Below are 245,000 nucleotides of genomic sequence, written 5' to 3'. Positions count from 1 at the left end.
AACCGAGGACCGGACCTGCATAAGGTGCGCAACTCAAGGGTTTTGCCTGATCCTAAGTTGAGTTGACAGACCTACCTAAACCTAACCTTAACCATTCTGAAAAACTATACCTAACCCTAAACCTAACCACTCTAAAAAAACCTTACCTAAACCTAACCTTAACCTCTTGCGCTGAGACATGCCGGATCCGGTAGCGTAATGATAGCCTCAAGCTCAATACCATAACGCAACGTTAACTATTCATGAAAATCGCAAATGAAATGAAATTAATATACTAACTCTCAAGCTTAGCCTTTTGTTAACAACACTGTCATCTCAGATTTTCAAAAATATGCTTCTCAAGCATAGCAAACTAGCATTTGTGTAACAGTACTGATAACTAGCGTAGCATTTAGCATTAGCATCAGCAGGAAACATTTTCACAAAAACCAGCAAAAACATTCAAATAAATATTTTACCTTTGAAGAACTTCGGATGTTTTCAATGAGGATACTCTCAGTTAGATAGCAATGTTCAGTTTTTCCTGAAAGATTTTTTGTGCAGGAGAAATCGGTCCGTTTGGGGCGTCATGTTTGGCTACCAAAAAAAAAACGAAAATTCAGTTATCCAAACGCCAAACTTTTTTCCAAATTAACTCCATAATATCGACTGAAACATGGCAAACGTTGTTTAGAACCAATCCTCAAGGTGTTTTTCACACATATCTCTTCAATGATGCACACTTCCAGGAACGATACTTCGCTGTCTGTATTGCATGGTAAAATTTTTGCCGCTGAGAGTTACGCACCAACGTAGACTAAGGACACCGGACGGGCCCCTGGCAAATGTAGTCTCTTATGGCCAATCTTCCAATGATATGCCTACAAATACATCACAATGCTGCAGATATCTTGGAGGAACGGCAGAGCGCATAAGCTTGTTCACAGCATATTCACAGCCATATAAGGAGACAACGGGAAACAGAGCCTCAAAAATCCTGCTCATTTCCTGGTTGAAGTTGCATCTTGGTTTCGCCTGTAAGGTCAGTTCTGGGGCACTCAAAGATAATATCTTTGCAGCTTTGAAAACGTCAGTGTTTTCTTTCCAAAGCTGGCAATTCCATGCATAGTGGAGCATCTTTTTGTGACAAAATATTGTGCTTAAAACGGGCACGTTTTTTTATCCAATAATGAAATAGCGCCCCCCTAGCTTCAACTGGTTAACCTCTCTAAAAAACTATTCCTTACCCTTACCTTAAACCTAACCTTAACCACTCTAAAAACTATACCTAACCCTAAAACCTACTGACAGACAGTATTTTAACCCAACCAACGGGTTAATCTACAAGTGGGCAACCATGGGGCCTACTACTTTGGCCGGCCGCGCCCGGACCCCTCCGGCCCGCGCGTATATGATGTGGAGTGCACACCCCTCCCTTCCCCCCCTTCGGCTTCCACGTGTCAGAGATGGAAGTGGATCAACTGACTCAAAACTAGACAAACAAACACTAGCCAGTCACCGTTGCATTGCCTGCCGGGGGATCTGGACGCAGCAAGCCAAGGAAATTTTTCTCCCTTTAAATTACCCGGGATCATCTCAAATCAGGCTTTTCTAGGGGTGTTGATTTTACGCCCAGTATACTCCATTGGGAAATGGTTTGATGGTGACCAGGTTAAAAATAATCATTAGATTTAATATAACCTAAAATAACTCTACCAAATCTCTGAAGGACATTACTCCTGAGACATCCACCAACACACACTTTTTCTCCTGAGATACAACTAGAACGATGAAGAACTCCAGAACCACCTACCCCAAGCCTTCTCCACCCTCAAAACCAAGATTTTTTCATCAAAAGACCAAGAACTCTACAACCAGCCCCTGACCTTCAGATATACATCACCTCCTCTATTTTTTTCAACTAAGAGGCAACCCCCACCCTTCTTTTTCACCAAAGAACAAAACATCACCACCCTGACACAGTGGAAACAGACTCTTACCCTCCCACAGAAACCCTGACGACCATATTTCCAACTTAGGAGCAAAAAGAAACAAAATTATAAAATAGGTCCACCCCACTCACACCTCTGCACCATACACAAACAAACCAAAAAACCCAGGTAAGACCCCCACCCATAGGGGACCCACCCACACTACAAGCCTCAACCAGGAATGCCTGTCAACTGTACATCACAGGTACATACATGGGACAACCAAAAAGGAACCACCTAAAACCACCCATCTGGATCAAAAACCGCTCTCACACGAGTAAACACCCATATTCAACTCCGGACCCCCCCCCCCCCCCCCCCCCCAGGTAAAGTATCCCTCACAGGACAGGTTGCATCAACTCCGGAGGACACACATCACTGGAAACAGCATACAATAGTTTTCTCGGATCCGTACATCCCATAATCCAAGTGGACTTGAACACGGCAAAACGGCCAAATCTACCACATATCCGGGAACCCAAGTGGACAGGAACGCGATCAAAGTTACAAACTCCGCTAATAAGCGCCAACTAACAAAGATAAAAACAGCACCATTCTCGAACCGAGGAAAAAGGAACACCCCCTAGTAACCCTACCTGCAACTATCCCTCAATAAAGAAACAGAGTTCAAGCCCTCTAACACCACAAAAAGACCAAAGAACCACGGCTACTACTCTTCCCTGCACATCGTACCTTACTACATATGATTAAACGTGACTCCACAAAAATCGGAGGAAAAAATAACTCAACCACATTCAAATACCTATAAACATACCTATGGGTCACCTAGAACCGCAACTAAAAATTCTACAGGAACCCACAGATGTCCACTCTATCCTCTACCTTTCCTGGACCCACAGAACCTTACCTTCGGGTATTTCCAACCCCAAACCCCCTACCAGAGCAGACCGCTCCCAACGCCAACACACAAGTCAATGGTGACACAAAGGTCAAACACACACTTTTTACAGGAGGATCTATCATACTTCTACAAATCACAGGAACTCCACGTATGGATCCTCTTGACCCCTAGGACTTCTAGTCTTACTTAAAATTCACCTTCACCTTCTCAGACACCCACAACCCAAACAGCACCCCAAAAGCAAAGTGTCTACTTCTCCTTTACAATTCCCGATTGGAATCAACGACGGAGGACTTTCCATCACATAACAGACTACTAGACGCCTCTCCCCAAAAGCCAAGCGATCTCATTGGACAAGCCACGGTCGTTTCTCTCACATGAACACCGCATGCACACCTCATGTGTAACAGTACTCGTCTTGCGTTGTGTACAATCAGTCATCGACACGGAACTCCAACATGTAGCACCAGTCATGTAGCTTTATTCTGATAAGAACGACACAAAATTGCACGTCATGCAATGCACGTCTCACCATCCAACTCTGCACTCACGCACGCTGGTTTGGTGCTTGTTCACTGGGGTAGTTACCAAAATAATACAATTACAATATACAATATAATATATTTAACAATGTACCTGATAAGAACGACACAAAATTGCACGTCATGCAATGCACGTCTCACCATCCAACTCTGCACTCACGCACTGTACAAAATATATGAACCCCCCCACCAGACACAGTAAGTTGCTAGCTAATACTGGCGGGAATTCTCTACAACAAAATGCACAACAAATATTCTCCAAAAACCGCTGCATCTTATCGAATAACATTTACAAACAATTTGATATAAATTGTACATTTAAATCATCACTTGAGAGTATAAAAATCACTTTTGATGTACAGTGCTTTGCAACCAACAACTTACCGCTGGTTTGGTGCTTGTTCACTGGAACGATTCTAACTGGAACATCCCCCCTCGTAAGCAAGCTACGCAAACCAGCCAATAAGATGCCATGTTGAGTAGGTGATAGCAAAACAAACTCAAACCAAAAACCCATTGGCTTAACAATAAAGTGGCAAGTGGAATCACCAATATAACCCTGTTACACTCCCCCCTACTGAATTCCACTTGCCAAGAAAAATAACAAAATACAAAACGGCACTGTGCAAACATACCAGATACAGAGACACTCAACATATGTACAGAATAATCCAGAGGAAAAAAAATATATATATACTACCTAATAGAGAGAACTAAAAGGTAAAGCTGTGTATATCAAGGATGCAGACCCTGCTTTAAATCAGTCACTAAATATTCCAGTCATTAGACTATTCTCCTTAAGAATTAGAGTGAAAAGCAGTTGATCAAACCCCTTAGCCCTCATAGGTAAACATGCCTGTCACATGTTAAGTACACTCGGTGACTTTAAAACATCCAAGTAATGAAATAAACCACCATAAGAGACTATCATATCCGTCACATTACCATCTTGCAACCTCTAATCATGGTCACTATGATGTAAAAGCAAAACAAATTAAAGATGTCAATACCATTGACCCTCTATTCACATATGTAACCTTCAAGAGCTAACTTTCTGCTGATTCATAATCTCAATCAGTCTTGACACTGGTTTAACTAGCCTTCCTGCCCTTGACCTAATATGACCCCGACTACCTTCAACTGCATAAGGGGTAACAGTGTTATGTACTGTTGCAATAGTGTGTCCGTCAACACAATCAGTACGTAACTGATCAGGTAAGGAATGGTCCGTGTTTGGTAGGTCAGTACGGATATCGTAAGCAGACTGGTCAATTAGCTCACTCACTACACTGTTACAGTCTCGGTCAGATTCTTGAAGACTCTCTGATCGAGGCAGACCTTCCAGCTGCAGTATATCATCCACGGAATCCAAAGGTGAAATATCCTGAGCATCCAAGGATCGCACATCACCCTCCAGGCCTGTGTCACCTGTTCCTTCAGAAGACAACTCTGACACCCACACTCTGGTTCTGTACTCAGCACCATCATCCACTGCAGTGTCCATGGCAGCTGAGACCACAAGGCTGTCATTCATGTCCTCAGACTCTGTTAATCCAGACATGTCTGTTCTCTCCTCAACAGCAGCATGGGGAAGAGGAAGAAAGTTGACTGGCATTATCAGGTTGCGATGTACCGTCTTCTCCCGTCCAGTGGAGCTGTTCTGAATCTTTAAAAGTGTGACTGACAGCATTCAATCCCGTGACAAGGTAGACAGTATCCACCCAACGGTCAGCGAGCTTCCGCTTTCCCCGCTCCCCCTTATTAGCCAGCAATACTCGATCCCCAATCTCCACTGGTGCTCCTCTGACTCTTCTGTCATAAAGGTCAGCATGCCTCTTCAACTGCTTCGCTGCAGATGCCTGTGCTGCATTCATGGCTTCTTTCAGATCTCTCCTCAAAGACTGAACAAACTGGTCATAGTCGACAACTTCTGGGTTCTCTATGACAGAGCCAAAGACTATGTCAACAGACAGTCTTGGCGTCCTCCCAAACATTAGCAGGAAAGGGGCAAAGCCTGTGGTCTCGTGGATTGTACAATTGTATGCAAACGTAAGGGACTTCAGCGCCTGAGGCCATCTGTGCTTTGCTCTCGTTGGCAAAGTCCTATTCATCCTTTCGCAGGACCCATTCCCCATCGGATGGTATGGCGTGGTGTGAGACTTCTGAACGCCTGCAACACTCAACAGTTCGGCTATTAAAGCGCTCTCAAAGTTGGCTCCCTGGTCTGAATGTATACGGCGAGGCATCCCGTAGACACAGAAATAGTTGTTCCACAACTGATGAGCTACTGACTTAGCAGACTGGTTCGGACACAAGAAGGCATGAGCCAATTTGGTAAAGTGGTCAGTAACAACGAGCACATCCAAGGATTTGTTTGAAGAATCTTCTGCAGACCAGAAGTCTATGCACACTAGTTCAAGAGGCTCAGTTGTTATTATGCTCTCAAGAGGAGCTCTTGCTTCCAGATCTTGCTCACCACGCATCTCCTGCAGCACTTCACACAAGCTTTTACCTCCCTCTCCAGGCCATGCCAGAAGAACCTCTGTCTTGTCAGGTAGACTGTTCTCTGTTGGCCCTGGTGGCCAGCTTCATCATGGACACCCTTCAACACCATTGCTTTCATGGAGGCTGGAACCACATACAGATACATTTTCCTCTTTGTAACCACATTCTTCGAAACACGATACAGTACACCCATCTTCATGGTCAACTTGTCCCAACTTCTGAGAAGACACAAAACCTCAACACTCTCATGGGCACGCTCTCTCCGGGATGGTCTTCTCCCCCTCTCCACAAAGAAGATGACTTTGCTGATCACGTTGTCATCACGCTGCTTACTCATCAGTAGGTCGTGTGGCAGAACATCGACATCGGTCTGCTCTGATGGCATAACAGCCTGTGGGAGCTGTGGCAACAGCAGTGCATGTGAGCCCACTTCACCCACCCAGCACCTGTGTGAATGAAGAACAGCTGCAACTTCATGTCTTGATAAAGCACCAGATGGGGGGTCAACAGTAGCCTGACAGCTAATGACCACTTCGTTGGAGTCAGAGGCTTTGTCAAAGGGGTGGCTGGACCAGCGAAACACATCTTGCACTCTGTCTGTGCGCACAGCGTCGGCTTCAGCTAGTAAGGTCTCATACGGAACCCTTGTCAGGCGATGGAGTGCACTGGGTCGTACGAAGGGCTCTCTGCTCAAAGCATCTGCAACAACATTTATTTTTCCCGGGATGTACTTGATGTCAAACTCGTACGGTGCCAGCTTGGCGACCCATCTCTGTTCACAAGCATCAAGCTTTGCTTTGGTCAGAATGTATGTCAAGGGATTATTATCCGTCCATACCGTGAACTGCTGTCCCCGTAGCCAGTGGTGGAACTTGTCACAGATAGCCCATTTCATGGCAAAGAACTCGAGCCTGTGCGCAGGATACCTCGACTGTGCATAACTGAGGGACTTGCTCGCGAAGGCTATAGGTCTCGCTGTAGTTCCCGGTTCCTGCACCTGAGATAGCACAGCACCTAAGCCATTGCTGGATGCATCCACCGAGAGTAGAAAGGGTTTTTCGAAGTTGGGGTGGACCAACAAAACCTGGTCCAGTAAGGCTTGCTTTAGCTGGAATAAGGCCTGTCTGCATTCTGTTGTCCAGTCGGCAGCCGTCAACTTCCTGACAGGTGAGCTTCGCTTCTTTTTCCAGCGTGGAGCCTTGTGTCCAGTAGTCAATCCAAAGAGAGGCTTTGCAATGGTCGAGCAACCTTCAATGAACTGTTGCTAATACACCACCATCCCAAGGAATGACCTCAATTTCTTCTGAGATGGAATGTCAGTGCCATCTTTCATCAGATCGGCTTCTGTTACTCCTGTAATGGCCCTCACCTTCTCAGGGTCTGTAGCTACACCATCCGCACTAATGATATGCCCCAGAAACTTCACAGACCTCTGCAGAAAGTTACACTTTTTTGGCGCCAACTTCAGGTTGTGAGCCTTGAGACGCTCAAAAACCATTTCCAGGCGCTGTATAGCCAGATCTTCAGTGGGCACATAGACCAAGACATCGTCAAGGTAACACAGCAGGCTAAGAAAGTTCTGATCCCCAAAGATGTTTAGCATCATCCTCATAAAGGTTGCCGGACTATTACATAACCCCTGTGGCATTCGATTGTATTCGTACAATCCAAATGGCGACGTAAAAGCTGTGAATCTCCGGTCATCCTCATGCACTTCCACATTGTAGTAGCCAGAGGTAAGGTCCATTGTCGAGAAAAAGGCATTTCCACCTAACGCAGCCAGCGCGTCAGCCTGGTGAGGGAGTGGGTGGGCGTCTTTGATGGTGCGAGCATTGAGCAAACGAAAATCAGTACAGTCTCAGATCTCCAGACTTCTTCCATACAAGGACAAGGGGAGAGGCGAACTCACTACTAGACTTCCTTATGATATCACGTTCTTCCATCTCATTCAATGCTTGTTTGAGCTTCTCATAATTATTTGGTGAAAGGCGTCGGTAGGGCATCCGAAAGGGTTTCTCATCACTCAGTTGAATGCGGTGAAGACATCCGGAAGCTTTTCCACAATCCAACTTGTGCCTGGAAAAAATAGACTGGTACTCAGCTATGAGCTGGATGAGTTTCTTCTTACCAGCAGGAGATGCTTGACAGGAGGAGACATCAATATCAGTCAAACCTAAGTCACGTAAGACCTCAGGATCGCTTGAACTGTCCGGTCCGTCAGTATCGTGAAGTTGGCTGGAACCGTCAGTCAGTGTCAAGTCATCTTGGCAGTCAGTGAGTATATCAGCCGTTCTCTGCACTTGCTGCTGGAAAGCTGCTGATGAATCATCATTCACACACGAACAGTCAAAGTCCTCTAGAGCCATGCAAGGAAAGACATCGGCTAGAGTGGCGTTTCGTCTCAATGTCACTGTCTTCTGAGAAGGGTTAATCACTCTAACAGGGAGCCACCCATCCCCCCGCAATAGAGCTACTGTCCTCCCTACGAGTATTGACCTTGGTGTTGACCTTGAACTGCTGGGCTCAATGACAACAGCACTGCCAGCTGATAGATTCTGAGTGTTTCGTAGTCTGCCCCAGACTAAGTGCTCCTGCATAGGCTCTAGAGTCACAGCCCCTTTTAGTCTCACAGTTCCAACTTTGTCAGGTACTTCACTGTCTCTCTATCTCTCCACATTAGCCATCATATCGATTAGCTTGCTCTCCTCACCCCCGTCACACACAGGAGTATAAACCCTCTTCCAGAGATCTCCATCCGTCTTCAGGTGGCGAATCAAGTGCTTTAGGAGATTGCTGCCCAAGATGAGGTCATCACTCTGGCCTTCCACCACCAGTGTAGGCACAGCAACTCTACATCCGTACACCTCCATCTCCAGCTCACATACTCCCAAAGGCCTCGTCTTCAACCCACCACAACCAACCAAGACTACCTCTGTAGGACTCAATGATGGACTTTTCAACACTCCTGCATGCAACAGTTCAGATAAGACCCTAGAGCTCAAGGTACAAGCCATGGATCCACTGTCAAGCATAGCTCTCACTTCTACTTCTCCTCCTATTAACACCTTGGCATAGAATAAATCGTCATACGGGGTAAGTCTCTGTGTGTTCTGCATTATGATACTCTTCTCAGTTTCCATTTCGTCACAAACACTTTTATATACAGACTCCAAATCAACAGCTCTCACTGATGGGGACTCTACAAAAAGCCCAACACTCTCCCCTTCTACATGCAGGCCTACTAGTTTTCCGGAAGCTGAGCAGTGATTACTGTAGGGACTCCACCAGCTGTGCTCAGAGCTGCGGCCTTGGGGCACTGAGAGCGTGCGTGGCCAGCTACATGACAAAGAAAGCAGAGGTGATTGGCCCTGCAGTGAAAGTAAGTATCATGTCCAGCATCCCCGCACACGTTACATGGCCCATTAGACTTCACTTTGCTCCTATTCCCTTTTTGGAACTTATGGTCAGACTGTTGTGGCCTCTGCTCCAGCACACGCTCCAGCATGGCAAGGATACGTTCCATCGGCTCAGCTGAGCCCTGAATAGTCTGGGCTGGGTAAGGCAACGTATTGGGTACTTCCATGTGGGTTCTCACAGCAGGCATGGTGATCGGCATGACAGCACCAACTTCCTGCTTCATTGTTGCGATGGCTGGGGTCAACTTAGATAAGTGAGAGTACCTCCGTTCCCTCCTGTATTCATCCAGCCTCTCATGAACATCTGCAGCAGTCCACTGCTGTAATGGCTTGCACTTAAAGATAAGCGACAGTTCAGCATTAGGGCAATGTCTGATAAACATGACTGTGAGCTCACGAGATGGGTCTTCAACACTTTTTCCCTGTCTCCTTAGACAATCTTCAGCAACCTCCATAGCCCTGTTCAGTCTGAGCCAATATTCAAATGGTTGTTCATCAGTCAGAGGTAATGTGGCATAAAAGTCAGCAAGGGGCATGCTTGAAAAAACAGTGTCACTAAAATGTTGTTTCAGTATGTCAAAGATGGGACTCGGGCCTTTAGATAAATCAATGGAGGGATTGCTGCGTATGCCAACTTTAACAACATCGCGGGCCCTTCCCATTAGCCTGCCCATAACCTCAACTGCTTGGTCCATCACAGACACGCCCCTCTTACGCATGTAAACCCTTACCATATCCTCCCACTCATGCACTGTGCACTTTTCAGAGCCATCCCCCCGAAAGTACACCGGTTCCCTGATATCAGACTTCAATACCAGGTTCAGGCCTGACACATCCATACCCCTCGAGCTGCATACACTCCCCATAACATTGTCCCCAACATGCCCAACAATTGCCTTTGACTCCAAACAGGAGGCAATGTTCTCCCCAATGGAATGACCAATCTGCTGTACTATGTCTGCTATCAAATCCATGGAGACCTCCCCACTCCCTGTATTTGGCAAAACTCTTTCATACACATCCTTGGGCGTGTCCATGGGTAACCTATCATTAAAACCCTCCAGTTTGGGCATAGGTGTAGAAGTAACTGGAATTTTGGCTGAACCCCTACCAACAGATGGTGACATATTAAATGACAGGAAACCCCTACCTCTCCCAACACCTTCCATTTTAACAATGGGAAATCAACACCCTAATAAAAATGTAAATAGCAACGTCTTATCTGATTCTTCAACAGCAACCACGGCGAAGTTCTGAGATGGAAATCCAGCGAAGGATGATCCGATCCAGAAGAACGGTAACGGCACCACTGTAACAGTACTCGTCTTGCGTTGTGTACAATCAGTCATCGACACGGAACTCCAACATGTAGCACCAGTCATGTAGCTTTATTCTGATAAGAACGACACAAAATTGCACGTCATGCAATGCACGTCTCACCATCCAACTCTGCACTCACGCACGCTGGTTTGGTGCTTGTTCACTGGAACGATTCTAACTGGAACATCCCCCCTCGTAAGCAAGCTACGCAAACCAGCCAATAAGATGCCATGTTGAGTAGGTGAAGGCAAAACAAACTCAAACCAAAAACCCATTGGCTTAACAATAAAGTGGCAAGTGGAATCACCAATATAACCCTGTTACACATGCACCAATCGGATTCGACACCTGGCAAAACCACACCCCCCTCATTTCCTATAAAAGAGGAGCATCCCTCAGCCTCAGTACCATTCTGCCTGAACATCTTTTGAAGACACTTCACCTGGAGAAGACACAAGCTGGACCTCTACCAAAGAACTGCACCCAAGATGACTACTCCAACTGAAAGACCAGAACCCAGCTCCATGCTACACCATGGATACACCTCACCTGGACCAAGCCGCCAGCTGGTACTCCACACTCCCCACGAATATCCCTCTACTCCTTTTGAACAAAAGGCCCCTAAATAGCTTCATGCTACACCCCGAATCTGGACCACTCCGAGCCGCTGTTAAATCCTTGCGATTCCTCCCCTAATCTAGGTACTCCTACATCACGGAACATTCCTCCCAGAGAATCAGCGCCCTTTTTGGCCTTTTTTCAAAGGACCTTCATAGACCTCCAAGACCATCGAGCCTCAACTACACATATACCCACACACACACCCCATTTTCCCTGGTCCAAAATACAGCCTTTTTTACCATACTACGACCAAGTGCACCTATTTTTGCACCTTTCTTTTCTCCTCCCTGCCACCTGATGAAGCCGAGTAAGGCAGAAACGTGTCGTGGCTGGGCTACCCCTAGATCCGTTGTGATGCTGTAAGGAAGGCAGATTCCACACGGACTTCGGGGGTATCTCCTTTTGGCTACCTATTTTCATTTGTACTTTTCTATTACCCTCATATTGAGTTTTACACAGGGACACACTACAACGGATGATCTACGAGACAACAAGGACCACGGGCACTCTGATGGCAACCCAGACCCCCTACTCCACCTACAAACCGGGCCCAAAAATTTCGACGGGGCATAGATAATCACTTAGACCCTCTACACCTTTTAAGAAGAGACGCTCAGAGGGGCCAGCCGAAAAAAGTTTTGACTGGCAACCTAGTCTCATTGTAGGAACTTCGCCTAACATAACGTCTTTTTTTCAGGCTTCAACGAATGGCACAACAGGCTCCCACCACTACAACCCCGACCACTCAGGACAACCCGGCCTCAAAAACCCAAGACCAACCAGAACCGAGAACAAAGAAACCCTTCTAAAAAAGCGGCCAAACCCCCACCATACCAGAGGACCCAGAGACCCGGTCATACCCTCACAAGGTTGACATAGGGAAGGGCTCCTTTTGGGCAACACAAACCCTCCTAACCTTCCCCCACATCATACCCTGACCAGGGTGATTGAGGGAACAGAGCAGAGGCAGAGTGTTAAGGTGGCCTCTGCATTTTCATCTCCATCCCATACCCAGACCTGGGTGGTATGGAATGATAATCAGCAGGAACAGGTTAACACCCCGTTACCTCCTACCTCCATACTCTCTACCCAGTCAACACCATCATTCATGGGATTGCTGGACAGAACCACTGGATGACATCCCCAGCAGGCAACCAAACCCACAGCCAATCCTACATGATGGGAATCCAGGACCTTCTAGACACCTAGCCCCTCGAGAAGGACACGCCTCAAACCTGCCAAACAGGTCACCCCTTCAAACAGAATACCACCACCGCTCACCACACCATAGGATGGAGAGATAGGACGTGGACACCCCAGAGGACGGTCCGCCACATAGGACCAAAGGGCACCAGTACCGGAACACCTTTACGAGCACTTAGACTCTGCAGGAAACTCAAAGAACACCATCAACTTCCTACACCCCAACAGAAGCTATCGATTTGTGGACCCTGACCCCGTGCTTTGTCCCCCTCCAGAAACTCCACGGACCGGATCAACCCACCTGCTCCATCCAGCAGCAAAACCCAGCGAAAGGCGAAGCCCTCACCGATCCAGTACCGCAGGGTTAATACCTCCACAGGTGGTACAATACCACAGCAAAATATAAGAAACCGTTTGGAACACCAGACCCCCACCACTACCACTCTGAAAAACACGGGACAACCTGGTCTCACCAACCCAAGATCCACAAGAACCAATGTTAAAGGAACTCTCCCAAGATAGAGGCCTAACCCGACCACACCCGATGGCCCACTTCCACCATACAACTCACCAAGCCACCGGATGGCGACCCACATCCAGAAGAGTCTACGGTCTAAACAACTACTCCCTCTTCACACACCGATCCTGGCCTCCCTAATGAATAAAAAACCTCAAGGATTCCTTGGTATACAGCCACCTCTAAAGACCACAACAAAGGAAACAAAGAATCTCACCGGGACCCACGGACCAAGGATGGACCTCCCAAAACCCCTCGAGGACCAACACCACTTCCCACGGGAACCAATGTCAAAAGAACTCTCCCTAGAAGCGGATCAACCCCACCACACCTGATGGCCTACCCCCACCATACAACTCATCCAGCTTTTGAGTGGCTACTCACATCCCCCCCAAAAAAGATGTCTCAAATCCAAAAATCTACTCTCTCTTCAAAGGGAACCCCCCCCCCAAAAAACTCAAGGATTCCTTGGTCAGCAGCCACCTCCAAAATAAAACCACAACGTAGACATCAAAGAATCCCACCGAGACTCACGGACCAAGGATGGACCTCCCGAAAAAAACCTGAGGAACATCTGGACATACACTGCACCCGCACCTTACACACCCCACATCCCATACAAAAGACAGGGGGTCATTAAGGCCACAAAAACAGACCTCCAATAGCACCGTAGAGTTACCATGACCATGGACTCTCAATAATACTTTCCTTGAGCCACTTTACTAGCACTATAGAGGTACTGTGACCACGGACTCTCAAAAATACTTACCTTTAGTCACTTTTACTTATACATTATTTAAAAAAAAAAAAAAAAGAGGAAATATATATATATATTCATATGATTTTTTCTTTTTTCTTTTTTTCTTTCTGGAAGTAAGAGTTACCATGACCATGGACCCTTGACGGAAAGAAACAATAAAATAGAACACAAATAGACCAAATTTAAACAAAAAAAACCTTCACCAACCTACCATCCTTCTAAAATATTTTTTGGAGACACCCACCAGCACCCCCAATGGACGAGAACCTTTTTTCTCCAACTACTCTGGGGACCCCGACCTTGGCGACTCCCCCGCAGCGATTACACCCTAAGCAATTAGGCCCTTCCATACACCAAGCAAGAAGACAGGAGGATATGGATAGACCGGACTCCTTCGGGACCTCTCGGGGTTCTGTTGGCAGACCAATCGGCTCAACCCTCCCAGCCCCATTACACACGGAGACTCACGTAACGCGCTGAAAGACTATCTACCCCAGTTTAGAATTGGATTGGCAGTATGTTCAGTAGCGCGTGTTTTATCCGAGCGGGTTGGGGCAGTTAAGTCCTCGAAAAGTGGGTCTTTGGGTGCGGCTGGGGGACTCGCGTCGGCCGTGTAACCCCTGGGGTGCCCAGATGATGTCTGGCGGAGAATTGGATACCACGGAATAATTCCCCTGGGGGGATCCCTTACCCCGCCGTACTTAGCCTGGACAACTGAACCATTTTTTTTTACCTGGACCACGAACAAATTCACTGTCTAGGGATAATATACCTCTGGAAACGTTACGATCCTGGAAGGGAGTAACTCCACTGGTCACTATTACCCAAAACCACTGAATCACCTACGACTGAGAGGGTGGGGGTGGACACATGACAATGAACTTCTACTACTGCCGGACGTTTTATACGTAAGCCAGAGAAGGTTTGTCTGTTCCTAAACCCTCCATACACCCACTGAAACACAGGACGGAACTCCAAGGGTGGATGCATGACGGACATAGAGAGGGCTCGCCTTCTGGGTTTTTGTCTGCTCAAACCACTGGTAGTTTAAAGACTGACCACTTGACAGGGACACATGGCAACCGACTGAGGTCCGGACCTGCACAAGGTACGCAACTCGATGGTTTTGCCTGATCCTACGCCGAGTATACCCATACAGACCAGCTGGATTTGACTAGACATGGGTTAATTTGGAATTAGGATCCTGGAAGGGAATAACTCCTAATTACACACATGATTGAAAACCTCCAGGATCAAAGACTGACGAACACGGTAGTAAATACATAGACAACGTGGAGCTAAAAAAGAAGGATCCGAAAGAGAGTAAACTCCTAGGTTGCACTATGCTTTCCACTTCTGTTGACATAGCGGACCTAGACATCATGACCATACCACTCGACATGGACACATGGCAACCAACCGAGGACCGGACCTGCATAAGGTACGCAACTCAAGGGTTTTGCCTGATCCTAAGTTGAGTTGACAGACCTACCTAAACCTAACCTTAACCATTCTGAAAAACTATACCTAACCCTAAACCTAACCCTAACCTTAACCACTCTAAAAAAACTTACCTAAACCTAACCTTAACCTCTCTAAAACAACTATTCCTTACCCTAACCGTAAACCTAACCTTAACCACTCTAAAAACTATACCTAAACCTAAAACCTACTGACAGACAGTCTTTTAACCCAACCAACGGGTTAATCTACAAGTGGGCAACCATAGGGCCTACTACTTTGGCCGGCCGCGCCCGGACCCCTCCGGACCGCGCATATGATGTGGAGTGCACACCCCTCCCTTCCCCCCCTTCGGCTTCCATGTGTCAGAGATGGAAGTGGATCAACCGACTCAAAACTAGACAAACTAACCCTAACCCTAACCCTAACCCCACACCACTAGAGGGATATCTTCAACCACCAACTTACCATCCTGAGACAAGGCTGAGTATAGCCCACAAAGATCTCCGCCATGGCACAACCCAAGGGGGGGCGCCAACCCAGACAGGATGACCACATCAGTGAATCAACCCACTCAGGTGACGCACCCCTTCCAGGGACGGCATGAGAGAGCCCCAGTAAGCCAGTGACTCAGCCCCTGTAATAGGGTTAGAGGCAGAGAATCCCAGTGGAAAGAGGGGAACCGGCCAGGAAGAGACAGCAAGGGCGGTTCGTTGCTCCAGAGCCTTTCCGTTCACCTTCCCACTCCTGGGCCAGACTACACTCAATCATATGACCCACTGAAGAGATGAGTCTTCAGTAAAGACTTAAAGGTTGAGACCGAGTTTGCGCCTCTGACATGGGTAGGCAGACGGTTCCATAAAAATTGAGCTCTATAGGAGAAAGCCCTGTCTCCAGCTGTTTGCTTAGAAATTCTAGGGACAATTAGGAGTCCTGCGTCTTGTGACCGTAGAGTACGTGTAGGTATGTACGGCAGGACCAAATCAGAGAGATAGGTAGGAGCAAGCCCATGTAATGCTTTGTAGGTTAGCAGTAAAACCTTGAAATCAGCCCTTGCTTTGACAGGAAGCCAGTGTAGGGAGGCTAGCACTGGAGTAATATGATCAAATTTTTTGGTTCTAGTCAGGATTCTAGCAGCCGTATTTAGCACTAACTGAAGTTTATTTAGTGCTTTATCCGGGTAGCCGGAAAGTAGAGCATTGCAGTAGTCTAACCTAGAAGTGACAAAAGCATGGATTACTTTTTCTGCATCATTTTTGGACAGAAAGTTTCTGATTTTTGCAATGTTACGTAGATGGAAAAAAGCTGTCCTTGAAATGGTCTTGATATGTTCTTCAAAAGAGAGATCAGGGTCCAGAGTAACGCCGAGGTCCTTCACAGTTTTATTTGAGACGACTGTACAACCATTAAGATTAATTGTCAGATTCAACAGAAGATCTCTTTGTTTCTTGGGACCTAGAACAAGCATCTCTGTTTTTTCCGAGTTTAAAAGTAGAAAGTTTGCAGCCATCCACTTCCTTATGTCTGAAACACATGCTTCTAGCAAGGGCAATTTTTGGACTTCACCATGTTTCATTGAAATGTACAGCTGTGTGTCATCCGCATAGCAGTGAAAGTTAACATTATGTTTTCGAATAACATCCCCAAGAGGTAAAGTATACTTCCGGCGCCGACAGAGATGGCCGCCTCGCTTCGCGTTCCTAGGAAACTATGCAGTTTTTTGTTTTTTTATGTGTTGTTTCTTACATTAGTACCCCAGGTCATCTTAGGTTTCATTACATACAATCGAGAAGAACTACTGAATATAAGATCAGCGTCAACTCACCATCAGTACGACCAATAATATGTTTTTCGCGACGCGGATCCTGTGTTCTGCCTTACAAACAGGACAACGGAGTGGATTCCATGCAGCGACCCAAAAAAACGACTCCGAAAAAGAGGGAAACGAGGCGGTCTTCTGGTCAGACTCCGGAGACGGGCACACCGTGCACCACTCCCTAGGATACTTCTTGCCAATGTCCAGTCTCTTGACAACAAGGTTGATGAAATCCGAGCAAGGGTAGCATTCCAGAGGGACATCAGAGACTGTAACGTTCTTTGCTTCACGGAAACGTGGCTCACTGGAGAGACGCTATCCGAGGCGGTGCAGCCAACGGGTTTCTCCACGCATCGCGCAGACAGAAACAAACATCTTTCTGGTAAGAAGAGGGGCGGGGGCGTATGCCTAACGTGACATGGTGTGATGAAAGAAACATACAGGAACTCAAATCCTTCTGTTCACCTGATTTAGAATTCCTCACAATCAAATGTAGACCGCATTATCTACCAAGAGAATTCTCTTCGATTATAATCACAGCCGTATATATCCCCCCCCAAGCAGACACATCGATGGCTCTGAACAAACTTTATTTAACTCTCTGCAAACTGGAAACGATTTATCCGGAGGCTGCATTCATTGTAGCTGGGGATTTTAACAAGGCTAATCTGAAAACAAGACTCCCTAAATTTTATCAGCATATCGATTGCGCAACCAGGGGTGGAAAGACCTTGGATCATTGTTACTCTAACTTCCGCGACGCATATAAGGCCCTGCCCCGCCCCCCTTTCGGAAAAGCTGACCACGACTCCATTTTGTTGATCCCTGCCTACAGACAGAAACTAAAACAAGAGGCTCCCACGCTGAGGTCTGTCCAACGCTGGTCCGACCAAGCTGACTCCACACTCCAAGACTGCTTCCATCACGTGGACAGGGACATGTTTCGTATTGCGTCAGATAACAATATTGACGAATACGCTGATTCGGTGTGCGAGTTCATTAGAACGTGCGTTGAAGATGTCGTTCCCATAGCAACAATTAAAACATTCCCTAACCAGAAACCGTGGATTGATGGCAGCATTCGTGTGGAACTGAAAGCGCGAACCACTGCTTTTAATCAGGGCAAGGTGTCTGGTAACATGACCGAATACAAACAGTGCAGCTATTCCCTCCGCAAGGCTATCAAACAAGCTAAGCGTCAGTACAGAGACAAAGTAGAATCTCAATTCAACGGCTCAGACACAAGAGGCATGTGGCAGGGTCTACAGTCAATCACGGACTACAGGAAGAAATCCAGCCCAGTCACGGACCAGGATGTCTTGCTCCCAGGCAGACTAAATCACTTTTTTGCCCGCTTTGAGGACAATACAGTGCCACTGACGCGGCCTGCAACGAAAACATACGGCCTCTCCTTCACTGCAGCCGAGGTGAGTAAAACATTTAAACGTGTTAACCCTCGCAAGGCTGCAGGCCCAGACGGCATCCCCAGCCGCGCCCTCAGAGCATGCGCAGACCAGCTGGCCGGTGTGTTTACGGACATATTCAATCAATCCCTATAACAGTCTGCTGTTCCCACATGCTTCAAGAGGGCCACCATTGTTCCTGTTCCCAAGAAAGCTAAGGTAACTGAACTAAACTACTACCGCCCCGTAGCACTCACATCCGTCATCATGAAGTGCTTTGAGAGACTAGTCAAGGACCATATCACCTCCACCCTACCTGACACCCTAGACCCACTCCAATTTGCTTACCGCCCAAATATTGTCCACAGACGATGCAATCTCAACCACACTGCACAGACACCCATCTGGACAAGAGGAATACCTATGTGAGAATGCTGTTCATTGACTACAGCTCGGCATTCAACACCATAGTACCCTCCAAGCTCGTCATCAAGCTCGAGACCCTGGGTCTCGACCCCGCCCTGTGCAACTGGGTAATGGACTTCCTGACGGGCCGCCCCCAGGTGGTGAGGGTAGGCAACAACATCTCCTCCCCGCTGATCCTCAACACTGGGGCCCCACAAGGGTGCGTTCTGAGCCCTCTCCTGTACTCCCTGTTCACCCACGACTGCGTGGCCACGCACGCCTCCAACTCAATCATCAAGTTTGCGGACGACACAACAGTGGTAGGCTTGATTACCAACAACGACGAGACGGCCTACAGGGAGGAGGTGAGGGCCCTCGGAGTGTGGTGTCAGGAAAATAACCTCACACTCAACGTCAACAAAACTAAGGAGATGATTGTGGACTTCAGGAAACAGCAGAGGGAACACCCCCGATCCACATCGATGGAACAGTAGTGGAGAGGGTAGCAAGTTTTAAGTTCCTCGGCATACACATCACAGAAAAACTGAATTGGTCCACTCACACAGACAGCATCGTGAAGAAGGCGCAGCAGCGCCTCTTCAACCTCAGGAGGCTGAAGAAATTTGGCTTGTCACCAAAAGCACTCACAAACTTCTACAGATGCACAATCGAGAGCATCCTGTCGGGCTGTATCACCGCCTGGTACGGCAACTGCTCCGCCCTCAACCGTAAGGCTCTCCAGAGGGTAGTGAGGTCTGCACAACGCATCACCTACCTGCCCTCCAGGACACCTACACCACCCGATGTTACAGGAAGGCCATAAAGATCATCAAGGACATCAACCACCCGAGCCACTGCCTGTTCACCCCGCTATCATCCAGAAGGCGAGGTCAGTACAGGTGCATCAAAGCTGGGACCGAGAGACTGAAAAACAGCTTCTATCTCAAAGCCATCAGACTGTTAAACAGCCACCACTAACATTGAGTGGCTGCTGCCAACACACTGACAATGACACTGACTCACTCCAGCCACTTTAATAATGGGAATTGATAGGAAATGATGTAAATATATCACTAGCCACTTTAAACAACGCTACCTTATATAATGTTCCTTACCCTACATTATTCATCTCATATGCATACGTATATACTGTACTCTATATCATTGACTGCATCCTTATGTAATACATGTATCACTAGCCACTTAACTATGCCACTTTGTTTACATACTCATCTCATATGTATATACGGTACTCGATATCATCTACTGTATCTTGCCTATGCTGCTCTGTACCATCACTCATTCATATATCCTTATGTACATATTCTTTATCCCCTTACACTGTGTATAAGACAGTAGTTTTGGAATTGTTAGTTAGATTACTTGTTGGTTATTACTGCATTGTCGGAACTAGAAGCACAAGCATTTCGCTACACTCGCATTAACATCTGCTAACCATGTGTATGTGACAAATAAAATTTGATTTGATTTGATTTAGTGAAAACAATAGTGGTCCTAAAACGGAACCTGACAGACTAGCCTGATCTACTGTCTCTGTTATATTATGACAGACCAGCTAAATCTACTGTCTCTTTTTTGATATGACAGACCAGCTAGATCTCGTGTCTCTATTATATTATGACAGACCAGCTAGATCTACTGTCTCTATTATAATATGACGGACCACCTAGATCTACTGTCGCTATTAAATTATTTTTTCATTTTTTATTTTACCTTTATTTTACTAGGCAAGTCAGTTAAGAACAAATTCTTATTTTCAATGACGGCCTAGGAACAGTGGGTTAACTGCCTGTTCAGGGGCAGAACAACAGATTTGTACCTTGTCAGCTCGGGGATTCGAACTTGCAACCTTTCTAGTCCAACGCTCTAATCACTAGGCTACCCTGCCGCCCCAACAGACAGACCACCTAGATCTACTGTCTCTATTATATTATGACAGACCAGCTAGATCTACTGTCTCTATTATAATATGACAGACCAGCTACTGTATATCCACTGTCTCTGTGTCTCTATTATATTATGACAGACCAGCTAGATCTACTGTCTCTATTATATTAAGACAGACCAGCTAGATCTACTGTCTCTATTATAATATGACAGACCAGCTAGATCTACTGTCGCTATTATATTATGACAGACCACCTAGATCTACTGTGTCTATAATATTATGACTGACCAGCTAGATCTACTGTCTCTATTATATTATGACAGACCAGCTATATCTACAGTCTCTGTGTCTCTATTATATTATGACAGACCAGCTAGATCTACTGTCTCTATTATATTATGACAGACCAACTAGATCTATTGTCTCTATTATATTATGACAGACCAGCTAGATCTACTGTCTCTATTAGCTAGATCTACTGTCTCTATTATAGTATGACAGACCAGCTACATCTACTCTCTATTAAATTATGACAGACCAGCTAGATCTACTGTCTCTATGTCTCTATTATAATATGACGGACCAGCTAGATCTACTCTCTATGTCTCTATTATATTATGACTGATCATAATATAATAGAGACAGTAGATCTAGTTGGTCTGTCATAATATAATAGAGACAGTAGATCTAGCTGGTCTGTCATAATATAATAGAGACACAGGGACTGTAGATATAGCTGGTCTGTCATACTATAATAGAGACAGTAGATCTAGCTGGTCTGTCATAATATAATAGAGACCCTGCCGCCCCAACAGACAGACCACCTAGATCTACTGTCTCTATTATATTATGACAGACCAGCTAGATCTACTGTCTCTATTATAATATGACAGACCAGCTACTGTATATCCACTGTCTCTGTGTCTCTATTATATTATGACAGACCAGCTAGATCTACTGTCTCTATTATATTAAGACAGACCAGCTAGATCTACTGTCTCTATTATAATATGACAGACCAGCTAGATCTACTGTCGCTATTATATTATGACAGACCACCTAGATCTACTGTGTCTATAATATTATGACTGACCAGCTAGATCTACTGTCTCTATTATATTATGACAGACCAGCTATATCTACAGTCTCTGTGTCTCTATTATATTATGACAGACCAGCTAGATCTACTGTCTCTATTATATTATGACAGACCAACTAGATCTATTGTCTCTATTATATTATGACAGACCAGCTAGATCTACTGTCTCTATTAGCTAGATCTACTGTCTCTATTATAGTATGACAGACCAGCTACATCTACTCTCTATTAAATTATGACAGACCAGCTAGATCTACTGTCTCTATGTCTCTATTATAATATGACGGACCAGCTAGATCTACTGTCTCTATGTCTCTATTATATTATGACTGATCATAATATAATAGAGACAGTAGATCTAGTTGGTCTGTCATAATATAATAGAGACAGTAGATCTAGCTGGTCTGTCATAATATAATAGAGACACAGGGACTGTAGATATAGCTGGTCTGTCATACTATAATAGAGACAGTAGATCTAGCTGGTCTGTGATAATATAATAGAGACACAGAGACAGTAGATCTAGCTGGTTTGTCATAATATAATAGAGACAGTAGATCGAGCTGGTCTGTCATAATACAATAGAGACAATAGATCTAGCTTTCTGTTATATTATGACAGACCAGCTAGATCTAGTGTCTCTATTATCCTTTTCAGACCAGCTTCATCTACTGTCTCTAATATATTATGACATTCCTCCAAGATCTACTGTCTCAAATATTTTATGGCAGACCAGCAAGATCTACTGTCTCTTTTATATTTTGGCAGACCAGCTAGATTTAATGTCTGTATTATAATATGACAGACCATCAAGGTCTCCTACATATCCCTGAATTTTATCTGGGATTTTTTTTTAAACAATTTGTACAACTTTTCTACTCTTTAGAATTCGGTAGGCCCAGCTTTGAAAAACTACAAACCTCATATGTCCCACTTCCTTGTTGGATTTTTCTCAGGTTTTCGCCTGTCATATGAGTTCTGTTATACTCACAGACATCATTCAAACAGTTTTAGAAACGTCAGAGTGTTTTCTATCCAATACTACTAATAATATGCATATATTAGCATCTGGGACAGAGTAGGAGGCAGTTCACTCTTGACACGCTATTCATCCAAAAGTGAAAATGCTGCCCCCTATCCCAAAAGGGTTATGTGACTTCTGAAGGTAATTGGTTGCACCAGATCTTATTTAGGAGCTTCATAGCAAAGGGGGTGAATACATATTTTTGACTTTTTTAGAAACAATAATTTTTTTTCACTTCACCAATTTTGACTATTTTGTGTATGTCCATTACATGAAATCCCCCCCAAAATCTATTTAAATTACAGCTTGTAATGCAACAAAATAGGAAAAACGACAAGGGGGACGAATATTCTTTCAAGGCACTGTATCTACTTACCTCCACACCAATCCTGTCGACCTACTCGACCACCGGCTCATCAGTCCATCCATCAGGCCGGCCCGACCGCCCCTCCGTCTGCCCCTCCGTCCGCCCCTCCGTCCACCCCTCCGTCCGCCCATCCACTCTTCAATAACTACTACGACCACCATTGACTACAACGAGGACCCACAACATGACGGGGACCAACAATCCAAAGCTGACCACAACACCCCCGGAGGATCGCATTTACAATTAGAAGGGGAGTCACCTCCCCCAAACCTTGGCCCCTTGGTTCTTGCCGTTGCAGCGTTTGTGCACCGATCCACCCCATGCAATACAGGCTCGTCCGGAGATCTTAATTAAGGCACACCCTACGGTAATATAAGTAACATCCCCCAGCCTGAGGGACACGGACAAATGGTCCCACCCTACCCTCTCCACCCCTCTTTTGACCTCTACGCTCAGAAAAGATTTAAAGTGATGATCAGTATACAACATCTAGTATGAGGGTCTCTAAGGTGTTGATCTGTATAGAACCAGTGGTGGAAAAGTACTCAATTGTCATACTTGTGTAAAAGTAAAGATGCCTTAACAGAAAATGACTCAAGTGAAAGTGAAAGTTACCCAGTAAAATACTACTTGAGAAAATGGTGTCTGGTTTTAAGTGTACTTAAGTACAGTGGTAGGAAAAGTACTCAAATGTCATACTTGAGTAAAAGTACAAAGCACTAGTCAAAGCTATACATCAAATTACATATATTAAGCAAACCAGACGGCACGATTTTCGTATTATTTTCAATTACAAACAGACGGGCACACTCCAACACTCAGACATCATTTACAAACACAGTATTTGTGTTTAGTGAGTCCACCATCAGAGGCAGTAGGGATGACAAAGCGTTATATTGACAGGTGCCATAATTCTCTCCTGCTTTAGCATTCTAAATGTAACGAGTACTTTTAGTTCTCAGGGAAAATGTGTGGATTAAAAAGTACATTATTTTCTTCAGGAATGTAGTGGAGTAAAAGTAAAAGTTGTCAAAAATATAAATAGTAAAGTAAAGTACAGATAACCCAAAAAAACTACAGTAGTAATTAAAAGTATTTTTACTTAAGTTCTTTACACCATTGTGTAGAACTTTCTAGCATGAGGGTCTTTATTGAAGGTGTTTCTCTGTATACAACATCTAGTATGACTGTCTCTAAGGTGTTGATCTGTATACAACATGAGCCAAGGGGGATGAATACTTTTGCAAGGCACTGTAGATTTAGGAATTTTGTATTTTGATACGAGGGTCACCAAAACAGAAATAGAAATTCAACACTGTTTTGTCAATCAATCATCGATTATCAAGTTGAAATCAATAGCGAGAGAGGGGGATGCATGTAACTAACACAGCTCAAATATTTCTTAAAATATATTTTAAAAATGCTCCTAAACACAACTGAACCAGGTGCCTTAGACTAGAGCATCCATAGGGTCTGACAGCAGGTTGAATAATTGACATCCCTAGTGAGTGCAGAAATATTTGTACTTTTTCGTACAGTCCTCTATGGGAATTGAAACCACAACCCTAGCATTGCACACACCATGCTCTACCAACTGAGCCACACGGGACAGAACAAGCATGCATGCAGACAGACAGACAGACAGACAGACAGACAGACAGACAGACAGACAGACAGACAGACAGACAGACAGAGAAAGAGAAAGAGACAGACAGACAGACAGACAGAATGAGAATATCCAAATTGTTTATTTGAGTACATGTTTATCAGGGCACACACACACACACATTGTCTCTCTCAATTTTATTCAGCTCTCTCTAGGTGCAGTGCTGGGCCAGACAGTCGCAGGCAGTGACAGACAGAACGTTGTGATGTGTCAGTGTTCCATTAGAACACAGCAGCGGAACGCTCAGAGGCTCTGTCGCCACAGAAGCACAACACACACACTCCCTCTCCACAGCGTTAGTTTCCAGGGAATATACACTCTTACTACGACACTTCCCCTGAGAGAGAGAGAAAGAGAGAGAGAGAAAAAGAGGAAAATCATTATAAAATCAATAGGCACAAAAACAAGTGTGCAGTTAAAATTGGCAATGTACACACAGATTTCTTTCCTCGGGGCCGTGGGGTGAGACAGGGATGCAGGTTGAGCCCCACCCTCTTCAACAAATATATCAATGAATTGGCGGGGGCACTAAAACAGTCTGCAGCACCCGGCTTCACGCTAATAGAATCTGAAGTCAAATGTTTGGTGATGATTTGGTGCTTCTGTCCCCAAACAAGGAGGTCCTTCAGCAGTACCTAGATCCTCTGCGCAGATTCTGTCAGACCTGGGCCCTGACAGTGAATCTCAGTAAAACAAAAATAATGGTGTTCCAAAAAAGGTCCAATAGCCAAGACAACAAATACAAATTCTATCTAGACACTGTTGCTGTCACACCCTGATCTGTTTCAGAGTGTGACATGTCTTTGTGCTTGTCTCCACCCTCCCGGTGTCGCCCATCTTCCCCAGTATCCCCAGTGTATTTATACCTGTGTTTTTCCCGTGCTCCTGTCTTTCTCTAGTTCTTGTTTTCCCGGTTTTGACCATTCTGCCTGCCCTGAGCCTGCCTGTCGTTCTGTACCTTGTCACACCTATCTGGATTACTGACCCATGCAAGCACCGACCCTGAGCCTGCATGCTGTTCTGTACCTGACCCCTGCCTGCCCTTGACCTGTCGTTTGCCTGCCCCCCTGTTTTTGTAATTAACTTTTGCTACATCGAAACTGTCTGTACCTGGGTCTTTTCCTGAGCCTTGATAGCCGCCCTAGAGCACACAAAAAATATACATTTGAAGTCGGAAGTTTACATACACCTTGGCCAAATACATTTAAACTCAGTATTTTACAATTCCTGACATTTAATCCTAGTACAAATTTCTGGTCTTAGGTCAGTTAGGATCACCACATCATTTTAAGAATGTGACCTGTCAGAATAATAGTAGAAAGAATGATTTATTTCAGCTTTTATTTCTTTCATCACATTCCCAGTGGGTCAGAAGTTTACATACACTCAATTAGTATTTGGTAGCAGTACCTTTAAATTGTTTAACTTGGGTCAAACGTTTCAGGAAGCCTTCCACAAATTTCCCATAATAAGTTGGGTGAATTTTGGTCCATTCCTCATGACAAACCTGTTGTAACTGAGTCAGGTTTGTATGCCTCCTTGCTCGAACATGCTTTTTCAGTTCTGCCCACACATTTTCTATGGGTTTGAGGTCAGGGCTTTGTGATGGCCACTCCAATACCTTGACTTCGTTGTCCTTAAGCCATTGTGCCACAACTTCAGAAGCATGCTTTGGGTCATTGTCCATTTGGAAGACCTATTTGCGACCAAGATTTAACTTCCTGACTGATGTCTTGAAATGTTACTTCAATATATCCACATAATTTTCCTGCCTCATGAAGCCATCTATTTTGTGAAGTGCACCAGTGCCTCCTGCAGCAAAGCACCCCCACAACATGAAGCTGCCACCCCTGTGCTTCACGGTTGGGATGGTGTTCTTTGGCTTGCAAGCATCCAGCTTTTTCCACAAAGCATAACGATGGTCATTATGACCGAACAGTTGTATTTTTTTTTACTAGACCAGAGGACATTTCTCCAGAAAGTACAATCTTTGTCCCCATGTGCAGTTGCAAACCGTAGTCTGGCTTTTTTATGGCGGTTTTGGAGCAGTGGCATCTTCCTTGCTGAGCGGCCTTTCAGGTTATGTCGACATAGGACTTGTTTTCCTGTGGATATAGATAATTTTGTACCTGTTTCCTCCAGCATCTTCGCAAGGTCCTTTGCTGTTGTTCTGGGATTGATTGGCTCTTCTCGCACCAAAGTACGTTCATCTCTAGGAGACAGAACGAGTCTCTATCCTGAGTGGTGTGACGGCTGTGTGGTCACATGGTGTTTATACTTGCATACTATTGTTTGTACAGATGAACGTGGCACCTTCAGGTGTTTGGAAATTGCTCCCAAGGATTTTTATTTATTTTTTTTATTTTTTTTATTTCACCTTTATTTAACCAGGTAGGCTAGTTGAGAACAAGTTCTCATTTACAACTGCGACCTGGCCAAGATAAGGCATAGCAGTGTGAACAGACAACACAGAGTTACACATGGAGTAAACAATTAACAAGTCAATAACACAGTAGAAAAAAGTGGAGTCTATATATATATTGTGTGCAAAAGGCATGAGAAGGTAGGCAAATAATTACAATTATGCAGATTAACACTGGAGTGATAAATGATCAGATGGTTATGTACAGGTAGAGATATTGGTGTGCAAAAGAGCAGAAAAATAAATAAATAAAAACAGTATGGGGATGAGGTAGGTGAAAATGGGTGGGCTATTTACCAATAGACTATGTGCAGCTGCAGCGATCGGTTAGCTGCTCAGATAGCAGATGTTTGAAGTTGGTGAGGGAGATAAAAGTCTCCAACTTCAGCGATTTTTGCAATTCGTTCCAGTCACAGGCAGCAGAGAACTGGAACGAAAGGCGGCCAAATGAGGTGTTGGCTTTAGGGATGATCAGTGAGATACACCTGCTGGAGCGCGTGCTACGGATGGGTGTTGCCATCGTAACCAGTGAACTGAGATAAGGCGGAGCTTTACCTAGCATGGACTTGTAGATGACCTGGAGCCAGTGGGTCTGGCGACGAATATGTAGCGAGGGCCAGCCGACTAGAGCATACAAGTCGCAGTGGTGGGTGGTATAAGGTGCTTTAGTGACAAAACGGATGGCACTGTGATAAACTGCATCCAGTTTGCTGAGTAGAGTGTTGGAAGCAATTTTTTAGATGACATCGCCGAAGTCGAGGATCGGTAGGATAGTCAGTTTTACTAGGGTAAGTTTGGCGGCGTGAGTGAAGGAGGCTTTGTTGCGGAATAGAAAGCCGTCTCTTGATTTGATTTTCGATTGGGTCTGGAAGGAGAGTTTAGAGTCTAGCCAGACACCTAGGTACTTATAGATGTCCACATATTCAAGGTCGGAACCATCCAGGGTGGTGATGCTGGTCAGGCGTGCGGGTGCAGGCAGCGAACGGTTGAACAGCATGCATTTGGTTTTACTAGCGTTTAAGAGCAGTTGGAGGCCACGGAAGGAGTGCTGTATGGCATTGAAGCTCGTTTGGATGAACCAGACTTGTGGAGGTCTCCAATTTGCTTTCTGAGGTCTTGGCAGATTTCTTTTGATTTTCCCATGATGTCAAGCAAAGAGTCGCTGAGCTTGAATGTAGACCTTGAAATACATCCACAGGTACACCTCCAATTGACTCAAATTATGTAAATTAGCCTATCAGAAGCTTCTAAAGCTATGGCATCATTTTCTGGAATTTTCCAAGCTGTTTAAAGGCACAGTCAACTTAGTGTATGTCAACTTCTGACCCACTAGAATTGTGATATAGTGAATTATAAGTGAAATAATCTGTCTGTAAACAATTGTTGGAAAAATTACTTGTGTCATGCACAAAGTAGATGTCCTAACCGACTAACAAAAACTATAGTTTGTTAACAAGAAATTTGTGGAGTGGTTGAAAAATGAGTTTTAATGACTCCGACTTAAGTGTTTGTAAACTTCCGACTTCAACTGTACCTACCTCTGCCTAATAATCAACATAAGGCAATGAACGATCTGAGAGAAAAGGCAAAAATTGCCTTCTACGCTATCAAAAGGAACATAAAACTCCACATCCCAATTAGGATCTGGCTAAAAATACCTTAGTCCGTTATATAACACATTGCCCTCTATGGTTGTGAAGTCTGTGCCCTCAATGGTTGTGAAGTCTGTGCCCTCAATGATTGCGAAGTCTGTGCCCTCTATGGTTGTGAAGTCTGTGCTCTCTATAGTTGTGAAGTCTGGGGTCCACTCACCAACCAAGAATTCACAACATTGGACAAAGACCCAATTGAGACTGCATGTAGAATACTGCAAAAATAACAGAATTAGGACTATACCCGCAAGTTATCACCATCCAGAAAAAAAAGCTGTTAAATTCAACAACCACCTAAAAGGAAGCGTGCTTACACATTCCACCACAAAGCCCTCACCTTCAGAGAGATTAACCTAGAAGCGAGTCGCTGGTTTCAGGGGCTCTGTTCACAAACACAAACAGACCCCACAGAGCCCCAGGACAGCAACACAAACAGACACAATTTGACACACTGGAAAGAATCAACCTAAAAACATACCTAATTTGAATGGTATCTGGCCCTAAACAGAGAGTACACAGTGGCAGAATACCTGATTACTGTAACTGACCCCAAATTAAGAAAATCCTGAACATAGCCTTACTATTGAGAGAGGCCGCCATAGACAGACCTGGCTCTCAAGGGAAGGCAGGCTATGTGCACACTGCCTATAAAATGAGGTGGAAACTGAGCGGCACTTCTGTTAAGGGAATTTTTATCTATAATGACTAATTATGTATACATTTCAATCAGGATGTACTAATCAGAATACTATTATGTTACTGTATATGTATGAATTTTCTTTCTTGATCCCAGTACTGAATATAATGTGTGTGAATGTGGTCAAGAGTTAGAACAATGACTGTCTGTTCCTTGGTACAAATGAATCAGACTGGCTAGAATGCGTATCTACACGAGAAAACCTTGACTCGTAAATTATATTAAATTGGTAGGGAGACGGATGTGGGAAGGCTTGAGATACGGCCTTTGTACTGGAACGGAGATGGCACGGGTTGGGGCTGGAACTAATGACGTCATTTTCAGTTTATAACCTGTGGTAACGTGTATCGTGGGGAGTACTCTCGAGAATACACTCTGCTGTTTGATTTTGAGACTGGGCTCTGTCTATTATTATAGAATAAGGGTCTTACAAGTCCTTATGAATGGACAGAGTGTTACATTTTAATTGGATATTAAAACATAGAGTAATTTAATTGCTTTAACAACTTCCTAACCTCCTTAGAGATATTTCCCACAGATCACACGGCCCCACAAAGAATTTGAAAAAACATCTAACATTGATAAACTACCGCATCGGTAGCCACAGTATTCAGTCACAGGAGCAAGATTTGTGACCAATGGAAAAGGGCATCCAGTGGAACACAAACAATTTCGTAAACACAACCAATGCTGATCTGTTTATTTACCTTACCCTCCTATTCATACTACAACTATTTGCACGTTGCTAGAACACTTTACAGAGCTGATAATATAACACTTGAAATGTATTGATCTTTTTCAAACCTGAGTGCAAAATTTACTGTTGTGTCTCCTCACTTTTGTTTATTGTTTATTTCACTTTCTTTGGCAATGTAAACATGTTTCCCATGCCAATAAAGTCCCTTTGCATTGAGTGAGAGAGAGAGAGAGAGAGAGAGGGGGGGGGGAGAGAGAGAGGGGGAAAGAGAGAGAGAAAGGGGGGTGAGAGAGAGAGAGAGAGAGAGAGAGAGAAAGAGAAAGAGAGAGGGGGAGAGAGGGGTGGGAGAGAAAGAGAGAGGGGGTGGGGGAAAGAGGGGGTGAGAGAGAGAGAGGGAGGGAGGGAGGGAGGGAGGGAGGGAGGGAGGGAGGGAGGGAGAAACAGAGACAGAGAGAGACAGAGACAGAGAGAGAGAGAGTGGGTCATAATATATAGTTGTCTTACCTACTTTAATGAACTCTTCACTAAGTCCCACCCCCCTTCGTTACTGTTTGCAACCTGGAAGCCCAATTTGGAGAAAACGCCTGACAAGGATCTCAACCTATGTTTTTAATAGAGACTGAAATGAAGCATAGACACCCATTGCTGATCAGGAGTTGAACTGTCAAATGAAGTTTGTAGTGTGTCTCTGGATGCACTGTTCATGAAGTCAAAGTCTTATTCTATGTTTATGGTCAAAGCTCCTCACCACTTTTGGAGCTAACAAATGTGACCTGTTTCAAGAAGCTAGATGAATGCTGCACGTCACTACTTCACAGGAGAGGCATTTGACATTTTTTTTTGACATTTATTTGCATCAAAATGCGTTTTGTGGCAGAAATTCCAGAAATTCCAGAAATTCCATCTTGAACATGTGAATTTTCATGTGTCTAAATAACAAACTTATATGCCTGAATATATTAATACAATTTTAAAATTATGAGCCTAGTTGGTTTAGCCAAAATACAGGTACTTTCCCACTAGCCATGATTGGCTGAGATAATGGATGGGCTGGACATACCGAGAGATGATTTTGGATTGGTCTGCCATGTATCTGCTCAGTATGTGTGGACAATCCTTTCTACCTCAGCTTTTTTTTTAAAGATATCATGAAAAACTGAAAAAGTTTTGCTACTGCTCTCTACATTACTGCCCTGAAATTAATAGTTAATTAATAGTTAATTAATTAATTAGTGGGAACAAGTTGTGATGGACAACTTTCTGGAGGACGATCGTTTCTTGCTGACTCTCCCTAAATGAACATTTATCAAACAATGAGGAAATCCCTGATTCAATACAAAAAAGTATTGAACCAGTCTACTGATGACAGTGGTGGGGAAGAAACGGTGTCGCTGTCACGGAACAAGTTGAGCTAGTTTTGGAATGCCCGGTGGAAGCTGAGATGATTGCCAGATGCAGAGTCCAAAAGAGAACACATTTTGTCAGAAAGTTGTTTTCATTTTAGGTTAAAGCTTACTGTTAGCTAGGTAGCTAATTTTAGCTGGCTGGCTCTCTAGCTAACGTTACGTGTATGATCTGTGTAGTAATATTATTCATATTGCAGAAAGCCATTTGTATTAGTAGTTATAGCCTTATTTTTGCTAGCTAGCTAACATTGACCATAGTTGGTTAGCTTTATCTACCTGCAGACTCATGCATGGTAGTATTGCCGCATTCAAAACAACTGGGAACTTGGAAAATGACGAGGTCAAATCATGTGATCATCAGGTCAGAAAGTCGGAGCTCTAGAAAGAGACCCGAGTTCGAATTCAAAATTGGATGACACTTCTAATAAATAAAAAAAATCTGAGTGCCCAGTTGTTTTGAATGCGGCATTATAGTTGGGATTAGGATTCATTGTTTCGCTAGCTAGCTACATGTATTAACAAAATACTGCACCTTCTGTATCCTGCGCATGTGCGCATTTATTTGATATAGTGTGTGTTTACCAGAGATAGTAATGTGAAAAACAATGTGACCTGTACGAAAATCAGATTAGGATATAGGCCAAGGACTAGATAAATTTTTTCTACTACATTCAGCACTTTTAGTTAGCTAACTAACATACATTTGGAAAAATTTGTCATATTAACAATGGCTAGCTAGCATTAGCAACGTGTTCAATGATAGCTTTCTAACCAGCAAGCTAGCAAACAATGCAATAGCAACATTTTGGATTTGAAAAACACTTCAACAGTCTCAATATTTCAATATTTCAGCAGTTATAAGTAGATACCCCTGATGCACTTTCAAATTATTTAGCCATAAAAAATAGTTTTTAAAATAAAAACTATACGTTTTGTTGACTGTTGCTATCCATCAAAATGTTCTGATTGGTTGCCCAAAACATGTATTGTGTGTTTAAGAGTGGGACTGCTAAATAACTGTGTGTGTTCTCACCTCACAGTAGTGTAGTTCTATCTGTTGTTGTGACTGGCAGTCGTCCACTTTGATGTAGTTGAGTGTTCCCACTGTCTTCCTACACTCTGGCTCTGTACCTACAGATACACACACACACTCAGTACCTACAGATACACACACACTCAGTACCGACACACACACACACACACACACACACTCAGTACCGACACACACACACACGCACACACACACACACACACACACACACACACACACACACACACACACACACACACACACACACACACACACACATACACACACACAATAAGGACACAAACACAAGGTACGGACACGAACAACCTGAAGATGATACTCACACATCTCACAGCAGCTGGTTCCTATCTGGCTGATCTTCCCCTGAACACAGAGACAGTGAGACATATCATACATATCACATAAAACACAACAGAGACAAATCATACATATCATATAAAACACAACAGAGACATATCATACATATCATATAAAACACAACAGAGACATATCATACATATTATATAATATAAAACACAACAGAGACATATCATACATATCATATAAAACACAGCAGAGACGTATCAAATAATATTTTTAAAAAACAGAGACATATCATACATATCACATAATGTAAAACACAACAGAGACGTATCATACATATCATATAAAACAAAACAGAGACATATCATACATATTATATAATATAAAACACAACAGAGACATATCATACATATCATATAAAACACAGCAGAGACGTATCAAATAATATTTAAAAAAAACAGAGACATATCATACATATCACATAATGTAAAACACAACAGAGACGTATCATACATATCATATAAAACAAAACAGAGACATATCATACATATTATATAATATAAAACACAACAGAGACATATCATACATATCATATAAAACACAACAGAGACATCATACATATCATATAAAACACAACAGAGACATATCACACAAATCATATAAAACACAAAAGAGACATATCACACATATCATATATTATAAAACACTACAGAGACATATCACATAATATAAAAATAACAGAGACATATCATACATATCACATAATATAAAACACAACAGAGACATATCATATAAACACAGAGACATATCATATATATCATATAATATAAAACACAACAGAAACATATCATATATATCATATAATATAAAACACAACAGAGACATATCATACATATCATATAAAACACAACAGAGCCATATCATACATATCATATAAAACACAACAGAGACATATCATAGATATCATCTAAAACACAACAGAGACATATCATATATATCATATAATGTAAAACACAACAGAGACGTATCATACATATCATATAAAACACAACAGAGACATATCATAAATATTATATAATATAAAACACAACAGAGACATATGATACATATCATATAAAACACAGCAGAGACGTATCAAAAAATATTTTTAAAAAACAGAGACATATCATACATATCACATAATGTAAAACACAACAGAGACGTATCATACATATCATATAAAACAAAACAGAGACATATCATACATATTATATAATATAAAACACAACAGAGACATATCATACATATCATATAAAACACAGCAGAGACGTATCAAATAATATTTAAAAAAAACAGAGACATATCATACATATCACATAATGTAAAACACAACAGAGACGTATCATACATATCATATAAAACAAAACAGAGACATATCATACATATTATATAATATAAAACACAACAGAGACATATCATACATATCATATAAAACACAACAGAGACATCATACATATCATATAAAACACAACAGAGACATATCACACAAATCATATAAAACACAAAAGAGACATATCACACATATCATATATTATAAAACACTACAGAGACATATCACATAATATAAAAATAACAGAGACATATCATACATATCACATAATATAAAACACAACAGAGACATATCATATAAACACAGAGACATATCATATATATCATATAATATAAAACACAACAGAAACATATCATATATATCATATAATATAAAACACAACAGAGACATATCATACATATCATATAAAACACAACAGAGCCATATCATACATATCATATAAAACACAACAGAGACATATCATAGATATCATCTAAAACACAACAGAGACATATCATATATATCATATAATGTAAAACACAACAGAGACGTATCATACATATCATATAAAACACAACAGAGACATATCATAAATATTATATAATATAAAACACAACAGAGACATATGATACATATCATATAAAACACAACAGAGACATATCATGCATATCACATAATATAAAACACAACAGAGACATATCATGCATATCACATAATATAAAACACAACAGAGACATATCTCACAAATCAAATAAAACACAAAGGAGACATATCACACATCATATATTATAAAACACTACAGAGACATATCACATAATATAAAAAACAACAGAGACATATCATACATATCACATAATATAAAACACAACAGAGACATATCATACATATCATATAAAACACAGAGACATATCATATATATCATATAATATAAAACACAACAGAGACATATCATATATATCATATAATATAAAACACAACAGAGACATATCATATATATCATATAATATAAAACACAACAGAGACATATGATACATTTCATATAAAACACAGCAGAGACATATCATACATATCATATAATAAAAAACACAACAGAGACATATCATACATATCATATAAAACACAGAGACATATCATATATATCATATAATATAAAACACAAGAGAAACATATCATATATATCATATAATATAAAACACAACAGAGACATATCATACATTTCATATAAAACACAACAAAGACATATCATAGATATCATATAAAACACAACAGAGACATATCATTCATATCATATAATATAAAACACAACAGAGACATATCATATATATCATATAAAACACAAGAGAGACATATCACACATATCACATAAAACACAGAGACATATCATACATGTCATATAATATAAAACACAACAGAGACATATCATGCATATCATATAATATAAAACACAACAGAGACATATAACACATATCATATAAAACACAACAGAGACATATCACATAATATAAAACACACCAGAGACATATCATGCATATCATATAATATAAAACACAACAGAGACATAAAACACATATCATATAAAACACAACAGAGACATATCACATAATATAAAACACAACAGAGACATATCATACATATCATATAAAACACAACAGAGACATATCATACATATCACATAAAACACAACAGAGACATATCATACATATCATATAAAACACAACAGAGACATATCATACATATCACATAATATAAAACACAACAGAGATAATATAAAACACTACAGGGACATATCATACATATCATATAAAACACAACAGAGACATATGATACATATCATATGAAACACAACAGAGACATATCATACATATCACATAATATAAAACACAACAGAGACATATCATATATATCATATAATTTAAAACACAACAGAGATATATCATACATATCATATAAAACACAACAGAGACATATCATACACATCATATAAAATAAAACGCACCAGAGACATATCATGCATATCATGTAATATAAAACACAACAAAGACATATAATACATATCATATAAAACACAACAGAGACATATCACCTAATATAAAACACAACAGAGACAAATCATACATATCATATAAAACACAACAGAGACATATGATACATATCATATAAAACACAACAGAGACATATCATACATATCATATAAAACACAACAGAGACATATCATACATATTATATAAAACACAATAGAGACATATCATACATATCATATAAAACACAACAGAGACATATGATACATATCATATAAAACACAACAGAGACATATCATACATATCACATAATATAAAACACAACAGAGACATATCATATATATCATATAATTTAAAACACAACATAGATATATCATACATATCATATAATATAAAACACAACAGAGACATATCATACACATCATATATGTAGTGGTGTGGGGGCTGTGCTTTGGCAAAGTGGGTGGGGTTATATCCTTCCTGTTTGGCCCTGTCCGGGGGTGTCCTCGGAGTGGGCCACAGTGTCTCCTGACCCCTCCTGTCTCAGCCTCCAGTATTTATGCTGCAGTAGTTTATGTGTCGGGGGGCTAGGGTCAGTTTGTTATATCTGGAGTACTTCTCCTGTCCTATTCGGTGTCCTGTGTGAATCTAAGTGTGCGTTCTCTAATTCTCTCCTTCTCTCTTTCTCTCTCTCGGAGGACCTGAGCCCTAGGACCATGCCCCAGGACTACCTGACATGATGACTCCTTGCTGTCCCCAGTCCACCTGGCTGTGCTGCTGCTCCAGTTTCAACTGTTCTGCCTTATTATTATTTGACCATGCTGATCATTTACGAACATTTGAACATCTTGGCCATGTTCTGTTATAATCTCCACCCGGCACAGCCAGAAGAGGACTGGCCATCCCACATATGCTCTCTCTAATTCTCTCTTTCTTTCCCTCTCTCGGAGGACCTGAGCCCTAGGACCATGCCCCAGGAATACCTGACATGATGACTCCTTGCTGTCCCCAGTCCACCTGACTGTGCTGCTGCTCCAGTTTCAACTGTTCTGCCTTATTATTATTCGACCATGCTGATCATTTATGAACATTTGAACATCTTGGCCATGTTCTGTTATAATCTCCACCCGGCACAGCCAGAAGAGGACTGGCCATCCCACATATGCTCTCTCTAATTCTCTCTTTCTTTCCCTCTCTCGGAGGACCTGAGCCCTAGGACCATGCCCCAGGAATACCTGACATGATGACTCCTTGCTGTCCCCAGTCCACCTGACTGTGCTGCTGCTCCAGTTTCAACTATTCTGCCTTATTTTTATTCGACCATGCTGGTCATTTATGAACATTTGAACATCTTGACCATGTTTTGTTATAATCTCCACCCGACACAGCCAGAAGAGGACTGGCCACCCCACATAGCCTGGTTCCTCTCTAGGTTTCTTCCTAGGTTTTGGCCTTTCTAGGGAGTTTTTCCTAGCCACCGTGCTTCTTCACCTGCATTGCTTGCTGATTGGGGTTTTAGGCTGGGTTTCTGTACAGCACTTTGAAATATCAGCTGATGTACGAAGGGCTATATAAATAAATTTGATCATATAAAATAAAACGCACCAGAGACATATCATGCATATCATGTAATATAAAACACAACAAAGACATATCACATAATATAAAACACAACAGAGACATATCATATATATCATATAATTTAAAACACAACATAGATATATCATACATATCATATAAAACACAACAGAGACATATCATACACATCATATAAAATAAAACACACCAGAGACATATAATACATATCATATAAAACACAACAGAGACATATCACATAATATAAAACACAACAGAGACAAATCATACATATCATATAAAACACAACAGAGACATATGATACATATCATATAAAACACAACAGAGACATATCATACATATCATATAAAACACAACAGAGACATATGATACATATCATATAAAACACAACAGAGATATATCATACATATCATATAAAACACAACAGAGACATATCATACACATCATATAAAATAAAACGCACCAGAGACATATGATACATATCATATAAAACACAACAGAGACATATCATACATATCATATAAAACACAACAGAGACATATGATACATATCATATAAAACACAACAGAGACATATCATACATATCATATAAAACACAACAGAGACATATGATACATATCATATAAAACACAACATAGACATATCATACATATTATATAAAACAGAATAGAGACATATCATACATATCATATAAAACACAACAGAGACATATGATACATATCAGATAAAACACAACAGAGACATATCATACATATCACATAATATAAAACACAACATAGACATATCATATATATCATATAATTTAAAACACAACAGAGACATATCATATATATCATATAAAATAAAACGCACCAGAGACATATCATGCATATCATGTAATATAAAACACAACAAAGACATATAATACATATCATATAAAACACAACAGAGACATATCACATAATATAAAACACAACAGAGAAATATCATGCATATCACATAATATAAAACACAACAGAGACATATCATACATATCATATAATATAAAACACAACAGAGACATATCATACATATCATATAAAACACAACAGAGACATATCACACATATCATATAAAAGACGGAGACATATCATACATATCATATAATATAAAACGCACCAGAGACATATCATGCATATCATGTAATATAAAACAAAACAGAGACATATGATACATATCATATAAAACACAACAGAGACATATAATACATATCATATAAAACACAACAGAGACATATCACATAATATAAAACACAACAGAGACATATCATACATATCACATAATATAAAACACAACAGAGACATATCATACATATCATATAAAACACAACAGAGACATATAATACATATCATATAAAACACAACAGAGACATATAATACATATCATATAAAACACAACAGAGACATATCACATAATATAAAACACAACAGAGACATATCATACATATCATATAAAACACAACAGAGACATATAATACATATCATATAAAACACAACAGAGACATATAATACATATCATATAAAACACAACAGAGACATATAATACATATCATATAAAACACAACAGAGACATATAATACATATCATATAAAACACAACAGAGACATATAATACATATCATATAAAACACAACAGAGACATATCATACATATCACATAATATAAAACACAACAGAGACATATCATATATATCATATAATTTAAACCACAACAGAGACATATCATACATATCATATAAACACAACAGAGACATATCATGCATATCATATAAAACACAACAGAGACATATCACATAATATAAAACACAACAGAGACATATCACATAATATAAAACACAAGAGAGACATATCATACATATCACATAATATAAAACACAACAGAGACATATCATATATATCATATAATTTAAATCACAACAGAGACATATCATACATATCATATAAACACAACAGAGACATATCATACATATCATATAATATAAAACACAACAGAGACATATCACATAATATAAAACACAAGAGAGACATATTATACATATCACATAAAATAAAACACAACAGAGAAATATCATACATATCATAAAAACACACCAGAGACATATCATGCATATCATATAAAACACAACAGAGACATATCACATAATATAAAACACAACAGCGACATATCACATAATATAAAACACAAGAGAGACATATCATACATATCACATAATATAAAACACAACAGAGATATAATGCATATCATATATAACACAACAGAGACATATCATACATATTATATAAAACACAACAGACATATCATACATATCATATAAAACATAACAGTGACATATCATACATATCACACAATATAAAACGCCACAGAGACATATCATACATATCACATAATATAAAACACAACAGAGACATATCATAGATATCATATAAAACACACCAGAGACATATCATGCATATCATATAAAACACAACAGAGACATATCATACATATCATATGAAACACAATAGAGACATATCATACATATCATATAAAACACAACAGAGACATATCATACATATCATATAAAACACAACAGTGACATATCATACATATCATATAATATAAAACACTACAGAGACATATCATACATATCATATAATATAAAACACAACAGAGACATATCACATAATATAAAACACAACCGATACATATACTACATATCAATTAAAACTCAACAGAGACATATCACACATATCATGTAATATAAAACACTACAGGGACATATCACATAATATAAAAAACAACAGAGACATATCATACGTATCATATAAAACACTATAGAGACATATCATACATATCATATAAAACACAACAGAGACATGTCATACATATCATATAAAACACAACAGAGACATATTATACATATCACATAATATAAAACACAACAGAGACATATCATATATATCATATAATTTAAAACACAACAGAGACATATCATACATATCATATAAAACACACCAGAAACATATCATGCATATCATATAAAACACAAGAGAGACATATCATACATATCATATAAAACACAACAGACATATCATACATATCATATAAAACACAACAGACATATCATACATATCGTATAAAACATAACAGTGACATATCATACATATCCTATCATATAAAACACAACAGAGACATATCATGCATATCACATAATATAAAACACAACAGAGACATCATACATATCTTATAAAACACAACAGAGACATATCATACATATCATATAAAACACACCAGAAACATATCATGCATATCATATAAAACACAAGAGAGACATATCATACATATCATATAAAACACAACAGACATATCATACATATCATATAAAACACAACAGACATATCATACATATCGTATAAAACATAACAGTGACATATCATACATATCCTATCATATAAAACACAACAGAGACATATCATGCATATCACATAATATAAAACACAACAGAGACATCATACATATCATATAAAACACAACAGAGACATGTCATACATATCATATAAAACACAACAGAGACATATTATACATATCACATAATATAAAACACAACAGAGACATATCATATATATCATATAATTTAAAACACAACAGAGACATATCATACATATCATATAAAACACACCAGAAACATATCATGCATATCATATAAAACACAAGAGAGACATATCATACATATCATATAAAACACAACAGACATATCATACATATCATATAAAACACAACAGAGACATGTCATACATATCATATAAAACACAACAGAGACATATTATACATATCACATAATATAAAACACAACAGAGACATATCATATATATCATATAATTTAAAACACAACAGAGACATATCATACATATCATATAAAACACACCAGAAACATATCATGCATATCATATAAAACACAAGAGAGACATATCATACATATCATATAAAACACAACAGACATATCATACATATCATATAAAACACAACAGACATATCATACATATCGTATAAAACATAACAGTGACATATCATACATATCCTATCATATAAAACACAACAGAGACATATCATGCATATCACATAATATAAAACACAACAGAGACATCATACATATCTTATAAAACACAACAGAGACATATCATATGTATCATATAATATTAAACACATGTCAACAAATCATTTCTGTATGGACCTGCTTTTTGCACGGGGGCATTGACAAGCTAAAACAGGAAAGGGCCAAACTGTTCCCACAAAGTTGGAATCAAAGAATTGTCTAGAATGTCAGTGTATGCTGTAGTGATAAGAATTAAGGGGCCTAGCCCGAAACATGAAAGACTGCCCCAGACCATTACTCCCCCTCCACCAAACTTTACAGTTGGCACTATGCACTGGGGCAGGTAGGGTTTTCCAGTCATCCGCCAAACCCATATTTGTCTCTTGGACTGCCAGATGGTGAAGTGTGATTCATCACTCCAGAGAACACGTTTCCACTGAGTCGAATGGCACCAAGCTTTATACCACTCCAGCCGACACTTGGCATTATGCATGGTGATCTTAGGCTTGTGTGTGGCTGCTTGACCATGGAAACCCATTTCATGAAGATCCCGACAAACAGTTCTTATGCTGACGTTGCTTCCAGAGGCAGTTTGGAACTCGGTGGTGAGTGTTGCAACCGAGGACAGATGATTTTTCAGCACTCGGCAGTCCCATTCTGTGAGCTTGTGTGGTCTAAAACTTCGCGGCTAAGACATTGTTGCTCCTAGACATTTCCATTTCACAATAACAACACTTACATTTTACCTGGGAAGCTTTTGCGGGGCAGAAATTTTACAAACTGACTTGTTGGGAAGGTGGCATCTTATGACGGTGTCACGTTGAAAGTCACTGAGCTCTACAGTAAGGCCATTTTACTACCAATGTTTGTCTATGGAGATTGCATAGCGGTGTGCTCAATGTTATACACCTGTCAGCAACCTGTGTGCCTGAAATAGCTGAATCTACTAATTTGTCCGCATACTTTTGGACATGTAGTGTATGTTGTGCTGTAATGTGTAAAATGTGGTAGTGTTGTGGTTGGATGTGGGTTGTGTTATGTTGTATTGAGGGTTAGTGTTGTGGTTGGATGTGGGTTGTGTTATGTTGTATTGAGGGTTAGTGTTGTGGTTAGATGTGGGTTGTGTTATGTTGTATTGAGGGTTAGTGGTGTGGTTGTCATGTTGTATTGAGGGTTAGTGTTGTGGTTGGATGTACAGTAGGTTGTGTTGTATTGTTGTCTTATATTAGGGTTAGACTTAGGTTTAGGTAGTCATAGGGAGTTTCTCAACATGTATACTACCGTGTTCTACCCTATCATGCTCTGAGTGCCTTCTCCCAGGACGTTCTCTGGAGGAGTAGAGTGTGGAGAACACATACAACTTTACATAGCCAGTAATCCCTATTGACTTACTATGGGCTTGTGATCTAGACACACTGATTATTTTAGGCAGGTAACCATGACAATATTAACACTGCATGTATTTATTAATGTATCAAGAAAAACAATTGATGTCAGGCAACATATGATATGTGATTCGACAACTTCTCATTCCGAAGCGTGTTTTCTGTCGCTTCAGTTTAATTCCAGCCACCATTGTTTTCAAGAAATATTGCGTCTTTTTTTACATGGTTGCGTCATATTTCTGTGCATGCTTTCAGATGAAGCTTGCATCGACGCATGCTTCAAAATATGAACAAATGGAGTACGCACCCGAGAAGTGTCCTCTGTACTCCGTTTTGCCACACTTTGATTTGGACTCATTCCGTGACCCTCCCGTGGTGCAATGTGCTCAAAGCATAGTGTTGTTTGGTGGTGGTATTGTGGTTATAGTACTGTATCAAGGATTAGTGTTGGGGTTGGATGTGTTGTGATGAGGGTTAAAATGGTTGTGTTGTACTGTAGTTGTGTTGTGGTTATAGTGTTGTGTTATAGCCATACCCCCTGGTCCAGACAGAGTTGGCGGTCGAGAGGAGGGCAGGTGGTCACTCTGGTCTGGAGAACCAGATCTCCTTTACCGTTGACACCACAGGAGTATTGACTACAGCCTTCATTTAGACTACTGTTGACCTGTAGGGTTAGAGACAGGGGGTTAGAGTAGAGCTAGTTTACTGTTGACACCACAGAAGTATTGACTACAGCCTTCATTTAGACCACTGTTGACCTGTAGGGTTAGAGACAGGGGGTTAGAGTAGAGCTAGTTTACTGTTGACACCACAGGAGTATTGACTACAGCCTTCATTTAGACTACTGTTGACCTGTAGGGTTAGAGACAGGGGGTTAGAGTTTAAGTAAAGTTGAGTTGAGTTGAGTTGAGTTGAGTTGAGCTGTGTGTGTGTGTGCGTGTGTGCGTGTGCGTGTGTGTGTGTGCGTGTGTGTGTGCGTGTGTGTGTGCGCATGTGTGTGTCTAACCTTGACAGTGATGAAGTGTCCGTCAGGTCGTTGGATGGTGCAGGCAGTGGCAACACAGCGACCACAACACGACTCTGGCACTTCTTCTAAAGTATAGCCCTGCAGCACACATGCACACATCTCTTAAAGTGATGTTACAAAGGCCATTTTGTTCCAGAATGCTCACCGCAGACAGCTAGAGTGGAGAGGTGTGAAACATGATGATGGTGGTGATGATGATGATGATGGTGGTGATGGTGGTGATGATGATGGTGATGATGATGATGATGATGATGATGATGATGGACTTAGTGATGGTGATGATGATGATGATGGTGGTGTTAGTGATGATGGTGATGATGGTGAGGATGGTGGTGTTAGTGATGATGGTGATGATGGTGTTAGTGATTATGGTGATGGTGGTGATGATGGTGGTGATGATGATGATGATGATGATGATGATGATGGTGTTAGTGATGATGGTGATGATGATGGTGTTAGTGATTATGGTGATGATGGTGGTGATGATGGTGATGATGGTGGTGATGATGATGGTGTTAGTGATGATGGTGATGATGATGATGATGGTGTTAGTGATTGTTACGTTCCCCAGTTTATGTGTTGTAGTTTGTGTATTTACATGTGTTTATTTCAGGAAATGGCTTCCTGAAATCCCTCAAGCAGCTGATTGGTCGACTCCATGGCTAATTGGAGAGCTGACCCCGCCCCCTCGTCAAGACGCAGCTGTCTCCAATTACCTATTCTTTCTGAAGCTATATATAAAGCCAGTGTTCTGTTCAGGAGAGAGATTTTGCTGGAGATAGATTTTTGCTGGGGGTCATTGCTGGGAGGTCATTGCAGAGAGATTGAATGTGAGGGAGGTCATTGCTGTGAGAGGAGGCTGATGGCTGTGGATAATTTACTATGTTAGTTGTTGGTAGCAGTTGGTATGTTCTGTGAGTTTGTTGCTCAGATAGAGCTTATTTGATGTCCTTTGTTTCTTAGTTTGTTTGAGAAATTATTTGTTCTTCTGTTTCATTTGTTCCCAGGGGGGAAGGGGAAGGCACCTAGGGAGTGCTTAGGCAAGAGGCCCGCGGGCATACATATATCCGTAGTATATTCATTGTCTAGGCACACTAGGTAAGACCTGGGCGGACCACCCCCTGTATTTTAGTAGTGGGTAGGCAGGTAAGACAGGAGAGGGGGGGCTTTGAGATTTACTTTCTTTGCTTTGGTTCCATCCAGCCCCTTTTCCCCATATTACCGTGTAAAGGAATAAAGTCCTTGTAAACGGTACCGCATTCTGCCTGTTGTCATCCTTACTCGCACCTACAGTCCATACCTTTTTCACTTCACGGAGAGTTTAGTTGTAGCAGGGTGTTGCGTTCCCTCTTCATAGAGGCGTGCGTAACAGTGATGATGATGGTGGTGATGATGATGATGATGGTGACGATGATGGTGTTAGTGATGATGGTGATGATGATGGTGTTAGTGATGATGATGGTGATGGTGGTGATGATGGTGGAGATGATGATGGTGTTAGTAATGATGGTGATAATGATGGTGAGGATGGTGGTGATGATGATGATGTTAGTGATTATAGTGATGGTGGTGATGATGATGACCCATCCTGTCTCAGCCTCCAGTATTTATGCTGCAGTAGTTTATGTGTCAGGGGGCTAGGGTCAGTTTGTTATATCTGGAGTACTTCTCCTGTCCTATCCGGTGTCCTGTGTGAATTTAAGTATGCTCTCTCTAATTCTCTCTTTCTCTCTTTCTTTCTCTCTCTCGGAGGACCTGAGCCCTAGGACCATGCCCCAGGACTACCTGACATGATGACTCCTTGCTGTCCCCAGTCCACCTGGCAATGCTGCTGCTCCAGTTTCAACTGCCTGTGATTATTATTATTTGACCATGCTGGTCATTTATGAACATTTGAACATCCTGGTCATGTTCTGTTACAATCTCCACCCGGCACAACCAGAAAAGGACTGGCCACCCCACATAGCCTGGTTCCTCTCTAGGTTTCTTCCTAGGTTTTGGCCTTTCCAGGGAGTATTTCCTAGCCTCTGTGCTTCTACACCTGCATTGCTTGCTGTTTGGGGTTTTAGGCTGGGTTTCTGTACAGCACTTTGAGATATCAGCTGATGTACAAAGGGCTATATAAATACATTTGATTTGATTTTGATGATTTGGTGATGATGGCGATGATGGTGGTGATGATGATGGTGTTAGTGATGATGGTCTTAGTGATGATGGTTGCCAGAAAAAAGGACTTAGGAAAATTGCAATTGGCTCAGAACAGGGCAGCAAGTCTGGTCCTTGGATGCACACAGAGAGATAATATTAATAATATGCATGTCAATGTCTCCTGGCTCAAACGTCATCACTACTTGTATTTATAAAAGGTATTGACATGTTGAATACACCGAGCTGTCTATCTAAACTACTGGCACACAACTCAGACACCCATGCATATCCCACAAGACATGCCTCCAGAGGTCTCTTTACAGTCTCCAAGTCCTGAACAGACTATGAGAGGCACACAGTACTACATAGAGCCATGACTACATGGAACTCTATTCCACATCAGGTAACTGATGCAGCAGTAAAATGTGATTAAAAAAACACCTTAAGGAACAGAGGGGACTGGGAAGCAACACAAACATAGAAACAGACATATGCATGCACACACACACACACGATAACATACGCACTATACACACACATACACATGGATTTAGTACTGTAGATATGTGGTAGTGGTGGAGTAGAGGCCTGAGGGCACACAGTGTGTTGTGAAATCTGTTAATATATTGTAATGTTTTAAAATTGTATAAGCCTTGGTTACTTGCTGATATGTACAAAGCCCTTTAACGAGTAGATCAAGCAAAGCTACTGCAAAAGCTATCTTTCCAAGGTTACGAGACTGGCTCCACAGCTTTACCACCAGAAGAAGGCAGAGGGTGATGGTTACTTGCCTGGCTACACACCTATACCACCATAAGAAGGTAGAGGGTGATGGATACTACGTTGAGGGATAGGTTGTTATTCTGGCACTACACGGCCAGTTCTCTGACCTCCTCCCTATAGGCTGTCTCGTCGTTGTCTGTGATCAGGGCTACCACTGTTGTGTCATCTGCAAACTAAGTTATGGTGTTGGAGTCGTGCCTGGCCATGCAGTCGTGAGTGAAGCTCCAGTGTTGAGGATTAGCGTGGCAGATGTGTTGCTACCTACCCTCACCACCTGGGGGCGGCCCGTCAGGAAGTCCAGGACCCAGTTGCAGAGGGAGGTGTTCAGTCCCAGGATCCTTAGCTTGGTAATGAGCTTTGAGGGTACTATGGTGTTGAACGCTGAGCTGTTGTCAATGAATAGCATTCTTACATAAGTGTTCCTTTTGTTCAGTTAGGAAAGGGCAGTGCAGAGTGCAATAGAGAACATCATCTGTGGATCTGTTTGGGCGGTATGCAAATTGGAGTGGGTCTAGGGTTTCTGGGATAATGATGTTGATGTGAGCCATGACCAGCCTTTCAAAGCACTTCATGGCTGCGGGCGTGAGTGCTACGGGTCTGTAGTCATTTAGGCAGGTTGCCTTTGTGTTCTTAGGCACAGGGACTATGGTAGTCTGCTTGAAACATGTTGGTATTACAGACTCAATCAGGGACATGTTGAAAATGTCAGTGAAGACACCTGCCAGTTGGTCAGCACATGCCCAGAGCACACGTCCTGGTAATCCATCTGGCCCCGCAGCCTTGCGAATTTTGACCTGTTTAAAGTTTTTACTCACGTCGGCTACGGAAAGCGTGAACACAGTCGTCCGGAACAGCTGATCCTCTCATGCATGCCTCAGTGTTGCTTGCCTCGAAGTGAGCATAGAAGGGATTTAGCTTGTCTGGTAGGCTCATGTCACTGGGCAGCTCGCAGCTGTGCTTCACTTTGTAGTCTGTAATAGTTTGCAAGCCCCGCCACCTAAGACGAGCGTCGGGGCCGGTGTAGTATGATTCAATCTTAACCCTGTATTGACGCTTTGCCTGTTTGATGGTTCGTTGCAGGGCATAGCAGGATTTCTTGTAAGCTTCTGGGTTAGAGTCTCGCATCTTGAAAGCGGCAGCTCTACTCTTTAGCTCAGTGCGAATGTTGCCTGTTATCCATGGCGTGTGGTTGGGGTATGTACGTACAGTCACTGTGGGGACGATGTCCTCCATAGTTTAGCATCTGCTTCATCTGACCACTTTTTTATAGACCGAGTCACTGGGGCTTCATTCTTTTATTTTTGCTAGTAAGCAGGAATCAGGAGGATAGAGTTGTGGTCAGATTTACCAAATAGAGGGCGAATGAGAGCTTTGTGTAGAGTACAGACATTAACGTCTCCGGCCACGAGGATTTCTCCGGCCACTAGGCCACGGCCTCTGGGTGAATGGTTTCCTGTTTGCTTATTTCCTTATACAGCTGACTGAGTGCGGTCTTAGTTCCCTCATCTGTCTGTGGTGGTAAATAAACAGCCACAAAAAGTATAGCTGAAAACTCTCTAGGCAAGTAGTGTGGCCTGCAATCTGTTGTTACCAAATATGCACAGATCGCCGCCCCCCCCTCGTGTGCTGTTCTATCTTGCCGGTGCAGCGTATATCTCGCTAGCTGAATATTCATGTCGTCATTCAGCCATGATTCTATGAAACATAGGATATTACAGTTTTTGATGTCCCGCTGGTAGGATATTCGTGATCGTACCTTGTCCAATGATTGCACGAGTAGTATTTTTGGTAACGGCAGCTTTCCCAGTCGCCTTTGCCGGGTCCTGACCAGGCATCCGGCTCTTTGTCCTCTGTACCTGCGTCGCTTCCTCTTGCAAATACTGGGGATGTCGGTCCTGTGGGGTGCTTGGAGAATGTCTTGTGTGTTGTCTTTGTTGTAGAAAAAATCTTTGTCTAATCCAAGGTCAGTGATCGCTGTCCTGATATCCAGAAGCTCTTTGTCTAATCTGAGGTCAGTGATCGCTGTCCTGATATCCATAAGCTCTTTGTCTAATCCAAGGTCAGTGATCGCTGTCCTGATATCCAGAAGCTCTTTTTTGCCGTAAGATACGGTTGCAGAAACATTATGTACAAAATAAGTTAAATATAGCGCTAAAAAAAACACAGAGTAGCACAATTGGTTGGTGAAACTGCTGCCATTTCTTCCAGCGCCATTTTTGTGTTGACTCACATTGTGTTGACTCACACGGCTCTGACATAGAATACGTGGACAACTACAAATACTTAGGTGTCTGGTTAGACTGTAAACTCTCCTTCCAGACCAATATCAAACATCTCCAATCCAAAGTTAAATCTAGAATCAGCTTCCTATTTCGCAACAAAGCATCCAGCACTTGACCTCGTCGATGTCATTTACAAAATAGCCTCCAACACTCTACTCAGCAAATTGGATGCAGTGCCACCATTTTGTCACCAAAGCCCCATATACTACCCACCACACAACCTGTATGCTCTTGTTGGCTGGCCCTCACTTCATATTCGTCGCCAAACCCATTGGCTCCAGGTTATCCATAAGTCTTTGCTAGGTAAAGCTCTGCCTTATCTCAGCTCACTGGTCACCGCCTTTCCTTACAGTTCTCTGCTGCCAATGACTGGAACAAATTGCAAAAATCACTGAAGCTGGATACTCATATCTCCCTCACTAACTTTAAGCATCAGCTGTCAGAGCAGCTCACAGATCATTGCACCTTTACATAGTCCACCTGTACATAGCCCATCCAACTACCTCATCCCCATATAGTTTTTTTTCCTCCTTTGCACCTCTATCTCTACTTGCACATTCATCTTCTGCACATCTATCACTCTATTGTTTAATTGCTAAATTGCAATTACTTCGCCACTACGGCCCAATTATTGCCTTACCTCCCAAATCTTACCTCATTTACACACTTTATATATACTTTTTCTATTGTGTTATTGACTGTACGTGTGTTTATTCCATGTGTAACTCTGTGTTGTTGTTTGTGTGTCACTTCTTTGCTTTACTTGTTCTCAACTTGTTCTCAACTGGCCTACCTGGAGAAATAAAGGTGAAGAAAAAATAACTTTCCGCAACATTCACGAGCTCCTGCAGTGATGCAGCATTCTCTGCATGACAGTTTTCCATTGGCCTACAGGAAACACCCAGAAAACTGAGGTCATCAACCCATCCTCAGTTAACCCCATCCTCAGTTAACCCTAACCCTAACCCATCCTCAGTTAACCCTAACCCTAGCCCATCCTCTGTTAACCCTAACCCTAACCCATCCTCTGTTAACCCTAACCATAGCCCATCCTCCATTAACCCTAACCCTAACCCATCCTCCATTAACCCTAACACTAGCCCATCCTCTGTTAACCCTAACCCTAGCCCATCCTCTGTTAACCCTAACCCTAACCCATCCTCTCTTAACCCTAACCCATCCTCTGTTAACCCTAACCCATCCTCTGTTAACCCTAACACTAGCCCATCCTCTGTTAACCCTAACCCATCCTCTGCTAACCCTAACCCATCCTCTGCTAACCCTAACCCATCCTCCATTAACCCTAACCCTAACCCATCCTCTGTTAACCCTTACCCATCCTCAGTTAACCCTTACCCTAACCCACCCTCTGCTAACCCTAACCCATCCTCCATTAACCCTAACCCTAACCCATCCTCCGTTAACCCTAACCCATCCTCTGCTAACCCTAATCTCAAATTATTGCCTCGCCTGGTTCACCAACTACTTCTCTGAAAGAGTTCAGTGTGTCAAATCGGAGGGTCTGCTGTCCGGACCTCTGGCAATCTCTATGGGGGTGCCACAGGGTTCAATTCTTGGACCGACTCCCTTCTCTGTATACATCAATGAGGTCGCTCTTGCTGCTGGTGAGTCTCTGATCCACCTCTACGCAGACGACCCCATTCTGTATACTTCTGGCCCTTCTTTGGACACTGTGTTAACAACCCTCCAGGCAAGCTTCAAAGCCATACAACTCTCCTTCTGTGGCCTCCAATTGCTCTTAAATGCAAGTAAAACTAAATGCATGCTCTTCAACCGATCGCTACCTGCACCTACCCGCCTGTCCAACATCACTACTCTGGACGGCTCTGACATAGAATACGTGGACAACTACAAATACTTAGGTGTCTGGTTAGACTGTAAACTCTCCTTCCAGACCAATATCAAACATCTCCAATCCAAAGTTAAATCTAGAATTGGCTTCCTATTTCGCAACAAAGCATCCTTCACTCATGCTGCCAAACATACCCTTGTAAAACTGACCATCCTACCAATCCTCGACTTTGGCGATGTAATTTACAAAATAGCCTCCAATACCCTACTCAACAAATTGGATGCAGTCTATCACAGTGCAATCCGTTTTGTCACCAAAGCCCCATATACTACCCACCATTGCGACCTGTACGCTCTCGTTGGCTGGCCCTCGCTTCATACTCGTCGCCAAACCCACTGGCTCCATGTCATCTACAAGACCCTGCTAGGTAAAGTCCCCCCTTATCTCAGCTCGCTGGTCACCATAGCATCTCCCACCTATAGCACACGCTCCAGCAGTTATATCTCACTAGTCACCCCCAAAACCAATTATTTCTTTGGCCGCCTCTCCTTCCAGTTCTCTGCTGCCAATGACTGGAACGAACTACAAAAATTGCTGAAACTGGAAACACTTATCTCCCTCACTAGCTTTAAGCACCAACTGTCAGAGCAGCTCACAGATTACTGCACCTGTACATAGCCCACCTATAATTTAGCCCGAACAACTACCTCTTTCCCTACTGTATTTAATTATTTTGCTCCTTTGCACCCCATTATTTGTATTTCTACTTTGCACATTCTTCCATTGCCAATCTACCATTCCAGTGTTTTATTTGTTATATTGATTTACTTTGCCACCATGGCCTTTTTTATGCCTTCACCTCCCTTATCTCACCTCATTTGCTCACATCCTATATAGACTTGTTTATACTGTACTATTGACTGTATGTTTGTTTTACTCCATGTGTAACTCTGTGTCGTTGTATGTATCGAACTGCTTTGCTTTATCTTGGCCAGGTCGCAATTGTAAATGCGAACTTGTTCTCAACTTGCCTACCTGGTTAAATAAAGGTGAAATAAATAAAAAAAACATCCTCCATTAACCCTAACCCTAACCCATCCTCAGTTAACCCTAACCCATCCTCTGTTAACCCTAACCCATCCTCCATTAACCCTAACCCATCCTCCGTTAACCCTAACCCTAACCCATCCTCCATTAATCCTAACCCATCCTCCATTAACCCTAACCCTTCCTCCATTAACCCTAACCCATCCTCTGTTAACCCTAACCCATCCTCAGTTCACCCTAACCCTAACCCATCCTCAGTTAACCCTAACCCATCCTCTGTTAACCTTAACTCATCCTCCATTAACCCTAACTCATCCTCCATTAACCCTAACCCATCCTCCGTTAACCCTAACCCTAACCCATCCTCCATTAACCCTAACCCCATCCTCCATTAACCCTAACCTGTCCTCAGTTAACCCTAACCCATCCTCCATTAACCCTAACCCATCCTCCATTAACCCTAACCCGTCCTCAGTTAACCCTAACCCATCCTCAGTTAACCCTAACCCATCCTCTGTTAACCCTAACCCTAGTTAGGAGACAGGTCGACAACTGCGCTTGGTGGGCCATGTGATCAGGATGCCCCACCTACCACGACATGTCCTCTATGGCAGAAGACCATCTCAAAGTGACAGGCTGGAAGTGTCACATGAAACCTGGGGACCTCGAGTCAGCTGCAGCTGAGCATTCATTTTGGAGCTTGCTATGTAATGGAGTTAACCACCTGGAATCACAACCTACCCACCATAGAGATGTGTTATGCCAGCACAGGCCCCACCGCATCATATTTCTACATATTCTCCAGATTCAATCTCCCGATTCATTCTCCCGATTCATTCTCCCGATTCATTCTCCCGATTCAATCTCCAGATTCATTCTCCCGATTCAATCTCCAGATTCATTCTCCCGATTCAATCTCCCGATTCAATCTCCCGTTTCAATCTCCCGTTTCAATCTCCAGAATCAATCTTCAGATTCATTCTCCAGATTCATTCTCCAGATTCATTCTCCAGATTCATTCTCCAGATTCATTCTCCAGATTCAATCTCCAGATTAATTCTCCAGTTTCAATCTCCAGAATCAATCTCCAGATTCAATCTCCAGAATCAATCTCCAGATTCAATCTCCAGAATCATTCTCCAGATTCAGTCCCTAACATGTCCTAGCTGTGGAAGAACATACAGCTCCCGGATTGGACTTCACATTCACCTGCAATGGCATCGCGCCTGAGAGCGGTAGTCATATCCTTTCCATAACCCGGGAAGCAACATTACATACGGCAACTATGAACTGCCATAAGCAAGTAAGGTGGTGATGAAGGTGTGTTACCTCAGGGCAGGTAGGACAGCTGATGCGTCGACAGGACAGCTTGTATCTTCTAACGGCTCCTTCCTCCACTGAACACGTGCAGTGAGTACAGAGATCCACCATCAGACTCTCCTCCGCCTACACAAACATACATGTGTATGAATTTGAGTAAGTCTGTGTGTGACGTGTGTGTGTGTGTGTGTGTGTGTGTGTGTGAGATATGTGTGTGTGATATGTGTGTATGTGTGTGTGATATGTATGTGTGTGTCTGTGTGTGTGTAATGTGTGTGTGTGATGTGTGTGTATGTGATATGTGTGTGTGTGTGAAATGTGTGTGTATGTGTGTGTGATATGTATGTGTGTGATATGTGTGTGTGTGTGTGTGATATGTGTGTATGTGTGTGTAATATGTGTGTATGTGTGTGTGGGATATGTATGTGTGTGTGATACGTGTATGTGTGTGTGATACGTGTGTGTGTGTGTGTGATATGTGTGTGTGTGTGTGAAATGTGTGTGTGTGTGTGATATGTATATGTTTGTGTGATACGTGTATGTGTGTGTGATACATGTGTGTGTGTGTGTGATATGTGTGATATGTGTGTGTGTGTGTGTGATATGTGTGTGTGTGTGTGTGATATGTTTGTGTGAAATGTGTTTGTTTGTTATGTGTGTGTGTGTGTGTGTGTGTGTGTTGTCCTACTCCTATCACAGTGTGGTTGAGGACACAGGCGTCTTGAGGAGCTGCAGATAAAGAGACAGATAGTTCTGGTGTTATTCAGTCAAGGCGTCTCAGTTGTTTCATGTTTAATACACTGGAGCACATCGTAGATCAGTGAACAGAAATTGAGAAAAGGGAGTGAATACTTGTCTGTTTAAATAGCTCTAAAAGAAATGTGTTCTGTTCTGCTGTTTGTAGCTAAATAGATGCCTCTTCTGGTTTAACATTGAAACTGCAGAATGGACTGTGTGTGTACCACAGTGGCAGCGTGGGCAGCAGTCGGTGGTGTCACAGCGTAGCTCGCTTCCCAGGGGACAAGAGGTGGGGTCTACTGATGGACAGCTGACGTTGGAGTGAGTGATGAAAACCTCTCGTTCTCCCACCAACACACACTGACGCTCCACACACACATCCTTCGCAGACCGCCACACCTCCCCCAACTAGAGAGACAGAAACACATCACACACAAAATATCAAACACACACACAAATCCACCATGTAGAGCTGCTACCATCTCCAGGACCTGCTGTTTGACAATATCTCTCTCTATAGGACTTGCTGTTCGACCCTGTCTCTCTCTACCAGACCTGCTGTTTGACCCTGTCTCTCTCTACCAGACCTACTGTTTGAACCGCTGTCCCAGCTTAAATCTATATATATCTACCAGACCTACTGTTTGACCCTGTCTCTCTCTACTGGACCTGCTGTTTGACCCTGTCTCTCTCTACAGGACCTGCTGTTTGACACTGTATCTCTCTACAGGACCTGCTGTTTGACCCTGTCTCTCTCTACTGGACCTGATGTTTGACCCTGTCTCTCTCTACAGGACCTACTGTTTGACCCTGTCTCTCTCTACAGGACCTACTGTTTGACCCTGTCTCTCTCTACAGGACCTACTGTTTGACCCTGTCTCTCTCTACAGGAACTGCTGTTTGACCCTGTCTCTCTCTACTGGACCTGCTGTTTGACCCTGTCTCTCTCTACCAGACCTGTTGTTTGACCCTGTCTCTCTCTACTGGACCTGATGTTTGACCCTGTCTCTCTCTACAGGACCTACTGTTTGACCCTGTCTCTCTCTACAGGACCTACTGTTTGACCCTGTCTCTCTCTACCAGACCTGCTGTTTGACAATATATCTCTCTACCAGACGTGCTGTTTGACCCGTTCTCTCTCTACTGGACCTGCTGTTTGACCCTGTCTCTCTCTACTGCACCTGCTGTATGACCCTGTTTCTCTCTACCGGACCTGCTGTTTGACCCTGTCTCTCTCTACTGGACCTGCTGTTTGACCCTGTCTCTCTCTACTGGACCTGCTGTTTGACCCTGTCTCTCTCTACTGGACCCGTTGTTTAACCCTGTCTCTCTCTACTGCACCTGCTGTATGACCCTGTTTCTCTCTATGGCACCTATTTTTTGACCCTGTGTCTCTACAAGACCTGCTGTTTGACCCTGTCTCTCTCTACCAGACCTACTGTTTGACAATATATCTCTCTACAGGACCTGCTGTTTGACCCTGTCTCTCTCTACCAGACCTGCTGTTTGACCCTGTCTCTCTCTACAGGACCTACTGTTTGACCCTGTCTCTCTCTACAGGACCTACTGTTTGACCCTGTCTCTCTCTACTGGACCTGCTGTTTGACCCTGTCTCTCTCTACAGGACCTGCTGTTTGACACTGTATCTCTCTACAGGACCTGCTGTTTGACCCTGTCTCTCTCTACTGGACCTGATGTTTGACCCTGTCTCTCTCTACAGGACCTACTGTTTGACCCTGTCTCTCTCTACAGGACCTACTGTTTGACCCTGTCTCTCTCTACAGGAACTGCTGTTTGACCCTGTCTCTCTCTACTGGACCTGCTGTTTGACCCTGTCTCTCTCTACCAGACCTGTTGTTTGACCCTGTCTCTCTCTACTGGACCTGATGTTTGACCCTGTCTCTCTCTACAGGATCTACTGTTTGACAATATATCTCTCTACAGGACCTGCTGTTTGACCCTGTCTCTCTCTACCAGACCTGCTGTTTGACCCTGTCTCTCTCTACCAGACCTACTGTTTGAACCGCTGTCCCAGCTTAAATCTATATCTACCAGACCTACTGTTTGACAATATATCTCTCTACAGGACCTGCTGTTTGACCCTGTCTCTCTCTACCAGACCTGCTGTTTGACCCTGTCTCTCTCTACAGGACCTACTGTTTGACCCTGTCTCTCTCTACAGGACCTACTGTTTGACCCTGTCTCTCTCTACAGGACCTACTGTTTGACCCTGTCTCTCTCTACAGGAACTGCTGTTTGACCCTGTCTCTCTCTACTGGACCTGCTGTTTGACCCTGTCTCTCTCTACCACACCTGTTGTTTGACCCTGTCTCTCTCTACTGGACCTGATGTTTGACCCTGTCTCTCTCTACAGGACCTACTGTTTGACCCTGTCTCTCTCTACAGGACCTACTGTTTGACCCTGTCTCTCTCTTCCAGACCTGTTGTTTGACCCTGTCTCTCTCTACCAGACCTGCTGTTTGACAATATATCTCTCTACCAGATGTGCTGTTTGACCCGTTCTCTCTCTACTGGACCTGTTGTTTGACCCTGTCTCTCTCTACTGCACCTGCTGTATGACCCTGTTTCTCTCTACCGGACCTGCTGTTTGACCCTGTCTCTCTCTACTGGACCTGCTGTTTGACCCTGTCTCTCTCTACTGGACCTGCTGTTTGACCCTGTCTCTCTCTACTGCATCTGCTGTATGACCCTGTTTCTCTCTATGGCACCTATTTTTTGACCCTGTGTCTCTACAAGACCTGCTGTTTGACCCTGTCTCTCTCTACCAGACCTACTGTTTGACAATATATCTCTCTACAGGACCTGCTGTTTGACCCTGTCTCTCTCTACCAGACCTGCTGTTTGACCCTGTCTCTCTCTACCAGACCTACTGTTTGAACCGCTGTCCCAGCTTAAATCTCTGGAAGACTGAAACAGGTTTCCTTCAAGAATTTCCCTGTATGTAGCGCCATCCATCATTCCATAAATTCTGACCAGTTTCTCAGTCCCCGCAGATGAAAAACATCCCCTCAGCATGATGCTGCGACCACCATGCTTCACTGTGGGGAAGATGTTCTCAGGGTGATGAGAGGTGTTGGGTTGGCGCCAGACATAGCGTTTTCCTTGATGGCCAAAAAGCTCCATTTTAGTCTCATCTGACCATCTGTACCTTATTCCATATGTTTGGGGAGTCTCCCACATACCTTTTGGCGAACACCAAACATGTTTGCATATTTTTTGTCTTTAAGCAATGGCTTTTTTTCTGGCCACTCTTCCGTAATGCCCAGCTCTGTGGAGTGTACGGCTTAAAGTGGTCCTATGGACAGATACTCCAATCTCCGCTGTGGAGCTTTGCTGCTCCTTCAGGGTTATCTTTGGTTTCTTTGTTGCCTCTCTGTTAATGCCCTCCTTGCCTGGTCTGTGAGTTTTGGTGAGCGGCCCGCTCTTGGCAGGTTTGTTGTGGTGCCATAATGTTTCCATTTCAGATATTTTTTTTATAACCCATCCCTCATCTGTACTTCTCTTGTTTGGTGGTGTTGGAGACTCTGGGGCCTTTCAGAACAGGTATATATATATACTGAGATCATGTGACAGATCATGTGACACTTAGATTGCACACAGGTGGACTTTATTTAACCTCTTTATCCTACCCCCTCCTTTTTCGAACATTCTGTTAAAAATAGTGCAACATTTCAGCGTCCTGCTACTCATGCCAGGAATATAGTATATGCATATGATTAGTATGTGTGGATAGAAAACACTCTGAAGTTTCTAAAACTGGTTAAATCACGGCTGTGACTATAACAGAGCGTGTGGTTCATCGAAAAGCGCAAGAAAAACTGGTCACTGAAATCTGAAAAAAGTATCCATGCGCCCGTTTCATGGATTATTTAAAGGAAACCAAATGTAATATGGAGACGGATGCAATTCCTACAGCTTCCACACGATGTCGCCAAAAACGTCATTTTCAATGACAAAAATCCTTTGAGACATTACCAATAGATCCGTGATTCCATCCAGCCTACCTCAATCGATTTTGGAAGATTGAAAAATGGACACTGTTTTCTTTTGTAGCTGCTATTGAATACAGATCACCCAGTGATCAATTTGATCGCTTATTAACGTTTACAAATACCTAAAGTTGGGTTATAAAAGTAGGTTGAAGTGTTTTGTCAAAGAATATAGGCAACTTATAACATTTTTAAACATGACGTTGCATGTTGGAAGAGAGCTTTTTTCGTGATACAGACAGGCTATACAAATGGATATTTTGGGCATTCATGGACGGATTTAATCGGGAAAAATATCAATTTGTGATGTTTATGGGACATATAGGAGTGCCAACAAAGAATATCATCAAAGGTAATGAATGTTTTATATTTTATTTCTGCGTTTTTGTGTAGCGCCGGCTACGCTAATTATTTTGTTTACGTCGCCTTCAGGCATTTTGGGGTGTTGCATGCTATCAGATAATAGCTTCTCATGCTTTCGCCGAAAAGCATTTTAAAAATCTGACTTGTTGGCTAGATTCACAACGAGTGTAGCTTTAATTCAATACCCTGCATGTATATTTTACTGAACGTTTGAGTTTTAACGAGTACATTTAGCATTTAGCCTAGTGCATTTGCATTTCCAGGTGCCTACTTGAGACATCTGCGTCTCAAGTAGGAGCAAGAAGTTTTAACTAATTATGTCACTTCTGAAGGTAATTGGTTGCACGAGATCTTCATAGCAAAGGGCGTGAATACATATGCACGCACCACTTTTATTTTTTACTTTTTTTTTAGATGTTTCATGTTCTTTTTTTCATTTCACTTCACCAATTTGGACTATTTTGTGTATTTATTTATTTATTTATTTTATTTTACCTTTATTTAACCAGGTAGGCAAGTTGAGAACAAGTTCTCATTTACAATTGCGACCTGGCCAAGATAAAGCAAAGCAGTTCGACAGATACAACAACACAGAGTTACACATGGAGTAAAACAAACATACAGTCAATAATAAAGTATAAACAAGTCTATATACAATGTGAGCAAATGAGGTGAGAAGGGAGGTAAAGGCAAAAAAAGGCCTTGGTGGCAAGGTAAATACAATATAGCAAGTAAAACACTGGAATGGTAGTTTTGCAATGGAAGAATGTGCAAAGTAGAAATAAAAATAATGGGGTGCAAAGGAGCAAAATAAATAAATAAATTAAATACAGTTGGGAAAGAGGTAGTTGATAGGGCTAAATTATATGTGGGCTATGTACAGGTGCAGTAATCTGTGAGCTGCTCTGACAGTTGGTGCTTAAAGCTAGTGAGGGAGATAAGTGTTTCCAGTTTCAGAGATTTTTGTAGTTTGTTCCAGTCATTGGCAGCAGAGAACTGGAAAGAGAGGCGGCCAAAGAAAGAATTGGTTTTGGGGGTGACTAGAGAGATATACCTGCTGGAGCGTGTGCTACAGGTGGGAGATGCTATGGTGACCAGCGAGCTGAGATAAGGGGGGACTTTACCTAGCAGGGTCTTGTAGATGACATGGAGCCAGTGGGTTTGGCGACGAGTATGAAGCGAGGGCCAGCCAACGAGAGCGTACAGGTCGCAATGGTGGGTAGTGTATGGGGCTTTGGTGACAAAACGGATTGCACTGTGATAGACTGCATCCAGTTTGTTGAGTAGGGTATTGGAGGCTATTTTGTAAATTACATCGCCAAAGTCGAGGATTGGTAGGATGGTCAGTTTTACAAGGGTATGTTTGGCAGCATGAGTGAAGGATGCTTTGTTGCGAAATAGGAAGCCAATTCTAGATTTAACTTTGGATTGGAGATGTTTGATATGGGTCTGGAAGGAGAGTTTACAGTCTAACCAGACACCTAAGTATTTGTAGTTGTCCACGTATTCTAAGTCAGAGCCGTCCAGAGTAGTGATGTTGGACAGGCGGGTAGGTGCAGGTAGTGATCGGTTGAAGAGCATGCATTTAGTTTTACTTGTATTTAAGAGCAGTTGGAGGCCACGGAAGGAGAGTTGTATGGCATTGAAGCTTGCCTGGAGGGTTGTTAACACAGTGTCCAAAGAAGGGCCGGAAGTATACAGAATGGTGTCGTCTGCGTAGAGGTGGATCAGAGACTCACCAGCAGCAAGAGCGACCTCATTGATGTATACAGAGAAGAGAGTCGGTCCAAGAATTGAACCCTGTGGCACCCCCATAGAGACTGCCAGAGGTCCGGATAACAGACCCTCAGATTTGACACACTGAACTCTATCAGAGAAGTAGTTGGTGAACCAGGCGAGGCAATCATTTGAGAAACCAAGGCTGTTGAGTCTGCCGATGAGGATGTGGTGATTGACAGAGTCGAAAGCCTTGGCCAGATCAATGAATACGGCTGCACAGTAATGTTTCTTATCGATGGCGGTTAAGATATCGTTTAGGACCTTGAGCGTGGCTGAGGTGCACCCATGACCAGCTCTGAAACCAGATTGCATAGCAGAGAAGGTATGGTGAGATTCAAAATGGTCGGTAATCTGTTTGTTGACTTGGCTTTCGAAGACCTTAGAAAGGCATGGTAGGATAGATATAGGTCTGTAGCAGTTTGGGTCAAGAGTGTCCCCCCCTTTGAAGAGGGGGATGACCGCAGCTGCTTTCCAATCTTTGGGAATCTCAGACGACACGAAAGAGAGGTTGAACAGGCTAGTAATAGGGGTGGCAACAATTTCGGCAGATAATTTTAGAAAGAAAGGGTCCAGATTGTCTAGCCCGGCTGATTTGTAGGGGTCCAGATTTTGCAGCTCTTTCAGAACATCAGCTGAATGGATTTGGGAGAAGGAGAAATGGGGAAGGCTTGGGCGAGTTGCTGTTGGGGGTGCAGTGCTGTTGACAGGGGTAGGAGTAGCCAGGTGGAAAGCATGGCCAGCAGTAGAAAAATGCTTATTGAAATTTTCAATTATGGTGGATTTATCAGTGGTGACAGTGTTTCCTATCTTCAGTGCAGTGGGCAGCTGGGAGGAGGTGTTCTTATTCTCCATGGACTTTACAGTGTCCCAGAACTTTTTTGAGTTAGTGTTGCAAGAAGCAAATTTCTGCTTGAAAAAGCTAGCCTTGGCTTTTCTAACTGCCTGTGTATAATGGTTTCTAGCTTCCCTGAACAGCTGCATATCACGGGGGCTGTTCGATGCTAATGCAGAACGCCATAGGACGTTTTTGTGTTGATTAAGGGCAGTCAGGTCTGGGGAGAACCAAGGGCTATATCTGTTCCTGGTTCTAAATTTCTTGAATGGGGCATGTTTATTTAAGATGGTTAGGAAGGCATTTTTAAAAAATATCCAGGCATCCTCTACTGACGGGATGAGGTCAATATCCTTCCAGGATACCCCGGCCAGGTCGATTAGAAAGGCCTGCTCGCTGAAGTGTTTCAGGGAGCGTTTTACAGTGATGAGAGGAGGTCGTTTGACCGCTGACCCATTACGGATGCAGGCAATGAGGCAGTGATCGCTGAGATCTTGGTTGAAGACAGCAGAGGTGTATTTAGAGGGGAAGTTGGTTAGGATGATATCTATGAGGGTGCCCGTGTTTAAGGCTTTGGGGAGGTACCTGGTAGGTTCATTGATAATTTGTGTGAGATTGAGGGCATCAAGTTTAGATTGTAGGATGGCTGGGGTGTTAAGCATGTTCCAGTTTAGGTCGCCTAGCAGCACGAGCTCTGAAGATAGATGGGGGGCAATCAGTTCACATATGGTGTCCAGAGCACAGCTGGGGGCAGAGGGTGGTCTATAGCAGGCGGCAACGGTGAGAGACTTGTTTTTAGAAAGGTGGATTTTTAAAAGTAGAAGTTCAAATTGTTTGGGTACAGACCTGGATAGTAGGACAGAACTCTGCAGGCTATCTTTGCAGTAAATTGCAACACCGCCCCCTTTGGCAGTTCTATCTTGTCTGAAAATGTTGTAGTTTGGAATTAAAATGTCTGAATTTTTGGTGGTCTTCCTAAGCCAGGATTCAGACACAGCTAGAACATCCGGGTTGGCAGAGTGTGCTAAAGCAGTGAATAGAACAAACTTAGGGAGGAGGCTTCTAATGTTAACATGCATGAAACCAAGGCTATTACGGTTACAGAAGTCGTCAAAAGAGAGCGCCTGGGGAATAGGAGTGGAACTAGGCACTGCAGGGCCTGGATTCACCTCTACATCGCCAGAGGAACATAGGAGGAGTAGAATAAGGGTGCGACTAAAAACAATAAGAATTGGTCGTCTAGAACGTCTGGAACAGAGAGTAAAAGGAGGTTTCTGGGGGCGATAAAATAGCATCAAGGTATAATGTACAGACAAAGGTAAGGTAGGATGTGAATACAGTGGAGGTAAACCTAGGTATTGAGTGATGAAGAGAGAGATATTGTCTCTAGAAACATCATTGAAACCAGGAGATGTCATTGCATGTGTGGGTGGTGGAACTAATAGGTTGGATAAGGTATAGTGAGCAGGACTAGAGGCTCTACAGTGAAATAAGCCAATAAACACTAACCAGAACAGCAATGGACAAGACATATTGACATTAAGGAGAGGCATGCTTAGTCGAGTGATCAAAAGGGTCCAGTGAGTGGAGAGGTTGGTTTAGGGTCACGGCGATTTAGACAGCTAGCCAAGCCAACCGGTAGCAAGCTAGCATAGGATGGAGTCTGTTGTTAGCCACCTCTTGCGTTCGGTCAGTAGATTAGTGGGGTTCCGTGTGGTAGAGGGGATTAATCCAAATCACACAACAACAAAAATAAGAACAATAGATATAGTTATAGAGGCCCGAGAAGAAAACATAATAATTCAAATAAATAAATTGTCCGATTGTCTATTCAGATAGCAGCCGGAAAGACAGCTAACGGTTAGCGGGCCGCAGATGGGCGTTCCGGTAACGTCGCGACAGAGGAGCCAGCCGGATCTCCTTCAGGTAGATAACGTCGGCAGTCCGGTTGTGAAGGCCCGGTGGGGCTCCGCGTAGGCAGTGAAACGGGTCCGGATAGGTGACTGCAGCCCAGGAGTGAATGATGGAACTCAGGCGTGATTGACGGAGCTGGCTAGCACCGGAACAATCGATGTTTGCTCCGGAATCGACGAAAGCCGACTGTCACACGGATAGCAGCTAGCTAGCTGTGAGATCCGGGTATGAATGTCCAGAGAGCAGTTGAAATCCAGGGACATGGAGAGAAAAATTGGTCCGGTATGTTCCGTTCCGAGCCGCGCTGCGCCGTACAAAACTGGCGATAGATTTTCGATAGATTTTCGAACTAAAGGACAGCCGATGACCACAAACCGTGGTTAGCTTCTGATTAGCTTCTGGGCTAGCTCCTGGCTAGCTTCTGGCTAGTTTCTGGCCAGCCTCCTGGAGTTTCTGGCTAGCTTCCTGAAGGATTGCAGATCTGAGGTAAATAATACTTTTTTATAAATATAAATTGGTGAGGCAGGTTGCAGGAGAGTGTTTAGAAGATGAGTTGATGGAAAATAAAAATAAAATGTATGTGAAAAAAGTTGTAAATATATATATATATATATATATACAGGACACGACAAGACGAGGACAAAAGACGTCTGAACTGCTATGCGATCTTGGATGATCTGTGTATGTCCATTACATAAAATCCAAATAGAATCAATTTAAATGACAGGTTGTAATACAACACAATAGGAAAAACGCCAAGGGGGTGAATACTTTTGCAAGGCACTGTATGCTGATGTGAAAAGGACTTTATAAATAAATGTGATTGATTGATTGACCGTTCTGAGTCGTCCGTCTGTCTGTGAGTCTCCAGGTATCTGTCCATCTGTCTCCACACAGCTGGTCTTCCTGCAGCTCCCACAACACTCACTGTCCGACCGCTGGTACACTGAGCCCTACACACACACACAAATCAAATAAGTCATTTTATTTGTCACATGCACTAAACACAACTGGTGTAGACTTTACCATGAAATAATTGTTAACTAGCCTTTCCTAACAATGCAGAGATTAAAAATAATACAAGACAAATAAAATACAATACACAAGAATGGAGCTATATACAGGAAGGTCCAGATCAATGTGAAGCTATATACAGGAAGTACCAGTACCAGATCAATGTGGCGCTATATGCAGGAAGTACCAGTACCAGATCAATGTGGAGCTATATACAGGAAGTACCAGATCAATGTGGAGCTATATACAGGAAGTACCAGTACCAGATCAATGTGGAACTATATACAGGAAGTTCCAGATCAATGTGGAGCTATATACAGGAAGTTCCAGATCAATGTGGAGCTATATACAGGAAGTTCCAGTACCAGATCAATGTGGAGCTATATACAGGAAGTACCAGATCAATGTGGATCTATATACAGTGAGTACCAGTACCAGATAAACGTGGAGCTATATACAGGAATTTACAGATCAATGTGGAGCTATATACAGGAAGTACCAGTACCAGATCAATGTGGAGCTATGTACAGGAAGTACCAGTTCAATGTGGATCTATATACAGGATGTACCAGATCGATGTGGATCTATATACAGGAAGTAGCAGTACCAGATCAATGTGGAGCTATATACAGGAAGTTCCAGATCAATATGGAGCTATATACAGGAAGTACCAGTACCAGCTCAATGTGGGGCTATATACAGGAAGTACCAGATGAAAGTGTGTAAAGTATAGTGTGTGTAATGTATAATGTGTCTAGTGTGTGTAACGTATAGTGTTTATAGTGTATAATGTATAGTGTGTGTAATGTATAGTGTGTATAGTGTGTAATGTATAGTGTATGTAATGACAATGTGTATAGTGTGTGTAATGTATAGTGTTTATAGTGTATAATGTATAGATTTATGTAATGTATAGTGTTTATGGTGTGTATAGTGTGTGTAATGTATAGTGTGTGTAATGTATAGTGTATGTGATGTATAATGTGTAATGTATAGTGTGTGTGAGGTATAATGTGTGTAATGTATAGTGTGTTGGGTGTGTAATGCATAGTGTGTAATATACAGTGTGTGTAGTGTATAATGTGTGTAATGTGTAGTGTGTGTAATTTATACTGTGTGTAATGTATACTGTGTGTAATGTATAGTGTGTGTAATGTATAGTGTGTTCAATGTATAATGTGTGTAATGTATAGTGTGTAATGTATAATGTGTGTAATGTATAGTGTTTATAGTGTGTGTAATGTATAATGTGTGTAATGTGTAGTGTGTGTAATTTATACTGTGTGTAATGTATACTGTGTGTAATGTATAGTTTGTGTAGTGTGTATAATGTGTGTAATGTATAGTGTGTGTAATGTCTAGTGTGTGTAATGTATAATGTGTGTAATGTATAGTGTGTGTAGTGTGTATAATGTGTGTGTATAATGTGTGTAGTGTATAATGTGTGTAATGTATAGTGTGTGTAGTGTATAATGTGTGTAATGTATAGTGTGTGTAGTGTATAATGTGTGTAATGTATAGTGTGTGTAATGTATAATGTATAGTGTGTGTAATGTATAGTGTGTGTAGTGTATAATGTGTGTAATGTATAGTGTATGTAGTGTATAGTGTATGTAGTGTATAGTGTGTGTAGTGTATAGTGTGTGTAATGTATAATGTATAATGTGTAGTGTGTGTAATGTATAGTGTGTGTAATGTATAATGTGTATAATGTGTATAATGTATAGTGTGTGTAATGTATACTGTGTGTAATGTGTAGTGTGTGTAATGTATACTGTGTGTAATGTGTAGTGTGTGTAATGTATAGTGTGTGTAGTGTATAGTGTGTATAGTTTGTAATGCATATTGTGTAATGTACCGTGTGTGTAGTGTACAATGTGTGTAATGTGTAGTGTGTGTAGTGTATAATGTGTGTAATTTATACTGTGTGTAATGTATACTGTGTGTAATGTATAGTGTGTGTAATGTATAGTGTTTATAGTGTACGTAATGTATAATGTGTGTAATGTATAGTGTGTGTAATGTATAATGTGTGTAATGTATAGTGTATGTAATGTATAGTGTGTGTAATGTATAGTGTGTGTAATGTATAGTGTGTGTAATGTATAGTGTGTGTAATGTATAGTGTAAGGAATGTATAGTGTGTATAGTGTGTATAATGTGTGTAATGTATAGTGTGTGTAATGTATAGTGTGTGTAGTGTATAGTGTTTGTAATGTATAGTGTGTGTAATGTATAATGTGTTGAATGTATAGTGTGTGTAATGTATAGTATATGTAATGTATAGTGTGTATAGTGTGTAATGTATAGTGTTTCTAGTGTGTATAATGTGTGTAATGCATAATGTGTGTAATGTATAATGTGTGTAATGTATAGTGTGTATAATGTTTGTAATGTATAGTGTGTGTAATATATAATGTGTGTAATGTAGAGTGTGTGTATAGTGTGTAATGTATAGTGTGTGTAATGTATAGTGTGTGTAGTGTATAGTGTGTGTAATGTATAGTGTTTATAGTGTATAATGTCTGTAATGTATAATGTTTGTAATGTATAATGTGTGTAATGTATAATGTGTGTAATGTATAATGTGTTTAATGTATAGTGTGTGTAATGTATAGTGTGTATAGTGTGTAATGTATAATGTATAATGTGTGTAATGTATAGTGTGTGTAATGTATAGTGTTTGTAGTGTGTATAGTGTGTATAATGTGTGTAATGTATAGTGTGTGTAATATATAATGTGTGTAATGTATAGTGTGTGTAATGTATAGTGTTTGTAATGTATAATGTGTGTAATGTATAATGTGTATAGTATGTATAATGTGTATAGTGTGTATAGTGTGTGTAATGTATAGTGTGTGTAATGTCTAATGTGTGTAATGTATAATGTGTGTAATGTATAGTGTGTGTAATGTATAGAGTGTGTAATGTATAGTGTGTATAGTGTGTACTGTATAATGTGTGTAATGTATAGTGTGTGTAATGTATAGTTTTTGTAGTGTATAATGTGTGTAATGTATAATGTGTGTAATGTATAATGTATATAGTGTGTATAGTGTGTAATGTATAGTGTGTGTAATGTATAGTGTATATAGTGTGTATAGTGTGTAATGTATAGTGTGTAATGTATAGTGTGTGTAATGTATAGTGTGTGTAATGTATAGTGTGTATAGTGTGTAATGTATAATGTGTGTAATGTATAGTGTGTGTAATGTCTAATGTGTGTAATGTATAGTGTGTGTAATGTATAGTGTGTGTAATGTATAGTGTGTATAGTGTGTAATGTATAATGTGTGTAATGTATAATGTATATAGTGTGTATAGTGTGTAATGTATAGTGTGTGTAATGTATAGTGTATATAGTGTGTATAGTGTGTAATGTCTAATGTGTGTAATGTATAGTGTGTGTAATGTATAGTGTGTGTAATGTATAGTGTGTAATGTATAATGTGTGTAATGTATAGTGTGTGTAATGTATAGTGTGTGTAATGTATAGTGTGTGTAATGTATAGTGTGTGTAATGTATAGTGTGTATAGTGTGTAATGTATAATGTGTGTAATGTATAATGTGTGTAATGTATAGTGTGTAATGTATAATGTGTGTAATGTATAGTGTGTGTAATGTATAGTGTGTGTAATGTATAGTGTGTGTAATGTATAGTGTGTGTAATGTATAGTGTGTATAGTGTGTAATGTATAATGTGTGTAATGTATAATGTGTGTAATGTATAGTGTGTGTAATATATAATGTGTGTAATGTATAGTGTTTGTAGTGTATAGTGTGTGTAGTGTATAATGTGTGTAATGTATAGTGTGTGTAATGTATAGTGTGTGTAATATATAATATGTGTAATGTATAATTTGTGTAATGTATAATGTGTATAGTGTGTATAATGTGTGTAATGTATAGTGTGTGTAAGGTATAGTGTGTGTAATGTATAGTGTGTGTAGTGTATAATGTGTGTAATGTATAGTGTGTGTAATGTATAGTGTGTGTAATGTATAGTGTGTGTAGTGTATAATGTGTGTAATATATAGTGTGTGTAATGTATAGTGTGTGTAATGTATAGTGTGTGTAGTGTATAATGTGTGTAATGTATAGTGTGTGTAATGTATAGTGTGTGTACTGTATAATGTGTGTAATGTATAGTGTGTGTAATGTGTAGTGTATAGTGTGTGTAATGTATAATGTGTTTAATTTATAGTGTGTGTAATGTATAGTGTATGTCATGTATAGTGTGTAATGTACAGTGTTTATAGTGTCTGTAGTGTGTAGTGTGTGTAATGGGACACAGTGAGCGATGTACAGGTTAGTGTGTGTATATATATAGTCACCAGAGGACAGGAGTGGTCACAGACAGGTGGGACACACTGAGTGATGTGCAGGTTAGTGTGTGTGTCCTGCTGATGGGTGCAGATGCATTTCTCACAGCCCTCATCCCATTGGCTCCCCACACGGTAGACCACGCCTCCTACCACACACACCTAAAGGAACAGAGAAACATTAGAGAAGTAAACACACACACACACACATACACACACACACACACACACACACACCTGGTCAGGCAGGCAGGCGGTCTCGGTGCAGCCACAGTCATTGGTGGAGGAGGAGGTGATGAATCCAGGAGGACAGGAGTGGGTGGTGTTATGACAGTCACACACACACTGGTATGAATCACAGCACTGCGTCTGTTTAACGGACAGCCGGCGGTGGGTGGGACAAGCAGGTGGAACCTGGAGAGAACACTCCTCTTTCTTACAGGCTGAGAGAGAGAAAGAGAGAGAGAGAGAGAGAGAGTTAAAAAGAGAGATTACCATCAGATTTCAAAAAAAGAGGCACACTTGTAATTGATAAAAAACAAAACAAAAAAGATCACAGATGACAACTGGTTTGATGCTGATTGTAAAATTATAAGGAAAAAACTTAGAATACTATCCAACCAAAAGCACAGAAACCCAAATAATGGTGAATTACGCTTTCGTTACTGTGAGAATTTTAAAATATATAAACGTACACTCAGAACCAAAAAAGCACCGTACAACAGCAAGCAACTTACACTAATTGAGGAGTCCATAAACACAAACAACTTCTGGCAAAATTTAAACAAGAGGAAATAACCAAAAAAATCTAAACAAGAGGAATTAGCGATACAAAATGGTGACATATGGACAAGCCATTTTGAAACACTCAACAACACCGTTCACATTGACACAAACGCAGAACAACGCCAAATTCATGAGAAGTTGAATGGATTAGAAAAAGCTATAAAGGACAACCAAAATCCATTCTACTCCCCAATTACTGACCAGGAGCTCTATAAGAAACTTTAGGCTCTCAAATTTAAAAAAGCATGCGGACCAAATGGCATCCTAAAAGAGATGCTCAAACTCACTAGTGCAACATTTCAATTGACAAAATGAAAACAGTTATTTCCCTGACATTTGGAATCAAGGACTCATAACCCCAATCTTTAACGGAGACAAATTTGAGGGTAACAATTCCAGAGGCATTTGTAGGAACAGTAACCTGGGCAAGGTTTTCTGTAGTATTATAAATGTAAGAGTTCTACACTTCCTTAATAAGCAATGTCTTGAGTAAAAGCCAAATTGGATTTATACCAAAACATCGCACAACTGATCATATCTACACCCTACACACCCTGATAGAGAAACATGTCCACCAATATAATACCAAAATATACGCTTGCTTTATCGACTTCCAAAAAGCATTTGATTCTATTTGGCATGCAGGACTGTTCTACAAAGTTATTTAAAGTGGTGTAGGGGGTAAAACATATGACATAATTAAGTCAATGTATACTGGCAATACATGCAGCATTCAAATTGGCAAGAAAATAACAGAAATTTTTAACAAGGGGCGGGGCCTTCGTCAGGATTGCAATCTGAGCCCTGCACTCTTCAATATTCTAGAAAAATCCTCAGTCCCTGGTGTTAGCCTCCACAATTCAGAAGTTCAATGCCTACTCTTCACAGATGACATACAGTATGCCTGCTTTCACCCACAGCACATGGCCTACAGCAGAGCCTGGACCTGCTAGAGCAGTACTGCCAGACCTGGGCCCTGGCAGTTGTCACGCCCTGGTCTTAGTATTTTGTGTTTTCTTTATTATTTTGGTCAGGCCAGGGTGTGACATGGGTTATTTATGTGGTGTGTTTTGTCTTGGGGTTTTTGTAGGTAATGGGATTGTAGTATAGTAGAGTTGTCTAGGTAAGTCTATGGTTGCCTAGAGTGGTTCTCAATCAGAGGCAGGTGTTTATCGTTGTCTCTGATTGGGAACCATATTTAGGCAGCCATATTCTTTGAGTGTTTCGTGGGTGATTGTTTCTGTCTCTGTGTTTGTTTGCACCAGATAGGGCTGTTTAGGTTTTTCACGTTATGTTTATTGTATCGTCTTTATTAAAGATGTATGAAGATAACCACGCTGCATTGTGGTGCTCCTCTCTTTCGACACAAGAAAACCTTAACAGCAGTAAAACCCAAAAAGACTAAAATAATGATTTTCCAGAGAAGATCCAGATCTCAGGGAATTAGACCAAAGTTCTCAATTGGTACAAAATATATAGAGTACTGCACACACTACAATTACTTAGGTTTAAAAATAAGCTCAACTGGACACATTAAAGAGGCATTGAATGAACTGAGAAAGTACGCAGGGCATTCTATGCCATTAAAAAACAAATAAAATTGAAATACCTATTAAAATTTGGCTAAAACTAATTGAATATGTCATTGAACCAATTGTACTTTATGGCAGCGAGTTGTGGGGTCCACTTGCAAAATAAGATTTGATTATAAAAAACGTTTGCCATGTTTCTGTCGATATAATTTGCAATTTTTGTCTGCGTTGTCATGACCTAACTGGGAGTCTCATGAGTGAAAACATCCGAAGATCATCAAAGGTAAACGATTAATTTGATTGCTTTTCTGATTTTCGTCACCAAGTTACCTGCCACTAGGGGTACATAAGGTTTTGCAAGGAAATCGATAAACTTACACAAAAGCTTGTATTGTTTTCACTGTAAAGCATCATTTCTAAATCTGAGACGACAGGGTGATTAACAAAAGGCTAAGCTGTGTTTCGCTATATTTTACTTGTGATTTCATGAATATGAATATTTTCTAGTAAGATTATTTGACCGTTGCGATATGCTATTTAGCTTAGTTGATGACAATTATCCCGGATCCGGGATGGGTGGTTCCAATAAATTTGTGGAGTGGTTGAAAAATTAGTTTTAATAACTGTGTAAACTTCCGACTTCAACTGTGTGTGTATATATATATATATATATATATATATATGGGAGGCAGGCATATACATTTCACTGAGCTGTGTAAAGACAGACAATTAAGGGTGAGATAATTAATTGTAATTTATCTTACTGTTCTTTTGGTGTTTTTAGGTTCACTATCCTTCTGACCCTATGCAGCCAGGTCCCATCTACTTTTTAACTCCTCGCAAGTGTGGCTTGTTTGATGTCTGCTGTGAAGGAATACCACAACAAGTCAACTACTTGATTGATGAAGGCATATCACCCAGCAAAGACAGCAGCTCAGTCATCAATTACATGCACCATTTCTTCACCAACTACGGAGTTGAGAAACACGTGTGGACGTGATTTGTGATAACTGCAGTGACCAAAACAAGAGCAAGTTTGTGCTCTGGTATTGTGCCTGGCTGACCATGCACAAGCTCCACCACAGTCTGGACCTTCACTTCCTGATCACAGTTCACACAAAGTTTGCTTCGGCCTCATCAAGCAGCGCTTCAGAAAGACCAGAGTGAACCCTTTGTCTGAGATTGCTGGTATTGTGAAGGACAGCACTGTGACAGGGGTCAACACCCCACAGCTGGTTGGACTGGAGGATTTATTTTATTTTACCTTTATTTAACTAGGCAAGTCAGTTAAGAATAAATGATTGTTTTCAATGACAGCCTAGGAACAGTGGGTTAACTGCCTTGCTCAGGCGCAGAACGACTGATTTTTACCTTGTCAACTCAGGGATTTAATCTGGCAAACTTTCAGTTACTGGTCCAATGCTCTAACCACTAGGCTACCTGCCGCCCCAGGATGATACGGTGCTGGGGGAAAGCTATGGCTGGCATTAACACCTGACTCCGTACTTCAGGCCCGCTGCCACAGATCAAGCAGTACCAGCACTTCAGGTGGATATCATTTTCATTGCATTGTATGAGGTTCTTGTTCTTATATAAACTTGGGAGGTGAATTGATGTTGTGCCAGGTTGTAATGTATTCTGAATTTGTTGTTGTTGTTATTCCCTGTTTTACAGCTTCGATGCTGATGTTGTTGTCACCAAGGAGCGTTCTGACTCAGTCGGGACCAGGTTTCAGCTGCTGCGCAATGCTGACATCCTTCCTCCCATAGATGGTCTGCCTGTACAAGCATTACCTGGACTGGACACAGCTCAACAAACTCATCTTTTTGAGGGAGTTTTGCGATAAAAAGGCTATGGACATCACATGCCCTGCACCAAAGTCAAGGGCAGGACAGAAACAAGCTCCCTAGATTCCCTTGTTCATGATTGGTTCGGACGGACCAGTCATCAGCACTATCTGCAGTGCCTCAATTCAAATGACTCTCTGCTAACACACACGCCATGCATTGCTGCTACTATATTTTTTATCCTGCTGCTCAGCCACTTTAACCCTGATTGTATGCATATAACTACATCGTCTATCACTGATATTGCTATTGTTCTTGTACATACTGTATATTATGTTATTTATATTGACACTATCTATTTCTGATATTGCTACTATGCAAGTAATCATTTGGCTGTACCGTTTACACCTTCTGTAGAGACCATCCACTTAGCAAGACATAGCAAAATATTGATATATAAACTTTATATTGATATGTGACATACCACAACAATATCATGTGACTATATCAAGTGTCCACCACATAAATATATGGTGCATGCATCTGTTTATGTACTATACATGTGCACCTCCCTAAGGTTTCAACTCAGGTTGCATGACCTAAACTTATGTATGGAATACTGTGTGATAAGTGTATGTGTAACAGTATATAAAGTATGGTAATGTACTGGTGTGATGGCATTTGGACAGTGGTGTAAAGTACTACTTAAGTATTTCTGGGGGTATATGTACATTACTTTACTATTTATATTTATGGCAACTTTTACTTTTACTTCACTACATCCTGAAAGAAAATTATTTATTTTTTACTCCATACACTTTCCCTGACACCCAAAAGTACTTGTTACATTTTGACAAGAAAATTGTCCAATTCACACACTTATCAAGAGAACGTCTCCAGTCATCCCTACTGCATTTCATCTGGCAGACTCACTAAACACAAATGCTTTGTTTGTAAATTATGTCTGAGTGTTGGAGTGTGGCCCTGGCTATCTGTCAATAAAAAATTAAAACATACAATTGAGCCATCTGGTTTAATATAAGGAATTTGAAATTATTATAACTTTCACTTTTGATACTTAAGTACATTTTAGCAATTCCATTTACTTTTGATACTTAAGTATTTTTAAAACCAAACACTTTAGGACTTACTCAACTAGTATTTTACTGGGTGACCTTTACTTTTACTTCAGTCATTTTCAATTAAGGTATCTTTACATATAATGGCAATTTAGTACTTTTCCACCACTGGATGTGGCCGGGGGTTTTAGCATTTCTTTCACGTGACCCATCAATTTAGACAAGTGTGTAAGAGTCATCTAATATTTATAACATATTTATATCTGGACACTCAGTTTACCTGGAATTGTTCCTTATTGTAGGCTACTACCACTTTTAGTCTTCATCTTTACTACACTACTCACTGTTTAGCACATGACCTCACATGTGAATCCTTAAACAGATGGGTGGGGCTGGTTTAAGAGGGTGTGAACAATGCTGAATGGGTGGGGCTGGTTTAAGAGGATGTGAACAATGCTAAATGGGTGTAGACAAAGGAGAGCTCCCCAGGAGGTACCAAAAAATTCAAGGCCCTTTTCTCAAAAGTTAGTTAACAAGTTTATCAACTTTCAAAGCATAATTACTTTCCCATTGTTCTTCAAAAATGCAATGTATGATATACCATTTGTAGCTCTAAGTCTCTACTTTTTAACAATGTAAAAAAATATATGTATATTTTTTTTAATACTTCAAAACCTAATGGTAGGTCCTGGAAGTCACAAAAATAGATGGGTGTTGGTTCAATTGTGATTTTAAAGAAGAGAGACATTTTGGTGTGGCAGTTTCTTTTCCTGTGATCGCGGAGCGCTTTTTAGCAGAGTGGTTGGAAAGGACATGGAACTCCTGCTCCATGAGCAACGAGCGGGATTTACAACTGCTCAACTCTGCTCCATGCTCTGGTGGGCACTGGAATTACTAATTGAAGACGGGGGAAAGTACACTTTTGTCAGAACAGGCTGGCTAAATATGCAGCAGTAACTCAACACAGTGTCATTAAAGCTACATTCAAAGATGGTTGTTTTAATTAAGATTTTCAAATTTCATAGTGCAGTATATCCTTGTGTGTAACAATGCCAAACGGAACATTTCATTTCATTTAGACAAAGCTTATTCATTGTTTAAAAAAAAATCTCCATAAATGATCACTCACACAAGTGAACAAAAACCAATGTCCATTCAGATAGTCAGATAGTCAGATATCTAGATAGTCAGATATCCAGATAGTCAGATAGTCATCCTTAATAGAGATCATATAATTCAGGATGTGTGTGTTTTACTCACCACAGTGATGAATGGGTTGACACTCTCCAGGGTTAGTCAGCACCACAGTCAGACCGTCTTCACAGCGAGGAACCTCCGGCAGCTGGCAACTAACCAGGTCACATACTACACACACACACACACACACACACACACACACACACACACAACACACACACACACACACACACACACACACACACACACACACACACACACACACACACACACACACACACACACACACACACACACACACACACACACACACGACACACAGAGTACACAAAAAACACAGTAAACAAACAAACAATACACACACAAACAATACCGACGCGCACACAAACACACACACACACACACACACACACACACACACACACACACACACACACACACACACACACACACACACACACGACACACAGAGTACACGAAAAACACAGTAAACAAACAAACAATACACACACAAACAATACCGACGCGCACACAAACACACACACACACACACACACACACACACACTGTACACAGTATTATAGTATCACACACTACACGTACAGTATTACAGTAGTATTAGTGTAGACTACAATATAGTAGTCCAATATAGTGCATTATAGTACATATTAGTACTGTAGAATAGTGTTGTAGTATTTTAATAATGTAGTACATACCACTGTCACAACCTGATCTGTTTCACCTGTCTTTGTGCTTGTTTCCACCCCCACCAAGTGTCTCCCCTCATTATCTCCTGTGTATTTAAACCTGTTTTCTCTGTCTGTTGCCAGTGTGTTTTGTTCGTCAAGCCTACCAGCGTTTTTCCCCTTGCTCCTGTCTTATGGCGGGAGGGACTCCATAACCTGGCAGAATGCCATGACCAGGCATTCGACACTTCTGGAGCAATTCCGTGGATTCCCTACTGGGCAGCGGGTCACACTCGTAATCGCCCAGCCTACCCCAGTGTCCCGAGAACCCCGCTTACCTCCTCCGGAGCGCTATGCTGGAGATTTTATAACCTGCCAGGCTTTTCTCTCCCAGTGCTCCCTCAATTTTCACCATGCAGCCTTCTGTGTTCCCCTCGGACCACTCGAGGATAGTGTACTTCATAACGCTGATGTCCGGGAGGGCACTCGCCTGGGCTACGATGGTGTGGGAGCAACAGTCCGCCATCTTTCTTAGTCTAGAGGAGTTTGAAGCGGAAGTTCGTAAGGTGTTTGATTCTCCGTTGTCTGGGAGAGAGGCTGCTCATAAGCTGCTCCAGCTACGTCAAGACTCCCGTAGTGTGGCAGACTACGCAATGGATTTTCGCATGTTGGTGGCTGAGAGTGCCTGGAACCTGGAAGCATTGTTCGACATGTTTCTTCACGGATTATCGGAGGTGGTCATAAATGAGCTTGCAGCCCGGGAGCTGCCCATGGACCTTGACTCCCTCATAGCCTTGACCATCCGAATCGATGGACGGCTTTGAGAACGTAGGAAGGAGAGGGAATCTGTGCCCTTTAACCCTCGATTCCCACCTCACCCGAGTTCTCTCAGGAATCACCGAAGGCCGACTCCTTCAGAGTCCAGACACCTGGGCAGGGCTAGACTGACTCCGGCTGAGCGCTTCCGCCGACCCCACACCCAGAGCTATTGAACATTTCGTAGCAACCTGCCCATTAAAACCCAGGCTCATTAAAAAGGGGAGAGTACTCTGGTGGGCCTTATGGAGAACTTTTCCTCTACCCTTACTCGCATCCATTTCCATGCCATCCTGCTGTGGGGGATTCAGTAGAAATCTCTCTAGGTACTCATCGACTCTGGAGCCGATGAGAGTTTTTTTGGACGCTACTCTGGTGTCCGAGCTGGGCATCCCCACTCAGCAGCCCTCCATTCCCATGGACATTAGACCGCTGGACTGGCGCTCTATAGACAGGGTCACTCACAATACCACTCCTATAAACCTATGAGTGTCAGGGAACCACAGCGAGGCAATCCAATTTATGCTGATTAATCAGGTTCCCATTGTATTGGGATTATCTTGGCTCCAGTGACACAATCCCAATATAGACTGGACTGTTGGTGCCATTATGGTCTGCAGCCCGTTCTGCCACGCACATTGTCTGAAGTGAGCACAGCCTGCCCAGGGACGTTCCTGTGGGCTCGGAAGTTGCCCCGGACCACTCCACCATTCCCGTGGAGTACCAGGATCTCCAGGAGGTGTTCTGGTTCACTGAAACTATGACTGCGGGATTGACCTTCTCCCAGGCACCATTCTGCCCTGGGGACGACTGTAGTTTCTGTCGGATCCGTAGACCAAGGCAATGGAGACCTACATTGAGGACTCCCTAGCTGCAGGGTTCATCCGTCCTTCCACATCCCCCGCCTTCTGCATCCCCAGGGATCTTCTTTGTGGAGAAGAAGCACAAAACCCTGCGCCCGTGCATCGACTACCGGGGCCTAAATGACATTACGGGGAAGAACAGCTGCCTGCTACCACTCATCTCGACAGCCTTTGAGACTCTCCAGGGGGACACCGTGTTCTCCAAGCTGTACTTATGGAACGCCCACCCACTGGTGCGGATACGGGAATGGGACGAGTGGAAGACTGCCTTCAACACAGCCAGCGGCTACGAGTGTCTGGTCATGCCATTTGGGCTTATCAACGCCCCAACTGTGTTCCAGGCTCTGGTTAATGATGTTCTCTGTGACATGTTGAACCGGTTCGACTTTGACTACCTCAAAGAAATCCTCATCTTCTCCCGCTCCGCCCAAGAACACATGCTCCACGTCTGACAGGTTCTCCAACGCCTCCTGGAGAAGTGCAAATTATATCGCTTCACCATCCCCTTCCTGGGTTACATCATCACTGCAGGGAATGTACAGATGGATCCCGGGAAGGTGAGAGTGGTGGTGGATTGGCCCCAGCCTACGTCCAGGGTGCAGCTAAAATATTTTCTGTGATTCACCAACTTTTATCGCCGCTTTATCTGGGGTTACAGCACCCTGGCTTCCCCCATCTATACTCACCACTTCCAAGGTTCTGTTCACGTTGTCCCCAGCTGCTGACCGGGAGTTCCGGACACTGTTTCACCACAGCTCCCATCTTGGTTCATCCTGTTCCATCCCGCGAGTTCGTGGTGGAGGCCACTTCTTCGGATGTCTCAGTGGGGGCTGTCCTGTCCCAGCATTCTGCCCTGGACCTCAAGTTACATCCCTGCGCCTTCTTCTCCCATTTCCTAAACGCCACGGAGAGGAACTACGATGTGGGGAATTGTGAGCTACTCGCGATGAAGATGGCGTTGGAGGAGTGGAGGCACGGACTGGAGCAGGCGGAACATCTGTTCATTGTGTGGGCCGACCACAAGAACCTGGAATATCTCTGCACCGCCAAGCGTCTAAATTCTAGGCAAGCTAGTTGGGCCCTGCTCTTCACCTGGTTCAACTTCTCCCTCTCCTACCAACCAGGATCCAGAAACATTAAGCTGGATTCACTGTCATGCTGCTAAAGCCCTGTAGTTACCACACTGGTACTCCGGACAACAGTTGGACTGTGTTAATGTATTGTTGTATTGTATTGTATACAGCATGGTATAGTAATCTGGTGTGGTGTAATATTATAATATATTGTAGGTATAGTAATTTAGTAGTGTAGTGTTATAATATACAGTATACAGTGCCTTGCGAAAGTATTCGGCCCCCTTGAACTTTGCGACCTTTTGCCACATTTCAGGCTTCAAACATAAAGATATAAAACTTTATTTTTTTGTGAAGAATCAACAACAAGTGGGACACAATCATGAAGTGGAACGACATTTATTGGATATTTCAAACTTTTTTAACAAATCAAAAACTGAAAAATTGGGCGTGCAAAATTATTCAGCCCCTTTACTTTCAGTGCAGCAAACTCTCTCCAGAAGTTCAGTGAGGATCTCTGAATGATCCAATGTTGACCTAAATGACTAATGATGATAAATACAATCCACCTGTGTGAAATCAAGTGTCCGTATCAATGCACCTGCACTGTGATAGTCTCAGAGGTCCGTTAAAAGCGCAGAGAGCATCATGAAGAACAAGGAACACACCAGGCAGGTCCGAGATACTGTTGTGAAGAAGTTTAAAGCCGGATTTGGATACAAAAAGATTTCCCAAGCTTTAAACCTCCCAAGGAGCACTGTGCAAGCGATAATATTGAAATGGAAGGAGTATCAGACCACTGCAAATCTACCAAGACCTGGCCGTCCCTCTAAACTTTCAGCTCATACAAGGAGAAGACTGATCAGAGATGCAGCCAAGAGGCCCATGATCACTCTGGATGAACTGCAGAGATCTACAGCTGAGTTGGGAGACTCTGTCCATAGGACAACAATCAGTCGTATATTGCACAAATCTGGCCTTTATGGAAGAGTTGCAAGAAGAAAGATTTCTTAAAGATATCCATAAAAAGTGTCGTTTAAAGTTTGCCACAAGCCACCTGGGAGACACACCAAACATGTGGAAGAAGGTGCAAATTGAACTTTTTGGCAACGATGCAAAACGTTATGTTTGGCGTAAAAGCAACACAGCTCATCACCCTGAACACACCATCCCCACTGTCAAACATGGTGGTGGCAGCATCATGGTTTGGGCCTGCTTTTCTTCAGCAGGGACAGGGAAGATGGTTAAAATTGATGGGAAGATGGATGGAGCCAAATACAGGACCATTCTGGAAGAAAACCTGATGGAGTCTGCAAAAGACCTGAGACTGGGACGGAGATTTGTCTTCCAACAAGACAATGATCCAAAACATAAAGCAAAACCTACAATGGAATGGTTCAAAAATAAACATATCCAGGTGTTAGAATGGCCAAGTCAAAGTCCAGACCTGAATCCAATCGAGAATCTGTGGAAAGAACTGAAAACTGCTGTTCACAAATGCTCTCCATCCAACCTCACTGAGCTCGAGCTGTTTTGCAAGGAGGAATGGGAAAAAATGTCAGTCTCTCGATGTGCAAAACTGATAGAGACATACCCCAAGCGACTTACAGCTGTAATCGCAGCAAAAGGTGGCGCTACAAAGTATTAACTTAAGGGGGCTGAATAATTTTGCACACCCAATTTTTCAGTTTTTGATTTGTTAAAAAAGTTTGAAATATCCAATAAATGTCGTTCCACTTCATGATTGTGTCCCACTTGTTGTTGATTCTTCACAAAAAAATACAGTTTTATATCTTTATGTTTGAAGCCTGAAATGTGGCAAAAGGTCGCAAAGTTCAAGTGTGCCGAATACTTTCGCAAGGCACTGTATATTAGTATAGTATTCTAGTAGTGCAGTATTGTAAAGAAAGTATATATTGGTATAGTAGCCTAGTAGTGTAGTATTATAATACTGTATGAAGCATTTTGCTACACCCGCAATAACATCTGTACGTGACCAATACATTCGATTTGATTTAATATACAGTATATATTACTATAGTATTCTAGTAGGGTAGTATTCTAATATACCATATATATTAGTAAAAAATTCTAGTAATATGGTACATACCACACTCGTATTCCGGACAACACTTGGACTCCCTCTTCTCCCTCAGAACCTCACAGGGTCCACATGCTGGAGCTACAAACCCATACACATACACACACACACACACACACACACACACACACACACACACACGCACACACACGCACACACACATTCTCCACTGAGTATGTGTGTTTATGAGTGTATCCCGTATGTCTATGTGTGTGTGTGTGTGTGTGTGTGTGTGTGTGTGTGTGTGTGTGTGTGTGTGTATCTGAATGTATATACATTGGGATGTATGGATAAAATGGACGTACATTAAGTATTTGCCACCTTTCTGATTTTCTCTATTTTCGCATATTTTTGATACTGAATGTTATCGGATCTTCAACCAAAACCTAATATTAGATAAAGAGAACCTGAATTTACAATAACAAAAAAATATATATACTTTAAAAAAATGTATTAACACCCAATCCCTCTGTGTGAAAAAGTATTTGCCCCTTACACTCAATAACTGGATGTGCTTTCACTGCTATGACTCCGACCAAACACTTCCTGTAGCTGTTGATCGGTCCACCTTTAGCTGCAACGACTCCAACCAAACACTTCCATTAGCTGTTGATCAGTCTACCTTTAGCTGCAATGACTCCAACCAAACACTTCCTGTAGCTGTTGATCAGTCCAACTTTAGCTGCAATGACTCCAACCAAACACTTCCTGTAGTTGTTGATCAATCTCTCATGTCGCTGTGGAGGAATTTTGGCCCACTCTTCCATGCAGAACTGCTGTAACTCAGAAACATTTGCGGCTTTTCAAGCATGAACTGCTCATTTCAGGTCCTGCTACAACATCTCAATTGGGATTAGGTTTGGACTTTGTCTAGGCCATTCCAAAACTAAAAATGTGTTGCTTTTTAACCATTTTCATGTAGACTTGTTTGTGTGATTTGGATCATTGTCTTATTGCACAGAAGCAGCTGCACTTCAGCTTCAGCTCACAAACGGATGGCCTGACATTCTCCTGGAGAATTATTTGATACAGAGAAGTTATAGTTATAACTCATCTGTCTTGAACATTCTTTTAACTCATCTGTCCATAGAACATTCTTCCAAGAGTCTTGATGATCATCCAGGTCCTTTCAGGTGCTTTTTGGCAAACCTGAGTCAACTTATGTCTGGAGACAACCAAACACTGCATTCCACAGTAAGAACTTCATACCAACAATCAAGCATGGTGGTGGTAGTGTGATGGTTTGGGGACGCTTTGCTACCTCAGGACCTGGACATCTTGCCTTAACAGAAAGAACTATGAATTCTGCTCTGTATCAAATAATTCTACAGAAGAATGTCAGGCCATCTGTCTGTGAGCTGAAGCTGAAGTGTAGCTGGGTTATTCAGCAAGACAATGATTCAAAACACACAAACAAGTTGAAATGAAAATGGTTAAAAAGCAACACATTTAAACGTTTTGGAATGGCCAAGTCAAAGTTCGGACCTAATCCCAATCAGCTAAAGGTGGCACAACCAGTATATTGAGTGTAAGGGTGCAATTACTTTTTCACACAGGGGCTTTGGATCATTACAGAGGGTAGTGGGTACGGCCCAGTACATCACTGGCGCCAAGCGTCCTGCCATCCAGGACCTCTATACCAGGTGGTGCCAGAGGAAGGCCCTAAAAATTGTCATAGACTCCAGCCACCCTAGTCATAGACTGTTCTCTCTGTTACTGCACTGCAAGCGGTACCGGAGCGCCAAGTCTAGGTCCAAGAGGCTTCTAAACAGCTTCTACCACAAGCCATAAGACTCCTGAACATCTAATCAAATGGCTACCTAGACTATTTGCATTGCCCCCGCCCCCCATTTACACCGCTGCTACTCTCTGTTATTATCTCTGCATAGTCACTTTAATATCTCCACCTACATGTACATATTACCTCAATTACCTTGACTAACCAGTGCCCCCGCACATTGACGCTGTACCAGTACCCCCTGTATATAGTCTCGCTTTTGTTATTTTACTGCTGCTCTTTAACTACTTGTTACTTTTATTTCTTATTCTTATTTCTGTTTTTTAAACTACATTGTTGGTTAGGGGCTTGTAAGTAAGCATTTCACTGTAAGGTCTACCTACAACGGTTGTATTCGCATGTGACTAATAAAATTTTATTTGATGTTACATACATCTTTAATTTTTTTCATTAAAAAAAAGGTATGACATTTTTGTTTCAATTTTTCACTCATGTTCCCTTTTTTTAATATTAGGTTTTGGTTGAAAATCGGATAACATTCAGCATCAAAAATATGCAAAAACAGAGAAAATTACAAAGGGGCAAATACTTTTCCGCAACACTGTATGTGTGTGTTATGATCAATGCAGGGTCGGTATGTTTGTGTGTTGCCGTTATGATCAATGCAGGGTCGGTATGTTTGTGTGTGTTGCCGTTATGATCAATGTAGGGTCGGTATGTATGTGTGTGTTACCGTTATGATCAATACAGGGTCTGTATGTATGTGTGTGTTACCGTTATGATCAATGTAGGGTCGGTATGTATGTGTGTGTTACCGTTATGATCAATACAGGGTCTGTATGTATGTGTGTGTTACCGTTATGATCAATGCAGGGTCGGTATGTATGTGTGTGTTGCCGTTATGATCAATGCAGGGTTGGTATGTATGTGTGTGTTGCCGTTATGATCAATGCAGGGTCAGTATGTTTGTGTGTTTTACCTTTATGATCAAAGCAGGGGCGAGCAGTGCAGTTGATACGTTGACGATCCAGACACATACAAATCAGACACGTGTTCTCCTCTGGCACCCAGCTCTGTAGATACTACACAAAAACAGACACGTTTTACTATCCTTGTGGGGACCAATTTATTCCCATTCAAAATCCTATTTTTCCTAACCCTTAACACTAACCCCTAACACTAACCCCTAACGCAAACCCCTAACACAGGGGTTCCCAAAAGGTTTTTCCACATGACCCCATTTTGACATCTGAAAATCCTTATGACCCCAAACATGGGAAAAAAACTGTTTTTTTATTTTTTTTTATTTCACCTTTATTTAACCAGGTAGGCTAGTTGAGAACATGTTCTCATTTGCAACTGCGACCTGGCCAAGATAAAGCATAGCAGTGTGAACGGACAACACAGAGTTACACATGAAGTAAACAATAAACAAGTCAATAACACAGTAGAAAACAAAGGAAAAAAAAGAGAGTCTATATACATTGTGTGCAAAAGGCATGAGGAGGTAGGCGAATAATTAACATTTTTCAGATGAACACTGGAGTGATAAATGATCAGATGGTCATGTACAGGTAGAGATATTGGTGTGCAAAAGAGCAAAAAAGTAAATAAATACAAACAGTATGGGGATGAGGTAGGTAAAATTGGGTGGGCTATTTACCGATAGACTATGTACAGCTGCAGCGATCAGTTAGCTGCTCAGATAGCAGATGTTTGAAGTTGGTGAGGTAGATAAAAGTCTCCAACTTCAGCGATTTAGTTAGCTGCTCAGATACGACTTTTGCCCCACCTCTCACACATGCGGTGACCTCACCCAGCATAACTAGTTTGTCCAGAAATGCAACCTCTCTTATTGTCACTCAATGCCTAGGTTTACATCCACTGTACCCGTGCCCTACCATACCCCTATCTGTACATTATGCCTTGAATCTATCCTACCTCACCCAGAAATCTGCTCCTTTTATTCTGTCCCCAACGCACTAGACAATAAGTTCTTATAGCCTTTAGCCATACCCTTATCCTACTCCTCCTGTGTTAACTAACCTCCAGATGAGCTTCAATGCCATACAACTCTCCATCTGTGGCCTACAACTGCTCTTAAATACATCTCCTCTCCCTCAACTCCCTTGATAATGGAGACAGGGTCTATCTGCAGTTCCGCCTTTTCATCCTCAGGCGCCTGCAAGTGTTTAACAAAAACACTGTTTGGACATTGTGTTAACTAACCTCCAGACTCATTTCAATGCCATACAACTCTCCTTCCGTGGCATCCAACTGCTCGTAAATGCAAGTAAAACTAAATGCATGCTCTTCAAACGATCGCTGCCCGCACCTGCCAGTCCATCCAGCATCACTACTCTGGACGGTTCTGACTTATATGTGTACAACTACAAATACCTAGGTGTCTGGTTAGACTGTAAACTCTCCTTCCAGACTCACATTAAGCATCTCCAATCCAAAATTAAATCTAGAATAGCCTTTATATTTCACAACAAAGCATACTTCTCTCATGCTGCCAAACATACCCTCGTAAAACTGACCATCCTACCGATCCTCGACTTTGGCGATGTCATTTACAAATTAGCCTCCAACACTCTACTCAACAAATTGGATGCAGGATATCACAGTGCCATCCGTTTAGTCACCAAAGCCCCATATACTACCCACCACTGCGACCTGAATGCTCTTGTTGGCTGGCCCTCGCTTCATGCTTGTCGCCAAACCCACTGGCTCCAGGTCATCTACAAGTCTCTGCTAGGTCAAGCCCCGCCTTATCTCAGCTCACTGTTCACCATAGCAGCACCCACCCGTAGCACGTGCTCCAGCAGGTATATCTCACTTGTCACCCCCAAAGCCAATTCTTACTTTGGCCGCCTTTCCTTCCAGTTCTCTGCTGCCAATGACTGGAACGAATTGCAAAAATCGCTGAAGCTGGAGACTCTTACCTCCCTCACTACCTTTAAGCATCAGCTATCTGAGCAGCTTAACGATCGCTGCATCTGTAAACAGCCCATCTGTAAACAGCCCATCCAACTACCTAGCCCACCCCATATTGTTTATATTTACTTTTTTGCTCTTTTGCACACCAGTATCTCTACTTGCACATCATTATCTGCACATTTATCACACCAGTGATAATTTGCTAAATTGTAATTACTTTGCTACTATGGCCTATTTATTGCCATACCTCCTTACACCATTTGCACACACTGTATATAGACTTTTTCTATTGTGTTATTGACTGTACGTTTGTTTATTCCATCTGTAACTCTGTGTTGTAGTTTGTGTCACACTGCTTTGCTTTATCTTGGCCAGGTCGCAGTTGTAAATGAGAACTTGTTCTCTACTGGCCTACCGGGTTAAATAAAGGTGACATTTTAAAAACTGGCACGTTGAGAGAAGCAGAGAGTCAGAGGGATGAGAAATGTGTAGGCTTGAGGGCGCCGCCAAACTGGCCCGTTGATTTTATCTGCTTGAACAGTATCCTGGTAAACACCTTTAGCTATGTGTGTGTGAGTGTGGTTGTGTGTTGTCTCACCGGGTGTGTGTGTCCGTGCTGGTCGACACACTGGTTGCAGGCGTCAGGTGATACACACTCTCCCCCCAGCGGCACCGTGTTCCCTGGACAAAAACACCCTTCTGTTGGCTTGGTGATACACACACTCCCATTACCACTAAGAACCCCTGAGTTGCCAGGCGACAGGCCAATGCTGCTGCAGTCCTCCACACACCCGGTCCGACATGCATCATACTCCATGGAGCTGGGGCACTGCATGGCTACACACAATAATAATCATATTAATCATAATGATCATATTTAATCATACTAATCATAATCTTCATGATCATCAACAATAATCATATACAATATTAATAATAATTAATGATATTAATATCAAATAGTAATAATAATAGTAGTAACAAAGGTATTATTTGTAAAGTGCATTTCTCACACCAAAGGTGCTACAACGTCAAAAAAAAGATTTTACTGTATTATAAAACAGAGAGAACACTGATCCGAGACAGGAATCAAAGTAGGTCTCTTCAGAACAAAACACACATATTTAGGTGTATAACAGGTGTTGTCAGAACATAACAGGACACAGACTTACGGCAAAGGTTTGTGCTTCTCCAGTGGACACAGAGTCCTCTCTGTCGGCAGAGATGTGTATAGGAGGAAATTACATCACAGACGTCTGTCTCCTGACATGCTTCCTTTTGGCAGCGCAAAATGAAAGGCATGATGGGAACATGTGTGTGACAGGAGGAGAACACCTCGGAGCGCAGCACCTCACACGCCCTCGACGCTCCGTACACACACACTGGGGCATGCCGCGGGACACACACACCGTCGCCGCTCGATACCATCCAATCGGAGACGAGAAGAGCTGAGTCAGAAGTCGAACTGCCATTCCTCAGAGAGAGATAATTAACCCTCTCCTCGCCACACCACCCTGACACACACAGAGAATAATATTATTTAATTACCATAGTGAATTGTATGTTTATGTGTCAATTAATCCCATAAGGGACGGGATGCCAATTGGCGAATTGACACGAAAAAAAATGTCATAAATTTGTTCATTCATTAATTAATTCATACACACACACACACACACACACACACACACACACACACACACACACACACACACACACACACACACACACACACACACACACACACACACACACACACACACACACACACACACACAAATGACTTCATTAATGTGTGTGTGTGTGTGCGTGTTTACTATGTGTTTATCTGTGAGTGTGTACCACAGACTCCAGAGGTGTGGTTGATAGTGGAGGAGGTGAGTGTGATGGTGAACTCGTTTTTCTGAGGGGTAAATGCCAGGATGTAGCCATGTTCCACGGATCTCAGCTGAAACATCACTCCTCCATAACGCATCACCTCCACCAGACTGGAGCGGAATGGGAGGGAGACAGGGGCTCCATCTACTGTCACCTAGACACACACACACACACACACACACACACACACAGTACACACGCACATAGTACACACACTCATAGTATACACACTTATAGTGCACACACTCAGAGTAAACACACTCAGAGTACACACACTCAGAGTACACACACTCAGAGTACACACACAATAATATTACACACACACATAGTACACACACTCATAGTATACACACTTATAGTGCACACACTCAGAGTACACACTCTCATAGTATACACACAGTAATATTACACACACACGCAAAGTACACACACTCATAGTACACACACAGTAATAGTACACACACACTCATTATACACACACTCAGAGTACACACTCTCATAGTACACACACACATAGTACACACACTCAAAGTACACATTCTCATAGCACACACACTCATTATACACATACTAATAGTAAACACTCTCATAGTACACACTCTCATAGCAAACACTCTCATAGTACACATACTCATAGTACACACACACTCATAGTACACACACTCAGTACACATACTCATAGTACACACACTCAGTACACATACTCATAGTACACACACTCTTAGTACACACACTCAGTACACATACTCATAGTACACACACTCTTAGTACACATACTCATAGTACACACACTCAGTACACATACTCATAGTTCACACACTCTGAACACATACTCATAGTACACACACTCAGTACACATACTCATAGTACACATACTCAGAACACATACTCATAGTACACACACTCAGAACACATACTCATAGTACACACACTCTTAGTACACACACTCAGTACACACACTCTTAGTACACATACTCATAGTACACACACTCAGAACACATACTCATAGTGCACACACTCAGAACACATACTCATAGTACACACACTCTTAGTACACACACTCAGTACACACACTCTTAGTACACATACTCATAGTACACACACTCAGTACACATACTCATAGTGCACACACTCAGAACACATACTCATAGTACACACACTCTTAGTACACACACTCAGTGCACATTCTCATAGTACACATACTCAGAGTACACACACTCATAGTACACACAGTCAGTACACATACTCAGAGTATACCCCCAGTCATAGTTCACACAGTCAGTTCACCCCCCTAGGTCCTACCGTCATGTCGTCTTTCAGCAGTACAGTACTTTGCCCATGCGTAAATTCCATGACCTTCATGCAGACTTCGTTCTGATTGGATGACCCTGGGCAGGTTCCGCTGTGCAGCGTGACCTCTGAACCTCCCGTGTCCCCGGCAACCGTCAGCAGGGTGTAGGAACATAGCCCCTCCCCTTCCAGCCTTAGAGCCACGCCATCAAACCTCACCACGTGGTTGGTGGAGCTACCCATACAGACACCTGGAGGGAGGGAGGGAGGAAGGGAGGGAGGGGTTGTGTTACAGATGCGTGTGGGTAAGTGCATCTAATATGGGTGTGCTTAATGTGTGTGTGAGTGTGCTATAATGTGTGTGAGTGTGTGTTTGTGTCTGTGTGAGTGTGCGTGTGTACTAACAAGGGCAGTCCCAGTGGCAGCCACAGTTATCCTGAACTCTGAGAGGACTCATGTGGTTACTGCAGGCTGGGGGCTCCAGTCGATCACAGTTCACCTGGATAATTGAATATAACATAATATACTCTTAATATACTATAATATACTGTACTATAATATAACATAAAATAGGGTACTTTAATATACTATAATGTAATATACTATAATATACAGTATTTTAATATACCATAACGTAATATAATAAAATACAATAGACTTTAATATACTATAATGTAATATACTAAAATATAATAGAAAATAATATACTTTAATAAACTATACTGTAATATACTATAATATACAGTACTTTAATACTATAATATAATATACTTTATTATACTATAATGTAATATAATGAAATACAATAGACTTTCATATACTATAATGTAACATAACATGCTTGAATATACTAAAATATATTATAATATGGTATAATGTAATATGCCATAATATAATGTAATATACTATAATATATTAGGCTGGCGGCTCCAGACGATCACAGTTCACCTTGTGGCTCTGAACAGTCACGGCTCCGCTTGGGTGGCACAGCACCGAATGACATCTGTCAGGAAGCAGCCACGACTCACCAGGCTACACACAAAGTTAGTGCTGAATATTCAGACTGGTCAAGGAAAACAATAGTTAAAGTAATTGTCCAATGAAATTCGCACTTTTAAAAGTTCGTATTCTCTTATTCAAATAATATATTTGAGGTACGCTACGCACACACACCATTCCAACATGTGTATGCGACCAATACAATTTGATTTGAACACAGAAATGCTGCTTTTCACCATGCTTAATTACATTTTTTTGGAAGAAAAACTATTTTACTCATATTGAAAGTAATTATAGATCATACTTCATACAAATATGGAAACACTGGGCAGTTAATTTAATTCAGTAGTTCAGTAGTTAAATGATGGTTGTCACATCAACACATCAGCAAGTCAACACACACTCACCTTCCTCTCGTTCCCATCATCATCGACACACACTCCAGGAGGACCAGCTGAGGAAGAATACACATCACAATCTTCATAATCATCACTCTCATCATCACTAAAATCATCATCATTACCATCATCCTCATCACCAAAATCATCATCATTACCATCATCATCATCACCAAAATCATCATCATTACCATCACCATCACCACCATCATCATCATCACAATCAACACCATCATCATCACCATCATCACCACCATCATCACCACCATCATCAACATTATCATCATCACCACCATCATCAACATTATCATCATCACCACCATCACCAACACCATCATCACCATCATCATCACCAGCATCACCATTATCACCACCATCATCATCAATTCAATTACCACTATCATCATCATCATCATCATCACCATCATCATCATCTTCATCAATATCATCAGCATCACCATCATCACCAGCATCATCATCACCACCGTCATCGTCATCATCTTCATCTTCATCAATATCATCATCATTATCTTAATCTCTCCAGGTAGCTCTGGTCCAGTACTATACCTCTACAGAGTTTGTCTGTGTAGCTCTTGTCCAGTGTTAACAGCATCATCAGCTCCTCCATGCTGTTAAGGTGGAGTGTGTTGTCCTGGTCGCCATGGGAACCAAGCAGGCTCAGTTCAGCTCTGTCGTAACCGGGCCCGATGCCGATGGGGAAAACTGACACGCCTGTTGGCAGAGTTATGATGTCCATCACTAAACTGTGGTGGTTGTTATGATGTCATTGCTAACCTGAAGTCCTCGTTATGATGTCACAACTAACCTGCAGTTCTCGCTATGATGTCACTATTAACCTGCTATCATCGTTATGATGTCACCATTAACCTGCGGTCCTCCTTATGATGCCACCACTAACCTGTGGTCCTCCTTATGATGTCACCACTGACCTGCTGCCATCCTTATGTCGTCACCCACTCTGCCCCCACTAGACGGAGAGATGGATGTTTGGACAGCAAATCGCAAATCACATCCTTATGATGTCAGTACTAATATGCTGCCCTCCTTATGACGTCACTACTAACATGCTGCCCTCCTTATGATGTCACTACTAACATGCTTCCCTCCTTATGATGTCACCACTAACCTGTGGTCCTCCTTATGATGTCACCACTAAACTCATGCCCTCCTTATGATGTTACCACTAACCTGTGTTCCACGTTACGATATCACCTCTAAACTGTGGTTTTTGTTATGATGTCAGCACTAACCTCCTGCCCTCCTTATGATGTCACCTCGACCCTGCTGCCATCCTTATGATGCTACCACTAACCTCCTGCCCTCCTTATGATGTCACCACTAACCTGTCCTCGTTATGATGTCACCACTAACCTCCTGCCCTCCTTATGATTTCACCACTAACCTGTCCTTGTTATGATGTCACCACTAAACTCCTGCCCTCCTTAGGATGTCACCACTAACCTCCTGCCCTCCTCATGTCACCACTAACCTATGGTCCTCCTTATGATGTCACCACAGACCTGCTGCCATCCTTATGTCGTCACCCACTCTGCCCCCACTAGACGGAGAGATGGATGTTTGGACAGCAAATCGCAAATCACATCCTTATGATGTCAGTACTAATATGCTGCCCTCCTTATGACGTCACTACTAACATGCTGCCTCCTTATGATGTCACTACTAACATGCTTCCCTCCTTATGATGTCACCACTAACCTGTGGTCCTCCTTATGATGTCACCACTAAACTCATGCCCTCCTTATGATGTTACCACTAACCTGTGTTCCACGTTATGATATCACCTCTAAACTGTGGTTTTTGTTATGATGTCAGCACTAACCTCCTGCCCTCCTTATGATGTCACCTCGACCCTGCTGCCATCCTTATGATGCTACCACTAACCTGTGGTCCTCGTTATGATGTCACCACTAACTTCCTGCCCTCCTTATGACGTCACCACTAACCTGTCCTTGTTATGATGTCACCACTAACCTCCTGCCCTCCTTATGATTTCACCACTAACCTGTCCTTGTTATGATGTCACCACTAAACTCCTGCCCTCCTCATGTCACCTCTAACCTGTGGTCCTCCTTCTGATGTCATCACTAACCTGCGGTCAGCGCCTCGTTAGTTGCCTCCTGTAGTTGGTCAGTCGACCTGTCAATCACTAGCATAACCACCACCTTGGCCACACCCACTCTGCCCCCACTAGACGGAGAGATGGATGTTTGGACAGCAAATCGCAACGCAGCACCTGATCACAGAGAAAGAGAGACCATCAGATGATACGGTGTGTGTGTTACCCAGCGCGATGTGTGTGTGTTACCCAGCGCGATGTGTGTGCGTTACCCAGCACGATGTGTGTGCGTTACCCAGCGCAATGTGTGTGTGTTACCCAGCGCGATGTGTGTGTGTTACCCAGCGCGATGTGTGTGTGTTACCTGGCATGGTCTATTTACTGTGTTGGCAGATTGTTTTAATCTTTAGCAGTCATTTATGCTGTCTCTGGGACAGGACTATCAGTTTCAGAAAGAGAAAACAATGTCAAATTGTCATGGACCTGCCAGCAGAACTTGTGAATTCAACAATGTTATGCATTGACTTTTCTCCCAACCGCAATATAATGGACTGCCCGTCTTCCAGAAAGACAACCATCTCTGCACTCCACCAATCTGGCCTTTATGGTAAAGTGGTCAGATGAAAGCCACTCCTCAGTAAAAGGCACATGACAGTCGCTTGGACTCTCAGACCATGAGAAACAAGATTCTCTGGTTTGGTGAAACCAAGATTGAAGTATTTCAGTGGTAGCTCCACAGGGTTTCCCCCTCCAAGGGTTTTTCAGTTAGATAGTCCACATGTTCAGTGGTAGCTCCACAGGGTTTCCCCCTCTAAGGAATTTTCAGTTAGATAGTCCACATGTTCAGTGGTAGCTCCACAGGGTTTCCCCCTCCAAGGGATTTTCAGTTAGATAGTCCACATGTTCAGTGGTAGCTCCACAGGGTTTCCCCCTCCAACGGATTTTCAGTTAGATAGTCCACATGTTCAGTGGTAGCTCCACAGAGTTTCCCCCTCTAAGGGATTTTCAGTTAGATAGTCCACATGTTCAGTGGTAGCTCCACAGGGTTTCCCCCTCCAAGGGATTTTCAGTTAGATAGTCCACATGTTCAGTGGTAGCTCCACAGGGTTTCCCCCTCCAAGGGATTTTCAGTTAGATAGTCCACATGTTCAGTGGTAGCTCCACAGGGTTTCCCCCTCCAAGGGATTTTCAGTTGGATCTGTTTAGCTGTATTTGCAGGCTGGCATTATTTTATTTTTTATTTTATTTCACCTTTATTTAACCAGATAGGCTAGTTGAGAACAAGTTCTCATTTACAACTGCAACCTGGCCAAGATAAAGCAAATCAGTGCGACTGAAACAACAACACAGAGTGACACATAAAAAAACGTACAGACAATAACACAATAGAAAAATCTAAGTACAGTGTGTGCAAATATAGAAGAGTAGGGAGGTAAGGCAAGAAATAGGCCATGATGGTGAAATAATTACAATTTAGCATTAACACTGGAGTGATAGATGTGCAGATGATGATGTGCAAGTAGAGATACTGTGGTGCAAAAGAGCAAGAGGATAAGTAACAATATGGGGATGAGGTAGTTGGGTGTGCTATTTACAGATTGGCTGTGTACAGTGTCACGGCCCCTCCTCTGCATTGCAGGGGCGGTTCCTCTTGTAGGCAGAGGAGGGTCGTTAGTGATTGGAGCCACCTGGGCTCAGGGTATTAAACTGCTTCACTAAACAATCTTGCCTCTCTCTCTCTGCTCCTCCAGGTATTATCCTGTTTTGTTTGTTCCTTTGTAGTTTTACGTATTTTTCACTCAGTCATATTCACACACACACAGATTCACGCATCCCTGCACTTTACATACACCCTACATTATGATACTTTCACACCTCATTCCTTTTTCTTCGTTTAAAGTTAATAGTTTTGGTTTACAATAAATAACCTTTTTTATTGGCCTATACCTGTTCGTGTCCCCTCATTTTTGCCACAGGCTATGAGCCGGCCTGTGACAACAGGTACAGTGATCGGTAAGCTGCTCTGATAGCTGATGCTTAAAGTTGGAAAGGGAGACAAAAGACTCCAGCCTCACTGATTTTTGCAACTCGTTCCAGTAATTTGCAGCAGAGAACTGGAAGGAAAGGCGGCCAAAGGAAGTGTTGGCTTTGGGGATGACCTGTTAAATAAACCTGCTGTAGCGTGTGCTACGGTGTTGCTATGGTGACCAGTGAGCTGAGATAAGGTGGGGCTTTACCTAGCAAAGACGTATAGATGACCTGGAGCCAGTGGGTTTGGCAACGAATATGTAGTGAGGGCCAGCCAACGAGAGCATACATGTTGCAGTGGTGGTCGCAGTGGTACCAAGAAGACAGTGAATGATCCTGAGTGGCTGATTTACAATTTTGACTTAAATCTTCTTGAAAATCTATGGCAAGACTTTAAAATGGTTGTCTACCAATGATCAACAACCAAGTTGACAGCAGGTGAAGAATTTAGAAAAGAACAATGAACAAATACTGTACAATCCAGGCGTGCAAAGCTCTTAGAGACTTACCCAGAAAGACTTATAGCTGTAATTGCTGCCAAATGTGATTCTTTTATTTTTTATATTTTTTATTTCACCTTTATTTAACCACGTAGGCTAGTTGAGAACAAGTTCTCATTTACAACTGCGGCCTGGCCAAGATAAAGCAAAGCAGTGTGACACAAACATCAACACAGAGTTACATATGGAATAAACAAACATACAGTCAATAAATCAGTAGAGAAAGTATATGTACAGTGTATGCAAATGGGGTAGAATAAGGGGGTGAGACAATAAATAGGCCATAGTGGTGAAATTATTACAGTATGGCAAATTAAACACTGGGGTGATAGATGTGCAGAAGATGAGTGTGCAAGTAGCGGTACTGGGGTGCAAAGGAGCAAAATAAATAAAATAAATAACAATATGGGGATGAGGTAGTTGGATGGGCTATTTACAGACTGGCTATGTACAGGTGCAGTGATCTGTGAGCTGCTCTGAAAACTGGTGCTTAAAGCTAGCGAGGGAGATATAAGTCTCCAGCTTCAGTGATTTTTGCAGTTCGTTCCAGTCATTGGCAGCAGAGGACTGGAAGGAAAGGCGACCAAAGGAAGAATTGGCTTTGAGGGTGACAAGTGAAATATACCTGCTGGAGCACGTGCTGCGGGTGGGTGCTGCTATGGTGACCAGTGAGCTGAGCTAAGGTGGGGCTTTACATAGCAATGACTTATAGATGACGTGGAGCCAGTGGGTTTGGCGACGGATATGAAGCGAGGGCCAGCCAATGAGAGCATACAGGTGGCAGTGGTGGATAGTGTATGGGGCTTGGTGACAAAACGGATGGCACTGTGATAGACTGCATCCAATTTGCTGAGGAGAGTGTTGGAGGCTATTTTATAAATGACATCGCCAAAGTCAAGGATCGGTAGGATTTTCAGTTTTACGAGGGTATGTTTGGCAGCATGAGTGAAGGATGCTTTGTTGCGAAATATGAAGCCGATTCTAGATTTAATTTTTGATTGGAGATGCTTAATGTGAGTCTGGAAGGAGAGTTTAAAGTCTAACCAGACACCTAGGTATTTGTAGTTGTCCACATATTCTAAGAACCGTCCAGAGTTGTGATGCTGGACGGGTGGGTAGGTTGAAGAGCATGCATTTACTTTTGCTTGCACATAAGAGCAGTTGTAGGCCATGGAAGGAGAGTTGTATGGCATTGAAGACAGAAGTATAAAGAATGGCGTCGTCTGTGTAGAGGTGGATCAGAGAATCACCAGCAGCAAGAGCGAAATCATTGATGTTTACAGAGAAAAGAGTTGGCCCGAGAATTGAACCCTGTGGCACCCCCATAGAGACTGCCAGACGTCCGGACAACAGTCCCTCTTATTTGACACACTGAACTCTGTCAAAGAAGTAGTTGGTGAACCAGGCGAGAATTTTAAGAAGGGAGGGTCCAGATTGTCTAGCCCAGCTGATTTGTATGGGTCCAGATTTTGCAGCTCTTTCAGAAAATCAGCTATCTGGATTTGGGTGAAGGAGAAATGGGGGAGGCTTAGGCAAGTTGCAGTGAGGGGTGCAGGGCGTTTGACCGGGGTAGGGGTAGCCAGGTAGAAAGCATGGCCAGCCGTAGAAAAATTCTCAATTATCGTGGATTTATCGGTGGTGACAGTGTTTCCTTTCCTCAGTGCAGTGGGCAGCTGGGAGGAGGTGCTCTTATTCTCTGTGTACTTTACAGTGTCCCAGAACTTTTTGGAGTTTGTGGTACAGGATGCAAATTTCTATTTGAAAAATGTAGCCTTAGCTTTCCTAACTGACTGTGTATATTGGTTCCTAACTTCCCTGAAAATGTGCATATTGCAGGGGCTATTCGATGTTAATGTAGTATGATTCTAACATGTATTGACTCAGGGGTGTGAATAAATATGTAATTTATATATTTCTGTATTTTATTTTCAATACATTTGCAAAGATGTATTTAAAAAAATATATAACTTTGTCATTATGGGGTACTGTGTACTGACATTTTGGATATATATTGACGGAATTAATCGAACCAAAGGATCAATTGTGTTTTTATCCATTTTGAATTCAGGCTGTACATTTTTTATTAGAATATATAGTTGAGGTTTATGGTTTAGTGAGTGTTTTGTTCCAAATACAATGCTTTTAGTTTTATAAATATTTAGTGCTAAGTTATTCCTTGCCACCCAGTCTGAAACCAACTGCAGCTCATTGTTGAGTGTTGCAATCATTTCAGTCGCTGTAGTAGCCAACGTGTATAGTGATGAGTCATCCGCATACATAGACACTCTGGCCTTACTCGGTCAGTGGCATGTTGTTCGTAAAAATAGAAAAAGCAAGGGGCCTAAATAGCTACCCTGGGGAATTCCTGATTCTAACTGGATTATACTTGAGATGTTTCCATTAAAGAACACCCTCTGTGTTCTGTTAGACAAGTAACTCTTCATCCACATTATAGCAAGGGGTGTAAAACCATAACATAAACGTTTTTCCAGCAGCAGATTATGATCGATAATGTCAAAAGCTGCACTGAAGTCTAACAGGACAGCCCACACAATCATTTTGCCATCAACATCTCTCAGCCAATCATCAGTCATTTTTGTAAGTGCAGTGCTTGTTGAGTGTCCTTCCCTATAAGCATGCTGAAATGCTGATGTCAATTTGTTTACTGTGACATAGCATTTTTTATTTTTTTTTTTTTTTTTATTTTACCTTTATTTAACCAGGCAAGTCAGTTAAGAACAAATTCTTATTTTCAATGACGGCCTGGGAACAGTGGGTTAACTGCCTGTTCAGGGGCAGAACGACAGATTTGTACCTTGTCAGCTCGGGGGTTTGAACTCGCAACCTTCCGGTTACTAGTCCAACGCTCTAACCACTAGGCTACCCTGCCGCATTGTAATGTATCTGGTCAAACATCATTTTTTCCAGAAGTTTACTAAGGGTTGGTAACAGGCTGATTGGTCAGCTATTTGAGCCAGTAAAGGGGGCTTTACTATTCTTGGGTAGCGGAATGCCTTTAGCTTCCCTCTAGGCCTGAGGACACGTACTTTCTAGTAGGCTTAAATTGAAGATGTGGCAAATAGGAGTGGCAATATCGTCTGCTTTTATCCTCAAATAATTTTCAGACTTGGCTTGTCATTGTTGATAGAAAACAATACTTTTTTAACCTCTTCCACACTGACTACGGAATTCAAAAGCACAATTCTTGTCTTATATCATTTGGTCCGATATACTTGGATGTGTAGTGTCAGCGTTTGTTACTGGCATGTCATCCCTAAGTTTGCTTATCTTTCCAATGAAAAAGTAATTAAATTAGTTTGCAATACCAGTGGGTTTTGCGATGAATCCGATTCAATGAATGAAGGAGGGGAGTTGGTTTTGTTCCCAAAATTTTATTTAAGGTGCCCCAAAGCTTTTTACTATCATTCTTTATATAATTCATCCTTGTTTCATAGTGTAGTTATTTTTTTATTTTATATTTGTTTAGTCACATGATTTCTTAATTTGCAGTAGGTTTGCCAATCAGTTGGGCTGCCTGACTTAATTGCCATACCTTTTGCCTCATCCCTCTCAACCATACAATTTTCAATTCCTCATCAATCCAAGGCAATTTAACAGTTTTTGCAGTCATTTTCTTAATGGGTGCGTGCTTATTAATAACTGGAATAAGTAGTTTCATAAATGCGTCAAGCAAAGGTTCTGGTTCCTCCTCATTACACACCACAGAGCAGCAAATATTATTTACATCATCAACATATTAATCCCTACAAAACTTATTGTATGACTCCTTATACACTATATTAGGCCCAGCCTTTGGAACTTTGGTTTAAAGGCTTTTAATGGCTTTTATATTGTGATCACTACATACTATGAACTTGGATACTGCTTTAAAGCAAATATCTGCAGCATTAGTAAAGATGTGATCAATACATGTTGATGATTTAATTCCTGTGCTGTTTGTAACTACCTGGTAGGTTGACCGACAACCTGATCCAGGTTACAGGTTCTGGTTACAGTTTGAAGCTTTTCCTTATTGGGCAGCTTGATGATGTCCAGTCAATATTTAAATCACAGAGAAAATATACTTCTCTGTTGATATCACATACATTATCAAGCATTTCACACATGTTATCCAGATATTGGCTGTTAGCACTTGGTGGGCTATAGCAGCTTCCCACAAGAATGGTCTTTAGGTGAGGAATATGACCATGTAGCCATATTACCGCAACACCGCCTCCATTTGGCATTTCTATTTTTTGAGATAGTCAGAATATGAATGTCATCTGTTACAAGCAAGTTATTGACTTCAAAAACCTTGTTTCTTAGGCTACATATGTTAACATGGGCTATTTTCTTCACTTTTCTGGGTTGCTTGATTGTTTTTAATGCTTTACTGGGAGGCTTATCAGAGGTAGACTTATTCATGTTATTTACATTGGAGCTGATAGTGCAGGGTGAGCTGCATAAAGTGGTCTTCCTACTATTGCACACCGCCTCAGTGCTAACACTGTAACTCTGGTTTATAGGCGCATGATTACTGATTACAATAGCTGTTGGATAAACAGATGTATTCGGTGCAATTAAGGGTACATAAATTAAATTAGTTACATTGGGTTTGCCAATGCCCCTAAGATCATGTACAAACATACAAGTATTTCACACCATTTTAAAGATACACGTCTTGTTAATCCCACCGCAGTGTCCGATTTCAAATAGGCTTTACGGCGAAAGCACCACAAATGATTAGGTCAATGCCAAGTCACAGAAATACACAGTCATTTTTCCAGCCAAAGAGAGGAGTCACAAAAATCTTAAATAGAGATAACATTAATCACTAACCTTTGATAATCTTCATCAGATGACACTCATAGGACTTCATGTTACACAATACATGTATGTTTTGTTCGGTTAAGTTCATATTTATATCAAACAATCTCATAAACGATCAAAGATACAAGTGTTATACATGGAATTTTAGATCGACTTCTCCTTAATGCAACCGCTGTCAGTTCCGGGCTCAATATCTCCATGGAGACCCCAGTTGCCAAAGGACGCCTTCTTAGACTTCCACGGCGAGTGACGTAACTCCATGGCTGGTTGGTTGGGTCAAGAACAGGTCTGTTCTCCAGGGAAGAGGGGGGACCCCTTCAGGGATGGAACCCTGCCTAGCACCGGGAAGTCGGCTATGGAAAGCCACCACAACGGTGAAGCTTCCACCAGACCAGAGCGGCGTCCGGCTACTGGAGTGGAAGTAAAATAAAAAGAAGGTGGGCGTGGGTTCCCCAGTAGCTTTTGTAGTTTTGTTACTTGCTTGCTAAAAGTAGCTACTTCGCTCCTGTATTCCTCCGCAAGCAACCAGTTGCTTCATTGAAAATCAGCGTGGCCCACATTGTCCTGGAACAAAGCAAAGTAAACACAGCTCCTGCAACGCTGGAAACATTCAATAGTGGCCTCTATCTGAGACCGCCGAGCCAGCTAAGCTAGCTGGGCTTTCGCGTCTCTCCCCCTATACAGAATCTGGCAGGATCCCGGGACAGATAGCAGTGCTCACAGCATTTAGCCCAACAGAGCCTCAGGATCCAAAATAAAATAAAAAGTACATAAAACACTGTCAGCTGTTAACCTGTTAGAGCTCTAGGGGCGCTATTTCATTTTTGGATAAAAAACGTTCCCGTTTTAAGCGCGATATTTTGTCACGAAAAGATGCTCGCTCGACTATGCATATTCTTGACAGTTCTGGAAAGAAAACACTCTGAAGTTTCAGAATCTGCAAAGATTTTGTCTGTAAGTGCCCCAGAACTCATTCTACAGGCGAAACCAAGATGATGCATCACCCAGGAATTAGCAGAATTTCTGAAGCTCTGTTTTCCATTCTCTCCTTATATGGCTGTGATTGCGCAACGAATGAGCCTACACTTTCTGTCGTTCGCCCAAGGTCTTAGCAGCATTGTGACGTATTTGTAGGCATATCATTGGAAGATTGACCATAAGAGACTACATTTTCCAAGTGTCCGCCTGGTGTCCTGCGTCGAATTCGGTGCGCAATTGCCAGCTGCTTCTACTTTACCATTTGATTCAGGGGAGAAAGCATGTGTCCAAGAACGATGTATCAATGAAGAGATATGTGAAAAACACCTTGATGATTGATTCTAAACAACGTTTGCCATGTTTTCAGTCGATATTATGGAGTTAATTTGGAAAAAAGTTGGCGTTTTGAGGACTGAATTTTCAGATTTTTTTTGGTAGCCAAATGTGATGTATAAAACGGAGCTATTTCTAATACACAAGGAATCTTTTTGGAAAAACTGAGCATCTGCTATCTAACTGAGAGTATCCTCATTGAAAACATCAGAAGTTCTTCAAAGGTAAATGATTTTATTTGAAGGCTTTTATGTTTTTGTTAATGTTGCGTGCTGGATGCTAACGCTAATGCTAACGCTAAATGCTAACGCGAAATGCTAACGCTAGCTAGCTACTTTTACACAAATGATTGTTTTCCTATGGTTGAGAAGCATATTTTGAAAATCTGAGATGACAGTGTTGTTTACAAAAGGCTAAGCTTGAGAGATGGCATATTTATTTCATTTCATTTGCGATTTTCATAAATAGTTAACGTTGTGTTATGCTAATGAGCTTGCTGATAGATTTACACAATCCTGGATACAGGGGTTTTTTCATAGCTAAACGTGACGCAGAAAACGGAGCGATTTGTCCTAAACAAATAATCTTTCAGGAAAAACTGAACATTTGCTATCTGAGAGTCTCCTCATTGAAAACATCTGAAGTTCTTCAAAGGTAAATGATTTTATTTGAATGCTTTTCTGTTTTTTTGTGTAAATGTTGCCAGCTGAATGCTAATGCTAAATGCTACGTTAGCCATCAATACTGTTACACAAATGCTTGTTTTGCAATGGTTGAGAAGCATATTTTGAAAATCTGAGATGACAGTGTTGTTAACAAAAGGCTAAGCTTGAGAGCTAGCATATTTATTTCATTTCATTTGCGATTTTCATGAATAGTTAACGTTGCGTTATGGTAATGAGCTTGAGTCTGTATTCACGATCCCGGATCCGGGATGGGGAGATCAGAAAGGTTAAACCGAGGTCATTAGTTCAGGTTTCAGCGTTCGACAGTGCTCAACACCAACAAACATACGTTGCGCTCTGATGACGTAGGGATTGTGTGTGTGTGCGTATTACCCAGTGGCGTGTGTGTGTGTGTGTGTGTGTGTGTGTGTGTTACTCAATGGTATGCGTATTACCCAGTGGTGTGTGTATTATGGTGTGTGTATTACCCAGTGGTGTGTGTGTGTGTGTGTGTGTGTTGGTGTGTGTGTATTACCCAGTGGTGTGTGTGTGTATTACCCAGTGCGGTGTGTGTGTGTGTTGGACTGGTCAGCTGGTCCACCAGGGTCAGCAGGTGTGTCCTGTCCTGCTCCTCTCTCCAGGCCACGCCCACACTACTGGTCTCTCCGTATGTAACCACACCCACCTGAGTCTCGTTCCGACCTGAAAACACATCCCCCGGGGAATTATATTTCCAGTCTCTTACAGACCATCGTTCTCTGCCTTCTGCAATGTGTTGTTTTACTTTATGTTACTTTTTGATGTTAATGTTGGGTAGTTCAGTAAGAGCTATGTTGTGATTGGATGGTTCAGTAAGAGCTGTGTTGGGATTGGGTGGTTCAGTGAGATTTGTGTTGTGATTGGGTGTTTCAGTGAGATCTTGCGGAGGACTACAGGAGCGAAGTAGCTACTTTTAGAACCACCCAATCAGAACACAGATCTTACTAGTGAGGTGGTTCAGTGAAAACTGTGTTCTGATTGGCCAGCAGGCGTACCGATATCAGCGCTGTTGATGAAGGCTTTGACAAATGTCTTCATGTCCTCAAATTCTGTCCCGCCCTCTGGCTGCCCGTCAGTCTCTGGCCCCGCCCTATTCCCGCCTCTCAGCAGGAACAAGACATCCATCGGCTTCCTGCATGGCACTGGGTCAGAGGTCACAGGATATCAACCAATCACAGAGTAGTAGGGGAATTCACCAGACCTCATCTAAATTCACAAATGTGGGTGTGGTGTGTGGGTGTATCAAATCTAATTTTATTTGTCACATGCGCCTAATACAACTTACCGTGAAATTCTTATGTACAATCCCTTAACCAACAAAGCAGTTTTAAGAAAGATAAGTGTTAAGAAAAATATGTACTAAATAAACTAAAGAGTCAATGTGTCAATGTGCAGGGGTACAGGTTAGTCAAATCAAATGTATTTATATACTGTAGCCCTTCGTACATCAGCTGATATCTTAAAGTGCTGTACAGAAACCCAGCCTAAATCCCCAAACAGCAAGCAATGCAGGTGTAGAAGCACGGTGGCTAGGAAAAACTCCCTAGAAAGTGAGGTAATTTAGGTAATATGTACTGTACATGTAGGTAGGATTAAAGTGACTAAGTATAGATAATAAACAGCGAGTAACAGCAGTGTAAAAAAAGGGGGCAATTTTTAGGGCCTTCTTTTGACACCTCCTGGTATAGAGGTCCTGGATGGCAGGAAGCTTGGCCTCAGTGATGTAGTAGACCGTATGCACTACCCTCTGTAACATCTTGCAGTTGCCATTCCAGGTGGGGATTCAACCAGTTAGGGTGCCTCAATGGTGCAGCTGTTTAACTTTTTGAGAATCTGAGGACCCAAGCCAAATCTTTTCAGTCTCCTGAGGGGGAACACACATTGTCGTGCCCTCTTCACGACTGTCTTGGTGTGTTTGAACCATGATAGTTTGCTGGTGATGTGGACACCAAGGAACTTAAAGCTCTCAATCTGCTCCACTACAGCCCCATCGATGAGAATGGGGGCGTGCTCGGCCCTCCTTTTCCTGTAGTCCACGATCATCTGCTTTGTCTTGATCAAGTTGAGGGAGATGTTGTTGTCCTGGAACCACACTGCCAGGTCTCTGATCTCCTCCCTATAGGCTGTCTCATCGTTGTCGGTGATCAGGCCTACCACCGTTGTGTTGTCTGCAAACTTAATGATGGTGTTGGAGTTGTGCTTGGACACACAGTAATGGGTGAACAAGGATACAGGAAGGGACTAAGCACGCACCCCTGAGGAGCAATAATTTTGAGGATCAGCGTTGCGGATGGGTTGTTGTCTACCCTCACCACCTGGGTGTGGCCCATCAGGAAATCCTGAATCCAGTTGCAGAGGGAGGTGTTTAGTCCCAGGGTCCTTAGCATAGTGATCAGCTTTGAGGGCATTATGTTGTTGAACTCTGATCTGTAGCATTCTCAAGTAGGCGTTCCTTTTGTGCAGGTGTTGAGTGCAATAGAGATTGCGTAATCTGTGGATCTGTTGGTGCGGTATGCAAATTGAGTGGCTCTAGGGTTTCTGGGATGATGGTGTTGATGTGAACCATGACCAACCTTTCAAAGCACTTCATGGCTACAGACGTGAGTGCTACGGGTTGGTAGTCATTTAGGAAGGTTACCTTGGTGTTCTTGGGCACAGGAACCATGGTGAAACATGTAGATATTACAATCTTGGCCAGGTTGAATATTTCAGTGAAGACACTTACCAGTTGGTCAGCGCATGCTCAGAGAATACGCCCTGGGAATCCGCCTAGTCCTGTGGCCTTGTGAATGTTGACCTGTTTAAAGGGCTTACTCACATCGGCTAAGGCGAGCTTGATCACACCGTCGTCCAGAACAGCTGGTGCTCTCATGTGTGCTTCAGTTTTCGAAGCATACATAGAAGTAGTTTAACTCGTCTGGTAGGCTCGTGTCACTGGGCAGCTCATGGCTGGGATTCCCTTTATAGTCCGTAATAGTTTGCAAGTCCTGCCAGATCTGATGAGCATCGGTGTAGTAGGATTCAATATTAGTCCTGTATTTACGCTTTTCCTGTTTGATAGTTTGTCTGAGAGCATAGTAGGATTTCTTGTAAGCGTCCGAATTAGAGAGCAGGTAGCTGACAAGTGGTGGCTATTCAACAGCCTTATGGTCTGGGGGTGTAGAAACTATTTGCCAATCTTCCAGTTTTTGCCATGACGCTCCTATACTGCCCACGTCTGACTGATGGAAGTGGGGAGAACAGGTCATGGCTCAGATGACTGACGTCCCTGATGACCTTATTGTCTTTCCTGCGACACCTGGTGTTGTAGGTGTCCTGGAGGGCAAGCAGTGAACACCCAATGGTGCATTTGGCTGAGTGTACCACCCTCTGTAGAGACTTGAGGTCAGTGGAATTGGAGTTACTATACCAGGCTGTGATGTTCTCGATGGTGCTTCTGTAGAACATTGTGAGGGCCCACGGGGAAAGGCCTAATTTCTTCAGCCTCAGGTTGAAAAGTCACTGTCGTGCCTTCTTCCCCACAGTGTCCATGTAGTGTGGTTTGACTATTTCAGCTCTTTTGAGATGTGTACACCTTGGAGACGTGTAGTTTAGCATAAATAGACAGCTACGAAAAATATAGATTAAAATAATAAGAGTTGTTTACATGGAAAAGCCAATGGGGTGTATTTTATCCATGTTCGGCCACGAATCCGAGAAACCTAGAATCTTAGAGTTGTTCAGGTTGATAGGATAGTCTGGAATGAAGCTGTACGTCAATAGAACAGAGGACAATAGTGGTCTAGATGCTTTCCAATGTAGTCTAATCATGTTGCCACCTCGCTTTCCTCTCTTTGGGCGCCACTTCTTATTTAGAGGGATCAGGGCCTGTCTAGGGGTAGAGCTGCCGACTCGTTGAAGTAGAATTCATCATCCAAATCAAGGTTAGTGATTGCTTTTCTGATATCCAGAAACTATTTTCGGTCATAAGAAATAATAGTGGAAATATTATTTAAAATTAAAGTTAAGCTCAGTGTAAGAAAACACACAAAATAGCAGAATTGGTCAGGAGCCTAAAAGACCGCAGCTAACTCTACCTACATTTACATATTACGTCAATCACCTCGACTAACCGGTGCCCGCACACATTGACTCTGTACAGGTACCCCCTGTATATATCCTCGCTATTGTTATTTACTGCTGCTCTTTAATTATTTGTAATTTTTTTTATTTTTTATGTTTAACTGCATTGTTGGTTAGGAGCTTGTAAGTAAGCATTTACAATGTTATGTTATTTAATCCACTTCAGCACCATCTCAACAAAGTCGGTGTATATGTGTGTGTTTCTGTGTGTGTGTGTACGTGTGTGTGTGTTTTACCTGAGGGAGGCAGGGTGGCTCTGGGGGCCAGTGTGGGGGTAAGTCGTGGGGGAGGCAGGGTGGGGGAGCGAGGAGAGAGGGAGTTTCTGGTGATATTAACCACAGTGGTAACCAGAGAGGTAAGGCTGGTATAGTCCTCCACCATGAAGGGGCGCTGTGGGGAGCTGAGAGGCATCAGGTCCACCTCTCTAACCTTCGGGCCTACCCCGATGGGATACACCCGGGTGTGTGTGTGGGAGGAGGGGGGACGCGTGATCACATCGGTGGGGGGGTTCTCTGTCACCAGGAAGACTAGCTGGGGGGAGGTAGGGGTGGAGGAGGGCCTATCAGTAGTCACTTCCTGGTAGGTCTGGCCAATTGCTGCACCCGTGTTGGTCTTGTCCCCACCCCTCCAGCGAATCTCCCGCAGTCTCCTTAGCAACTTGGTTCTCTGCCACCGTATTTCCCAGCGCGTTATCTCCACGGTGACAGTTTCCGAGTATTGTATGACTGTAACACGCACGGACTCCTCCCCTTCCTGTGCCAGCTGTGATATCACTTCCTCCAGAAAGAGGAGAGAGGCGTTAAATCCCGCCTCCCCAACCGAGTCAGAACCTTCCAGGATAAATGTCACGTATTTAGAGGAAGAGAGGAAGGAATTGGAGGAGAGAGAGGAAGGAGAGGGAGAAATAGTTGTGGGGGCCATGCCAGTAGGCTGTATGGGGTTGGGGAGGTGTTGGGACAGGGTGGAGGTCAGGGTGGGGATGGTCTCTAGCAGGGGAGGCTGTGTGGTGGTGGTGGTACCAAGGCTAAGTTTAGCCATGCCAGGCTTTGCGGGCGGGGACTTGGGGGTCTCCGGCTCCAGCCCCAGGGTACAGAGGTAGTCAGTGACCTCCATAAAGTTGTCCGGAAGCTCAGACACGCTGTTTAGCTGGTAAGCCCTGTTATCAGGCTTGGCCTTCGTAATGTCATTAACCTGTGTCCAGCTAGCCTCCGGACCCAGCGCTAGCGTCAGGGTGGTAATGTCTTTCTTCCGAAGCAGCTTGACGGTGGCGCGGAGAGGCCGGGGATTGGCGCTGGCGGTGAGGATGATAGCGACGCGGCCGGCATGTTCTCGCTTGTTCTTGTCATAGATGTTGATTGCCAGATACTTCACCGCCTCGTCTAGAAAAGCAGCATCACCACCACTGTAGTGCAGCTCACGCACTGTCTTCTTAAACAACCACTTCTGAACCTAGAGGTTAGAGGTCAGAATTTAGGAGTGGAGTCAATGTAAGAATGCAGAATATGGCTAATATCGGATAGCAAACTCTCTCAGACCAAGAAGTTATCCACTCTGACAAGACCCTTCCATTAACCGACATTGAAAGGACCCTGTCATGAACCGGACCCAAATTAAGACATTACAACAAGAGACACCACAACACCACATAAAGAGAGACACCACAACACTACATAAAGAGAGACCTAAGACATTACAACAAGAGACACCACAACACCACATAAAGAGAGACACCACCAACACTATATAAAGTGAGACACCATAACACTACATAAAGAGAGACCTAAGAAAACAACACAACACAAAATTGTAGCAACAAACATGCCAGCAACACAACATGACAACAACATTGTAGCAACACAACATGGCAGCAGCACAACATGGTAGCAGCACAAACGTGGTAGAAACATTACTGGGCACAGACAACAGCACAAAGGCAAGAAGGTAGAGACAACAATACTACATGCAAAGCAGCCACAATGGTCAGTATGATTGTCAGTATCAGTGGGAATGTAGAGATGGAGATAAAACTGTCCAGTTTGAGTGTTTGTTGCAGCTCGTTCCAGTAGCTCCAACAAACTGAAAACGACGAGCGACCCAGGGATATGTGTGCTTTGGGGACCTTTAACAGAATGTGACTGGAATAAAGGGTGTTGTATGTGGAGGATGAGGGCAGCAGTAGATATCTCAGATAGGGGGAGTGAGGCCTAAGAAGTTTTTATAAATAAGCATCACAGATGTGTGTCCTTTGGGGACCTTTAACAGAATGTGACACCCCTCCCACTCTGTCTGCTGGGATCTCCTGTTTGGTAGTTTGCTTGTTGGACACTAAGAAAACTTTGTTGTAGAGCATCCAACACAAAATCTGGAGAGGGGCTAGCTGAGTATGACTATCATCTGCATATAAATGGATGAGAGAACTATGTCGTTTATGTAAATTGAGAATAGCGTGGGGCCTAGGATCGAGCCTTGGGGTACTCCCTTTGTGACAGGCAGTGGCTGAGACCGCAGATGTTCTCACCTTATACACTGAACTCTTTGAGAGAGGTAGATAGCAAACCAGGCCAAAGACCCATCAGAGACACTAATACTCATTAGCCAACCCACTAGAATGGAATGGTCTACCGTATGAAAAGCTTTGGCCAAGTCGATAAAAATAGCAGCACAACAGAATCAAAGGCAATGATGACATAATGTATTAGCTTTAAGGTTGCAGTGACACATCCATAACCCGAGGGGAAACCAGACATCAAGAAAGCCAGTTGGTTGATTATTGCCAAGTTTTATCAACACTTTTGACAAACAGGGCAAAACAGAAATTGGCCTATAACAGTTAGGATAAGCTTGACCTCCCCCTTTAAATAAAGGATGCTGAATAATTTTGCACGCCCAATTTTTCAGTTTTTGATTTGTTAAAAAAGTTTGAAATATCCAGTAAATGTCGTTCCACTTCATGATTGTGTCCCACTTGTTGTTGATTCTTCACAAAAAAATACAGTTTTATATCTTTATGTTTGAAGCCTGAAATGTGGCAAAAGGTCGCAAAGTTCAAGGGGGCCAAATACTTTCGCAAGGCACTGTATCTGTGTTCAATACAGGAACACAACAAACCAAGCTACTTTTCACGTCTTGCGCAACTCTCAACAGTGTTACGCAGTTCCTAGATGGCCTACTCCTTCATTGCCCAAATTAATAACCTCAACCAAGTGGAAGCAGTACCCAGTGGAAGCAGTATGAACTGAAAACAAGTTCCTAAGAAATATTGTTTGCCAACGAGAACTCACTGAACAGACAGAGACCTCAAAAAAATATCTGAACAGTTAGTCCTCTGGGTTTTGCCTGCTACATAAATTCTGTTATACTCACAGACATGATTCAAACAGTTTTAGAAACTTCAGAGTGTTTTCTATCCAAATCTACTAATAATATGCATACCTTATATTCTTGGCATGAGTAGCAGGAAGTTGAAATTGGGCATGCTATTTATCCAAAAGTGAAAATGCTGCCCCCTATACCTTAAGAAGTTAAGGATAAGTCTATCTTTAATTCTGTGAATAACACTAGTATCTTTTATCAATGTTTATTATGAGTATTTCTGCAAAATCACTGGATGTTTTGGAATCAAAACATTACTGCATGTAAGGTGCCAATGTAAACTGAGATGTTTGGATATAAATATGCACATTATCGAACAAAACACACATGTATTGTGTAACATGATGTCCTATGAGTGTCATCTGATGAAGAACATCAAAGGTTAGTGATTATACTACTTAGTGACTATACTATACTACTTCCGGCGCCGACAGAGATGGCCGCCTCGCTTCGCGTTCCTAGGAAACTATGCAGTTTTTTGTTTTTTTACGTGTTATTTATTACATTAGTACCCCAGCTCATCTTAGGTTTCATTACATACAGTCGAGAAGAACTACTGAATATAAGATCAGCATCAACTCACCATCAGTACTACCAAGAATATGTTTTTCGCGACGCGGATCCTGTGTTCTGCCTTACAAACAGGACAACTGAGTGGATTCCATGCAGCGACCCAAAAAAAAAAACAACTCCGAAAAAGAGGGAAACGAGGCGGTCTTCTGGTCAGACTCCGGAGACGGGCACATCGTGCACCACTCCCTAGCATTCTTCTTGCCAATGTCCAGTCTCTTGACAACAAGGTTGATGAAATCCGAGCAAGGGTAGCATTCCAGAGGGACATCAGAGACTGTAACGTTCTTTGCTTCACGGAAACGTGGCTCACTGGAGAGACTCTATCCGAAGCGGTGCAGCCAACGGGTTTCTCCACACATCGCGCAGACAGAAACAAACAACTTTCTGGTAAGAAGAGGGGCGGGGCGTATGCCTTATGACTAACGTGACATGGTGTGATGAAAGAAACATACAGGAACTCAAATCCTTCTGTTCACCTGATTTAGAATTCCTCACAATCAAATGTAGACCGCATTATCTACCAAGAGAATTCTCTTCGATTATAATCACAGCCGTATACATCCCCCCCCAAGCAGACACATCGATGGCTCTGAACAAACTTTATTTAACTCTTTGCAAACTGGAAACCATTCATCCGGAGGCTGCATTCATTGTAGCTGGGGATTTTAACAAGGCTAATCTGAAAACAAGACTCCCTAAATTTTATCAGCATATCGATTGCGCAACCAGGGGTGGAAAGACCTTGGATCATTGTTACTCTAACTTCCGCGACGCATATAAGGCCCTGCCCCGCCCCCCTTTCGGAAAAGCTGACCACGACTCCATTTTGTTGATCCCTGCCTACAGACAGAAACTAAAACAAGAGGCTCCCACGCTGAGGTCTGTCCAACGCTGGTCCGACCAAGCTGACTCCACACTCCAAGACTGCTTCCACCACGTGGACTGGGACATGTTTCGTATTGCGTCAGACAACAACATTGACGAATACGCTGATTCGGTGTGTGAGTTCATTAGAACGTGCGTTGAAGATGTCGTTCCCATAGCAACGATTAAAACATTCCCTAACCAGAAACCGTGGATTGATGGCAGCATTCGCGTGAAACTGAAAGCGCGAACCACTGCTTTTAATCAGGGGAAGGTGTCTGGTAACATGACCGAATACAAACAGTGCAGCTATTCCCTCCGCAAGGCTATCAAACAAGCTAAGCGTCAGTACAGAGACAAAGTAGAATCTCAATTCAACGGCTCAGACACAAGAGGCATGTGGCAGGGTCTACAGTCAATCACGGACTACAGGAAGAAATCCAGCCCAGTCACAGACCAGGATGTCCTGCTCCCAGGCAGACTAAACAACTTTTTTGCCCGCTTTGAGGACAATACAGTGCCACTGACATGGCCGGCAACGAAAACATGCGGTCTCTCCTTCACTGCAGCCGAGGTGAGTAAGACATTTAAACGTGTTAACCCTCGCAAGGCTGCAGGCCCAGACGGCATCCCCAGCCGCGCCCTCAGAGCATGCGCAGACCAGCTGGCCGGTGTGTTTACGGACATATTCAATCAATCCCTATACCAGTCTGCTGTTCCCACATGCTTCAAGAGGGCCACCATTGTTCCTGTTCCCAAGAAAGCTAAGGTAACTGAGCTAAACGACTACCGCCCCGTAGCACTCACTTCCGTCATCATGAAGTGCTTTGAGAGACTAGTCAAGGACCATATCACCTCCACCCTACCTGACACCCTAGACCCACTCCAATTTGCTTACCGCCCAAATAGGTCCACAGACGATGCAATCTCAACCACACTGCACACCGCCCTAACCCATCTGGACAAGAGGAATACCTATGTGAGAATGCTGTTCATTGACTACAGCTCGGCATTCAACACCATAGTACCCTCCAAGCTCGTCATCAAGCTCGAGACCCTGGGTCTCGACCCCGCCCTGTGCAACTGGGTACTGGACTTCCTGACGGGCCGCCCCCAGGTGGTGAGGGTAGGCAACAACATCTCCTCCCCGCTGATCCTCAACACTGGGGCCCCACAAGGGTGCGTTCTGAGCCCTCTCCTGTACTCCCTGTTCACCCACGACTGCGTGGCCACGCACGCCTCCAACTCAATCATCAAGTTTGCGGACGACACAACAGTGGTAGGCTTGATTACCAACAACGACGAGACGGCCTACAGGGAGGAGGTGAGGGCCCTCGGAGTGTGGTGTCAGGAAAATAACCTCACACTCAATGTCAACAAAACTAAGGAGATGATTGTGGACTTCAGGAAACAGCAGAGGGAACACCCCCCTATCCACATCGATGGAACAGTAGTGGAGAGGGTAGCAAGTTTTAAGTTCCTCGGCATACACATCACAGACAAACTGAATTGGTCCACTCACACAGACAGCATTGTGAAGAAGGCGCAGCAGCGCCTCTTCAACCTCAGGAGGCTGAAGAAATTTGGCTTGTCACCAGAAGCACTCACAAACTTCTACAGATGCACAATCGAGAGCATCCTGGCGGGCTGTATCACCGCCTGGTACGGCAACTGCTCCGCCCTCAACCGTAAGGCTCTCCAGAGGGTGGTGAGGTCTGCACAACGCATCACCGGGGGCAAACTACCTGCCCTCCAGGACACCTACACCACCCGATGTCACAGGAAGGCCATAAAGATCATCAAGGACATCAACCACCCGAGCCACTGCCTGTTCACCCCGCTATCATTCAGAAGGCGAGGTCAGTACAGGTGCATCAAAGCTGGGACCGAGAGACTGAAAAACAGCTTCTATCTCAAGGCCATCAGACTGTTAAACAGCCACCACTAACATTGAGTGGCTGCTGCCAACACACTGACACTGACTCAACTCCAGCCACTTTAATAATGGGAATTGATGGGAAATGATGTAAATATATCACTAGCCACTTTAAACAATGCTACCTTATATAATGTTACTTACCCTACATTATTCATCTCATATGCATACGTATATACTGTACTCTATATCATCGACTGTATCCTTATGTAATACATGTATCACTAGCCACTTTAAACTATGCCACTTTGTTTACATACTCATCTCATTTGTACATACTGTACTCGATACCATCTACTGTATCTTGCCTATGCTGCTCTGTACCATCACTCATTCATATATCCTTATGTACATATTCTTTATCCCCTTACACTGTGTACAAGACAGTAGTTTTGGAATTGTTAGTTAGATTACTTGTTGGTTATTACTGCATTGTCGGAACTAGAAGCACAAGCATTTCGCTACACTCGCATTAACATCTGCTAACCATGTGTATGTGACAAATAAAATTTGATTTGATTTGATTTGATTTGATTTGATTAATTTTATCTATATTTCTGCTTTTTGTGACTCCTGTCTTTGGCTGGAAAAATGGCTGTGTTTTTTCGACTTGGCGGTAATCTAACATAATCATATGTTGTTTTTTTTAAATCGGACACGATGGGTAGATTAACAAGATGTTTATCTTTCATTTGCTCTATTGGAATTGTTAATGTGTGAAAGTTACATATTTCAAAAATATGTTTTTGTATTTCGCGGAATGTTGTCGAGGGGTTCCCGCTAGAAAGGTTAAGGGACATAGGCAGCTGTGAGGAGGAGGGTTTATTCTCCAGGTCTTTCACGTGTTCCAGAATATCTTGGGGTTAGGCCCACAGAGAGAGAACTCCTCCTTAAAGTAACTAACTTTAGCTTTCCAGATAGCCTGAGTGCGCTTAATTTCTCATTTGCCTTGAATGTCAGTGTGTGTGCTGAGCCTTTTGCCAAATGGTGTTCTTGAAGTGGATTAACTCTGCTAGATCATGGTCGAACCAGGGGCTAAACCTGCTTTTAATTTGAATTTTCTTTATGGTGGCGTGTTTGTTATCTGTTTTAATAAACTTTTTATTTTTTTATTAATGTCGTTTTTTTGTGGAGTGGTTTTAATATCAACCCTTGGGCTTCCAACCGCCTACTTACTGTTAATTATTGTTTTTTTATCTGTATTGTTTATAAAAAAAACATAATATTAAAACTATGCTGACAAGATCCACACTTGACTTGAGTCATTCAACATTAGGTAACACATATATTTCATATAAATAAAATACCCAAATAAAATAGCAAAATAGCCTACTAAATAGACCAAGCCTAAATGTGACCTGTTTCAGGAAACTAGACGTATGTCGTGGGTCACTACTTCACAGGAGAGTCATTTGAATGTAATCTTTTTTTAATTAAAATGAATATGGCGGGTGTCAGTAAACGTTGGCAATAAAGCGTAATTAAATATTTGCCAGCAGCACAGTTACAGTCACCTATGCTATGGATAACGTGAAAACTGCCCAACCAGCTCTGCTAGGTAAAGTAAAATGGTCAGAGTGGGGTTCTCATTTGTGTCTGTAAGTACTGTAGCTAGCAAGCTAGCCAATGTTAGCCAGTTAGCTTGGGTGATTGCCTGCCGTTTTGAGGTCAGAATGCTAGGATCAACCCTACTCATCAGTCAGAGCGTCCAGTGTGCGCTCTCAACGCTCCGAGAGCGAAACGCTCTGAATTTACAATGAGACAATCTGACAGCACAGTACCATAACAGCCTAATCAGCTCTGCTAGGGAGAGTAATGTTCAGTGAGCTGTTCTCTCATTTGTGTCTGGAAGTAGCTAGCAAGTTAGCCAGTTAGCTTGTGTGATTGACTGCTGTTAGTACAGAACGCTCGGATCAATCCTTAAAGAGATGGGTCGGGCTAATTAAGACTGTGTGAATGATGCTGAATGGGTGTAGACAAAGAAGAGCACCCCAGTTTGTACCAAAACATTCAAAGGCCAATTTCTCAAAATTGCTGCAACTTTCAAAGCAGAATGACTTTCCCATTGTTCCTCAAATGCAGTGTATTATACCATTTTGTAGCTCTGTGTCTCTGCTTTTATCCAATGTAAAACAAAAACACAATTTCACATTTTACTACGTAAGACTCAATCAAGGCAGTCAGTCACAAATGTAGAAATTGAATAATTAAGACAAAAATATATATATATACTGTATATCCCCTTCCGTATCCACAGTTGTGCTTCCTAAATAACAATTATTAGTAGGCTATAGGCAAGGAGACCAACTATGAATGCTGCTCCTGTTGATCCAGCATACTGCATCTCCTCATCAAATTTCAGAGACACCGGCCAGTCAGCAGAGTGAAGTACCCTTGCAGGAAGAATAAAGTTGAAATATCTATCCATCTATCCATCTATCCATCCATCCAGCCAGCCAGCCAGACAGCCAGACAGCCAGCTAGCCAGCCAGCCAGCCAGCCAGCCAGCCAGCCCCGTTGTTACACTGGCATATGGCTAACTTAATCTTGCCTCACTGACTTGACAAATAGTGAATTCAACCAAATCAGTTAGACAAGCAAACAAATGATTGGCTCTGTCATTTTATCTGAAAAATTATAATACACACTCTAAAATGACAAGTAGACAACATTTCCTGGGATGCTATAGAGGTCAGTACTCAGTCAGGTGTTCTAAGTGGCTGTGCGCTTCTGCATACCATGTCAGGGGAATATATTGCGCAAAACAAATGAAAGCAGGCTGATATAATAATTTAAGATGGTAAAATGTAAATATGTGAAATTTGAGTTGATGTTGTTTATGAACTAAAATCTTCAATTTAATTCAGGGTCTGTCTGTGACACCCACAAGAGTTCCGAATCCACCAAACTGGACCCTACCTGTATCTAATGGTCAACTTCAGAATTTAGACTCGACCCGGATCCTACCCTGACCCTTGAAGAGCTCTAGTCTTAACTCCAGAGTGATACAGCAGGACCATAGCCCTGGTGTCTTTGTGTGTGTGTGTGTGTTTGTGTTTTGTGTGTGTGTGTGTGTGTGTGTGTGTGTGTGTGTGTTTGTGTGTGCGTGCGTGTGGTGTGTGTGGTGTGTGTCTCTGTCTGTGTGTGTGTGTGTGTGTGTGTGTGTGTACCTGCATGTCGTATGTCTTGACTCCAGAATGATACAGCAGTACCGTAGCCCTGGTGTGGGCAGAGCCCATCCTGAACCTGTCCACCACTGATAAGATGAACTGTTTGACGGACAGGAAGTCCTCCTCGCTGAGCGCTGCCGAGCCATCTAATAGGAAGGCCAGGTCCATTGCCCGGTCACATGACCCCTCCGGCATCACTGTGGAGACAGGCTGGGAGGTGGGTGTGGTCAGACCAGCAGGGGTAGTGTACGAAGCTACGGTGTCCAGAAGAGCACAAACCTCACAGCTCAGAGTGTTGTTCTCACAGTGGCTGGAACACACACACACACACACACACCACACACACACACACACACACACACACGCACACATACACACACAATTAGATTAATAGTTCCAGACATTGTTCCAGACATATCAAATGTATGTGGTGTGTTACCATATCTGACAATGTTGGGGGTCGTCATGGTTCAGGATGACCTTGTTACCATGGGAGATCCTCTCTCCGTCATGGTAACATATGTGGCATTGGGCGGGTTCAACACACTGCATGGAAACCTCATCCAATATCTGACCTACAAGGCAGAGGCGGAGGGGTTACTGCTGCCTGCACTGTGTGTGTGTATGCATGTGTATGTGTGTGTTTATCAGTGTATGTGTGTGTTTATCAGTGTATGTGTGTGTATCTAGGACTAAATATAAACAACACAGGTAGCTTCCACATGGCTGTGAACAAGCTGAGACAAAGCAAGAAGTTCCAAATAGAATCTGGCTCAAAATTGAGGGGTGACATTTGGACAAAATGAACTAACCTAGCTACTGAGAGCCTAAGAAACTGTCTTGAATCAACATGGACTGTCAATGGAGACACAAGTTGTTCTTAGGTGTTCACGAGCACATTCACCAGTTCACGAGCACATTCACCAGTTCACACATACAGTTGAAGTCGGAAGTTTACACTTAGGTTGGAGCCATTAAAACTTGTTTTTCAACTACTCCACAAATGTCTTGTTAACAAACTATAGTTTTGGCAAGTCAGTTAGGACATCTACATTGTGCATGATACATGTCATTTTTCCAACAATTGTTTACAGATTATTTCACTTATAATTCACTGTATCACAATTCCAGTGGGTCAGAAGTTTACATACACTAGGTTGATTGTGCCTTTAAACAGCTTGGAAAATTCCAGAAAATGATGTCATGGCTTTAGAAGCTTCTTATAGGCTAATTGACATCATTTGAGTCAATTGGAGATGTACCTGTGGATGTATTTCAAAGCCTACCTTCAAACTAAGTTGGTTCATCCTTGGGAGCAATTTCCAAATGCCTGAATGTACCACATTCATCTGTACAAACAATAGTACGCAAGTATAAACACCATGGAACCACTTAGTCGTCATACCACTGTGGAGGGAGATGCGTTCTGTCTCCTAGAGATGAACGTACTTTGGTGCAAAAAGTGCAAATCAATCCCAGAACAACAGCAAAGGACCTTGCAAAGATGCTGGAGGAAGAAGGTAAAAGTATCTATTTCCAAGGTAAAATGAGTCCTATATCGACATAACCTGAAAGTCCTCTCAGCAAGGAAGAAGCTACTGCTCCAAAACCGCGATAGACAAGCCAGACTATGGTTTGCAACAGCACAATGGGGACAAAGATCGTACTTTTTGGAGAAATGTCCTCTGGTCTGATGAAACAAAAATAGAACTGTTTGGCCATAATGCCCATCATTATGTTTGGAGGAAAAAGGGTGAAGCTTGCATGCCGAAGAACACCATCCCAACCGTGAAGCACGGGGGTGGAAGCATCATCTTGTGGGGGTGCTTTGCTGCAGGAAGGACTGGTGCACTTCACAAAATAGATGGCATTACGAGGCAGGAAAATTATGTGGATATATTGAAGCACAATCTCAGTGAGGAAGTTAAAGCTTGGTCGCAAATGGGTCTTCCAAATGGACAATGACCCCAAGCATACTTTCAAAGTTGTGGCAAAATGGCTTTAGGACAACAAAGTCAAGGTATTTGAGTGGCCCTCACAAAGCCCTGACCTCAATTCTATGGAAAATTTGTGGGCAGAACTGAAAAAGCATTTGCGAGCAAGGAGGCCTACATACCTGACTCAGTTACACCTGCTCTGTCAGGAGGAATGGGACAAAATTCCCCCAACTTATTGTGGGAAGCTTGTGGAAGGCTACCCAAATCTTTTGACACAAGTTAAACAATTGTAACGCAATGCTACCAAATACTAATTGACTGTATGTAAACTTCTGACCCACTGAGAATGTGATGAAAGAAATAAAAGCTGAAATAAATTATTCTCTCAACTATTGTTCTGACATTTCACATTTTTAAAATAAAGTGGTGATCCTAACTGACCTAAAACAGGGAATTAGTACTAGGATTAAATGTCAGGAATTGTGAAAAACTGAGTTTGTATTTGGCTAAGGTGTATGTAAACTTCCGACTTCAACTGTACGTTCTCACATACACTCACGTTCAAACGTTTTGGCTCACTTAGAAATGTCCTTGTTTTTGAAAGAAAAGCACATTTTCTTTCCATTAAAATAACACCAAATTGATCAGAAATACAGTGTAGGCATTGTTAATGTTGTAAATGACTATTGTAGCTGGAAACAGCAGACTTTTAATGGAATATCTACAGTACATAGGCATACAGAGGCCCACTATCATCAACCATCACTCCTGTGTTCCAATGGCACAATGTGTTAGCTAATCCAAGATTATCATTTTAAAAGGCTAATTGATCATTAATAAAACCCTTTTGCAATTATGTTAGCACAGCAGAAAAATGTTGTTCTGATTAAAGAAGCAATACAACTGGCCTTCTTTAGACTAGTTGAGTATCTGGAGCATCAGAATTTGTGGGTTCGATTACAGGCTCAAAATGGCCAGAAACAAAGCACTTTCTTCTGAAACTCGTCAGTTTATTCTTGTTCTGAGAAATTACGGCTATTCCATATGAGAAATTGCCAAGAAACTGAAGATCTGGTACAACGCTGTGTACTACTCCCTTCACAGAACAGTGCAAACTGGCTCTAACCAGAATAGAAAGAGGAGTGGGAGGCCCCGGTGCATAACTGAGCAAGAAGACAAGTATAGTAGAGTGTCTAGTTTGAGAAACAGACACCTCACATGTCCTAACGTCAGATTTGAATGGAGAAAGCTGATCCGAGAGAAGCGCTGCTTTTATTTCGATCATGAACAAATGGTCTAACTACGCACTTACCCAATATTCCCTCTACGTACTTGTTTGGGAAACACTTAAAACGTTTGCTGGTAAATAACATGGCAAATGGTATGATCATTGTAAAGCTTAAGTTCCTGCATCACATCCGGCCATGATTGGGAATCCCACAATTGGCCCAGCTTCGTCCGGGTTTGGCAGTAAATACGAAATTGTTCTTAAATGAATTGCCTAGTTAAATAAAGGTTAAACAAACAAAAAAAAATGATAAGTCATATCGGAACTGGGAAACAAGACCCTGGTCCTCCAGCTCTAGACAATGGCTGAATGGATTTGAAACAAGACCCTGGTCATCCAGCTCTAGACTGTGACTGTATGGATTGTAAACAAGACCCTGGTCATCCAGCTCTAGACTGTGGCTGAATGGATTAGAAACAAGGCCCTGGTCATCCATTTCTAGACTGCGACTGAATGGATTGGAAACAAGGCCCTGGTCATTCATTTCTAGACTGTGACTGAATGGATTGGAAACAAGACCCTGGTCATCCATTTCTAGACTGCGACTGAATGGATTGGAAACAAGGCCCTGGTCATTCATTTCTAGACTGTGACTGAATGGATTGGAAACAAGACCCTGGTCATCCATTTCTAGACTGTGGCTGAATGGATTGGAAACAAGGCCCTGGTCATCCATTTCTAGACTGTGACTGAATGGATTGGAAACAAGGCCCTGGTCATCCATTTCTAGACTGTGACTGAATGGATTGGAAACAAGGCCCTGGTCATCCATTTCTAGACTGTGACTGAATGGATTGGAAACAAGACCCTGGTCATCCAGGTCTAGAATGTTTATGAATGGTTTCCAAACAAGGCCCTGGTTATCCAGTTCTAGAATGTTGATGAATGGTTTTGAAACAAGGTCCTGGTTATCCAGTTCTAGAATGTTGATGAATGGTTTCGAAACAAGGCCCTGGTCATCCAGTTCTAGAATGTTGATGAATGGTTTCGAAACAAGGCCCTGGTTACAAGGCAACAACAAGGCAAGATTTATCCAGTTCTTGACTGTGACTGAATGGATTAGAAACAATGCCCTGGTTATCCAGGTCTAGACTTTGGCTGAATTAATTGTAAACAAGACCCTGGTCATCAGTTCTAGAATATGGCTGAATGGATTAGATACAAGGCCCTGGTCATCCAGTTCTAGACTGTGCTGATTGGATTAGATGGACTTGTCCGTTTTTTCATAATAAAAAAAAAAAAAGTGAAAAAAAAGGCTTTTGTATAACAATAAAAAAATATATATATATTTAATAACCACACCACGCATTTACCCGAAGATAAACAAAAAGAAAATAAATGTTCACCAAGGTGATAGTAATACATTAATTAAATCTTCAGTTAATTCATGACCTTTATTACCCCTCATCTATATGTGTGTCTTACCTGGGGGGCAGGTAGCGTGGCAACCCTCGATACAGGTGAATGGACAGGGGAGGGGCTGTGAGTGCTGACAGGTGATTGGACAGGCAGAGCCACATGTGTTGTACCTCCACTGGCATAGCTCCCCCAAACCCTCCGCTGCAGTGTTCAGCTCCTCGCAGCTCAGCGCTAACACACACACACACACACACACACACACACACACACACACACACACACACACACACACACACACACACACACACACACAATACATGAAACAACTTTATTTGAAGACGGAAGGCTATAGAAAGTGGCCGTCTTTGAATACCTGTACTTGCGTTTTTTGGGAGAAATGTAGTATGTTTTAAATATAGTATGTTTTAAATGTAGTATGTTTTAAATGTAGTATGTTTTAAATGTAGTATGTTTTAAATGTGGTATGTTTTAAATGTGGTATGTTTTAAATGTAGTATGTTTTAAATGTGGTATGTTTTAAATGTAGTATGTTTTAAATGTGGTATGTTTTAAATGTGGTATGTTTTAAATGTGGTATGTTTTAAATGTAGTATGTTTTAAATGTGGTATGTTTTAAATGTAGTATGTTTTAAATGTAGTATGTTTTAAATATAGTATGTTTTAAATGTAGTATGTTTTAAATGTAGTATGTTTTAAATGTAGTATGTTTTAAATGTAGTATGTTTTAAATGTAGTATGTTTTAAATGTAGTATGTTTTAAATGTGGTATGTTTTAAATGTGGTATGTTTTAAATGTAGTATGTTTTAAATGTGGTATGTTTTAAATGTAGTATGTTTTAAATGTGGTATGTTTTAAATGTAGTATGTTTTAAATATAGTATGTTTTAAATGTAGTATGTTTTAAATGTAGTATGTTTTAAATATAGTATGTTTTAAATGTAGTATGTTTTAAATGTAGTATGTTTTAAATGTGGTATGTTTTAAATGTAGTATGTTTTAAATGTAGTATGTTTTAAATGTGGTATGTTTTAAATGTAGTATGTTTTAAATATAGTATGTTTTAATTGAAGTCTTTTTTAAATGTGGTATGTTTTAAATGTGGTATGTTTTAAATATAGTATGTTTTAATTGAAGTCTTTTTTAAATGTAGTATGTTTTAAATGTAGTATGTTTTAAATATAGTATGTTTTAAATGTAGTATGTTTTAAATATAGTATGTTTTAAATGTAGTTTGTTTTAAATGTAGTTTGTTTTAAATGTAGAATGTTCTACCCAATTTCGTGATATCCAATTGGTAGCTACAGTCTTGTCTCATCGCTGCAACTCAGGTACGGACTCGGGAGAGGCGAAGGTCGAGAGCAGTGCGTCCCCCGAAACACAACCCAACTAAGCCGCACTGCTTCTTGACACAATGCCCACTGAACCCGGAAGCCAGCTATACCAATGTGTCGAAGGAAAAACCGTGCACCTGGCGCCCTTGTCAACGTGCACTGCGCCCGGCCCACCACAAGAGGCGCTAGTGTGCGATGGGACCACCGCCTTAGACCACTGCGCCACTCAGGAGGCTAAATGTAGCACGTTTTAATTGTAGTATGTTTTAAATGTGGTATGTTTTAAATATAGTATATTTTAAATGTAGTATGCTTTAAATGTAGTATGTTTTAATTGCAGTATGTTTTAAATGTGGTATGTTTTATGAAGTATGTTTTAAATATAGTATATTTTAATTTTAGTATGTTTTAAATATAGTATGTTTTAATTGCAGTATGTTTTAAATGTGGTATGTTTTATGTAGTATGTTTTAAATATAGTATATTTTAATTTTAGTATGTTTTAAATATAGTATGTTTTAATTGCAGTATGTTTTAAATGTGGTATGTTTTATGTAGTATGTTTTAAATATAGTATGTTTTAAATGTAGTATGTTTTAAATGTGGTATGTTTTAAATGTGGTATGTTTTAAATGTGGTATGTTTTAAATGTGGTATGTTTTAAATGTGGTATGTTTTAAATGTGGTATGTTTTAAATATAGTATATTTTAATTTTAGTATGTTTTAAATATAGTATGTTTTAATTTTAGTATGTTTTAAATATAGTATGTTTTAATTGCAGTATGTTTTAAATGTGGTATGTTTTAAATGTAGTATGTTTTAAATATAGTATATTTTAATTTTAGTATGTTTTAAATATAGTATGTTTTAATTTTAGTATGTTTTAAATATAGTATGTTTTAATTGCAGTATGTTTTAAATGTGGTATGTTTTAAATGTGGTATGTTTTAAATATAGTATGTTTTAATTGCAGTATGTTTTAAATGTAGTATGTTTTAAATGTAGTATGTTTTAAATGTGGTATGTTTTAAATGTAGTATGTTTTAAATGTAGTATGTTTTAAATATAGTATGTTTTAAATGTAGTATGTTTTAAATGTAGTATGTTTTAAATGTAGTATGTTTTAAATGTAGTATGTTTTAAATGTAGTATGTTTTAAATGTAGTATGTTTTAAATGTAGTATGTTTTAAATGTAGTATGTTTTAAATGTAGTATGTTTTAAATATAGTATGTTTTAAATGTAGTATGTTTTAAATGTAGTATGTTTTAAATGTAGTATGTTTTAAATATAGTATGTTTTAAATGTAGTATGTTTTAAATGTGGTATGTTTTAAATGTAGTATGTTTTAATTGCAGTATGTTTTATGTAGTATGTTTTAAATGTAGTTTGTTTTAAATGTAGTTTGTTTTAAATGTAGTATGTTTTAAATATAGTATGTTTTAAATGTAGTATGTTTTAAATGTGGTATGTTTTAAATGTAGTATGTTTTAAATGTGGTATGTTTTAAATGTGGTATGTTTTAAATGTAGTATGTTTTAAATGTAGTATGTTTTAAATGTAGTATGTTTTAAATATAGTATGTTTTAAATGTAGTATGTTTTAAATGTGGTATGTTTTAAATATAGTATGTTTTAAATATAGTATGTTTTAATTGAAGTCTTTTTTAAATGTGGTATGTTTTAAATGTGGTATGTTTTAAATATAGTATGTTTTAATTGAAGTCTTTTTTAAATGTGTTATGTTTTATCTAGTAAGTTTTAAATGCTCATAGATAATTTGGGATGTTCATCTAGTGGAATTCAAGTTCGAATTCCCAGAGCTGACTAGAAGAAAAATTATGTTGTTGTGCCCTTGAGTGAGGCAAACAACACTAAATAGTCTGGATAATAGTGTCTGCTAAATGACTCAAATGTAGGAAGATAACCGTTTTTCGAGACCCACTTGTGTTTGACAGCTGATAATTACCGTAGGGGTGAATGAATTGTGGGAATCAACCCAATTAAGGATTAGATGATACATTCTCAGTAGTATGAGCCTCACTGCAGTCCTGTACCTTCTGAATAGTATGTAGTATGCATTTTAAGTAGGTTGTTGGCAAGCCAGATTTCGGACACGATCAATGATTCCGCCAGTTTTCAGTGAGTAACTATAGTATCCATGCTGTGTGGGTGTGACCTGTGACTTACGGCACAGCTCATTAGACCTCCAGCTGACAGCCACGCCCATCTCGGAGCAGGCCTGGGAGTATGCAGCGATGATATCACAGAAACACATACAGTCTCCGACGGACGGACAAGAGCACGCCGCCTCCACACACATCTCTACATAGGGCTCTGGGTCCACCTACACACACACACAAACACACACGCGCACACACACACACACACACACACAAGTGCACAAAGTGTAATATATAGTGGTTAGTACAGGTTGTCAGAGTGTTATGTATTGTTTTTACAGGTTATAAGAGTGTTTTGTAGTGTTGATTACAGGTTACAAAAGTGTTTTGTAGTGTTTATTACAGGCTATGAGTGTTATGTAGTGTTTATTACAGGTTATTAATGTTATGTAGTGTTTATTACAAGATATAAGTGTGATATGTAGTGTTTATTATGGTTCTAAAAGTGTTTAGGGTTTTACAGGTTAAGAAAGATAATTATATATGGTGTTTATTACAGGTTATGTGGTGTTTATTGCAGGTTATAAGAGTTTTATGTAGTGTTTATTACAGGTTATAAGAGCATTATGTGGTGTTTATTACAGGTTATAAAAGTGTTATATAGTGTTTATTACAGGTTATAAGAGTGCTGTAGTGTTTCTTACAGGTTATAAGAGCATTAAATAGTGTGTCTGTTATACAGGTGACATAGTGTGTAGTTGTATTAGGCAGTGTTTATTGCAGGTTATTTGTAATAGTGTAGTGTTTATTACAGGTTTATTACAGGTTATAAGAGTGTTATGTAGTGTTCATTACAGGTTCTAATAGTGTTATGTAGTGTGTTTGTGACTCACCAGACTGTTGCAGGCTCTGAAGAGGGCACTGGTTAGAACACGACAGGACTGTTCCACAGTCACCAATCTCACTATGTTATCACTGCAGGGAGGGGGTAGCTACACACACACACACACACACACACACACACACACACACACACACACACAAAGAGACAGACACACACACACACAGAGACACACACACACGTTGTTAAAGTTCTGAAGAAGTTGAACAGAAACACACATACTATATACTGTCTCTGTGTGTGTGTGTGTGTGTGTGTATATCTGTGTGTGTGTGTGTGTGTGTGTGTGTGTGCGCGTGTGTGTTTGTGTGTACCTTTGTTGCATCGGCGCAGCTGGGTTTAACCTTCCAGGAGTTTCCAAAGTGGGTGGAGTCGACCTCCAGCTGGTTGTTGCTGCTTAGAAGGTCGTTGTTCATGTTTCCATCATAGTTGCCACACAGACCACACACACGCTCCTACACACACACACACACACACACACACATACACACACACAGAAACAAATACACAGAATCATGGAGAAAGTTATGAAGTGCAGTGTAGTAGTATTATAATCGTAGTAATATGGTAGAATAGTAGCAGTCTAGTAGTATACTAGCATATTAGTGTAGTAGTAGTATAGTAGTGGTATATTGTATATTTGTCTAGTAGTATAGCAGTAGTATATTTGTGTAATAGTAGTACTGTAGTAGTATAGTAACATATTAGTATAGCAGTAGTATATTTGTGTCACAGTAGTATAGCAGTAGAATATTTGTACACTAGTTGTATGGTAGTAGTATATGTGTGAAGTAGTAGTATAATGGTAGTATAGTAGTATATTAGTGTTGTGGTAGTATAGTAGCAGTAGACATAGTATGGTAGTAGTAGTAGAGTAGTGTACTTGTATAGCAGCACATTAGTGTAGTAGTGGTATTGTAGTAGTAGTATAGTGGTAGTAAATTAGTAGTGTAGTAGTATAGTGGTAGTAAATTAGTAGTGTAGTGTAGTAGTATAGTGGTAGTAAATGAGTAGTGTAGTGTAGTAGTATAGTGGTAGTATAGTGCAGTGTAGTGTAGTAGTATAGTGGTAGTAAGTTAGTTGTATAGTGTAGTAGTATAGCGGTAGTATAGTAGTAGTGTAGTAGTATAGTGGTAGTATAGTAGTAGTGGTGTAGTAGTAGTGTAGTAGTCCTCCAGCATATTAGTATAGTAGTAGTAGTAGTAGTGGTATTAGAGCAGTAGTAGTAGCAGTAGGAGTAGATCATTAATATTATTAGTAGTTTAGTAATATTAGTGGTATTAGAGCAGTAGTAGTAGTAGGATAATAATAATTATTCGTTTAGTAATAGTAGTAGTAATATTAGTGGTATTAGAGCAGTAGTAGTTTAGTAATGGTAGCATAGCAGTAGTAGTAGTAGCAGTGGTATTAGAGCAGTAGTAGTGGTGTAGTAGAAGTAATTGTGTAGTAGTAGTATAACAATACAGTAGTAGTATTGTAGTAGTATAGTAGTAGTAGTACAGTAGTGCAAGTATAAAAGTACATTAGTAGTGTAGTATTATTATAGTAGCAGTATTACCCTGTACTGTGAGGAGATGTGTACCAGCAGGCGGGTCCCCAGGTCCCAGCTGATAGAGATGTGTTTCCCCAGCAGCAGGATGAAGAACTGACCAGAACGAATGATCTCCACCTCAACACCCTTCATCACTGGCTTCTTCATCCTCACCTGGAGAAGAGGGGGGGGGGGTTAACTGTGTGTGTGTGTGTGTGTGTGTGTGTGTGTGTGTGTGTGTGTGTGTGTGTGTGTGTGTGTGTGTGTGTGTGTGTGTGTGTGTGTGTGTGTGTGTGTGTGTGTGTGTGTGACCTGTCCATGCTCCATAGTTATGAGTCCACCCTGGTAGTAGACTGTAACAGCTTTAGCACAGCGATGACCTACGACCCCACAGGCCTCATTCTCCACAAGCACCCTGAATGACCCCTCGTCTCCTCCACACTGGTCCTGGAGAAATAGAGGGAGGGGAGACGTAGAGAGAGAGAGAGTGGGAGGTGGTGGGAGGGAGAGAGATGAAATGATAAAAAATACAGACCACAAATTTCAATTGGCTATGCTTAAATTCATTAACATCATCCTTAGCTCTGGCATCTTCCCCAATATTTGGAACCATGGACTGATCACCCCGATCCACAAAAGTAGAGACAAATTTCATCCCAATATGCGTCAACAGCAACCTTGGGAAAATCCTCTGCGTTATCATTAACAGCAGACTTGTACATTTCCTCAGTGAAAACAATGTACTGAGCAAATGTCAAATTGGCTTTTTACCAAATTACCATACGACAGGTCACGTGTTCACTCTCTATTTACAAACATACAAACCAAAACAAAGGCAACGTCTTCTCATGATTTGTTGATTTCAAAGAGCTTTTGACTCAATTTGGCATGAGGGTCTACTGTACAAATTGATGGAAAGTGGTGTTGGGGGAAAAACATAAGACATAATAAAATCCATGTACACAAACAACAAGTGTTCTTAAAGTGGGCAAAAAACACACACATTTCTTTCCACAGGGTCGTGGGGTGAGACAGGGATGCAGCTTAAGCCCCACTTTTTATTCTTAGTTAGGCCAGGGTGTGACTAGTGTGGGCATTCTAGTATCTTTAGTTCTATGTTTTCTATTTCTTTGTGCTGTCTATCGTTGTCTCTGATTGAGAATCATACTTAGGTAGCTTTATCACACCTGTGTTATGTGGGTAGTTGTTTTCTGTTTAATGTTTCTGCACCTGACAGAACTGTTAGTTGATGTTTTTGCTCTTTGTTATTTTGTTCTAGTGTTCAGATTTTAATAAACATCATGGACACGTACCACGCTGCGCTTTGGTCCACTCCCTCTTCTTCAGACGAGCGTTACACCACTGTCATTGACATAAAGTTGAAGTCGGAAGTTTACATACACCTTAGCCAAATACATTTATTTACTTTTTCACAATTCCTGACATTTAATCCTAGTAAAAAAATCCCTGTTTTAGGTCAGTTAGGATCACCACTTTATTTTAAGAATATGAATTGTCAGAATATTTCAGCTATTTCAGCTTTAATATCTTTCATCACTTTCATAATATCTTTCATCACATAACCAGTGGGTCTGAAGTTTACATACACTCAATTAGTATTTGGTAGCATTGCCTTTAAATCGTCTAACTTGGGACAAATGTTTCGGATAGCCTTCCACAAGCTCCACAAGCCTCCCAAAATAAGCCTCCTTGCTCGCACACACTTTTTCAGTTCTGCCCACAAATTTTCTATGGGATTGAGGTCAGGGCTTTGTGATGGCCATACCAATACCTTGACTTTGTTGTCCTTAACCAGTTGAAGCTAGGGGGGCGCTATTTCATTATTGGATAAAAAAACGTGCCCGTTTTAAGCGCAATATTTTGTCACAAAAAGATGCTCGACTATGCATGGAATTGCCAGCTTTGGAAAGAAAACACTCTGACGTTTTCAAAGCTGCAAAGATATTATCTTTGAGTACCCCAGAACTGATCTTACAGGCGAAACCAAGATGCAACTTCAACCAGGAAATGAGCAGGATTTTTGAGGCTCTGTTGTCTCCTTATATGGCTGTGAATATGCTGTGAACGAGCTTATGCGCTCTGCCGTTCCTCCAAGATGTCTGCAGCATTGTGATGTATTTGTAGGCATATCATTGGAAGATTGGCCATAAGAGACTACATTTGCCAGGGGCCCGTCCGGTGTCCTTTGTCTACGTTGGTGCGTAACTCTCAGCGCAAAAATTTTACCATGCGATACAGACTGCGAAGTATCGTTCTTGGAAGTGTGCATCATTGAAGAGATATGTGTGAAAAACACCTTGAGGATTGGTTCTAAACAACGTTTGCCATGTTTCAGTCGATATTATGGAGTTAATTTGGAAAAAAGTTCGGCGTTTGGATAACTGAATTTTCGTTTTTTTTTGGTAGCCAAACGTGACGCCCCAAACGGACCGATTTCTCCTGCACAAAAAATCTTTCAGGAAAAACTGAACATTGCTATCTAACTGAGAGTCTCCTCATTGAAAACATCCGAAGTTCTTCAAAGGTAAAATATTTATTTGAATGTTTTTGCTGGTTTTTGTGAAAATGTTTCCTGCTGATGCTAATGCTAAATGCTACGCTAGTTATCAGTACTGTTACACAAATGCTAGTTTGCTATGCTTGAGAAGCATATTTTTTAAAATCTGAGATGACAGTGTTGTTAACAAAAGGCTAAGCTTGAGAGTTAGTATATTAATTTCATTTCATTTGCGATTTTCATGAATAGTTAACGTTGCGTTATGGTATTGAGCTTGAGGCTATGATTACGCTACCGGATCCGGCATTGCTCAGCGCAAGAGGTTAAGCAATTTTGCCATAACTTTGGAAGTATGTTTGAGTTCATTGTCCATTTGGAAGGCCCATTTGGGACCAAGCTTTAACTTCCTGACTGATGTCTTGAGATGCTGATTCAATATATCCACATAATTTTCCTCCTCATGATGCCATCTATTTTGTGAAGTGCACCAGTCCCTCCTGCAGCAAAGCACCCACACAACATGATGCTGCCACCCCCATGCTTCACTGTTGGGATGGTGTTCTTCGTTTTGCAAGCCTCCCCATTTTTCCTTCAAACATAACGATGGTCATTATGACCAAACAGTTCTATTTTTGTTTCATCAGACCAGAGGATATTACTCCAAAAAAGTACGATCTTTGTCCCCATTGTGCAGTTGCAAACCGTAGTCGGAAATGTTTATGTCGGTTTTGGAGCAGTGGCTTCTGCGTTGCTGAGAGGACTTTCAGGTTATGTCGATATAGGACTCATTTTAATGTGGATTTAGATACTTTTGTACCTGTTTTCTCCAGCATCTTCACAAGGTCCTTTGATGTTGTTCTGGGATTGATTTGAACCTTTCGCACCAAAGTACGTTCATCTCTAGGAGACAGAACAAGTCTCCATCCTGAGCGGTGTGACGGCTGCGTGATCCCATGGTGTTTATACTTGCGTTGTCAGACCCTGACCATAGTTTACTTTGTATATTTCTATGTTTTGGTTGGTCAGGGTGTGAGCTGAGTGGGCATTCTATGTTTCATTGTCTAGTTTGTCTATTTCTATGTCTGGCCTGATATGGTTCTCAATCAGAGGCAGGTGTTAGTCATTGTCTCTGATTGGGAACCATATTTAGGTAGCCTGGGTTTCACTGTGTGTTTGTGGGTGATTGTTCCTGTCTCTGTGTTTTCACCAGATAGGGCTGTTTCGGTTTTCGTTACGTTCTTTGTTTTATAGTGTTTGTATCGATTCGTGTTTTACGTTTGTTTATTAAACATGGATCGCAATCTACACGCCGCATTTTGGTCCGACTCTCCTTCACATACAGAAAACCGTGACATGCGTACTATTGTTGCAACCCATATTTATATATATATACAGTGTTGTAACAAATGGTTAAAGTACTCAAGGGAAAATAAATAAGCATAAATATGGGTTGCAACAATAGTAAGTATATATATATATCATATGACATTTGTAATGTCTTTATTGTTTTGAAACTACTGTGTGTGTAATGTTGACTGTTCATTTTTATTGTTTATTTCACTTTTGTATATTATCTACCTCACTTGCTTTGGCAATGTTAACACATGTTTCCCATGCCAATAAAGCCCCTTGAATTGAATTGAATTGAGATAGGTGGAGGGAGAGAGAAGTGGAGGGAGGGAGAGAGGGAGAGGAGAGAGCGAGAGAGGGAGAGAGAGAGAGAGATATGTGGAGGAAGAGAGATAGAGAGAGAGGGAGGTGGAGTGAGAGAGAGGGAGGTGGATTAAGAGAGAGAGGTGGAGGGAGAGAGCGAGGTGGAGGGAGAGAGAGGGAGGTGGATTAAGAGAGAGAGGTGGAGGGAGAGAGAGAGAGGGAGGTGGAGGGAGTAAGAGAGAGGTGGAGGGATAAAGAGAGAGGTGGAGGAAGAGAGAGTGAGGTGGAGGGAGAGAGGGAGGGAGGAGGAGGGATTGAGGTAGGTGGAGGGAAAAGGGAGAGGTGGAGGGAGAGAGGGAGGAGGAGGGATTGGAAGAGGGGGAGAGGGAGGAGGAGGGATTGAGATAGGTGGAGGGAGAGAGAGAGATGGAAGGAGAGAGAGATGGAGGGAGAAAGAGAGAGATGAAGACTTGTTTACGTGTTGCTGTGCGTTTTGTTGCCAACCTTACTTTCCTACCTGACAACTTTACGTTTTTTACTTTTAATTACCGTTTATATTTTTGGTTTTTCCCTCAACTTTTTTTTTTCCATTCAACTTTTTCACTCCGGATGCTTTATCTGGACATGGTTCATCAGCAACTCCAACAGCCAAAGCTAAGTAGTAAAATTAACATGATGCCTTCTAATTGCAGTCGCTGTACTCATAATATACAGGAGAACGATCGCCTTAAGGCGAGGATAGCTGCGCTACAAGCCCAGCTTCAGACACAATCGTTAGGCAAGGGTAATTTCAGTGTAGGAAAGGATGAAACAGCGTCTGTGCCACCAGTAAGTTAGTACAGATAGTAACTTTAGTATAAATCCCCTCTCACGGTCCCCGCAGCCGGACAACTAGCCGGACAACTTTCTCACGGTTTCTGGAGGGAAATGCTGACAAATTGAAAACCCTAGTCATTACCCGCAGTATTAGACTTAAAACGAATCATCCAGCGATCATACATTGTTCACCAGGGGGTAGGGCTACCGACGTTAAGGCTAATCTGAAGATGGTGCTGGCTAAAGCTAAAACTGGCGAGTGTAGAGAGTATAGAGATATTGTTATCCACGTCGGCACCAACGATGTTAGGATGAAACAGTCAGAGATCACCAAGTGCAACATAGCTTCAGCGTGTAAATCAGCTAGAAAGTTGTGTCGGCATCGAGTAATTGTCTCTGGCCCCCACAACTCAATCGCTGGTTGAAAACTGTTTTCTGCCCATCCCAAAAGATAGAATTTGTAGATAATTGGCCCTCTTTCTGGGACTCACCCACAAACAGGACCAAGCCTGACCTGCTGAGGAGTGACGGACTCCATCCTAGCTGGAGGGGTGCTCTCATCTTGTCTACCAACATAGACAGGGCTCTAACTCCTCTAGCTCCACAATGAAATAGGGTGCAGGCCAGGCAGCAGGCTGTTAGCCAGCCTGCCAGCATAGTGGAGTCTGCCACCAGCACAGTCAGCGTAGTCAGCTCAGCTATCCCCATTGAGACCGTGTCTGTGCCTCGACCTAGGTTGGGCAAAACTAAACATGGCGGTGTTCGCCTTAGCAAGCTCACAAGGATAAAGACCTCCTCCCTTCCTGTCATTATTGAAAGAGATCATGATACCTCACATCTCAAAATAGGGCTACTTAATGTTAGATCCCTTACTTCAAAGGCAATTATAGTCAATGAACTAATCACTGATCATAATCTTGATGTGATTGGCCTGACTGAAACATGACTTAAGCCTGATGAATGTACTGTGTTAAATGAGGCCTCACCTCCTGGCTACACTAGTGACCATATCCCACCGTGCATCCCGCAAAGGCAGAGGTGTTGCTAACATTTACGATAGCAAATTTCAATTTACAAAAATAAAAAATTATGTTTTCGTCTTTTGAGCTTGTAGTCATGAAATCTATGCAGCCTACTCAATTACTTTTTATAGCTACTGTACAGGCCTCCTGGGCCGTATACAGCGTTCCTCATTGAGTTCCCCGATTTCCTATCGGACCTTGTAGTCATAGCAGATAATATTCACATTTTTGGTGACTTAAATATTCACATGGAAAAGTCCACAGACACACTCCAAAAGGCATTCGGAGCCATCATTGACTCAGTGGGTTTTGTCCAACATGTCTCTGGACCTACTCACTGTCACAGTCATACTCTGGACCTAGTTTTGTCCCATGGAATAAATGTTGTGGATCTTAATGTTTTTCCTCATAATCCTGGACTATTGGACCACCATTTTATTACGTTTGCAATTGCAACAAATAATCTGCTCAGACCCAACCAAGGAACATCAAAAGTCGTGCTATAAATTCAAAGACAACACAAAGATTCCTTGATGTCCTTCCAGACTCCCAAGGACGCCAGAGGACAAAAATCAGTTAACCGCCTGACTGAGGAACTCAATTTAACCTTGCGCAATACCCTAGATGCAGTTGCACCCTTAAAAACTAAAAACATTTATCATAAGAAACTAGCTCCCTGGGATACAGAAAATACCCGAGCTCTAAAGTAAGCTTCCAGAAAATTGGAACGGAAATGGCGCCACACCAAACTGGAAGTCTTCCGACTAGCTTGGAAAGACAGTACCGTACAGTATCAAAGAGCCCTTACTGCTGCTCGATCATCCCATTTTTCCAACTTTAATTGAGGAAAATAAGAACAATCCGAAATTCCTTTTTGATACTGTCGCAAAGCTAACTAAAAATAAGCATTCCCCAAGAGAGGATGGCTTTCACTTCAGCAGTAATAAATTCATGAACTTCTTTGAGGAAGATCATGACTATTAGAAAGCAAATTACGGACTCCTCTTTAAATCTGCGTATTCCTTCAAAGCTCAGTTGTCCTGAGTCTACACAACTCTGCCAGGACCTAGGATCAAGAGAGACACTGAAGTGTTTAAGTACTATATCTCTTGACACAATGATGAAAATAATAATGGCCTTTAAACCTTCAAGCTGCATACTGGACCCTATTCCAACTAATCTACTGAAAGAGCTGCTTCCTGTGCTTGGCCCTCCTATGTTGAACATAATAAACGGCTCTCTATCCACCGGATGTGTACCAAACTCACTAAAAGTGGCAGTAATAAAGCCTCTCTTGAAAAAGCCAAATCCTGACCCAGAAAATATAAAAAACTGTCGCCCTATATCGAATCTTCCATTCCTCTCAACATTTTTAGAAAAGGCTGTTGCTCAGTAACTCACTGCCTTCCTGAAGACAAACAATGTATACGAAATGCTTCAGTCTGGTTTTAGACCCCATCATAGCACTGAGACTGCACTTGTGAAGGTGGTAAATGACATTTTAATGGCATCAGACTGAGGGTCTGCATCTGTCCTCGTGCTCCTAGACCTTAGTGCTGCTTTTGATACTATCGATCACCACATTCTTTTGGAGAGATTGGAAACTCAAATTGGTCTACACGGACAAGTTCTGGCCTGGTTTAGATCTTATCTGTTGGAAAGATATCAGTTTGTCTCTGTGAATGGTTTGTCTATGACAAATCAACTGTAAATTTCGGTGTTCCTCAAGGTTACGTTTTAGGACCACTATTGTTTTCACTATATATTTTACCTCTTGGGGATGTCATTCAAAACATAATGTTAACTTTCACTGCTATACAGATGACACACAGCTGTACATTTCAATGAAACGTTCTACTTTTAAACTCGGACAAAGCAGAGATGCTTGTTCTAGGTCCCAGGAAACAAAGAGATCTTCTGTTGAATCTGACAATTAATCTTAATGGTTGTACAGTCGTCTCAAATAAAACTGTGAAGGACCTCGGCGTTACTCTGGACCCTGATCTATCTTTTGAAGACATATCAAGACTGTTTCAAGGACAGCTTTTTTCCATCTACGTAACATTGCAAAAATCAGAAACTTTCTGTCCAAAAATGATGCAGAAAAATCAATCCATGCTTTTGTCACTTCTAGGTTAGACTACTGCAATGCTCTACTTTCCGTCTACCCGGAATTAGCACTAAATAAACTTTAGTGAGTGCTAAATACGGCTGCTACAATCCTGACTAGAACCCCAACATTTGATCATATTACTCCAGTTCGAGTCTCCCTACACTGGCTTCCTGTCAAGGCAAGGGCTGATTTCAAGGTTTTACTGCTAACCTACAAAGCATGGGCTTGCTCCTACCCATCTCTCTGATTTGGTCCTGCCGTACATACCTACACATACGCTACGGTCACAAGACGCAGGCCTCCTAATTGTCCCTAGAATTTCTAAGCAAACAGCTGGAGGCAGGGCTTTCTCCTATAGAGCTCCATTTTTATGGAATGGTCTGCCTACCCATGTGAGAGACGCAAACTCGGTCTCAACCTTTAAGTCTTTACTGAAGACTCATCTCTTCAGTGGGTCATATGATTGAGTGTGGCCCAGGAGTGTGAAGGTGAACGGAAAGGCCCTGGAGCAACGAACTGCCCTTGCTGTCTCTGCCTGGCCGGTTCCCCTCTTTCCACTGGGATTCTCTGCCTCTAACCCTATTACAGGGGCTGAGTCACTGGCTTACTAGGGCTCTTTTATACCATCCCTAGGAGGGGTGCGTCACTTGAGTGGGTTGAGTCACTGTTGTGATCTTCCTGTCTGGGTTGGCGCCCCCCCTTGGGTTGTGCCGTGGCGTAGATCTTTGTGGGCTATACTCGGCCTGGTCTCAGGATCGTAAGTTGGTGGTTGAAGATATCCTTCTAGTGGTGTGGGGGCTGTGCTTTGAAAAGTGGGTGGGGTTATATCCTTCCTGTTTGGCCCTGTCCGGGGGTGTCCTCGGATGGGGCCACAGTGTCTCCTGACCCCTCCTGTCTCAGCCTCCAGTATTTATGCTGCAGTAGTTTATGTGTCGGGGGGCTAGGGTCAGTTTGTTATATCTGGAATCCTTCTCCTGTCCTATCCGGTATCCTGTGTGAATTTAAGTATGCTCTCTCTAATTCTCTCTTTCTTTTTCTCTCTCGGAGGACCTGAGCCCTAGGACCATGCCTCAGGACTAGCGGGCATGATGACTCCTTGCTGTCCCCAGTCCACCTGGCCGTGCTTCTGCTCCAGTTTCAACTGTTCTGCCTGTGATTATTATTATTTGACCATGCTGGTCATTTATGAACATTTGAATATCTTGGCCATGTTTTGTTATAATCTCCACCCGGCACAGCCAGAAGAGGACTGGCCACCCCACATAGCCTGGTTCCTCTCTAGGTTTCTTCTTAGGTTTTGGCCTTTCTAGGGAGTTTTTCCTAGCCACCGTGCTTCTACACCTGCATTGCTTGCTGTTTGGGGTTTTAGGCTGGGTTACTGTACAGCACTTTGAGACATCAGCTGATGTACGAAGGGCTATACAAATACATTTGACTTGATTTGATTTGATTAGAAGAGGTGGAGTGAGTTGGAGAGAGAGAAGGAGGGAGAGAGGGAGATGGATGGAGTGAGACAGAGGGACAGTCATAGAGAGTGGGGGGAGAGATGGAAAGTTGGAGGGAGAGAGATGGAGGGACAGAGAGGAGGGGGGTTGTGGAAGGAGAGAGAGAGAGAGGATGGAGAGAGTTAGGGAGGTGGAATTAGAGAGAAGAAGACACCAAGAGAGAGTGGGGGGAGGGAAGATGGAGAGGTGGATGGAGAGAGAGGGTTGACATCATGATTACTTAACAACTTTGAGACAAGTACCAGGCATGACACACATGATAACACACAGTACCACAAACTGACCTGCACCAGGACATACTGACAAAGTCCAGGGAAGGAGTACTGGAGACCGTCGAAGGTGATGTAATGTCCCTCTCCCACTGTACGACAAACACCATCACACACGTGCGCTGTACAGCTCCAATGTCTGTTCTCACACATACTGCACAGGACACAAACACAACATCAGAGAAAAATGTGGATGATTGTTACGTTAGGTATGGTCTCAACAAGGTGCATACCAGGTGATATTGTTATATATGGTCTCAACAAGATGCATACCAGGTGATATTGTTACGTTAGGTATGGTCTCAACAAGGTGCATACCAGGTGATATTGTTATATAAGGTCTCAACAAGGTGCACACCAGGTGATATTGGTAGATATGGTCTCAACAAGGTGCATGCCAGGTGATATTGTTATATATGGTCTCAACAAGGTGCATACCAGGTGATATTGTTACGTTAGGTATGGTCTCAACAAGGTGCATACCAGGTGATATTGTTATATAAGGTCTCAACAAGGTGCATACCAGGTGATATTGTTATGTATGGTCTCAACAAGGTGCATACCAGGTGATATTGTTATGTATGGTCTCAACAAGGTGCATACCAGGTGATATTGTTATATAAGGTCTCAACAAGGTGCATACCAGGTGATATTGTTATGTATGGTCTCAACAAGGTGCATACCAGGTGATATTGGTAGATATGGTCTCAACAAGGTGCATACCAGGTGATATTGTTATGTATGGTCTCAACAAGGTGCATACCAGGTGATATTGTTACGTTAGGTATGGTCTCAACAAGGTGCATACCAGGTGATATTGTTATATAAGGTCTCAACAAGGTGCATACCAGGTGATATTGTTATGTATGGTCTCAACAAGGTGCATACCAGGTGATATTGTTATGTATGGTCTCAACAAGGTGCATACCAGGTGATATTGTTATATATGGTCTCAGCAAGATGCATACCAGGTGATATTGTTATGTATGGTCTCAACAAGGTGCATACCAGGTGATATTGTTATATATGGTCTCAACAAGGTGCATACCAGGTGATTTTGTTATATATGGTCTCAACAAGGTACATACCAGGTGATATTGTTATGTATGGTCTAAGCCATTTACAGTTAAAGTCTTAAATTTACGTACACCTTAGCCAAATACATTTAAACTCAGTTTTCACAATTCCTGAAATGTAATCCTAGTAAAAATTATTAGGTCAGTTAGGGTTAGGATTACCACTTTATTTTAAGAATGTGAAATGTCAGAATAATAGTAGAGAGAATGATTTATTTCAGCTTTTAGTCATTTCACCACGTTCCCATAAGGTCAGAAGTTTACATACACTCAATTAGTATTTGGTAGCATTGCCTGGGTCAAACATTTCGAGTAGCCTTCCACAAGCTTCCCACAATACGTTGGGGGAATTTTGGCACATTCCTCCTGACAGAGCTGGTGTAACTGAGTCAGGTGTATAGGCCTCCTTGCTCGCAAACACTTTTTCAGTTCTGCCCACAAATTTTCTATGGGATTAAGGTCAGGGCTTTGTGATGGCTACTTCAATACCCTGACTTTGTTGTCCTTAAGCCATTTTGACACAACTTTGGAAGTATGCTTGGGGTCATTGTCCATTTGGAAGACACATTTGCAACCAAGCTTTAACTTCCTGACTGATGTCTTGAGATGTTGTTTTCCTTTCTCATAAATCCATCTATTTTGTGAAGTGCACCAGTCCCTCCAGCAGCAAAGCACCCCCACAACATGATGCTACCACCCCCGTGCTTCACGGTGGGGATGGTGTTCTTCAGCTTGCAAGCTCCCCCTTTTTTCCTCCAAACATAACGATGGTCATTATGGCCAAACAGTTCTATTTTTGTTTCATCAGACCAGAGGACATTTCTCCAAAAAGTACGATCTTTGTCCCTATGTGCAGTTGCAAACCGTAGTCTGGATTTTCTATTGGTTTTGGAATAGTGGCTTCTGGTTTGCTGAGTGACCTTTCGGATTATGTCGATATAGGACTCGTTTTACTGTGAATATATATACTTTTGAAACCTGTTTCCTACAGCATCTTAAGGTCCTTTGCTGTTGTTCTGGGATTGATTTGCACTTTTTGCACCAAAGTACGTTGATCTCTAGGAGACAGAACGCGTCTCCATCCTGACCGGCTGTGCGGTCCCATGGTGTTTATATTTGCATACTATTGTTTTTACAGATGAACATGGTACCTTCAGGCATTTGGACATTTCTCCCAAGGATGAACCAGACTTGTGGAGGTCTACAATTTTTTTCCTGATGTCTTAGCTAATTTCTTTGGATTTTCCTATGATGTCAAGCAAAGTGGCACTGAGTTTGAAGGTAGGCCTTGAACTATATCCACAGGCACACCTCCTATTGACTCAAATGATGTCATTAGCCTATCAGAAGCTTCTAAAGCCATGACATCATTTTCTGGAATTTTCCAAGCTGTTTAAAGAAACAGTCAACTTAGAGTATGTAAACCTTTTACACCCAGGAATTGTAATACAGTAAATTATAAGTTAAATAATTTGTCTGTAAACAATTGTTGGAAAAATAACATGTGTCATGCACAAAGTAGCTGTCCTAACCGACTTGCCAAAAACTAGTTTTAATGACTCCAACCTAAGTGTATGTAAACTTCCGACTTCAACTGTACATACCAGGTGTTACGGTATGTTTTAAACCAGGTACTTACCAGGTTTTACATAAGGTACATCTAATTAAGGTACGTACCAGGTGTTACAGTCCATATTGATGCTCTGTCCAGGTGCATAGGCTCTGTTGTTATGGTAACACGGACACTGCTCTGGAGTGATGCACTCTCTCCTATGTCGAACCTGAATCAAACAATCAATCAAGTTTTTAAAACCATTTTTTTAAACAGGGACTGACAAGGTGACTGGTGGCTGGACTCTCTGGCCAATCAGTTACATGTATCTATCACTTAGTTAACACCCTGACAGACAGACAGACAGACACAGACCTTGACTAGGACGTAGGTTAGTGTCAAGGTCAGGGTTAGGGTTAGAGGTCAGGGATACGTACCGTGCCGTTTGGACAGAGACTGACGGGGATACAGGCCAGACTGAAACAGTATTTATTTGGTGTTGTATTTTGTTAGGATCCCCATTAGCTGTTGCTAATCAGCAGCTACTCTTCATGGGGTCCAAACAAAACATGAAACATTACACAATACTAGAAACGTGCATGCCCTGCCCACCTGAGGATCTCCTTTACAGCCATCTATTTCCTGTTTGAGGGCTGCAAAATCCACTTGTCACTTAAATCACGCTGGATTGAGTGCTTTCATTTTGCTCCTGCAACACTTTTATACTCTTGCTTGTGCCTGTCGTTTTTCCCTATTAACATTACAACCGTGGAGATGTTTGTAATGAACTGTCAAACACACCCCGGTAAATGACTGAAATATGCTCAATGGAATACTTTGTCTTTGCATCTAAAGAACGCTTAATCTTTGTCTGGTATTTAATGCATCATCTCAACACTTACATAAAAAGACAGAGAAGAAAGAGAATGTTATTTTGGGCCAGGGATAGGATACATACCAAACTGGGGAGGCTGGTAGCCTAGTGTTTAGAGTGTTGGACTAGTCACCAAAAGGTTACAAGATCGAATCCCCAAGCTGACAAGATAAAAATCTGTTGTTCTGGCTCTGAACAAGGTAGTTCACTCAATGTTCCTAGGCTGTTATTGAAAATAAGAATGTGTTCTTAACGTTTTGCATGTAGGGGGCAGTATTTTCGTTTTTGGCTAAAAAACATACCCATTTGAAACTGCCTATTTCTCAGCCACAGAAACTAGAATGTGCATATAATTGTCAGATTAGGATAGAAAACACTCTAAAGTTTCCAAAACTGTAAAAATATTGTCTGTGAGTATAACAGAACTGATATTGCAAGCGAAAGCCTGAGGAAAATCCAATCAGGAAGTGCCTCTTATTTTGAAACCTCTCTGTTCCTAAGCATGCCTATCCTCCATTTAAAGGGATTTCAACCAGATTCCTTTTTATATGGCTTCCCTAAGGTGTCAACAGTCTTTAGACAGTTTCAGGCTTTTATTTTGAAAAATGAGCGTGAAGGATCACATTGCGTAAGTGGATAGGTGGGGGCTCTCAGAGTGAGTTTTGCGCAACTGAGTAAAGCGGCCATTGTTTCTCCCGCTGTTATTGAAAAAGCTACACACTCGGTTGATATATTATCGAATGTATATTTTAAAAACAATTTGTGGATTGATTATAAAAAACGTTTGACATGTTTCTGTGGACATTATGGATATTAGTTGGAATATACGTCTGCGTTGTCGTGACCGCCCTTTCCTGTGGATTTCTGAACATTACGCGACAAACAAACGTCGGTATTTTGGGTATAAAAATAATCTTTATGGAACAAAAGGAACATTTGTTGTGTAACTGGGAGTCTCGTGAGTGAAAACATCCGAAGATCATCAAAGAATTGCTTTTCTGATTTTCGTGACCTAGCTACTTAATATATAATGTTTTGCGATGCTATCGATAAACTTACTCAAACGCTTGGATTGCTTTCGCTGTAAAGCATAATTTCAAAATCTGAGACGACAGGCGGATTAACAAAAGGCTAAACTGTGTTTTGCAATATTGCACTTGTGATTTCATGAATATTAATATTTTTTTGTAATATTATTTGGATGTGGCGCAATGCTATTCAGCTGTTGCTGATGACAATTATCCCGGTACCGGGATGGGTAGCGTCACTGACTCGCCTTGTTAATACATAAAAATAAATAAAAAATAAAAAACTTTGGAAACAGGGTCAGGGTACAGACCAAACTCTGGAACCAGGGTCAGGGTACAGACCAAACTCTGGAAACAGGGCCAGGTACAGATCAAACCCTGGAACCAGGGTCAGTATACAGACAAACTCTGGAAACAGGGGCAGGGTACAGACCAAACTCTGGAAACAGGGTCAGTATACACACCAAACTCCGGAAACAGGGTCAGGATACAGACGAAACTCTGGAACCAGGGTCAGGATACAGACCAAACTCTGGAACCAGGGTCAGGATACAGACCAAACTCTGAAACCAGGGTTTGGACACTGACCAAACTCTGGAAACAGAGTTTGGGTACAGACCAAACTCTGGAACCAGGGTCAGGATACAGACCAAACTCTGGAACCAGGGTTAGGATACAGACCAAACTCTGGGGACCAGGGTCAGGATACAGACCAAACTCTGTGGACCAGGGTAAGGGTACAGACCAAACCCTGTGAACCAGGGTCAGGGTACAGGCAACACTCGGGGGACTAGGGTAAGGGTACAGACCAAACTCTGGGGACCAGGGTCAGGATACAGATCCAACTCTGGGGACGAGGGTCAGGATGAAGAACAAACTCTGTGGTCCAGGGTCAGGTTACAGACCAAATTCTGGGGACCAAATTCAGGAACAATACCAAACTCTGTGGAACAGGGTAAGGGTACAGATCTAAATCTGGAACCATGGTCGGTATAAAGATCAAATTCCGGGACCTGGGTCAGAGTACAGACCAAACACTGGAACCATGGTCAGTATACAGACCAAACTCTGGGTACCAGGGTCAGGGTACCAAACAAATCATGGCAACCAGGTTCAGGATACAGATCAAACTCTGGTACAGACCAAACTCTGGGGACAAGGGTCAGGGTAAAGACCAAACTCTGGGGACCAGGGTCAGGGTACAGACCAAACTCTGGGGACCAGGGTCAGGGTACAGACCAAACTCTGGGGACCAGGGTAAGGGTCAGGTTACAGACCAAACTCTGGGGACAAGGGTCAGGGTACAGACCAAACTCTGGGGACCAGATTCAGGGTACAAACCAAACTCTGGGGACCAGGGTAAGGGTCAGGTTACAGACCAAACTCTGGGGACAAGGGTCAGGGTACAGACCAAACTCTGGGGACCAGGGTCAGGGTACAGACCAAACTCTGGGGACCAGGGTAAGGGTACAGACCAACCTCTGGGGACCAGGGTCAGGATACAGACCAAACTCTGGGGACCATGGTGAGGGTCCGGTTACAGACCAAACTCTGGGGACCAGGGTAAGGGTCAGGTTACAGACCAAACTCTGGGGACAAGGGTCAGGTTACAGACCAAACTCTGGGGACTAGGGTAAGGGTACAGTCCAAACTCTCTGGACCAGGGTAAGGGTACAGACCAATCTCTGGGGACCATGGTAAGGGTCAGGTTACAGACCAAACTCTGGGGACCATGGTAAGGGTCAGGTTACAGACCAAACTCGGGGGACCAGGGTAAGGGGAAGGTTACAGACCAAACTCTGGGGACCAGTGTCAGGGTACAGACGAACCTCTGGGGACCACCGTCAGGGTACAGACCAAACTCTGGGGACTAGGGTAAGGGTACACACAAAACTCTGGGGACCAGCGTCAGAATACAGACCAAACTCTGGGGATCCAGGTCAGGATACAGACCAAACTCTGGGGACTAGGGTAAGTGTACAGACCAAACTCTGGGGACCAGGGTCAGGATACAGACCAAACTCTGGGGAGCAGGGTAAGGATACAGACCAAATTCTGGGGACCAGGGTCAGGGTACAGACTAAACTCTAGGGACCAGGATAAGGGTACACACCAAACTCTGGGGACCAGGGTCAGGATACAGACCAAACTCTGGGGAGCAGGGTAAGGATACAGACCAAATTCTGGGGACCAGGGTCAGGGTACAGACTAAACTCTAGGGACCAGGATAAGGGTACACACCAAACTCTGGGGACCAGGGTCAGGATACAGACCAAACTCTGGGGACTAAGGTAAGGGTACAGCCCAAAATCTGTGTGACCAGGGTAAGGGTGCAGACCAAACTCTGGGGACTAGGGTAAGGGTACAGGCCAAACTATGGGGACCATAGTAAGGGTCCGGTTACAGACCTAACTCTGGGTACAAGGGTCAGGGTACAGACCAAACTCTAGGGACTAGGGTAAGGGTACAGTCCAAACTCTCTGGACAAGGGGAAGGGTACAGACCAAACTCTGGGGACCATGGTAAGGGTCAGGTTTCAGACCAAACTCTGGGGACCAGGTTAAGGGACAGGTTACAGACCAAACTCTCGGGACCAGGGTTAGGGTCAGGTTAGAGAACAAACTCTGGGGACCAGGGTCAGGGTACAGACCAACCTCTGGTGACCACGGTCAGGGTACAGACCAAACTCTTGGGACTAGGGTAAGTGTACAGACCAAACTCTGGGGACCAGGGTCAGGATACAGAACAAACTCTGGGGAGCAGGGTAAGGATACAGACCAAATTCTGGGGACCAGGGTCAGGGTACAGACTAAACTCTAGGGACCAGGATAAGGGTACACACCAAACTCTGGGGAACAGGGTCAGGATACAGACCAAACTCTGGGGACTAAGGTAAGGATACAGACCAAACTCTGCGGACCAGGGTCAGTGTAAAGACCAAACTCTGTGGACTAGGATAAGGTTACAGACCAACCTCTGGGGACCAGGGTCAGGGTAGAGACCAACCTCTGGGGACCACGGTCAGGGTACAGACCAAACTCTTGGGGCTAGCGTAAGGGTACAGACCAAACTCTGGGGACCAGGGTCAGGATACAAACCAAACTCTGGGGAGCAGGGTCAGGGTACAGACCAACCTCTGGGGACCACGGTCAGGGTACAGACCAAACTCATGGGGCTAGCGTAAGGGTACAGACCAAACTCTGGGGACCAGGGTCAGGATACAGACCAAACTCTGGGGAGCAGGGTCAGGGTACTGACCAACCTCTGGGGACCACGGTCAGGGTACAGACCAAACTCTGGGGACTAGGGTAAGGGTACAGACCAAACTCCGGGGACCAGCGTCAGGATACAGACCAAACTCTGGGGACCTGGGTCAGGATCCAGACCAAACTCTCTGGACAAGGGTAAGGGTACAGACCAAACTCTGGGGACCATGGTAATGGTCAGGTTACAGACCAAACTCCGGGTACCAGGGTAAGGGACAGGATACAGACCAAACTCTCGGGACCAGGGTTAGGGTCAGGTTACAGAACAAACTCTGGGGACCAGGGTCAGGGTACAGACCAACCTCTGGTGACCACGGTCAGGGTACAGACCAAACTCTGGGGACTAGGGTAAGTGTACAGACCAAACTCTGGGGACCAGGGTCAGGATACAGAACAAACTCTGGGGAGCAGGGTAAGGATACAGACCAAATTCTGGGGACCAGGGTCAGGGTACAGACTAAACTCTAGGGACCAGGATAAGGGTACACACCAAACTCTGGGGAACAGGGTCAGGATACAGACCAAACTCTGGGGACTAAGGTAAGGATACAGACCAAACTCTGCGGACCAGGGTCAGTGTAAAGACCAAACTCTGTGGACTAGGATAAGGTTACAGACCAAACTCTGGGGACCAGGGTCAGGGTAGAGACCAACCTCTGGGGACCACGGTCAGGGTACAGACCAAACTCATGGGGCTAGCGTAAGGGTACAGACCAAACTCTGGGGACCAGGGTCAGGATACAAACCAAACTCTGGGGAGCAGGGTCAGGGTACAGACCAACCTCTGGGGACCACGGTCAGGGTACAGACCAAACTCATGGGGCTAGCGTAAGGGTACAGACCAAACTCTGGGGACCAGGGTCAGGATACAGACAAAACTCTGGGGAGCAGTTAGGGTCAGGTTACAGACCAAACTCTGGGGACTATTGTAAGTGTACAGTCCAAACTCTCTGGACCAGGGTAAGGGTACAGACCTAACTCTGGGGACCAGGGTAAGGGTACAGACCAAACTCTGGGGACCAGGGTCAGAGTACAGACCAAACTCTGGGGACCAGGGTAAGGATACAGACCAAACTCTGGGGACCAGGGTAAGGGGACAGACCAAACTCTGTGGACCACAGTCAGGGTACAGACCAGACTCTGGGGACTAGGGTAAGGGTACAGACCAAACTCTGGGGACCATGGTAAGGGTCCGGTTACAGACCAAACTCTGGGGACTAGGGTAAGGGTCAGGTTACAGACCAAACTCTGGGGACCAGGGTCAGGATACAAACCAAACTCTGGGGACCAGGGTAAGGATACAGACCAAACTCTGGGGACCAGGGTCAGGGTACAGACCAAACTCTGTGGACCAGCGTAAGGGTCAGGTTACAGACCAAACTCTGGGGACAAGGGTCAGGGTACAGACCAAACTCTGGGGACTAGGGTAAGGGTACAGTCCAAACTCTCTGGACCAGGGTCAGGATGCAGACCAAACTCTGGGGACCAGGGTAAGGGTACAGTCCAAACTCTCTGGACCAGGGTAAGGGTACAGGCCAAACTCTGTGGACCAGGGTAAGGGTACATACCAAACTCTGGGGACCAGGGTCAGGGTACAGGCCAAACTCTGGGGACCAGGATAAGGGTACAGACCCAACTCTGGTGACCAGGGTAAGGGTCAGGTTACAGACCAAACTCTGGTACAGACTAAACTCTGGGGACACTGGTCAGGATACAGTCAAAACTCTGGGGAACAGGTTTAAGGTCAGGATACAGACCAACTCTGGGGACCAGGGTCAGGATACAGACCAAACTCTGTGGACCAGGGAAAGGGTACAAACCAAACACTGGGGACCAGGGTCAGGATACGGACAAAACTCTGGGGACCAGGGTAAGGGTACAGACCAAACTCTGTGGACCAGGGTCAGGGTACGGACAAAACTCTGGGGACCAGGGTAAGGGTACAGACCAAACTCTGTGGACCAGGGTTAGGGTGCAGACAAAACTGTGGGGACTAGGGTAAGGGTTCAGTCCAAACTCTGTGGACCAGGGTCAGGGTACACACCAAACTCTGGGGACCAGGAAAAGGGTACAGACAAAACTCTGGGTACCAGGGTCAGGGTACAGACCAAACTCTGGGGACTAGGGTAAGGGTACAGTCCAAACTCTCTGGACCTTGGTAAGGGTACAGACCAAACTCTGTGGACCAGGGTAAGGGTACAGACCAAACTCTGGGGACCAGGGTCAGAGTACAGACCAAACTCTGGGGACCATGGTAAGGGTCAGGTTACAGACCAAACTCTGGGGACCAGGGTAAAGGACAGGTTACAGACCAAACTCTGGGGACCACGGTTAGGGTCAAGTTACAGACCAAACTCTGGGGACCAGTGTCAGGGTACAGACCAAACTCTGGGGACCAGGGTAAGGATACAGACCAAACTCTGGGGACCAGGGTAAGGGGACAGACCAAACTCTGTGGACCACAGTCAGGGTACAGACAAGACTCTGGGGACTAGGGTAAGGGTACAGACCAAACTCTGGGGACCATGGTAAGGGTCCGGTTACAGACCAAACTCTGGGGACTAGGGTAAGGGTCAGGTTACAGACCAAACTCTGGGGACCAGGGTCAGGATACAAACCAAACTCTGGGGACCAGGGTAAGGATACAGACCAAACTCTGGGGACCAGGGTCAGGGTACAGACCGAACTCTGTGGACCAGCGTAAGGGTCAGGTTACAGACCAAACTCTGGGGACAAGGGTCAGGGTACAGACCAAACTCTGGGGACTAGGGTAAGGGTACAGTCCAAACTCTCTGGACCAGGGTCAGGATGCAGACCAAACTCTGGGGACCAGGGTAAGGGTACAGTCCAAACTCTCTGGACCAGGGTAAGGGTACAGGCCAAACTCTGTGGACCAGGGTAAGGGTACATACCAAACTCTGGGGACCAGGGTCAGGGTACAGGCCAAACTCTGGGGACCAGGATAAGGGTACAGACCCAACTCTGGGGAGCAGGGTCAGCGTAGAGACCAAACTCTGGGGACTAGGGTAAGGGTACAGACCAAACTCTGGTGACCAGGGTAAGGGTCAGGTTACAGACCAAACTCTGGTACAGACTAAACTCTGGGGACACTGGTCAGGATACAGTCAAAACTCTGGGGAACAGGTTTAAGGTCAGGATACAGACCAACCCTGGGGACCAGGGTCAGGATACAGACCAAACTCTGTGGACCAGGGAAAGGGTACAAACCAAACACTGGGGACCAGGGTCAGGATACGGACAAAACTCTGGGGACCAGGGTAAGGGTACAGACCAAACTCTGTGGACCAGGGTCAGGGTACGGACAAAACTCTGGGGACCAGGGTAAGGGTACAGACCAAACTCTGTGGACCAGGGTTAGGGTGCAGACAAAACTGTGGGGACTAGGGTAAGGGTTCAGTCCAAACTCTGTGGACCAGGGTCAGGGTACACACCAAACTCTGGGGACCAGGAAAAGGGTACAGACAAAACTCTGGGTACCAGGGTCAGGGTACAGACCAAACTCTGGGGACTAGGGTAAGGTTACAGACCAAACTCTGGGGACCAGGGTCAGGATACAGACCAAACTCTGGGGACTCGGGTCAGGAGACAGACCAAACTCTGGGGACCAGGGTCAGGATACAGACCAAACTCTGTGGATCAGGGTTAAGGGTACAGACCAAACTCTGTGGACCAGGGTTAGGGTCAAGTTACAGACCAAACTCTAGGGACCAGGGTAAGGGTACAGACCAAACTCTGTGGACCAGGGTCAGGGTACGGACAAAACTCTGGGGACCAGGGTAAGGGTACAGACCAAACTCTGTGGACCAGGGTCAGGGTACAGACCAAACTGTGGGGACTAGGGTAAGGGTTCAGTCCAAACTCTGTGGACCAGGGTCAGGGTACACACCAAACTCTGGGGACCAGGAAAAGGGTACAGACAAAACTCTGGGTAGCAGGGTCAGGGTACAGACCAAACTCTGGGGACTAGGGTAAGGGTACAGACCAAACTCTGGGGACCAGGGTCAGGATACAGACCAAACTCTGGGGACCCGTGTCAGGATACAGACCAAACTCCGGGGACCAGGGTCAGAATACTGACCAAACTCTGGGGACCAGAGTAAGTGTACAGACCAAACTCTGGGGACCAGGGTCAGGATACAGACCAAACTCTGGGGACCTGGGTCAGGATACAGACCAAACTCTGGGCACCAGGGTCAGGATACAGACCAAACTCTGGGGACCAGGGTCAGGATACAGACCAAACTCTGGGGACCAGGGTCAGGTTACAGACCAAACTCTGGGGACCAGGGTAAGGGACAGGTTACAGACCAAACTCTCGGGACCAGGGTTAGGGTCAGGTTACAGACCAAACTCTGGGGACCAGGGTCAGGATACAGACCAAACTCTGGGGACCCTGGTCAGGATACAGACCAAACTCTGGGGACCAGGGTCTGGATACAGACCAAACTCTGTGGATCAGGGTTAAGGGTACAGACCAAACTCTGTGGACCAGGGTCAGGGTACAGACCAAACTCTGGGGAGTAGGGTAAGGGTACAGACCAAACTCTGGGGACCATGGTAAGGGTCAGGTTACAGACCAAACTCTGGGGACCACGGTAAGGGACAGGTTACAGACCAAACTCTGGCGACCTGGGTCAGGATACAGACCAAACTCTGGGGACCAGGGTCAGGGTACTGACCAACCTCTGGGGACCACGGTCAGGGTACAGACAAAACTCTGGGGACTAGGGTAAAGGTACAGACCAAACTCCGGGGACCAGCGTCAGGATACAGACCAAACTCTGGAGACCCGGGTCAGCATACAGACCAAACTCTGGGGACCAGGGTCAGGATACAGACCAAACTCTGGGGACCAGGGTCAGGGTAAAGACCAAACTCTGTGAACCAGGATAAGGGTCCAGACCAAACTCTGGGGACCAGGGTCAGGATACAGACCAAACTCTGTGGACCAGGGTAAGGGTACAGACCAAACTCTGTGGACCAGGGTCAGGGTACAGACCAAACTCTGGGGACTAGGGTAAGGGTACAGTCCAAACTCTCTGGACCAGGGTAAGGGTACAGACCAAACTCTGTGGACCAGGGTAAGGGTACAGACCAAACTCTGGGGACCAGGGTCAGGGTACAGACCGAACTCTGGTGACCATGGTAAGGGTCAGGTTACAGACCAAACTCTGGGGACCAGGGTAAGGGACAGGTTACAGACCAAACTCTGGGGACCAGGGTTAGGGTCAAGTTACAGACCAAACTCTGGGGACCAGGGTCAGGTTACAGATCAACCTCTGGGGACCAGGGTAAGGGTACAGATCAAACTCTGTGGACCAGGTTAAGGGTCAGAGTATGTGTGCTGCTGAATCAAATAATCACCTCATCATTAAGCTTTGATTATTTGAATCAGCTGTGTAGTGCTAGGGCAATAACCAAGACTTGCTCCTTGGGGCGGCCCCAGGACCCAGTTTGGGAAACCATGACCTAGAGACAAATTACTGGGTGGCTTAGTATTTCTCTGTAAGGCCTAGACGATCAATAGTTTCTACTGTTCTAATCCATTGTTACTCAGCCCTCTGTGTTTGAGTTTTTGACCACCCTATATTGGTCTCCAGCCCCAAATTTCTAAGGTTCTCCACTATGAGCTCTAAAGTGAACATACAACACAGTGGATCTGTCATCCTTCTGAATGTGGTATAGATGTCATTTAAGTCTGCATTCTAGTTTTGTTTTGTGTCTCTCAATATAGAGTTTGTGACAAACAAGGCACTCAATCATATAATACACATTTACAGTATCCTGTTGGACTTTCTGCCTGATTGGAGCCCCGAATGTCTATTGGACACCAGCGCCTGAGAATAAGATCAGGCGCTGATCTAAAAACCCTGTATTGTAGGTTAGCATATGGTTAACAGTTAACTACCTAAATTGCCAATAGAAGCTGAAACAATCTAGATATAGGCACTTGCCTAGAATGGAAACATCCCTTATGAACACAGCAAAATAGTTCATTACACAAAGCATCATGCCATCATAATGGAATGAAAACATGAAATAAGAAGAAATAAGAATTTAAAGTCATAAGACATGGCCAGATATGGAATTATTAACACATACTAACTACACTACAGCCTCTGAACGAGTGTCAATTTCAGGGTCAGGTTTGGGGATAGTGTTGGGGCCAGGTTGGGGCCAGGTTTGAGCTCAGAGTCAGGGTTGGGTTAGAGGAAAATTTACCTCAAAGAGGACAGGCAATGCAGAGACACATGTTCTCTAATTCTATTGCTCCTAGCAAAACATCTTTATAAAAGTTGTTATGTGAGAGGTAAGAAAACAGCCAAGTCTTAGTAACCTCTAGGTGCTGGGGTTGGGGTTAGGGCAAGGATCAAATGCAAGGCTTAGTAGCTAGGTGCTGGGGTTAGGTTTAAGGTGAAGGCGGGGTTCGAATTAGGGCATGGTTTAAGGTTAAGGTAACAGCTGGTGCAAAGGTTAGGTTCGGGGTTAAGGTTAGGGCCAAGACCTGGTTTTTAACCTCTGTCTAAATGCAATCTTCATGAGTGTTGAGGTCACAGAGAACAACCGAGCAGTACCCTGTCTTCTCCGAACTGTCCGGCAGATGGAGACAGAAGCTCCTATGTGAACTAGCAGTCCACCTGTCTTCTCCAAACTGTCCAGCAGATGGAGACAGAGGCTCCTATCTGAACTAGCAGTCCACCTGTCTTCTCCAAACTGTCCAGCAGATGGAGCCAGAGGCTCCTATATGTCCATGGATTTCTCTAATACTTGTCATTCAGACCTGTGGGATCAATACAACATTTGGAGAAGACAGGGTACTGCTAGTTTGTTCTCTGTGACCTCTACACTCATGAAGATTGCATTTAGACAGACAAAGGAGAAGATTGTGGACTACAGGAAAAAGAGGACTGAGCACGCTCCCATCCTCATCGATGCTGCTACAGTGGAGCAGGTTGAGAGCTTCAAGTTCCTTGGTATCCACATCACCAACAAACTAACATGGTCCAAACACACTAAGACAGTCGTGAAGAGTGCACAACAAAACATATTCCCCCTCAGGACAGTGAAAAGATTTGGCATGGGTCCTCAGATCCTCAAAAGGCTCTACAGCTGCACCATCAAGAGCATCCTGACTGGTTTTATCACTGCATGGTATGCCAACTGCTCGGCCTCCGACCGCAAGGCACTACAGAGGGTAGTGCGAACGGCCCTATACATCACTGGGAAAAGCTTCCTGCCATCCAGGACCTCTATACCAGGCGGTGTCAGAGGAAGGCCCCAAAAATGGTCAAAGGCTCCAGCCATCCTAGTCATAGACTGTTCTCTCTGCTACCTCACAGTAAGCGGTAACGGAGAGCCAAGTCTAGGTCAAAGAGGCTTCTAAACAGCTTCTACCCCTAAGCCATAAGACTCCTGAACACCTAATCAGGGTTGGGGTCAGGGTTAGGGTCAGGGTCGGGTCGGGGTTAGGGTCAAGGATTGAGGTTGCGGTCAGAGCTAGGGTTTGGCTTGGGGTCAGAGTTAGGGTTAGGCTTAGGTTTAGGGTAGGGTTAAGGTCAGGATCAGGTCAGGGTCAGGTCAGGGTTAGGGTCAAGGTCGGGGTTGGGGTTAGGGTTGGGGTCAGAGTTAGGGTTAGGGTCAGGTTAATGGTTAGGGTAAGGGTTAGGGTCAGGACGTGGTTGGGTTTAGGGTGGGGGTTAAGGTTAAGGTTAAGGTTAAGGTTGGAGTTAGTGTCAGGGTAAGGGTCAGGGTTGGGGTTAGGGCCAGGGTTGGGGTTAGGGTTGGGGTTAGGGTCAGTGTACGTACCGTGCCGTTGGGACAGAGACACCCGGGGATACAAGCCAGACTGAGACAGGGTAAGTCCAGATTCTGACAGGTTCTAGAACACTCCAGACCCTCCTCCCCTCCCTCACACCCAACACGCCTCAGAGGGGGGACACAGGTAGCCGCACGGCGCTCTGGACACATAAACACATATAAAGCTCAGGACCTAGAAAGTTATATTGTACGAGAAATTCTACTTTTAAGAATATTACTTTTAACAATATAATAAAATATGTATTACTTTTAACAATATAGTATATATTAATATATAATACTTTTTTAGTTCATGCGGACAGACAGACAGACAGACAGACAGACAGACAGACAGACAGACAGACAGACAGACAGACAGACAGACAAGCACACACACTCACTCAGGTATGCACACGCGACACACACACACAATACCTCTGGAGGGTGGCTGGTTGTCCTGGAAGAACATGTCAGACAGCATAACTCCACTCATCTCAGTAGAGCTGCAGCTCATAGATCCGTTCTCACAGTAACTACACACACACACACACACACACACACACACACACAAACACACATACACACGCACACACACATGTCAGTTTGAGTAAAAGTGTGTTTGAGTGTGTGCTTTATTCTATAGCTAGAGGACTAGAGTCAAGTATAATTTCTGTCTTTATCTGTTGTGGTCTAGAACTGTCTTTATCTATTGTGGTCTAGTACTGTCTTTATCTGTTGTGGTCATGTACTGTCTTTATCTGTTGTGGTCTAGTACTGTCTTTATCTGTTGTGGTCTAGTACTGTCTTTATCTGCTGTGGTCTAGTACTGTCTTTATCTGTTGTGGTCTAGAACTGTCTTTATCTGTTGTGGTCTAGTACTGTCTTTATTTGTTGTGGTCTAGTACTGTCTTTATCTGTTGTGGTCGAGTACTGTCTTTATCTGTTGTGGTCTAGTACTGTCTTTATCTGCTGTGGTCTAGTACTGTCTTTATCTGTTGTTATCTAGTACTGTCTTTATCTGTTGTTGTCTAATACTCTCTTTATCTATGTCGCCTAGAACTGTCTTTATCTGTTGTGGTCTAGTACTGTGTTTATCTGTTGTGGTCTAGTACTGTCTATAGCTGTTGTGGTCTTGTACTGTCTGTCTGTCTTCATCTGTTGTGGTCTAGTACTGTCTTTATCTGATGTGGTCTAGTACTGTCTTTATCTGTTGTGGTCTATTACTGTCTTTATGTGTTGTGGTCTAGTACTGTCTTTATCTGTTGTGTTCTAGTACTGTCTTTATCTGTTATGGTATAGTACTGTCTTTATCTGTTGTGGTATAGTACTGTCTTTATCTGTTGTGGTCTAGTACAGTATGTATCTGTTGTGGTCTAGTACTGTCTTTATTTGTTGTGGTCTAGTACTGTCTTTATCTGTTGTGGTCGAGTACTGTCTTTATCTGTTGTGGTCTAGTACTGTCTTTATCTGCTGTGGTCTAGTACTGTCTTTATCTGTTGTTATCTAGTACTGTCTTTATCTGTTGTTGTCTAATACTCTCTTTATCTATGTCGTCTAGAACTGTCTTTATCTGTTGTGGTCTAGTACTGTGTTTATCTGTTGTGGTCTAGTACTGTCTATAGCTGTTGTGGTCTTGTACTGTCTGTCTGTCTTCATCTGTTGTGGTCTAGTACTGTCTTTATCTGATTTGGTCTAGTACTGTCTTTATCTGTTGTGGTCTATTACTGTCTTTATGTGTTGTGGTCTAGTACTGTCTTTATCTGTTGTGTTCTAGTACTGTCTTTATCTGTTATGGTATAGTACTGTCTTTATCTGTTGTGGTCTAGTACAGTATGTATCTGTTGTGGTCTAGTACTGTCTTTATCTGTTGTGGTCTAGTACCCGTCTTTATCTGCTTTGGTCTAGTACTGTCTTTATTTGTTATGGTCTAGTACTGTCTTTATCTGTTGTGGTCTAGTACTGTCTTTATCTGTTGTGGTCTAGTACTGTCTTTATCTGTTGTGGTCTAGTACTGTCTTTATCTGTTGTGGTCTAGAACTGTCTTTATTTGTTGTGGTCTAGTACTGTCTTTATCTGTTGTGGTCGAGTACTGTCTTTATCTGTTATGGTCTTGTACTGTCTTTCTGTCTTTATCTGTTGTGGTCTAGTACTGTCTTTCTGTCTTTATCTGTTGTGGTCCATTACTGTCTTTTTTTTGTTGTCGCCTAGTACTGTCTTTATCTGTTGTGGCCTAGTACTGTCTATACCTGTTGTGGTCTTGTACTGTCTGTCTGTCTTTATCTGTTGTGGTATAGTACTGTCTTTCTGTCTTCATCTGTTGTGATCTAGTACTGTCTTTATCTGTTGTGGTCTAGTACTGTCTTTATCTGTTGTGGTCTAGTACTGTCTTTATCTGTTGTTATCTAGTACTGTCTTTATCTGTTGTTGTCTAATACTCTCTTTATCTATGTCGCCTAGAACTGTCTTTATCTGTTGTGGTCTAGTACTGTGTTTATCTGTTGTGGTCTAGTACTGTCTATAGCTGTTGTGGTCTTGTACTGTCTGTCTGTCTTCATCTGTTGTGGTCTAGTACTGTCTTTATCTGATGTGGTCTAGTACTGTCTTTATCTGTTGTGGTCTATTACTGTCTTTATGTGTTGTGGTCTAGTACAGTCTTTATCTGTTGTGTTCTATTACTGTCTTTATCTGTTGTGGTCTAGTACTGTGTTTATCTGTTGTGGTCTAGTACTGTCTATAGCTGTTGTGGTCTTGTACTGTCTGTCTGTCTTCATCTCTTGTGGTCTAGTACTGTCTTTATCTGATGTGGTCTAGTACTGTCTTTATCTGTTGTGGTCTATTACTGTCTTTATCTGTTGTGGTCTAGTACTGTCTTTATCTGTTGTGGTCTAGTACTGTCTTTATCTGTTGTTATCTAGTACTGTCTTTATCTGTTGTTGTCTAATACTCTCTTTATCTATGTCGCCTAGAACTGTCTTTATCTGTTGTGGTCTAGTACTGTGTTTATCTGTTGTGGTCTAGTACTGTCTATAGCTGTTGTGGTCTTGTACTGTCTGTCTGTCTTCATCTGTTGTGGTCTAGTACTGTCTTTATCTGATGTGGTCTAGTACTGTCTTTATCTGTTGTGGTCTATTACTGTCTTTATGTGTTGTGGTCTAGTACAGTCTTTATCTGTTGTGTTCTATTACTGTCTTTATCTGTTGTGGTCTAGTACTGTGTTTATCTGTTGTGGTCTAGTACTGTCTATAGCTGTTGTGGTCTTGTACTGTCTGTCTGTCTTCATCTCTTGTGGTCTAGTACTGTCTTTATCTGATGTGGTCTAGTACTGTCTTTATCTGTTGTGGTCTATTACTGTCTTTATGTGTTGTGGTCTAGTACTGTCTTTATCTGTTGTGTTCTAGTACTGTCTTTATCTGTTATGGTATAGTACTGTCTTTATCTGTTGTGGTCTAGTACAGTCTGTATCTGTTGTGGTCTAGTACTGTCTTTATCTGTTGTGGTCTAGTACTGTCTTTATCTGTTGTGGTCTAGTACTGTCTTTATTTGTTGTGTTCTGGTACTGTCTTTATCTGTTGTGGTCTAGTACTGTCTTTATCTGTTGTGGTCTAGTACTGTCTTTATCTGTTGTGGTCTAGTACTGTCTTTATCTGTTGTGGTCTAGTACTGTCTTTATCTGTTGTGGTCTTGTACTGTCTTTATCTGTTGTGGTCTAGTACTGTCTTTATCTGTTGTGGTCTAGTACTGTCTTTATCTGTTGTGGTCTAGTACTGTCTTTATCTGTTGTGGTCTAGTACTGTCTTTCTGTCTTTATCTGTTGTGGTCTAATACTGTCTTTATATGTTGTGGTCTAGTACAGTCTGTATCTGTTGTGGTCTAGTACTGCCTTTATCTGTTGTGGTCTAGTACTTTCTTTATCTGTTGTGGTCTAGTACTGTCTTTATCTGTTGTGGTCTAGTACTGTCTTTATCTGTTGTGGTCATGTACTGTCTTTATCTGTTGTGGTCTAGTACTGTCTTTATCTGTTGTGGTCTAGTACTGTCTTTATCTGATGTGGTCTAGTACTGTCTTTATCTGTTGTGGTCTAGTACTGTCTTTATCTGTTGTGGTCTAGTACTGTCTTTATCTGTTGTGGTCTAGTACAGTCTGTATCTGTTGTGGTCTAGTACTGTCTTTATCTGTTGTGGTCTAGTACTGTCTTTATCTGTTGTGGTCTAGTACTGTCTTTTTGTGTTGTGGTCTAGTACTGTCTTTATCTGTTGTGTTCTAGTACTGTCTTTATCTGTTATGGTATAGTACTGTCTTTATCTGTTGTGGTCTAGTACAGTCTTTCTGTCTTTATCTGTTGTGGAATAGTACTGTCTTTATCTGATGTGGTCTAGTACTGTCTTTATCTGTTGTGGTCTATTACTGTCTTTTTGTGTTGTGGTCTAGTACTGTCTTTATCTGTTGTGTTCTAGTACTGTCTTTATCTGTTATGGTATAGTACTGTCTTTATCTGTTGTGGTCTAGTACAGTCTGTATCTGTTGTGGTCTAGTACTGTCTTTATCTGTTGTGGTCTAGTACTGTCTTTATCTGTTTTGGTCTAGTACTGTCTTTATTTGTTGTGTTATGGTACTGTCTTTATCTGTTGTGGTCTAGTACTGTCTTTATCTGTTGTGGTCTAGTACTGTCTTTATCTGTTGTGGTCTAGTACTGTCTTTATCTGTTGTGGTCTAGTACTGTCTTTATCTGTTGTGGTCTTGTACTGTCTTTATCTGTTGTGGTCTAGTACTGTCTTTATCTGTTGTGGTCTAGTACTGTCTTTATCTGTTGTGGTCTAGTACTGTCTTTATCTGTTGTGTTCTAGTACTGTCTTTATCTGTTATGGTATAGTACTGTCTTTATCTGTTGTGGTCTAGTACAGTCTGTATCTGTTGTGGTCTAGTACTGTCTTTATCTGTTGTGGTCTAGTACTGTCTTTATCTGTTGTGGTCTAGTACTGTCTTTATTTGTTGTGTTATGGTACTGTCTTTATCTGTTGTGGTCTAGTACTGTCTTTATCTGTTGTGGTCTAGTACTGTCTTTATCTGTTGTGGTCTAGTACTGTCTTTATCTGTTGTGGTCTAGTACTGTCTTTATCTGTTGTGGTCTTGTACTGTCTTTATCTGTTGTGGTCTAGTACTGTCTTTATCTGTTGTGGTCTAGTACTGTCTTTATCTGTTGTGGTCTAGTACTGTCTTTATCTGTTGTGGTCTAATACTGTCTTTATCTGTTGTGATCTAGTACAGTCTGTATCTGTTGTGGTCTAGTACTGTCTTTATCTGTTGTGGTCTAGTACTTTCTTTATCTGTTGTGGTCTAGTACTGTCTTTATCTGTTGTGGTCTAGTACTGTCTTTATCTGTTGTGGTCATGTACTGTCTTTATCTGTTGTGGTCTAGTACTGTCTTTATCTGTTGTGGTCTAGTACTGTCTTTATCTGCTGTGGTCTAGTACTGTCTTTATCTGTTGTGGTCTAGTACTGTCTGTCTGTCTTTATCTGTTGTGGTATAGTACTGTCTTTCTGTCTTTATCTGTTGTGGTCTAGTACTGTCTTTATCTGTTGTGGTCTAGTACTGTCTTTATCTGTTGTGGTCTAGTACTGTCTTTATCTGTTGTGTTCTAGTACTGTCTGTCTGTCTTTATCTGTTGTGGTATAGTACTGTCTTTCTGTCTTTATCTGTTGTGATCTAGTACTGTCTTTATCTGTTGTGGTCTAGTACTGTCTTTATCTGTTGTGGTCTAGTACTGTCTTTATCTGTTGTGGTCTAGTACTGTCTTTATCTGTTGTTATCTGGTACTGTCTTTATCTGTTGTTGTCTAATACTCTCTTTATCTATGTCGCCTAGAACTGTCTTTATCTGTTGTGGTCTAGTACTGTGTTTATCTGTTGTGGTCTAGTACTGTCTATAGCTGTTGTGGTCTTGTACTGTCTGTCTGTCTTCATCTGCTGTGGTCTAGTACTGTCTTTATCTAATGTGGTCTAGTACTGTCTTTATCTGTTGTGGTCTATTACTGTCTTTATGTGTTGTGGTCTAGTACTGTCTTTATCTGTTGTGTTCTAGTACTGTGTTTATCTGTTATGGTATAATACTGTCTTTATCTGTTGTGGTCTAGTACAGTCTGTATCTGTTGTGGTCTAGTACTGTCTTTATCTGTTGTGGTCTAGTACTGTCTTTATCTGTTGTGGTCTAGTACTGTCTTTATTTGTTGTGGTCTAGTACTGCCTTTATCTGTTGTGGTCTAGTACTGTCTTTATCTGTTGTGGTCTAGTACTGTCTTTATCTGTTGTGGTCTAGTACTGTCTTTATCTGTTGTGGTCTAGTACTGTCTTTATCTGTTGTGGTCTAGTACTGTCTTTATCTGTTGTGTTCTAGTACTGTCTTTATCTGTTGTGGTCTAGTACTGTCTTTATCTGCTGTGGTCTAGTACTGTCTTTATCTGTTGTGTTCTAGTACTGTCTTTATCTGTTGTGGTCTAGTACTGTCTTTATCTGTTATGGTATAGTACTGTCTTTATCTGTTGTGGTCTAGTACAGTCTTTCTGTCTTTATCTGTTGTGGTCCATTACTGTCTTTTTTTGTTGTCGCCTAGTACTGTCTTTATCTGTTGTGGCCTAGTACTGTCTATACCTGTTGTGGTCTTGTACTGTCTGTCTGTCTTTATCTGTTGTGGTATAGTACTGTCTTTCTGTCTTTATCTGTTGTGGTCTAGTACTGTCTTTATCTGTTGTGGTCTAGTACTGTCTTTATCTGTTGTGGTCTAGTACTGTCTTTATCTGTTGTTATCTAGTACTGTCTTTATCTGTTGTGGTCGAGTACTGTCTTTATCTGTTATGGTCTTGTACTGTCTTTCTGTCTTTATCTGTTGTTGTCTAATACTCTCTTTATCTATGTCACCTAGAACTGTCTTTATCTGTTGTGGTCTAGTACTGTGTTTATCTGTTGTGGTCTTGTACTGTCTGTCTGTCTTCATCTGTTGTGGTCTAGTACTGTCTTTATCTGATGTGGTCTAGTACCGTCTTTATCTGTTGTGGTCTATTACTGTCTTTATGTGTTGTGGTCTAGTACTGTCTTTATCTGTTGTGGTCTAGTACTGTGTTTATCTGTTGTGGTCTAGTACTGTCTATAGCTGTTGTGGTCTTGTACTGTCTTTATCTGTTGTGGTCTAGTACTGTCTTTATCTGTTGTGTTCTAGTACTGTCTTTATCTGTTGTGGTCTAGTACTGTCTTTATCTGCTGTGGTCTAGTACTGTCTTTATCTGTTGTGGTCTAGTACTGTGTTTATCTGTTGTGGTCTAGTACTGTCTATAGCTGTTGTGGTCTTGTACTGTCTGTCTGTCTTCATCTGTTGTGGTCTAGTACAGTCTGTATCTGTTGTGGTCTAGTACTGTCTTTATCTGTTGTGGTCTAGTACTGTCTTTATCTGTTGTGGTCTAGTACTGTCTTTATCTGGTGTGGTCTAGTACTGTCTTTATCTGTTGTGTTCTAGTACTGTCTTTATCTGTTGTGGTCTAGTACTGTCTTTATCTGCTGTGGTCTAGTACTGTCTTTATCTGTTGTGTTCTAGTACTGTCTTTATCTGTTGTGGTCTAGTACTGTCTTTATCTGTTATGGTATAGTACTGTCTTTATCTGTTGTGGTCTAGTACAGTCTTTCTGTCTTTATCTGTTGTGGTCCATTACTGTCTTTTTTTGTTGTCGCCTAGTACTGTCTTTATCTGTTGTGGCCTAGTACTGTCTATACCTGTTGTGGTCTTGTACTGTCTGTCTGTCTTTATCTGTTGTGGTATAGTACTGTCTTTCTGTCTTTATCTGTTGTGGTCTAGTACTGTCTTTATCTGTTGTGGTCTAGTACTGTCTTTATCTGTTGTGGTCTAGTACTGTCTTTATCTGTTGTTATCTAGTACTGTCTTTATCTGTTGTGGTCGAGTACTGTCTTTATCTGTTATGGTCTTGTACTGTCTTTCTGTCTTTATCTGTTGTTGTCTAATACTCTCTTTATCTATGTCGCCTAGAACTGTCTTTATCTGTTGTGGTCTAGTACTGTGTTTATCTGTTGTGGTCTTGTACTGTCTGTCTGTCTTCATCTGTTGTGGTCTAGTACTGTCTTTATCTTATGTGGTCTAGTACCGTCTTTATCTGTTGTGGTCTATTACTGTCTTTATGTGTTGTGGTCTAGTACTGTCTTTATCTGTTGTGGTCTAGTACTGTGTTTATCTGTTGTGGTCTAGTACTGTCTATAGCTGTTGTGGTCTTGTACTGTCTTTATCTGTTGTGGTCTAGTACTGTCTTTATCTGTTGTGTTCTAGTACTGTCTTTATCTGTTGTGGTCTAGTACTGTCTTTATCTGCTGTGGTCTAGTACTGTCTTTATCTGTTGTGGTCTAGTACTGTGTTTATCTGTTGTGGTCTAGTACTGTCTATAGCTGTTGTGGTCTTGTACTGTCTGTCTGTCTTCACCTGTTGTGGTCTAGTACAGTCTGTATCTGTTGTGGTCTAGTACTGTCTTTATCTGTTGTGGTCTAGTACTTTCTTTATCTGTTGTGGTCTAGTACTGTCTTTATCTGTTGTGGTCTAGTACTGTCTTTATCTGTTGTGGTCATGTACTGTCTTTATCTGTTGTGGTCTAGTACTGTCTTTATCTGTTGTGGTCTAGTAAAGTCTTTATCTGTTGTGGTCTAGTACTGTCTTTATCTGTTGTGTTCTAGTACTGTCTTTATCTGTTGTGGTCTAGTACTGTCTTTATCTGCTGTGGTCTAGTACTGTCTTTATCTGTTGTGTTCTAGTACTGTCTTTATCTGTTGTGGTCTAGTACTGTCTTTATCTGTTATGGTATAGTACTGTCTTTATCTGTTGTGGTCTAGTACAGTCTCTCTGTCTTTATCTGTTGTGGTCCATTACTGTCTTTTTTTGTTGTCGCCTAGTACTGTCTTTATCTGTTGTGGCCTAGTACTGTCTATACCTGTTGTGGTCTTGTACTGTCTGTCTGTCTTTATCTGTTGTGGTATAGTACTGTCTTTCTGTCTTTATCTGTTGTGGTCTAGTACTGTCTTTATCTGTTGTGGTCTAGTACTGTCTTTATCTGTTGTGGTCTAGTACTGTCTTTATCTGTTGTTATCTAATACTGTCTTTATCTGTTGTGGTCGAGTACTGTCTTTATCTGTTATGGTCTTGTACTGTCTTTCTGTCTTTATCTGTTGTTGTCTAATACTCTCTTTATCTATGTCGCCTAGAACTGTCTTTATCTGTTGTGGTCTAGTACTGTGTTTATCTGTTGTGGTCTAGTACTGTCTATAGCTGTTGTGGTCTTGTACTGTCTGTCTGTCTTCATCTGTTGTGGTCTAGTACTGTCTTTATCTGATGTGGTCTAGTACTGTCTTTATCTGTTGTGGTCTAGTACTGTCTTTATCTGTTGTTATCTAATACTGTCTTTATCTGTTGTGTTCTAGTACTGTCTTTATCTGTTGTGGTCTAGTACTGTCTTTATCTGCTGTGGTCTAGTACTGTCTTTATCTGTTGTGTTCTAGTACTGTCTTTATCTGTTGTGGTCTAGTACTGTCTTTATCTGTTATGGTATAGTACTGTCTTTATCTGTTGTGGTCTAGTACAGTCTCTCTGTCTTTATCTGTTGTGGTCCATTACTGTCTTTTTTTGTTGTCGCCTAGTACTGTCTTTATCTGTTGTGGCCTAGTACTGTCTATACCTGTTGTGGTCTTGTACTGTCTGTCTGTCTTTATCTGTTGTGGTATAGTACTGTCTTTCTGTCTTTATCTGTTGTGGTCTAGTACTGTCTTTATCTGTTGTGGTCTAGTACTGTCTTTATCTGTTGTGGTCTAGTACTGTCTTTATCTGTTGTTATCTAGTACTGTCTTTATCTGTTGTGGTCGAGTACTGTCTTTATCTGTTATGGTCTTGTACTGTCTTTCTGTCTTTATCTGTTGTTGTCTAATACTCTCTTTATCTATGTCGCCTAGAACTGTCTTTATCTGTTGTGGTCTAGTACTGTGTTTATCTGTTGTGGTCTAGTACTGTCTTTATCTGTTGTGGTCTAGTACTGTCTTTATTTGTTGTGGTCTAGTACTGTCTTTATCTGTTGTGGTCGAGTACTGTCTTTATCTGTTATGGTCTTGTACTGTCTTTCTGTCTTTATCTGTTGTGGTCTAGTACTGTCTTTCTGTCTTTCTCTGTTGTGGTCCATTACTGTCTTTTTTTGTTGTCGCCTCGTACTGTCTTTATCTGTTGTGGCCTAGTACTGTCTATACCTGTTGTGGTCTTGTACTGTCTGTCTGTCTTCATCTGTTGTGGTCTAGTACTGTCTTTATCTGATGTGGTCTAGTACTGTCTTTATCTGTTGTGGTCTATTACTGTCTTTATGTGTTGTGGTCTAGTACTGTCTTTATCTGTTGTGTTCTAGTACTGTCTTTATCTGTTGTGGTCTAGTACTGTGTTTATCTGTTGTGGTCTATTACTGTCTATAGCTGTTGTGGTCTTGTACTGTCTGTCTGTCTTCATCTGTTGTGGTCTAGTACTGTCTTTATCTGATGTGGTCTAGTACTGTCTTTATCTGTTGTGGTCTATTACTGTCTTTATGTGTTGTGGTCTAGTACTGTCTTTATCTGTTGTGTTCTAGTACTGTCTTTATCTGTTATGGTATAGTACTGTCTTTATCTGTTGTGGTCTAGTACAGTCTGTATCTGTTGTGGTCTAGTACTGTCTTTATCTTTTGTGGTCTAGTACTGTCTTTATCTGTTGTGGTCTAGTACTGTCTTTATTTGTTGTGGTCTAGTACTGTCTTTATCTGTTGTGGTCTAGTACTTTCTTTATCTGTTGTGGTCTAGTACTGTCTTTATCTGTTGTGGTCTAGTACTGTCATTATCTGTTGTGGTCTAGTACTGTCTTTATTTGTTGTGGTCTAGTACTGTCTTTATCTGTTGTGGTCGAGTACTGTCTTTATCTGTTATGGTCTTGTACTGTCTTTCTGTCTTCATCTGTTGTGGTCTAGTACTATCTTTCTGTCTTTATCTGTTGTGGTCCATTACTGTCTTTTTTTGTTGTCGCCTAGTACTGTCTTTATCTGTTGTGGCCTAGTACTGTCTATACCTGTTGTGGTCTTGTACTGTCTGTCTGTCTGTCTTTATCTGTTGTGGTATAGTACTGTCTTTCTGTCTTTATCTGTTGTGATCTAGTACTGTCTTTATCTGTTGTGGTCTAGTACTGTCTTTATCTGTTGTGGTCTAGTACTGTCTTTATCTGTTGTGGTCTAGTACTGTCTTTATCTGTTGTTATCTAGTACTGTCTTTATCTGTTGTTGTCTAATACTCTCTTTATCTATGTCGCCTAGAACTGTCTTTATCTGTTGTGGTCTAATACTGTGTTTATCTGTTGTGGTCTAGTACTGTCTATAGCTGTTGTGGTCTTGTACTGTCTGTCTGTCTGCATCTGTTGTGGTCTAGTACTGTCTTTATCTGATGTGGTCTAGTACTGTCTTTATCTGTTGTGGTCTATTACTGTCTTTATGTGTTGTGGTCTAGTACTGTCTTTATCTGTTGTGTTCTAGTACTGTCTTTATCTGTTATGGTATAGTACTGTCTTTATCTGTTGTGGTCTAGTACAGTCTGTATCTGTTGTGGTCTAGTACTGTCTTTATCTGTTGTGGTCTAGTACTGTCTTTATCTGTTGTGGTCTAGTACTGTCTTTATTTGTTGTGGTCTAGTACTGTCTTTTTCTGTTGTGGTCTAGTACTGTCTTTATCTGTTGTGGTCTAGTACTGTCTTTATCTGTTGTGGTCTAGTACTGTCTTTATCTGTTGTGGTCTAGTACTGTCTTTATCTGTTGTGGTCTAGTACTGTCTTTATCTGTTGTGGTCTAGTACTGTCTTTATCTGTTGTGGTCTAGTACTGTCTTTATCTGTTGTGGTCTAGTACTGTCTTTATCTGTTGTGTTCTAGTACTGTCTTTATCTGTTGTGGTCTTGTACTGTCTTTATCTGCTGTGGTCTAGTACTGTCTTTATCTGTTGTGGTCTAGTACTGTCTTTATCTGCTGTGGTCTAGTACTGTCTGTATCTGTTGTGGTCTAGTACTGTCTTTATCTGTTGTGGTCTAGTACTGTCTGTCTGTCTTTATCTGTTGTGGTATAGTACTGTCTTTCTGTCTTTATCTGTTGTGGTCTAGTACTGTCTTTATCTGTTGTGGTCTAGTACTGTCTTTATCTGTTGTGGTCTAGTACTGTCTTTATCTGTTGTGTTCTAGTACTGTCTGTCTGTCTTTATCTGTTGTGTTATAGTACTGTCTTTCTGTCTTTATCTGATGTGATCTAGTACTGTCTTTATCTGTTGTGGTCTAGTACTGTCTTTATCTGTTGTGGTCTAGTACTGTCTTTATCTGTTGTGGTCTAGTACTGTCTTTATCTGTTGTTATCTAGTACTGTCTTTATCTGTTGTTGTCTAATACTCTCTTTATCTATGTCGCCTAGAACTGTCTTTATCTGTTGTGGTCTAGTACTGTGTTTATCTGTTGTGGTCTAGTACTGTCTATAGCTGTTGTGGTCTTGTACTGTCTGTCTGTCTTCATCTGTTGTGGTCTAGTACTGTCTTTATCTGATGTGGTCTAGTACTGTCTTTATCTGTTGTGGTCTATTACTGTCTTTTTGTGTTGTGGTCTAGTACTGTCTTTATCTGTTGTGTTCTAGTACTGTGTTTATCTGTTATGGTATAGTACTGTCTTTATCTGTTGTGGTCTAGTACAGTCTGTATCTGTTGTGGTCTAGTACTGTTATCTGTTGTGGTCTAGTACTGTCTTTATCTGTTGTGGTCTAGTACTGTCTTTATTTGTTGTGGTCTAGTACTGTCTTTATCTGTTGTGGTCTAGTACTGTCTTTATCTGTTGTGGTCTAGTACTGTCTTTATCTGTTGTGGTCTAGTACTGTCTTTATCTGTTGTGGTCTAGTACTGTCTTTATCTGTTGTGGTCTAGTACTGTCTTTATCTGTTGTGGTCTAGTAGTGTCTTTATCTGTTGTGGTCTAGTACTGTCTTTATCTGTTGTGGTCTAGTACTGTCTTTATCTGTTGTGTTCTAGTACTGTCTTTATCTGTTGTGGTCTAGTACTGTCTTTATCTGCTGTGGTCTAGTACTGTCTTTATCTGTTGTGGTCTAGTACTGTCTTTCTCTGTTGTGGTCTAGTACTGTCTGTCTGTCTTTATCTGTTGTGGTATAGTACTGTCTTTCTGTCTTTATCTGTTGTGGTCTAGTACTGTCTTTATCTGTTGTGGTCTAGTACTGTCTTTATCTGTTGTGGTCTAGTACTGTCTTTATCTGCTGTGGTCTAGTACTGTCTGTATCTGTTGTGGTCTAGTACTGTCTTTATCTGTTGTGGTCTAGTACTGTCTGTCTGTCTTTATCTGTTGTGGTATAGTACTGTCTTTATCTGTTGTGGTCTAGTACTGTCTTTATCTGTTGTGGTCTAGTACTGTCTTTATCTGTTGTGTTCTAGTACTGTCTGTCTGTCTTTATCTGTTGTGTTATAGTACTGTCTTTCTGTCTTTATCTGTTGTGATCTAGTACTGTCTTTATCTGTTGTGGTCTAGTACTGTCTTTATCTGTTGTGGTCTAGTACTGTCTTTATCTGTTGTGGTCTAGTACTGTCTTTATCTGTTGTTATCTAGTACTGTCTTTATCTGTTGTTGTCTAATACTCTCTTTATCTATGTCGCCTAGAACTGTCTTTATCTGTTGTGGTCTAGTACTGTGTTTATCTGTTGTGGTCTAGTACTGTCTATAGCTGTTGTGGTCTTGTACTGTCTGTCTGTCTTCATCTGTTGTGGTCTAGTACTGTCTTTATCTGATGTGGTCTAGTACTGTCTTTATCTGCTGTGGTCTAGTACTGTCTTTATCTGTTGTGGTCTAGTACTGTCTTTATCTGTTGTGGTCTAGTACTGTCTTTCTGTCTTTATCTGCTGTGGTCTAATACTGTGTTTATCTGTTGTGGTCTAGTACAGTCTTTATCTGTTGTGGTCTAGTACAGTCTGTATCTGTTGTGGTCTAGTACTGTCTTTATCTGTTGTGGTCTAGTACTGTCTTTAGCTGTTGTGGTCTAGTACTGTCTTTATTTGTTGTGGTCTAGTACTGTCTTTATCTGTTGTGGTCTAGTACTGTCTTTATCTGTTGTGGTCTAGTACTGTCTTTATCTGTTGTGGTCTAGTACTGTCTTTATCTGTTGTGGTCTAGTACTGTCTTTATTTGTTGTGGTCTAGTACTGTCTTTGTCTGTTGTGGTCGAGTACTGTCTTTATCTGTTATGGTCTTGTACTGTCTTTCTGTCTTTATCTGTTGTGGTCTAGTACTGTCTTTCTGTCTTTATCTGTTGTGGTACATTACTGTCTTTTTTTGTTGTCGCCTAGTACTGTCTTTATCTGTTGTGGCCTAGTACTGTCTATACCTGTTGTGGTCTTGTACTGTCTGTTTGTCTTCATCTGTTGTGGTCTAGTACTGTCTTTATCTGATGTGGTCTAGTACTGTCTTTATCTGTTGTGGTCTATTACTGTCTTTATGTGTTGTGGTCTAGTACTGTCTTTATCTGTTGTGTTCTAGTACTGTCTTTATCTGTTGTGGTCTAGTACTGTGTTTATCTGTTGTGGTCTAGTACTGTCTATAGTTGTTGTGGTCTTGTACTGTCTGTCTGTCTTCATCTGTTGTGGTCTAGTACTGTCTTTATCTGATGTGGTCTAGTACTGTCTTTATCTGTTGTGGTCTATTACTGTCTTTTTGTGTTGTGGTCTAGTACTGTCTTTATCTGTTGTGTTCTAGTACTGTGTTTATCTGTTATGGTATAGTACTGTCTTTATCTGTTGTGGTCTAGTACAGTCTGTATCTGTTGTGGTCTAGTACTGTTATCTGTTGTGGTCTAGTACTGTCTTTATCTGTTGTGGTCTAGTACTGTCTTTATTTGTTGTGGTCTAGTACTGTCTTTATCTGTTGTGGTCTAGTACTGTCTTTATCTGTTGTGGTCTAGTACTGTCTTTATCTGTTGTGGTCTAGTACTGTCTTTATCTGTTGTGGTCTAGTACTGTCTTTATCTGTTGTGGTCTAGTACTGTCTTTATCTGTTGTGGTCTAGTAGTGTCTTTATCTGTTGTGGTCTAGTACTGTCTTTATCTGTTGTGGTCTAGTACTGTCTTTATCTGTTGTGTTCTAGTACTGTCTTTATCTGTTGTGGTCTAGTACTGTCTTTATCTGCTGTGGTCTAGTACTGTCTTTATCTGTTGTGGTCTAGTACTGTCTTTCTCTGTTGTGGTCTAGTACTGTCTGTCTGTCTTTATCTGTTGTGGTATAGTACTGTCTTTCTGTCTTTATCTGTTGTGGTCTAGTACTGTCTTTATCTGTTGTGGTCTAGTACTGTCTTTATCTGTTGTGGTCTAGTACTGTCTTTATCTGCTGTGGTCTAGTACTGTCTGTATCTGTTGTGGTCTAGTACTGTCTTTATCTGTTGTGGTCTAGTACTGTCTGTCTGTCTTTATCTGTTGTGGTATAGTACTGTCTTTCTGTCTTTATCTGTTGTGGTCTAGTACTGTCTTTATCTGTTGTGGTCTAGTACTGTCTTTATCTGTTGTGGTCTAGTACTGTCTTTATCTGTTGTGTTCTAGTACTGTCTTTATCTGTTGTTATCTAGTACTGTCTTTATCTGTTGTTGTCTAATACTCTCTTTATCTATGTCGCCTAGAACTGTCTTTATCTGTTGTGGTCTAGTACTGTGTTTATCTGTTGTGGTCTAGTACTGTCTATAGCTGTTGTGGTCTTGTACTGTCTGTCTGTCTTCATCTGTTGTGGTCTAGTACTGTCTTTATCTGATGTGGTCTAGTACTGTCTTTATCTGCTGTGGTCTAGTACTGTCTTTATCTGTTGTGGTCTAGTACTGTCTTTATCTGTTGTGGTCTAGTACTGTCTTTCTGTCTTTATCTGCTGTGGTCTAATACTGTGTTTATCTGTTGTGGTCTAGTACAGTCTTTATCTGTTGTGGTCTAGTACAGTCTGTATCTGTTGTGGTCTAGTACTGTCTTTATCTGTTGTGGTCTAGTACTGTCTTTAGCTGTTGTGGTCTAGTACTGTCTTTATTTGTTGTGGTCTAGTACTGTCTTTATCTGTTGTGGTCTAGTACTGTCTTTATCTGTTGTGGTCTAGTACTGTCTTTATCTGTTGTGGTCTAGTACTGTCTTTATCTGTTGTGGTCTAGTACTGTCTTTATTTGTTGTGGTCTAGTACTGTCTTTGTCTGTTGTGGTCGAGTACTGTCTTTATCTGTTATGGTCTTGTACTGTCTTTCTGTCTTTATCTGTTGTGGTCTAGTACTGTCTTTCTGTCTTTATCTGTTGTGGTACATTACTGTCTTTTTTTGTTGTCGCCTAGTACTGTCTTTATCTGTTGTGGCCTAGTACTGTCTATACCTGTTGTGGTCTTGTACTGTCTGTTTGTCTTCATCTGTTGTGGTCTAGTACTGTCTTTATCTGATGTGGTCTAGTACTGTCTTTATCTGTTGTGGTCTATTACTGTCTTTATGTGTTGTGGTCTAGTACTGTCTTTATCTGTTGTGTTCTAGTACTGTCTTTATCTGTTGTGGTCTAGTACTGTGTTTATCTGTTGTGGTCTAGTACTGTCTATAGTTGTTGTGGTCTTGTACTGTCTGTCTGTCTTCATCTGTTGTGGTCTAGTACTGTCTTTATCTGATGTGGTCTAGTACTGTCTTTATCTGTTGTGGTCTATTACTGTCTTTATGTGTTGTGGTCTAGTACTGTCTTTATCTGTTGTGTTCTAGTACTGTCTTTATCTGTTATGGTATAGTACTGTCTTTATCTGTTGTGGTCTAGTACAGTCTGTATCTGTTGTGGTCTAGTACTGTCTTTATCTGTTGTGGTCTAGTACTGTCTTTATCTGTTGTGGTCTAGTACTGTCTTTATTTGTTGTGGTCTAGTACTGTCTTTATCTGTTGTGGTCTAGTACTGTCTTTATCTGTTGTGGTCTAGTACTGTCTTTATCTGTTGTGGTCTAGTACTGTCTTTATCTGTTGTGGTCTAGTACTGTCTTGATTTGTTGTGGTCTAGTACTGTCTTTATCTGTTGTGGTCGAGTACTGTCTTTATCTGTTATGGTCTTGTACTGTCTTTCTGTCTTTATCTGTTGTGGTCTAGTGCTGTCTTTCTGTCTTTATCAGTTGTGGTCCATTACTGTCTTTTTTTGTTGTCGCCTAGTACTGTCTTTATCTGTTGTGGCCTAGTACTGTCTATACCTGTTGTGGTCTTGTACTGTCTGTCTGTCTTTATCTGTTGTGGTATAGTACTGTCTTTCTGTCTTTATCTGTTGTGATCTAGTACTGTCTTTATCTGTTGTGGTCTAGTACTGTCTTTATCTGTTGTGGTCTAGTACTGTCTTTATCTGTTGTGGTCTAGTACTGTCTTTATCTGTTGTTATCTCGTACTGTCTTTATCTGTTGTTGTCTTATACTCTCTTTATCTATGTCGCCTAGAACTGTCTTTATCTGTTGTGGTCTAATACTGTGTTTATCTGTTGTGGTCTAGTACTGTCTATAGCTGTTGTGGTCTTGTACTGTCTGTCTGTCTTCATCTGTTGTGGTCTAGTACTGTCTTTATCTGTTGTGGTCTAGTACTGTCTTTATCTGTTGTGGTCTAGTACTGTCTTTATCTGTTGTGGTCTAGTACTGTCTTTATCTGATGTGGTCTAGTACTGTCTTTATCTGTTGTGGTCTAGTACTGTCTTTATCTGTTGTGGTCTAGTACTGTCTTTCTGTCTTCATCTGTTGTGGTCCAGTCCTATCGTTATCTGATGTGGTCTAGTAAAGTCTGTCTGTCTTTATCTGTTGTGGTCTAGTACTGTCTTTAACTGCTGTGGTCTAGTACTGTCTTTCTGTCTTTATCTGTTGTGGTCTAGTACTGTCTTTATCTGTTGGGGTCTAGTACTGTCTTTCTGTCTTTATCTGTTGTGGTCTAGTACTGTCTTTATCTGTTGTGGTCTAGACCTGTCCATACCTGTTGTGGTCTTGTACTGTCTGTTTGTCTTTATCTGTTGTGGTCTAGTACTGTCTTTCTGTCTTTATCTGTTGTGGTCTATTACTGTCATTGTTTGTTGTCGTCTAGTATTGTCTTTATCTGTTGTGGTCTAGTACTGTCTTTATCTGTTGTGGTCTAGTACTGTCTATACCTGTTGTGGTCTTGTACTGTCTGTCTGTCTTTATCTGTTGTGGTCCAGTCCTGTCGTTATCTGATGTGGTCTAGTAAAGTTTGTCTGTCTTTATCTGTTGTGGTCTAGTACTGTCTTTATCTTATGTGGTCTAGTACTGTCTTTCTGTCTTTATCTGTTGTGGTCTAGTACTGTCTTTATCTGTTGGGGTCTAGTACTGTCTTTCAGTCTATATCTGTTGTGGTCTAGTACTGTCTTTATCTGTTGTGGTCTAGTACTGTCTTTATCTGTTGTGGTCTAGTACTGTCCATACCTGTTGTGGTCTTGTACTCTCTGTCTGTCTTTATCTGTTGTGGTCTAGTACTGTCTTTCTGTCTTCATCTGTTGTGGTCTATTACTGTCATTGTTTGTTGCTGCCTAGTATTGTCTTTATCTGTTGTGGTCTAGTACTGTCTTTATCTGTTGTGGTCTAGTACTGTCTATACCTGTTGTGGTCTTGTACTGTCTGTCTGTCTTTATCTGTTGTGGTCTAGTACTGTCTTTCTGAATTTATCTGTTGTGGTCTATTACTGTCTTTATCTGTTGTGGTCTAGTACTGTCTTTCTCTGTTGTGATCTAGTACTGTCTTTATTTGTTGTGGTCTAGTACTGTCTTTATCTGTTGTGGTCTAGTACTGTCTTTATCTGTTGTGGTCTATTACTGTCTTTATCTGTTGTCGCATAGAACTGTCTTTATCTGTTGAGGTCTAGTACTGTCTTTATCTGTTGTGGTCTAGTACTGTGTTTATCTGTTGTGGTCCAGTACTGTCTATAGCTGTTGTGGTCTTGTACTGTCTGTCTGTCTTCATCTGTTGTGGTCTTGTACTGTCTTTATCTGTTGTTGTCTAGTACTGTCTTTATCTGTTGTGGTCTATTACTGTCTTTATCTGTTGTGGTCTAGTACTGTCTTTATCTGTTGTTATCTCGTACTGTCTTTATCTGTTGTTGTCTAATACTCTCTTTATCTATGTCGCCTAGAACTGTCTTTATCTGTTGTGGTCTAATACTGTGTTTATCTGTTGTGGTCTAGTACTGTCTTTATCTGTTGTGGTCTATTACTGTCTTTATCTGTTGTCGCATAGAACTGTCTTTATCTGTTGAGGTCTAGTACTGTCTTTATCTGTTGTGGTCTAGTACTGTGTTTATCTGTTGTGGTCCAGTACTGTCTATAGCTGTTGTGGTCTTGTACTGTCTGTCTGTCTTAATCTGTTGTGGTCTAGTACTGTCTTTCTCTGATGTGGTCTAGTACTGTCTTTATCTGTTGTGGTCTATTACTGTCTTTATCTGTTGTGGTCTAGTACTGTCTTTCTGTCTTTATCTGTTGTGGTCTAGTACTGTCTTTATCTGTTTTGGTCTAGTACAGTCTGTATCTGTTGTGGTCTAGTACTGTCTTTATCTGTTGTGGTCTAGTACTGTCTTTATCTGTTGTGGTCTAGTACTGTCTTTATCTGTTGTGGTCTAGTACTGTCTTTATCTGTTGTGGTCTAGTACTGTCTTTATCTGTTGTGGTCTAGTACTGTCTTTCTGTCTTTATCTGTTGTGGTCCAGTCCTGTCGTTTTCTGATGTGGTCTAGTAAAGTCTGTCTGTCTTTATCTGTTGTGGTCTAGTACTGTCTTTATCTTATGTGGTCTAGTACTGTCTTTATCTGTTGGGGTCTAGTACTGTCTTTCTGTCTTTATCTGTTGTGGTCTAGTACTGTCTTTATCTGTTGTGGTCTAGACCTGTCCATACCTGCTGTGGTCTTGTACTGTCGGTCTGTCGTTATCTTATGTGGTCTAGTACTGTCTTTCTGTCTTTATCTGTTGTGGTCTAGTACTGTCTTTATCTGTTGTGGTCTAGTACTGTCCATACCTGTTGTGGTCTTCTACTGTCTGTCTGTCTTTATCTGTTGTGGTCTAGTACTATCTTTCTGTCTTTATCTGTTGTGGTCTATTACTGTCATTGTTTGTTGCTGCCTAGTATTGTCTTTATCTGTTGTGGTCTAGTACTGTCTTTATCAGTTGTGGTCTAGTACTGTCTTTACCTGTTGTGGTCTTGTACTGTCTTTCTGTCTTTATCTGTTGTGGTCTATTACTCTCTTTATCTGTTGTGGTCTAGTACTGTCTTTATCTGTTGTGTTCTAGTACTGTCTTTCTCTGTTGTGATCTAGTACTGTCTTTATTTGTTGTGGTCTAGTACTGTCTTTATCTGTTGTGGTCTAGTATTGTCTTTATCTGTTGTGGTCTATTACTGTCTTTATCTGTTGTCGCATAGAACTGTCTTTATCTGTTGAGGTCTAGTACTGTCTTTATCTGTTGTGGTCTAGTACTGTGTTTATCTGTTGTGGTCCAGTACTGTCTGTAGCTGTTGTGGTCTTGTACTGTCTGTCTGTCTTCATCTGTTGTAGTCTAGTACTGTCTTTAACTGTTGTGGTCTATTACTGTCTTTATCTTTTGTGGTCTAGTACTGTCTTTCTGTCTTTATCTGTTGTGGTCTAGTACTGTCTTTATCTGTTGTGTTCTAGTACTGTCTTTATCTGTTATGGTCTAGTACTGTCCTTATCTTTTGTGGTCTAGTACTGTCTTTATCTGTTGTGGTCTAGTACTGTCTTTCTGTCTTTATCTGTTGTGGTCCAGTATTGTCTTTATCTGATGTGGTCTAGTACAGTCTGTCTGTCTTTATCTGTTGTGGTCTAGTACTGTCTTTCTGTCTTTATCTGTTGTGGTCTAGTACTGTCTTTATCTGTTGTGGCCTAGTACTGTCTGTCTGTCTTCATCTGTTGTGGTCTAGTACTGTCTTTATCTGTTGTGGTCTAGTACTGTCTTTATCTGTTGTGGTCTAGTACTGTGTTTATCTGTTGTGGTCTAGTACTGTCTATAGCTGTTGTGGTCTTGTACTGTCTGTCTGTCTTCATCTGTTGTGGTCTAGTACTGTCTTTATCTGATGTGGTCTAGTACTGTCTTTATCTGTTGTGGTCTATTACTGTCTTTATGTGTTGTGGTCTAGTACTGTCTTTATCTGTTGTGTTCTAGTACTGTCTTTATCTGTTATGGTATAGTACTGTCTTTATCTGTTGTGGTCTAGTACAGTCTGTATCTGTTGTGGTCTAGTACTGTCTTTATCTGTTGTGGTCTAGTACTGTCTTTATCTGTTGTGGTCTAGTACTGTCTTTATTTGTTGTGGTCTAGTACTGTCTTTATCTGTTGTGGTCTAGTACTGTCTTTATCTGTTGTGGTCTAGTACTGTCTTTATCTAATGTGGTCTAGTACTGTCTTTATCTGTTGTGGTCTAGTACTGTCTTGATTTGTTGTGGTCTAGTACTGTCTTTATCTGCTGTGGTCGAGTACTGTCTTTATCTGTTATGGTCTTGTACTGTCTTTCTGTCTTTATCTGTTGTGGTCTTGTACTGTCTTTCTGTCTTTATCAGTTGTGGTCCATTACTGTCTTTTTTTGTTGTCGCCTAGTACTGTCTTTATCTGTTGTGGCCTAGTACTGTCTATACCTGTTGTGGTCTTGTACTGTCTGTCTGTCTTTATCTGTTGTGGTATAGTACTGTCTTTCTGTCTTTATCTGTTGTGATCTAGTAATGTCTTTATCTGTTGTGGTCTAGTACTGTCTTTATCTGTTGTGGTCTAGTACTGTCTTTATCTGTTGTGGTCTAGTACTGTCTTTATCTGTTGTTATCTCGTACTGTCTTTATCTGTTGTTGTCTAATACTCTCTTTATCTATGTCGCCTAGAACTGTCTTTATCTGTTGTGGTCTAATACTGTGTTTATCTGTTGTGGTCTAGTACTGTCTATAGCTGTTGTGGTCTTGTACTGTCTGTCTGTCTTCATCTGTTGTGGTCTAGTACTGTCTTTATCTGTTGTGGTCTAGTACTGTCTTTATCTGTTGTGGTCTAGTACTGTCTTTATCTGTTGTGGTCTAGTACTGTCTTTATCTGCTGTGGTCTAGTACTGTCTTTATCTGTTGTGGTCTAGTACTGTCTTTATCTGTTGTGGTCTAGTACTGTCTTTCTGTCTTCATCTGTTGTGGTCCAGTCCTGTCGTTATCTGATGTGGTCTAGTAAAGTCTGTCTGTCTTTATCTGTTGTCGTCTAGTACTGAATTTATCTGCTGTGGTCTAGTACTGTCTTTCTGTCTTTATCTGTTGTGGTCTAGTACTGTCTTTATCTGTTGGGGTCTAGTACTGTCTTTCTGTCTTTATCTGTTGTGGTCTAGTACTGTCTTTATCTGTTGTGGTCTAGACCTGTCCATACCTGTTGTGGTCTTGTACTGTCTGTTTGTCTTTATCTGTTGTGGTCTAGTACTGTCTTTCTGTCTTTATCTGTTGTGGTCTATTACTGTCATTGTTTGTTGTCGCCTAGTATTGTCTTTATCTGTTGTGGTCTAGTACTGTCTTTATCTGTTGTGGTCTAGTACTGTCTATACCTGTTGTGGTCTTGTACTGTCTGTCTGTCTTTATCTGTTGTGGTCCAGTCCTGTCGTTATCTGATGTGGTCTAGTAAAGTTTGTCTGTCTTTATCTGTTGTGGTCTAGTACTGTCTTTATCTTATGTGGTCTAGTACTGTCTTTCTGTCTTTATCTGTTGTGGTCTAGTACTGTCTTTATCTGTGGGGGCCTAGTACTGTCTTTCAGTCTATATCTGTTGTGGTCTAGTACTGTCTTTATCTGTTGTGGTCTAGTACTGTCTTTATCTGTTGTGGTCTAGTACTGTCCATACCTTTTGTGGTCTTGTACTCTCTGTCTGTCTTTATCTGTTGTGGTCTAGTACTGTCTTTCTGTCTTCATCTGTTGTGGTCTATTACTGTCATTGTTTGTTGCTGCCTAGTATTGTCTTTATCTGTTGTGGTCTAGTACTGTCTTTATCTGTTGTGGTCTAGTACTGTCTATACCTGTTGTGGTCTTGTACTGTCTGTCTGTCTTTATCTGTTGTGGTCTAGTACTGTCTTTCTCTGTTGTGATCTAGTACTGTCTTTATTTGTTGTGGTCTAGTACTGTCTTTATCTGTTGTGGTCTAGTACTGTCTTTATCTGTTGTGGTCTATTACTGTCTTTATCTGTTGTCGCATAGAACTGTCTTTATCTCTTGAGGTCTAGTACTGTCTTTATCTGTTGTGGTCTAGTACTGTGTTTATCTGTTGTGGTCTAATACTGTCTTTCTGTCTTCATCTGTTGTGGTCCAGTCCTGTCGTTATCTGATGTGGTCTAGTAAAGTCTGTCTGTCTTTATCTGTTGTGGTCTAGTACTGTCTTTATCTGCTGTGGTCTAGTACTGTCTTTCTGTCTTTATCTGTTGTGGTCTAGTACTGTCTTTATCTGTTGGGGTCTAGTACTGTCTTTCTGTCTTTATCTGTTGTGGTCTAGTACTGTCTTTATCTGTTGTGGTCTAGACCTGTCCATACCTGTTGTGGTCTTGTACTGTCTGTTTGTCTTTATCTGTTGTGGTCTAGTACTGTCTTTCTGTCTTTATCTGTTGTGGTCTATTACTGTCATTGTTTGTTGTCGCCTAGTATTGTCTTTATCTGTTGTGGTCTAGTACTGTCTTTATCTGTTGTGGTCTAGTACTGTCTATACCTGCTGTGGTCTTGTACTGTCTGTCTGTCTTTATCTGTTGTGGTCCAGTCCTGTCGTTATCTGATGTGGTCTAGTAAAGTTTGTCTGTCTTTATCTGTTGTGGTCTAGTACTGTCTTTATCTTATGTGGTCTAGTACTGTCTTTCTGTCTTTATCTGTTGTGGTCTAGTACTGTCTTTATCTGTTGGGGTCTAGTACTGTCTTTCAGTCTATATCTGTTGTGGTCTAGTACTGTCTTTATCTGTTGTGGTCTAGTACTGTCTTTATCTGTTGTGGTCTAGTACTGTCCATACCTGTTGTGGTCTTGTACTCTCTGTCTGTCTTTATCTGTTGTGGTCTAGTACTGTCTTTCTGTCTTCATCTGTTGTGGTCTATTACTGTCATTGTTTGTTGCTGCCTAGTATTGTCTTTATCTGTTGTGGTCTAGTACTGTCTTTATCTGTTGTGGTCTAGTACTGTCTATACCTGTTGTGGTCTTGTACTGTCTGTCTGTCTTTATCTGTTGTGGTCTAGTACTGTCTTTCTGAATTTATCTGTTGTGGTCTATTACTGTCTTTATCTGTTGTGGTCTAGTACTGTCTTTCTCTGTTGTGATCTAGTACTGTCTTTATTTGTTGTGGTCTAGTACTGTCTTTATCTGTTGTGGTCTAGTACTGTCTTTATCTGTTGTGGTCTATTACTGTCTTTATCTGTTGTCGCATAGAACTGTCTTTATCTGTTGAGGTCTAGTACTGTCTTTATCTGTTGTGGTCTAGTACTGTGTTTATCTGTTGTGGTCCAGTACTGTCTATAGCTGTTGTGGTCTTGTACTGTCTGTCTGTCTTCATCTGTTGTGGTCTTGTACTGTCTTTATCTGTTGTTGTCTAGTACTGTCTTTATCTGTTGTGGTCTATTACTGTCTTTATCTGTTGTGGTCTAGTACTGTCTTTATCTGTTGTTATCTCGTACTGTCTTTATCTGTTGTTGTCTAATACTCTCTTTATCTATGTCGCCTAGAACTGTCTTTATCTGTTGTGGTCTAATACTGTGTTTATCTCTTGTGGTCTAGTACTGTCTATAGCTGTTGTGGTCTTGTACTGTCTGTCTGTCTTAATCTGTTGTGGTCTAGTACTGTCTTTCTCTGATGTGGTCTAGTACTGTCTTTATCTGTTGTGGTCTATTACTGTCTTTATCTGTTGTGGTCTAGTACTGTCTTTCTGTCTTTATCTGTTGTGGTCTAGTACTGTCTTTATCTGTTTTGGTCTAGTACAGTCTGTATCTGTTGTGGTCTAGTACTGTCTTTATCTGTTGTGGTCTAGTACTGTCTTTATCTGTTGTGGTCTAGTACTGTCTATACCTGTTGTGGTCTTGTACTGTCTGTCTGTCTTTATCTGTTGTGGTCCAGTCCTGTCGTTATCTGATGTGGTCTAGTAAAGTTTGTCTGTCTTTATCTGTTGTGGTCTAGTACTGTCTTTATCTTATGTGGTCTAGTACTGTCTTTCTGTCTTTATCTGTTGTGGTCTAGTACTGTCTTTATCTGTGGGGGCCTAGTACTGTCTTTCAGTCTATATCTGTTGTGGTCTAGTACTGTCTTTATCTGTTGTGGTCTAGTACTGTCTTTATCTGTTGTGGTCTAGTACTGTCCATACCTGTTGTGGTCTTGTACTCTCTGTCTGTCTTTATCTGTTGTGGTCTAGTACTGTCTTTCTGTCTTCATCTGTTGTGGTCTATTACTGTCATTGTTTGTTGCTGCCTAGTATTGTCTTTATCTGTTGTGGTCTAGTACTGTCTTTATCTGTTGTGGTCTAGTACTGTCTATACCTGTTGTGGTCTTGTACTGTCTGTCTGTCTTTATCTGTTGTGGTCTAGTACTGTCTTTCTCTGTTGTGATCTAGTACTGTCTTTATTTGTTGTGGTCTAGTACTGTCTTTATCTGTTGTGGTCTAGTACTGTCTTTATCTGTTGTGGTCTATTACTGTCTTTATCTGTTGTCGCATAGAACTGTCTTTATCTCTTGAGGTCTAGTACTGTCTTTATCTGTTGTGGTCTAGTACTGTGTTTATCTGTTGTGGTCTAGTACTGTCTTTCTGTCTTCATCTGTTGTGGTCCAGTCCTGTCGTTATCTGATGTGGTCTAGTAAAGTCTGTCTGTCTTTATCTGTTGTGGTCTAGTACTGTCTTTATCTGCTGTGGTCTAGTACTGTCTTTCTGTCTTTATCTGTTGTGGTCTAGTACTGTCTTTATCTGTTGGGGTCTAGTACTGTCTTTCTGTCTTTATCTGTTGTGGTCTAGTACTGTCTTTATCTGTTGTGGTCTAGACCTGTCCATACCTGTTGTGGTCTTGTACTGTCTGTTTGTCTTTATCTGTTGTGGTCTAGTACTGTCTTTCTGTCTTTATCTGTTGTGGTCTATTACTGTCATTGTTTGTTGTCGCCTAGTATTGTCTTTATCTGTTGTGGTCTAGTACTGTCTTTATCTGTTGTGGTCTAGTACTGTCTATACCTGTTGTGGTCTTGTACTGTCTGTCTGTCTTTATCTGTTGTGGTCCAGTCCTGTCGTTATCTGATGTGGTCTAGTAAAGTTTGTCTGTCTTTATCTGTTGTGGTCTAGTACTGTCTTTATCTTATGTGGTCTAGTACTGTCTTTCTGTCTTTATCTGTTGTGGTCTAGTACTGTCTTTATCTGTTGGGGTCTAGTACTGTCTTTCAGTCTATATCTGTTGTGGTCTAGTACTGTCTTTATCTGTTGTGGTCTAGTACTGTCTTTATCTGTTGTGGTCTAGTACTGTCCATACCTGTTGTGGTCTTGTACTCTCTGTCTGTCTTTATCTGTTGTGGTCTAGTACTGTCTTTCTGTCTTCATCTGTTGTGGTCTATTACTGTCATTGTTTGTTGCTGCCTAGTATTGTCTTTATCTGTTGTGGTCTAGTACTGTCTTTATCTGTTGTGGTCTAGTACTGTCTATACCTGTTGTGGTCTTGTACTGTCTGTCTGTCTTTATCTGTTGTGGTCTAGTACTGTCTTTCTGAATTTATCTGTTGTGGTCTATTACTGTCTTTATCTGTTGTGGTCTAGTACTGTCTTTCTCTGTTGTGATCTAGTACTGTCTTTATTTGTTGTGGTCTAGTACTGTCTTTATCTGTTGTGGTCTAGTACTGTCTTTATCTGTTGTGGTCTATTACTGTCTTTATCTGTTGTCGCATAGAACTGTCTTTATCTGTTGAGGTCTAGTACTGTCTTTATCTGTTGTGGTCTAGTACTGTGTTTATCTGTTGTGGTCCAGTACTGTCTATAGCTGTTGTGGTCTTGTACTGTCTGTCTGTCTTCATCTGTTGTGGTCTTGTACTGTCTTTATCTGTTGTTGTCTAGTACTGTCTTTATCTGTTGTGGTCTATTACTGTCTTTATCTGTTGTGGTCTAGTACTGTCTTTATCTGTTGTTATCTCGTACTGTCTTTATCTGTTGTTGTCTAATACTCTCTTTATCTATGTCGCCTAGAACTGTCTTTATCTGTTGTGGTCTAATACTGTGTTTATCTCTTGTGGTCTAGTACTGTCTATAGCTGTTGTGGTCTTGTACTGTCTGTCTGTCTTAATCTGTTGTGGTCTAGTACTGTCTTTCTCTGATGTGGTCTAGTACTGTCTTTATCTGTTGTGGTCTATTACTGTCTTTATCTGTTGTGGTCTAGTACTGTCTTTCTGTCTTTATCTGTTGTGGTCTAGTACTGTCTTTATCTGTTTTGGTCTAGTACAGTCTGTATCTGTTGTGGTCTAGTACTGTCTTTATCTGTTGTGGTCTAGTACTGTCTTTATCTGTTGTGGTCTAGTACTGTCTTTATCTGTTGTGGTCTAGTACTGTCTTTATCTGTTGTGGTCTAGTACTGTCTTTATCTGTTGTGGTCTAGTACTGTCTTTCTGTCTTTATCTGTTGTGGTCCAGTCCTGTCGTTTTCTGATGTGGTCTAGTAAAGTCTGTCTGTCTTTATCTGTTGTGGTCTAGTACTGTCTTTATCTTATGTGGTCTAGTACTGTCTTTCTGTCTTTATCTGTTGTGGTCTAGTACTGTCTTTATCTGTTGGGGTCTAGTACTGTCTTTCAGTCCATATCTGTTGTGGTCTAGTACTGTCTTTATCTGTTGTGGTCTAGACCTGTCCATACCTGCTGTGGTCTTCTACTGTCTGTCTGTCTTTATCTGTTGTGGTCTAGTACTATCTTTCTGTCTTTATCTGTTGTGGTCTATTACTGTCATTGTTTGTTGCTGCCTAGTATTGTCTTTATCTGTTGTGGTCTAGTACTGTCTTTATCTGTTGTGGTCTAGTACTGTCTTTACCTGTTGTGGTCTTGTACTGTCTTTCTGTCTTTATCTGTTGTGGTCTATTACTGTCTTTATCTGTTGTGGTCTAGTACTGTCTTTATCTGTTGTGTTCTAGTACTGTCTTTCTCTGTTGTGATCTAGTACTGTCTTTATTTGTTGTGGTCTAGTACTGTCTTTATCTGTTGTGGTCTATTACTGTCTTTATCTGTTGTCGCATAGAACTGTCTTTATCTGTTGAGGTCTAGTACTGTCTTTATCTGTTGTGGTCTAGTACTGTGTTTATCTGTTGTGGTCCAGTACTGTCTGTAGCTGTTGTGGTCTTGTACTGTCTGTCTGTCTTCATCTGTTGTAGTCTAGTACTGTCTTTAACTGTTGTGGTCTATTACTGTCTTTATCTTTTGTGGTCTAGTACTGTCTTTCTGTCTTTATCTGTTGTGGTCTAGTACTGTCTTTATCTGTTGTGTTCTAGTACTGTCTTTATCTGTTATGGTCTAGTACTGTCCTTATCTTTTGTGGTCTAGTACTGTCTTTATCTGTTGTGGTCTAGTACTGTCTTTCTGTCTTTATCTGTTGTGGTCCAGTATTGTCTTTATCTGATGTGGTCTAGTACAGTCTGTCTGTCTTTATCTGTTGTGGTCTAGTACTGTCTTTCTGTCTTTATCTGTTGTGGTCTAGTACTGTCTTTATCTGTTGTGGCCTAGTACTGTCTTTATCTGTTGTGGTCTAGTACAGTCCATACCTGTTGTGGTCTTGTACTGTCTGTCTGTCTTTATCTGTTGTGGTCTAGTACTGTCTTTCTGTATTTATCTGTTGTGGTCTATTACTGTCATTGTTTGTTGTCGCCTAGTATTGTCTTTATCTGTTTTGGTCTAGTACTGTCTTTATCTGTTGTGGTCTAGTGCTGTCTGTCTGTCTTTATCTGTTGTGGTCTAGTACTGTCTTTATCTGTTGTGATCTAGTACTGTCTTTATTTGTTGTGGTTTAGTACTGTCTTTATCTGTTGTGGTCTAGTACTGTCTTTATCTGTTGTGGTCTATTACTGTCTTTATCTGTTGTTGCATAGAACTGTCTTTATCTGTTGAGGTCTAGTACTGTCTTTATCTGTTGTGGTCTAGTACTGTGTTTATCTGTTGTGGTCTAGTACTGTCTTTATCTGTTGTGGTCTAGTACTGTCTTTATCTTTTATGGTCTAGTACTGTCTTTCTGTCTTTATCTGTTGTGGTCTAGTACTGTCTTTATCTGTTGTGTTCTAGTACTGTCTTTATCTGTTATGGTCTAGTACTGTCCTTATCTTTTGTGGTCTAGTACTGTCTTTATCTGTTGTGGTCTAGTACTGTCTTTCTGTCTTTATCTGTTGTGGTCCAGTATTGTCTTTATCTGTTGTGGTCTAGTACTGTCTTTCTGTCTTTATCTGTTGTGGTCTAGTACTGTCTTTGTGTCTTTATCTGTTGTGGTCTAGTACTGTCTAATATCTGTTGTGGTCTAGTACTGTCTTTATCTGTTGTGGTCTAGTACAGTCCATACCTGTTGTGGTCTTGTACTGTCTGTCTGTCTTTATCTGTTGTGGTCTAGTACTGTCTTTCTGTCTTTATCTGTTGTGGTCTATTACTGTCATTGTTTGTTGTCGCCTAGTATTGTCTTTATCTGTTGTGGTCTAGTACTGTCTTTATCTGTTGTGGTCTAGTGATGTCTGTCTGTCTTAACTGTTGTGGTCTAGTACTGTCTTTATCTGTTGTGATCTAGTACTGTCTTTATTTGTTGTGGTTTAGTACTGTCTTTATCTGTTGTGGTCTAGTACTGTCTTTATCTGTTGTGGTCTATTACTGTCTTTATCTGTTGTTGCATAGAACTGTCTTCATCTGTTGAGGTCTAGTACTGTCTTTATCTGTTGTGGTCTAGTACTGTGTTTATCTGTTGTGGTCTAGTACTGTCTTTATCTGTTGTGGTCTAGTACTGTCTTTATCTGTTGTGGTCTAGTACTGTCTTTCTGTCTTTATCTGTTGTGGTCCAGTATTGTCTTTATCTGATGTGATCTAGTACAGTCTGTCTCTCTTTATCTGTTGTGGTCTAGTACTGTCTTTATCTGTTGTGGTCTAGTACTGTCTTTCTGTCTTTATCTGTATTGGTCTAGTACTGTATTTATCTGTTGTGGTCTAGTACTGTCTTTATCTATTGTGGTCTAGTACTGTCTATACCTGTTGTGGTCTTGTACTGTCTGTCTGTCTTTATCTGTTGTGGTCTAGTACAGTCTTTCTGTCTTTATCTGTTGTGGTCTATTACTTCCTTTTTTTGTTGGTGCCTAGTACTGTCTTTATCTGTTGTGGTCTAGTACTGTCTTTATCTGTTGTGGTCTAGTGCTGTCTATACCTGTTGTGGTCTTGTACTGTCTGTCTGTCTTTATCTGTTGTGGTCTAGTACTTTCTTTCTGTCTTTACCTGTTGTGGTCTAGTACTGTCTTTATCTGTTGTTTTCTAGTACTGTCTTTATCTGTTGTGATCTAGTACTGTCTTTATTTGTTGTGGTTTAGTACTGTCTTTATCTGTTGTGGTCTAGTACTGTCTTTATCTGTTGTGGTCTATTACTGTCTTTATCTGTTGTTGCATAGAACTGTCTTTATCTGTTGAGGTCTAGTACTGTCTTTATCTGTTGTGGTCTAGTACTGTGTTTATCTGTTGTGGTCTAGTACTGTCTTTATCTGTTGTGGTCTAGTACTGTCTTTATCTGTTGTGGTCTAGTACTGTCTTTCTGTCTTTATCTGTTGTGGTCTAGTACTGTCTTTATCTGTTGTGGTCTAGTACTGTCTTTCTGTCTTTATCTGTTGTGGTCTAGTACTGTCTTTATCTGTTGTGGTCTAGTACTGTGTTTATCTGTTGTGGTCTAGTACTGTCTTTATCTGTTGTGGTCTAGTACTGTCTTTATCTGTTGTGGTCTAGTACTGTCTTTCTGTCTTTATCTGTTGTGGTCCAGTATTGTCTTTATCTGATGTGGTCTAGTACAGTGTGTCTGTCTTTATCTGTTGTGGTCTAGTACTGTCTTTCTGTCTTTATCTGTTGTGGTCTAGTACTGTCTTTATCTGTTGTGGTCTAGTACTGTCTTTCTGTCTTTATGTGTTGTGGTCTAGTACTGTATTTATCTGTTGTGGTCTAGTACTGTCTTTATCTATTTTGGTCTAGTACTGTCTATACCTGTTGTGGTCTTGTACTGTCTGTCTGTCTTTATCTGTTGTGGTCTAGTACAGTCTTTCTGTCTTTATCTATTGTGGTCTATTACTTCCTTTTTTTGTTGGCGCCTAGTACTGTCTTTATCTGTTGTGGTCTAGTACTGTCTTTATCTGTTGTGGTCTAGTACTGTCTATACCTGTTGTGGTCTTGTACTGTCTGTCTGCCTTCATCTGTTGTGGTCTAGTACTGTCTTTCTGTCTTTATCTGCTGTGGTCTAGTACTGTCTTTATCTGTTGTGGTCTAGTACTGTCTTTATTGTTGTGGTCTAGTACTGTCTTTATCTCTTGTGGTCTAGTACTGTCTTTATCTGTTGTGGTCTAGTACTGTCTTTATCTGTTGTGGTCTAGTACTGTCTTTATTTTTTGTGGTCTAGTACTGTCTTTATCTGTTGTGGTGTAGTACTGTCTTTCTGTCTTTATCTGTTGTGGTCTATTACTGTCTTTATCTGTTGTCGCCTAGCACTGTCTTTATCTGTTGTGGTCTAGTACTGTCATTATCTGTTGTGGTCTAGTACTGTCATTATCTGTTGTGGTCTAGTACTGTCTATACCTGTTGTGGTCTTGTACTGTCTGTCTGTCTTTATCTGTTGTGGTCTAGTACTGTCTTTCTGTCTTTATCTGTTGTGGTCTAGTACTGTCTTTATCTGTTGTGGTCTAGTACTGTCTTTATCTGTTGTGGTCTAATACTGTCTGTATCTGTTGTGGTCTAGTACTGTCTTTATCTGTTGTGGTCTAGTACTGTCTTTACCTGTTGAGGTCTAGTACTGTCTTTATCTGTTGTGGTCTAGTACTGTCTTTTTGTCTTTATCTGTTGTGGTCCAGTACTGTCTTTATCTGATGTGGTCTAGTACAGTCTGTCTGTCTTTATCTGTTGTGGTCTAGTACTGTCTTTATCTGATGTGGTCTAGTACTGTCTTTCTGTCTTCATCTGTTGTGGTCTAGTACTGTCTTTACCTGTTGTTGTCTATTACTGTCTTTATCTGATGTGGTCTAGTACTGTCTTTATCTGATGTGGTCTAGTACTGTCTTTATCTGTTGTGGTCTAGTGCTGTCTGTCTGTCTTTATCTGTTGTGGTCTAGTACTGTCTTTATCTGTTGTGATCTAGTACTGTCTTTATTTGTTGTGGTTTAGTACTGTCTTTATCTGTTGTGGTCTAGTACTGTCTTTATCTGTTGTGGTCTATTACTGTCTTTATCTGTTGTTGCATAGAACTGTCTTCATCTGTTGAGGTCTAGTACTGTCTTCATCTGTTGTGGTCTAGTACTGTGTTTATCTGTTGTGGTCTAGTACTGTCTTTATCTGTTGTGGTCTAGTACTGTCTTTATCTGTTGTGGTCTAGTACTGTCTTTCTGTCTTTATCTGTTGTGGTCCAGTATTGTCTTTATCTGATGTGGTCTAGTACAGTCTGTCTGTCTTTATCTGTTGTGGTCTAGTACTGTCTTTCTGTCTTTATCTGTTGTGGTCTAGTACTGTCTTTATCTGTTGTGGTCTAGTACTGTCTTTCTGTCTTTATCTGTATTGGTCTAGTACTGTATTTATCTGTTGTGGTCTAGTACTGTCTTTATCTATTGTGGTCTAGTACTGTCTATACCTGTTGTGGTCTTGTACTGTCTGTCTGTCTTTATCTGTTGTGGTCTAGTACAGTCTTTCTGTCTTTATCTGTTGTGGTCTATTACTTCCTTTTTTTGTTGGTGCCTAGTACTGTCTTTATCTGTTGTGGTCTAGTACTGTCTTTATCTGTTGTGGTCTAGTAGTGTCTATACCTGTTGTGGTCTTGTACTGTCTGTCTGTCTTTATCTGTTGTGGTCTAGTACTTTCTTTCTGTCTTTACCTGTTGTGGTCTAGTACTGTCTTTATCTGTTGTTTTCTAGTACTGTCTTTATCTGTTTTGATCTAGTACTGTCTTTATTTGTTGTGGTTTAGTACTGTCTTTATCTGTTGTGGTCTAGTACTGTCTTTATCTGTTGTTGCATAGAACTGTCTTTATCTGTTGAGGTCTAGTACTGTCTTTATCTGTTGTGGTCTAGTACTGTGTTTATCTGTTGTGGTCTAGTACTGTCTTTATCTGTTGTGGTCTAGTACTGTCTTTATCTGTTGTGGTCTAGTACTGTCTTTCTGTCTTTATCTGTTGTGGTCTAGTACTGTCTTTATCTGTTGTGGTCTAGTACTGTGTTTATCTGTTGTGGTCTAGTACTGTCTTTATCTGTTGTGGTCTAGTACTGTCTTTATCTGTTGTGGTCTAGTACTGTCTTTCTGTCTTTATCTGTTGTGGTCCAGTATTGTCTTTATCTGATGTGGTCTAGTACAGTCTGTCTGTCTTTATCTGTTGTGGTCTAGTACTGTCTTTCTGTCTTTATCTGTTGTGGTCTAGTACTGTCTTTATCTGTTGTGGTCTAGTACTGTCTTTCTGTCTTTATCTGTTGTGGTCTAGTACTGTATTTATCTGTTGTGGTCTAGTACTGTCTTTATCTATTTTGGTCTAGTACTGTCTATACCTGTTGTGGTCTTGTACTGTCTGTCTTTATCTTTTGTGGTCTAGTACAGTCTTTCTGTCTTTATCTATTGTGGTCTATTACTTCATTTTTTTGTTGGCGCCTAGTACTGTCTTTATCTGTTGTGGTCTAGTACTGTCTATACCTGTTGTGGTCTTGTACTGTCTGTCTGCCTTCATCTGTTGTGGTCTAGTACTGTCTTTCTGTCTTTATCTGCTGTGGTCTAGTACTGTCTTTATCTGTTGTGGTCTAGTACTGTCTTTATTGTTGTGGTCTAGTACTGTCTTTATCTGTTGTGGTCTAGTACTGTCTTTATCTGTTGTGGTCTAGTACTGTCTTTATTTTTTGTGGTCTAGTACTGTCTTAATCTGTTGTGGTCTTGTACTGTCTGTCTGTCTTTATCTGTTGTGGTGTAGTACTGTCTTTCTGTCTTTATCTGTTGTGGTCTATTACTGTCTTTATCTGTTGTCGCCTAGCACTGTCTTTATCTGTTGTGGTCTAGTACTGTCATTATCTGTTGTGGTCTAGTACTGTCATTATCTGTTGTGGTCTAGTACTGTCTTTCTGTCTTTATCTGTTGTGGTCTAGTACTGTCTTTTTGTCTTTATCTGTTGTGGTCCAGTACTGTCTTTATCTGATGTGGTCTAGTACAGTCTGTCTGTCTTTATCTGTTGTGGTCTAGTACTGTCTTTATCTGATGTGGTCTAGTACTGTCTTTCTGTCTTCATCTGTTGTGGTCTAGTACTGTCTTTACCTGTTGTTGTCTATTACTGTCTTTATCTGATGTGGTCTAGTACTGTCTTTATCTGATGTGGTCTAGTACTGTCTTTACCTGTTGTGGTCTAGTACTGTCTTTATCTGATGTGGTCTAGTACTGTCTTTATCTGTTGTGGTCTAGTACTGTCTTTATCTGTTGTGGTCTAGTACTGTCTTTACCTGTTGTGGTCTAGTACTGTCTATATGTATTTATCTGTTGTGGTCTAGTACTGTATTTTTGTGTGTGTACTTCATTCTACAGTCGTGGCCAAAAGTTTTGAGAATGACACAAATATACATTTTCACAAAGTCTGCTGCCTCAATTTCAATGGCAATTTGCATATACTGCAGAATGTTATGAAGAGTGATCAGATGAATTGCAATTCATTAAATGCAAAGTCCCTCTTTGCCATGCAAATGAACTGAATCCCCCAAAAACATTTCCAATGCATTTCAGCCCTGCCACAAAAGGACCAACTGACATCATGTCAGTGATTCTCTCGTTAACACAGGTGTGAGTGTTGACGAGGACAAGGCAGGAGATCACTCTGTCATGCTGATTGAATTTGAATAACAGACTGGAAGCTTCAAAAGGAGGGTGGGGCTTGGAATCATTGTTCTTCCTCCGTCATCCATGGTTACCTGTAAGGAAATACGTGCCTTCATCATTGCTTTGCACAAAAAGGGCTTCACAGGCGAGGACATTGCTGCCAGTATGATTGCACCCAAATCAACCATTTATCGGATCATCAAGAACTTCAAGGAGAGCGGTTTAATTGTTGTGAAGAAGGCTTCAGGGCGCCCAAGAAAGTCCAGCAAGCGCCAGGACCGTCTCCTAAAGTTGATTCAGCTGCGGGATTGGTGCACCAGCAGTACAGAGCTTGCTCAGGAATGGCAGCAGGCAGATAGATGTGAGTGCATCTGCACGCACATTGAGGCAAAGACTTTTGGAGGATGGCCTGGTGTCAACAAGGGCAGAAAATAATCCACTTCTCTCCAGGAAAAACATCAGGGACAGACTGATATTCTGCAAAAGGTACAGGGATTGGACTGCTGAGGACTGGGGTAAAGTTATTTTCTCTGATGAATCCCCTTTCCGATTGTTTGGGGCATCCGGAAAAAAGCTTGTCCGGAGAAGACAAGGTGAGCGCTACCATCAGTCCTGTGTCATGCCAAGAGTAAAGCATCCTGAGACCATTCATGTGTGGGGTTGCTTCTCAGCCAAGGGAGTGGGCTCACTCACAATTTTGCCGAAGAACACAGCCATGAATAAAGAATGGTACCAACACATCCTCTGAGAGAAACTTCTCCCAACCATCCAGAAACAGTTTGGTGACGAACAATGCCTTTTCCAGCATGATGGAGCACCTTGCCATAAGGCAAAAGAGATAACTAAGTGGCTTGGGAAACAAAACATCGATATTTGGGTCCATGTGCAGGAAAATCCCCAGACCTTAATCCCATTGAGAACTTGTGGTCAATCTTCAAGAGGCGGGTGGACAAGCAAAAACAGAAATTCTGACAAACTCCAAGCATTGATTATGCAAGAATGGGCTGCCATCAGTCAGGATGTGGCCCAGAAGTTAATTGACAGCATGCCAGGGCGGATTGCAGAGGTCTTGAAAAAGATGGGTCAACACTGCAATTATTGACTCTTTGTATCAACTTTATGTAATTGTCCATAAAAGCCTTTGACACTTATGACATGCTTGTAATTATACTTCAGTATTCCATAGTAACATCTGACAAAAATATCTAAAGACACTGAAGCAGCAAACTTTGTGAAAATTAATATTTGTGTCATGCTCAAAACTTTTGGCCACGACTGTATAGCAAGAGGACTCCTGGTCCCTCATTTATCAACCGTGTGTTTTGTGTGTAAGCACAACTCTATGTATTAATCATAAATGGGCCAAGCAGAGCGTGAGATTGATCAACATGAATGTTTGCTTCAGGTTGTGCATACATGTATGCCCAGTCATGACCATGTGAAAGCACAGTGCCAAGTTGTGGAATACCTGCTCTTCAAGCATGAATGGGAAGAATATACATGAATGTTGAAAATGTGTGAACTATTTGAAAAGAAAAAGCTTCCAGTCTTAATGTGCAGGTGGTATGTGATACAGAAAATATGCTACTCAATGTGGTGGCAAGGTGGAACACACGACTCGTTCATTCTGCAGAACAGCAATGTTTGCCTGTTCACCTACAGGAGGGAGCTGTTGAGGATGGATGGCTTGTTGGTGGGTGTGACCTAAACATTTGAAGAATATTTGCCATTGCTAAAACAACTTGAAATGGCATAATGGTCCTCACTTTGTAGCTATGTCTTTATTTTCACAGGTCAAACCAGAACTGAGAGAGCCAAATAAAAATGTTTGGTTGTATTTTTACAGGTCAAACAACAACTGAGAGAGCCAAATAAAAATGTTTGGTTGTATTTTTACAGGTCAAACAACAACTGAGAGAGCCATATAAAAATGTTTGGTTATATAACATATCACTAGCACCTCTGTTTCAGTCACTAGCACCTCTGTTTCAGTCACTAGCACCTCTGTTTCAGACACGAACACCTCTGGTTCAGTCACTAGCACCTCTGTTTCAGACACTAACACCTCTGTTTCAGTCTCTAGCACCTCTGTTTCAGACACTAACACCTCTGTTTCAGTCACTAGCACCTCTGTTTCAGACACGAACACCTCTGGTTCAGTCACTAGCACCTCTGTTTCAGACACTAACACCTCTGTTTCAGTCTCTAGCACCTCTGTTTCAGACACTAACACCTCTGTTTCAGTCTCTAGCACCTCTGTTTCAGACACTAACACCTCTGTTTCAGTCACTAACACCTCTGTTTCAGACACTAGCACCTCTGTTTCAGACACTAACACCTCTGTTTCAGACACTAGCAATTCTGTTTCAGACTCTAGCACCTCTGGTTCAGTCACTAGCACCTCTGTTTCAGACACTAGCACCTCTGTTTCAGACACTAGCACCTCTGTTTCAGACACTAACACCTCTGTTTCAGACACTAACACCTCTGTTTCAGACACTAGCAATTCTGTTTCAGACACTAACACCTCTGGTTCAGTCACTAGCACCTCTGTTTCAGACACTAACACCTCTGTTTCAGTCTCTAGCACCTCTGTTTCAGACACTAACACCTCTGTTTCAGACACTAACACCTCTGTTTCAGACACTAGCACCTCTGTTTCAGACACTAACACCTCTGGTTCAGTCACTAACACCTCTGTTTCAGACACTAACACCTCTGTTTCAGACACTAGCACCTCTGTTTCAGACACTAGCACCTCTGTTTCAGACACTAGCACCTCTGTTTCAGACACTAACACCTCTGTTTCAGACACTAACACCTCTGTTTCAGACACTAGCAATTCTGTTTCAGACACTAACACCTCTGGTTCAGTCACTAGCACCTCTGTTTCAGACACTAACACCTCTGTTTCAGTCTCTAGCACCTCTGTTTCAGACACTAACACCTCTGTTTCAGACACTAACACCTCTGTTTCAGACACTAGCACCTCTGTTTCAGACACTAACACCTCTGGTTCAGTCACTAACACCTCTGTTTCAGACACTAACACCTCTGTTTCAGACACTAGCACCTCTGTTTCAGACACTAGCACCTCTGTTTCAGACACTAGCACCTCTGGTTCAGTCACTAGCACCTCTGGTTCAGTCACTAGCACCTCTATTTCAGACAATAGCACATATGTTTCAGACACTAGAACCTCTGTTTCAGTCCCTAGTACCTCTGTTTCAGTCACTAGCACCTCTGGTTCAATCACTAGCACCTCTGTTTCAGTCAATAGCACCTCTGTTTCAGACACTAGCACCTCTGTTTCAGACACTAGCACCTCTATTTCAGACACTAGCACCTCTGTTTCAGACACGAACACCTCTGTTTCAGACACTAGCACTTCTGTTTCAGTCTCTAGCACCTCTGTTTCAGTCACTAGCACCTCTGTTTCAGACACTAACACCTCTGTTTCAGTCACTAGCACTTCTGTTTCAGTCTCTAACACCTCTGTTTCAGTCACTAGAACCTCTGTTTCAGACACTAACACCTCTGTTTCACACACTAGCACTTCTGTTTCAGTCTCTAGCACCTCTGTTTCAGTCACTAGCACCTCTGTTTCAGTCACTAGCACCTCTGTTTCAGTCATTAGCATCTCTGTTTCAGACACTAGCACCTCTGTTTCAGTCAATAACACATCTGTTTCAATCTCTGACTGCACCGTTATAGCTATTTCATTGTACAGGGATGTATATTCCCCAATGGCTTTAAAGCAATGATTTTGACCATATATGGTTAATTAGGGGTGTTTCAAAAAGCCAAAAGCAAGGTTGTGCACAGGCACTAAGGCTGAGAAAGGTTCTCGGGACGGTGTCATCCTTCCACTCCCTTTTCTACATCTTCTCTTCCTCTGTCTGTTGCTAAAGCCACTTTCTATCACTCAACATCTCTAACCCTAGAAAACTATGTTCCACCCCCCCCCCCCCCATCCCTCCTCTCTAAAAACAACTTTCTTCTCCCCCCTCCCTCCTCTCTAAATACACTCCTCATTCACTCAGCCTATTGAGTCTACTGGTCCCACCCAGGAGGGTAGGTTGCGCTCAACCCAGCCCCAGCTCTTTTATGTCCCGGCACTCCAATGGTGGAACCAGCTTCCCCCTTAAGCTAGTACAGCAGAGTCCCTGCCCATCTTCCACCTGAAGCTAGGACAACAGAGTCCATGCCCATCTCTCGAAAACATCTGAAACCCTACCTCTTCAAAGAGGATCTTAAATAATCCCACAGCACCCCCATACTCACAACCTCTTCTCACCCCAACCCCCCCCCCCCCCCCCCCAGTATTATTTTTAGAACAATGTATTTGGTGAACTAACCCTGTATTCACAGTGTACTAACACCACACCTCTTTCCCTTTTTCTTCTATCTCTGACTCTACTGACCACGTCTTATATCTCTGACTCTACTGACAACGTCTTCTATCTCTGACTCTACTGACCACGTCTTTCCTCTATCTCTGACTCTACTGACCACATCTTCTATCTTTGACTCTACTGACAACATCTTTCCTCTATCTCTGACTCTAATTACCACGTCTTCTATCTCTGACTCTACTGACCACGTCATCTATCTCTGACTCTACTGACCACGTCTTCTATCTCTGACTCTACTGACAACGTCTTTCTTCAATCTCTGACTCTACTGATCATGTCTTTCTTCTATCTCTGACTCTACTGACAATGTCTTCTATGTCTGACTCTACTGACAACGTCTTCCTTCTATCTCTGACTCTACTGACCACGTCTTCTATCTCTGACTCTACTGACAACGTCTTCTATCTCTGACTCTACTGACAACGTCTTTCTTCTATCTCTGACTCTACTGACAACGTCTTTCTTCTATCTCTGACTCTACTGACAACGTCTTCAATCTCTGACTCTACTGACCATGTCTTTCTTGTATCTCTGACTCTACTGACAACGTCTTTCTTCTATCTCTGACTCTACTGACCACGTCTTTCTTCTATCTCTGACTCTACTGACCACGTCTTCTACCTCTGACTATACTGACCACGTCTTCTATCGCTGACTCTACTGACAACGTCTTTCTTCTATCTCTGACTCTACTGACAATGTCTTTCTTCTATCTCTGACTCTACTGACAACGTCTTTCTTCTATCTCTGACTCTACTTACCACATCTTTCTTCTGTCTCTGACTCTACTGACCACGTCTTTCTTCTATCTCTGACTCTACTGACAACGTCTTTCTTCTATCTCTGACTCTACTGACAACGTCTTTCTTCTGTCTCTGACTCTACTGACCACGTCTTCTATCTCTGACTCTACTGACAACGTCTTTCTTCTATCTCTGACTCTACTTACCACATCTTTCTTCTGTCTCTGACTCTACTGACCACGTCTTTCTTCTATCTCTGACTCTACTGACAACGTCTTTCTTCTATCTCTGACTCTACTGACAACGTCTTTCTTCTGTCTCTGACTCTACTGACCACGTCTTCTATCTCTGACTCTACTGACAACGTCTTTCTTCTATCTCTGACTCTACTGACAACGTCTTTCTTCTGTCTCTGACTCTACTTACCACATCTTTCTTCTGTCTCTGACTCTACTGACCACGTCTTTCTTCTATCTCTGACTCTACTGACAACGTCTTTCTTCTATCTCTGACTCTACTGACAACGTCTTTCTTCTGTCTCTGACTCTACTGACCACGTCTTCTATCTCTGACTCTACTGACAACGTCTTTCTTCTATCTCTGACTCTACTGACAACGTCTTTCTTCTATCTCTGACTCTACTGACAACGTCTTTCTTCTATCTCTGACTCTACTGACCACGTCTTTCTTCTGTCTCTGACTCTACTGACCACGTCTTTCTTCTATCTCTGACTCTACTGATACTGTACTTTCTAAGCATGTGAAATGTGGTTGTCCCACCTAGCTATCTGTAGATGAATTCACTAACTTGTAGTTTCTCTGGATAAGAATGTCTATTAGAAGACTAAATTATAAAATTTGTACCAGATGCTGTTGTGGTCAGCGTAGACGTCGTTTGGTTGGTACAGCTGTCCATCATGCAGGCAGGAGCAGAGGTCAGGTGTCACGCACGCCCCCGTTTCACTAAGGTAATGGCCGGGGGGGCAGAAGCATCCCTCCTCACACCCTTCCTCCCCCCCGCATCCAGGCTCCACCCCCGACAGAGAACGACATGATCGCTCACACACACTGCCACATGTCTTGTACAACTGGCCCACTGGACAATGCATGGCTGTAGCACACACACACACACAGACAGAGAGAGAAAGAATTATGCATGATACAGCCAACAACTCAGATGAAGAATAGGTGTTCCCAAGGGTCTGTGGTGGGTCCTCCATTCTTTATGTAGAGGAGCTGGTTCTTCTGTGTACGTATGTGTGTGTGTGTGTGTGTGTGTGTCTGTGTTACCACAGCGTTCAGGTGTCCTCCAGGTCAGTAGAACTCCCCTAGAAGAGCAGGCAGCAGCGTAGGAGGCCAGAGCGGAACACAGACATTCCTCCCCGTCAGAACACACGCACACGTCGTAACGACAGAACCGCAGGAAGGGGAGGGGATTCACCAGGAAGTGACACGCTTCAAACACCTCTGACATCATCATCCCACATGCCTCCTCTGCAAAACGCACTACAGGGAGAGAAAGGATACATACTGAACTAACTGAAAGACTACAGGGAGAGAGATGAGACACCTTGAAATAAACTACTAGTAGAGATGAGAAACCCTGAAGTAAACTACAGGGAGAGAGATGAGAAACACTGAAGTAAACTACAGGGAGAGAAGATAAACAACCTGAACTAAACTACAGGAAGAGAGAAGAGATACCCGGAACTGAACTACAGGGAGAGAAGGTAAACAAACTGAACTAAACTAAACTAAAATAAAATAAAATACGAGAGAGAGGAGACACTGAACCATCTACAGGGAGAGAGAGGAGAAACACCAACTAAACTACAGGAAGAAAGATGAGAAATACTGAACCAAACTACAGGGAGAGAGATAAAATACCCTGAACTAAACTACAGGGAGAGAGAGGAGAAACACCAACTAAACTACAGGGAGAGAGATGAGACACACTGAACTGTTAGACAGTGTGTGTGTGTGTGTGTGTGTGTGTGTGTGTGTGTGTGTGTGTGTGTGTGTGTGTGTGTGTGCGTGTGTGTGTGCGTGTGCGTGTGTGTGTGTTTACCTCTCTTGGGGTTGAGGGAGCAGGGGTCAGTATCCTGTCGATGGGTGGAGTCACAGTCTCCGTTGATCCTCCATGATTGGCCAAATGCCTGTGGCCCCGCCTCCACTAGTCCGGCAGCAGACAGGAAGTCATCACCTTGGTTACCGTTGTAGTTGCCACAGAGACCGCAGGTATGCCCAGCCCATACAGGCCCCAACTGGAGGGCGGTACCATGGTTACCAAGGTTACACACACACCAGACATGCTAGAAATAATAAGCCCCACCCCCTCACCTTCAGCAGCACACGGCCCCGCCCATCCCAGTCCAGACGAAGGTCGTCTCCAAAGAGAACACGCGCTCCAGACTGCACTGTGTTCTGGACACGCAAATTACCTTCACACATATATATTACACATTAACTGGACACGCAGAACACGTGCTCCAGACTGCACTGTCTTCTGGACATGCAGATTACCTTCACACACATATATTACACATTAACTCTCTACCATTTGCTTTTGTGAGAGTGTGTGAGTATTTAAAAGAAATATAAAGTAACATACAATTAACGACACTATATGAAGGGGGTAACGGTTCCGAGTCAATGTGCTGTGGTACAGGTTATTTGAGGTCATTTGTACATGTCGGTAGGGGTAAAGTGACAATGCATAGATAATAAACAGCGAGTAGCAGCAGGCTTCAGGGTAGACTTGGCGCTCCGTTACCGCTTGCCCTGCAGTAGCAGAGAGAACATTGGATGACTTGGGTGGCTGGAGGCTTTGGCAATTATTTTGGCCTTCCTCTGACACCGCTTAGTATATAGGTCCTGGATGTCAAGAAGCTTGGACCTAGTGATGTACTGGGCCGTACGCACTACCCTCTGTAGAGCCTTACAGTCAGATGCCGAGCAGTTGTCATTCCAGGTGGTGATGCAACTGGTCAGGATGCTCTCGATTGTGCAGCTGCAGAACTTTTTGAGGATCCTGAGTCTCCTGAGGGGTAAAAGGTGTTGTCGTGTCCGCTTCACGACCGCCTTGGTGTTCGGACTTGAAACTCTTGACCTGCTCCACTACAGCTCAGTTGATGTGGGGGCTGTAGTGTTAGGGTAAATGGGGGCCTGTTCAGCCCGCCTATTCCTGTAGACCACGATCAGCTCCTTTGTCTTGCTCACATTGAGGGAGAGGTTGTTGTCCTGCACCACACTGCCAGGTCTCTGACCTCCTCCCAATAGGCTGTCTCATTGTTGTTGGTGATCAGGCCTACCACTGTTGTGTCATCAGCAAACAATGATAGTGTTTGAGTCGTGCTTGGCTATGCTTTCGTGGGTGAACAGAGAGTACAGGAGGGGACTAAGCACGCAGCCCTGAGGGGCCCCAGTGTTGAGGATCGGCGTGGCCGATGTGTTATTGCCTACCATTACCACCTGGGGGCGGCCCGTCAGGAAGCCCAGGATCCAGTTGCAGGTGTTTAGTCTTATTGATGAGATATATGGGCTCTATGGTGTCGAACGCTGAGCTGTAGTCAATGAATAGCATTCTCACATAGGTGTTCCTTTTGTCCAGGTGGGAAAGAGAAGTGTGGAGTGGGATTGAGATTGTGGATCTGTTGGGGTGGAATGCGAATTGGAGTGGGTCTACGGTTTCCGGGATGATGGTGTTGATGTGAACCATGACCAGCCTTTCAAAGTACTTCATGGCTACCGACACGAGTGCTATGGGACGGTCAACATTTAGGCAGGTTACCTTCGCTTCCTTGGGCACAGGGAGTATGGTGGTCTACTTGAAACATTTGTGTATTACAGACTAGGTCAGGGAGAGGTTGAAAATGTCAGTTCAGTAACTTGCCAGTTGGTTTGTGCATTCTTTGAGTACACGTTCTGGCAATCCGTCTGGCCCCCTGGCTTTGTGAATGTTGACCTGTTTAAATGTCTTGATCATATCTTCTACTGAGAGTGTGATCACACAGTCGTCCGGTGGTGTAGATAGGGCTCTCATACATGCTTCAGTGTTGCTTGCTTCGAAGCGAGTATAAATGGTATTTAGCTCGTCTGGTAGGCTCGTGTCACTGGGAAGCTCGCGGCTGGGTTTCCTTTTGGTGTAGTAGGATTCGATCTTAGTCCTGTATTGACGCTTTGCCTGTTTGATGGTTTGTTGGAGGCCATAGTGGGATTTATTATAAGCATCCGGATTAGAGTCCTGCTCCTTGAAAGCGGCAGCTCTAGCCTTTAGCTCAGTGTGGCTGTTGCCTGTAATCTCTGGCTTCTGGTTGGGGTATGTACGTACGGTCACTGTATGTGGGGACGACGTCATCGATGCACTTATTGATGAAGCCGGTGACTGAGGTGGTGTACTCCTCAATTCCATTTGATGAATTGCGGAACATTTTCCAGTCTGTGCTAGAAAAACAATCCTGTAGTGTAGCATCCGCGTCATCTGACCACTTCCATATTGAACGAGTCACTGGTACTTGCTGCTTTAGTTTTTGCAGGAATCAGGGAGTATATAACTATGGTCAGATTTGCCAAATGGAGGGCAGGGGAGACCTTTGTATGCATCTCTGTGTGTGGAGTAAAGGTGATCTAGAGTTTTTTTCCCCCTTATTGCACATGTGACATGCTGGTAGAAATGAGGTAAAACGGATTTAAGTTTGCCTGCATTAAAGTCCCTGGCCACTAGGAGCGGCGCTTCTGTGTGTGTGTGTGTGTGTGTGTGTGTGTGTGTGTGTGTGTGTGTGTGTGTGTGTGTGTGTGTGTGTGTGTGTGTGTGTGTGTGTGTGTGTGTGTGTGTGTGTGTGTGTACCATGATTGAGAGGTGTCTTTATGTCCATGTTGTTGACAGAGACCACTCCTCCATGCTTCAGCTTCACTGTCATCCCATCCAGTGGTGGTAGACTGAGGGTTACTGAGCGCGTGCAGACCGCATCCTGCTCATCTGCACACTGAAATATACAGAGCCACAATGGAGGACAGAAACACACTGAAACTCAATGTTGGACTGGGACATGGAAAAACACAGAGCAACTATGGCCAGCAGAGTGATACAGCAGACTGAAAAAAAGAGCGACACAATGACGGACTGATACAACACGAAATGTAATGGAGGACATAGTTGAGTTATAATAGAGAATATGATCCATAATGGAGGACATACGGTACCAGTCAAAAGTTTGGACACACCAAGTGATTCCAGGGTTTTTCATAATTTTTTACTATTTTCTACACTGTATAATAATAGTGAAAACATCAAAACTATGAAATAGCATACATGGAATCATGTAGTAACCAAAAAAGTGTTAAACAAATCAAAACATATTTTATATTGGAGTTTCATTAAAGTAGCCACCCTTTGCTTTGATGACATCTTTTCACACTCTTGGCATTCTCTCAACCAGTTTTATGAGTTAGTCACCTGGAATGCATATCAATTAATAGGTGTGCCTTCTTAAAAGTTAATCAGTGGAATTGATTTCCTTTTTAAGATGTTTAAGCCATTCAGTTGTGTTGTGAGGTAGGGGTACAGGTAGGGGTGGTATATAGAAGATAACCCTATTTAGTAAAAGACCAAGTCCATATTATGGCAAGAACATCCCAAATAAGCAAAGAGAAATGACAGACCATCATTGCTTTATGACATGAAGGTCAGACAATCCAGAGAATATCAAGAACTTTTAAAGTTTATTCAAATATAGTTGCAAAAACCATCAAGCCCTATGATGAAACTGGCTCTCATGAGGACCGACACAGGAAAGGAAGTCCCAGAGATACCTCTGCTGCAGAGGATCAGTTCATTAGAGTTACCAGCCTAGGAAATTGCAGCCCAAATAAATGCTTCACAGAGTTCAAGTAACAGACACATCTCAACATCAACTGTTCAGAAGAATAAGGCGTCATGTTCAAAATACTGCAAAAAAAAACTACTACTGAAGGACAACAATAAGATGAAGAGACTTGTTTGGGCCAACAAACATAAGCAATGGACATTAGACAGGTGTAAATCTGTCCAGATGATCTCTGCATGTGTGGTTTCCACCGTGAAGCATGGAGGAGGAGGTGTGATGGTGTGGGGGTGCTTTGCTGGTGACACTGTCAGGGATTTATTTAGAATTCAAGGCACAGTTAAACAGCATAGCTACCACAGCATTCTGCAGCGATACCCCATCCCATCTTTTTTGCACTTAGTGGGACTATCATTTGTTTTTCTACAGGACAATGCCCAATACACCTTCAGGCTGTGTAAGGGCTATTTGAATAAGGAGGAGAGTGACGGATTGCTGCATCAGATGACCTGGCCTCCACAATCACCTGACCTCAACCCAGTTGAGATGGTTTGGGATGAGTTGGACCGAGTGAAGGAAAAGCAGCCAACAAGTGCTCAGCATATGTGGGAACTCTTTCAGGACTGTTGCAAATGCATTCCAGGTGAAGCTGGTTGAGAGAATGCAAAGAGTGTGCAAACTTATCATCAAGGCAAGGGGTGGCTACTTTGAAGGATCTAAAATCTAAAATAAATTCTGATTTGTTTAACCTCTCTGGAATATGTGGGACGGTAGCATCCCACTTGGCTAAAGGCCAGAGAAAATACAGAGCGCCAAATTCAAATCAATTCCTATAAAAGGCAAACTATCATGAAATCACACATATCAAATTAAAGCTGCACCTGTTGTGAATCCAGGCAACGTGTCAGATTTTAAAAAGGCTTTTCAGCAAAAGCAAACAATGCTATTATCTGAGGATAGCACCTCCATAAATAAAATAGAGAAAACATATTTCAACCCTGCAGGCGCGACACAAAACACAGAAAAATAAATATAAATCATGCCTTACCTTTGACAAGCTTCTTCTGTTGCCACTCTAATATGTCCCATAAACATCACAAATGGTCCTTTTATTCGATTAATTCCGTCTATATCTATCCAAAATGTCAATTTATTTGGCGCATTTGATCCAGAAAAATACCGGTTCCAACTTGCGCAACGTGACTACAAAATATCCCAAAAGTTACCTGTAAACCTTGCCAAAACATTTCAAACTACTTTTGTAATACAACGTTAGGTATTTTTTAAAGTAAATAATCGCTAAAATTGAAGACGGGATGATCTGTGTTCAATACAGGAAGAAAAACAAACTGAAGCATGCTTTCTGGTCATGCGCCTTTATCAAAAAGTACACATGAATTGACCCTCGTTCAAGATGGCCGTACTTCATTACACAAAGGAATAACCTCTACCAATTTCTAAAGTCTGGTGACATCCAGTGGAAGCGGTATGAACTGCAAGCAAGTCCCTTAGAAATCTGGATTCCCAATGAAACCTCATTGAAAAGAGGGTGACCTCAAACAAACAAACAATCAGAATGGTTTGTCCTCTGGGTTTCGCCTGCTACATAAGTTCTGTTATACTCACAGACATGATTCAAACAGTTTTAGAAACTTCAGAGTGTTTTCTATCCAAATCTACTAATAATATGCATATCTTATCTTCTGTGGATGAGTAGCAGGCAGTTGAATTTGGGCATGCTTTTCATCCAAAATTCCAAATGCTGCCCCCTATCCTAGAGAAGTTAACAGTTTTTTGGTTACTACATGATTCCATATGTGTTATTTCATAGTTTCGATGTCTAGAACGGAAATTCCTGGAATGAGTAGGTGTGTGCAAACGTTTGACGGGTACAGTATTGCAGGATGTTTATATGGGATGTGTTACCTGAACAGTTTCTATGATGACAGAGAAGTGGTTGTCAGTGCAGTCTCTAGCCAGCAGGTACTGACAGTGGCCAGAGAAGGTAAAGAACTTGTTGTCAAACGTCTTGAAGTGAGACTGGCCTGTCACTAAGCACTCCCCTGCAAAAGGACACATAACACAGCACTGAGGGAGAGTCTGTGAGTGAGGGTGTGTTTGTGTGAGTGAGGATCTGTTTGTGTGAGTGAGGGAGTGTTTGTGTGAGTGTATATGTTTGTGTGAGTGTGTGTGTGTGTGTGTGAGCGTGTATGTGTGTTTGTATCTCACCAGGACAGCCTTGGTTGGTACACTCCCAGGAGCCGTGTCGACAGATGCTGGAGACAGACGAGAGGAGAGAAACACCATTAATGATACCATCACTTAGAGAAAGACCCCACTGTCCTGACAGCATCACAACTGTGTGTGTGTTTGTGTACCAGGTGTTGCAGTCTTGTGAGATGCTGGAGCCAGGAGGGAAGTGTTGACCCATGTGAATACAGGAACAGTGAGACACCTCCACACAGAGACCACCATCCAGCACCTTACCCACTGAAAGAGAGAGAGAGAGAGTTAACACCTCACCCACTGACAGAGAGAGAGAGAGTTAACACCCCACCCACTGACACACAGAGAGAGAGAGAGGGTTAACACCTCACCCACTGACACAGAGAGAGAGAGGGTTTACATCTAAACCACACACACAGACACAGACACAGACACACACACACACACACACACACACACACACACACAGTTAGAGAGAGTACACACATACATTGCATACCGTGTAGTGTCCTGTACTTACCTGGGCAGCTGCAGCCATCCACACATTCGTCCTTACAGACCTCCTGGATGTTGAGACTCTGACAGGTGGTGGAGCAAGACCTAGAACACTCACTGTAATGCATCCCTATTGGACACTTGGGGGCTATACACACACACACACACACACACACACACACACACACACACACACACACACACACACACACACACACACACACACACACTTTTGTTATTTTCTCCAGTTCCACATTATTTACCTTGAGAAGTAGTGCACCAAACATCTTAGCTAGAGTGATAATCGCACAGCTAAGAACTTCTCTGCAAAAATGTCAAAAAAAAACTGGTTCCCTTGTATTTATTGATGATATGACGGCTGACAAAAGCATCAGGAAGGATTTTGAAGTGTTTAGGGCTATATTATTATCTGCTCAGATTCAGCCAAATGCTTAAAAACTCATTGGATGGCAATTCACAGTGCAGATGGACAATGACCCGAAGCATACTGTGAAAGCAACCCACTACTTTTTGAAGGCAAAGAAGTAGAATGTTCTGCGATGGCCAAGTCAATCACCTGACCTGAATCCAATTGAGCATGCATTTCACTTGCTGAAGGCAAAACTGAAGGCAAAACGCCCCTAAAACAACAGGAACTGAAGACAGCTGCGGTAAAGGCCTGGCAGAGCATCACGAGGGAAGAAACCCAGCAGCTGGTGATGTTTATGGGTTGCAGACTTAAAAAATAAAGATTTCTTTATTTTTGTATATTTTTTTTACCTTTATTCAACTAGGCAAGTCAGTTAAGAACAAATTCTTATTTTCAATGACGGCTTATATTTATCTTGTCAGCTCGTGATTCAACCTAGCAACCTTTCAGTTAATAGTACAACACTCTAACCACTAGGCTACACTGCCGCCACTTCAGGCAGTCATTGACGGCAAATCATTAAAACTCACAATAAATTTTATTATTATGTTAGTTTGTCCAATTACTTTTGAGCCCCTAAAATTGGGCGGCTATGTATAAAACAATGTAATTCCTGCAGGAATAGTTTTGACAAAACCCTTAAATTAAAGATGAAAGTACATTTAAAACACATTTTGATTGTTTCCTTTCAAATCTAGTATGGTGGTGTACAGAGACAGAACAATGAAATCCATTGTGGGGATGCATAGAAACAGAATGATGCAAATTGTGTGCCTGTCCAAATACTGGACCTGATTATATTTTGAGGAAGTGTTACTGCCTATGTTGTTGCTACAGTGTCTCAAGAAGGGCAGAAAAACAACTGTAATGTTGTTTTTGCCAGATACAGAATCCTCCTAAAGGGCTGAAGCCAGCTACAGTTAACTTCCTATTAGTGTTCAGACTTACAGCAGTAGGTTTACAAAACGTAAGTCCTCTGCACTGCAAACACAGACACTCCCAACCCCTCCCCTCCTTTCTCTCAGAGACTCACTGCATTGGCTCTCCTCCAACCAGCCGTGCAGCACCTGGCCATGGGCATGGCAGGTCCTGGCGAACTCCAATAGGACTTGGCAGTGGCAGTCTGGCCCCACACCTAGCCCCTCCCCCTGGCCACAGTGACATGCCTCTTCCTCACAGAGAGACAGGAAGGCTTCTGGAGAGACCAGACTGGCACAACGCAGGAAGACAGGAGATGTACGCAGCACACTGCACCTGGATAGCATCTAAAACACACACACAGCGGGCACACACAGCTGGCACACACAGCTGGCACAGACAGCTGGCACACACAGCTGGCTCACACAGCTGGCACACACAGCTGGCTCACACAGCTGGCACACACAGCTGGCTCACACAGCTGGCACACACAGCTGGCACACACAGCTGGCTCACACAGCTGGCACACACAGCTGGCACACACAGCTGGCTCACACAGCTGGCACACACAGCTGACACACACATCTACATTTCCTAAGGTTTTTCTTGCAATTAATCTTACTACCGGACTAAAGTACATGTCAATCAGAGGCTGTCTGGGGTAAGGGTTAGGGTAAGGGTTAGGGTTATGGTAAGGTTGGTGAATCCTGGTCTAGGTGGCAGATTTGGGATAAGAGTACTATTGGTCTTACTGAAGGTGTATCTGCGGTGATGTTACAGGATTGACTGGGAGGAGTGACGCGCCGGCAAGGTTGACCCGCCCCTTTCAGGGCCCAGGAGTTGGCAAAGTCATAACTGTCGTCTGTCAGGAAACCTGGATACAAACAAACATGTTATTACAAAGAGCTCCCTGTTGGTGTCTCTCTCCTCATACAGCAGGCTACAGTTAATTTGGAATGTAGTTGGTGCCTTCACAAACACAGACACACCCACAAACACGTTCTTTATCCCCTCTCATCACCTCTCAGACCTCCGCCCTCATATTATTTCCTGTTCTTTTGGTGACTCAGACCCTCTGTTCTTTTGGTGACTCAGACCCTCTGTCCTTCCAGGAATCCAAACCTCAAACACACACACACACCCTCCTATACACACCTACACAGACCCTCCACACGCACACACACACACCCTCCTATACACACCTACACAGACCCTGCACACACACACACCCTCCTATACACACCTACACAGACCCTGCACACACACACACCCTCCTAAACACACCTGCACAGATCCTGCACACGCACACACACACACCCTCCTATACACACCTACACAGACCCTGCACACACACACACCCTCCTATACACACCTACACAGACCCTGCACACACACACACACACCCTCCTATACACACCTACACAGACCCTGCACACACGCACACCCTCCTATACACACCTACACAGACCCTGCACACACACACACATACACACACCCTCCTATACACACCGACACAGACCCTGCACACACACAGACACACACACACTCACCCTCCTGTGCAGTGTAGTCATCGTCAGGTACAGTGTTAAAGTTGCCGCACAGCCCACAGGTGCGGTTACCATGGTGTTTGGTCATCATCACGGCAACGTTAGCTTGGTTGTCGATGGTTACGGTGAAGCCAAACTCTTCACTCCATAGCTTATAAAAGCCCAGCTCAGACCCAGCAAACACACCATGAGACGCATAGGGCAGGGACAACCTACACAACACAACACACATTTAAAACACACACACACTTGCCTTAGACCTTACAGTCTAGTGCGGGAAACAAACCTTAGCTCCGGTTGATGACACACACACACAAAGCCTACCTCTTCTCTCTCTGAGACAGGCGACCGTCCACAGAGAGGTGCAGCTCAAACACCTCGCCAAGAAACAGAGTCACCCCACTCCTCTGCCCCCGGACAAAGTCACCTAGACACACACACACACACACACACACACACACACACACACACACACACACACACACACACACACACACACACACACACACACACACACACACACACACACACACACACACACACACACACACACACACACACAGAACAAACACACCAACACCAACACCACAGAACACACACCCAGAGCGAAAGAGTTATGCATGATACAGCCAACCAACAACTCAGACGAAGGTGTTCCCAAGGGTCTGTGCTGGGTCCTACATTCTTTATGTAGAGGAGCTCGTTCTTCTGTGGACGTGTGTGTGTGTGTATATGTGTGTGTCCTACCCAGCAGTGTGAAGGCTCTGTGCTGACAGTCTCCAGCCAGCAGGTAGCTACAGTCTCCAGGGAACTCATAGACAACTCCATCAAATGTGTGGACATGATGACGGCCAAACAGACTGCACCGACCAGACAGACCAGCCACACACCCTACACACACACACACACACAAACAAACAAACACACATAAACACACATACACACACACACATAAACACACATAAACACAAACACACACACACACAAACGCACACACACACAAACGCACACACACACACAAACACAAACACACACACAAACACACACAAACACACACATAAACACACACACAAACACACACACACAAAAACACACACAGACATAAACACACACACACATACACACACACACACACATACACACAAATACAAACACACACACACTATTGCTGTTATGTAGATAGATATAAAAAATAAAACGTAATACTGCTGTCTTCTCAACACACCAGTCAGATGTAGCAGAACCCACAGCTCTGTCCACCCCCTCCATCTACAGACCACCTGAAACACAGACAGACAGACAGACAGACAGACAGACAGACAGACAGACAGACAGACAGACAGACAGACAGACAGACAGACAGACAGACAGACAGACAGACAGACAGACAGACAGACACATCATCATGGTCAGTGTCTGTTTTAAAAGGGCAGAACAACAGGAGATGGATTCTGAACCGGTGACTCTCCGGTAGGAGACCCTCCTCTTTAATCTCTGAGCTACCTGCTGTCACCCTCCCAGGGCAGACAGGCAGGCAGGCAGGCAGGCAGGCAGGCAGGCAGGCAGGCAGACAGACAGACAGACAGACAGACAGACAGACAGACAGAGACTTGTACCTCCATGTCTAATTAAAGTCCAGTGTCTGCTCACAGTCTTTCCTGAGCTCCTCTCACAGCAACAGGTTATGTCCAGACAGTGAGAACTATTGATGTAATCCACAGTGTTCTAATGTGGTCATGCCCCACTCTCTCTCTCTCTCACACATACACTCACTGGGAGGTCTGTTATATAGCAGAGGAAGCCCACTGAAGCCAAGTGTGTGTTGTGTCTTCTACGGGCACAGTGCCCCCCACTAGTCCCCCACCCATCTCCATCAAAGTAACAATTGAAGGAAGTGCCAGTCCATCAGCCAACTAACTGATTAGTCTGCACACACATACCAATGCCAACCCAAACATTCCACACACGCACATCCCTGCCAATCCAAACATCTCAAGCAGAAAACACACACACAGCTACCCTACCAACAATCAGTATAGAACACAATAACACTAAAGAGGGGTGAGTCACGCAGAAAAACTGATTGAGAGAGAGAGAGAGAGAGAGAGAGAGAGACAGTGAGATGGACAGTGAGAGAGAGAGAGAGAGAGAGAGAGAGAGGGAGACAGTGAGACAGACAGACAGGGGAACAAGGAGAGAGAAATAGAGAGAGATGAAAACATATGTTTCCCAGGTCAATAATACCCCTTAAATTGAATTGAAAGAGAGAGAGAGCGAGAGAAAGACATATACCAATTAGGATCTGAACCCAATGCCCTTTATGGTTGTGAGGTCTGGGGTCCGCTCACCAACCGAGAATTCACAAAATGGGACAAACACCAAATTGATACACTACATGCAGAATTCTTCAAAAATATCCTCTGTGCACAACATAAAACACCAAATAGTGCATGCAGAGAAGAATTAGGCCGATACCCGCTAATGATCAAAATCCAGAAAAGAGATGTTTTGCAACCACCTAAAAAGCCATTACGTACAGAGAGATTAACCTGGAGAAGAGTCCCCGGAGCAAGCTGGTCATGGGGCTCTGTTCACAAACACAAACAGACCCCAAAGAGCCCCGGGGGCAAAACAATTAGACCAAACCAAATCATGACACATTGGAAAGATCAACAAAAAAAAGAAAACTAGAATATTATTTGGCACTGAGCAGAAAGTACACAGTGGCAGAATACCTGACCACTGTGACTGACCCAAACTTAAGGAAAGCTTTGACTATGTACAGACTCAGTGAGCATAGCCTTGCTATTGAGAAAGGCCGCCGTAGGCAGACCTGGCTTTCAAGAGATGAGGTGGAAACTGAGTTGCACTTCCTAACCTCCTGCCAAATGTATGACCATATTAGCGACACGTATTTCCCTCAGATTACACAGACCCACAAAGAATTTGAAAACAAACCCAATTTTGATAAACTCCCATATCTATTGAGTGAAATACCAGTGTGCCATCACAGCAGCAAGATTTGTGACCTGTTGCCACAAGAAAAGGGCAACCAGCGAAGAACAAAAACCATTGAAAATACAACCCATATTTATGTAGATTTTTCCCCCCTTTTTAACGTTAATTATTTGCAAATCATTACAGTACTGTATATCAACATAATATGACATTTTACATTTCTTTATTATTTTGGAACGTTTGTGAGTGTAATGTTTACTGTTCATTTGTATTGTTATTTCACTTTGTTTTATTATCTATTTAACTTTCTTTGGCAACGTCAACAGATGTTTCCCATGCCAATAAAGGCACTTGAATTGAATATTCTGCACAGATTCTGCCAGACCTGGGCCCTGACAGTAAATCTTAGTAAGACCAAAATAATTGTGTTCCAAAACATTATGTTCCTGCTTCTTTCTATGGTGCTACCCATTCCAGGGTTAGGACTGTAACCACCAGCTTCTATCTATGGTGCTACCTGTTCCAGGGTTAGGACCGTAACCACCAGTTTCTATCTATGGTGCTACCTGTTCCAGGGTTAGGACCGTAACCACCAGTTTCTATCTATGGTGCTACCTGTTTCCAGGGTTAGGACTGTAACCACCAGCTTCTATCTATGGTGCTACCTGTTCCAGGGTTAGGACCGTAACCACCAGCTTGTGTCTATGGTGCTACCTGTTCCAGGGTTAGGACTGTAACCACCAGAGGACTTGAAAATGAGCCGGAGCTGAGAGGATCACCAAAGCTAAAGGTATTTTGGTTTCAGGGCATTTTCTTAAAAAATACCCTATCAATATGTAGGCATATTGTGTAATAAAATTGATAATTGTGTACTAAAAACGTGTATGTGTTTTTGCAGAACATACAACCATGCCTACAACCATCCATGGAGATCAGTGGACAAAGATTCTGGTAAGAATTGTGTATGTAGAGGGGTAATATTCTTCACCAGTTCTCTTAACATTTTGTCCAATTGTGTGATTAGCCTACCAGTTGGTGTAACTGTAATGTTAATTCTCTTGAGAGGAATTTAGCTCTTCTCTATCACAATATTAAAAATGTGTTCAAATGCATTCATGGGCATATTTATATAATTTATATGAATTCAGAGGGCAGAAATGATTAAATATTAATAATGTAGCAGAGTTTTAAGAATTGTGGCATTAAACATTTAAAGCATATTGAAGTTAGAAGTAAAAGGATTTGAAACAATAGCCTACCTGGGTGTGGTCAACTATTTCAGCACCGTTTCACGCTGCTCATAAAAAAAGCAAGGGGACTGCTTAAGTCAATTAGATTTTCATTTTCACTGAATCTCCATTTGGGTATTGGTTACACTACAATTAGGGTAAATGTTATGCTGTTAGTACTGTAGCCTACTCCTGACAGGTCACGTTGTACAGCGCCAGAGGGTTTCATTTTTAGAATTTTTTGGAATAGAAACACAATAATATTCATAATTTCTTAAAATCAATCCCATATACTATGTTCTTACAAAAAAGATTTTAAATTCTCTAGTACAAACAATATTTATGACTGTCAAATGCTTCTCAGAGTTAATGCTAGCACTAGGTAGCATTGACGGCAACAATGGCTGACAATTAAATAACGTGCCTTAGAATTCTGTGCCAGTCCCCAAGGTTTGCTGCAGTATGACGCAACTTTTACGGAAATATCCACTGTAAATACCCCAACCAGAAGCCATGGATTACAGGCAACATCAACACTGGGCTAAAGGGTAAAGCTGCCGTTTTCAACCCGGACGCTTGTAAGAAATCCTGCTATGCCCTCCGACGAAACATCAAACCGACAGAGTGACAATACAGGACTAAGATTGAATCGTACTACACCAGCTCCGACACTCGTTGGCTGTGGCAGGGCTCGCAAACTATGACTATTATTGTCAGAGGAAAGCCCATACATTTGTCAGAGACTCCAGTCACTCAAGTCAGACTGTTTTCTCTGCTACCGCACGGCAAGTGGTACCGGAGCACCAAATCTATGGACCAAAAGGCTCCTTAACGGCTTCTACCCCCAAGCCATAAGACTGCTGAACAATTAATCAAATGGCCACCGGACTATTTACATTGACCCCCCTCCATTTGTTTTGCACACTGCTGCTACTCCCTGTTTATTATTTATGCATTGTCAGTTCACCCCTTCTACATGTACAAATTACCTCTAACCTGTACCCCCGCACACTGACTCGGTACCGATACCCCCGTATATAGACTCGTTAATGTGTTACTTTTTTTTGCTATTTATTTTTTACTTTAGTTTATTTGGTAAATATTTTCTTAACTCTTCTTGAACTGCACTGTTAGATAAGGGCCTGTAAATAAGCATTTCACAGTAAGGTCTGCACTTGTTGTATTCGGCGCATGTGACAAATTAATTTTGATTCGATTTTATTAACACACAGGGAGACAAATACTTTAGAACACAGCGAGACAAATACATTAGTACACACAGGGAGACAAACACATTGACACACAGTAAGAAAAGTACATTAACACACAGGGAGACAAATACATCAGAACACACAGGGAGACAAATACATTAGAACACACAGGGAGACAAATACATTAACACACAGGGAGACAAGTACATTAACACACAGGGAGACAAATCCATCAGAACACACAGGGAGACAAATACATCAGAACACACAGGGAGACAAGTACATTAACACACAGGGAGACAAATACATCAGAACAGACAGGGAGACAAATGCATCAGAACACACAGGGAGACAAATACATCAGAACACACAGGGAGACAAATACATCAGAACAGACAGGGAGACAAATGCATCAGAACACAGGGAGACAAGTACATCAGAACACAGGGAGACAAGTACATCAGAACACACAGGGAGACAAATACATCAGAACACACAGGGAGACAAATACATTAACACACAGGGAGACAAATACATCAGAACAGACAGGGAGACAAATGCATCAGAACACACAGGGAGACAAATACATCAGAACACAGGGAGACAAGTACATCAGAACACACAGGGAGACAAGTACATTAACACACAGGGAGACAAATACATCAGAACAGACAGGGAGACATATAATTTAATACACAGGGAGACAAATACATCAGAACACAGGGAGACAAATACATGAACACACAGGGAGACAAATACATCAGAACAGACAGGGAGACATATCATGTAATACACAGGGAGACAAATACATCAGAACACATGGAGACAAATACATTTTAATTTTTGTATTTTTTATTTCACCAGGTAGGCTAGTTGAGAACAAGTTCTCATTTGTAACTGTGACCTGGCCAAGATAAAGCAAAGCAGTTCGACTGATACAACAACACAGAGTTAGACATGGAGTAAAACAAACATACAGTCAATAATGCAGTAGAAAAATCAATATACAGCATGTGCAAATGAGGTAGGATAAGAGAGGTAAGGCAATAAATAGGCCATGGTGGCAAAGTAATTACAATATAGCAATTAAACACTGGAATGTTAGGATGTGCAGAACATGAATGTGCAAGTTGAGATACTGGGGTGCAAAGGAGCAAGATAAATAAATACAGTATGGGGATGAGGTAGATTGGATGGGCTATTTACAAATGAGCTATGAACAGGTGCAGTGATCTGTGAGCTGCTCTGACAGCTGGTGCTTAAAGCTAGTGAGGGAGGTAAGAGTTAATGTAAGAGTACATTAACACATTAAGCAAGTGAAAGTGAAAGTGAAAAAATGAGGAAATCTCTCTCTCTCTTGCTTCTCCTTCATTTTTGAAGAAATGTATTTGTTGAAAACTGTTCAACTATTATCTTTCTCTCACCACATTTTATGCACTGCAGTGCTAGCTAGTTGTAGCTGATGCTTTCAGTACTAGATTAATTCTCTGATGCCTTGATTGGGTGGACGATGTGTCCTGCGAAAGATGTTATAATTACTGTGTAATTCTTTGGAAGGGACTGAGAACTAAGAGCCTCATAGGTTTTGTATTGAAGTCAATGTACCCTAGAGAGTGCTGTTGAGGCTACTGTAGACCTTCATTGCAAAACAGTGTGTTTTAATTATTTGGTGACGTGAATCAAATACATATTCTCATCAATGGGGATATATTCAGTACTGTTTTATCTAACAAATATACATTTTTCAATGTTTTACAATTTAAATTGTTTATGAAATTCACTGAGGAGGATGGTCCTCCACTTCCTCCTCTGAGGAACCTCCACTGCTCAAAATATACAGGATCAGACAACCAGGATCTGCTCCTTCAGTAGGAAACCCAGACAGACTCGCAGAAAAGAATAGGAAAAGGAAAAATACATCAGACCTCAACTTACATAAAGAAATGGCGGCGAAAGAAATGGCAGCAGTTTTACGGGCGCCCAACCAAAAAAGAGCTTCTGGATATCAGGACAGCGATCACTGACCTTGGATTAGACAAATATTTTTTCTACAACAAAGACAACACACAAGACATTCTCCAAACACCCCACAGGACCGACATCCCCATTATTTGCAAGAGGAAGCGATGCAGGTACAGAGGACAAAGAGCCAGGTGCCTGGTCAGGACCCGGGGAAGGCGACTGGGAAACTGCCGTTACCGTCAATACTACTCGCCAAAGTGCAATCATTGGACAATAAATTAGACGAGATACGATCACGAATATCCTACCAACGGGACATCAAAAACTGTAATATCCTATGTTTCACCGAATCGTGGCTGAATGACGACATGGATATTCAGCTAGCGGGATATGCGCTGCACCGGCAAGATAAAATAGCACACTCCAGTGAGACGAGGGGGGAGGCGGTCTGTGCATATTTGTAAACAACAGCTGGTGCACGAAATCTAAGGAAGTCTCTGGATTTTGCTCGCCTGAAGTAGAAAATATTATGATAAATTGCAGGCCACCCTACGTGCCTAGAGAGTTTTCAGCTATACTTTTTGTGGCTGTTTATTTACCACCACAGACAGATGCTGGCAATAAGACCACACTCAGCCAGCTGTATAAGGAAATAAGCAAACATGAAACCACGCACCCAGAGGCGGTGCTCCTAGTGGCCGGAGACTTTAATGCAGGGAAACTTAAATCAGTTCTACCAAATTCCCATCAACATGTTAAATGTGCAACCAGAGGCAAAATAATTCTGGATCACCTGTACTCCACACAGAGATGCGTACAAAGCTCTCCCTCGCCCTCCATTTGGTAAATCGGACGACAACTCTATCCTCCTGATTCTGCTTACAAGCAAAAATTAATGCAGGAAGCACCAGTGACTCGGTCTATCCAAAAGTGGTCAGATGAAGCAGATGCTAAACTACAGGACTGTTTTGCTATCACAGACTGGAACATGTTCCGGGATTCTTCCGATGGCATTGAGGAGTACACCACATCAGTCACTGGCTTTATCAATAAGTGCATCGAGGACGTCGTCCCCACAGTGACTGTACGTACATACCCCAACCAGAAGCCATGGATTACAGGCAACATTTGCACTGAGCTAAAGGTTAGAGCTGCCACTTTCAAGGTGCGGGACTCAAACCCAGAAGCTTACAAGAAATCCTGCTATGCCCTACGACAAACCATCAAACAGGCAAAGCGTCAACACAGGGCTAAGATTGAATCATACTACACCGGCTCTGATGCTCAATTTATGTGGCAGGGCTTGCAAACTATTACAGATTACAAAGGGAAGCACAGCTGCAAGCTGCCCAGTGACACGAGCCTACAAGACGAGCTAAATCACTTCTATGCTCGCTTCGAGGCAAGCAACACTGAGGCATGCATTAGAGCATCAGCTGTTTCCCGGACGACTGTGTTCACGCTCTCCTTAGCCGACGTGAGTAAGACCTTTAAACAGGTCAACATTCACAATGCTGAGGGGCCAGACGGATTACCAGGACATGTGCTCCTGGCATGTTCTGACCAACTGGCAGGTGTCTTAACTGACATTTTCAACATGTCCCTGATTGAGTCTGTAATACCAACATGTTTCAAGCAGACTACCATAGTCCCTGTGCCCAAGAACACAAAGGCAACCTGCCTAAATGACTACAGACCAGTAGCACTCACGTCCGTAGCCATGAAGTGCTTTGAAATGTTGGTAATGGCTCACATCAACACTATTATCCCAGAAACACTATACCCACTCCAATTTGCATACCGCCCAAACAGATCCACAGATGATGCAATCTCTATTGCCCTACACACTGCCCTTTCCCACCTGGACAAAAGGAACACGTATGTGAGTATGCATTCATTGACTACAGCTGTTCATTGACTACAGTGTTCAACACCATAGTACCATCAAAGCTCATCACTAAGCTAAGGATCCTGGGACTAAACACCTCACTCTGCAACTGGATCCTGGACTTCCTGACAGGCTTCCCCAAGGTGGTGAGGGTAGGTAGCAACACATCTTCCACGCCGATCCTCAACACTGGATCTCCACAGGGGTGTGTGCTCAGTCCCCTCCTGTACTCCATGTCACCCATGACTGCATGGCCAGGCACGACTCCAACACCATCATTAAGTTTGCAGATGACACAACAGTGGTAGGCCTGATCACAGACAACGACGAGATCAGTGACCTGGCCGTGTGGTGCCAGACCTATCCCTCAACGTAGCCAAGACTAAGGAGATGATTGTGGACTACAGGAAAAAGAGTAGCGAGCACGCCCCCATTCTCATCAATGGGGATGTAGTGGAGCAGGTTGAGAGCTTCAAGTTCCTCGGTGTCCACATCAAAAACAAACTAGAATGGTCCAAACACACCAAGACAATCATGAAGAGGGCACGACAAAGCCTCAAGAAACTAAAAAGATTTGGCATGGGTCCTGAGATCCTCAAAATGTTCTACAGCTGCAACATCTAGAGCGTCCTGACTGATTGCATCACTGCCTGGTACGGCAATTGCTCGGCCTCTGATCGCAAGGCACTACAGAGGGTAGTGCGTACGGCCCAGTACATCACTGGGGCTAAGCAACCTGCCATCCAGGACCTCTACTCCAGGCCGTGTAAGAGGAAGGCCCTAAAAATTGTCAAAGACCTCAGCCACCCCAGTCATAGACTGTTCTCTCTTCTACTGCATGGCAAGCGGTACTGGAGTGCCAAGTTCAGGACAAAAATGCTTCTTTACAGTTTTTACCTCTGACTAACTTTGTCCAAACCCACTTAATATGATTAACTGTCCTGATACATTTCAGGAAATAAATATTTTACGTCAATCATCGTATCTAAATAAATCCTGCAAAAAGTCATCAACCTGCTCCAATGTGTACAGGGAACCTGAGGACACCCTGAGATGCTAAATCTACATTGATGAGGATAGCCGACAGCTTGTCAATCTCTTCCTCCATCCTCATTGAGCAGCTCTACGTAATCCAGAGCCTGCCAGCTCCCCCCCACTGCCCCCAACCCCTCCCCAATATATCACCCTGCTTGTCTATAATTTCACTGGGCACATCACCCTGCGTGTCTGTAATTACATTAGGAACATCATTTTTCGATGTCCGTGTAACGATCTTTGATGGAATGAGACCAAAGCGCAGCGTGGAAATTGTTCATATTTAATGTTCACAAAAACACTCAAACAAAAATGACAAACGGAGAAAACGATAGCGCACAGTTCTGTCAGGGAAACAACCTAAACAGAAAACAATCGCCCACAAAACACAGGTGGGAAAAGGCTACCTAAGTATGATTATCAATCAGAGACAACGATCGACAGCTGCCTCTGATTGAGAACCATACCAGGCCAAACACAGAAATGCAACAAAGAAAAAGAACAGACTACCCACCTCAACTCACGCCTTGACCAAACTAACACAAAGACAAAATAAAGGAACTAAGGTCAGAACGTGACAGTGAGACTGGTGTATCAGCCTTGGAGTCCGTGTTGCCAGTACCTTCTGTAACCACTGCAGGGTGCTCAGTCACACCTGGCCCTGAGCCCACCACCACGGCAACCTCAGCTACCTCATTCACAGTACGTGCGACGGAACCTTGCAAATCCGATGGTTGGGGTTCAGTCTGGACCCTGCTAGAGGCCAGGGCTGCCCCGAAACCGCCACCCTGCTCTCAGATCTGGAGCCAGACTTGACAGAGGGTCCATCAGTGCCCTGCTCGCCCTACTCCCTGTGCCTGCATGCATGTCGCTTATGTCTAATCTCCCCACAATCAAAACCCTTCCAACTACAGTACCTGTATTCGCATAAACCATTTAGGCTTTCCCTGCAAAAACACCTGTTACGAAATATCTAAATTTTTGTCGGTGTGTCCAAAAATATGAAAACCAGCCTTCAAAAGCGGTAACATATTTCAACGTTTTCTACATCCAAGTAGGAACTCTTTCATTGGGCAAATGTCCTGTTAAGTGCAAGCTCTCGCATCAGGACATCCCCCCATCTCCTTTAAATGGACAATTGAAGGAAGTTCACTTCATCACCCAGCTGACTGATTAGTCTGAACACACACACACACACTCTACACATGAACATTCCTACCAACTAAAACATGCAAAAAAAAACACGCCACACACTAATAGCAACACACACACACACTGAATAATAGTTTGTCGGAGTCACAAGTCACCACATTATTATGATAGTCTCATGAAGACGCACAGTATCTATTTTGGTGTGGCGGTAAGGATGGAAAAGTAGAGTTATGTCTATCAACTGATTACTTTATTAAATGCAAAATAACCGATAGACAGTCTGTAATTAATGCATCAGGTTATCTGACAGTTCCTCTGTTCATGTGTTCAAACTGTAAGGGGATATTTATATTAGGGTTATTGATTCCCCAAGGTTGATCCATCGCTGTGTAGCTGTGCTGAAAACATTGTGCAATGGGGCCAGGGGCCCAGGCAACCCAGGGGAGGAGGAAGTATTGTGATCTAGCCCACCGTGGGGAAGTAATGTGGAGAAGTATTGTGGGGAAGTAGTGTGATCCAGCCAGCCCTGGGGAAGTATTGTGATAGAGCTCACCCTGGAGAAGTAGTGTGATCCAGCCCACCCTGGGGAAGTAGTGTGATCCAGCCCACCGTGGGGAAGTAGTGTGATCCAGCCCACCCTGGGGAAGTAGTGTGATCCAGCCCACCCTGGGGAAGTAGTGTGATCCAGCCCACCCTGGGGAAGTAGTGTGATCCAACCCACCCTGGGGAAGTAGTGTGATCCAGCCCACCCTGGGGAATTGGTGCGATCCAGCCCACCCTGGGGAAGTGGTGCGATCCAGCCCAACCTGGGGAAGTAGTGTGATCCAGCCCACCCTGGGGAAGAAGTGTGATCAAGCCCACCCTGGGGAAGTAGTGTGATCCAGCCCACCCTGGGGAAGTAGTTTGATCCAGCCCACCCTGGGGAAGTAGTGTGATCCAGCCCACCCTGGGGAAGTGGTGCGATCCAGCCCACCCTGCGGAAGTAGTGTGATCCAGCCCACCCTGGGGAAGTATTGTGATCCAGCCCAACCTGGGGAAGGGGAAGTGGTATGATCCAGCCCACCCTGGGGAAGTAGTGTGATCCAGCCCACCCTGGGGAAGTATTGTGATTCAGCCTAACCTGGGGAAGGGGAAGTGGTATGATCCAGCCCACCCTTGGGAAGTGGTACGATCCACCCCATCCTGGGGAAGTAGTGTGATCCAGCCCACCCTGGGGAAGTAATGCGATCCAGCCCACCCTGGGCAAGTATTGTGATCCAGCCCACACTGGGGAAGGGGAAGTGGTATGAACCAGCCCACCCTGGGGAAGTATTGTGATCCAGCCCACCCTGGGGAAGGGGAAGGGATATGATCCAGCCCACCCTGGGGAAGTAGTGTGATCTAGCCCACCCTGGGGAAGTGGTGCGATCCAGCCCACCCTGGGGAAGTGGTGTGATCCAGCCCACCCTGGGGAAGTAGTGCGATCCAGCCCACCCTGGGGAAGAATTGTGATCCAGCCCACCCTGGGGAAGGGGAAGTGGTATGAACCAGCCCACCCTGGGGAAGTAGTGTGATCCAGCCCACCCTGGGGAAGTTGTGCGATCCAGCCCCCCCTGAGGAAGTAGTGTGATCCAGCCCACCCTGGGGAAGTGGTGCGATCCAGCCCACCCTGGGGAAGTAGTGTGATCCAGCCCACCCTGGGGAAGTATTGTGATCCAGCCCGACCTGGGGAAGGGGAAGTGGTATGATCCAGCCCACCCTGGGGAAGTAGTGTGATCCAGCCAACCATGGGGAAGTATTGTGATTCAGCCCAACCTGGGGAAGGGGAAGTGGTATGATCCAGGCCACCCTTGGGAAGTGGTACGATCCAGCCCACCCTGGGGAAGTGGTATGAACCAGCCCACCCTGGGGAAGTATTGTGATCCAGCCCACCCTGGGGAAGGGGAAGGGATATGATCCAGCTCACCCTGGGGAAGTAGTGTGATCTAGCCCACCCTGGGGAAGTGGTGCATTCCAGCCCACCCTGGGGAAATGGTGCGATCCAGCCCACCCTGGGGAAGTGGTGCGATCCAGCCCACCCTGGGGAAGTAGTGTGATCCAGCCCACCCTGGGGAAGTAGTGCGATCCAGCCCACCCTGGGGAAGAATTGTGATCCAGCCCACCCTGGGGAATGGTAAGTGGTATGAACCAGCCCACCCTGGGGAAGTAGTGTGATCCAGCCCACCCTGGGGAAGTGGTGCGATCCAGCCCCCCCTGGGGAAGTAGTGTGATCCAGCCCACCCTGGGGAAGTGGTGCGATCCAGTCCACCCTGGGGAAGTAGTGTGATCCAGCCCACCCTGGGGAAGTATTGTGATCCAGCCCAACCTGGGGAAGGGGAAGTGGTATGATCCAGCCCACCCTGGGGAAGTAGTGTGATCCAGCCCACCCAGGGGAAGTATTGTGATTCAGCCCAACCTGGGGAAGGGGAAGTGGTATGATCCAGCCCACCCTTGGGAAGTGGTACGATCCAGCCCACCCTGGGGAAGTGGTAGTGTGATCCAGCCCACCCTGGGGAAGTAGTGCGATCCAGCCCACCCTGGGGAAGTATTGTGATCCAGCCCACCCTGGGGAAGGGGAAGTGGTATGAACCAGCCCACCCTGGGGAAGTATTGTGATCCAGCCCACCCTGGGGAAGGGGAAGGGATATGATCCAGCCCACCCTGGGGAAGTAGTATGATCCAGCCCACCCTGGGGAAGTGTTGCGATCCAGCCCAACCTGGGGAAGTGGTGCGATCCAGCCCACCCTGGGGAAGTGGTGCTATCCAGCCCACTATGGGGAAGTAGTGTGATCCAGCCCACCCTGGGGAAGTAGTGTGATCCAGCCCACCCTGGAGAAGTGGTGTGATCCAGCCCACCCTGGGGAAGTGGTGCGATCCAGCCCACCCTGGGGAAGTAGTGTGATCCAGCCCACCCTGGGGAAGTAGTGTGATCCAGCCCACCCTGGGGAAGTAGTGTGATCCAGCCCACCCTGGGGAAGTAGTGTGATCCAGCCCACCCTGGGGAAGTGCTGTGATCCAGCCCACCCTGGGGAAGTACTGTGATCCAGCCCACCCTGGGGAAGTATTTTGATAAAGCCCACCCTGGGGAAGTAGTATGATCCAGCCCACTCTGGGGAAGGGGAAGTGGTTTGATGCAGCCCACCCTGGGGAAGTAGTGTGATCCAGCCCACCATGGGGAAGTTGTGTGATCCAGGCCACCCTGGGGAAGGAGTGTGATCCATCCCACCTTGGGGAAGTAGTGTGATCCAGCCCACCCTGGGGAAGTACTGTGATCCAGCCCACCCTGGGGACGTATTGTGATAAAGCCCACCCTGGGGAAGTAGTATGATCCAGCATACTCTGGGGAAGGGGAAGTGGTATGATCCAGCCCACCCTGGGGAAGTAGTGCGATCCAGCTCACCCTAGAGAAGTAATGTGATCCATTCCACCCTGGGGAAGTAGTGTGATCCAGCCCACCCTGGGGAAGTAGTATGATCCATTCCACCATAGGGAAGTAGTGTGATCCAGCCCACCCTGGGAAAGTAGTGTGATCCAGCCCACCCTGGGGAAGTAGTTGTGTTCCAGCCCACCCTGGGGAAGTAGTGTGATCCAACCCACCCTGGGGAAGTACTGTGATCCAGCCCACTCTGGGGAAGGGGAAGTGGTATGATCCAGGCCACCCTGGGGAAGGAGTGTGATCCATCCCACCCTGGGGAAGTAGTGTGATCCAGCCCACCATGGGGAAGTACTGTGATCCAGCCCACCCTGGGGACGTATTGTGATAAAGCCCACCCTGGGGAAGTAGTATGATCCAGCATACTCTGGAGAAGGGGAAGTGGTATGATCCAGCCCACCCTGGGGAAGTAGTGCGATCCAGCTCACCCTGGAGAAGTCGTCTGATCCATTCCACCCTGGGGAAGTGGTGTGATCCAGCCCACCCTGGGGAAGTAGTATGATCCATTCAACCATGGGGAAGTAGTGTGATCCAGCCCACCCTGGGAAAGTAGTGTGATCCAGCCCACCCTGGGGAAGTAGTGTGATCCAGCCCACCCTGGGGAAGTAGTGTGATCCAGCCCACCCTGGGGAAGTACTGTGATCCAGCCCACTCTGGGGAAGGGGAAGTGGTATGATGCAGCCCACCCTGGGGAAGTGTTGCGATCCAGCCCAACCTGGGGAAGTTGTGCGATCCAGCCCACCCTGGGGAAGTGGTGCTATCCAGCCCACTATGGGGAAGTAGTGTGATCCAGCCCACTCTGGGGAAGGGGAAGTGGTATGATGCAGCCCACCCTGGGGAAGTGTTGCGATCCAGCCCACCCTGGGGAAGTAGTGTGATCCAGCCCACCCTGGAGAAGTGGTGTGATCCAGCCCACCCTGGGGAAGTGGTGCGATCCAGCCCACCCTGGGGAAGTAGTGTGATCCAGCCCACCCTGGGGAAGTAGTGAGATCCAGCCCACCCTGGGGAAGTAGTGTGATCCAGCCCACCCTGGGGAAGTAGTGTGATCCAGCCCACCCTGGGGAAGTGCTGTGATCCAGCCCACCCTGGGGAAGTACTGTGATCCAGCCCACCCTGGGGAAGTATTTTGATGAAGCCCACCCTGGGGAAGTAGTATGATCCAGCCCACTCTGGGGAAGGGGAAGTGGTTTGATGCAGCCCACCCTGGGGAAGTAGTGTGATCCAGCCCACCATGGGGAAGTTGTGTGATCCAGGCCACCCTGGGGAAGGAGTGTGATCCATCCCACCTTGGGGAAGTAGTGTGATCCAGCCCACCCTGGGGAAGTACTGTGATCCAGCCCACCCTGGGGACGTATTGTGATAAAGCCCACCCTGGGGAAGTAGTATGATCCAGCATACTCTGGGGAAGGGGAAGTGGTATGATCCAGCCCACCCTGGGGAAGTAGTGCGATCCAGCTCACCCTAGAGAAGTAATGTGATCCATTCCACCCTGGGGAAGTAGTGTGATCCAGCCCACCCTGGGGAAGTAGTATGATCCATTCCACCATAGGGAAGTAGTGTGATCCAGCCCACCCTGGGAAAGTAGTGTGATCCAGCCCACCCTGGGGAAGTAGTTGTGTTCCAGCCCACCCTGGGGAAGTAGTGTGATCCAACCCACCCTGGGGAAGTACTGTGATCCAGCCCACTCTGGGGAAGGGGAAGTGGTAGGATCCAGGCCACCCTGGGGAAGGAGTGTGATCCATCCCACCCTGGGGAAGTAGTGTGATCCAGCCCACCATGGGGAAGTACTGTGATCCAGCCCACCCTGGGGACGTATTGTGATAAAGCCCACCCTGGGGAAGTAGTATGATCCAGCATACTCTGGGGAAGGGGAAGTGGTATGATCCAGCCCACCCTGGGGAAGTAGTGCGATCCAGCTCACCCTGGAGAAGTCGTGTGATCCATTCCACCCTGGGGAAGTGGTGTGATCCAGCCCACCCTGGGGAAGTAGTATGATCCATTCCACCATGGGGAAGTAGTGTGATCCAGCCCACCCTGGGAAAGTAGTGTGATCCAGCCCACCCTGGGGAAGTAGTGTGATCCAGCCCACCCTGGGGAAGTAGTGTGATCCAGCCCACCCTGGGGAAGTACTGTGATCCAGCCCACTCTGGGGAAGGGGAAGTGGTATGATGCAGCCCACCCTGGGGAAGTAGTGTGATCCAGCTCACCCTGGGGAAGTAGTATGATCCATTCCACCCTGGGGAAGTAGTGTGATCCAGCCCACCCTGGGGAAGTAGTGTGATCCAGCCCACCCTGGGGAAGTAGTGTGATCCAGCCCACCCTGGGGAAGTAGCGTGATCCAGCCCACCCTGGGGAAGTAGTGTGATCCAGCCCACCCTGGGGAAGTATTGTGATCCAGCCCACCCTGGGGAACGGGGAAGTGATTTGATCCAGCCCACCCTGGGGAAGTAGTGTAATCTAGCCCACCCTGGGGAAGTGGTGCGATCCAGCCCACCCTGGGGAAGTGGTGTGATCCAGCCCACCCTGGGGAAGTAGTGTGATCTAGCCCACCCTGGTGAAGTTGTGTGATCTAGCCCACCCTGGGGAAGTGGTGCGATCCAGCCCACCCTGGGGAAGTGGTGTGATCCAGCTCACCCTGGGGAAGTGGTGTGATCCAGTCCACCCTGGGGAAGTAGTGTGATCCAGCACACCGTGGTGAAGCATTGTGATCCAGCCCAACCTGGCGAAGTAGTGTGATCCAGCCCACCCTGGGGAAGTAGTGTGACCCCAGCCCACCCTGGGGAAGTAGTGCGATCCAGCCCAACCTGGGGAAGAATTGTGATCCAGCCCACCCTGGGGAAGGGGAAGTGGTATGAACCAGCGCACCCTGGGGAAGTTTTGTGATCCAGCCCACCCTGGGGAAGGGGAAGGGATATGATCCAGCCCACCCTGGGGAAGTAGTGTGATCTAGCCCACCCTGAGGAAGTGGTGCGATCCAGCCCACCCTGGGGAAGTGGTGCGATCCAACCCACCCTGGGGAAGTGGTGCGATCCAGCCCACCCTGGGGAAGTAGTGTGATCCAGCCCACCCTGGGGAAGTAGTATGATCCAGCCCACCCTGGGGAAGTGGTTTGATCCAGCCCACCCTGGGGAAGTGGTGCGATCCAGCCCACCCTGGGGAAGTGGTGCGATCCAGCCCACCCTGGGGAAGTAGTGTGATCCAGCCCACCCTGGGGAAGTAGTGTGATCCAGCCCACCCTGGGGAAGTAGTGTGACCCAGCCCACCCTGGGGAAGTGGTGCGATCCAGTCCACCCTGGGGAAGTAGTGTGATCCAGCGCACCCTGGGGAAGTATTGTGATCCAGCCCAACCTGGGGAAGGGGAAGTGGTATGATCCAGCCCACCCTGGGGAAGTAGTGTGATACAGCCCACCCTGGGGAAGTATTGTGATTCAGCCCAACCTGGGCAAGGGGAAGTGGTATGATCCAGCCCACCCTTGGGAAGTGGTATGATCCAGCCCACCCTGGGGAAGTAGTGCGATCCAGCCCACCCTGGGGAAGTATTGTGATCCAGCCCACCCTGGGGAAGGGGAAGTGGTATGAACCAGCCCACCCTGGGGAAGTATTGTGATCAAGCCCACCCTGGGGAAGGGGAAGGGATATGATCCAGCCCACCCTGGGGAAGTGGTGCGATCCAGCCCACCCTGGGGAAGTAGTGTGATCCAGCCCACCCTGGGGAAGTAGTGTGATCCAGCCCACCCTGGGGAAGTAGTATGATCCAGCCCACCCTGGGGAAGTGGTGCGATCCAGCCCACCCTGGGGAAGTGGTGTGATCCAGCCCACCCTGGGGAAGTAGTGTGATCTAGCCAACCCTGGGGAAGTTGTGTGATCTAGCCCACCCTGGGGAAGTGGTGCGATCCAGCCCACCCTGGGGAAGTGGTGTGATCCAGCTCACCCTGGGGAAGTGGTGTGATCCAGCCCACCCTGGGGAAGTAGTGTGATCCAGCACACCCTTGTGAAGCATTGTGATCCAGCCCAACCTGGCAAAGTAGGTTGATCCAGCCCACCCTGGGGAAGTAGTGTGACCCCAGCCCACCCTGGGGAAGTAGTGCGATCCAGCCCAACCTGGGGAAGAATTGTGATCCAGCCCACCCTGGGGAAGGGGAAGTGGTATGAACCAGCCCACCCTGGGGAAGTTTTGTGATCCAGCACACCCTGGGGAAGGGGAAGGGATATGATCCAGCCCACCCTGGGGAAGTAGTGTGATCTAGCCCACCCTGAGGAAGTGGTGCGATCCAGCCCACCCTGGGGAAGTGGTGCGATCCAACCCACCCTGGGGAAGTGGTGCGATCCAGCCCACCCTGGGGAAGTAGTGTGATCCAGCCCACCCTGGGGAAGTAGTATGATCCAGCCCACCCTGGGGAAGTGGTGCGATCCAGCCCACCCTGGGGAAGTGGTGCGATCCAGCCCACCCTGGGGAAGTGGTGCGATCCAGCCCACCCTGGGGAAGTAGTGTGATCCAGCCCACCCTGGGGAAGTAGTGTGATCCAGCCCACCCTGGGGAAGTAGTGTGACCCAGCCCACCCTGGGGAAGCGGTGCGATCCAGTCCACCCTGGGGAAGTAGTGTGATCCAGCGCACACTGGGGAAGTATTGTGATCCAGCCCAACCTGGGGAAGGGGAAGTGGTATGATCCAGCCCACCCTGGGGAAGTAGTGTGATACAGCCCAACCTGGGGAAGTATTGTGATTCAGCCCAACCTGGGCATGGGGAAGTGGTATGATCCAGCCCACCCTTGGGAAGTGGTATGATCCAGCCCACCCTTGGGAAGTGGTATGATCCAGCCCACCCTGGGGAAGTAGTGTTATCCAGCCCACCCTGGGGAAGTAGTGCGATCCAGCCCACCCTGGGGAAGTATTGTGATCCAGCCCACCCTGGGGAAGTAGTGCGATCCAGCCCACCCTGGGGAAGTATTGTGATCCAGCCTACCCTGGGGAAGGGGAAGTGGTATGAACCAGCCCACCCTGGGGAAGTATTGTGATCAAGCCCACCCTGGGGAAGGGGAAGGGATATGATCCAGCCCACCCTGGGGAAGTAGTGTGATCCAGCCCACCCTGGGGAAGTGGTGCGATCCAGCCCACCCTGGGGAAGTAGTGTGATCCAGCCCACCCTGGGGAAGTAGTGTGATCCAGCCCACCCTGGGGAAGTAGTGTGACCCAGCCCACCCTGGGGAAGCGGTGCGATCCAGTCCACCCTGGGGAAGTAGTGTGATCCAGCGCACACTGGGGAAGTATTGTGATCCAGCCCAACCTGGGGAAGGGGAAGTGGTATGATCCAGCCCACCCTGGGGAAGTAGTGTGATACAGCCCACCCTGGGGAAGTATTGTGATTCAGCCCAACCTGGGCAAGGGGAAGTGGTATGATCCAGCCCACCCTTGGGAAGTGGTATGATCCAGCCCACCCTTGGGAAGTGGTATGATCCAGCCCACCCTGGGGAAGTAGTGTTATCCAGCCCACCCTGGGGAAGTAGTGCGATCCAGCCCACCCTGGGGAAGTATTGTGATCCAGCCCACCCTGGGGAAGGGGAAGTGGTATGAACCAGCCCACCCTGGGGAAGTATTGTGATCAAGCCCACCCTGGGGAAGGGATATGATCCAGCCCACCCTGGGGAAGTAGTGTGATCTAGCCCACCCTGGGGAAGTGTTGCGATCCATCCCACCCTGGGGAAGTGGTGCGATCCAGCCCACCCTGGGGAAATGGTGCGATCCAGCCCACCCTGGGGAAGTAGTGTGATCCAGCCCACCCTGGGGAATAATTGTGATCCAGCCCACCCTGGGGAAGGGGAAGGGATATGATCCAGCCCACCCTGGGGAAGTAGTGTGATCTAGCCCACCCTGAGGAAGTGGTGCGATCCAACCCACCCTGGGGAAGTGGTGCGATCCAGCCCACCCTGGGGAAGTGGTGCGATCCAGCCCACCCTGGGGAAGTAGAGTGATCCAGCCCACCCTGGGGAAGTAGTGTGATCCAGCCCACCCTGGGGAAGTGGTGCGATCCAGCCCACCCTGGGGAAGTGGTGCGATCCAGCCCACCTTGGGGAAGTAGTGTGATCCAGCCCACCCTGTTGAAGTAGTGTGATCCAGCCCACCCTAGGGAAGTATTGTGATCCAGCCCAACCTGGGGAAGGGGAAGTGGTATGATCCAGCCCACCCTGGGGAAGTAGTGTGATCCAGCCCACCCTGGGGAAGTATTGTGATTCAGCCCAACCTGGGGAAGGGGAAGTGGTATGATCCAGCCCACCCTTGGGAAGTGGTATGATCCAGCCCACCCTGGGGAAGTAGTGCGATCCAGCCCACCCTGGGGAAGTGGTGCGATCCAGCCCACCCTGGGGAAGTGGTGCGATCCAGCCTACCCTGGGGAAGTAGTGTGATCCAGCCCACCCTGGGGAAGTAGTGTGATCCAGCCCACCCTGGGGAAGTGGTGCGATCCAGCCCACCCTGGGGAAGTGGTGCGATCCAGCCCACCCTGGGGAAGTAGTGTGATCCAGCCCACCCTGGGGAAGTAGTGTGATCCAGCCCACCCTGGGGAAGTATTGTGATCCAGCCCAACCTGGGGAAGGGGAAGTGGTATGATCCAGCCCACCCTTGGGAAGTGGTATGATCCAGCCCACCCTGGGGAAGTAGTGTGATCCAGCCCACCCTGGGGAAGTAGTGCGATCCAGCCCACCCTGGGGAAGTATTGTGATCCAGCCCACCCTGGGGAAGGGGAAGTGGTATGAACCAGCCCACCCTGCGGAAGTATTGTGATCAAGCCCACCCTGGGGAAGGGGAAGGGATATGATCCAGCCCACCCTGGGGAAGTATTGTGATCTAGCCCACCCTGGGGAAGTGGTGCGATCCAGCCCACCCTGGGGAAGTGGTGCGATCCAGCCCACCCTGGGGAAGTGGTGCGATCCAGCCCACTATGGGGAAGTAGTGTGATCCAGCCCACCCTGGGGAAGTAGTGTGATCCAGCCCACCCTGGGGAAGTAGTGTGATCCAGCCCACCCTGGGGAAGTGGTGCGATCCAGCCCACCCTGGGGAAGTATTGTGATCCAGCCCACCCTGGGGAAGTAGTGTGATCCAGCCCACCCTGGGGAAGTGGTGTGATCCAGCCCACCCTGGGGAAGTGGTGCGATCCAGCCCACCCTGGGGAAGTAGTGTGATCAGGCCCACCCTGGGGAAGTAGTGTGATCCAGCCCACCCTGGGGAAGTGGTGCGATCCAGCCCACCCTGGGGAAGTATTGTGATCCAGCCCACCCTGGGGAAGGGGAAAGTGATATGATCCAGCCCACCCTGGGGAAGTAGTGTGATCTAGCCCACCCTGGGGAAGTGGTGCGATCCAGCCCACCCTGGGGAAGTGGTGTGATCCAGCCCACCCTGGGGAAGTATTGTGATCTAGCCCACCCTGGGGAAGTAGTGTGACACCAGCCCACTCTGGGGAATAGTTTGATCCAGCCCACCCTGGGGAAGGGGTGCGATCCAGCCCACCCTGGGGAAGGGGTGTGATCCAGCCCACCCTGGGGAAGTAGTGCGATCCAGCCCACCCTGGGGAAGTATTGTGATCCAGCCCACCCTGGGGAAGGGGAAGTGATATGAACCAGCCCACCCTGGGGAAGTATTGTGATCCAGCCCACCCTGGGGAAGGGGAAGGGATATGATCCAGCCCACCCTGGGGAAGTAGTGTGATCTATCCCACCCTGGGGAAGTGGTGCGATCCAGCCCACCCTGGGGAAGTGGTGCGATCCAGCCCACCCTGGGGAAGTGGTGCGATCCAGCCCACCCTGGGGAAGTAGTGTGATCTAGCCCACCCTGGGGAAGTAGTGCGATCCAGCCCACCCTGGGGAAGAATTGTGATCCAGCCCACCCTGGGGAAGGGGAAGTGGTATGAACCAGCCCACCCTGGGGAAGTATTGTGATCCAGCCCACCCTGGGGAAGGGGAAGGGATATGATCCAGCACACCCTGGGGAAGTAGTGTGATCTAGCCCACCCTGGGGAAGTGGTAAGATCCAGCCCACCCTGGTGAAGTGGTGCGATCCAGCCCACCCTGGGGAAGTGGTGCGATCCAGCCCACCCTGGGGAAGTAGTGTGATCCAGCCCACCCTGGGGAAGTAGTGTTATCCAGCCCACCCTGGGGAAGTGGTTCGATCCAGCCCAACCTGGGGAAGTATTGTGATCCAGCCCACCCTGGGGAAGTAGTGTGATCCAGCCCACCCTGGGGAAGTAGTGTGATCCAGCCCACCCTGGGGAAGTGGTGCGATCCAGTCCACCCTGGGGAAGTATTGTGATCCAGCGCACCCTGGGGAAGTATTGTGATCCAGCCCAACCTGGGGAAGGGGAAGTGGTGTGATCCAGCCCACCCTGGGGAAGTAGTGTGATCCAGCCCACCCTGGGGAAGTATTGTGATTCAGCCCAACCTGGGGAAGGGGAAGTGGTATGATCCAGCCCACCCTTGGGAAGTGGTACGATCCAGCCCACCCTGGGGAAGTAGTGTGATCCAGCCCACCCTGGGGAAGTAGTGCGATCCAGCCCACCCTGGGGAAGTATTGTGATCCAGCCCACCCTGGGGAAGGGGAAGTGGTATGAACCAGCCCACCCTGGGGAAGTATTGTGATCAAGCCCACCCTGGGGAAGGGGAAGGGATATGATCCAGCCCACCCTGGGGAAGTAGTGTGATCTAGCCCACCCTGGGGAAGTGGTGCGATCCATCCCACCCTGGGGAAGTGGTGCGATCCAGCCCACCCTGGGGAAGTGGTGCGATCCATCCCACTATGGAGAAGTAGTGTGATCCAGCCCACCCTGGGGAAGTAGTGTGATCCAGCCCACCCTGGGGAAGTAGTGTGATCCAGCCCACCCTGGGGAAGTGGTGCGATCCAGCCCACCCTGGGGAAGTATTGTGATCCAGCCCACCCTGGGGAAGTAGTGTGATCCAGCCCACCCTGGGGAAGTGGTGTGATCCAGCCCACCCTGGGGAAGTGGTGCGATCCAGCCCACCCTGGGGAAGTATTGTGATCCAGCCCACCCTGGGGAAGGGGGATGTGATATGATCCATCCCACCCTGGGGAAGTAGTGTGATCAAGCCCACCCTGGGGAAGTGGTGCGATCCAACTCACCCTGGGGAAGTGGTGCGATCCAGCCCACCCTGGGGAAGTGGTGCGATCCAGCCCACCCTGGGGAAGTAGTGTGATCCAGCCCACCCTGGGGAAGTGGTGCGATCCAGCCCACCCTGGGGAAGTGGTGCGATCCAGCCCACCCAGGGGAAGTAGTGTGATCCAGCCCACCCTGGGGAAGTAGTGTGATCCAGCCCACCCTGGGGAAGTATTGTGATCCAGCCCAACCTGGGGAAGGGGAAGTGGTATGATCCAGCCCACCCTGGGGAAGTAGTGTGATCCAGCCCACCCTGGGGAAGTATTGTGATTCAGCCCAACCTGGGGAAGGGGAAGTGGTATGATCCAGCCCACCCTTGGGAAGTGGTATGATCCAGCCCACCCTGGGGAAGTAGTGTGATCCAGCCCACCCTGGGGAAGTAGTGCGATCCAGCCCACCCTGGGGAAGTATTGTGATCCAGCCCACCCTGGGGAAGGGGAAGTGGTATGAACCAGCCCACGCTGGGGAAGTATTGTGATCAAGCCCACCCTGGGGAAAGGGAAGGGATATGATCCAGCCCACCCTGGGGAAGTAGTGTGATCTAGCCCACCCTGGGGAAATGGTGCAATCCAGCCCACCCTGGGGAAGTGGTGCGATCCAGCCCACCCTGGGGAAGTGGTGCGATCCAGCCCACTATGGGGAAGTAGTGTGATCCAGCCCACCCTGGGGAAGTAGTGTGATCCAGCCCACCCTGGGGAAGTAGTGTGATCCAGCCCACCCTGGGGAAGTGGTGCGATCCAGCCCACCCTGGGGAAGTATTGTGATCCAGCCCACCCTGGGGAAGTAGTGTGATCCAGCCCACCCTGGGGAAGTGGTGTGATCCAGCCCACCCTGGGGAAGTGGTGCGATCCAGCCCACCCTGGGGAAGTATTGTGATCCAGCCCACCCTGGGGAAGGGGGAAGTGATATGATCCAGCCCACCCTGGGGAAGTAGTGTGATCAAGCCCACCCTGGGGAAGTAGTGTGATCCAGCCCACCCTGGGGAAGTATTGTGATCCAGCCCACCCTGGGGAAGGGGGAAGTGATATGATCCAGCCCACCCTGGGGAAGTAGTGTGATCAAGCCCACCCTGGGGAAGTAGTGTGATCCAGCCCAACCTGGGGAAGTATTGTGATCCAGCCCACCCTGGGGAAGTAGTGTGATCCAGCCCACCCTGGGGAAGTGGTGCGATCCAGTCCACCCTGGGGAAGTATTGTGATCCAGCGCACCCTGGGGAAGTATTGTGATCCAGCCCAACCTCGGGAAGGGGAAGTGGTGTGATCCAGCCCACCCTGGGGAAGTAGTGTGATCCAGCCCACCCTGGTGAAGTATTGTGATTCAGCCCAACCTGGGGAAGGGGAAGTGGTATGATCCAGCCCACCCTTGGGAAGTGGTACGATCCAGCCCACCCTGGGGAAGTAGTGTGATCCAGCCCACCCTGGGGAAGTAGTGCGATCCAGCCCACCCTGGGGAAGTATTGTGATCCAGCCCACCCTGGGGAAGGGGAAGTGGTATGAACCAGCCCACCCTGGGGAAGTATTGTGATCAAGCCCACCCTGGGGAAGGGGAAGGGATATGATCCAGCCCACCCTGGGGAAGTAGTGTGATCTAGCCCACCCTGGGGAAGTGGTGCGATCCATCCCACCCTGGGGAAGTGGTGCGATCCAGCCCACCCTGGGGAAGTGGTGCGATCCAGCCCACTATGGAGAAGTAGTGTGATCCAGCCCACCCTGGGGAAGTAGTGTGATCCAGCCCACCCTGGGGAAGTGGTGCGATCCAGCCCACCCTGGGGAAGTATTGTGATCCAGCCCACCCTGGGGAAGTAGTGTGATCCAGCCCACCCTGGGGAAGTGGTGTGATCCAGCCCACCCTGGGGAAGTGGTGCGATCCAGCCCACCCTGGGGAAGTATTGTGATCCAGCCCACCCTGGGGAAGGGGGAAGTGATATGATCCATCCCACCCTGGGGAAGTATTGTGATCCAGCCCAACCTCGGGAAGGGGAAGTGGTGTGATCCAGCCCACCCTGGGGAAGTAGTGTGATCCAGCCCACCCTGGTGAAGTATTGTGATTCAGCCCAACCTGGGGAAGGGGAAGTGGTATGATCCAGCCCACCCTGGGGAAGTGGTGCGATCCAGCCCACCCTGGGGAAGTAGTGTGATCCAGCCCACCCTGGGGAAGTAGTGTGATCCAGCCCACCCTGGGGAAGTATTGTGATCCAGCCCAACCTGGGGAAGGGGAAGTGGTATGATCCAGCCCACCCTGGGGAAGTAGTGTGATCCAGCCCACCCTGGGGAAGTATTGTGATTCAGCCCAACCTGGGGAAGGGGAAGTGGTATGATCCAGCCCACCCTTGGGAAGTGGTATGATCCAGCCCACCCTGGGGAAGTAGTGTGATCCAGCCCACCCTGGGGAAGTAGTGCGATCCAGCCCACCCTGGGGAAGTATTGTGATCCAGCCCACCCTGGGGAAGGGGAAGTGGTATGAACCAGCCCACGCTGGGGAAGTATTGTGATCAAGCCCACCCTGGGGAAAGGGAAGGGATATGATCCAGCCCACCCTGGGGAAGTAGTGTGATCTAGCCCACCCTGGGGAAATGGTGCAATCCAGCCCACCCTGGGGAAGTGGTGCGATCCAGCCCACCCTGGGGAAGTGGTGCGATCCAGCCCACTATGGGGAAGTAGTGTGATCCAGCCCACCCTGGGGAAGTAGTGTGATCCAGCCCACCCTGGGGAAGTAGTGTGATCCAGCCCACCCTGGGGAAGTGGTGCGATCCAGCCCACCCTGGGGAAGTATTGTGATCCAGCCCACCCTGGGGAAGTAGTGTGATCCAGCCCACCCTGGGGAAGTGGTGTGATCCAGCCCACCCTGGGGAAGTGGTGCGATCCAGCCCACCCTGGGGAAGTATTGTGATCCAGCCCACTCTGGGGAAGGGGGAAGTGATATGATCCAGCCCACCCTGGGGAAGTAGTGTGATCAAGCCCACCCTGGGGAAGTAGTGTGATCCAGCCCACCCTGGGGAAGTATTGTGATCCAGCCCACCCTGGGGAAGGGGGAAGTGATATGATCCAGCCCACCCTGGGGAAGTAGTGTGATCAAGCCCACCCTGGGGAAGTAGTGTGATCCAGCCCAACCTGGGGAAGTATTGTGATCCAGCCCACCCTGGGGAAGTAGTGTGATCCAGCCCACCCTGGGGAAGTGGTGCGATCCAGTCCACCCTGGGGAAGTATTGTGATCCAGCGCACCCTGGGGAAGTATTGTGATCCAGCCCAACCTCGGGAAGGGGAAGTGGTGTGATCCAGCCCACCCTGGGGAAGTAGTGTGATCCAGCCCACCCTGGTGAAGTATTGTGATTCAGCCCAACCTGGGGAAGGGGAAGTGGTATGATCCAGCCCACCCTTGGGAAGTGGTACGATCCAGCCCACCCTGGGGAAGTAGTGTGATCCAGCCCACCCTGGGGAAGTAGTGCGATCCAGCCCACCCTGGGGAAGTATTGTGATCCAGCCCACCCTGGGGAAGGGGAAGTGGTATGAACCAGCCCACCCTGGGGAAGTATTGTGATCAAGCCCACCCTGGGGAAGGGGAAGGGATATGATCCAGCCCACCCTGGGGAAGTAGTGTGATCTAGCCCACCCTGGGGAAGTGGTGCGATCCATCCCACCCTGGGGAAGTGGTGCGATCCAGCCCACCCTGGGGAAGTGGTGCGATCCAGCCCACTATGGAGAAGTAGTGTGATCCAGCCCACCCTGGGGAAGTAGTGTGATCCAGCCCACCCTGGGGAAGTGGTGCGATCCAGCCCACCCTGGGGAAGTATTGTGATCCAGCCCACCCTGGGGAAGTAGTGTGATCCAGCCCACCCTGGGGAAGTGGTGTGATCCAGCCCACCCTGGGGAAGTGGTGCGATCCAGCCCACCCTGGGGAAGTATTGTGATCCAGCCCACCCTGGGGAAGGGGGAAGTGATATGATCCATCCCACCCTGGGGAAGTAGTGTGATCAAGCCCACCCTGGGGAAGTGGTGCGATCCAACTCACCCTGGGGAAGTGGTGCGATCCAGCCCACCCTGGGGAAGTGGTGCGATCCAGCCCACCCTGGGGAAGTAGTGTGATCCAGCCCACCCTGGGGAAGTGGTGCGATCCAGCCCACCCTGGGGAAGTGGTGCGATCCAGCCCACCCTGGGGAAGTAGTGTGATCCAGCCCACCCTGGGGAAGTAGTGTGATCCAGCCCACCCTGGGGAAGTATTGTGATCCAGCCCAACCTGGGGAAGGGGAAGTGGTATGATCCAGCCCACCCTGGGGAAGTAGTGTGATCCAGCCCACCCTGGGGAAGTATTGTGATTCAGCCCAACCTGGGGAAGGGGAAGTGGTATGATCCAGCCCACCCTTGGGAAGTGGTATGATCCAGCCCACCCTGGGGAAGTAGTGTGATCCAGCCCACCCTGGGGAAGTAGTGCGATCCAGCCCACCCTGGGGAAGTATTGTGATCCAGCCCACCCTGGGGAAGGGGAAGTGGTATGAACCAGCCCACCCTGGGGAAGTATTGTGATCAAGCCCACCCTGGGGAAAGGGAAGGGATATGATCCAGCCCACCCTGGGGAAGTAGTGTGATCTAGCCCACCCTGGGGAAATGGTGCAATCCAGCCCACCCTGGGGAAGTGGTGCGATCCAGCCCACCCTGGGGAAGTGGTGCGATCCAGCTCACTATGGGGAAGTAGTGTGATCCAGCCCACCCTGGGGAAGTAGTGTGATCCAGCCCACCCTGGGGAAGTAGTGTGATCCAGCCCACCCTGGGGAAGTGGTGCGATCCAGCCCACCCTGGGGAAGTATTGTGATCCAGCCCACCCTGGGGAAGTAGTGTGATCCAGCCCACCCTGGGGAAGTGGTGTGATCCAGCCCACCCTGGGGAAGTGGTGCGATCCAGCCCACCCTGGGGAAGTATTGTGATCCAGCCCACCCTGGGGAAGGGGGAAGTGATATGATCCAGCCCACCCTGGGGAAGTAGTGTGATCAAGCCCACCCTGGGGAAGTAGTGTGATCCAGCCCACCCTGGGGAAGTATTGTGATCCAGCCCACCCTGGGGAAGGGGGAAGTGATATGATCCAGCCCACCCTGGGGAAGTAGTGTGATCAAGCCCACCCTGGGGAAGTAGTGTGATCCAGCCCACCCTGGGGAAGTGGTGCGATCCAGCCCATCCTGGGGAAGTGGTGTGATCCAGCCCACCCTGGGGAAGAAGTGTGATCTAGCCCACCCTAGGGAAGTTGTGTGATCTAGCCCACCCTTGGGAAGTGGTGCCATCCAGCCCACCCTGGGGAAGTGCTGTGATCCAGCTCACCCTGGGGAAGTGGTGTGATCCAGCCCACCCTGGGGAAGTAGTGTGATCCAGCCCATCCTGGTGAAGCATTGTGATCCAGCCCACCCTGGCAAAGTAGTGTGATCCAGCCCACCCTGGGGAAGTAGTGTGACCCCAGCCCACTCTGGGGAATAGTTCGATCCAGCCCACCCTGGGGAAGGGGTGCGATCTAGCCCACCCTGGGGAAGGGGTGTGATCCAGCCCATCCTGGGGAAGTAGTGCGATCCAGCCCACCCTGGGGAAGTATTGTGATCCAGCCCACCCTGGGGAAGGGGAAGTGGTATGAACCAGCCCACCCTGGGGAAGTATTGTGATCCAGCCCACCCTGGGGAAGGGGAAGGGATATGATCCAGCCCACCCTGGGGAAGTAGTGTGATCTATCCCACCCTGGGGAAGTGGTGCGATCCAGCCCACCCTGGGGAAGTGGTGCGATCCAGCCCACCCTGGGGAAGTGGTGCGATCCAGCCCACCCTGGGGAAGTACTGTGATCAAGCCCACCCTGGGGAAGTAGTGCGATCCAGCCCACCCTGGGGAAGTAGTGTGATCCAGCCCACCCTGGGGAAGTATTGTGATTCAGCCCAACCTGGGGAAGGGGAAGTGGTATGATCCAGCCCACCCTTGGGAAGTGGTATGATCCAGCCCACCCTGGGGAAGTAGTGTGATCCAGCCCACCCTGGGGAAGTAGTGCGATCCAGCCCACCCTGGGGAAGTATTGTGATCCAGCCCACCCTGGGGAAGGGGAAGTGGTATGAACCAGCCCACCCTGGGGAAGTATTGTGATCAAGCCCACCCTGGGGAAGGGGAAGGGATATGATCCAGCCCACCCTGGGGAAGTAGTGTGATCTAGCCCACCCTGGGGAAGTGGTGCGATCCAGCCCACCCTGGGGAAGTGGTGCGATCCAGCCCACCCTGGGGAAGTGGTGCGATCCAGCCCACTATGGGGAAGTAGTGTGATCCAGCCCACCCTGGGGAAGTAGTGTGATCCAGCCCACCCTGGGGAAGTAGTGTGATCCAGCCCACCCTGGGGAAGTGGTGCGATCCAGCCCACCCTGGGGAAGTATTGTGATCCAGCCCACCCTGGGGAAGGGGGAAGTGATATGATCCAGCCCACCCTGGGGAAGTCGTGTGATCAAGCACACCCTGGGGAGGTAGTGTGATCCAGCCCACCCTGGGGAAGTATTGTGATCCAGCCCACCCTGGGGAAGGGGGAAGTGATATGATCCAGCCCACCCTGGGGAAGTAGTGTGATCAAGCCCACCCTGGGGAAGTAGTGTGATCCAGCCCACCCTGGGGAAGTGGTGCGATCCAGCCCATCCTGGGGAAGTGGTGTGATCCAGCCCACCCTGGGGAAGAAGTGTGATCTAGCCCACCCTAGGGAAGTTGTGTGATCTAGCCCACCCTTGGGAAGTGGTGCCATCCAGCCCACCCTGGGGAAGTGCTGTGATCCAGCTCACCCTGGGGAAGTGGTGTGATCCAGCCCACCCTGGGGAAGTAGTGTGATCCAGCCCATCCTGGTGAAGCATTGTGATCCAGCCCACCCTGGCGAAGTAGTGTGATCCAGCCCACCCTGGGGAAGTAGTGTGACCCCAGCCCAATCTGGGGAATAGTTCGATCCAGCCCACCCTGGGGAAGGGGTGCGATCCAGCCCACCCTGGGGAAGGGGTGTGATCCAGCCCACCCTGGGGAAGTAGTGCGATCCAGCCCACCCTGGGGAAGTATTGTGATCCAGCCCACCCTGGGGAAGGGGAAGTGGTATGAACCAGCCCACCCTGGGGAAGTATTGTGATCCAGCCCACCCTGGGGAAGGGGAAGGGATATGATCCAGCCCACCCTGGGGAAGTAGTGTGATCTATCCCACCCTGGGGAAGTGGTGCGATCCAGCCCACCCTGGGGAAGTAGTGCGATCCAGCCCACCCTGGGGAAGTGGTGCGATCCAGCCCACCCTGGGGAAGTACTGTGATCAAGCCCACCCTGGGGAAGTAGTGCGATCCAGCCCACCCTGGGGAAGTAGTGTGATCCAGCCCACCCTGGGGAAGTATTGTGATTCAGCCCAACCTGGGGAAGGGGAAGTGGTATGATCCAGCCCACCCTTGGGAAGTGGTATGATCCAGCCCACCCTGGGGAAGTAGTGTGATCCAGCCCACCCTGGGGAAGTAGTGCGATCCAGCCCACCCTGGGGAAGTATTGTGATCCAGCCCACCCTGGGGAAGGGGAAGTGGTATGAACCAGCCCACCCTGGGGAAGTATTGTGATCAAGCCCACCCTGGGGAAGGGGAAGGGATATGATCCAGCCCACCCTGGGGAAGTAGTGTGATCTAGCCCACCCTGGGGAAGTGGTGCGATCCAGCCCACCCTGGGGAAGTGGTGCGATCCAGCCCACCCTGGGGAAGTGGTGCGATCCAGCCCACCCTGGGGAAGTATTGTGATCCAGCCCACCCTGGGGAAGTGGTGTGATCCAGCCCACCCTGGGGAAGTGGTGTGATCCAGCCCACCCTGGGGAAGTGGTGCGATCCAGCCCACCCTGGGGAAGTATTGTGATCCAGCCCACCCTGGGGAAGGGGGAAGTGATATGATCCAGCCCACCCTGGGGAAGTAGTGTGATCAAGCCCACCCTGGGGAAGTAGTGTGATCCAGCCCACCCTGGGGAAGTGGTGCGATCCAGCCCACCCTGGGGAAGTATTGTGATCCAGCCCAACCTGGGGAAGGGGAAAGTGATATGATCCAGCCCACCCTGGGGAAGTAGTGTGATCTAGCCCACCCTGGGGAAGTGGTGCGATCCAGCCCATCCTGGGGAAGTGGTGTGATCCAGCCCACCCTGGGGAAGAAGTGTGATCTAGCCCACCCTAGGGAAGTTGTGTGATCTAGCCCACCCTTGGGAAGTGGTGCCATCCAGCCCACCCTGGGGAAGTGCTGTGATCCAGCTCACCCTGGGGAAGTGGTGTGATCCAGCCCACCCTGGGGAAGTAGTGTGATCCAGCCAATCCTGGTGAAGCATTGTGATCCAGCCCACCCTGGCGAAGTAGTGTGATCCAGCCCACCCTGGGGAAGTAGTGTGACCCCAGCCCACTCTGGGGAATAGTTCGATCCAGCCCACCCTGGGGAAGGGGTGCGATCCAGCCCACCCTGGGGAAGGGGTGTGATCCAGCCCACCCTGGGGAAGTATTGCGATCCAGCCCACCCTGGGGAAGTATTGTGATCCAGCCCACCCTGGGGAAGGGGAAGTGGTATGAACCAGCCCACCCTGGGGAAGTATTGTGATCCAGCCCACCCTGGGGAAGGGGAAGGGATATGATCCAGCACACCCTGGGGAAGTAGTGTGATCTATCCCACCCTGGGGAAGTGGTAAGATCCAGCCCACCCTGGTGAAGTGGTGCGATCCAGCCCACACTGGGGAAGTTTTGCGATCCAACCCACCCTGGGGAAGTAGTGTGATCCAGCCCACCCTGGGGAAGTAGTGTGATCCAGCCCACCCTGGGGAAGTAGTGTGATCCAGCCCACCCTGGGGAAGTGGTGCGATCCAGTCCACCCTGGGGAAGTATTGTGATCCAGCGCACCCTGGGGAAGTATTGTGATCCAGCCCAACCTGGGGAAGGGGAAGTGGTGTGATCCAGCCCACCCTGGGGAAGTAGTGTGATCCAGCCCACCCTGGGGAAATATTGTGATTCAGCCCAACCTGGGGAAGGGGAAGTGGTGTGATCCAGCCCACCCTGGGGAAGTAGTGTGATCCAGCCCACCCTGGGGAAGTAGTGTGATCAAGCGCACCCTGGGGAAGTATTGTGATCCAGCCCAACCTGGGGAAGGGGAAGTGGTGTGATCCAGCCCACCCTGGGGAAGTAGTGTGATCCAGCCCACCCTGGGGAAGTGGTGCGATCCAGTCCACCCTGGGGAAGTATTGTGATCTAGCGCACCCTGGGGAAGTATTGTGATCCAGCCCAACCTGGGGAAGGGGAAGTGGTGTGATCCAGCCCACCCTGGGGAAGTAGTGTGATCCAGCCCACCCTGGGGAAGTAGTGTGATCCAGCGCACCCTGGGGAAGTATTGTGATCCAGCCCAACCTGGGGAAGGGGAAGTGGTGTGATCCAGCCCACCCTGGGGAAGTAGTGTGATCCAGCCCACCCTGGGGAAGTAGTGTGATCTAGCCCACCCTGGGGAAGTGGTGCGATCCAGCCCACCCTGGGGAAGTGGTGCGATCCAGCCCACCCTGGGGAAGTGGTGCGATCCAGCCCACCCTGGGGAAGTATTGTGATCTAGCGCACCCTGGGGAAGTATTGTGATCCAGCCCAACCTGGGGAAGGGGAAGTGGTGTGATCCAGCCCACCCTGGGGAAGTAGTGTGATCCAGCCCACCCTGGGGAAGTAGTGTGATCCAGCGCACCCTGGGGAAGTATTGTGATCCAGCCCAACCTGGGGAAGGGGAAGTGGTGTGATCCAGCCCACCCTGGGGAAGTAGTGCGATCCAGCCCACCCTGGGGAAGTAGTGTGATCTAGCCCACCCTGGGGAAGTGGTGCGATCCAGCCCACCCTGGGGAAGTGGTGCGATCCAGCCCACCCTGGGGAAGTGGTGCGATCCAGCCCACCCTGGGGAAGTATTGTGATCGAGCCCACCCTGGGGAAGTGGTGTGATCCAGCCCACCCTGGGGAAGTGGTGTGATCCAGCCCACCCTGGGGAAGTGGTGCGATCCAGCCCACCCTGGGGAAGTATTGTGATCCAGCCCACCCTGGGGAAGGGGGAAGTGATATGATCCAGCCCACCCTGGGGAAGTAGTGTGATCAAGCCCACCCTGGGGAAGTAGTGTGATCCAGCCCACCCTGGGGAAGTGGTGCGATCCAGCCCACCCTGGGGAAGTATTGTGATCCAGCCCACCCTGGGGAAGGGGAAAGTGATATGATCCAGCCCACCCTGGGGAAGTAGTGTGATCTAGCCCACCCTGGGGAAGTGGTGCGATCCAGCCCATCCTGGGGAAGTGGTGTGATCCAGCCCACCCTGGGGAAGAAGTGTGATCTAGCCCACCCTAGGGAAGTTGTGTGATCTAGCCCACCCTTGGGAAGTGGTGCCATCCAGCCCACCCTGGGGAAGTGCTGTGATCCAGCTCACCCTGGGGAAGTGGTGTGATCCAGCCCACCCTGGGGAAGTAGTGTGATCCAGCCAATCCTGGTGAAGCATTGTGATCCAGCCCACCCTGGCGAAGTAGTGTGATCCAGCCCACCCTGGGGAAGTAGTGTGACCCCAGCCCACTCTGGGGAATAGTTCGATCCAGCCCACCCTGGGGAAGGGGTGCGATCCAGCCCACCCTGGGGAAGGGGTGTGATCCAGCCCACCCTGGGGAAGTATTGCGATCCAGCCCACCCTGGGGAAGTATTGTGATCCAGCCCACCCTGGGGAAGGGGAAGTGGTATGAACCAGCCCACCCTGGGGAAGTATTGTGATCCAGCCCACCCTGGGGAAGGGGAAGGGATATGATCCAGCCCACCCTGGGGAAGTAGTGTGATATATCCCACCCTGGGGAAGTGGTGCGATCCAGCCCACCCTGGGGAAGTGGTGCGATCCAGCCCACCCTGGGGAAGTGGTGCGATCCAGCCCACCCTGGGGAAGTAGTGTGATCCAGCCCACCCTGGGAAGTAGTGCGATCCAGCCCACCCTGGGGAAGAATTGTGATCCAGCCCACCCTGGGGAAGGGGAAGTGGTATGAACCAGCCCACCCTGGGGAAGTATTGTGATCCAGCCCACCCTGGGGAAGGGGAAGGGATATGATCCAGCACACCCTGGGGAAGTAGTGTGATCTATCCCACCCTGGGGAAGTGGTAAGATCCAGCCCACCCTGGTGAAGTGGTGCGATCCAGCCCACACTGGGGAAGTTTTGCGATCCAACCCACCCTGGGGAAGTAGTGTGATCCAGCCCACCCTGGGGAAGTAGTGTTATCCAGCCCACCCTGGGGAAGTGGTTTGATCCAGCCCAACCTGGGGAAGTAGTGTGATCCAGCCCACCCTGGGGAAGTAGTGTGATCCAGCCCACCCTGGGGAAGTAGTGTGATCCAGCCCACCCTGGGGAAGTAGTGTGATCCAGCCCACCCTGGGGAAGTGGTGCGATCCAGTCCACCCTGGGGAAGTATTGTGATCCAGCGCACCCTGGGGAAGTATTGTGATCCAGCCCAACCTGGGGAAGGGGAAGTGGTGTGATCCAGCCCACCCTGGGGAAGTAGTGTGATCCAGCCCACCCTGGGGAAATATTGTGATTCAGCCCAACCTGGGGAAGGGGAAGTGGTGTGATCCAGCCCACCCTGGGGAAGTAGTGTGATCAAGCGCACCCTGGGGAAGTATTGTGATCCAGCCCAACCTGGGGAAGGGGAAGTGGTGTGATCCAGCCCACCCTGGGGAAGTAGTTTGATCCAGCCCACCCTGGGGAAGTGGTGCGATCCAGTCCACCCTGGGGAAGTATTGTGATCTAGCGCACCCTGGGGAAGTATTGTGATCCAGCCCAACCTGGGGAAGGGGAAGTGGTGTGATCCAGCCCACCCTGGGGAAGTAGTGTGATCCAGCCCACCCTGGGGAAGTAGTGTGATCCAGCGCACCCTGGGGAAGTATTGTGATCCAGCCCAACCTGGGGAAGGGGAAGTGGTGTGATCCAGCCCACCCTGGGGAAGTAGTGTGATCCAGCCCACCCTGGGGAAGTGGTGCGATCCAGTCCACCCTGGGGAAGTATTGTGATCCAGCGCACCCTGGGGAAGTATTGTGATCCAGCCCAACCTGGGGAAGGGGAAGTGGTGTGATCCAGCCCACCCTGGGGAAGTAGTGCGATCCAGCCCACCCTGGGGAAGTATTGTGATCCAGCCCACCCTGGGGAAGGGGAAGTGGTATGAACCAGCCCACCCTGGGGAAGTATTGTGATCAAGCCCACCCTGGGGAAGGGGAAGGGATATGATCCAGCCCACCCTGGGGAAGTAGTGTGATCTAGCCCACCCTGGGGAAGTGGTGCGATCCAGCCCACCCTGGGGAAGTGGTGCGATCCTGCCCACCCTGGGGAAGTGGTGCGATCCAGCCCACTATGGAGAAGTAGTGTGATCCAGCCCACCCTGGGGAAGTAGTGTGATCCAGCCCACCCTGGGGAAGTAGTGTGATCCAGCCCACCCTGGGGAAGTGGTGTGATCCAGCCCACCCTGGGGAAGTGGTGCGATCCAGCCCACCCTGGGGAAGTATTGTGATCCAGCCCACCCTGGGGAAGGGGGAAGTGGTATGATCCAGCCCACCCTGGGGAAGTAGTGTGATCAAGCCCACCCTGGGGAAGTAGTGTGATCCAGCCCACCCTGGGGAAGTGGTGCGATCCAGCCCACCCTGGGGAAGTATTGTGATCCAGCCCACCCTGGGGAAGGGGAAAGTGATATGATCCAGCCCACCCTGGGGAAGTAGTGTGATCTAGCCCACCCTGGGGAAGTGGTGCGATCCAGCCCATCCTGGGGAAGTGGTGTGATCCAGCCCACCCTGGGGAAGAAGTGTGATCTAGCCCACCCTAGGGAAGTTGTGTGATCTAGCCCACCCTGGGGAAGTGGTGCCATCCAGCCCACCCTGGGGAAGTGATGTGATCCAGCTCACCCTGGGGAAGTAGTGTGATCCAGCCCACACTGGGGAAGTAGTGTGATCCAGCCCACCCTGGGGAAGAATTGTGATCCAGCCCACCCTGGGGAAGGGGAAGTGGTATGAACCAGCCCACCCTGGGGAAGTATTGTGATCCAGCCCACCCTCGGGAAGGGGAAGGGATATGATCCAGCCCACCCTGGGGAAGTAGTGTGATCTAGCCCACCCTGGGGAAGTGGTAAGATCCAGCCCACCCTGGTGAAGTGGTGCGATCCAGCCCACCCTGGGGAAGTGGTGCGATCCAGCCAACCCTGGGGAAGTAGTGTGATCCAGCCCACCCTGGGGAAGTACTGTGATCTAGCCCACCCTGGGGAAGTGGTGTGATCCAGCCCACCCTGGGGAAGTGGTGCGATCCAGCCCACCCTGGGGAAGTGGTGCGATCCAGACCACTATGGCGAAGTTGTGTGATCCAACCCACCCTGGGGAAGTAGTGTGATCCAGCCCACCCTGGGGAAGTAGTGTTATCCAGCCCACCCTGGGGAAGTGGTTTGATCCAGCCCAACCTGGGGAAGTAGTGTGATCCAGCCCACCCTGGGGAAGTAGTGTGATCCAGCCCACCCTGGGGAAGTAGTGTGATCCAGCCCACCCTGGGGAAGTAGTGTGATCCAGCCCACCCTGGGGAAGTGGTGCGATCCAGTCCACCCTGGGGAAGTATTGTGATCCAGCGCACCCTGGGGAAGTATTGTGATCCAGCCCAACCTGGGGAAGGGGAAGTGGTGTGATCCAGCCCACCCTGGGGAAGTAGTGTGATCCAGCCCAACCTGGGGAAATATTGTGATTCAGCCCAACCTGGGGAAGGGGAAGTGGTGTGATCCAGCCCACCCTGGGGAAGTAGTGTGATCAAGCGCACCCTGGGGAAGTATTGTGATCCAGCCCAACCTGGGGAAGGGGAAGTGGTGTGATCCAGCCCACCCTGGGGAAGTAGTGTGATCCAGCCCACCCTGGGGAAGTGGTGCGATCCAGTCCACCCTGGGGAAGTATTGTGATCTAGCGCACCCTGGGGAAGTATTGTGATCCAGCCCAACCTGGGGAAGGGGAAGTGGTGTGATCCAGCCCACCCTGGGGAAGTAGTGTGATCCAGCCCACCCTGGGGAAGTAGTGTGATCCAGCGCACCCTGGGGAAGTATTGTGATCCAGCCCAACCTGGGGAAGGGGAAGTGGTGTGATCCAGCCCACCCTGGGGAAGTAGTGTGATCCAGCCCACCCTGGGGAAGTGGTGCGATCCAGTCCACCCTGGGGAAGTATTGTGATCCAGCGCACCCTGGGGAAGTATTGTGATCCAGCCCAACCTGGGGAAGGGGAAGTGGTGTGATCCAGCCCACCCTGGGGAAGTAGTGCGATCCAGCCCACCCTGGGGAAGTATTGTGATCCAGCCCACCCTGGGGAAGGGGAAGTGGTATGAACCAGCCCACCCTGGGGAAGTATTGTGATCAAGCCCACCCTGGGGAAGGGGAAGGGATATGATCCAGCCCACCCTGGGGAAGTAGTGTGATCTAGCCCACCCTGGGGAAGTGGTGCGATCCAGCCCACCCTGGGGAAGTGGTGCGATCCTGCCCACCCTGGGGAAGTGGTGCGATCCAGCCCACTATGGAGAAGTAGTGTGATCCAGCCCACCCTGGGGAAGTAGTGTGATCCAGCCCACCCTGGGGAAGTAGTGTGATCCAGCCCACCCTGGGGAAGTGGTGTGATCCAGCCCACCCTGGGGAAGTGGTGCGATCCAGCCCACCCTGGGGAAGTATTGTGATCCAGCCCACCCTGGGGAAGGGGGAAGTGGTATGATCCAGCCCACCCTGGGGAAGTAGTGTGATCAAGCCCACCCTGGGGAAGTAGTGTGATCCAGCCCACCCTGGGGAAGTGGTGCGATCCAGCCCACCCTGGGGAAGTATTGTGATCCAGCCCACCCTGGGGAAGGGGAAAGTGATATGATCCAGCCCACCCTGGGGAAGTAGTGTGATCTAGCCCACCCTGGGGAAGTGGTGCGATCCAGCCCATCCTGGGGAAGTGGTGTGATCCAGCCCACCCTGGGGAAGAAGTGTGATCTAGCCCACCCTAGGGAAGTTGTGTGATCTAGCCCACCCTGGGGAAGTGATGTGATCCAGCTCACCCTGGGGAAGTAGTGTGATCCAGCCCACACTGGGGAAGTAGTGTGATCCAGCCCACCCTGGGGAAGAATTGTGATCCAGCCCACCCTGGGGACGGGGAAGTGGTATGAACCAGCCCACCCTGGGGAAGTATTGTGATCCAGCCCACCCTCGGGAAGGGGAAGGGATATGATCCAGCCCACCCTGGGGAAGTAGTGTGATCTAGCCCACCCTGGGGAAGTGGTAAGATCCAGCCCACCCTGGTGAAGTGGTGCGATCCAGCCCACCCTGGGGAAGTGGTGCGATCCAGCCAACCCTGGGGAAGTAGTGTGATCCAGCCCACCCTGGGGAAGTACTGTGATCTAGCCCACCCTGGGGAAGTGGTGTGATCCAGCCCACCCTGGGGAAGTGGTGCGATCCAGCCCACCCTGGGGAAGTGGTGCGATCCAGACCACTATGGCGAAGTTGTGTGATCCAACCCACCCTGGGGAAGTGGTTTGATGCAGCCCACCCTGGGGAAGTAGTGTGATCCAGCCCACCCTGGGGAAGTAGTGTGATCCAGCCCACCCTGGGGAAGGAGTGTGATCTAGCCCACCCTGGGGAAGTGGTGCGATCCAGCCCAACCTGGGGAAGGGGAAGTGGTATGATCCAGCCCACCCGTGGGAAGTGGTACGATCCAGCCCACCCTGGGGAAGTAGTGTGATCCAGCCCACCCTGGGGAAGTAGTGTGATCTAGCCCACCCTGGGGAAGTGGTAAGATCCAGCCCACCCTGGGGAAGTAGTGTGATCTATCCCACCCTGGGGAAGTGGTGCGATCCAGCCCACCCTGGGGAAGTGGTGCGATCCAGCCCACCCTGGGGAAGGGGTGTGATCCAGCCCACCCTGGGGAAGTAGTGCGATCCAGCCCACCCTGGGGAAGTATTGTGATCCAGCCCACCCTGGGGAAGGAGAAGTGGTATGAACCAGCCCACCCTGGGGAAGTATTGTGATACAGCACACCCTGGGGAAGGGGAAGGGATATGATCCAACCCACCCTGGGGAAGTAGTGTGATCTAGCCCACCCTGGGGAAGTGGTGCGATCCAGCCCACCCTGGGGAAGTATTGTGATCCAGCCCACCCTGGGGAAGTAGTGTGATCCAGCCCACCCTGGGCAAGTAGTGTGATCCAGCCCACCCTGGGGAAGTGGTGCGATCTAGCCCACCCTGGGGAAGTGGTGCGATCCAGCCCACCATGGTGAAGTGGTGCGATCCAGCCCACCCTGGGGAAGTGGTGCGATCCAGCCCACCCTGGGGAAGTAGTGTGATCTAGCCCACCCTGGGGAAGTAGTGTGATCCAGCCCACCCTGGGGAAGTGGTGCGATCCAGCCCACCCTGGGGAAGTGGTGCGATCCAGCCCACCCTGGGGAAGTAGTGTGATCCAGCCCACCCTGGGGAAGTAGTGTGATCCAGCCCACCCTGGGGAAGTAGTGTGATCCAGCCCACCCTGGGGAAGTGGTGCGATCCAGCCCACCCTGGGGAAGTAGTGTGATCCAGCGCACCCTGGGGAAGTATTGTGATCCAGCCCAACCTGGGGAAGGGGAAGTGGTGTGATCCAGCCCACCCTGGGGAAGTAGTGCGATCCAGCCCACCCTGGGGAAGTATTGTGATCCAGCCCACCCTGGGGAAGGGGAAGTGGTATGAACCAGCCCACCCTGGGGAAGTATTGTGATCAAGCCCACCCTGGGGAAGGGGAAGGGATATGATCCAGCCCACCCTGGGGAAGTAGTGTGATCTAGCCCACCCTGGGGAAGTGGTGCGATCCAGCCCACCCTGGGGAAGTGGTGCGATCCTGCCCACCCTGGGGAAGTGGTGCGATCCAGCCCACTATGGAGAAGTAGTGTGATCCAGCCCACCCTGGGGAAGTAGTGTGATCCAGCCCACCCTGGGGAAGTATTGTGATCCAGCCCACCCTGGGGAAGGGGAAAGTGATATGATCCAGCCCACCCTGGGGAAGTAGTGTGATCTAGCCCACCCTGGGGAAGTGGTGCGATCCAGCCCATCCTGGGGAAGTGGTGTGATCCAGCCCACCCTGGGGAAGAAGTGTGATCTAGCCCACCCTAAGGAAGTTGTGTGATCTAGCCCACCCTGGGGAAGTGGTGCCATCCAGCCCACCCTGGGGAAGTGATGTGATCCAGCTCACCCTGGGGAAGTAGTGTGATCCAGCCCACACTGGGGAAGTAGTGTGATCCAGCCCACCCTGGGGAAGAATTGTGATCCAGCCCACCCTGGGGAAGGGGAAGTGGTATGAACCAGCCCACCCTGGGGAAGTATTGTGATCCAGCCCACCCTCGGGAAGGGGAAGGGATATGATCCAGCCCACCCTGGGGAAGTAGTGTGATCTAGCCCACCCTGGGGAAGTGGTAAGATCCAGCCCACCCTGGTGAAGTGGTGCGATCCAGCCCACCCTGGGGAAGTGGTGCGATCCAGCCAACCCTGGGGAAGTAGTGTGATCCAGCCCACCCTGGGGAAGTACTGTGATCTAGCCCACCCTGGGGAAGTGGTGTGATCCAGCCCACCCTGGGGAAGTGGTGCGATCCAGCCCACCCTGGGGAAGTGGTGCGATCCAGACCACTATGGCGAAGTTGTGTGATCCAACCCAC

At 44.4% G+C, this 245,000-nt stretch overlaps 1 protein-coding gene across 2 annotated transcripts; it reads right to left on the bottom strand.

Moving 5' to 3' along the window:
• Positions 1-24,929: 24,929 nt before the first annotated feature.
• On the bottom strand, positions 24,930-205,060 carry vwf (von Willebrand factor). 2 transcript variants are annotated; one of them, XM_036973629.1, is made up of 54 exons: positions 204,901-205,059; positions 204,510-204,564; positions 204,032-204,175; positions 203,609-203,711; positions 203,288-203,496; positions 202,490-202,611; positions 201,853-202,084; positions 200,415-200,537; positions 200,047-200,158; positions 199,898-199,944; positions 199,595-199,731; positions 196,693-196,831; positions 194,187-194,287; positions 193,915-194,110; positions 193,137-193,352; positions 192,711-192,957; positions 152,032-152,129; positions 151,606-151,757; positions 138,736-138,839; positions 135,998-136,136; positions 126,399-126,533; positions 126,114-126,260; positions 124,870-125,010; positions 124,548-124,646; positions 123,722-123,878; positions 120,247-120,411; positions 116,036-116,171; positions 115,597-115,906; positions 105,918-107,130; positions 102,555-102,701; positions 102,079-102,222; positions 92,220-92,363; positions 90,656-90,820; positions 90,098-90,144; positions 89,640-89,723; positions 89,097-89,190; positions 88,704-88,942; positions 87,366-87,555; positions 86,696-87,037; positions 86,122-86,360; positions 83,560-83,662; positions 80,852-80,923; positions 75,367-75,471; positions 69,160-69,365; positions 68,935-69,084; positions 64,422-64,538; positions 54,912-55,095; positions 54,638-54,678; positions 53,959-54,075; positions 44,536-44,634; positions 44,065-44,193; positions 33,115-33,154; positions 32,774-32,871; positions 24,930-25,203 (listed from the first exon to the last, which is right to left on the bottom strand). In XM_036973629.1, exons 1-54 carry the CDS (start codon positions 204,904-204,906, stop codon positions 25,018-25,020), a joined length of 8,667 nt encoding a protein of 2,888 aa, XP_036829524.1. In that variant the 5' UTR covers positions 204,907-205,059; the 3' UTR covers positions 24,930-25,017. The 2 variants fall into 2 exon arrangements, with proteins under 2 accessions (XP_036829524.1, XP_036829525.1); XM_036973630.1 differs by lacking the exons at positions 24,930-25,203; positions 32,774-32,871; positions 33,115-33,154; positions 44,065-44,193 and adding an exon at positions 44,295-44,381 and having other exon boundaries at positions 204,901-205,060.
• Between the last annotated feature and the right edge of the window lie 39,940 nt (positions 205,061-245,000).

Source organism: Oncorhynchus mykiss, unplaced genomic scaffold (assembly GCF_013265735.2).
Source record: "Oncorhynchus mykiss isolate Arlee unplaced genomic scaffold, USDA_OmykA_1.1 un_scaffold_277, whole genome shotgun sequence".
Classification (NCBI taxonomy): Eukaryota; Metazoa; Chordata; class Actinopteri; order Salmoniformes; family Salmonidae; genus Oncorhynchus; species Oncorhynchus mykiss.
Note: the sequence above shows the minus strand (reverse complement) of the source record. Positions and strands in the feature narration are given on the sequence as shown.

Excerpts from the sequence above, each read along its gene's own strand:
- vwf (XM_036973629.1), bottom strand. Across the intron at positions 152,130-192,710 it reads GCTGACCACAACAGCATCTG|TTACTGTGAGAACGGATCTA; the intron begins GTACAAATTTTA and ends GTGTGTGTGTAG. Across the intron at positions 54,679-54,911 it reads CTGCCCACGCTGCCACTGTG|CTCCTCAAGACGCCTGTGTC; the intron begins GTACACACACAG and ends CTTTATCTGCAG.